General features: G+C 40.5%; 1 protein-coding gene across 3 annotated transcripts; it reads right to left on the reverse strand.

Moving 5' to 3' along the window:
- Positions 1-5,162: 5,162 nt before the first annotated feature.
- On the reverse strand, positions 5,163-198,155 carry DKK2 (dickkopf Wnt signaling pathway inhibitor 2). Of its 3 annotated transcripts, none has more exons than XM_075127565.1 (5): positions 197,747-198,155; positions 63,548-63,756; positions 13,527-13,677; positions 12,307-12,456; positions 5,163-11,735 (listed from the first exon to the last, which is right to left on the reverse strand). In XM_075127565.1, the coding sequence occupies exons 1-5, from the start codon at positions 197,781-197,783 to the stop codon at positions 11,485-11,487; spliced, it is 798 nt and encodes a 265-aa protein (XP_074983666.1). In that variant the 5' UTR covers positions 197,784-198,155; the 3' UTR covers positions 5,163-11,484. The 3 variants fall into 3 exon arrangements, with proteins under 3 accessions (XP_074983666.1, XP_074983665.1, XP_048703762.1); XM_075127564.1 differs by lacking the exon at positions 197,747-198,155 and adding an exon at positions 69,257-69,429; XM_048847805.2 differs by lacking the exon at positions 197,747-198,155 and having other exon boundaries at positions 63,548-65,396.
- Positions 198,156-288,358: the final 90,203 nt, after the last annotated feature.

Here is a 288,358-nt window from a genome sequence, read left to right on the forward strand (position 1 = left end):
GGGGCCTGTCATAAATATAAAGGGAAGGGTAAACCCCTTTGAAATCCCTCCTGGCCAGGGGAAAGCTCCTCTCACCTGTAAAGGGTTAAGAAGCTAAAGGTAACCTCGCTGGCACCTGACCAAAATGACCAATGAGGAGACAAGATACTTTCAAAAGCTGGGAGGAGGGAGAGAAACAAAGGGTCTGTCTATATTCTGTCTTTGCCGGGGATAGACCAGGAATGGAGTCTTAGAACTTTTAGTAAGTAATCTAGCTAGGTACGTGTTAGATTATGATTTCTTTAAATGGCTGAGAAAAGAACTGTGCTGAATAGAATAACTATTTCTGTCTGTGTATCTTTTTTGTAACTTAAGGTTTTGCCTAGAGGGGTTCTCTATGTTTTTGAATCTAATTACCCTGTAAGGTATCTATCATCCTGATTTTACAGGGGGGATTTCTTTATTTCTATTTACTTCTATTTTTATTAAAAGTCTTCTTGTAAGAAAACTGAATGCTTTTTCATTGTTCTCAGATCCAAGGGTTTGGGTCTATGGTCACCTATGCAAATTGGTGAGGCTTTTTATCCAACATTTCCCAGGAAAGGGGGGGTGCAAGTGTTGGGAGGATTGTTCATTGTTCTTAAGATCCAAGGGTCTGGGTCTGTAGTCACCTAGGCAAATTGGTGAGGCTTTTTACCAAACCTTGTCCAGGAAGTGGGGTGCAAGGTTTTGGGAAGTATTTTGTGGGGAAAGACGCGTCCAAACAGCTCTTCCCCAGTAACCAGTATTAGTTTGGTGGTGGTAGCGGCCAATCCAAGGACAAAGGGTGGAATATTTTGTACCTTGGGGAAGTTTTGACCTAAGCTGGTAAAGATAAGCTTAGGAGGTTTTTCATGCAGGTCCCCACATCTGTACCCTAGAGTTCAGAGTGGGGGAGGAACCTTGACAGGGCCCAATCCTGTAGGTATGCTCTGAGTATGTCTCAGACCTGAGACCTATTAGTCCCTGCAGCAGAAGGGCTGGATGCAAGTCACCAGTAGATGGGGGTGCAGGGGTAGCACAGCAAACCCACAAGAGATATCTGGGGGCACAGGGAAATGTAGCATGAGAGAGACAGGTATTGAACAGCAGCAGGAGAAAGAGTTTCAGCTATTAGGGCACAGACCACTTAAGTGGCTGACCTGGTTTAGGTGCCCAATTCCAGAAGAGGGTTTGTGGCTGAGGTGCCTCTCTCAGGCCTGTCAGCCTGGCACACTAGGTCAGCCACTTAGTGACGAAGCCTCTCTCTTCTCTCTGCCTCTCTCCTGGCTGGCTTCGCTGGTTCCCTGCTCAGCTTGTTGGCTTTGAGGATCCCTTTCTTAGGCTCCTAACTATCCCCATGAATTAGGGATCCTGATTGCCTAGCTCTGGGATGAGGATTGCACTAACTGGCAGGCCATCTAGGTGAAAAATATTGCAGTGCTGAGCAGAACAGCACCTAGGTACCTTGAGGATCTGGCCACTGTCTTTGTGACGAGATTAATTGAATGATACCACTCCATACTTAGCAGCGCCTGCCTTGTGTATGTTATTACAAACTTATTTGCATTGCAGTGCTGTTATTCCTGCCTAATATTTTCCCCACTCTCCTGCTCATGCCATCTTCCAGGATACCCCTTATACTTCTTAGAACAGTCTCCTTTCTGTGCATCTACCTTTCCTTCAGCTCCCTCACAAACAATGTTCATTTTATGAAACATTTGAAAAATAACTACTGTAACACTGCAGTACAAACTTAAACTCCTAGTAGCACTAAGTGTAATATATACAGACACCATTTTTTTTCTATATTAGAATCCATTCATTGCAGCAGAGTTTTGCTCCAGAACCTTTTTATTTTTTAAAAGTGGCTTCTAGTGCTTGTGAGGGTAGCCTTGAAAATATTAAGCAAAGCATACACCAGTGTTGTCTCCCTAAGTCTGCCTGCAGTCTGAAACAATAGTTTTGAATACAGCTGGAGGAAACTTCCAGAATTTCAAATTTTCAATCAATGTTTTGTCCAAAAACTCTACTTTGACCCCCCCAAAAAAATCCAGAAGTGGACCCAAAGAATTTTTAATTTAAAATGTATTTTTCAACCAAGAGAGCTGGTTAAAATTTAAATAAAAATCAAAGCTCATGAAATGATGTTTTTAAAAATAAAATAGAAAACACATTTTTTTAAAAAAAAAGTCACTGCAAAATAGTCACTGATTTTTGAGCAGCTTTAGCTCAGAGAGCTGTGAACTACAGCATTCAACACACTGTCTCTACTGTGAATTTAAATAACAATGCTAACTTGAGTATTTCACTGCTGATCAGTTTAGCATTTAATGTATTTATCCCAAACATGTGAGACGACCAGAATGTTCCCTGCAGTGCTTTCAAAACCTCCAGCTCCCCTTCTAGCAACTTCTAGAACATGGAGTCACAAGGAGCCATACTCACAACCAGAAACCCTCCCCTTATAGCCACAGCTGGGGAGAAGGTCATTCAGTGCGATGCCCCTTCCTGCAGGTGCTCACTCTGTCTCTTTCCCTCACAAGGCTCAAACCCTGTCTTCTAGACAGGTCACTGCAGTTTTCCCCTTCTAGGGATGGGGGTTTGTGTACCAAAGTCTTTCTGTACCAGCCATTCCACACAGGCTTCCAATTCACTGCATCTCCATAGTGTTACTTCTCCACTAGCTGTTAGGGGATCCCAGGCCCTCTCTTCTCCAAGTTCCAGCCCAGGGACCCCCATAACCAGCAGCTAAAGTCTGCACTATCCTCCCTTTGCAGCTGTTTCCCTAGACTGCTTCCTGTTCCTACGATCCCCAGCCACAGAGAGAGTGACTGCAGATCTCCTTCCACCAGGCCCTGCCTGCTCTCAGCTATCTGTTTTTCACAAGCTCTGCCTGTTCCTACCCAGCTGAGCTTAATCCTTTAATTAGTTGCTCGCTGGCTCCTCCTCCAGGTGCAGCTTAAGTGGTTAATTGGCCCACTTAGCCACCTTTAACCGCTTCAGGGATGGGTGTGTGGTATCCCGTACAGCGGTTACGTGTTCTAGTTGAAAAAAAATCTGTGGTGCAATGAAAACTGGGGGGCATTGTAATATAACTGGAATGTGATATCAAAATAAATAACAATTGATAGGTACTACTTGTATTATTCCTTTTGCTATTTAATTCAATAAACCCAAAGCCATCATAACATTTTCAGTTTGCTGCACTGAGGTGTAACAAAAACCAGGGGATATTGCTAAATTTACTGACCTTCCAAGCCATATACAATAATCTTCAGAAGTTCAATAGCTGGGCGTGCCAGCTGAGTCTCGGGACTTCTGCCGTGTGGCAAGGTACTGGGGCTCAGGGATTCTGTCCTGAGGGGAGCGGGGTCTCTGGGTCCCAAGCCCCAGTAGGCGCACCCTGCGTCCTGGCAGGTACCTCCCCTGGGTAGGTAGGTCTGGTAGGTGGAGAATGGGGGGAAGGGGCTCCATGAGCTGCACTTTTAACTGTAAAAAAAAAGCCACATGCGGCTCAGGAGCCACTGTTTGGCCACCCCTGTTCTATAATTTAGATCCTTCCAGCTTGCCACAGAGCACATCGGAACATACGAATTGCCATGCGGGGTCAGACACAAGTTCCATCTAGTCCACTATCCTCTCTCTCTGTGGCCAGCACCAAATGCTTCAGAAGACCGTGCAAGAAACCCTACAGTAGGCAGTTGTGGGATAATTTGCCTTCTATGAATCTTAACACCTTATAGCTAGATTGGCTGAAGTCTTGAAGCATGAGTTTTAATAACCCTTCAAAAACCATTTTAAGCCTACATTAAAATCTATTACTAATTTATTTAAATTTTTGTATGTACTGAAAAATCTCTTCATTAAGAGCCTCCTTCTGTTTGCTTGTTCAAAGAAATTATTTCCCTGATGATGGTAACAAAACCATTCCTGGCACAGAAATTATGATATCACAAGCACAGGTTTATGGTGTCATGAGACGAATTGCCTCTTTGCAAATATTTATCTTCAAGAAATAGTCCACCCCCACAAACACACAAAAGGCATATTGCATTAGTTATGGATGATGAATGGTATACTACAGTACAGCATATATACAGATGGTGCTGGAATGTTTGTGTAGTCTAGGTGTCACTGAAGAACTTGGTTAGGTTGTGCTAGAGTTGTGTCTGTTTACACTAAGGGTGTATTTTTTTCCTTGACTGGATAAATTATGCACTGCCTGTGAAAACAATACCAGTTCACATTGCCAAATGGTTACATGTCAATTCTAACTTTTACTACCAGCATTATATATTTTTAACTTTCAGGTTTTGGAGGCATACTATGCTGCATGTATAATCAAAATTGTATAACAATGCATATCCTGTAGAGGCTTTGTGATGGGCGAACCTCAAAAGGTTTGACAGTAGGAGTTTGATTTGGATAAATTTTCAGAATTCTGTATACTTCTCTAAAGTATCTGAACCTTCTGAGTGCAAATTTTGAACTGGAAATCTGATGAAAACAGGCTCGCTAGTGGGAATTTTTGTACTAAGATTCTACTTCCTGTCAGTACTATGAGAACAGCCTTGCTCATGCTATTTTGGTGCTCCCATTTCCAACCCTGGCCAGAACAAGAAAGTCCAGAAGTGCACTGAAATTAAAAACAACCTGACAAATCCCTAGATCAAGACTGTCAGTATGATGCATGCTGTGGTCACTCAGAACTTCATAGCAGCAGGGGGACAGAAATCAGATTTTCCTGCTCCAGAGCTACAGTCTTTTACCTAAGGAAAACCTCTGTTAGAGCACATATGCTCATTTCATTCTCCACTGAATTACACACACACAAATTAGTGTAATTTCATTGTCTTTAGTGAAGTCATAGGATTTATTGTCCTTTACATCACTTTTTGTATGAACACCCATCCCCACCCAGTTTAAAGGCATGGCCATTATATTCAGTAGCAATGGTAATCAGCACTGACTGTCAAAGAATAATAACTTTTAAATGGCTTAAACCACTAGTTTATTGGACCACGCAAAGCAACTCTTCCTCCCTGACAATTGGCTAGCTGCATGCCATATTTGAAAGGTTAAAATTCAGCCACTTTTCATCTTCCCCCCAACAAACGGACTGAACACATTTTTAAAGCACATACATTGAATTTTTTATTCCATCTTAAATATAACTATATTACTACAATAGCTAGAACTTCTCAAATAATGAGGAAAATAGGTTTAAACATATTTGCAACTAGATGGCTTGATCTGAATTTGCTGCCACTCATGGGGTTGTTATTTCCAAATATTTGACCTGTCATTGGCATTCATGAATGTATTTGTGTTGTGTATATAGTGTGTTATTCATGACTGTTTACATTTGTTATTCTCCTGTGAAAATGTCAGTCACTCAGTTAGGGAGCAGAACCAGTACCAGGCTATTCACAATTTGTGATTTCTGGTTAGTTGTCGTGAACAGTTACCAATCTGTTTGCAAACCATCCACAGTGTAAAAATCACTAGCCCAAACTAGTCAGCAAATATGGATGAAAAACATATGCAATCTCAGAAAGGCTTTGTGAATTGATCACCAGAAAAAAAGGGGGGCCTAAATTCATAACATTTTTGGTTTGTTAATCACCATTTGAGCTGCTTTGACAATAACAATGTGGAATTTGTGTACCTGGGAGCCCAGGACTAACATTTGTAATCTGCCTATCATTTTGAAAAGTATTTTTACAGTTAATTGTGGGGTAGGGGATTTTTTGCTAGCATCTAAGTTTCTAAATTGTCTTTTTCTTTAAAAATGATCTTGGTACATTTCAAAAGGTTAATTTCTACTTAAAGATTCATTCCTCTGCTTTAGGAAATGCATCATGCACCAAACTTCTAAACAGTCATAGAGCAAGCTGGTACTGTTCACAACAAGAAGTTTATTTGTACCAGACATTTGCAAATAAGTCATTGACACTTGTGCAACAACAATAGCGGCTCCAAAAATAACACAGAACTGCCAGCATAAACAAGTTTCCAATGAGATCCACCGTACGTTCATCTCCAACAGGGTCAGTCACAGCAGTGGTGCTGAGAGTAATAGCGAAGGGAACAGATGGAGTTCTGTAGCGCAGCAGCAGCCACCTCCTGCTTTCTTCTCTTCCTTCCTTTGCAGCTGCCTTTCAGCAGAAGGAGGTGGACTGGGAATCCCAGGTCACCAACAGGCTGTTGTCTATGGTAACGGCCCAAACGGAGTGTTTTTCTTAAAAGTTTTGACACATCCAAGACCTGTAGAAACACTGAGGTTTGAATAGGCCAGAAAGCCATGCCTGGTGCTGCTGGGGGAAATGTCGACTTTACATTTTTAAAACGATTTTTTCCTAGTTTGTGCCTCCCACCCAGGAAATCGCTGTTTCCCTCTCTGGGCTTTACTTCCATCCCACTCCATTCGTATTGTATTGAAAGCCCTTAAGGGTAATCTGCAGGGATCTCACACAGCAGATTCTCTTCTGCCCATTCCCGGAGGGTGGAGGTGAGACTGGGGCTTTGCAACCAGAGCAGCTCCCTTTCTCCCCTGTCCTTAGGCCTTTGCGTAGGGAGTATCAGCAGAGGAATCCATACCCCAAGCACCTGATAACCTCTGTCCTGTCCCTCCTCCCTTCAATCACTCCCTATGCCTCTCTCTCATCTCCTACTATGCTGCACTGAGCAGGTAAGCAGCCGACTGGCAGAGCAGTGAGAGGGCACAAGGAGAATGAGAGGAAATATTCTGCTACTCAGCAACTGTGACAATGGCCAACAGAAAAGAGCAAAAACTGTTGAGGAAAATTTTTTCCCTTCTCCCAACCTCATCTGCTGACTAGAGCTGGTGGAAAAAAAAGAATCAACGAAAAAATTTGATGGAAAATGTTTTTTTTTTTTTTGCTGAAACAGAACTTTCCTTGGTAAATGTCTGTTTTCTGTACTTTTTTCCACACAGGTTTTTTAGGTTTTCAAGAAAAAAATCTTGAAAACCTGAAAAACAAAATTTTTCAGTTTTTGCAGGTGAGGTGAAGAGCAGGGAAGGCAGGATAGAAAGAGGATGGTAAGGGACATAAGAAACCAGGGTGAAATGTTGACCCATGTTTTAGGAGTCAGATGCCACATTTGGAGGGTCTGTGCTCCATATTGCAATATCAGAAGTTATGGGGATAAGTGCATAGAAATATTTTAATTGCTGTCATTTAAAATGTTTAAAATCCATAAATACCATAGGATGCAATACAATGCACTCAGGACAAAGGTGGGTGATGCAACAATTCATATACTATGTATGTAATATGATGTGATGTATGTTTCTATGCTGTTATGCCATTATGTGGTAAAAATGTATTCATTTTAGAGAAGTTAATGAGTATTTCTGAAAGGAGATTGCATCTCTGCAGCTATTTGGGGGCAATAACTAGAACACCCCAGTTGCTTAGCAACAGTTTCTTCAACTCTTGTTTCATGATGTTAGGCTTTTGAAATGTCATGGTGGAGCCAAATTCAGCCTTCAGTTTATTCCGGTAGCAACTCAATAAAGTCAGTTCTTTTTTCTTCTTCTTCTTTTTCTAAATGTTCACAACCCAATTTTGATTTCAGAACATTTATTTCTGATTCAAAATATTGACTGAACAGTTTCTATACAAACAAATTTTAGCCTATGAGCTCTTCGCATGCTGTTCACTTCAGCTATATGCTATTTATTATTTGTGGTATGTGATGGTTTTCTGTGGCCAGTGTTTCTGCTCCCTGATTGGATGATTGATGGCTTGTATTGAGCAAGCCAACTCCCACTTAAGTAATGGGGAGCAGCAGATGTTCACAGTCTTGAAAAGCAGGCCATGAATCTTTTTTCAATAAGAGTTTAACAAAGGGCATATACCAGACAATTAATAGCAAATAATAGATTGCAAATCCTTTTGGTTTTGTACGTACACCACTGTTCACAAGAGAACATTCCATTCTCCAAGAATTCATGTGAATGAAAACCCATTCATACAAATGGTTGCAAATAACAAATAAAAGGGATACAGACATAGTGGAACTGATCAGCTGTTCAAAACTGGAACAAACGTTCACAGACATGGCATTTGCAGTATTTGACCAGCTCTGCCTGAGAGCGGACTTTGACCCTTTATTAGCAATTTGTCAGTAGAAGTCTTTGATTTTGTCATATCTGTTGTTTCATTATGGTAGCATTTGACTGGTCTAAGATGTTGCCTATCTTTGTGACTACATTTCAGTTAACCAGCACTTACATGCTGTGATTAATATAAATATGCCATATTGTTTGAGTACAATCTCTGGCTATTTTCTATCTGTGTTCTCTTACCATTGGGTATCTGAACAGCTGTTCTATTTGATTTCCTAGACTCTGGATATTATATGCATGCAGATGGGGGTATTTTTATTTTAAAAGTAGTTATTCTTGAAAACCAATGGGGAAAATTCTCCTCTCAGTTGCATATACACAGTTCTCATTTAAGTCAGTGTTGCATAAATGACACTACAGATATCTGAGAGGAAATTGACTACAGGTTCCACCATATCATAGTGAACAGATACCATTAACTTGAAAAGTATCTCTGCTTCCTGAATGAGCAGCTAAAATAAATGTTTTTTTTGTTCTTTAGGCACATGTATTAAAGTAAATGGCAAAACTCCTATTGACTTCAACATCCAGCCTGTACAGTATACAGTGTTGCCAACTCTTGTGATTTTTGTGGAAAATTTCATAATATTTGGTAGGCTTTTTTTCTTGTGTTTTTTTAAAAACCCCTACAGTCAAGAGACTGCCTGAAAACCTCAGCTTTTAAAAAAAGTTTCTAGCCCTCTCAGTGCTGTAAAAAATATGAAAATATGAAACAAAAGCACCCTAAAAATCCAGAAGCCAGATGGCAACTCAAAAGAATCCCAATTTTTAAAAAATATCTAATGATTTTTAAGCCAATCTACTTATTTTGCGGCCTGACTCATGATGTCTTGGCAATACTAAGTATATCTTTCAATCCACCCCATTCAATAAAGACCTACACTTAAACAGCAGGCAAGGAATGTGGGTAAATATTTTTGGGAAAAAGGACATTTAATATATTTCATCTTATTATACATTATTTTTCTAAATTACAAAGTCATCAGGCAGCACATATATTCTGCTACAAAGCTTTTTGTAAGAAATATCTCTATAAGAAAATACATCTCATTAAACATTTCCTGTAAATAAATTACTCCAAATACTAAGTTTTGTGGCGAGAAGGGGAGGTTATGCAGAAGTCAGGACATAAGATGCAAATCACTGGGGAGGCCAATTCCGCAACCTCCTACTCACATTGAGTAGACACACTGAAGTGAGTGAGACTGCTCTTATATGTATGTGCTGTTATGGTGTACGGGTTTCAGAATTGACCTCTATATTTCAGTTGTTCTGCTGAAATGATTCACCTTACAGACCTTATTTCTGTTCTCAGTTGCACTGAAGAAACTCCATTGAAGTCACTGGAGTTGCAGTAATATAGCACTTGTGACAGTGAGATTGGAATCAGATCATCACTTTTTAAGGAATATGAGAGCCTATTTCTACAGACCATTCCCTTTATAACAATAAAAACTGGCTTGCATATGAAAAATATTATCCTATAAATCATTCTCTTTAATCCGATATATACGTTGGAATTTAGATTCTTATCAGAGATACAGGAAGTGTAGTTCAGATCTGATTTCCAGTAAGAAAGTTTGAGTCAGAACATGTATCTGAACCATTATTTGTACAAAAGGCACAGGTGCAGAAATGCAAGGGTGGGGAAAGGTGCCAAAAAGGGCGGGGGGGAGGGGTCAAAAGTTGGTCTTCACAATTAAAGTCAAGTACTCTGCTGTACCCAAGCTGTTTGGAACTGATTAACCAAAGGGGAGAGCCATTGTCTTATAAAATGTGGAAACAGATATTTCAGTAAGTTAATTATATAATCAGATGTTTTTTAAAGAAATTCCGGTCTCTTTACTAACATTTACACAGATAACATTCTTTAAAATAAGTGAGCAAAGTAAGAGGAGGTGCAAAGGCATTAAGAGAGAAGTCAGATGGTGGACATCCTTCGTTTTAGCCAGTTCACGAACAGGGTAGTTATGTTAACAGATTTCTTTAGCCATTGTAGTCAATGTGAATCCACTGTTCACAACAATATCCAAACTGTTAGCATGCATTCAACCAGAACCTGTTCTCTTTTCAGTCTGAGCTGTTGTGTCAGATCTCATGATGATTTGCAGCATGTCATAGATGATAGCATCACATGTCACTGTCTGTTCTTTAGGAGAGGCGATGAGATGCTTGCAAAAGTCAACTTTTTAATTTTTTTGCTGATTGTGTAAGGTGAATCCAATCCATTTTAGCCTCTCCAAACCATAGAAGAACCAGATTTACACTAACAGCCTATTGTTACTGTTATAGTATAAAACTTTTAATTTATTAGCATGCAATCTAATTGTAGCAGATGCATGCAGCATCTCTTATAGTTAAGGTTGCAAAACAATTTCTGTTATCACCTTCCATATTCAGATGTTCATAACTTTTCCAAATATCATCTTTATGGAACTATCTATAATGCAGGCATGTTCTGAGAAGAAAACTATATTTAGTAGCTCAATGAGCAACTGAATGGGTATCATTCTGGATGCATCATGCACATATTTTGCTTTTTCTGCTCAGCCCATGTATGCTAGCAGTATACTGAGACGAATACAAGCTATTAATTATAGTAACTGAAGACGAACCGATTAAGGCATTTCAGTTTAAATATTTATAGAATTATATATATATATTTCAAACAAAAAACCCTGTTTAAATGCCTCTGATCAGAAGAGCTGCCACTGGTGTTTTGAAATCACTATGTGGTGAGATTTTGCCACTCCCACTGGGGCCTGCAAAATCCAGCGCTCTTGCCCTGCAGGAGTGCTTTCCTTTTTCAAGTGACAGCCCTGATTAACAAGGTGTGTGGACATTCACAGTAACTTTTATTCCCATTTCTAACAGCTGCGATTTATCACTAATATTTTAGTAGCCAATAATGTGTTGACAGAAAAAGTCTTCCTGTAAAGCACTGCTTTGTGTTGGAATATGCTGTATACAATTTATTTAACAGTCTATTACCATGGTGGAAACCTATCCCACGCCTAACACTGAACTCTTGAAAAGTCATGGGACCATGCAGCTTGATAAATGTCAATAATTTCCATTGTGCTTTTTTATAATAGCATTTTCCACAAACTGTCAAAATTATTTACACAAAGAAGTTGCATAATGGAAAAACTACCGCCGCCATCGCATTCACCTCCCGTTCAAAACAAATGCAGTTTGGGGTGATTTCTATTCCTACCACAGTCGTTACTTTAACCATTCTGTGTTTATTTACAGTCCTCATTTCCGACCATGCTGCAATGCAAATACACAAATTCACAGTCTGTTCGTAACATTTTTCCAATCCTCATTCAGATTTTTTGACATACATGAAGTCTTGATTTAGAAGAATAAGTGGCATCTTTCCATACTTTGCAAGACAGCCCTTTAGCACAGTCACATCGCTGGAAAATCTCCAAGCCGTGAGAGCCTTTCTTGCGCTGTTTTGTACACACCTCCCCCTGATGCAACACAGGTTTGCAAATTTTGGTCCAGAAATGGCGAGCACAGCAGTACCCCTCAATGCAGTCTGATGATCGTAAGCAGGGGTCTCCTTCATGCCCTAAGAAAAGCAACCAAAATATTTCAGTGCCTGAGACAGAGTGAAAGTATAGATTCAGAATGGTCTGGCTCGACGCTGACTAAGAAACAGAGGATATGATACTCATCGGCTGGTATTTGAAGTGCATAAACACCAATGCGTGGTGGGAGTTAGATGCAAGGAGGATATCAATACAATCTACTGTAAGGCCTAATAAGGAGAAGTTCAACTAATGAAGTCTCATGGTCACAAAGGCATGTGTTACATATTGCATGACCATTACAAGATAAGTAAGGTGTGGCCTGCACAGATTGCACAACTGGAAAATACACTTTCACACCACATCTGACACATGGCTTACAGTAAAGGAACAAATGCTATTCCAAGCACAGAGGCTATGAGTGACATATACAAGCAAATTAGTATAACTGATTTGTGGTCTGTGAATTCCTGAGATATACAGATGATGACAATTCCAGACCTCCCAACATTTCATAGCAGATTACTGTAAGTCAGCCTGGTCTGCGTTGCTGTATCTTGTCTTTCTACAGCGAGGTGAATGAACTGGACTATATTGCAAAAGCAATCCTACCTTTTATGTGTGACAGCTTGGACTGTGGTCTCCCTAGATTCTGCCATCCCAAGTCCTTGCTAGAATAAAGACCGTTTTTTTTGTTGCGTGGTCCTTCCAGCGCAGGGATGTGTGGAGTAAGGATGCTTTCAGTTACTGGTATGCAAATACCTATGGGAATGAGATGTTAGAAATGGGAAGGCCTATTTGAAGGTTGTGGTAGAGGCTGAGAGGCAGTGTTGTCCAGTCAATAGGGAACTGAACTGAAATTCAGGAGGCCTGGGTTCTATTCACGGCTCTGCTAGTGACCTTGAGCAAATCACTGCATCTCTCTGTGCCTGTGTATTTCCCCTCCCACCATATGTCTGTCTTGTTTATTTGGATTCAAGGCACTTTGGAGAGGGACTCCAAATCCTCTTATAACAGGAGCTTCAATCTCAGGTGGGGCATCAGCAATATAAACAATAACAAGAATAAGTTATAACTTCCAAGGCGTCATTTTAGTGGAGTAAGACCAGGATGAATTTGGTTCTTTACATTTATTGAAAAAGAATGGTTGTCCAATTTGCTATTGAATCAGTGAATTAATCCATATTTTAAGTAATCTGTCAGCCACCCATAGTTTAATCATGAAATACAGGTTTTGTTAAAAAAAACCTAAACACCTAAAAGAATGGGGTGGGGTCAGAGAGGTGGTTCACAGTACCTTAAATGAACAGAAATGTACTATGATGTTGCAGAAAATTCAATGAAAAGGGGGATTTAAAAAAACAGTAAACATTCCCCTGGTGTGTTTGACATTGTATTAGTGTGAAACACAACTGCACTGCATTAACACAAGAGTCACGAATCTGACCAGTCACTGCATGACTACACTCTAAATGGTTAGTTATGCATCGAACTTCCTATTGCCACATGCAAATACAGGTTGAGCATGCAATCAAAATGACTGCACCCACAAATAAGGCATACAGTTGCCTACACAGTTTTGAAAATCATGTTTCTTACTAGCAGAGCAAAATCACAGAATCTCTTCTAATCATAAGGAAGAAAGAATATGACATACTTATACAATCCCTGTGCTATAAGTTTTTTGAGATGTTTCCTCTGAAGAAGGAATTGTGGTAACCCAAACAGAAATACTACTACACATGTCCTCTGCTTACATATATTCTCAATATATGCCATTAAACCAGTCACTGTCATATATAAAAGGAAAACAAGAAGAGTTGCTTAAGTACCATTGTTACAGCGGTTCCCAGGGCAGCACATGCCATCTCTGTGGCAACGCTTCTTTTTCCTTCTGCAGATCATGCAGGCAGAAGTAGCTTGATGAGGACTATGGCAGTATCTCCCAACTTCACATTCTTTATCATTAGTGCAAGGGTATGCCTGGTCAAGAAAAAAGAAGGATTTAAAATAAAGTAGTAATGCACAATAATTCTTAATTCATATAGTTCACATCATATTAGCAAAACCAAAACAAGAAAAACAAAATGTGAGAGGTATGTTCAGAGGGAAGGGGGGAAGGGGGAAGAATTTATCAGATCCAAGAAGGGGCCACAAGGGGGTGAAATTAAGGTGTGCTTCTCTATGGCAATTTACAGTTGCCAGAGAGGTCATTCAGGGACTATGGCCAGCTTTCATAAGTTCGAGCAGCCCATAGGCTGCTCTAGCTGATGTTGGAGCTGTGGCAACTTAAGAATCAGGAAGCCATAACCAGATCCTTAATAGCCTTATTCCTTCTTATATCAAGCATATCTTGGTGCAAGAGAGAATCTGGCCTGTATTTTTTAACGCATTCCAAGTAATTAATACATAAAACCTCAGTAATCCAAAGTAAGGAATGAGCAGTTTTATCTTTGGTGGAGATCTACCTGGAAGTGAGTAAAACTCCCAAAGTGTCCTCTGCACTGGATCTTGTCTAAAAATGGGCTAAATACTTAGGTGGCATCTTTACTTTGAAAGGTTCCAAATTCATGTCAAGAACATGGATGAAGAGACCTTTCCCATTAGCCCATGATATTTACACTGAATACTCCCACATTGGTACAAATTCTTCTTTTGCATGCACACTGTTCCCACTGACACCTATCAGTGGGATCCTTTGAAAGCAAACAGTATCAACATCCTCCTAGCCTTACTGCCACTAAGGAAGGAACACATGGAACACTCCTGTATTCATCAAAACCACAATTCTCTTCCACTAAGACCTCCCTTTTTCATGTGCGAATAGCAGAAGATGGCTCTAAGGAGAGAGAAAAAGAGGCTTTGTCCTTCCAGATCAGACATAATGCTTCCATGAGATCCACATAAGAACCCCAGATCATTCCCGAAATCCTACTACTGGCTCCCAAGCAGCTGTAATTGTGCATCACTGCTGTATCTGACTAGTGCATATTAAATTATCCTTTCACTTACACAAGCAAATATATATTGTTATGTTATCTCACATTAATTAATTCAAGACTTTCCACACACGTGCTTTAAAATTATATTCAGTGTTTTATTTAGTTTTCTATTTAACTTTTTGGATTTGGGATGCTAACATGTCTCTCAGAACTAGTGCTGAGAGAAAAATTAGTTTCCCAACAACTGTCAAAAAATGTTGAGGAATTTTTTACATAATTGCCCCCCCAAAATTGTTACTGAAAACAGTCAAAATGATTAATGGAATTATTTGTTTACCACAGAGGGCCTTGTTGGGCTTGTGTAGCTGTTTTCATTGCTATTTTTAGCCATACTAGCTAGATTACGGCTAGCTCAGTTATGCCTACCTGAGCTGCAAATCACACCTTTGATTTCAGTGTAGACATTCCCAAAACCTGTTTCCCAACCAAAGAATTTGCTCCCTGCACAATATGCAGTATTTAAAAAAGCCATTTTCTCACATATGAACATGCAGTAATACAAATAAACACTTGGCTATTTTTGAAAATTTAAATTTACCAGTCTTCACTCAGTGGCATTTACTCCTTCTCCTTTGTAGTTGCCTCAGAAGCTGACACTGCTGCCTCATGGATAGTGGAGGGAGAGAAGGTGGTTTGGCTGACTGGAATTTGGTAATTTAAATGAGGAGGATGAATTTAATCAGGAGCGTCCTCATCCTACACCTTACCGTATGGGGTATCTACTTCTGATTTACCTAAACCAACCTGCCTTGGCTTTCAAGTGCATAGGAATCTCAAGGAGCACAATCCCTCTCGGAGATCCCAGCATGCAGGAGAAGTACGCAGCCTATACTGCAATAAGCATATCTAGCTCTACAAGCTGGTGCAATGAGGGGGATGGAGCCATGGCCCCCTTCTTATCTCCACACACTTGTTTTTAAGGATATATGAGGAGAGCAATCTCTGGGCTTACTGGATATAATCCAATGCCTATTAAGTCATGGAAAACTCCAACTTGACCTCAGTGGATTCTGGATCATGCTTATTGAGCACTGGAACTGCAACTGTCCATTGCCTTTCCATGGGAATTGCAGAGGAAAGTAGAGGATTCCTTTGTGTCCACTTTCCTACTCAAGGACTAGGGAAAATCTCTCCTTTGGTGTTTACCCTCTTCAGTATTTGTAAACAATTATGCTCCCTTTAGTCATTGCTTAATCATGCTATAATTCCCCCATAAATCAGCCCCTCCGCCAGGCAATGTCATGATTTGGTTTGGCAAAACTTAATAAAGTCTAAGTACTTATCTGAAGTTATCCCAGCCCCTTTGATCTAGGAATTTGGCTAGAAAGCCCTTGTCACAAATATAAAGGGAAGGGTAAACACCTTTAAATCCCTCCTGGCCACAGGAAAAACCCTTTCACCTGTAAAGTGTTAAGAAGCCAGGATAACCTCGCTGGCACCTGACCAAAATGACCAATGAGGAGACAAGATACTTTCAAAGCTGGAGGGGGAGAGAAACAAAGGCTCTCTCTGCCTGTGTGATGCTTTCGCTGGGAACAGAAAAGGAATGGAGTCTTAGAACTTAGTAAGTAATCTAGCTAGATATGCATTAGATTCTGTTTTGTTTAAATGGCTGATAAAATAAGCGGTGCTGAATGCAATGTATATTCCTGTTTTTGTGTCTTTTTGTAACTTAAGATTTTGCCTAGAGGGATGCTCTATGTTTTGAATCTGATTACCCTGTAAGGTATTTACCATCCTGATTTTACAGAGGTGATTCTTTTACTTTTCTTCAATTAAAATTCTTCTTTTAAGAACCTGATTGCTTCTTCATTGTTCTTAAGATCCAAGGGTTTGGGTCTTTGTTCGCCTATGCAAGTTGGTGAGGATTTTTATCAAGCCTTCCCCAGGAAAGGGGGTGTAGGGTTTGGGAGGATTTTGGGGGGAAAGACGTTTCCAAATGGGCTTTTTCCCTGTTCTATATTTGTTAGATGCTTGATGGTGGCAGCAATAAAGTCCAAGGGCAAAAGGTAAAATAGTTTGTACCTTGGGGAAGTTTTAACCTAAGCTGGTAAAAATAAGCTTAGGGGGTTTTTCATGCAGGTCCCCACATCTGTACCCTAGAGTTCAGAGTGGGGAAGGAATCTTGACAGCCCTAAAGAACTAACTGGTTTTCTTGTGAGATTTCCAATTGGGTACTTCCTGATTTCAGTTAAGCAGGAAATGCCACTATGGAGTGCAAAGATAATCCAAAGAGTAACTTTTTAATTAAAAAGTTAACCAAAACTTTTTGCGTCTAATTTTTTTTTTAAATATAACAGTGAGGGAAATGAACAGAGCATCAGCCTCAGCTTTCAGTTTCCTGGGTTCATAGAATCATAGAATATTAGGGTTGGAAGGGACCTCAGGAGGTCATCTAGTCCAACCCCCTGCTCAAAGCAGGACCAATCCCCAACTAAATCTTCCCAGCCAGGGCTTTATCAAGCCTGACCTTAAAAACCTCAAAAGAAGGAGATTCCACCACCTCCCTAGGTAACACATTCCAGCACTTCACCACCCTCCTAGTGAAAAAGTTTTTCCTAATATCCGACGTAAAACTCCCCTACTGCAACTTGAGACCATTACTCCTTGTTCTGTCCTCTGCTACCACTGAGAACAGTCTAGATCCATCCTCTTTGGAACCCCCTTTCAGGTAGTTGAAAGCAGCTATCAATCCCCCCTCATTCTTCTAAACAATCCTATTTCCCTCAGTCTCTTCTCATAAGTCATGTGTTCCAGTCTCCTAATCATTTCTGTTGCCCTCTGCTGGATGCTTTCCAATTTTTCCACATCCAGGTTCTGTTGGTTTGCTTCACTTCACAGCCTTATCCTTTTTTATGGGTAGAGTTTTGTCTTCATTGTAACAATCTGCCTGTAGATACTGGTTTTGAGAGAGCCAGCTGTTCACCAGTGATGTGTCAAACGAGTGGAAATAATTTAAAGCCTGAGATGGAATTTTTCACTGTGTTACGAAATGTACCATTATCAACAGTGGCTGAGCCAGTTTATAAATAAAGCTTTAAACCATCAAATCATGGCAAATGTATTTTTTCACACAGTAAAAATTAGCACAGCTGCTCTACTATCCCGTGCTGAGTTCATTTGTTGTGGAAAATGTAAAGGCTGAAACTTATTCCAGTTGTGATCTTGACGGAGCTTGAGTATGGTTCACTACACTGACTGCTGGGATTAGGTAACCAAGTAACAGTTCAGGGGTAGATTGCCTGTACCTGTCCTTGCATGGGCATGCAGGGGGCAGACAGCCAGGATCCTTCCACACCACACAAGGACATGGGACGAGCACAGCTCCTGCATTTGGGGAACTGGAAGGACTGCTTCCCCCACGCATCCTTGGGGGTGTAAATTAATCCAAAAGGGTCAGGGAAGAGGCAGGGCCATAATTCACCCTTCAAGTCTTCCTTCTCCAATGAGGCCAGCAGAGAGAGGCCCGCTGCACAAAGAGCTCTTGAGACTCCTCAGCCATGGGGCAACATGTCGCTCTCAATGGCTCTAACTGTTTATCCACTAAGCACAGCTCTGATTATAAAGGAACCTCAATGAAACTGAAAGATAATATTTAGCACTCACTGCAGCTTCATTTAGATACACTCATTTCATGTCTTCAGCCCAAAATTAGATTTGGTCATTTCAATAAAACTATAGAATAATGCAGATCGGATCTATGACATGGAGTTGGAAGCTCAAATTGCATTATTAAATCTAATAAGAGATCCTTTGTTTTTACACGGTTTGCTGCTCCACCCCTGCCCCTAGTTTCAGTCTGCTGTGAGCCAATTCATAATAGATATTGCTAATTTTGGTGGCAAGAAAACACATTTCAAAGACTTGTTAAATTACTGCTGGGGTAGAGGACTCTGCAACAAGATAGTTTGAATTTTGCTTTCCAAGGGGTGTCTCTGGAAAGTACATCTCTCAGTTTGTGTCATGGCATTCAGGTGGATCAGTCCTCAAAGGCTATCCTGTTTCAGCCAAGTCATGGAGAGGTATGGATGTAAACTCTAAAAAGAGACCCCCCTGAAACAGTGATTTTGTGCACTCCTAATGCCAAGGGCTGTGAATGAGTCATGGGAATATTCAGGGGAAATCACAAAGCAGCCATGGAATAAAACCTCAAAAGTGGATTATTTTTAGTTTTGAAAACATCAGCAGTATTGGCTGAAAGCATCAGGACATAGTTTGCGGCAAAACTAATCCTTATTTTTCCATTTTTTGTACAAGCTGTGACAGGGCAATGTCCCTCTTCTATCTTCTGCTCTGTGTACACAGACTCAGAGACCTTCAATTGTTAAACATGCCACCACCTTACTGATTCATACACCATAGGCATTTACAGTTTCAATTTTTCCTCACTTCTCTGCCAAGGGAGAGGGAAAAGATCTCTCTCTACCCCAGAGATCCTTCCTAGCTCTGGTTCTACTAGCTTGCCTCTCTTCTTTGTGCTTCCTTACTGAGCCTTCTTATACCTCCTTCGTTAATGGGGCAATTTGCTCACTAGTGCTCTCCCAGTCCATTCTAATCCACTAATTAGGCCTGGTCAGGTCCAGCCTGAGGGGAATTAATTGGTGTTCAAGCGACTTAGTTGTTAGTTCTCAACTCTCTGTCACTGCTCTTCCCTTCTTGCCTGCTGGCGCTGTCTTTTTCTTTCCTCAGGTCTTTCTCCCTTGCCTGAGGTGTTACTCTGCCGGCGTCTCTACTCACTCCCAGGATGGTCATCTGGGGTCCCTTTGTGGAATCCACCCATTCTTCACGAACAGAAATTTTATTTGATGGGCAGAGGTCACCCGCACAATTCTGCTTCTGCCCATAGGTCCTCGGATCATTGGGCAAACTATGGGATCAGCCTCTCTATTCTCTATTCTCAACCTCTTTACTTTGGGGCATAGAGCCTACCTTCCTCCACCTGGTTGCTCAGGATCCCTGTTTCTCCCAACCCTCCAATTTATGTCTTGTCTCTTTCCTTCTGGTGTGTGTGTGGCAGGGGGGAGGACCTGATGACTTCTCGACCCTGGCTGCCAGGCTTGAGGTATTTGTTTCTTCTGCCTCTATTTCCACATTTTTCTTATCCTTCCCCTGTTTCTCAGGAGACTCCACTTTCTTTCCCTTCCTGATGGCTTCTTATCCTAGGTACAGTGTTTACCAATCCATATCCTTCCAGTTTCAGTATTCCCCCCCCCCATAGCTTTTATTTCCTCCAGCTTGGGTTACATTTTCCACTGCTTGGGCCCCCTGGTACCAGACCGCATCTCAAATTGCAACGGGCTCCAATCTGTGCCCAATGTCACAAGTTGATGCAATCTCTCTACTATCCTGGTTTGACCCCCTATAGAGGGTGAGCCATCTTTCCTGGGGAGGTCCACCTCTATGCATTCTTCTGTCAGTTTAACAGCCATGTCCAGTGTGGCAGGCTGAGGTCATCTGACCCTTACTTGCGTGTTCTTGGGGAGGCTCTGTAGAAACTGTTCAAGGATCAGAGTGTCCACAATCTCCCTCAGCCAATGGGTGGTCCAGTCCCGCAGTCTCTGGGCAAAAGCCCAGGGTTGGACTCCCACATCCATCTATTCTTCAGTGGGTTGGCCTACCCCATCCAAGATGGCCACCTTTACCAACTCACTCTCTCACTTGCACATTTGTTAAAGCCACATAGGCCACCGGTGCCTTCCCAGTCAAATAGGGGACTAGACATTGGGCCCAGGTCTCCTTGTCCCAGCCCGCACCCACAGCTACCCTCTCAAAAGCTGCCTATGAATGCATGTGGATCATCCACAGGGCCTGTCTTATGTGTTCCCTGTGGCTGGTGACTGGTTCCCTGTCACAGGACTCACCATACTTAGGAGCAGCTGCTCCTTCGTGTGCAATTGCTCCTTTATAAAGCCTTGCAGGCTCTTACATTGCTCTGCCAGTTGGGTGAGCAAAGGCTGTCTTTTCAGATGGTGCGCCTATATGGTTAATTTGCCTACCCTGTGACCTGAACCTCTTCAGGACTGGTATGGGGTGAACACCCCATCACACAACCAATAAGAAATACCTTTAGAGGACATATATTTTTCTGAACAGTTTTGCCCTGAACTGCCCCCTCTCTGCCCAACTCCTTCCTTACCGCTAAATGAATGTGAGTTCCTGTGTGTGAAGGAAGCTCAAACAAGAGGCAAATAAGCAGCCACTCTGCCCCTGTCAAGTTCAAGCTGCTGTCTTTCTAGGAATGAATGGAGCATTGCAGGTAGGACTAGCATGTGGCTACATGCTGCTCATAGAGTTAATCCAGCATATCATATGTGGAATTCTATTATATCACTATTTGCTGCTTCCTCTGAGGGCAGTAAGCAGATCCTCCACTTGAAGTTCCTTAAGAAAACTGTATGAAGCTAGCCGAAGTGGCCAGAGTGGGTTGAGAGTATTCTCATTGCTGTGGAATAACTATTGCTAACAGCAGTGCTTAATTTGTGCCAGGGCTGAGCCTTGGCACCTCTAGGCTTGGTAGTTCATTGCCCTGGCACCTCTAGGCTTGTATCAGTTATGAAAGTAAAAAAATTGCTTGAGCCCCAGCACTTCTTTCATTTCAAATTAGGCACTGGCTAACAGGCTGGGCCACATGAGAAACGGGATACAGGTGGGAAATGGCCATTATGTACCGCTTTCCTTAGTGTTCCCTATTGTCTGAGGCCACAAAATCTGTGGATGAGAGAGGAGCTTGTCACAACTCTTCATTGACAATGCAGCTTCTTCACTGTACTACCAGTTCTCAACGTCACATAAGCACAGTTGCTGGTGAACAATGCTAGAGTTGACGCTTCCGCTAAAGCTGAGCGGTGTGTGCAAGCAGACAAGGAATCAGCTCCTCCACTGTGGAAATCATGATTTGCTCTCAGATGTTTGCAAGAAGAAAATGAGGCTTATTCCACTGAGAAAATTATTGGCTGCGAATCATTTGTTCAGCTCTCATTTTCTTCCTTAATTTGAAAGTGAGAGAAAGAGAGAAGCCATGGGTTCAGTGAGAGGCTGGGTGTAGCCAGGAATTTCTCGAGCGCTAATCTTGGCTGCGGAATTGACCATTACTGCTCTCACTGAAGCAGAACACTCACTGACTTCAGTGGAAGCCAGATTGGGCCTTTGGTGAGTAGTCACAAGCTCAGCCACGTAGCCTCTCTTCCCCAGTTTGTAAAATGGTGTAACAACACTTACCCACCTCTCTGCAGTGTTGTCAGGATTAAGAGATGGGCCAGCAGAAGCAAGCCCCCTTCAGCCAAGGGGGCTGAGTGTGCTACGCCACGAAGTGGGGCACTTGCTCTCATTCTTTTCCTGCACCAATAACCCCCTTAACTTTTCAGCTTGCCCTCTCTGCAGCTGTTTATAATGCTGTGAAAATGGCAGTACAGCCAACACATACAGGGCCAGATTGTGTGTGTTGATGTGTCCCTGAGTGAGGGCAGATGCTGCCTCCAACCCATAACCCCACAAGCCTTGTGCCTCACAGACAACCATCTAAGTCACAGTTCCTCCCTGTTCCCCCACCCCATTGCTGGGCCAGAATATTGCAACCTCCCCTCCCCCAGCCCTCCACGCTAGCTCAGCTGTGTTGGACAGTGTGCTGAGGGGTGGAGCCAAAACTCTCCTTATTTCTCATCCTTCCCCACCTACTCTCTGCCCATCCATTCTGGGTGAAGGGACTGTAAGCGAGACCGCAACTCCATGTAGCCCATGTGGGAGAATAAGTGGGTTCTTATCCCCTCCCCATACCCTTACTCTCCTTCATGGGCACGTAGTAACTAGTTGCCAACTTGATCTGCTATCTAGGATTTCTTTTAAGATAACAAGAATAAAAAATAAAAAAACCCAACAACTGTGCACAACTTGCTGGCAGCTGTGAACATGATGCTCCTGTCTGCACTGTCTGATTCCATTCACAGCATTTTCTCACTCAGTTCTGGAGAAAGGTACCATATCAGCAAGCAAGCCAGTTTTGGGGGAAGTGAGCTAGCAGGATATAATTCGTCCCCATCTGCCTGTGTTTTCGGGGAGACGGTCTTCCTGTCAGACAATACGGTCATAAAACAATGCAGCATCTGTTTCCACCACACTAGTCCACTTGTATCTCCTTTTCCCTTCAGTTTTCTGCTTTCCCGGCTCCTTGCTATGGCATTAGTGTAGAAGGCACGCCCCAAAAGTCATTCAAGCAAACTGCCTGTGTAACCAAGCTTTTTTGATACCAAGCAAGTTGGATTGCCCCTATATATTCTCAAATCTTCCTCATGGACTGGTGCAAATTTTGACTCTGTTCCATCTCTAATATTGCAGGAAAGAATCCTAAAAGTCTAACCATCCCTGGTGTTTTTTTCCCCCTCTCCAACTACTGTTCTGTCATACTGATTTCAAGTGACACACCACAGCAACTCCATACCAGAGTATTCAGTAGTAGTAGAAGCAGCAACTGGCTCTTTCCTGGATTCAATCCTAATAAGAAATAAATAGCGAGTTACAAGGTTGGAGGGGCGAGTTGACGGTAACTGAATCCAAAACTGGCACATACCAGTAACTCACTGATTACGTGGACTGCAGGTTACCTCTCTCTCTCTCTCTCTCTCTCTCTCTGTTATCTGTGTGAATGTTTCTGTTAAAGTACAGCAATACTGCACTGTAAAATTAGCAGTTTTATTGTCCTTGAAGACATTTTCATTACAGATAATTATATATGAGTAAATGTACTTGAGTTTGAGGTTTTTCAAACTTCTCAAATTATTCTCTGGGTTCACAAAATTAGTTCCACGTCCTCAACCCATATTTCACCTGTAATGTAAACAATTAGGGTTAGATTTGGACCTTAGCAAGGGACTGTGAATAAATTGCAGTGACTCAAGAATAGCCTCAGCAGGCATTGTGTTTCAGAGACAGCCCTCTGAGGCACAATTTCCCCCCTGGCTTTCTCCTTGCCCCAGGGAATAGTAATTTACTTCTGTCTTATTCTGATAATGGCACCTCGTGTATTGGCTGATATGATGGGGGGTTGGAGCCAAGTGTCCACTAATTCCTCATCCCTCCTCACTCACCTGCTTCAGGGGAGAGCTATGCACTTTCTTAACTCTGTGCCCCAGACTCCAATGTTAAGGTAGCTCTCACACAGGTGTGATTGTTCATACCTCCTCACAGTCCCCCATGTGGATGTGCAGTCCAGTCACATTCTAATCTTCATTTTTCATGGTTAATTAAACACAAAAACACCTATGCTTTTTTTGGCTAAAGGGAAGCCTGTGCTACCCAGGGTATCCGAGGTAGCATCTTTATAGTTATTCTTTCCCCCTTTTCTGCTCCTTTTTTCACTGCCTTTTCTAAGCAGAACATCTGCACAATAGCATTTGGCTTTGAGTTGAACTTTCAAGAGCACAAATTTGCCCATCGCTCAAGATAATCTTAACAAACTAACAAATTGCATGCTATGCATGGACAGAGCTGTATGCAGGTGTTGCACTAGGGCTTCAGCTCTGGAGACCAGGGTTAAAATCTTGATTAGGTCACAAGTGAAAATGAGTTTGGTGATCTCAGCTTAATCCCTAGTGGACATTTGTCCATATCACAAGACACCAGAGTATCTGATAAACTACAGTCATTTCCTGTTCTATGTACAGGGAAAAATCACATTCCTGCTGTGCTGTGAATGGAAATCACTGTAGTTGTTTAATTATCATTAGCATTAAATGGGACTTATATGAATGCATCTACTTCTGTGGGTGAATAGCTTCCTGATAATGAGGTTCATGATTATAAATTAGAAAAAAAATTGCTCCAAATTGGGGAAAGGAGTTACATGAAACCTCTAGAACTTTTCAAAAAAAGTTTTGGGTTTCATGAAACTTATTGAGTTACATAAAACCTTCTTCCCCTTAATTTAAAGCATTTTTTAGCCCAGGGAAACTTAATTTTTAAAACCATGTATTTCTTACTAAATGAAAACCTGTGTTAAGCAGAAAATAAATATTCATGTTTGAGAGTAATTCTCAGCTTGTTTCTAGGACTACCAGGGGAATAAAATTTTAAAAATATGCAGCAGTCCAGACCTCATGCTTTGCCAGAGCCAAATAAAACTCGGACTGTAAAAGTTTTGAGCTCTCTTCTGAATCTAGCGTATGTAAGTATTCAGTGGATTCTGAATTTGACAAACCAGGTTTTCCCAGTTCTTACTATAATGCTATGGGCAACACTGCATGTGAGTTGTGGTAGGAGCAGTGTGTAGCCAATGCCGTTTAGGTGGGCTATTGGGAGACACTGTGTCTCAGGAGGCCTCAGGAACAAGAAGGGGTGGTATCATTTACATTACCAAGAATTGGGTGCAGTGTGCATCCGCCATGCATAGGGACAGCGATTGTGACCAGTCCCTGCTTCATTTTGGAAGAATGGGCTCCTAGTGCTTTCTCCCTTTGCACACCCGCTCATTTTCTGGCCCTAGGTTAGGTGTCATGTTTCAACTGGCTTGTTAGGGTTTCGATTACACACCTATCCAGAGGTGTGAGCGAATATAAGGACCCTCCCTACATTACTCTCTGGACCTTTGGGCTGGATGGATAAGGATAAGCAGACCACATACACATTTACTCTTTCCCTGGAGTAAGTGGACGAGGAGCGGATAGGAGGGGCAGGGAATGGATGGAACCTTGTTTTCACCCCTACACTACCGAGAGGCCAGTGCATCTGAGCCGGCATGCAGGGCGGAAGGTAACAATTTTATGCTGGTACTATAGGCCAGTCCTAAAATACTATCGCTAGGGAGCAGGGAAGGAACTGTGGTTCCCAGTGGAATGCAGCTACTGCCCGGCACTTTGTATCCCGTGTATCCTTGTGACAAATTCTAGCCATTAGACTATAAATAAATAACTAGTCTCTTTTAGCTATTCTGCATATTTAACAATAATCTCCTGAGTTTATATATATGATACCTCCGGGGAAAAAAGGATGCTTTCTTAAAAGCTTCAGTGCTGCGTTGGTCTATCAGTAGCTAAATACATCCAGTGGGCTCCAGATCGAATCCAACCAAAGAGCACACACAACAAAAGCACTCTGTGGCATTCCTGGCTCCATCTCGCCTGGTGGACCCCAGCACTATATGGCAATGCCTCCCTTTCAAACTTTGGGTGTAAATTTTGTGGGTCCATGGCACCCTCCAAGCTCAGGGCCTGGATCTGTGAATCCCTGGATCCAGGCTTAATTTGTGTGCATCGATTTTGAATGCGGGTCCCTTATTGCACTTTAAAATTAATATGTTTGATGAGACAGGTTAAAAATGTTCCAAGATTGGGGAGCAGTCAGAGTGACCCAACCTTTACTGGCTTTAGCTCCCCCTGAGTGGCTCATATTGGTTGATGAACTACCAGCAGCAGCATTATAATGGAGGGCACCAAAGTAACATGAGATAATTTTTGAAAGCAGCCATACAGAACTAAATCAGTTGTGACTAAAAGCTTCTACCTCTTGATTTTAAGTCATCTTTGGAAGGCCTCACCAAAGACTTCTTGAAAGATGAAGATGAATCCAACCCTTTCAACAGTCTGTTTGTCCTTTTATCTCTCCTTTCTTCTCACCCATTTCTGCTGGTTTTACTTTTCAATTTGGTCTCTAATTGGCTATTTATAATCTGTTCCAGAATAAGATCTTTCTGGCTTTTTGATCAGCACATTAACTGGTATGGCTGAACAGTGGGTTCCCAAAAATAATGTTCATACATGATCTATTAACGCTGGAAGTATGCATTTTTTTATTTAAGAATACTATCCAGATGGAAATAGGTAGCAGAGTCTATGGCACACAGAGCACCAGGAATTAAACTTCAGGTAGGTACTCACACATTATAGTAAGGAGTTTATTAATGTAGACAGGAAACTGGGAAGAAGTTAATGTTTCAACACATTTCATATTGCTTCTCCATCCCATCCCCTATCACTCAATATTCTGATCCCTCTCTAGAATTAAGGATGAAAGTTTTTGGAAAATCATAGAATCATATGACTGGAAGGGACCTCAAGAGGTCATCTAGTTCAGAGTCCTGCCATGAGTGCAGGGGAAAATATTATCTAAATCTTTACTCACAATGTAGAGAAGGTCAAAAATCAGGGGGGAAATGTTGAAAAAAATCCCCCCTCTCTTTTTTCAAAGTCAAAATTGGAAATTTCTATGAAAAAATTTAAATTTGGAACATTTTTGACCAGCGGTTACTCCTGTGTCAGTGTCTATTTGAGGTGAATATACAACAGAGTGAAATCACTGCCATTTTATCTTTTAGATGGATTTCTGGAAGCTTGGTGTCATGGTACTGAACTATCTCATCTGTAATCTGTGACAGCATCTTCAGTCTGGGGGCATCCCCCTTGCAAATGATTAATGAGAGAGTGGTACTGGTGCCAGCCCTAAATAGATCCGGTCATTTCTTGCAATATTTAATTTACCCTGTCCAAACAGAATATCTCATAGTGGTAGAAATGGGCCCAAGTCACAAAGGTTGGATCCAGATCTGAACTTTCCTGAAGTAAGAGGGTATTTTGATCTGGGGTTTTGGTTTGATCCCATCTCTACATAATAGTCATCAGCAGTCATGACCAGGAGAAATTATAAATGCACCAAGAACATGGAAACAAGAGGCGGTTATAGCCTTTCCCTGTGGGTTCAAACTGCTGCTCAAGAAATGCACCTACTTTGTACTAAGAAGTCCACAAAAACATAGAGAAAGCAATTAATTAATAGGGTGAAATCCTGGCTCCACTGAAGTCATTGGTAAACCTCCCACTGATTTAAATGAAGCCAGGATTTTACCTATAGAGAATGCTGCACGTTTATAAAAAGATATGCAAGGCTCCACATATTCTGCAATTCCATGTCTGTGGACTTGACCATGGACGCCATCCCGTTCCTACAAATTGCTGCAGAATTATGCTACCGCATCTATAATTTCTTTTTTTAAAAATACGTTTCTAGCCCTCATGTTTACATGTTTCATACATGTTTCTTGAAAATTTGAACTCAGTGCCAAACTGAGACAGCCAGAAACAACAGCACTGACAGGCATGACCTCTGCTATTTATCTCAATTGGCTGTTAACTCTGAAACATAAAGATGTCAATATATGGAAGCATTGTTATTTACTTCCCTGCTGAACATTTTAGCAGGAACAGCTGACTAACATGCTTACATCACAATCCCAAAGTGCTTTCCCAGGTGTCAAAGGCCACAACTGTCATCACCCAAGGTTTCAAAATCCTTCACCTTCTCTGTTACATTCTACTTTACAGTGCAAAATCTATTATGTGAAATCTGTACTATTCTTCTGGCTAGAGAGTTGTCAGGGACTGAATCTCCGATATTAATCTCCAAAGCACAGATGTGTATCAAAAACTGAAAACACTGGACAACAGGAATCAGTCTTATTTTAATATTAAAATAAATAACATAGGGCACTTACACAGATTGTATTAATCATTTTCATGTTTATGATTATTAAAATACCAATTTTTATACTTCAAGCAAGATATCAAAGAATTAGCAGTTTGTTGCACAATCATTGCAGAATTCAGGATCTAGACATAGATGGGGACTTCAATATATGTTAAAACAGATCCCACTTCTGCAGTCCTTACAAGTGACTCAGTGTTGGTCATCACGAGTAAGGGTTGCAGAATGGAACTCAAAATTAAGTCACTGACTGCAACTCTGGGCTTTCATTTTTATTACTACAGTGTGAAGTATAATATAGGGGCCCAATGCAGCAATACTTAGGCATGGATAGTCCCACTGACTTCAAACAGGACTACCTGCATGAAGAAGGACTATATGTAGGTAAGAGTTGAAGGTAGAGGCCCTTGAAATGTCACATGATGGTATCACCTCGGTCTCTGGTTCATTCAGCACTAACATCAGTGAAGTCCATGTCACAGTACTACAACATTAAAGACAATAATCAATTTCTACCCGAAGCCAATTAAGACTAACGGGGCACTATACCAAAAACCCTGGACCCTTCACAGCAACAGAAAAACCACGATGATGGTGTTGTATGACTAACCTGGAACTGCCCGAACTATTCCAGCCTGTGGTAAACAATATAGCTCTTAATTTTTTCAACAATGTATAAACTTTTCATTTTTTTTCTTTTAAATTGTTCTTGTTTAGTTTTGTATAAACAAAAAAACAAAAATAATACAGCAAGGCAAAAATGTGAATAAAAATAGATGAACACTAACATATTTATATGGCATTTTGCAGACTTATTATAGACTCAGGCAAAGGTTGGACCTGATTCTGAGCTGCACCTCTCAGGATGAGCTCTGGCCATACCCTCTTCTCCCTCTGACAGGTCCCCTCCCACTTTCAGGCTTGTCCTAGCATCCCCCTACACTAGAGTCTAAAGGAAAAGGAATGGACAGTCCTACACTGCCAGACAGGGAGATCTCAATGCTCTCTGGCTTGTTTAATGCCATAGGAATGGTCAAAAGGGACCAGAATGCAAACCAGACCCAGAGTCTGTAACTCCAGAAAGAACCTTGTAAAATATATGTCAAGGGGAGAGAGAAACCATATGCATTTGGGAAGCCAAGCATGTGCTCTGTTCTAACCCAATGACACATTGTAAGGAGAGTGATCACTTTAGATAAGCTATTACCAACAGGAGAGTGGGGTGGGGGGAGAGAAAACCTTTTGTAGTGGTAAACACCCATTTTTTCATGGTTTGTATGTATAAGAACATCTTCTGTATTTTCCACAGTATGCATCCAATGAAGTGAGCTGTAGCTCACGAAAGCTTATGCTCAGATTAATTGGTTAGTCTCTAAGGTGCCACAAGTACTCCTTTTCTTTTTGCGAATACAGGCTAACACGGCTGTTACACTGTAACCCAATGACAGTTGGTGTGCAAATACATAGAAAGCTGCCCTTTTACACAACAGTGACATTACTGTACCTATACTATATGATGACTCACCCTTAACCTCAAGTTCTGCTAATACTTCTCTCTATCCTTTTCCCTGACATATTTTACAATATTCATTTGATCCATTTTTACAACCCGTCTGAAAACAATATTCTTGATCTCTTTAGTTAAAAAAATCTCTTCTTTGTTTCTGGATGTCTTGGATGCTAATCCACATAAGTTAATTACAGTGTTTAATCCCCTATGCTTGGCAAAATATCAGCCTGTGAGCAGTTTCTCTGTGGCCTCTTTTGGCGTAAATATCATTGAAGATTTGTTGTTGTTTTTACGTACTCCAGGTCACCCACATTTTATAGTGGGTGGCCTAGTCGTTATTCCCATTAGTATATTTTCTACCTCTGAAACTAAGCCAAATGCAGCAACCTGGTACTGACTTTTTTAGCCCATGTAAATCTTCTGTAATGAAACGTTTAACCCTCTCTAATACGAGTTAGATCCTACAAGAAGCAGGAACTCTGGTAATAGTGCACCCCCTCCTTGACAACTGCTATTCTGCAAGTATCAAATTCTCGAGCACACCATATACGTTAGCAAACATTTAATGCAATTTTTTCCAAACTTGGGTGCCTTACTGTTGGCACCTGCAGCAAATCCATATTTAAACTCCTATTAATAACCATAAATAGTAATGATGATGATTATTTGTAGTATAGCAGTGCCTAGTGCTAGGGGCTGCACACGCAGAAAGTAAGAGACCATCTCTGCCCCAAACAGTTTAAAACAGAATAGACAAGGAAGGAGAAAGCAAGTATTATTAAATTGCTTACATTGTGTTAGGTAAGCCTGTTCAAAAACAGCTGTCAACCATGGCTCCGGGAGCACTACCCATGGCAAGCAAAGCTTGGATACTTGTTGCAATCATGGTTGTAGCATACCATAGAGTGCGGGTGTCATTTCTTGCATTTCACAATCCTGCTGGCCAAACTGTGCTGTGGTCTATACACTATGTTCTAATAATGTGTTCGCTGTCCCCATACCATGCTGTAATTGTTAAAACTTGAATAGCTAGAAATCCTAATGTTGACAAGACTTTATATACGTAAATTAGATTGCTCTTAAAAATAAAATATTTTTTCCATACATGCAAAAAGGAAATATGTGTTTTACAATAAGCGTCCAATCCACCAAAGCACGTAAACATTTGAGTGCAATGGAACTATTTGCATGCTTAAAGTTAAACATGAACTTATGTACTGGATCATAGCATAAATCTGTTCATAATCTTTTATTACAGTAAAAGTAATCTTTTATTACAGTAATAATAATCTTTGTAATAGTAATCTTTTATTACAGTATTACATTGTACTCTATAGTCTACCTTTTGGAGAGATGGACTATTTCCCTGTAATTACATTGTAAGGAGGCAAAGAAAGGGGACAGATGAGGACTGAAATGACATTAGCCTTTCAGTGAGGAGCAGTGAAGAAATGATAGATGCCTTTCCTCAGCTATGAGAATGATATTTCTCCATCTCAACCAGTTCTCTTTCTTACATGTGCCCATGAAATAGCCTAGGTGAATACAAAAACCACAGGATAATTTGCATTCAAACAAATGGAGTATTACAAAATGGATACAGTAAAACCTTTGAGTGAATCTAGCATAGTAAATGTCACACGGCGGGTACAGTGTGTGCTCCTGCAATCCTAAACTACCATATATAGCAACACAGTCCTAGCATCATACCTCCAAACCTGTGTGTGGAGGGGGTCCTCTGCTCATGGCTTTCTCCCCCCCGCCCCCTGCCCATATCGGAGGGTCAATGGACGTTAGGTGCCAAACTTTCTTAGGCATTTTTGAAAATCCAGTGCACCCCCATGGCTTTATGGGCCAGTCTCCTACCAGCCCTCCCATGTATCTTACTTTTGTTACAGGGGAGGCTTTTCTGATACAACTGAACATGACTTGAGTTGATTCATGGGAACCCTGGGGACACATTAATATTTCACCCTCAGTCATGACAGCACAAATTCAGACTGTAACCTACTTTGTGCTAGCAAATTTATTTGAGCATAAGCCTTCGTGTAGCTCACGAAGACTTACGCTCAAATAAATTTGTTAGTCTCTAAGGTGCCACAAGTCCTCCTTTTCTTTTTGTGGATAAATGCCGAAACTCTGGGAAAATGGCTTATTTTAGATGTTATATCCAGCACTACTGTTATCCGTCCTGTTTGGAGAAAATTGATACAAATGAATGGAAATTTTGTGGCTGCCCAGCTGTCACAGGGTGGGTTCCCCCTCCCCGTGTGTTTCACTTTGCAAGCAGTCCTCACACACTCCCGTGTAGGTTCAATACAGTGTGCTTTATTTACAAGGTCTTCAACAAGTTTGTGTCCCCACAGCATAAAGCTTTCCCCAAGTTTTAACCTACTCGCTAGGCACAGGGTGAGAGGTGGGGAGAAATCTCACCCCTCTGAGCTCCTGGGCTTTTTTGCCCCTCCTTCTATACTCCCCCGCACCCTTCCACAGAGCAGTGAGTTGTCCTTAGGATAATCCTACTCTATCAGGCCAACAAAGCATTTTCCCCAGCCAGAATCAGAACAAAAATATGAATTTATTTTGAAAATAAAAAGGCTAAAGGCAAGATATTGCAATCCCTTACTCATGTGAGTTGCTCTAACTGATGTAAAGAATCCCACTGGCTTCAATGGGAGTCTCAATGGATTTACCCTGTAAAGATCTTTCACATGAGCAAAGGCCTATAGCGTAGATTATGCTGCGACGTAAGAATGCCAGGAAATTATTAACCTTATTTACTGGTTGGAACAGTTCAGTTCTAAGGAGTTATTTCAGAACAGTAGATGACTCATGGAAAACACTGAACAACATTCTCTTTAGAAGCAGTTCTGTGTACAGGAAAACTTGCTCCTAACAATTAATTTCTCTGAAATAACACATCCATTAATCTCTGCAAAAGGGCTGGGTCCTACTGCATACAGCAGGGGAAGCTACAGAGCTGTCATTCATAATCTGACACTATCAGAACAAGCCCATCTCTTCCATCCAAAATAAACCTTCCAGAGCTAAAAAAGCAGTCACTTCTGTAACTCAACTGGGTTTATAAACATTTAAGAACTGATATTTATAACTCTACAAATGTTTTTTAAAGTGTGATTGCATTCAGGAAAGTCACTGTCCGAACGGCACCTTCAGACTCACTGGAACTGCTCCACATGTATATTCAGCATAGATCTACCTTTATTTCAGACTGAAGTGTTCCTACTTTTCTCCTATAAAGTACTGCGGAGTAAACACAACTGAGAGTGAGATGGAGCAATTTTGGATCATGCATCATCCACTGAATCGTTAACTATATTCTGACCCCTGAATCTTTTTATTGTGGGGTATTTGTGGCCAACATTTTCAAAAAAGGGTGCTTAAGGTTAGCCTCCAAATCCATATTTAGGCACTATGACAGGAGTGGGCAAACTATGGCCTGCAGGGCGAATCTGGCCCACCAGCCATTTTAAGCCACCCTCGAGGGGGGTTTGGGGCTTGCCCTGCTCCAGCACTCCAGGCAGGGAGCAGGGTCATGGACCACTCCAGCTCCTATGTGTAGGGGCAGCCAGGGGGCTCTACTCTGCACACTGCCCCCACCCCAAGTGCCACCTCCGCAACTTCCATTGGCTGGAAACTGCGGCCAATGGGAGCTGCAGGCGTGGCGCCTACAGATGGGGCAGCGCGCAGAGCCACCTGGCTGTGGCTCTGCATAGGAGCTGGAGTAAGGACATGGCTGCTGCTTCCGGGAGCCAACTGAGGTAAGCTCCACCTGGAGCTTGCACCCCTGAGCCTCTCCCTGTGCCCCAACCCCCTGCCCCAGCCCTGATGCCCCTCCCGCCCTCCGAACCTCTCAGTCCCAGCCTGGAGCACCCTCCTACACCCCAAACTCCTCATTCCCAGCCCCCATCCCCAAGCCCACCTCCCCACCCTGCATCCTATTTCCCTGCCCCAGCCTGGAGCCCACTCTCGCTCCCTGAACTCCTCATTTCTGGCCCCTGGAGCCGATACCCCCAACCAGAGCCCTCACCCTCTCCCGCACCTCAACCCCAATTTTGTGGGTATTCATGGCCAGCCATACAATTTCTATTCCCAGATGTGGCCCTCGGGCCAAAAAGTTTGCCCACCCCTCCACTATGACCTATTCCAGTAAAGAATTTAGGCACATACTTAGCTTTAAGTATATGAATGAACCCACTGACTTCAATGGGACTATTCATGCACTTATGTGCTTTAATGGATCTGGACCCTAAATAGGAGATATTGGGAACTCAGCACTTTTGAAAATCCGGCCATAAATGTGAGCCAGAAAAAACCTGGATGTTAATAACAACACTCTAGTAGCAAGCTCCATACCTCAACAACTCACATACAAAACTACATGTTCGCCATGCTGGGGTTCTCTGTGGCCTTCATATGGTCACCTTAATGAGGCACATCACTAACATACCATCCCCAATGCTTTACAAACCAGACAGGGGCTGATAAACATAAATAACCTCAGTCTCATCAAAAAGCCATGGCCACTATTACAATTCAGCAGACTTTGTTTGTCGTTGAGTATTGGGAGTGATGGGGAAATGGTAATTTCATTTTAAAGAATTTATTAGGAAGACTATTATTTTCTTTTAATTTTCAATGCTCAGGATTTCAATACGTTTTACGAAGTATCAATACTTTTTATTTTATTAGGGTTTTTTTGGAACAGCTACTTTTTTGTACTTTTTTGACAAACAGTAACAACAGAAGCTTCAGTGCTTGTCCCAGAGACAACTAATAAACAGCATTGCTCACAGACTGAGAGTATGGCAAGTGTGTTGTGGTATCTTACAGTAGAACCAATAAGCATCAGGAGCAGATTAATTGTTTCAGACAAAGATCCTACTTCTATGCAACCAGACCTAGTGATAACATACTGAGGGGAGGAAAAACAGGAAACACAATTAAGCCCAGATTCTGATACCTCTTGTATCATGTTTAGTAAAGTCTTAATCCATCAGTAGTCCCATTGACCACAATGGGATTACTCGCTGAGTAAAGTGCTATTCAATGTGAGTGAGGCGCTCATAAGCGGGTCCTGAGTATATGACTCTAGACACCCCTACACACCACTGCAGTGATTTTTGTACAAAATATGCCTTGTGAGGTATCATCTGAAAACTAACACCACACTGGTCAATATTATCATTGTAAAATATGTGTAAAAACACTGTATGTGAAATTATGGACATTCACTAATATTATGTTTTAAAGTCTGTGAGCTTGTCTATACTACTTACTTTGGTATAATATGACAGGTTTCAGAGTAGCAGCCGTGTTAGTCTGTATTTGCAAAAAGAAAAGGAGTACAGTGGAAAATGCATCCGATGAAGTGAGCTGTAGCTCGCGAAAGCTTATGCTCAAATAAATTTGTTAGTCTCTAAGGTGCCACAAGTACTCCTTTTCTTTTTGGTATAATATACATCACTCGGGGTGCAAATAATCCACACCCTTGAGTGACGTAAATTACACTGACCCAAGCACCAGTATGGACAGCACTATGTCGGCAGGAGAGCTTCTCCCACTGACATAGCCATCACCTCTCACAGAGGTGGAGTAAATAAGTTGATGGGAGAGCTCTCTTCCATCGACTTAGAATGTCTTCACCAGACACATCACAGCAGTGCAGATGTAGCCTTCTAGTGTAGACTAGCCCTGTGACTAAAAGGTGTATAAACTGGGCATGTCAGGGGGAGTTGATAAAAGGTACCCTTCAGAAGAATGTATTCGAAGGTTCACTGAACCATAAAGATAGGCGAAGTGAACCCCTAAGTTACCCTTTACCTTAAGAAGACAAAGGAACCAAGCAATTTGATTTCTGTGAGCCAGGCTGGCCAGTAAAAAGCTGGAAAGAAGACTGTTGGTGATAGAAAAACCATCTTGAACAAAGACTACCTTGCTAGATTAAGTTCTAGACTTTTAGATGTATGTTTTCACTTTTTATTTGCTTGTTAACCATCGCTACCTTTAGTTCTTTTACTTGGTATCACTTAATCCTCACTCTTTTGTTAATACACTTGTTTTGCTTTCATGATAACTTATCAGTGCTGGATAAGTTAAGTAAAGTGTGGGCATCTAGTAAGCTAATATGTTACAATGTTATACTGTTTGTATATAGGCAGTGAACCTAATACTTTTTCTGGGAGGGTCCAATGATCGGGTCTGGAAGGGGACTGGAAGGGTACGAAGGTCAGACTGCAAAGACTATCCAAGTTAGGATGAGGCAAAGCTTCATAGCCACCAGACACCCAGAGTTGCAGATGTTGACCGAAACCCTTACTGGCCTGCGCGAACCTCAAAACATCACAGAGTAATATAGTGATTTATTTTTCTGGGCATGCTCTTTGTGCCCATATCTGAAAATTGATCTCCTACAGATTGTGTGTGTATGTGCGGGGACGCTGAAAACAATACAGACTCTTACCATTGATATTAAAAATTTCTGACACCTTGTTACTTACCATTGTTTTATACTAAAGTTTCATATAATCATGCTACGCTGTACTGGCATATTAGAAATAACAAATAATCCTGAAGAACAATACATATATCATAAGGGTATATTTGTTTCTAACTAGTATTATGATTCTATTAATATTTCTCTTTTAGCCTAAGAGCCCCAGGATGGAAGAGGGCTGCATTGTCTAGGCATTGTACAAACATGTATTTCAGTATTTTCCATTAAGTGCCTGAAGAGGTCACATCCATCTCTGATATAGAAGTCCATTGATTGCAGTGGATTTACACAGAGATGAACTGGGTCCAACCAAGGTCTTTCCAGGATATGTCAATGCATCAGACTGAAAATTCATTTATTCCAGCAGGGGATCTGTATGTACTGCACATCTGTATACACTGCACATAAGACTTGGTTTGATCTAACATGTTTAGTTAGGAAACTTTTCATTTTATTTGCTTCTCTCTTTTGAAAACAGCTTACTATATATATATATTTCTTTTATGGTTCACCAAATTACATATGACCAAATGTACCTATTTAGTGAAAATGGGTTCCATTAGTATGTAATCTTATCCAAGCATTGTTTTCTTCTGAAGAAAAATAATGGAGAACAGGTGGGGATGCTTAGCATCAGGCTCCTGTTTCTAGAATTACAATCTGCTGGGAGCCACCAGCAATCTCTGAAAGCTGTCAAAAGTGCTCAAGAAAAAGTATGATCCAGAGCACACTCAATACATTAAAAAGCCTTTTTGAAAATTTAAGTAGGTGCGACAGGAGAAAACTAGCAAATGGTGTAGGGATTTTAAAGTGTCCCTGTAAAAGGTCATGATTTCCTTCTGCGCCCCACAATAACTCAAGCTGTCCTCCATTTCCACAGAAGAAATTAGCCATTTTTTTCTTCAGATCTCTACCATATGCACTATAATCTATACTGTTTTACTCTCCAAATATAGTAGCATTCACACCACTGGAAAATAGGATCTTTGATTTCTCCTGGAAGAATATTTCCCCACAGTTGTTTATCAAATTATTCTAGTGTCACAAAAGACGCTGTACAGATGACTACCTCCTTAAATTATTTTTAAAAACTGCATGTGATATTCTGCATAGATTTGGTCATTTGGTTACAACAGGGATTGGCAACCTTTAGCATGCGGCCAATCTGGGAAATCCGCTGGCGGGCTGGAATAGTTTGTTTACCTGCAGCGTCCGCAGCTTCGGCCGATTGCAGCTCCCACTGGCCGCAGTTCGCTGTTCCAGGTCAATGGGAGCTGCGGGAAGTGGCAAGGGCTGAGGAATGTGCTGGCCACTGCTTCCCGCAGCCCCCATCGGCCTGGAATGGCAAACCACGGCCAGTGGGAGCTGCGATCGGCCGAACCTGTGGATGCTCCAGATAAACAAATCGTCCCGGCCCACCAGTAGATTTCCCTGATGCGTCGCATGCCAAAGGTTGCCGATCCCTGGGTTACAACAACGTACTATGAATGACCATGAAAAAAAAAGATAAGTGCAGGCCTAGACACTTTTCTGTAACTGTTAGACTGTTGCCATCCTTGTCTTATTCAATAGGAAGATGATAGGGAAGAGGTATTGTAATTGAGGGCCACATTTTCAAACATGGGGCATTTGCACTCACAAATTTAGCAACAGGTTAGGCTGAGATGTGCAGTTGCGTTTTTATAAGCACATCCATTATATCCTGATTTCAAAATTTGGCTCCAAAGTTTGTTTGTGGGAAAATATACTTAAGGCAAATTTCAACAGACCTCCACCTCCAATTTTATTAAACTCGTCACTGAAGCTTGGTGGGTACCATTGATTACAATTGTGTGTCTATTTATCTACTTGTACAGCCTTATACAGAAAGGGTCTGATTCAAAGCCCATTGAAGTCAGTGGGCATCTTTCCATGTACAGCCTAAACTTATACTATCTGAGGACCTATGTTGCTCTAGGATAATTGATATTTTATTGAGTTTTTAAATTTAAAACAGCTTAGATGGGTTGAGGTTGTGACAGAGTAGTTCATTTTTTAATTTAAGCTGGGGAGCAAGAAGGGAAGTTAAAGTTATATATTTAGGGCCAGATTCTCTGCTGGTGGAAACTGGCAAAGTATCACTGACTTCAATAGAACTATGCCAGCTTACACCAGCCGAGTATCTTGCCCTAAGAGTGAAGTAGTATTTGTTTATAGTTATACAAGTACAAAGCTCTATGTATTATATTATGAATTATTATTACTTCTGTTTTGGAGCCTAATGCAAAACCCATTGAAGTCAACGGAAAGACTCCCACTGACTTCAATGGGCTTTGACTCAGACTCTCTCTGTGCCTTGGTAGTTATTTCTGTCTAATATGTGCTAGTCTTGCTCCTCTGAAGTAGATAGCCTGCTGAGCTACAGGTACCGTAACAGGCATATTCTGTCTCAGCATTGCCCCAAGATCTTCTTTTCCTGCTTCTGTTGTTCTTCAAAGGAGACTAAATGGCAGCATGACCTCTGACCCCTGAGGATACTGGTGTAAGTGGCACTTCATATGGAAACCTTTTGCTGCTGTCAAAGAAAATCCTGGGATGCCTCATAGCCTTGAAGATGCTACTTGGGGCCCAGCAGAAACTCCACTTTGTACAAACAGTTCAGCACAAATCAAATGGAAGAGCCAGCAAAAGAGAAAAATATTTGCTTAAGGGAGGTGTTTTGCTTCATTCTTGGATTTGAAAGAGGGATGATAAGAACAGGAGTTTTCAATTTAAAGGAAAACCTATTGCCTCATGAGTTGAAAAAGTAATTGCTAAAAAATTTTCAACCTGAGGAGCAACTGTTTTCTGCTACACAGACTTCAGTACTATTCAGTCTGCCTATCTGAAACTGTGGATTGCTGAGACTAGTGATTGTATAGATGTGTCAGATGCATACTCAATAGATCTGCTCCCTGTGTCTGGAATCATATGGATTCTGGACTTTTCTGACTAAAATAAATGTTTTACTACTTTTTACTCCTGTTAGCTCAGCAGAGCCAATACAGCTGGATACAGATAGAGTGAACTGGATTCTCTTCCGACTTGTGCATCATCAACAGAATTGTTGACCGAATTCCAACTGTAGAATCTTTATTACTGGTGATGATGTGTGAGCCAAAATGAATGCAGCTTGACTTTCTGTTCCCAGGGTGAATGTGAAGCTCCAGCAGTTAGATTTAGCATCTCTTTATTTGTAAACTGAGCACATTTTATATGGAGTGACTGAAAGACAATAAACATGAAAACCCAGGATGCCATTTTTACAAAGTCCTATTCAGAATATAGTTGTATTATAATGCTAAAGTTCTAAATTCCCTTCCAAAGATATTTTGAAATACAATATTAAAAGTACAACATATTGGTAAAGTGAAATATGTCTCAACAGGGAGCTCAGACAAATTTCTTAATCACCTTGTAAGCCAATTAAAATCAAACGATGTAGATCTACTTACATACTAGGATTACAGTTTTGTAAGCTAGATAAAATGTAAATTCTTTGGCTGAAATTATGGTGCATGTGTCATTATTAATACAAAAGAATTTAGACTGAAAAAAAGGTGAGTTACTGTAGTGGGAAAATTCTCCCCTCACGCCTACTCTTAAGTTATTTTCTCCCTCTTCATAAACATTGAATACTTTTCTAATCAGGAATTTATTTGTCTCCTCTTCTATCTATCATTCTGCAGTTTAAATGAACATTTGCTAACTCTATTTCAATATGTAATTCACCTCAATCTGAAGCATCAAGGCTTGGGTTCAGTTCTTAGGAATTTCACTAATTCCAAATGTATATTTGTTTGCTCATATTCAACCATTTTTCACTTACGTGGTATAAACTGAGAATTACGCTTTTGAAATCAGTAGACTCACACTGGAATGAAACTGGCATAAATCAGAAGGAATCAGATCCTTGGATTTTCAATAATGTAACTTTGTTTTTGGCGATTTAGATATATGGATACATAGCTTTAAAATAGATACGTGTGCTTGAATGTTCTTCCTGCACCTGGTTTACCATTGGTTTTTAATTGTTTATTATCCACTACATTTGGTTTTACAGTTATAAAAGAACACTCTACATTTCCTTCCTTTCCTCTAGACTGGATACTATGTCAGGAATAGTAATTAGTATAAAGAAGCTTGGATTCCTTTTAGAAGCAAATGCTTTTCAACATGAAAATTCAATTTACAAGAAATAAAATAGTGAATTCAGTGAAGCAAAAGTGATGTTAGAATAAAAGATACACAGGGAACAGAATGTCTGATTTCATGAAAATCTCATTGCGTGCTTAATTTTATGCACTTGGTCCATAATGACTTTTCCATCTTTCTTCAAAGCAAAGAAATCTTCAATTTCAAAACCATGTGTTGCCAAATAAATCTGTCCTGAATTATATCATTCTGAACTAGCTGGAAGACGCTATATTTTATATAATACCACAATTTTGATATACAAACAGATTGCTTAATTTTTTCAGGACTGGGTTGCTGCATGTTCAGAACACTCAGTATCACTTTGTGACAATGCTGCTTGCAGACCTAGAGTGCTGCCCCTGCGTTTGACACAGTTGCTCACCCTTCCCAGTATGCAAAATCTGGATCCAATTTTCAAATGAAAGATCCCTTTGCTGAACATTTATTTTACTGTGGAATGACTTTACCAATCTTTGGTGTATAGATTCTTTTCAACCTTGGAGGTTATTTATTTAGGTTTTTATTCTTTTCAAAAAGTTGATGGAAAATCTTGGTCTGCTAGAGGAGTAATCACATGCTTCTGATTTAAAGGTTAAGTGACTTATACTGCCAAAAAAGCAACTGGTCAGCAAATATGTGTGTCTTTATGGATGTTAAGGCAAGAATGAGGGTAAAATTTTCTAAAATGACTTGTAAGCCTAACTTCCATTCTGAAAAGGCAGTTAGGCACTTAGGAACCCAAGTCTAATTGAAAGTCAGTGTGATTTAGACTCCTACGTGCCTACCTCACTTTTGAAAACGGGACTTGGGTGCTTTTGAAAACGTTAGCTGGAGTTCCTTGCTCAGGTGTGGTACTCTAGTGAAGGGCTATGTAGAGGTTGTAACTAGATTTACTTCTCAGAAAGCAATACAAGTCCCACATAGTTTCTCAACTCTCTCCAGTTCATTCCAATGCATCCTATGACAGAGGAATCCTGAATTTGATTCCAAGTCCTGGGGTGACAGAGGTTTGAAATCTGTGGAGTCAAAATATCCACTCAGGCCCTAGTGGAAAAGAAGAGCCTTGTGTCACGGAACAGCAGTCTGTCCTGGTGCTGTATTGTCAATGGGATGCAAAGGATATCTTGCTTAGTGAGGCAGTGGTAACACACTGGGGAGAGTGTTAATGTGAGGAAACGGGGTTAAAGTGGAAAAATCCTCAAGGGTTATACAACATGCACATCTCTGTAGACAAGGAAAAAATTAACAAACTCCTTGTTTGCCTATTAAATCACGTCATGCTTTTTTTTAAAGGAACAATAGCAGTAGCATTGAATTAAACTATCCCCTAATACTTAAAATATAAGTTAATTGAAATCAGCATCAACAGCTGCCTTATAATGGCACTTTTTTAAAAAAAATGGTGTTTTTGTATAAGGGACAGAACTGCCCTCCATACAATAAAATTATAACAGTGTGGTAGCATAGCACTATAATAATATAAAAGTTGAGACTAGCTTACTGTTTAAATCCACATACTTATTCAGATTGTCTTGAAAATTGCTGTACTTTCTGGGGCCCATGGTAGGGTTAGGGTCCAAATTTGATGTCTGAGCAGAGGGTTCCTGAGACATAGCCCCCATCTAAAAATATCATGTGATATGAAAATTTTATGGTTCTTATAATGTGTTTTGCACACACTTAGGGCTCAAACTATGGCTCTGATCCTCCTCAAATTGATACTCACCCGCTTCGGATTGATCACAGCTATTGCATGGACATTTCAAAAATTATTCAGGATACATGTTGGATTCTCTATTGTGGCTTGAGCCAAACTGACAAGATGGAGAATGTTAATTGTGCATGTACAGCAGGACTAGGGAATTGATTAGAAAGTAAATACAAAGTGATACTCTTTCTACAATATTTTTAATCCATAATATACCACATAGTTAACAGAGAAGAATGATATTCTTCCTACAGAATTCTATAGGGTGATTTACAAGGCTATAGGTAGCAGATGAGGGCAAAAGTTTTCCATCAAAACATTTTGTTGATGAAAATGGTTTTGAATCACAATAAATTTGTATGGAAAATTTTCATTTTGGTTGAATTTTTCTGATCTGAAAACTGAAATTTGCAGTAAAATTTTTCAGTTACAACTTTTTGTTTTTGGTTAAACTACGGGGGTTTTCGTATTTGAAAACTAAATCTTTGTTTAAAAATGGTGGTGGTGGTGGTGTTCGGGGGGGGAGAGGTTTGACAAAAATGGGTTCAAAAATTGAAATTATATTTGGTTTTGTTTTCCCATAGAAAAATCCAAAAATATAAGTCGATCATTTAGGAAAAATCGCACTGTTAAAAAAAATGCATACAAATAATTTTCAAACAGCTCATTTTCTGTATATTTTTTCACTTGAATCCTCTCTGATTCTACTCTAGTCTTTTCCTATATCTCTCCAGTTTGATCTTCTCTTTTACTATCCTCCTAATATTTATTTCATATCCAAAAAAGAAAAAAAAAATCCCATAATTGTCATGCAGAAAAAAATTGCAGCCATAATACACTAGCTGTCTGGAGATGTAAAATCACTATTATATAGTAGCATATCTCCTTATGTCTAGAACTGAGAGGAAAGATGGTCTTGTGGTTAAACCACTGGACTACAACTCAAGAAATGTGGTTTATCTGCTGGGTCTGTAACCAATTTCCTGTGTAACCTCAGGTAAGTCACTTAGTATTTCTGTGCCTCAGTTCCCCATGGGTAAAATGATGACAATATTTCCTTTCTCTCACTCTTTGTCTGTCTAGTTTATTTGGGCCTTATCCAGAGCCCACTGAAATCAATGAAAGGAGTCTCAAATTCTTCAATGGGCTTTGGAATGTAAACTCTTCATGGCACAATAGGGCCCCAACCTAAGTGGAGGCCTCTAGGCACTACCGTGAGAACAAGAAGATTGCTTACAATATTATATATAATACACATGGAAATAGCAAGGTATAGTATAATATGTATAGTGTTACAGTACATGCAATCTTACTGGGTGATAATTGTTTGCGTTGCTGAAGAACATCAGGTAAGGATAACATAACCAATTACTGGAATTAATATGGTAAAATCTATCTTAACAGCTCACCTAAGAGACCAGCAAACATTAAATGCCTAGTCAAGTGGTCTTTAGTTAAAGTGCTACTTTTAAAGTGATCACTTAAAACAGGCCCTTGGTGCAAGTTTCACTGTATTAGATATAACTAAAGGAGACCCTTTTTAGAAATTTATTTGTTTTTCAAATGTGGCTATTTCCTTTGCTCACCAGTTGGAATTGTGTTTACTTTTTTCATGTGCACCCCACGCAAACTGCCATATTGAGGTATTCAAGCCAATCTCTGATCCACACAAAATCCTGAAAATTCAAACCAACTCCATCATTTTAATTTGCTAACTAGTGCAAAGAGGGAAAAGGGTTTGACATAGGATAATGGATTTAATGGGCCTGTCACTGGTGCTATTTTTCTTGAATGCCTTACCTCCTGACTGCGATTCCGTGGCCTTGGTCAGTGAAAATAGCCAGCAGACTAATTTTGTAATTTATTTGGCAACAATTGTGACTTTTTAAAAAAATACTGGGCCGTATTCATCCCTTGTGTAACACCACTGAAGACACTGGAGTTACACGGGGATAGGTTTAGGCCACTGTTCTTATTTGGAACTGTACATTTATAGATCTATAGATTTAAAAATCCATTGAGAGCACAAGCAAGAAATCCCTTCAAAAATGAGAAATGACCCACACAGCTAATTGGACTGGATGAAGGCTAAATGGAGCCTGAATCCATAAGAATTCTGGTTCCCACCCCAGACAGACGTCTCTTCTAAGCTACCCCCATATCTCTGAGATGGATTTTTGTCTTCCTCCCACTTCTGAGTCCTTGATCTGTCTCCCAGGCAGCCCGGCCTGCAGTCGGCCAGCAACAATCAGCTGTGGGCTGAGCTACTGCGGGCTACTGACTCTCACTCACAGTTCCATCTGCACCATTTTGGGCTGGGCTGCACAGTCAGATAAGATCCAGCTTTGATACGCCCCTGCAGCTAACAGTGTCCCACCTTACTGTGGAGATAATGTGATGTCCTTAGTATTTTACAGTTAGAACTCTCACGCCTCCAAGCCATTCTGTAGCTCAGTTTAGTATAACTCATCACAAGAAAAGAACTTAGTAAATGTTGCTTCTGAGGCTCTCATGGTGAGTGCTGATGTATGGCTGAGATTTTGAACACAGGTGCCTGAAGTTAGGCTTTGTTTACACTAGTACTTTTGTCGGTAAAACTTTTGACGGTCGGGGGGCTGAAAAAAACCACCCCCTGACAGACATAAAAGTTTCACCAACAAAAACATCAGTGTGGACAGTGGTATGTTGGCGGAAGATGCTCTCCCACCAACACAGCTACCGCCACTTGTTGGCGGTGGTGGTTTAATTATGCCGGCAGTAGGAGAGGTCTCTTGCATCACCGTAGAGCGGCTACATGGGAGACCTTACAGCAGCGCCACTGCAAGATCTCTACTGTAGTGTAGACATAGCCTTAGGCTCCTAAGTCCTTAGCTAGGCACCTAAAAAAACACTGAAGTCACTGGAAGCTGCAGGGAGCTCATTTTGAAAATCAGGCCACTTATTTAGTTGCCCCAATATGGACTTATGAACCTAAATTTAGGCACCCATTTTGTTAAATCTTAGTCTGTGTCCATATGGTATGGCATGCCAGTGAAAAGGAAGGCTCGGGGGGGCGGGGAGAGAAGAGGGAGTTAAGCTATGGTCATCAATACATTTAATGAAAAAGCAGCAGAAAACACACACATCATTTGTCAGTGTTTCAGCACATGGTAAAAGTAGGGCTGCTAGGAGCCATTCACTAGACAGTCCAGCTCTGGAGACAAGCTCCTTTAAATCTATGCCATAGAGAAGGCTGTATATATGTTTCTGTCACTTTTTATCAAGAATCATGGATTATTCTGAGAGCCTTCTAATAATCACCAGGTAAATCACCAAGTCACAGAGTGTTCGACGTGCTCTGGAGCAGAGCCCCAACAAATGGCTGGTTGGTCTGCTAAGCCAGCTGGCATGCTCTTCACTGTGCTGTGGGGGCGGGGAACCCAGAGCTTAATGTCTTCAAAGCAAGCCAGATGGGGTGACAGACATCATGGATTTTGATCAAACAACCTAGAAGTCATGGGTTTTGTCACATTTGTCAGAGCCTGTGACAAAAATACAGCCAGGCTCATTAGAGGATTACTTTCAAATCAGTTTTCCCATTACACTTGCACCCAGTTTAAACTGCTCCATCAGGCTCCCTTTGACTCATTGTCTTCATCATTTTTCACAGCTGGTTTATTTTGGAAGCAGTTGGAAGCAGTGTACGGAAGCAACAGCAGTCAACTTGGGAGAAGCACTGGTACAGTTTGGACTTCTCAATGAAGTATTTCTGCAATCTAAGGGCTGAGAAACTGCCATGGGGCTGAGAAACGGCTGCTGGGAGGTAGAAGACGGGGGGCAGAAGATTATTTTTTGTTTTGCTTTTAATATTTTAAACATATGTATTCATCCATGGCTCCAAACAGGGTGGGAGTTTACAGCTGGAAGGGTAAGGCAAAGGGGGGGAAATATTTTTATTATTAAATATATTTATTAAATAACGTGTAACAGGAAACTGCAGCTGGGAGAGGGTGCAAAGGGAACACAATATTTTTCAGATCACATGCAATCTCTTGCCTGCACACAGTGTTGGAAGGGGACTTACCTGAGTCAACATCAAAATGGGCAAAGACCTCATTTAAAATACAAAGTAACTTTTATTAGATTCCCTCAGTCCCTCATCTAGTAAATTTAATATAAGTCTGGAAGAAAGCCCCCTTGAGTTCTATTCCTGACTCTGATACTGAATTGCTATCTGGCCTCTGTTCTCAGTCTCTCTTTTCTTCCCTCTGAAAAATGGGATAATGACCCAAATTCATCCCTGGGTTAAGTGGGTGCAACACCCAGGGAATATCTGGGTCAAATTAAGCAGTGAATTAAACAATGGTGTAACCTTTATATTGGGGACAAACTGGTTGCAAAAGAGAAGTGGTAAAGAAACATAATTTGCACTAATATGGTAGTCAGTGAATGGGTGAATGAAATGTGTACTACTTTACAAACATTTCCTCAAAAATGTTTCATAGCTACTGGTTGGGTCATCAAAAACAGGGGAAAGTGCTAACCACCTCTGCTATTTACATATAAGTAAACTATGCTTATTCTGCTGTAAGGCCTGATTTTGCAGCTATTGTCCATGGAGAACTCTGAATGACTTCAAAGGGAGTTATGTACATATAAGGGCTGCAAGAGCCGCACAAAGAATGTGAAATCTTTTTTGGGGGCAAAAACAGGCTTAATAGCTGCATCTCAGAGCAGCAAATAATTTACTGTGCATGCTCAGAATGAAAGTTACAGGACCTGTTTATGATCTTTTTATTTTGTGAAAGTTTATTTATCCTCACCTGTAATCAGAAATTATTACGGGAATTTTTTGGGAGGAAGAGCTTCACTACTTACAGCGAACATCACAGGAAGTTGCAGAGAGAGATTTTTAAAAGACTACAGCTCTCATCGTTGAATGACTTGAAAACCTGAGTGCTTTTGAAAATCTTATCATTTCCTTAACTGCCTACAGAGGAGCAGAACTCTTCTGAAGACCCAGTCCCAGCTGTGTGTGCTGTACACTTCTGCAAATTTGGCCCTAAACCTATTACTCTGTTTCTCTCTCTTTCCACTGATTTTTTTTTTTTTTGAGCCACGCTCATTTTTCCCATCCCCTGCAGTAATCTTATCTCATTTAGGAGCTAAGCAGCCTCTTTGGATAACAAGCCCCTACTGAAGTCCATGAGAGTTTTGTCATTGATTTCAACGGAAGTGAGAGCAGGCCCCAAATGGACTTGATATCAAAATATTCATATAACAGGATACCAACATCCTAGGCTTCAGTTCAGCAAAGTACTTGAGAACATGCCTAACTCCAAGCAAATGAATATTCCCACTGAAGTAAGTGAGACTATGGTCATGCTTAAAGTTAGGCAAATGCTTAACTTTACACTTGCTAAATTAAGGCCCTCATTATTAGTTTTAGCATTTGCATTCTGGTTCCATTGACATTAGTATTTTGTAGAGTTGTGGCAAACAGTTTTCCAGAGATAAAAATGTTTTGGTTCACTGTGGTTATAATCTGCCATTTGCAGGGTCATCTTTCTTGCCAGACCTAATGATCCCTTTAGGGTTATGATTAAGGGTAAACCTTAAAACACTGTTACGTAGGGCACTTGAGACAGACAGGAAGGAAGAAGGAAATGTCTGGGTTATTTTGCTCTGCCAAATATTTGTGGTGAAACATATTGTGAAAGTAAACTGTAATCAGGGTGAACATATCCGAAATTCTTCAAATATCAGAAATTTACCTTAATTTCTTGACATTTACGTTTATGCCTGGAAGCATTATGCCTGCTTTTGCTTTTTTTTAAATGAGGCCAAATGTCAGGGGTGAAATCCTGGGCTCACTGAAGTCAATGGCAAAATTCCCATTGACTTCAATGTGGCCAGGGTTTCACCCTATATGTGGAGACTATGTACCTCTGGGTACCTGTTTGTATGTTGGATCCCATTTTTTATGTGTATATATAAATATATATATATACACATATGTATGTATATACACACACACAGTTTAGAAGTGTTAGGACAGTATTATCTTACACTGTCTCTGTTTATTTCAATGGGAATGTTATGAGTAACTGCTTCAGTTCAGACAACAGGCTGAATGACTTAGTGGATACCCCAGTGTCCAATGGTATCTAAACTATTTTGACCTCTCTCTAGCACATGTCTGTTTAAAATAATAAAGGATTTTCTTAATGACAATCCCTGTTACAGAGACAATCTGCAGCTCATTTGCTATTCCCTTTTCACTTTATTTTTAATGGGCCCTTAAAACATATTTCCCCTTAAAATTACAACATCCTTTTCAGCCCTTTTTGTTCATAGGACTTGTGTGCTCATAAACAGTTTGAGCATTCCCTTCACACCTGCAATGCACATGTCTGCCTCTGTTAAAGACTCTCCTATCAATCCCTCATTGATAACTAATGAGAACAGTGTTTATACAAAGGCACTTGTCCTTTTCACTGTAATATCATAAGAGCATTATTTTTAAAGCAAACATGTTGCAAGTAGAGATGGGCCTGAGCTGCAAAGTTTGGATACAGATTAAAAACTTCCCCACTGTTAATGGGAATCTCTAGTTTTGAATTATGGTGTGTAAACTCCTATTTAGCTGTCTTCAGTAAAGCAATTAATGTACATTTCAAAATAAGACTTTCTATTTACAAGGTGCCTTTCCCATGAGTCTCTACAAGCACATTACAAATATTAATTAAGCCTTACAACATCTCTGCCAAGTAAAAATGATTATATCCATTTTACAGAGGAGTAAACTGAGACAAAGCATGATTTCCTGATATACCTAAAGTTTCACAGCAAAAAAGAGCTGAGTGGGAAAAAGAACCCAGGAGCCTTACCTACTCATTCCTTCTTTAACCACCAGAAACTGTCTGCCCCTCAGCATTCCATAGTTTGTTTCTCCTATTTTTGAACTGTAATCCAGTGATAAAGAAAACTCTTATATTGTTCTATATTTATTATGTTGTCTTTTAATTTAGGATTATATATTTTATTTTAAAGTGTGAAACGGATTTAGGTATATAAAATGTAGGCTTCCTTCATACACAGTTCTGCCAATTAAATTCTGACCAGCAACAGCTGTGCAGCAATTTGGGGGGTTATTTCTGGCTTTGCTACTGACATGGGGAGGATGGTAACTAGACCAACAGTTTCAAACTTGGGTGCCTAATGTTAGACACTTATGTGGATTTAGGCAACTAAATAAGCCGTTTTGAGAGTTTTACATATCCACAGCTCCACCTGAAACAATAATAATGCTTTGTCCTATGTGGTACCTTTTATCCCTTTGAGCAACTCAAATGTTTATAGTTCACATGGTCCCTAGTTCTAGCAAGCGCTCTTCTCCCCCATCCCTTGTGCACTCCGTGCAAGGGCCAAGTCAATCACATGCCTTAGGGAAGCACAGGGGTTGTTCCTGCCTTGTGACTCATATATGTAAATTGCCCCAAAATTGGGGGCAGGTGGGGTGGGGGTGGTAGCAGGTAGGAGAAGCAGGCTCTGCCATGGCTCTATCCACACACCAGGTAACAGAACTGGCTAGGAGCACTGGGGAATCAGCCTGTATCAATCCAAGGTTTTCCACAGTATTTTCTTGAGGTCCCCTGGGGCAATGTGACAGACATGAATAGGGCAGAATCTAAATGCCAGTATCTAGTCCTCATAACAATTTACTTGTACAACATCCCTGGGAAGAAACTAAAGTACATATGGGGAAACTGAGGGTCAATAAGATTAAGGCTCTCTCCCATCTGCATAATGGGAACAATGGGGGTTACCCCTCTCACAGGCATTTGTGAGGCTTAATTAGCTTGTGAATGCAAAGTGTTCTGGGAAGCTCAAAAAGGAAGAAAATTTCCATGTAAGTATTCTAACAGAGCAACACAAAGACAAGGCATAAAACTTTTGTAGGGGATCCTGGAAAAAGTGTTCTGAAAATGCTTCCCATTTAATGTAATTTGGTATCCCAAAGGTAAAAGCGTTGCTTTTCAGAAGCATCTTGCTCTTATAATTTTCCCTGGCTGGGATGGTTCAGCAGTGGGGAGCTGAATGATAGACAGTCTTTTGTTTAGTTTCCTCACTCTGGGACGGTTTGTGCCACCCTTACTCATGCGGAGTTGTATCTTACCTCTCAGACAGCCCCCGCCCCTCCGAAATGGATGGAAATACTCAAGGAATAAGATGCTGCACCAGCATGAGTATGGGTATGGGAATCTGGCCCCGGAAAGGCACTCAGATGCCACAGTAATTGATGGCCATGATATAAGAACCTAAATCAAACAGAACCAAATAAAATTAGTGTCAGGAATATTTTCTCAGGTCCCTTCAATTCAAACACTGGTGTAAGGGCTTGGAAATACTTATTTTTGTGCAGAAAGCTTGATTTTCTGGTTACACAATTAATTTGGCATCGCGCAAATCATTGCTTAATAAATAAGTTATAATACAAATATTTGTTTGGTCACCTATCCTTTTAACAACGAGAACCAATGGAGACTAAAGTTCAGTTGCAATTTGTTGCAGCTGCTGTGGCAAGGACCCCCTTGGAAATGTAATTTCAAGAGGATTCTTCTTGTTAAAAAGCCATTTCCTTGTGAAGGGGGTTCTGGAAGATAGCAATAGGGAGAGGGGGGGAAAAAAAAGCAAGCACAGAAATTTACAAGCATTCCTGAAAAGCATTTTGAAAGCACTGTATTAATTTAAACAATTGCAGATACATTTTTACCAAGTTAAACAGTTTAACCCTTCCACTAAAACTTTATATTAAAAGTGGATTTTTAAAAATAAGTTTTGACAGAACTTTGGCCTCAGTGAACACATTATCCTTAACAAGATGCACATGATGTTGTGTATGCCACCCAGCTCTGCTTTGGAGTTTGTTGGGAGAGAGAATAGCAGCCCACCTTTTTTCCCGGGCCCCTTCCAGAGACATCAGAATGCACTGTTTCCATACAGATACAACTCCCATGTGTTGCCCAGTCTTGGCTCCCTCACAAGAGCTGGCTGAGTTATTTCATGGTGAATAATATTCTTTGAGTCATTCATAAACTGATCCTGATTGCTACTAATTTGTTTGTTATTCATAAGTATTCATTCAGTAGTCTGGATGAACAATTTCAGCTCCATTAGCTGATCACAAACTGTTTACTTCATTCTGCACCATGTGTTTGGTTACGTAAAACTCATAGTATCATTCCTGCGCCCTGACTGGGTGATAAACTGAAGAGAAAGAATGACAAAACTCCAATACGAGAGAGACCAGATGGGTGAGGTAATATATTTTATTGGACCAACTTCTGTTGGTGAGAGAGACAAGCTTTCAAGTTTACACAGACCTGAAGAACAGCTCTGTGTAAGTTTGAAAGCTTGTCTCAACCACCAACAGAAGTTGGTCCAATAAAAAAAAAATATTAGCTCTCACCATATCTCTAATATCCTGGGACCCACACAGCTTCACCAACACTGCATACCACTCCAATATGGCTTTTCAGACTGTCTGTGCAAAAATGTGGAAACGTCTAGGATTCCAGAGTAATTGCTACTTCTACTTAGTGGCCAACCACATATTCACAAATAACTAATATGACCTCATGTACAGTAGTACAATGAAGTTGGTCTGTTTACTTCTGAATGACCTTGTTTAATACTATTTATCTCTACCAATACTACCTTCTTTCTCCTGCAAGAGGCCTGCTTCCCATGTATGTCACCCTATAACCATGCCCCAGATACATAATTGGGGTGAATGTATTTTCTGACCCAAGACAGAGACCTCTTCCACTGGTGAAGTACACAGTTCCCATGTGGGTTACCTCCTTTGCAATGCACAATTTACTCTTCCCCTCTCTAAGTCACTTCAGTGTGCTCCCTTCCGTACATGAGACAAGCATCCTTCCTTGCAAGATCCCCCTATCCAAGGGACAACTCTCTCCTCACTCCATGAGCTATCATCTCCCCTCTGAGAGATGGATGGGGCACTGACTCTTCATGTGAAGGAAATGCATGTGAATGACCTCCCAAAACCTAACCCCTTTGCCCAATTGGAAAGAAGGCAGAATCCACTATCTAATCATTTACACTTCCACAAGAAGGAGAACCAGGAGGAGAGTAAACTCACAGTCCTGTCCTCAGAGCCACTCCCCCTAAAGAAGACTGGACTGACACCAGATTCTCTCCATCTGATCATAGAATCATAGAATATCAGGGTTGGAAGGGACCTCAGGAGGTCATCTAGTCCAACCCCCTGCTCAAAGCAGCACCAATCCCCAATTAAATCATCCCAGCCAGGGCTTTGTCAAGCCTGACCTTAAAAACTTCTAAGGAAGGAGATTCTACCACCTCCCTAGATAACGCATTCCAGTGTTTCACCACCCTCCTAGTGAAAAAGTTTTTCCTAATATCCAACCTAAACCTCCCCCACTGCAACTTGAGACCATTACTCCTTGTCCTGTCCTCTTCTACCACTGAGAATAGTCTAGAACCATCCTCTCTGGAACCACCTCTCAGGTAGTTGAAAGCAGCTATCAAATCCCCCCTCATTCTTCTCTTCTGCAGACTAAACAATCCCAGTTCCCTCAGCCTCTCCTCATAAGTCATGTGTTCTAGACCCCTAATCATTTTTGTTGCCCTTCGCTGGACTCTCTCCAATTTATCCACATCCTTCTTGTAGTGTGGGGCCCAAAACTGGACACAGTACTCCAGATGAGGCCTCACCAATGTCGAATAGAGGGGAGCGATCACGTCCCTCGATCTGCTCGCTATGCCCCTACTTATACATCCCAAAATGCCATTGGCCTTCTTGGCAACAAGGGCACACTGCTGACTCATATCCAGCTTCTCGTACACTATCACCCCTAGGTCCTTTTCCGCAGAACTGCTGCCTAGCCATTCAGTCCCTAGTCTGTAGAGGTGCATTGGGTTCTTCCGTCCTAAGTGCAGGACCCTGCACTTATCCTTATTGAACCTCATCAGAGTTTTTTTGGCCCAATCCTCCAATTTGTCTAGGTCCCTCTGTATCCTATCCCTGCCCTCCAGCGTATCTACCACTCCTCCCAGTTTAGTATCATCCGCAAATTTGCTGAGAGTGCAATCCACACCATCCTCCAGATCATTTATGAAGATATTGAACAAAACCGGCCCCAGGACCGACCCCTGGGGCACTCCACTTGACACCGGCTGCCAACTAGACATGGAGCCATTGATCACTACCCGTTGAGCCTGACAATCTAGCCAACTTTCTACCCACCTTATAGTGCATTCATCCAGCCCATACTTCTTTAGCTTGCTGACAAGAATACTGTGGGAGACCGTGTCAAAAGCTTTGCTAAAGTCAAGAAACAATACATCCACTGCTTTCCCTTCATCCACAGAGCCAGTAATCTCATCATAGAAGGTGATTAGATTAGTCAGGCATGACCTTCCCTTGGTGAATCCATGCTGACTGTTCCTGATCACTTTCCTCTCATGTAAGTGCTTCAGGATTGATTCTTTGAGGATCTGCTCCATGATTTTTCCAGGGACTGAGGTGAGGCTGACTGGCCTGTAGTTCCCAGGATCCTCCTTCTTCCCTTTTTAAAAGATGGGCACTACATTAGCCTTTTTCCAGTCATCCGGGGCTTCCCCCGTTCGCCACAAGTTTTCAAAGATAATGGCCAATGGCTCTGCAATCACAGCCGCCAATTCCTTTAGCACTACTCTCATGAAGAGAAGCAGTATGTAGAGAGGTGGGTGAGGAGGGAACAGCAGATTTACTAAGCCTGATTCTACCCATTATGAAGAGAGGAAACATGATGATCTTGGCTCAATATTTACTCCATGGAGTCTTCCCCCCACATGAAGAGAAGTGGGAGGGAAACTAGCTTTTCTAATAACATGCCTTTCACCACTCTGTCAAGAGAAAATGTGAGAGCCTCTTCATTTCCCTATCCCCATAATGAAGAGAAGCTGGATAGAAACTGGCATGTTCTCCCCAATCTTCAACCCAGAAGAGGAGAAGACAAGTGGCAGATGAGATTTGTGCAGTCCGTTCAACCCATGTAATTTTAGTTTCTTTGGGAATTTCATTAAACTGAACAGAATTGGGGAAACCGTCAAAGTCTAACATGATGTATTAAAAGAAGGGTGTCTGGAGACTACCCTGCTCAGAATTCTGTGTCAAAAAGAGCATCATCTAAGGAATCTTTTCCCATAAGGTTTTTTACTTCCAGGGTTGTGGTCCTAATGATATGCAGGAAACAGCATGGATGAATATGAGGTTTTAGGGATGTAAGCTGGCTACTGCAGTTCAGAGTATGTATATACATATATATACACACACACCCCCCACTGGTATTCTTTATCATTCCATTTAAAAATATCCCTACTTAAAAAAAAAAGTCAAAATGTCAGTTCGGCAGTCACAAGCTGCAGACGACTGGCTCATTCAATGCAAACTTTATAAAGTGCATGGAACTGAAGCCTATACTTTCATTCACTGGACTGATGTGTCTACTTGTAAAAACATACACAGCCTGGTTAACACTTACATTATGTGGAGAGAATGAAGCAGAATTCCTGTGGAGTTGAGTAACACCTCATACCCTGAGCATTTGCAGAACAGTCCACCTTTGTCATGTGCTAAAATGTATTAAAAGTTGTACTATTTGCACTACATATGTGCAAAGTGCAGTTTTCAAAGATTAATAACTGTCATATGAACACTATCATATCAAAGACTGAAGGCAAATCCCATGGGACTGAAGCAAGTGCTTAAGTGATTTCTTGACAAAGGGCTTAAACAATGTTATCTTCCTTTCCTCCAGTCTTTACTCATAGGAAGTCCAAAGCAGTTGTTAAATGAGGAAGCTTTTTATTTTCATTCATGATTTTAGATATGCTTATTTCAGAATCAATGACTTCTGTGTCTATTTGCCTAAAGGAACTAATAAATCATAGATGGGTATGGGGCTTGCCACAAGAACAATGATTATTGTGAGAACCATAACTATGAAATCACTGTTGATTTGTACTTCGGCCATTTGGTATAATTGTATATGTCCATTTATGTCTCCTTCCCCAAGGTAGAATGTAAGGACACATTGTGTATTTGTAACATGAATTTTTGTAGCTAGTTCTAGAGCTGTGTGGAATTTTCACTGTGAAGCTGAAAACCTGAAATGTCATTGTTTTCAAGTTTCATTTTGAAAACGGCTCTGTTTTCATGAAATTTTGAGGGAAAGTGGATCTTCATTTTCAGCAAAGAGAGAACATTTAGGGCTGTCAAGTGATTAAAAAAATTCTGATTAATTGCACGGTTAAACAATAGAATACCATTTATTTAAATATTTTGGATGCTTTCTACATTTTCAAATGTAGTAATTTCAATTACAACACAGAATATAAAATGTAAGGTGCTCACTTTATATTTATTACAAATATTTGCACTGTAAAAAACAAAGTTGAACTTACAAATGTAGAATTATGTACAAAAAACCTGTATTAAAATTAAAACTATGTAAAACTTTAGAACCTACAAGTCCACTCAGTCCTACTTCAGCCAAATCGCTCAGAAAAACAAGTTCGGTTACAATTTGCAGGAAATAATGCTGCCCACGTCTTGTTTACAATGTCACCTGAAAGTGAGAACAGGTGTTCACAAGTCACTGTTGTAGCTGGCATTGCAAGATATTTACGTGCCTGATCATTAAAGATTCATATGTCCCTTCATGCTTCAACCGCCACTCCAGAAGACATGGTGTCCATGCCGATGATGGGTTCTGCTCGAGAACGATCCAAAGCAGAGCAGCCTGACACATGTTCATTTCCATCATCTGAATCAGATGCCACCAGCAGAAGGTTGATTTTCTTTTCTGGTAGTTCAGGTTCTGTAGTTTCCATATCGGAGTGTTGCTCTTTTAAGACATCTGAAAGCATTCTCCACACCTCGTCCCTCTCAGATTTTGGAAGGCACTTCAGATTCTTAAGCCTTGGGTCAAGTGCTGTATCTATCCTTAGAAATCTCACATTGGTACCTTCTTTGCATTTTGTTAAATCTGCTATGAAAGTGTTCTTAAAAAGTGTGCTGGGTCATCATCCAAGACTGCTATAACATGAAGTATATGGCAGAATGTGGGTAAAAAAAACAGGAGACTACAATTTGCCCCCAAAAACTTCAGTCACAAATGTAATTAACACTATTTTTTTTTTTAACAAGCATCATCAGCGTGGAAGCATGTCCTCTGGAACAGTGGCCAAAGCATGAAGGGACATATGAATGTTTAGCATATGAATGTTTAGCATCTGACATGTAAATACCTTGCAATGCTGGCTACAAAAGTGCCGTGTGAGCCTGTTCTCACTTTCAGGTGACATTGTAAATAAGAAGCAGTCAGCAGTATCTCCTGTAAATGTAAACAAACTTGTTTGTTTTAGCAATTAGCTGAACAAGAAGTAGGACTGACTGGACTTATAGGCGCTAAAGTTTTACACTGTGTTGTTTTTGAGTGCAGTTATGTAACAACAAAAATCTATGTTTGTAAGTTATACTTTCACGATGACGAGATTGCACTACAGTACTTGTATGAGGGGAATTGAAAAATACTATTTCTTTTTATTACAAATATTTGCACTGTAAAAGTGATAAATATAAAGTAAGCACTGTACACTTTGTATTCTGTGTTGTAATAGTCATCAACATATTTGAAAATGTAGAATATCCAAAAATATTTAATACATTTCAATTGGTATTCCATTGTTTAACTGTGCAATTAATCACAATTAATTTTTTTAAATTGCAGTTCATTTTTTTGAGTTAATCGTGTAAGTAAATTGCAATCTACAGACCTAATAAAATTTCGTTCAAAGCAGGTGTCATTGAGGAAAATTAAGCCCATTTTTGATCAAGGATGGATCTGCAGTGAAGACATGAAACTTCATGTTTTCACTGTAAAAGTTAAAGGCAAATTTTGCAGACAAAACATCACCTGGAACAAAATTATGAAAGTTTTTCTCCTAAGGACTTTGGCTGCTGTGTGGGGCTTTCCATGTCACTGGAGTCACAGCTCAGTGAAGCTAGCTTCAATTGAAGGGTGCCAAAGGCACAATCTAGCCCTTAAAGAATTTTCAAAGGACCCCATGAGGCTTTAGGATTAACAGTTTAAATGTACACAGGACTTTACTTTCTTCGATAGTTCCTTTCATGCTTAAGGATCCTTAGACAATTTACAATCTCTACACATCTGACACTTCTGCCATGGACATGAAGCACAATATTAGGCATGTAAAGCATCAACCAAATGGTACACTTACTGTGGGATCAGGAAAGTTTGGTGAAGGTCACCAGGGCAAAGCCTACTTATAAAGAGTGCCCTGGGATCTGGCCAGAGATCTTTAATGTCCACACAGAGGAGGCCAGGCCTCTGCCTTTAAAAAAAAATCTTTTGGATAAAACCTTAATTCTTGATGTGGCAAAGCTTAAAATAATAAAGGGACACATGAAAAAACAAACTCAGGAACTGGTTTCAAGGGGCCCCTTTTGGGCAGAATTAAATACCTACTGTACTATATGTCCTGGGATGCGTAGTTGTAAGGCAGTCAGTAATAAGACCCAGAATGCTTAATCAACTAACAGAATATGATAGAGATGTAGCATATGGCCAACAGACACAAATGCTTAGTTTTATCTAAAATTAAAACTGTACATCATTTGCACATACAAAGCTTCAGCTTAACTGAGCTCAGGTAGGTGCTAAAAAACCATTTTCAGAGGGAAAAAATGTTATCAAATGCTTTCTCCACCATTTGTCTGTGTAGTCTACTGAGACTGTTAGATCTTCAGGATAGGGATAGCCTTTGAGATGTGTTTATACAGCTTCTAGCACAGTGGCACTCCAATTTCAGCTGAAGGCCTCTAGATGCTACTGTTATATGAACAGTCATAAATTGTAATATAAATAATTTAGAGAAGAACTCCCATAAAATAGTAAGATGTTAAGAAAAAACATTAAAGTGGACTCAAAGTGAGACACTGAAAGGAAATAATTCCCACCCAGTTCTCTAACAGGAAAAGAAAGAAAGTTTCCTCAGCCACTTAACAAGATTGCTAACAATCTAAGTGTCCAGATTCCAGACAGCTAAAGAGGAGGGCAAATAATTTTTTTGGTGGCCTTTATAGATGCTAGCAATTCTGGTTACTTACATAAAATTATTGTGGCTGGATATAGTTCTGGGTACTGTAGTTAAATTATTCTTGATCCTGTGGTTAAATAATTGGTGCTGTCTTGCTTGTTAGCAATTCAAGAGACTGTGGTTACATTTTTGGTGTGTTTGGTACCTTTTATTGCTGTGTTCTTAGCATACTGTGGTCAATTACTGAATCTCATGCTGTTTTACTTGCCTGCTACTAAAAAAAAATCTCATCTTAGCATTTTCTAGGATGTCACAGTGTTAATGCTGGTAATTATGTCCAGTTGGGAAACACTAGTATGTAAATGAGCTGGTGAATATCAGAGGTGTGCAAAGCTCTGCCATTTTGATTCAGCTCACATAATGCTTATATAGTCACACACAAAAAACCCACCATCTGAACTCAAAGGTTTGCTTGGTTTCAACCTCTTCTCCACTTTCCTCGCCTGTTTCTCCCTTAACTAGCCTTTTTTACCCTCTCAGTTTCTCACTTGCTCTTTCCTCTAACCTCTTAACCCCTTGTTCTTTTCTCTTCCCCAGCTCAGAGCTATTGCCCACTCCCTCAACAACTCCCACCACCACCACGAAAGGTTAGGTCCATTGAAGAACGGCGATCCAGTTCAGCTTCTCAGCATCTGCTCTTTTGGCCATCTGCAGTGGGGGGAGTGACTGGACTCGGTAGAAGTAGGAAGGAAGGAGAGACCTGTAGCTGGGGTTAGGGAAAAGTGGGGGGGGGCTACTAAGACCCATGCATTAATAAAGGAAAGTAGTTGGAGCTAGTAGGTGGATAGAGCACAGCAGAGAGGATAGAGTCAGAAGACGGGAAGGACCTTTACCTACAGTAGTGGGTAGTACTCAGCAAGGCTGAAGCACAGAGAGTGGAGAGTCTCCAGGAAACAGAAGGGTAAATGCAAATTGTGGTGAAGTGAGGTATGGAGGCAGCATACAAATAGTCTCACTGAATTCAAGGGAATCTTCATTACTTTCAACCAGGAGTAAGAATTTTGCCCATAGAAGTGATAATTTTAGAACAGTGGGGGACAAAGGAAAGCTTGCCCGGCCACTGTGTAAACTACGCATGATACGTGGCTAGAAAAATTCAATTAGCAGTACTGCTAATCTGGCATTTTTCATTAACCTTAAATGGTTTCTTTGTTTTTAAAGATTCTAAATCCATAATCATTCTCTCAAGAGGCCAAAATAGTAGCTGTTCCTAGAATTCACACATCTAAATCAAAATTAAAAAGAAAAGTGAGAGGAGGTGATGGCATGTCAAGGCCCTCTTATAATAGCACATTCTTACACTATTCCTGCTCAGGAAAAGAGTCCATTGATTTCACTGAGCCTCATGGAGCAGCAACTAACCTGGGGCCTGATTCTGCCACCTTTCCTTGTGGGATTACTTATGTGAGTCAGTAACATAGAATCAGGCCCTTACTGAGTAAATGGAGGCGCGTATGGCCCCATAGGTGTATATATTTTCCCTAGTGTGACTGCTAGTACATTTTACATTTTTGTAGAAGTGAATAAACAACCATAAAATGAGAAGGAGTGACAGGGATGAAGGGACAGCCAAAATCCAAATAATTTAGCAATTCTATGAATACTTGCTCTTGGCTATTGAAAAACTGCTAAATTATGTTATGGCTATTTTTAAAGAAATAATGCTTATTGTACAGGCATAATTGTGTTCAAGTAGTATTCAAAATTGTATTCCTCCTGATTGTCCCTGTATGCGTATGTCTACACTGGAGTAAAAGACCTGAGGCATACCCTGGACTGGCCTGGGTCAGCTGACGTGGGCTCTCAGGGCTTCGCCGTGCAGGATAAAAATTGCTGTCTCAGGCTGGAGCCCAGGCTCTGGGATCCTCCTCGTTCCTGGGGTCCAGAGCAAGAGATCTAGCCGAGCCCGAACATCTATACCGCAATTTTACAGCCCCGCAGCCGAAGCCCTGCGAGCCCAAGTCAGCGAACCCAGGCCAGCTGTAGGTATTTAGTTGCTGCGTAAATGTAATCCGAGACCAGATTCTGCTTGCCTTACTCATACAAATATTCCCATGGACTTCAATAGGAGCTTTGCCTGAGAAGGATGTGCAAGATCATCCCTTTCAAAATGAAAGCATTATGAAGTGTCAATTGCTAGAGAAAACATATCAATATTCCAGAGAAATCATGAATTAATATCCATTTCTTTAATTTACTAAATTAGAGTCAACCGTAATCTTGATGTCGCAGATCATCATAGGATGTAAATAAATGTAAGAAATGCACCAACAGCATACTGGTCTAACACAAAACCACATACCCACCCACAAACAACTAATTGTTGGCTATCGTTCTCTTGTTCAGCATGAACCAAATTCTTAGCTGGAAGAGTTCTGTTGACTTCAGTTTAGCTCTGAAGGTAAATTTTATTAGTTTTTTTTTTCCCCACTTTATGCCCTAATTATTAGGGAAGCCATTTTCTATTTCTACGTAAAATAGAAGTCTCAACATTTTATTTCTTTGGTATTAAAAGGTACTGCTATTTTTATCAGACTAACAATCCCGCTATGGAAAAAACATCAGCGAGAAAGATGTAGGAAGCGATGCTCTTTTAACATACATATCAAGTTCCCACTACAATGTCAGATTGTCTAAACAAATCAAGGAAGAGTACTAATTTAATAAAGCTCTATTTTATGAAAATTATTAAAATGTCTTAATTGGTTTGTGATATACGATACCACTGTTTAGAAATTCAGCAGCTTACCAACAAAAAATGATCATGACAAGATTTGTTTTTTGTTTTTTTTTTTTACACTGAAGTGTTGTGTTAATTATCTTAAAGAATGAGAGAAAAATAATGTCTAAGAATTATTGGTTGTAAATCTCAGCTATTTTCATGGCTATCCAACCCCACACCTAACAATGTAGCAACAAATGAAGATGAAGCTTCATTAATGAGAATATAATGAATACATTACCCTCTCAACAGGAGCCAATCCTGTATTCCCTGCTCAGGATAAACAGCCATTGATTCTAATGGGAGTTTTTCCCTGAGTAAAGAGTGCAGGAATGGGGCTCCTTGAGCTAAATCTTGTTTGCCTTTCTCAGCCATGTAATCCATTAAATATTGACACTATTCACACTAGTAAACTGAGCAGGATTTTGGCTGAAGTGATATTTGTAGTGCAAATTATATGAAAACAGGATCTGTAAACTAGGTGGCATCTTCTTTCCCATGAAGGACATTTATAATTATATATAGATGTCTCAGTGTGCTTTGCAGTAGAGCATCATTAATTCATGCTAGTGAGTGAGAGCCATTATAAATTAATGAATCGTTCAAATTAGCAAATAAGGGCCCACTCCTACAAATCTTACTCCTGAGTAGTTCCACTGACTTCACTGGGATTAAGTGAATTGTATCAACATCATGTCTTTAGCGCTAAAGACATCTTATCCTGAAGAAGGATGGCCATGTTAATACCAAATAGCCAGATTCTGTCTTCCATACTCTTGTTGTATAGTACATTACTGTGGGAGCAGCAGCACAGAAATTAAGGGACTGCTCAGAGAGCAAGATATTATGGGGTGCGAGCATGGGTGGCAAAATTTGACTTTGTGATTAAACACAGTGAAGAAAGCAAGGCGAATGAATAAAAATGTACATTGCTCCTTTATTTTGTCAATGGTGAGTTATAAGCCATACTCCATTGTTTCCTAGTAAATGTAAAAGTAGTAAAAGAATGCAATAATCTTAGTAATATGAGACTTTGCTACAGCACCTGCTATTAAACTTTTGCTCAGAGGTAAGGAATTCTGTGTGAATTATAAAACAATTGTGGGGTCTGAGAAGAGAAGCTACAGAGATTCAAAAATCATATAATTAGCTTAAAATAAAACCCTAATCACATATTGCTAGTTTTGCATGCACTCAGAACAAAATAGCTACATCCAGTTATTAGGAAGCTGCAGTGAAATAATTCAATGAATCACTTGAATTTGCAGCTTCTTCCTTGCTTTAAAGAAAGATGTGAACAGGACAGGGACCCTTCAGCACTGGAAAGGAAACATACTGAGTGCCTGAATGTTGGCAGCTCCCTTGCCGCAACACTGTCTGTTGCTTATGAAAAGCAGCTGTATCTGGAGGTGCTACTAGTGTCTGATTGTATGAAAACCAATATTTTCCAAAGCAGAATAATGCATGTTCTAGCTATGTCATTTATACAATCACTATAATGTGCCATTCAAGTGGAGACCTAAGAGATGATAGAGGGCTGATGACTTAAAACGCTACTTTATCATTTGCCTTCCAGGAAACATGAATGCAGAAATGTTTCAGTCAGATGTGTGTGTGTGTATATATATATATATATATATATATATATATATAATCTCCAAAGCAGGGGGAGGAAGGAGTTGTTCACAGCCAAATCAGGTTCCCTTCCTACTTTAACTGTAACTCCTTTTTATTTCAGCTCAACTTTGCCCTCCCCATCCTGAGGGCTGTCATTCTGACCCCAGCCTAGCATGGCCATGACCAAAGAAAACATCTGCAAACATTGTTGGGTGTCCCAGAGTGAAATATGCAAATCTTTTCCTACTTCACTCAGCACAAAACTATGCACAAGAATTTTGCTAAAATATTAGACTAGCAAGCCTTCTGACCCTCATTAGTACACTTTCACACAAGAGGATTTCTCCTGCTCAGTCTCCTACTTGTGATTTTTATGAAGGGTTTCATTTTATCACTAGCAACATCGTTTTCACTTTGAGCTCTAATTTGACTTCTGTTCAAACTTGACTAACTAAAATAAATAGCAAGCAGCTACATCCTTTATTCATTAAAACATTTTATCATCATTATTAATATTATTATTATTAATAATAATGGTTTTATTTCCAGCCATCTTTATGAGCAAATCCAGCAGAGAAATGCACAAGGCAATCGTTTAAGATTACCGACTCCCTCAGTCAATTTTTGATACTTTATTTTTCTTAAGGTTTAAAACCATATCAATCCCCCTTACATCTACTCCTCTAAAAACAGTGTTGTCTTTGAGAGTCTTGGAGAAGTGAATTCATTTCATTTTGGAAGGAAAGCTCTGTCAAGAAGAGAGGGACTACAAATCTGACTTTTTAAAATATAATAAAGTTGAATTTTAGACCTATGTGAAGTAGGGAGGGAGAGAGATCACATAAAAAAATCATCATTTACACATTAGGGAGAGAAAAAGATGTGTATATGAACTGTGTCCTACCTCTCCTTGCCGATGATGGTGCTTTGGAGGTTTTCCCATCTGCACTTGGATTTTGCCCTTCTTACTGCTCCCAAGTGCCAGTCCCTGGTGGATGCCTGCAGATCTGTTGGTTGCCTGCGTTGGAGCCTCCCCCATCAGGGTGGACTTGATCGAGTTCACCTTGGAGCTGGAGCTGTCTAGCTGGGAGCTCTCCACCATCAGGATCACAGCTAGTAAGAGGAGACAGCAGGAGCACTTATTCCATATCAGCAGCATCATCTCCCCCTCCCCACCAAAAAAGGGATTTAAAAAACAGCAGAGGGATAAAAAGAAAAAAAAATTCTCCCAAAGTTTGTTAACAAAACAACTCAATAGATTTCAATGCCACACGCTCAGGAAACTGCTGTCCTGGGAGAGACAGGAAAAAGAATCCCCTAAAAAAAGTACAGTCTAAAAGAAATGAGCAACATTCAGATCAAGTGAAGTGACGGCTTTTTTCTCCAGATTCTTGAGAAGTTCAGGAAATTTTTTAGTGACTGGGAGCAATAAACTGAGGCAATTGCACCCAGGAAAGCTTCCCACCAGTGGAGTCACCCTGCAGGTTTGCTCAAACTTCAGACGAAGAGTCAGTTACTTATTTCCCCCCACTCCTCCTCTCTTGCTACACAAGTCAGCAGGGAGAAAACTCAAACCAGATCCAATCCAAGCAGCACTGTCAAGGGCTGGGATTAGTTTTGTTTCTCTCTCTCCCTCCTTTTTATTCCCCTCCCTTCTTCTTTCTTTCTTTTGCCTCAGTCTCTGTAGCCAGTGTTTGTGAAAAGGACACGTTCTCCTCCTACAGACGAGCTGGTGCTGGGGTGAGGGGCTCCAGGCATCCGGCAGACAAGGCGAGTCCTGGGGACTGAAGACCTGGAGTAAGGATCACACAGGCAGAAACAGACAGACATCTAGACAAACTCACTGACAAACTCCTTAGCACAGATCTCTACACACTCACTGTTCTCTGACAGTCTCTCACTTTGCTCTCGTCTCCCACTGGCCCCTTTACTTTTTATAGCTTTCCACAATGGATTTCTCTTTTCTCCGCCCCCAGTTCGGAGTGACAAAGAGTGAAACTGATTCTCATTCCCCCCTTGCACCCACCTTACCAACAGCAGATCTTTCTTCCCATTTTGGCTGGGAGATGGAAGTATCCACTGTCTTTAGGAACACAGGGGCTGTGTCTGTCTGTATCCCCCTGAGTGACCAGCACACCTCCTGAACACATGTACATACACACAGTGTTTCAGGGATCAGCATACTCGAGGACACATCTCTTTTCACTGGACTATCTGTAAGGCTCAGATGTTGGCACCAAGGTATGGTGTTCAGAATAAATCAGGAATTTCAATGAAGTCCATGATGAGTTTGTGCTGCAGTGGTGGCTCCCTCCTGCAGGTTTGGGCCTAGCTCCATAGGCACTTGAGACAGAGATGAGGGGGCAAGGGGCCATGCGCCCCACTTATAAAAACCTGGACAAGAAAAAAAATTATATATATATATATATACTGCAGCGTGGTCCAGCCAGCCAGTCCGCACCCAGGTCCTACTGTATGTAACATGCTGGCCATGTCCTGCTCTGCACTGTGCAGCAGAACTCAACTGCCAGCAGCTGGAACTGCAGAAGTAGCTCCTCTTGGCACCAGGGACCAGCCAGGTCTGGGATACAGGATGGACCAGTTACTTGAGGTCTTGTTCTTGCTGATAAGGAGCTGTAGGGAAGATGGGCTAGGGCTCCAGCAGGGTCAGGCTGGTGGGAGAGGCTCCCTCAAGAGCTCTAGGAGGGTCATTGGGTGACCATTCTGTGACTTCCTCCACCCACCTCTGCTGTGAAATTTACATAAAATAAATAAATAAATAAATAGTAGCTTTAATTATCTAGGATGAGAGTAAAAGTTGGATCCTGCCAGAAAATAGTGCATTCTGCTAGATCCTGCCAATGTTTATACCCAGGCCCCCAAAATTCCACTGTCTAAATAAAAAATGTCCAATCATTAGTAGTGTGCAGAAAAATTCCACAATGAGACATCTTGGCACTGTAGCTCCACAAAAACACAGATCCAGGACATGAATCCTTCTATATCCCACCAATTTTTGTGCCCAAGCCTCTAAATTCCATTATCCAAATAAAGAACACATCCAACTACTATCAGTATACCAAAAAAAGTCCTGAATACAGCACATCTTGGTACTGCAGTGCCACAAACTTCTGGATCTGGGATGTGGATTCCAGTAATTTTGGCATGCCGCTTCTCCAAATCCCACCACCTAAGAACCCATCCAACTGCTACCAGTGTGCTAAAAAAAAGGTGCATGGCACATCTCAGCACTGCAAACTGGAGACAGGCAATGGAACTGGGGACTTGGGTGCAAAAATCAGCAAGATCTGGCAGGATCTGTCTAGATCTGGCTTTTACCTATTAACTGCAAGGGACTCACTGCAAAAGGCTCACCCTGGATCAGTGTCTGTACTGCTGCAGACTAGTTACAAACCCTTGATTCCTTAGTGAGTGTGTGTATGTATGTATAGTGAGTGACAGGAGGGGAGAGAACAGTTTCTTATAAGTTGCTTATTTACACACGTAAGTGTAAGCAACAACATTTTGGGAGGTGAGGAGTTCAGTAACTGGGTCTTCACGGGTTCTTTTCCTTCCACAGGGCTACTCATCTGAAATAGAATCAATCACTTCCACTTATTATAGCCCTTTACATGGGTAATGGGGAGGAATAAATTAAACTTCATTTCCCTTTTCCCTGTTAAATAAGCAGTTGTGTGAGAGGAAATCACTAAGGCATGCACGGAGGAGGGAGGGCAGAGAGACGAAAGCCCCTTGAACCAGCATCCTTTATTCTTCTGATTCTGTGAGCTCTCTTGCCTGGCTGCGAAGCTAGATTCTGTGAGCTCTCTTGCCTGGCTAGATCCTTTTTAAGGAGATAAGGAGCTGTGTCTCCAGCAATGACCTCATATGAAACATTGCCTTTTACAGTCTTTTAAAAGAACACAGAGGACTGTTTCTGTCAACGTGTCCCAATTTTAGGCTTTGTGGTAATCTAGAAGGAGCTCCTGGTAACGGGGAAGTGAACCTATAAAAAGTTCAACTCAAGCCTTTGATATTTTTTTTTAAAACCCAATTTTACATGGAGGAATTCTTTAAAAATCTCTTTTTTCTTATCCAAGGAGGTTATCAGCTTCAGTACTCATTTTTAGTATGGATGGATTTAAAATTAGTTTCATTTCTCAGAAGTGGCAGATCAACTATAGAGCTTGGATCTTAAATCCATAGGGTCCTAAAATAAATTGTGTTGAGTAGTTTAGAGTCTGATTTCAGGGTCAGATAAGTCCTTGTTTTAAAGATGAAATTGACTTTATTATGGTCAGTACAAAGGTTTATAAGTTTCACATTTTTCCTATGCTAGCCTTTGAGCAGAGAGGGAATGAATGTGAAATGAAACTTCATTGACAATCTGACAGTTTTTCTTGCTAACAGCATTTGTCTTTTGCCCCTTTGTGGAGCCAGGATCAGGTTAGGAAATGAAGGATGGTTTTTGCATTTGCATCTGTGTATAATCATGGAAGGCATTTCTACAGGAAAGTGCTTTGAAATTTCCTTAGGAAGGAGAAAATAATCTCCCCCACCCACCCGCTTTTGTTCACACACCTTTCCCCCATGTGATCTGGTTCATCGGAAACCTGTGAGAGAAAGCAAGGGCAATCATCTATCAGGACAAAAGCAAAAGGCTACCTCTCATCAGGGGACTCATTCAGTTCACATATGGATGAGCCTTTCACTTATACCACCACCAGTCTGACTGGGAACTCGGTGGCAATTTAATGTGTTGAAAAGATCCTTCTCCGTAATAATTTCAAATCACTTGAGCTTCACAGAAAACTAGTGAAGTGAGATCTGAACAGACTGCATGCAGAAAGATCCCTACAACACTGCCAGGTAGAAACACCCAATCAGCTCTGATACCTCTAGAGGCACACACACAGGCACACCAGCCACCAAATTCAAACATAAATCGTACTGAGATGGACAGACACGCAGCTCACTGGTTTATCGCTGCAGTGAGAGACGTCCTGCATTTCTTTCCTGTAGTCAGAAGAGTTCTCAAAGGAGTGTGCCAGGAGCTGAGGTATTACAGAGAACTACTACCATGGAAATCACGTCTCTTTCCAGTCTTCACAGTGGATTTCACAAAGCAGCCTTCCCTTAGCCTCAGTGTGCAGCGCTCACTGGCTTGTGATAAAAGAGCAGAAGGATAAAGTGGCAAGGTTTTGCAGGCTCTGCTTCCCATCTCAGTTATCACTCCCCCATGGTATACAAGATCAGTTTAGTACTCTGCTTAGGTAAACAAACCTTCTCCCCCCTTACTTAAATTGATGGCACAACTTCGACCAGATTTTTGGCTTATTGATCAGAAAGCTGTGGGTGATTATACTAGACAGCTATGTGGGATGGAAAATGTGATCCTTCATTGACAGTTTAATTATTTCATAAGTACCTTTAGGGACAGACAGTGTCTCCTCTATGCTTTGTATAACTAGGAACACACTGCAAGCACTCAATAAGAGTCAGAACCTTCTCCCATTGAAGTACATGTGAGTTTGCCTACTAACTTCAGAGGGAAGAGAATGAGGCCCTACAAGAATTTATTGGGACTGTGGATCTGGTTCTGTTGTCCTCAATTAGGAAACATTCCCACTGACTTCAACCTGATTTTTTGGCTGAGCTAGGGCAGCAGGATCAAACCCCATATTAGCACTCACTAATATTTATGTTTTCCATTTATTTGAAGTAAAGATCAACAGAAATAGACAAATCAATGATGAGCAAGTCTGTTTGGGATATTGCTTCTTATGGGATTATAAAACAGTGGCTGAGAGAGAGAAATACAGAGAGAGTCCATGAAAATAAAAGCTACAATCTAATGACCTGTTCCAAGCAACAACAGCTCTCACTGAAATCAGTGGCCATTGAGGGTGCTGAACATCTCAGGAGGCGGCACTGAGCACCTAGCTGGATTGCACTCTAAATCTGATGATTTGTCCTTAAATTAAAAAAAAAAAAAGCATATATCATGTACATAGCCTGAACACAAACCACGGGACAAAATTCCCAGTAGCTTCTATGTCCCTGGGTATAGGTTCAAAGGAGAGAGAAAAATGTGGGGGTCCAAAGGTGATACAATAGATAGTAGAACGGTAATAGGATGTATTTGGTGGAGTTCAGTGGAGGGATGAATCAGAAATAAATGTGACCTAGAATAAGCATTGCTCAGAGGATGGGGAAAACCAACTGAGAATCCAGCAGTCCAAAAGGCTAGAACCTATTTTATGATATGTTTCTTACATGAGATTCTTTGGAGTGAGGATTGCCTTGCAGGATTTGGAGAAAAGGTCTGCATTGTCTCCTTGACATTTGATTTTCTCCTTGAGGACTGAAGATGCAAGTTCTGGGTTTCACTATAAGTGCAGGAGGGCTAAGGATTTCTCCACTTGCTCAGGGTGCATCTTTTGCTCCTACCCCACCCTTTCCAGAGCTCCTGTCCCCCTCTCTGCTCCTAGGTCCTTTCTCCCTCCCCTCTCCAAGCACACCAACTCCTGTTTCACTCACCATCTGCACTTATTTACCATCTCCAGCCTCCTCTGCTTATATCCATCCCACATACAGTCTCCTGCCCCCTCACCTACTGTCTCCCTCATCCTCTGGCTCCTGCATTGATCTCGCCACTTCATTCCTTCCTCCACTGCATTCAGGACAGCTGGTGCTGCAGCAGTGCAGCAGGGGGTGGGGAGGCTGCAATCTTCCTGCAGAGTTCCAGAATCTTGCTACAGCAGAAACAACTGCAGGGAAAGCTCTGTTCAGCCCCTGCATGCAGAGGCTAGAGCATGCTCACTTGCTCTCTGGGGATGGTACATATACAGTCTAGTCAGAAGATGGGGCACGCTCAATATGAATGGAATCTTCAGATAATTTACAAGCCAAACTAAGATCTCTACTGAGCATGTGCAAACAGATTTTTCAAAAGCTTATACCTTGACCAAATTTGAGGAAATTTTCACAGGGACAGCAAAAGGAACCCTTCTGACATGCCACTTCCCACATACCCCTGTCAAGTCCCTGCTCAAAGCATGGAGGTGCTAAAGCTTCTCAATTAAACAGTTGTACTTTTTGTTTTAAAAACATGCAGAAAACAATGTATTTTCTAAACAGTTGAACTGATTTATCTTACACTCCTCCACACAAAAAACTAAATCAGCATGCAGCAAACAGGTCACGGAAAATTTCTGCCCAAATGGGACAAGTCTGGCAAACTTATAAGCAACTGAAATAGGGTTTCACAATGGAAAGTGTTGGGAGAACATTAAGTATAGACTGCTAGTGCCACCTATAATACTAAGAATATTGCTCTACACAGAAACAGCTGAAAACTCAAATAGTGAATCCCAGCAAGATGCAAGTTAGGCTGAGAGGTAACAATAGGGCTGGTCAAAATTTTTCCAAAACTATTTTTGACAGTAAATTGGATTTTCAAATAATTTTTTTCACCATTTCTATTTTCCACAGAAAATTTGGAGTTCCCTAATGGATCAGGCTATGGAGTCATTCTCACTTTTTCTCTTGCCCCGTGAATGTTCTTGTTTCACCAAGAAAGCAAACACTTTGTTTTGGGCTGATCCGAAACACACGTTTTGCTTTTCGATTCAGTCAGCAAACCTTAAAACAAAAAAGAAGCAAACAAAAATAAAACAGTAGTGAGGGGAAAGTAAGCTTCCATTTTCCCCTTCGGGAAGAGGACAGCTTCAGAAGTTGAAATGTGATTAACTAAAGCTCTCTTATTGCTAAAGAAGTATGAAGGTATCTCCTTGATGGATTTATCCCTCAAGTTTGTCTCTGGACATTAACGTTTGCAACTTTCACTGAGCCTCTCTCATTCTCTGGGTACTAGGAAACCATTTTAGTTGTATGAAGGTTTTTAAACATACTGTTGCACATAAAAAAAATAAATACTTTAGACTTGTTCTAGAAATATATCAGGGTGTTTTCTTTAATTACAGCTGGTCGTGTATTTTTCATTCAACACATTTTTCCCCTACCAACAAATGGGCTTTTTTTAAAACCTAGAAACTTGAAAAAAAGAGTCCAGTTTTATGATTTTTTCCCCAAAACTTCAAAGAAATGAATTTTCAACTATATGTATTTTAAAATGTTAGTTTTTCATAATTTTGAATTCCCCCCTCCTTCTCCCTCTTTGTATCACAGAATGCATTAATTATGGCCAATTTGTTTGTCCACTTTTTCCATGTCTTTCCTTTTCATTTTTCCTTTTGTCACTCTGAAACTAAGAGATGAGGATGTTCTGAAAAAGTTAGACTGGCAGAAGGAAAATTGGAAAGAAGGAAGGAAAATTTTAAAAAAAAAATCCTGGAAATCATTTTACTCAATGACAAAAAGGAAAAGTTTTTAAACACTCATTTTGCTTAGTTACAGGTATTAATATTTGGTCCATATTTTGACAGCTGATTTAGTCTTTTCTGATATATATTAGTTCAAAAGTGGAAAATAGCTCTTTCAAGGATGTTGCAAACTTTTTGAGTGATAGGATCTCAAAGAGCATTTAACTGGCTAAGGTAACAACCTATATGTGAAAAATATTACAGGCCAGATTCTAATCTCACACATTTTACACTAGTTACACCATAACTCAACTGACTTCAATTGAGCTATTCCTGATTTATACCAGCTTGAGTTCAGTTTCCGGTCCTAGGTTTTTATTTCCCTTAAACAAACAAAATTACCTGTTCTAATCTGCTTTTAATTCTGTGTAAAGCATTGTGGGATACAGATTATATGAAAGACATTATATAAAATAAAGGTGTATTGTTTGTGCTTTTTTTTTAGATTCTCCAGCTGCACTGAATTTCCACCACTCCATGCAACAGCTCTCGCAGCCCAGATATAGCCAGTGCCTCCCTTAGCACTCCCACTAGGGCCAACTCAGCAGTTTAATTTCTTACTGAAAAAGACAATCATGGTCATTAAGCCGTTCCCAGTTTTGTTTGGACTCACTGAAGAGTGTTAAGTAAGAGGTAATACTTGGATACTAAAAAGGAAGGAAAATAAACTGACTTCCAAATGCCCCTGCTGCCTTAGTACCTTTGCTGCCTAGGAACATTTTATACTTGAACATAGCTGCGCACTTTCACTTTCTATATTAACGCCAATAGAAATACTCATGGCAGACTAGCATGAAGGGTCTGATCCAAAGTCCACTGAAGTCAATGGAAAAACTCCCACCATCTTCAGTAAGCTTTGAATTGGGCCCTCAGTGCTTATAGAACTGGGGCTCAGATCCAGAGACAGGACACAGGCACCTAAATCACAGATACCACTGCAATTCACAAAACCCCCGCTTGGCTGTCACCTAACGTTACTCTGCAGCTAAAGTGTTGCTCTAAAAGTGCCTATGTTTCTGCCTGTACATAATAGGTGTCTGGAGACCTATTACAGGACTGCCCTTCAGAGTAGGGTTGCCAATTTTGGTTGGACATATTCCTGGAGAGTTAGTCACATGACAGTCTTGGAATTAAAGATTAACTCCCGGAGACTCCAGACCAACCCTACATCAGGAATCCTCAAACTAGGTGAAGGTAGGTGGGGTAACACCTATCTTGCCTCTAGGGCCTAATCCAATAGGTGTGCTTAGCATATGCCTATTAGGTCAGGGCCTATTCAAAAGGCAGTAAAAGGAGGAGGAGGTGGCAGCGGCTCATGCCTTTTAACTTTTAGCCCTGTAGTCAGAGCATGCACATGGGTTGTGGGAGATCCTAGTTCCATTCCCCTCTCTGCCACAAGAGTGCCCTAGCTACAGAATGTAGCTCCTGGAAAAGGAACAGGAGATGTCATGTTCTCTGATAGTTCTGCCTAATTTCTAGCACCTCATTCCACATCGGAATGGAGGCAAAGGATGCAGTAATTTATAAAATGGGTTAAAAATCCATGTTGACTTATTCAGACAGGGGTGTTCTGAGTTTTATTCTTGTTGGTCATTACATGAGTTCACCTCCTTGATTAAAAACAGTACAGAACAGTGTAGCAGTATTAACTAACTGCATGGTAGCCTGACGGGTTTGGCCAATCACAATTCAGGATTTACATAGCTCATTTGTTAATAGTTGTTAACCTTTCAGGGTTGGGAATCACAATTTCCCTGGGGCAAAAATTGTTGGCCAGGAATATGCCAGAAACAGGGTGTGTTAATGTCCACCCTGTGGCTATCACTGATCTTTTCCAGGACAAGCATTACTCATACATGGAAACTATTTAAGATTTGGCATTTTGATCAGCCAAAGGTGAACTTGGTCAGTAGAAGTTTATAATTTACATGAAAGGAAGGTCAGGACAATTAAGCCAGTCATGGAGTATTATCATTCCTGGTCACGAACCATGAATCTATGACTAATCACAAGGAAATGCTTCTAACTATACCCCATCCCACACACAAAAGAAATGATCAGTATCGACAAATATTGCTTTAAGAAACTAAAACTGGGTTCCCAATTAATTTAAATAAAATTATCCCAAAATATTCTTAAATATACTTTCACCCATTCATTGAATTAAAAGTGGAATCCAAGTTGAATTGATTACCCTTTACACTACTCTGTTTATCTCAGATCCTATCAGAGAGCATGAGGAACCAAAAAGAAAGATTTTGGTACAGAACAAGCTAGTTCCATTCCATTGTTGGGGATGCAAAACTGAAAGGTCTTATTTACTCTAACAGTAATCATTAGGTATCAGAGGAAAGCAGCAGATAAAAGGGTGTGTTAATGTCCACCCTGTGGCTATCACTGATCTTTTCCAGGACAAGCATTACTCATACATGGAAACTATTTAAGATTTGGCATTTTGATCAGCCAAAGGTGAACTTGGTCAGTAGAAGTTTATAATTTACATGAAAGGAAGATTCAGTCACTTTTATTTAGTGACATAACCAGTCACAGAGAAAAAGAAAGGTTTCTATTCCCTAAAAGTTTATTGTACTGTGTGGCAAAGAAAACTATGCTATGGTAATTAAATGTAAAGATCAGGCAATATTGTTACAAGTCAAATAATTACAACTCCGCTGAAGTCCATGGAGTTACATCAGGGATGAATTTGATGCAGAACGTGTATTTCTCACTATTAAAGGACCAGTTTTTTTGCTTTATGCTGCACCAGTGATGGAAAGTAACCATACAGAGGTCAGGCTAGTCATCACAGTAGTACTTTCTGGCCTGAAAATAATAATAATAAAAAAAAAATCTATAAATCTGGCTAAATTGACCAGTCAGCAATGTTTACAGCTGTTTGGCATTGCTGACCTGGTGGCAGCTGAAGCATGTTGATGGATCCCAGCCTAAATACTTAAACTTGGGATAAAAACTTGGGATAAACTTGAGATGAAATCCTGGCTCTGAGTAAATGGCAAAACTCCCATTGACTTCAGTGGGGTCAGAAATTCATCCTTGATCTCTTGGAATCACCATAGAGTGGATTCTCTCATCTATCTCTATTGGAGAGAGAAGAAAGAGGCAACAGACTAGGACCAGGAACAGCAGAAGGGAAGAAGCAGTGGTTCTGTGTCATGTTCTGCTCCTCCCCTGACCTTACAGAAGCCCCTCTGCAGGACTATGGCTGAACTGATGTTCTTCTGAGCTCAGAGAATGCCTGAGCAACACTTTAACAGCAAAATATGGTATTTATGTGCCACATGCAATTTTCAAAGATCATAACAGTCAAACCAAAACTTAATTTTGCTGTAACACTCAAAGCCACTTCTCAACAATGACTGTTTCCTTACCAAAAGGTAACAGTCTATCCCCAGCTGCAAAGTTGCTCAAAAAGGTTTGAATAATTATTTATAGTTGGGAAAGTCTAAATACCCCAACTTTCCTTATACTCAAGCAGCTAAACCATTTTTGCTCAAAATTCCCAAAGAAAAATAACCTTAAAATAAAATAAACTTAATAAACTTAATAAACTTAATAAACCTTAAATAAAACTCAAACCTCAAGGATGAAAACTTCAGAAAGTTATGAGGGGTGGAAAACAGGGGTTAGAAGGAAACTAGCTATAATACAAACTAAGAAAACTGTTATTTTCACACTTTCTGATATATGTGGAATCAGATCTGAACATTTTTACACCAAGTAAACTCATAAGGTCATTATGTTTTCTACCTAAAACTAGATGGGGCAAAAGATTTTTCTTTATATAAATTTGGGAGTCAAATGCAAAATGTGAAAATAGGGGGGGAAAAATTAACAGTGAAAAAAATAGTCCCCCAATATTTTCACAGAACTACAGAATGCAGTAAGATGTCAAGTCAGTTTCAAGAACAAATCCAGAAGCCAGAACTCAGGGGTGGGGAGTATAGGCAGGATTAACAGTTCAGAGTAAATAGAAAAGTAGGACTGCCCAGGGCACATCAGAAAAATTAACTTAAAAGTTGTGCTGCCATCTCAAAAAGGTTCTGAAAAACGTGTAAATGCTTATTTACACCTAACCAGACTGTCCTGAGTTCTGCAAAACAAGGCTATGAAAATAGGTTCTCCTATGATGTTTCCACTATTTCTGCGATACAACCGCATTTGCTCCAACCCCTCAGACAGAGACAAACACCTACAAGATCTCTGTCAAGCTTTCTTACAACTACAATACCCACCTGCAGAAGTAAAGAAACAGATTGATAGAGCCAGAAGAGTTCCCAGAAGTTACCTACTACAGGACAGGCCTAACAAAGAAAATAACAGAACGCCACTAGCGGTCACCTTCAGCCCCCAACTAAAACCTCTCCAACCCATCATCAAGGATCTACAACCTATCCTAAAGGATGACCCAACACTCTCACAAGTCTTGGGAGACAGGCCAGTCCTTGCCTACAGACAGCCCCGCAACCTGAAGCAAATACTCACCAACAACCACATACCACACAACAGAACCACTAACCCAGGAACTTATCCTTGCAACAAAGCCCGTTGCCAATTGTGCCCACATATCTATTCAGGGGACACCATCACAGGGCCTAATAACATCAGCCACACTATCAGAGGCTCGTTCACCTGCACATCCACCAACGTGATATATGCCATCATGTGCCAGCAGTGCCCCTCTGCCATGTACATTGGTCAAACTGGACAGTCTCTACGTAAAAGAATAAATGGACACAAATCAGATGTCAAGAATTATAACATTCATAAACCAGTCGGAGAACACTTCAATCTCTCTGGTCACGCAATCACAGACATGAAGGTCGCTATCTTAAAACAAAAAAACTTCAAATCCAGACTCCAGCGAGAAACTGCTGAATTGGAATTCATTTGCAAATTGGATACTATTAATTTAGGCTTAAATAGAGACTGGGAGTGGCTAAGTCATTATGCAAGGTAGCCTGTTTCCTCTTGTTTTTTCCTACCCCCCCCCCCCAGATGTTCTGGTTTAACTTGGATTTAAACTTGGAGAGTGGTCAGTTTGGATGAGCTATTACCAGCAGGAGAGTGAGTTTGTGTGTGTATGGGGGTGGGGGTGATGTGAGAAAACCTGGATTTGTGCAGGAAATAGCCCGACTTGATTATGTAAAGAGTTGTCACTTTGGATGGGCTAGCACCAGCAGGAGAGTGAATTTGTGTGGGGGGGTGGAGGGTGAGAAAACCTGGATTTGTGCTGGAAATGGCCCACCTGATGATCACTTTAGATAAGCTATTACCAGCAGGACAGTGGGGTGGGAGGAGGTATTGTTTCATATTCTCTGTGTGTATATAAAGTCTGCTGCAGTTTCCACGGTATGCATCTGATGAAGTGAGCTGTAGCTCACGAAAGCTCATGCTCAAATAAATTGGTTAGTCTCTAAGGTGCCACAAGTACTCCTTTTCTTTCCACTATTTCTTGTACTTGGAAGGCCAACAATACTGTAAGGACAGCCATTCTTATAGGGATAAACTTGCTGTTGTGCAGAAAGCCAGCACAAGGTTTATCTATGCACCATTTAAGTCCTATTTTTGGTTCTTAGGACTTAAAGAGGGACTTCGGGGGAGGTAGAGAGATAATGTCATCCTTAGGATTTTTGGCTCTTCCCCATCCTCTCCAAGCTGAAACTAGGAAATATAAAATGAATGAAAAATACTAGGTTAAAAGCCCAGCATTCAAAACTCTGACAAGGCTTTGAAATAAATTGCAGCAATTTTTGGACGTAGTACATTATATCTAAAGAGTGTGTAATCTGGAAACATCTCAGGTATAGAGATCTAGCAGTGTCTCTTTTTTGCCACGCAGTTCTCTAGTCTTTCTGCATGATCATGCTCAATTCTGTTTCCTATTTTTCTTTAAAGATAGGACTAAATTGATATTGTAGTGAGCGTAACTATCTAAAATGTGTTAACATGTTTTCACATTAAATATATTTTAATGAAATCAAAAGCAAAGTGTGAAAATTCCTTGGTGAGTAGATACTACAGTCATGAGCTCATTAAATAGATAAAATAGGTTTAATCCATCCATCCCATGCAGATATTTAATCTCTATACTAGATTTGCTAAAACTACTTGTTATTTATAATTTGTTAGACTGCCTTGTGAGACCCATATAGGTGTAGATCGGGTCACTGTGGAGGAACTTGTTTGATGTGAATGAGGAAAAAAACATAATTGTTCATAATGAAACCAAGAAAAATAGAAGTATGAACAATGGCTCAGTTTGGGTTTGGTTCAAGATTGTGGAGAAGGTTCAAGCTGGTTCTCATTCAACCCAAAAACTTCTTTCATCCTTGCTTGAAAGTCAGCTAGATGGGCAGTTAAAAGAGGGCACCAGACAGTAATGTCAAACTATATATATATTTTTAACGGATTTATCTGCAGTGTCCAGATGAAGCAAGTAAAAGGGGGTCCAAAAATTCCAACTTTGGTCTTACTTTAGATTGTTTGTTTTTATCTTCTAGGCAGAGGGTCCAAATACAGGATACCAACACAATGAGCTATTTCTGCTCCATTCCCCACTATTTCCACAGCTACTTTCTTCTGTCTGTATCACCCTGTGGCTGTGGATGGGAGGGCAGTAAGGAGAAGAGCTTGTCTTTCAAACAGGGTCAACTAATGCCTGGCTAGTCTAAGAGGTGGGGAAGGTGCAATTGCTATATCTCATCTGATTTGTTTATCCAGTCCCTTCTCTCCTCTCCGCCGCCCTCCCCACTCTTCCCCTGCCCAGTTTCCTTCTCTCCTAGGGTCACTTGATGGAAGAGCTCTTCCAAATTCATCCCTGGAGAACTCCACTGAAATCAGTGGAATTACAACAGGGTGCATTTGGTCCCTTGCCTTTTTCACTAATATCACCATGGGCAGCTCCATGCTTCTGCCTAACAAGTACCAGAATACTGAAACATTACAGCTGCCAAGAAATGCAGAACAAACAGATTTACATGTTTTTCCCTTTATTTCCATCATTTGACCCATGCTTTTTAGTCCTAGGAGAAAGTGCAAGTATATTTACACGTTTAATCTAGAAGAAATGTTAACTTTTGTTTAGATGGCTATGGAGACTTTGATCTTTGACTTTGATTTTCTAATTTTTTTAAAGCAAAATAATGTATTAATGAAAACATTGAAATTAGTTTTAAAGACTATTTCCAGTTTATGTTTTTGATTCTTTCAGCTCCTGTTAGATCTTCTTTGGCTTCCCTGAAGTTTTGGAACTTTAGTTCAAAGTCCAAAAAATTAACTTGTATCCCACAGGGTAGGCACTCAAATCACTCAGACTATCCAATTCATTTCAACCCTGGTTGACTTTGAATCATCACAGAAGTATCTGGCACTAGCAAGGCGTTAGAGCTTTGTTACCTACCTACACAATTATAAAGCCCCAAGAATGGAGAAAGGAAATCTGGGGAGCAAAAAATTAAGGATTTTGATGAACAAATATGCATCAAGAAATAAGATAAACAGCACAGGAAAAAAAGAAAAAATATTGTAATAAGAATTGGGGAGGGGTATTTAATTATCTATTAGGCTTTACAATTAAAAAAACCCAGACAAAACTCTGAACATTTTCACAAGCCAGATCTGATCCCTTTTAGATGCCAAGTATTACCCTTGGTGGTTGTGGTGGTTTTTTTCCAAAATGTTGATAGCTCACTATTCGAACTGAGCCTTGGCCGCCAATATATGAAGAGCATTTAGCACTTTCATTTAACACAGACATACACACACACCTGAACCATAGAATCCACCCAATGTTTTATTGACTATATGCAGGGGTGAAAGTGGGCCGGTACAGTGTACCGGTAAGAAACCAGTACTGGCCCATATGCAGCCGATAACCTCGCTGCCCCTTTTGCCCCCGCCCCCCCACAAGTCGGCGGCCCTGCTGGTAGGGTTCCTACCAGCAGGGCCGCCGACTTGGGGGGGGAGGAGGGGACATAAAAGGGGCAGCTGCCCCCAGGGCCGGCGATTTAAAAGGGCCTGGGGCTCCAGGCCACTGCTACTGTGGCAGCAGCCCCAGGCCCTTTTAAAATTGAAGCCGGAGCCACGGGCAGTGCGGACCAGACAGCACGAATAGGCTGGCTGGGGGATGCAGATCCCCAGCCCCGCCACGACCACTCGAGACCCCACCCCTTCCAGGGGCCTGCTCTGGGCCCCCGTACCAGTAAGAATTTTATATTACTTTCACCCCAACTATATGTAAATAAGTTGTTGGTGATATACCATTAGAATGGTCTTTCATGTTTCTTCTGCCATTAACTCAAAGAATTTCTTGCAGATTGAGGATAAAGGGTCACCGATACTGAAATATTGCAAAGAAAGAAGAAAGACTGAGTGTGATCCATTTCCTATTGTAGATAAATGATGTTTGATAATTTTGCAATTCCTTGTAAATTACATCAAAAGTCTTCGTAATGGGGTTGCACTTACATCTTGTGGGCTAAGACTGTGGCCTGCAGACTCTCTACCTGTTTGTGGAGGGTCTTTGCTGACTCGGCCCTCTGGCCGAGTCACACACAGTCTGTATGTGAAATACAAACAAAGCAAACCCCTTCCAGGGTACAAGTCCAACTGGGCCTATGTCAGTAATGTCTCTTGATCTACAGCCCTATCTTTGAGCTCACTCCTCAATCAGTCCAGAAGGGCCTATCACAGTACCCTTATTTGAACTGTCTCAGCCCCTTCTGGGCCTTCTCAAAACTGTCCCTGCTCTTCAAGTAGTCCTAGTCTGGGGCATATTCCCCAGTGCTCCCTCCCTGGAGACCATTTCCCTCTGAGCCTTTCTGGTCACAGCTCTTCAGATGGGCCACTAAAAGAGTTCAGTCCCCTTTCTGGGATGCATCCAAGGTCCAATCACTTTCCTAGTGGCAGAGAGGGGACAACCAGGCCCATCCTTTACTCTTGGTCCCAGCCCAGGGACCCTATGGATATAGCTGTCTGCCATATCCCTTTAAATATACTGTGTTGCTGCTACAATTCCCTGGGCCACTTCCCCGTGGCTCTAACACATTCTTCACCCTTACCTCAGGGCCTTGTCCAGTTGAGTCCTAGCAGCCAGCCCACAGCACCATCCACTCTCCTCCAGCTCTAGCAGGGAACTGATTTCAGTCTGGCCCTACAGTTCTTCTTATACTAGCCTGCTGGGCCCTGATTGGTTGCTTCCCACACAGCCACTTTAGGCAGCTTGGAGGACCTCTCTACTGCCCTTTTCTGAAGCAGGGTGTGGCAGGGCCACAAGGCCTCTAGCAGGGGGCCTCAGAGCCCAGTCTAGCCTGTCAGAGTCCTATACACATGTATCATCCTTAAGTATCACAAATGTGTATCATTCCATTTTAACTGTATTGCTTTACCTGAAAAAGACTTAGTTTTTCTACATTGGCCCTAAAGGAAATAAAAAGGATGTTTACTGCTCTAATATTTGCTTACCAGTATTTCTTTTTACAGAGCCTATTCATCAAATCGTATATGCCCTTTCCCCTAGATTCATAGACTCCTAGATATTAAGGTCAGAAGTGACCATTATGAACATCTAGTCTGACTTCCTGCACAATGCAGGCCACAGAATCTCACCCATCCACTCTCACCTATGTCTGAGCTATTGAAGTCCTCAAATCATGGTTTAAAGACTTCAAGGTGCAGAGAATCCTGCAGCAAGTGACCCGTGCCCCATGCTGCAGAGGAAGGCAAAAAACCCCCAGGACCTCTTCCAATCTGCCCTGGAGGAAAATTCCTTCCCGACCCCAAATATGGCGATCAGCTGAACCCTGAGCATGTGGGCAAGATTCACCAGCCAGATACCTAGGAAGGAATTCCCTGTAGTAACTCAGATCCCGCCCCATCTAACATCCTATCACAGGCCATTGGGCCTATTTACCATGAATAGTTAAAGATCAATTAATTGCCAAAATCATGTTATCCCATCATACCATCTCCTCCATAAACTTATTGAGTTTAATCTTGAAGCCAGATGGTCTTTTGCCCCCACTGCTTCCCTTGGAAGGCTGTTCCAGAACCCTTTCCTTCTCACCATCCCCTTACAGATGACCATACCCAAGTTTACAAATGACTGTCAACTGTTGAGAGGAAAGGAAAGGAGAGTGTTCATGGTGGTGGACTGCTGAAGATTTGAATTTACTTCCCTGCATGGAGTTTTTTGTGAAGCTATTTGTGGCTGTAGTGAAGACTAAGAGAGGTTTATTTTCTTCTGCTATTGCATCTAACCAGTAAACTCTTGAGAGTGGTGGACCATCTACCATAAGGTTCCAGACCATCTCAGTTCCAGAGCTGAGTGTAAAAATGAAAAAAGAAAAAAAAAAGAGGAGATTGGTGAGATTTAGAAAAAATTTCACTGGACCAATGGAGGCAACACTACCACAGAAAAGAACAAATGCACCTTCCTCCTTTTGCCCAATTTCAGTCATCAAAAGATTCTATATGCACAGGGAGATTTCTATGCAGGTATCGAAGAGGTAGAGCTCAGCTTCTTGTAGTTAAAGCCATTCGATATTGTCTGCATTCATTATTAAGGGAGATAAAAAGTGTCTCACTGAGGGAAGGCCAAGAGTCAAGACCCTCAGGGGGAAAAAAAAAGTAATGACTGTCTTTTTTCATAAATTCCAAGACCAAGGGACATATGTGATCATCTGGGCTGACTTCCTATATAACAGGCTGTAGAAAATGCTTGACTTTAACAAATTCATTACATTGCTACTCAGTTTTTAACCTTACCATTTTGGGGATGATCACTGAGAAATTGGTGGCTAGTTAATTACAACATCTGATATCCTCAAATTTTTATGTTCCAGTCACTCAGATTTCAATCAGGCTATGACATGGAAGATGCATTATCTTGGTGGTTGTTGACATAGTCAGGACAATGCATAGAGATCAGTCATCTAGGCTGATATTGCTACATCTACGTGCAACCTTCAGTGCCCTGGAACATCTGCTGTTACTTACTTGACAGTAGTGGGTTGGAACGACTTGCCTTAAAGTGTTTTCTCCTGTTCCTTTTAGAGACATCACAGAAAGTAGTATTATGCAACTACTATTCCTTCTTAACGCCTCTCAGTTATGAAGTACTATACTATGGTAACCCATATCTTTGACATCTCAAGGCTTAACTTCTGCAATCTGATCCATTCATAGCTAACTCTGAAAGCCATCCAAAAGCTTCATCTGGTACAGAATGCGACAGCCCATTTAGACAGAGCAGAACAGAAGTATATTACTGTATTCTGTACTGGGAATAACTGGGAATATGATGTGATGAAGTGATGAAGTGAGCTGTAGCTCACGAAAGCTCATGCTCAAATAAATTGGTTAGTCTCTAAGGTGCCACAAGTACTCCTTTTCTTTTTGCGAATACAGACTAACACGGCTGTTACTCTGAAACCTGGGAATATATAGGAATAACCACTCAACCCCAATTACAATTACCTCTGGATAGCACCCTCTCTGACCCACCCAATTTTATGTATTGTACTACTGTTCTTTTTAATATATAGGAAGAAGATGAATGTTTCTGGAAGGCAAGAATGATAACTTGGAATGTTGTACAGCAGTTTGAGTTCAACTGTATGGAGTTAATAGAAATTAACTTGTCCTTTCAGGATGTTCTTGAGATTATCAAAACTTCACTCTCAACAGCAGATCTCTGGGAAGAATGTAAACTTGGAGAAAACACAGTACATTCGTCATTGTCAGAGCTCCAAAGGATCTTTAATATAACTCCTGTCAGTTTGAGAGACCTTGAACTTCCCAAGACAAATTAAACATCCAAGTAATGCAGAACTTTAAAGCAAGAATACATATAACCTGTTTTGGACTAGATCTTCTGAGGTCTCTTCCAACCCTAATCTTCTATGATTCTATGATTCTGCTATATTACCACTTAAAACAATATATTGTGCTGTTCGTTCAATTTCAGATTTGCTAAACACTGGGTTTGCTTTCAAAGAATAATCCTGTACAGTGTATGCAGATACTGGCTCTAAAGCAGAGAAACACAGTTAAGAATGTTTGGGTTTTGGCTTCAAAATTAACCATGCTTTAGTAATCTAGTACACTAAACTGTTTCTTATTACTAGATCATGCAAGTCCTCTCCCATCCCCTCACAAGTCTGACACTTTTCCAACATATCAATAACAAATGTTCTGTGAAATGTGACTTTCTAATGAAGCCCACCCTGACTTTTATTGTGGTCTTAAGCCACCAAACTTGAATATCAGATGTATTTTTAAATAAAGAAAACAATCTAAAAAAAAATCTTGTTAGTTCAATACCCCAAGTTTGTTTTTTTCTCTGTAGAAGGAAGTCTGTCTGCTTAATCCTGATTGAACAGATTTCACTTTGTTGGGTTTATCAAGTGACTTCGGGAGAAGGTTGGTGTCATGTCCCTCAATGTAATTGTTTGCCATAGAATATGGTTTTGAAGGGTTTCAGCTTTAAAAACAGCTGTTTTCCTTTTCAATACAAGCAAGACTTGTCAAGTAATTTTTTCAAAGGATTTAATTTAGTGAATGAATTTTACAAACACTTCTGAGATGTGGCCTAACAAAAATCTTTGTCTTCTGTATCAGATTATTTAATATTCATATTGCCATGGTGTCCACAAGTGTCAATCAGGACTGGGCCCCGCTTGTGGTAGGCACATATAGAAACACAGTCTCTTTCCCAAGGAGCTTGCAAAGCTTAAAAAGACAAATGACACAAGAAAGATGGGGGAAGGGATATATATATATCATATATAGTCATTTTTCTTAGATATTCATTTTCAGTTTTTTAAATGATAATAAATAGACAAAGTATCATCTATCCCCATCTGCCTCTAAGGCTCACCCTCATTAATTATCTGATTTTTATAGGCATTGTGGCAGAAGTGAGTCTTGAGGAGAGATTTAAAGGAGAAGAAGGTAATGGCCCTACAGGTATCAGGTCAGGGAAGGAAATTCATGTATATGAGGCCGCACAGAAGAAAGCACAGAGAAGGTTGTGTGAGAAGCCATTAAATGGATGGATAAGGCTTGCACCATTGGTGGAACAGAGGAGGTTGGGTCTGGGAAACACAGAAGACACATGAGCAGAAAAGTACAGGGGGGGCAAAGCAAAGGCTTTGAAGGTCCAGACAAGGAGCTTGAACTTGATGTGGTGTAACTTGGGAGGGGAGGGGAAAGTGGAAAGATTCAATGTGGGCAGTGATGTGATCAGAGAGGCAAGCAGGGATGATGCCCTTAGCAGCTGTGTTTCAACTGGAGTAGAAGGGGAATGTGCTTGTGAAGGATGCCAGAGAGGAAGAGGTTATGTTAATCAAAATGGGAAGCAATGAGTGTCTGGACAAGAGTTTTGACTCCCCATAGAGAAAGTAAAAAGGATAGCTCATAGAAATGTTACAGAGAAAGAGAATTGGAAAGATTTACACACAGCCTGGATGTGTGGAACAAAAGAGAGGAAGGAATCAAAAGTAAATCCTAGTTAACATGCCTGAGAGAAGATGGTGTTTTCATAAGTGGCAGAGAATGGGGGAGTAAAAAGTGTGTTAGAGGAAAGAATAGGATTTTAGTTTTGTAAGGTTTGATGATGGAGTAACCCATTGAGTTCAACAGATAATCTACAGTCAATCACTTATTCTGAGTCTTGAGATGAGACCAAAGACAAATTTTGGACTTGCAGCCCCATCTGCAAGTGCCATGAGTAAAGACAATTGTAGATGAATGTGCACTGGGTTTAGCTTTACACCTCACATATCTTCTTGATTACAAGAATGTACAAGTTCTCAAAATCTTTCACTCCAAGATGGCAGAGCTGCTGCCATTGGATCTTGTCACAGGCTAGGAACTCCCAGGTGTTGAGTTTATGATGTTTTCTTGGTCTGCCCCTAAAGCAATTCCAGCCCTCAATTCTCCATAAAAAGAGACGACCTTTGGTATGCTACTCTCAGACATACAGACCACATGACTGCACCATCTCAGCTGCACTCTCACTGTAAAGGTGTCAGTACCTGTGATGGTGCATCACTCAAGGACCACTGTGTTTGGAACAAAATCTTGCCATTTAATTCCCTTTATCCACCATAGACATCACAGGTGGAATTGGTCCAAGCACTCTATGTGGCATTGGTCAGTAGTCCACATATCACCATCTTAGAGGAGTGTGGTTATAACAATGGCATGGTAAACATCAATTTTTGTTTTCTGTCTGTTTCTGGAATGAACACTGTGTCAATGCTGAAGTTCTCCAAAGCCATTGCTGGCTGCACCAATGCGTTTCATAATGTTGTCAACAATCATTGCATCTAAGGTTTGAGTCTCTAGTAAGGCATCCAGGAAGAGATGCCAGAGAGTTTAGCTGAGATGGAGGATGGTATGGAGAGAATGGATAGTGGATGGAGGTCAAGAATGGAGAGGTAGATTTGTGGGTCATGGGAGTAGAAATGTTAGATGAGATTGTAAAGGAAGAAATGGAAGAAGGCAAGTAAGGACTCAAGGAGAGAGTCAATAACTAAATAGGAGAGAGGAGAAAAAGAAATGATTGATAGAGATGCAGAGGTAGCATTCAAAGGAGTAGGAAGAGAGACAGGAGAGGATGGAGTCACAAAAGCCAAGAAAAGACAATATTTTAAGGAGTGTGTGATTGAGATCATCAGAAGAAACCGAGAAGTCAAGGAGGAGTAGAATGGAGTAGACCCTTGTATTTGGCCATTTATCATAAAGGTCTACTATGATAACACTCTTTTAAAAACCTATGAACCTTTATTATATTAATCTTTAAACAGGTAAAAAGATTTGTGTGTTTAAACAGATATTCCTTTGGTACTCAAAACTCCCATTGAGATGTTAGTGGAAGTTTAAAGTGGGCAAGGATTGCAAGATCAGGCTTTGTATCTCCAAGATGAGCAACTGTAATCTAAAGGTAGGTAGCTAGAAAAGGTACAATCTATACATTTGCCTTTGTAAATTTAACACAGTTAGTTCTCATCTAGCAATGCAATATACGAACACAGTAATTTCAGACTGGATCAGACGCAAGGTCCATCTAGTCTAGTATCCTGCCTCCCACAGTGGCCAGCACCAGATGCTTCAGAGAAAGATGCAAGAAACCCCTTTTTAGGCAGATTTGGGGTGTTCTGTCCCATGAATCTGTCATCCTAAATCCTAATGGAGTTTGTCTTAAGCCTTAAAACATAAGGCTTTATCTCCTTTCCAATACTCTTTTTGTTAGCTTTAATAATTATTATGGACGAGTTGAGCAGGCACTTGCATTATAAGCTCTTTTATAAAAACTATGCCTAAGATGTTATCCAGTACTCAAAAAGAATTATCCTTTGAAATATCAGAATTTGAAAAAATTGTACTCCTACTTATTTAGGTATTTGTCAAACTTTTTTTTTTTGGGTGGTTCTTGGATAATATAAAAATGCCATGACTAACTGGCTACTCATCCATCATGGACAACTTTACATACAGTCATTTCACTCCATGCCTCTTTACAAACTAAGAAGAGATGTGACATCATCCAAGGCATCGAGTCCCTCTGCATGGGTTCTACACTGCCTAGTCCAAAAGTACACTAGCAACACAGAATTTCCATTGTAGCTGGAGCTGCCATGGGCTTGCAAGGTCATCCAAGTGTTTTCCAGCACAGTATTTTAGATGAAACTGGTGGAACTAGAATGTAATTGAGACTAACCTCAACATATATTATGACGGTGATTTAAAAATATAAAATACCAAAGCTTGGGTAAATCCTATTAACATCAATGAGAGTTTGGATTAATCACCTCTTCATTTGACCCAGAACTTTCAATTCAAGGAAATCTGGAATCTTTGATTCTATTCCATTCTCTTTTTTATGCTGTACCAATCATGGTAGTATTGGAGTGTTCTTGTTGGAGGTTATATTAGGATGTTAGATATTTATAAATGACTGATACATTCAGGCATAGTATGAGAAAATGCAACAGAAAACTGGAAAAAGAAATCCATGCTGATATTTAAATTTTTTAATCCCAAAAGCTTTTGGCAAATGAAAGCAGAGAAAATACTTTAAATGCGGAGAATTTCTTGCTTGTTTCCAGAGCAGGTGAAGACAGTAGCATTAGACAAGCATACCTGTATATTTTAAAGCACTATAGAAGTGGAATAGTTATTATATTAAAAATAAACACGTTCTCTAGGCTCTGTTGCCTATGGAAAATGGAAATCTAAAATAACTAAATCTAAAATAACTGTTCAAGAACTAATTTCATTTAACATGTGTATAAGATTAAGTGGTTACAAATAGAAATGCTTGATATTTCATAATAGCTGGGCTGCTTGTTTTGGCAGCTTTCATAGGGACGGGGATCAGTATGGCATCTGTTTTGCTTTGAAAGATCTCAAAAACATTAAGAAAAACTGATGTGCAATGAAGACCTGGAGAAAATGAATTCCGAATTAATTACAAAGAATACCTCTCTGCCTCACCAATGAGTTTGGGCTGAAGCTCCCTTCCACTGTATGGTATGCCAAGTGAGTGAGTTAGGATCATAAACAGTGTAATTCTAACATTTCTTGATTACAGTGCAGCTACGTCAGCCTTCTCTGCTGCATTCACTTTAGCTAGACCTTCCACAGCTTTAGTTACAAGACAGTCAAATGCCCTTTAGTGACTAATTAGCAACTGCACCTTGTCATATGAAGAATTTTAAACACATTTCTAAAAATTGAAGAGGTGCATATTTACAAAGACACATTTTCTTTCTTTACTCTCACAGACAGTTTTCTTTCATGCATGTTAAGCAGAAGTCCTATGCATCACTTAAATCCCAGGAAAGCTTTATTTTGCAGGTTTAAGTTAAATGATCATATGTTCTGGCCTATACATTCAGTGGAATGAGTGTTCAGTGTGATGAACAGTATCTGGAGTGAAGAGAAACACTGGGACTATGAAAGTTACTCTGTTACTCAGAGTAAACATCAATGGCACTTGTTCAGTATTTTGTGATAAACTCATACAAAACACTACATTTCTGTATATAAAGAATCAATAAATGCATTATTAGTCTATTGAAACCAACAAAGATACAGAAAGTCTAAATCTTATCCTGGTTTCTCTTGATTGGCTCAGAAAACTGTACAATACATCAGACTCAAATTAGCTTCTGACAGCCAAGCTAAAAATTAAAATATGACTCTGTCTCATATGAAAAAACATAAAATGCCTTCTTGAAATGTTAATTGAAATGTTTGTGACAAATGAGAAAAAATTGCATCCAAGATATGGAGTCCAAGTGATTGTCATAGAATGTATATTATTTTATACTACCAGCTTTAAAGCAATATACCACATAACTACAGGCCTTTCCATACTTTCTAGCCAACAAGCCTCCAAGAATATACCTGAATTAAGCTCTTACCTTAACATACATAATCACAGAACAGCCTGATTATGCACCTGTGATTTCCTAGAACTATTCCTAGCCCTACCTATGATCCTGTGTTTGTTTCCATCATTTTGTTTTTGAAATAAGTTCTAGTTCTTTTCCATTGTTATTATCAGTCAATGTGTTTTTCTCTCAGTTTTAGGCATACTGAATTAGAAATAGAAAGTTTACTACATACACAAAGTTCTCACTGCACCTATGTCTAGTCCGTGCCTAGTCCTCAGAGGTAGCCTCACTATTACTTAGTGTAATCTAGTACAAGGCAGAAGCATCCTTCCTACCTGTACTGAGACCCATGCTGCATGTGCATGTGCAGCTTCAAAAAGACATAAATGATTGTCTTAAATGGCAAGAGGACTGCTTGGAAATATCTCTGCACTGTATTTTCTTAATAGCTGTAACCGAACTATATAACGTGTCAAAATTCTGAAAAGAGACCAGAAACTCCTGATGCTTTGTGCAATATATACAGCTTGCTCTGATGTTTCTGGTTCTTTATTTGTATTAAATTATCTGGATTTTTTTAAAGGAATTTGTCCTTTGTCTCTCATTACTGACCTGTCAACATTGTTTGAGCTAAAAGAGCAGCCAACACCTTCTGGAGAATTTGAAAAATTAAAAAAGCATTTGACTTTTTTCTTCTAGATTTCTTCTAGATTCTTCTGTAGATTCTTCTTCTACAGAGAAGAATTTATAAAGTTTTCCATAGTTCTTTAAACTAGAGATGGGCTTGAGTTATCCAAAATAGCAGGGATGATCTAGTTCAGCCTACTATAAAATGATCCCAACCACAAAGTTCATCTCGTGATTTGAATGCCCTCATTGTTCATGGGTTGGACAGGCTGGGATCTCCTGAGCTGGTCTGAGACCATCTGTACCCTAAGCAGTCCCAAATCTCTTTAATATCATAAATATACAAATGCTAGAGGGTTATGATATCTTATAGATCCTGACTCACAAGAGGGAGAACTAAGTTTAAATGGAAGAATGTTCATATAAATGACATGAACTTATGCGTCTGCAGTTGATCAGATTTAGAAAATGTTGTTCACATGTTTCCTGATTTGGAGCCAATGGTTAATATAAGCATTCAGAAATGTAAGATCCTCCACCCATACATAGGCTGTTCCTCAGCTATAAACAAAGCTGGGCAATGTCAAAGAGCTGAAATGGTCAATGTCAATACCTAGTATTAGGTTAGAAACTAGATTGTTTTTCAACAAAATATACATGAACTTTCTAACCCTTAGATAAAAGTACAAACACTAGTAAACCAACAGCTCAAAACAGTAGAGTAGAGGTGCACCAGAACTATAAATCAAGTGCCCACCTATATTATTGCAACGTACAATAACAGAGGGTGTCTGTAATGTGTCTCACTTAAATTTCAAGATCTACATGAGCCTGATATAAGACAGAAAAGTCAAATCAGAAAGATGCACACAAGGTGAGGGTGGGTGGGGGGCCTGCAGATCAATTTAAAGTGCTACACTCACTCACTGTAAGGTGTAAGTACTGTCACGAGCTCAGCCACCAATAACACTGGAAAACGGTATCCTAGTGATTCCTAGTGAGACAGGTACTACCTATTCCAGGAGCAGATTCTTGGAGTCATTGAGAGATGAGGGTGACAGTCGCTGCCAGGGCATTCAATGTGTTACAGCTTTGAGCTTGTGGTTAAGAAAAATGAAGTGTCAATGCACAGAATGCTATTACTTGATTTATGGCGCTGATTCAGCAAAGCACATGCTGAATCAAAACCCATGTGCTTTCCAGGATCAGGGCCCGAAAGCAGGTCTGAGAGTATTGTGACGTTTTGATGCTCAGCGCCTCCCAAAAGGCACACCTTGCAGGATGAAACTCTAGGTGATCAGCAACCACCACTCCCATTGACTTCAATTAGTGTGGTGAGTGCTCAGTACTTCTGAAATTCAGGCTCTAAAACCCTTATCCAGTAAAGCATTTAAGCACAGGCTCAAATTAAAGCACACGAGTAATCCCATTGACCACAGATAAGCACATACAGTGTTTTTCTAGATCAGGCCCCAAGTACAATCAATCTGGGCATGTATATCAACAGTGCATATATTTCAGTAACTGAGTATAGGAAAATAAAACCCATTTTGATCAGCAAAGCAGCCCATACAGTAAGAAACACTTTTTAAAAATTCATTCTGTAGTGTTTGTTAGCCTAGTATGAGAATAAGGAAATCTAAGTTTGTGGAGCCAGCATTACAAACAGTTTTCCAACCTGCTTTAGTAAGGATTTAACAATCAACATGTATAATATTTAAATGTTTTTTTTCTCACTATTAAAACATTAAAAGCAGATTCACTTGATTACTAGTGTCCCTTACTGCAATGACATCACTTTTTAGCAAGAGGGCTACTTACAACACTGGCTCAGAAAAGTCAAAAGCAATTAAAATAAACCCTTAAAATACCAAGAACCGTGTAACAGCTTTATAATGGTCATAATCTTTCTACCTAATTAAAGTTTAGACTCAGGTTGAGCAAAATTCATACTCTTGCCCTTTAATCTATTCCATAACATGCTATCCCCTTTTGCTAACCAGAATTAAGGCAATGGAAATGTTTATGGTGGTCTAAAAAGGTCAACCGTGGTGTAAACACTAGCATCCAAGAAGTTAAAAGCGTCCTTGGCCGTGGAATAAAGTCACCAGCAGATCTATTAATGTAAGAGGTCACATAAATGCTGCATAATATATCAAACCACAGTACAATGAACAGCTTTTGAAAACTGAATTTCTCAGTCTCCTAAGGCCCAAGCACGACACAAAGAAAAACAAGAAAGTCAGAAATGATGTAAGAGTAGCTTGCTTGGGAACAGTATAAAAATTCTGTATCACTTTGAGGTCCTCAGTAGAACCAGGAAAAAATTTGTGTGTAAATACTTTTTGCACTGAAAATGGAAGATTTGGCTTAACTGAAACAGGTCGTGAATTTGGGTCAATTTTGACAAATTGTTTCAGTTGGGAAAAAAAATCAGAAATGCTCAAATCTTTTGAAAAATGAAAAGTTGAAACATATTTCACTTGGGAATTCCTCTTGATTTTATTAAAATAAATAAATAACTTTTTAAAATTTCAAAATCAAAATGAAATGTTTCGTTTTGGATTGAACTAAATGTTACATTTGATCTAAAATGAATTTTTTTTTTACTTTTACTTTTCACCAAAAAGTTCAAAAATGTTGCTTTGCACCAAACCAAACTGAAAAATTGGTTATTTGTAGTTATTGTTATTTATTTATGGTCATGAATCAGAATTTCCAATGTGCAAATATTCACCATTAAAAAAAATCAACATTTGCCAACGTTTAGTGAGAACCATTTTTTCCTGCTATAGTTAGGCAATATCTGTGCCAATTGTGTCCAAGTCCTGATCCCGACGTTCAAAACCATCAGTGGATTTGGCCTGACCTATATCAAAAGCCACTTCCTGCTCTGAGACTGACAGCAACTACCCAGGTTTCAGGCATGGAAGGTGGGGACAGTGACTGAGATGCAGCCAGAAGAGAGGTGTTAGATCCTGGGAGGTGCTGGGAAAGTGTCCTTCCCATCGGTGAAAAGTAAAAAAAGAGGTGATCCCCCTCACACCCTATGTGTATGTTCTATACATTTCTGGTTGAGTTTCTTGAAATACATCAAAAAGAAAAGGAGTACTTGTGGCACCTTAGAGACTAACCAATTTATTTGAGCATGAGCTTTCGTGAGCTACAGCTCACTTCATCAGATGAAGTGAGCTGTAGCTCACGAAAGCTCATGCTCAAATAAATTGGTTAGTCTCTAAGGTGCCACAAGTACTCCTTTTCTTTTTGCGAATACAGACTAACACGGCTGTTCCTCTGAAACTTGAAATACATCCTCCCCCTACCCCCAAAAAAGAGTCAATTCCCCCTGAAAGTTCAAATATCAAAAAACTAACCAAAAAGTAATGGGATTTAAAAAAATTTTTTTTTTGTCTATCTCATGATTTTTGATGTTGCAGATGTTCCGGTTGACAATACTAGAAGCTCGGACTCTTGCCCCAGAACTTACCTCCAGCTTGCCACAGAGCACATGGGGCCATGGATATGGAACTCATTTCTTCAGGAGGAAAGGATAAAATATAAAACCCACCTGTTGCAAGCTTTGCTCCGGGGCCAGCATGCCTCGTGGTCAGGCCACAGCCAAATACTGTCTCTGGGCTTGGACACCGCTCTTCTGGGCAGTTCGGAGCCCTGGCAGCCAGTCCATCGTTCATTGCCCCCGTGGAGTCCTTTAGAATCTCTCAGTAGGTTGGGGGAAAAGGGGAAGGATATGGAGATCCAGGCCCTCCCTGCCCTCTGACTTTCAGCCCACAGCTCAAGAAGCGAGAGGCAACGGGGTAGCTCAGTCCCTTGTGGCTGCCATTCCAGATCAGCCTCTCCTGAGCCACTTCCTATCTTCCCTGTTTCCCTTCAGTTTGGGGAGTGGCCTGAGCCTTCTGCTTACACAGTCTCAGTAGTTCAGGGCTTCAGCTGGGGTGAAGAATGCTTACCTACCCACCCTCCGTGTCCATTTTCCCAAACTCCCTTAGTCAGGTGCAAGGGGGGATACCAGCCAAGCCTTACTTACAGTCCCAATACTTCCTCTGTAGACTGTGCTGCCTGCCTTCTTGCAGCCACTATCTCCTCCATGCTCCTCCCACAAGACTGCCAGAGTTCCTTTTAAGCAGGCCCTCCATAGAGAGCATGCCTGGCAGCTGCTGAGGGGCAGGGCCTTCTTGGCCCCACACTGTTCCACCACCCCATTTATCTTAGTATGGGGTCTGTCAACCCCATCAGACATATACCTAGAGGAGTCCCTTCTCCCTAACAAGACCTACCTAGCAGTGATGCTGCTTGTTTAAGTGACCTGCGCAACAGGATGGAGGAGGTACCTGTTTTGAGGTATTATTCTTCATGTATGATGGACTCATTGCATCCCCTGATAACCGCCTGCCTGAAGTGTCAGTTCTTAACAGCTGCTACTCCGTCTGTACTGCAGCAGAGGTGTCCACGTGGTGAAACTCCTGTGTGTCCTGCTACTGCTAATATCATTTTCACTCTCATTGCTCCATATTCTCATTGCTCCATACTTCATTACCACCCTCCATAAATCCCTCTATTGGTTATGCATAAAACTGCTCATCCATACATCAATACATAAGCTCATTTACGTCTAAATTCCTACTCATTTCCCATTATTCCTTTCCCACTTCCTAAGCATTTCCCAATCTTCTTACCTTAGTCATTTTTTTTTGTCTCCGCTCTTCAAGTGCCCTCTATTATAATGCCTGGAACAGTCTCACTGTTCTGATCTGCCAAGCGCCCTCTCCTCCTTCAAGTCCCTGCTTTTAAAAAACCTTTTCAGAAAGTCCCTCCTCCCTTCTTCTCTGTACTGGTTAACCCAAGACCTGTTGTTCCCAAATTGACATTCCATGAGTTTGCCTTGTCTTATTTAGATTGGGCTCTTCTCTCATGGAACAAGGGAGAAATGTGACCTGAACTGTGACTGTCAGAGTGACCATTAAATCCCTGCCCAGCTCTTGAGGACTAGCACACAATTTATCTGCCTTCCTCATAAGCTCCTTGGAGCAGAGAATATGTTTTAACTATACTCTGTAAATTGCAGTCTAATTCTTGGAAACATGTCAACATTTAATAGTATTAACAAAACCCTATGTTTGAGCAGCATAGACAGAAGCTCAAGAGGATGATTGACATCAAAGCCTTGATTTTCTGGATATCCCAAACCTTTACGTGGCAAATTTCTCTGATCACTAAAGTAGCTGGCACTGGACAGCAGGGATGGATCCCTAAATAAATTGCTCTGTTCTGTTCATTCCCTCTGAAGCATCTTACACTGGCCACTGTTGGAAGACAGCATACTTGGCTAGAGGGACTATATATATATGTATATATATATAAATATATATGGTTTTACACACTTTGAAAACTTCCTTTGGAACATATTTCTTTTATAAAGCATAGGTATTTCTGTAAAGTTAGTTCTCAAAAGCTAAACATTTGTTGAGCTGTTTTCAATTATAATATTAATAGTCCAACAGTTTAAAGCCAAGACTTCTAATTTACAACAGGATTTGTTAATTTACAACACTGAACTTGTAATGTTTAAGTAAACACTGCACTTCTGGATGACAGATAGATAGCTAAACAATGAAATAAAACTTCAGAAACATCCCTACTCCTAGAGTTTTCAAAGAGCTTCCAGTGCTGTAAAAACAAACAAACAGCATTCAGCTGGCCAGCAGTCACTTACAGTTATGTCTCCTGTACCACTAATGTGGGTGAAGCCAACAGCTTAAAATTCCTCATTCAAAAGTTTCTTTTATAATTTCAAACTTAAAAGGAAAATGCTGCCTTTGTCTCTCCCCCCTCACCAACCCCTCTCCCATGGCAGGAGAAGGGAAAAGAATTCTAAGGATAGCTAATCTGTTATCATACAGTAGCTAGCTCAAACCTCATTTCTTTCTCCAAATCAAACCTTCCTAAGGGCCAGTTTGGTCAAGAAGAACTTGTCTATGTGCCAGCTTCCTATCATGTGACTTCTCAACATGCTGAGTTTCTTGCCACAACAACCCAGCCCCAAGCCTCCTTCCCCAGAGAACAAAAAGTTCTTCTCAGCTACGCTGTGGGTTGCTTCTCCGTCAGACAATCCCTCTAACATGCCATCTATCATTCAGCCGAAACCCCAATTTTCTGTCAAACAGTTTGTCAAGGTTCCTCCCCCACTCTGAACTCTAGGGTACAGATGTGGGGACCTGCATGAAAAACCTCCTAAGCTTATCTTTACCAGCTTAGGTCAAAACTTCCCCAAGGTACAAAATATTCCACCCGTTGTCCTTGGACTGGCCGCTACCACCACCAAACTAATACTGGTTACTGGGGAAGAGCTGTTTGGACGCGTCCTTCCCCCCAAAATACTTCCCAAAACCTTGCACCCCACTTCCTGGACAAGGTTTGGTAAAAAGCCTCACCAATTTGCCTAGGTGACTACAGACCCAGACCCTTGGATCTTAAGAACAATGAACAATCCTCCCAACACTTGCACCCCCCCCTTTCCTGGGAAATGTTGGATAAAAAGCCTCACCAATTTGCATAGGTGACCACAGACCCGAACCCTTGGATCTGAGAACAATGAAAAAGCATTCAGTTTTTTACAAGAAGACTTTTAATAAAAAATAGAAGTAAATAGAAATAAAGAAATCCCCCCTGTAAAATCAGGATGGTAGATATCTTACAGGGTAATTAGATTCAAAAACATAGAGAACACCTCTAGGCAAAACCTTAAGTTACAAAAAAGATACACAGACAGAAATAGTTATTCTATTCAGCACAATTCTTTTCTCAGCCATTCAAAGAAATCATAATCTAACACATACCTAGCTAGATTACTTACTAAAAGTTCTAAGATTCCATTCCTGGTCTATCCCCGGCAAAGACCCAGCATCCAGACAGACACAGACCCTTTGTTTCTCTCCCTCCTCCCAGCTTTTGAAAGTATCTTGTCTCCTCATTGGTCATTTTGGTCAGGTGCCAGCGAGGTTACCTTTAGCTTCTTAACCCTTTACAGGTGAGAGGAGCTTTCCCCTGGCCAGAAGGGATTTCAAAGGGGTTTACCCTTCCCTTTATATTTATGACACAGTTTTAGATGGAAAAATTTTGACCAGGCCTACCTAAAGCTTGTAGCTTCTATACTTGAGGATCCATTTCACAATCTGGCTGCCTTCTCCTGGGTTCTTGGGAACTACAATTTTCAAATTTCAAACTTTGTATGTAGTAGTGTAGTCGGGGGAGACATCTCAGCCTGGAAGCCCCAGAACAGGCCAGAATGTAGAAAATGTATTTCAAAGCAGTTCTTCCAAGGTAGGTGGGATGGAGGGACTCACAGGTCTGAGGAGTTGAGGTGTGTTCCAAAAAGCAGAGAGGGGCGGGTGCATTAAGGAGCTTGAGTTATGCTGAAAGGTAATAACATGAGAGTAATAGCATCAAAGTCATGTTGCGGAAAGATGAGATACTGAATTGGCTTCACAAGGTTTGTGACCGTCCAAAATTTTGGATAAATTATATTATAACAGTATATAAAGTTTCTAGTACCCATTATTCTCAGAGGGGAATGAAAATTATGAAATTAGGCAGCATTCAAGTTTGGAATAAAGGGACCACTGGTTCACAAATACTGTCATAAGGCCACATCCTGAAAATTCCTTTTTAATGAAAAAATCCCATTGATGTCAATGGGATTTTACCCTTGATGTCAATGGGATTTTACCTGAGGAAAGGTTTTAGTAAAGGCTTCAGCTGATGTATTATTACTGGAAAAAGTGCACTGCCGCTCAGGAAAGTCTGGGGACAGACTCCAGCAAACCAAATACTGCATATGGGCTCATGAATCTGTTGTTTTTCTCATGTTTTAAAATGAAGTGTAAAAACCATTCCTCTTCAGAGTTATACTGCAACAAATCCCCAGATTTAGGCCCACGTTCAGCAAGGCATTTAAGCATATGCTTATCTTTAAGCACGCAAGCAGTCCCACTGACATCAGTAAGCACATGGGTAACCCCATTATTTAAAATTAAGCATGCATTTAAGTGCCTGGCTGAAATAGGGCCACAATGATATTGCTAATGGGAACTCCATTAAAATTCATTTTAAGAGGTTTCCACAGTATTTAAGATGGGTTCTAGTGGAAGCCCTCTGACAAAGACAAATGTGCCTGCATCTAGTCATGAGTGATGCCATCTACACTGTTACATGTTTACATATATTGAAAAGCCATCTCCCCTGCTGTGTTATTTATCTACATTAAAAAGTAAATATTTACTGACAGTGAGCATGACATAACTACTAAGGCATCCTAGTTATTTCTTATTGTATGTACAGATACGTCTTCATCTCAGAGACAGACTCCACCGAAGCAGAAGGATCTAGAATTATACTAAAACTGGAAAAAGAAAAGGAGTGCTTGTGGCACCTTAGAGACTAACAAATTTATTTGAGCACAAGCTTTCATGAGCTACAGCTTTTTGCGGATACAGACTAACATGGCCGCTACTCTGAAACCTGTCATTATCTAAAACTGAAATGGCTTGTTTAAGTAGGAAAGAAGGGAAAAGGGAGCTTTCACTTCACTCAAAACTAATGCATGCTTTCAACATACAAAATAAGGTACAGCACAGAGCCACATATGAAACAAAAGACAAAGAATAGGAAGAGTATTAATTTACTACAGTGTCTGTACACTAAAGAAAGAAGCAAAGGACAAGCACCAAGAGCTAGAATTAATGGAGACTATAAACATAGTCACAGAGATTGATTCTTATAAATAGAAATGTCAGTACTTGGTAAGTGTTAATAAAGCTAGATAGAAAGAGAGAGCATGCATATGTGTTTGTATATGTGTGTATTTGTGCATACGCATGTGAGTTTACCCTGGGAGTAGAGAAGGATACACAAAGAAGGAATGGGAGCACAAGAGGGTCCTGGGAAGGAAAGGGCAAGAATTAAGGTAATTGCTAAATTGTCCAGTTGTGTGACAGTCATAATAAACAAAATAATAATAATCAAACTTTTATAGGACCTTTCATCCCATAGCACTCACCCAACTGAAATTCAAGGATTGCCACAGTCAGCAAAATAAGAGATACACATTTTAAAATAACCTGATTTTCAAAGGCACTGGTACCTCAGCTCCCACTGAGGTCAGTGGTCAATACCTCTGCAACTCAGGCAGTCATAAAATCTCTGTTTCTCCTATTTTGCCAGTCATAAAGGGTCATGATTACAAAGCACAACTTGAATTTTCCTTTGGCAAAAATGGAAACCTTTGGGTTTTGCAGTGGCATATAATTGATATGATTAGCTGGACCATAATATTTAAGAAGCTCAAAATTACCAGTAAGAAAATGTGATCATACAATGAGGTTTTAAGCAAGATTAGATGAAAGCTATGCTCATAGTTAAAATGAACATACCTAATACTAACCCCAAACTGATGTGATATTTGCTCTATTTTTATTATTTATTATGAGCATCATATCTTCAAATCCTGGTTGTCTTTTACTCATAACTGTCCCAAGGTCATTTGAAAGATGTGAGCATTGGCTTATGGTTAGGAACAGATGATTTAATATCATGCCGTGATGCCACTGGCAGAACTGTGAGGAGTCCCAGCATGAAAGTGTGGCATGAAGTAAATTCCATTTCTACTTCCCACAGGGAGCAGAGATTCCATCACTCCAGCTTCTCTCCCCATTTGCCCTCTCCTCCAATGAGCACAGGAAATCCTGTCAGAATTCACATTCCACATTCCTCTGTGGTATCAAAGAGATATTAATACATTCCTAGCATGGCATTTGGGGAAAATATGCCTGAGAAGTACAATCATCTCTTTCAGCTCTCTCAAAATGGAAAATTCCTGCTTGAAGACAAGGGTAACACACTTGCTTGGGGGGTATAAGGACAACATTTCTGAAGCATGGAACATGAACTTAGCTTGGTTTCTTTAGATTTACATCTGGATCTTGCAATGATCTTCATGCTGGTGGACGGCTGCACTCGTGTGGTGTTCTGTGGACTTCAATGGGCATCTGAACAGGCACAGGGTATGCCTAGGCAGAGCCAGCGTACTTAAAGCTAAACTCATACTTAAGTGCTTTGGTCAGTTGGGACCAGAGTTCTCTGTACTTTGCAGGACCGAGCTTTTTGGTACAAAACATTAATTTAGGATAAATGATTTCAGTCTTCTCATTTTCCAGTATCATAAAATGCCTTTCATGTGACTTAATGGATAATTATGTAATCAAGTACTGTCTATAGGCCTCTATCCAGCATTGAGAACTAAGTGGGCACAGGGATATGTCAGCACAGTTCTCAATGCAAGATCAAATCCTAAATCTTCAATATCACTAAACAGTGCTGCACTCTATCTAACAGAGTTCCCTGACTCATTATACCTCTGTCAAAATGGAGCCAGCAAAAGAACATACCCAGTACACATTATGTTGCATAACAAAATTCATTCATTCAGCTACTCACATAATAAATATTATTTGCCTTTAATGTATAAACTTTCATAGCACCAATTACAGGCCTCAAATCACATCCAGATATATGGATAAAATCTGGCCTAAGGTAAAGTGTTTGTCTGTAGAATTAATGGTAATATAGCCCTGATCCCTTTCTGCTGAAGCCAATTGGAGTTTTGCCATTGCATATAGTGTGTGAATATAGCATCTGGGCATAAATGAACAAACATGCTGCTATATACAGTCATTCTAATTCTCTGCAACACCTGTTAAGTGGTGATAGCTGAAGAATGGGATTAAGAATACCTTTGCTTGACATTCATTGAGAAAATATTTGACAGGCCAAATACTCCCCATTCTCCATCACTGTGGTTTGTTGTTCAGAAACTATTGGACCCACTGATTGTCCATTCAAAGGCTGATTTCAGAGCACATGATGTGACTGAGATGCCAGTCAAGCATCCCCTATATATTTCTGCAACAAAACTTATCCATACTGCAATAGCCTTATTTTTAATAGTATTTTTACTGAATTCTTACAAGACACAATATAGACAATAGCTCATAAAGTTCAACATATAAACACTATGATTTAATATAAATGATGCAGCTATAATTATATATCAGCCAAACTTCATATTAAGTTCCATTAATAAATGGTTTATAAATTAATTAATAAATTATCAACAGCTGTTTTAAGCATGTTATTGACATGAGTAGTATGTATTACAGATGGTTAGAAGTAGATCAGTTAAAGGTGCTATAGATCAGTGGTTCTCAACCGGGCTATGTGTACACTGTGGGTACACAGAGGTCTTCCATGGGGTATGTCAACTCATCTAGATATTTGCCTGGTTTTACAACAGGCTACATGAAAAGCACTAGTGAAATCAGTACAAACTAAAATTTCAAACAATGACACGTTTTGTCAATGCTCTACCAATGTTTGTCAACCTGGGGGTGGGTTCATGATTTATTTTATAATTATATGATAAAAATGAGAAAGTAAGCAATTTTTCAGTAATAGTGTGCTGTGACACTTGTATTTTTACAGCTGATTTTGTAAGCAAGTCTTTTTTAAGTGAGGAGAAACTTAGGGTATGCAAGACAAATCAGCCTCCTGAAAGGGGTACAGTAGTCTGGAAAGGTTGAGAACCACTGCTATAGATGATTATAAACTATGGTTATAAACAACCTATTGACTTGCTAGAATCTATAACAATTGATTAACCATTTATAAATCCTTTATAAACTGTTTATGCATGGAACCTTAAGATAAAGTGTGACCAATATAGTTATATATATTTAGAAATAAAATGCCACATCTAGTTACATTTCATATGTTTCAGCTCAATATCCAGGAGGCAATGGTGAAGCCAGAAAAAGGCATATAGGGCTCATGGAGGAAATGTCTATATATGTGAAATAACACGTCTATAAGCAAAGCTGCCACTAATTCCATAGGTGTCTCATGATATACACGAGAAAAGCCTTCTTAGGGCTTGTTTACACATCAGGTTACTGTTAGTGCATGACAAGCCAGAGTATAATTGTACAGTGCTCTAGCTTGCCATATGCTAACTCAACATGTGGACACTGCTACAGTGCATTAAAAATTCTGTAGTGCACTTTGATGTACTCCGGTTTCAAATAGCACACCCGCTTGCTCCACTAAATCGCTGTGGAGACAAGCCCTTAGGTTTGGGGAGGGAGGGAGCATGCATGCTGTTGCAAACCTTCTGATGAAGAAGTACTTAGGGCTAAAACAGAGATTTCCTATGTTAAGGAAATAGAAGCATATTTATTTCAGTTTATAAATGTGTGTCCAGTTAGGAGTTCTGAGTGTATTCACTGTAAATATAAATTATAAATAGCTACGTCCAATCAGTAACCAATGGAACCCTCTGAAATCTACCACATCTCCACATTCAAAATGTAACTATGTTTTCCCTTCCAGGAAAAGCTTTGGATAACAAATTGGCCTTGCAGTGACCCAAAGGACAACATGGGCTTTGACAAAATGATGAATGATGCAATTTCCACAACTAAAGGCCTCCTCACTGAGTAGGTCCTGCTTCCAGCCCCCTCCTGATTAGCTCAGCACTGGAGATGATCTCAAGCTTCCTCATTATCATACAAAGAGTGTATTGCTATTCATATTAACGTAGGGAGACCTTGTATTTAGCACCTAAATTACTTTTATTTAAATATTATATAACATAACAGCAACCAGAGCCTCGTGTTGACTGTAGGGCTCCCTGTAGTTTAGAGCCCACCTTCCAAAATGGAGGTTGGTCTTTGGTCTTTTCAACCACACCTTCATCCTGACATCACAATAGCAGCCACTTCACTCAAGGAATGAGGTGGCTTCTGAGGTAACCAAGTCTCAACATATTCAAGGCTGGTCCACACGCAAATTCGCACTGAAATATCTAAATCAGATTTCATCCACATCTTTTGTTATCTTACTGAAAGTGTCTGTGTGGACAGTTATTTCCAAATAAAACTGTCTAATTTCAATAAGCAAAATCAAAAAGGACTTGTACCAAAAGCAGCTTTTTACTTTCTCCCAGAGGGGCTGGCATAGGAAAAAGCACTCAGATGCTTGTGGGGAAAATGGGTGATCAAGGTGGATGTCATTGGCAGAGTTAATCCAGGGGACCACTTCACAATAAAATTAATTTTGATGTGTAGAGAAAAGCTAAATAAAATCTTAAATTCTCATAAATTAATGGGAGGGAGAGCAATGTGAATTTGTCTATATTGGAATCATTCTCCAGACTCAGTCAGCCTATACACACAGCTGAAAAAATCACTGGTAGGTTGATTTAAGCAGTTTTATAGCATTTTTTTCTATTCACTTCAAACAGATAGTATATGCTACAGTTAATTAGATTTGGCCCAAATAAATAGAGACAGGCCCAAATTTAAATCCTACATCAAGTGTTCTACATCTGAACCTGCAACAGATCGAAAGTTTGCCTATGGGCTTTTTATGAGGCAGAATCAAAATTCCAGATCCAAACATTTAAGACTAGACTGAAATTCAGAGTATTAGTAATTTGTACATTGACACTGTGGCTAAACAGTACAATTAATAGTAAGCTAGGGGATCAAACTAATGTAATTGGTATAGGTGGTACTTGTTAGTAACAGAAATATTAAATTGTCTTAAACGTTAACCATCACTCCATCATACAAGCAATGTGTCTTTCATTAGGAAATAACTTCATGCACGACATCCTATCACTCTCCTTTTATGCTTAAGGTTCTATAAGACTTAATTCAGAAATTTAGCTATTTTGGTATTCTTAATTTTGGAAAAAATATCTTTAAATTTAGGTTTAATTCAAAGGGATAACATGTCTGACAGTTGGAAAAACTGAATACCGATTACAATATGCCAAGCTGTCTGATCAAATTAGCTCTCTCCAGAGCAAAAATCCCACTTTCTAAATTGGTCTGTTTTATTTAAACAACATGCTGTCTCTAACAGAGCTAAAGATGGAACAGTACTTGAATGTTTAAAAAATGCTTTAGAAAAACCCACCTCAACACTCTGGATGCCTTAAGTCTTGCTTAGTCTGCATAAACTGTGAGCTGAAGGGCAAATGAGTTTACAGTAGCATTTTTATGTGGTCCTGAAAAATATATTCAGCCATACAGAAGGCTAAGAAACATGTAAGTACAGCAAGAGGTGGGTGACTAAATGCACTTGTAATGATGTTTTGGAAACTGAAACTCAATGAAGATACTTAAAATAACAAGCCTGCACTGAAATTCCTATCAGAACAAAGCTGATATACGTCAGTCAAACTGATGATCGCTAAAGGATCAATAATTCAATATGGGCTAGAGTCAAAAATAGAATACATGTAAGTAATTATTATTATTTGTATTATTTTAACACCTAGAGACTCCAGTCAAGGTCAGGACCTCATTGCATTAGGCCCTGAACAAACTATACAATAAAGACATAAATCGTGCCCTGAAGAACTTGCAGTTTAGACATGAGAGAGCGAGAAAGAGGCACACAGTGACTTGCCCAACCTCACACAGCAGGAAGGAAATAGCACCCAGCCTTGTAATCTGTTATTGTCCTATTGGCAGCTAACATCTGGTACCTCAGAAAATACTTGGTAACTAAATTAATTGCCTAAAAATGATTGGCTGGGATTTGACAAAGCAAAATAAATGGTCTTATCAGCATTCAGTACCACTTCCAAATGACAACGAAAGAGAAGAGAAACAAAGATGAGTGAAGAATTAAGAGAGACTAATAACATCAAATGTTGTTGACTGAACTATGTACTCTCTCTTTATTTGATCCCCTTTCCATAACTAATCTGAGCTGGCACAAGATGTTACATGATATTTCATGCTGTGGTAATTAGAAGCTATTGTTTTCAGTAGAAATAATAAAGAATGAAACTAGTAACATGTGTCAGCAGTTTCAGATCCTAACATGGCCAATTAAGAATGTGCATCTTTAGCAGTGCCATGCCTGTCTATCTTGCCTCTTCTACAGTGCCCTTCACAATGGTATTGAAGCATCAACGGTGGGTTCCTTTAAAGAGTCTACCTTCTATAGAGCTCTGATTTTACTGGTTCTAACAGTATGCTCCATTATAGGTGTGACATTGAGCCAGCAGGCTAAGTGACCCAAAATCAACCTTTAAAGACATATTAGAGAAGTATTGAAATGGTAAACAGGACCATTTCTAGTAGAGTTATTGAAGCCATATTAAGTACACTACATTCTTTGAAATCTAAACCTGTATTGTCAGAGAACAACAAGTAGATACTAATTGTATTTGTCTGTGTTTACCTATATCTGTTAGATTGCATTGATAAACTTCTGTTCCTGTTACTATATTCTATTGATTCAGAGATCAAAAGGGAATATTAACATCTTGATGAAACTTGGGATGTAATAATATCATTGTCTATTTTTCTCTTTGAAGTTTGTAGTAAACTCTCTATGAACCACTTGAATGGTTAATTACCATATGCTAATGAATGCAGCTAGTTACTGGTGTGTGCCTAGGAAACAGAGATTTACTTCAAAGCAACAATGTAGGTTACCTAGTCTTCATCCAAGGAATGCCTGCTGTGATGTCTGTTGTTGAGAGGCTAGCATAGCTTGCTTAAGAACTATAAAGGGCCTGATCCTTTTTTATCTCAGATCTGCTTAAATTTTGTCAGGGGAAGTTCAAGCCGCAAGACTGAGGTCTGCAGGTCCATGTGGAGTATCCCTGCTATTTCTCATGGAAGAATTTGAATAAACTCTTCACATGGACTATAACCTGTGAAGCTGATTCTGAAAGGACTTTTATAAAATCAGTTCACCATCTCTGTTAGGAACTGATCCAAGAACTTTATTCATACCTGTATGTATAATGATCTTTTAACCATAGTAACTCTTTCCTTTTTAAAATAAAACTTAAATTAGTTAATAAGAATTGGCTGTAAGTCTGTATTCAGGTAAGATCCAAAATATTCATTGATCTGGTGGGTAATGTGTCTGATCTCTTGAGACTGGTCAAATTTTATATATGATAAATAAGATTTTAAGTAATCCTCACTATATTAGACTGGCTGTCTGGATGGTAGCCAAAGGCTGGATTGCTTAATGGGAACTGTATTTTAACTTCTCGGTAACCAGTAAGGTATTCCAGAAGCTGTTTTGTTACTGGCTTGGTGAATCTAATTATAGAATAAACCACCATTTTTGGGGATCATCTGCCCTATTTTGGCAGTTTGCCCTGATTAGGCATTCTCAGAGTGGTGTCTCCCAGCAACCATGGTCACAATGGACCAAAGTATGTAATTTAACCCCTGGACCAGGAAGGAGCAACGAAGAATCATATCTCCCCTAAAAGGCCAGTGTGTATGGGAACTCTGTAGGCCATACCATCCTTTAAGATGTGATTTATGATAGTCCCTCAATAAGGTTCCCATGCATATATCAGTGGTAATAATTTTGTTATCCATTAAATAAATTCTGGCATTAGACAGGTGTATTTAATATATCTTACCTCTTTAGTTAAGAATGAGTTAATAAGAGTTGTATGAACAAATGGTTTATTATTTAAGTATTGCTAAAAATTTGTATTAGGAAGAGAGCCAAATTTTTGACACTCAAAAAGCCTCAGAGAGGTTTTCAACAAAAGTTAAGGGTAGGATGGATTCTTATTTTATCCAAATAGTTTATCTATTCTTACTTACTACCCTACTTGGATTGGACCCTAAATGAATCACACATATGTTGGTTAGAACAGGCTAAGGCAAACCGTGCAACATGACAGTCTTTCACTCAGACATAACAAATCTATAGAGGTGATGAGACAACAAAAACATTTAGTTCAATTTCAAATATTTTTATTACAAGTGTGAACTGCAACTAAATTAAATGCATATTAAAATGGAATGTATCATTTAATTTACTGAGTGCTCAAAAGTACAAAGAGAATAAACTGTTTCTGAGCATTTGATTCTCATGATAATCATTACTTTATTCCCAGTTTTAATTACTCACAATAGTGTTAAGAAATGCATCTGAATTTTCAGTTTTCTCCTTTTACTCATTAGCTTTCATCAAATGGCTTACACAACTGAAACCAAATGTTGGCATGATTCACATGTTAACTAATTCAAGGGAGATCTAAGGACATCCTCCTTATAAGATTTTGCAACTAACTAAAATTGATTCAATATGGTATTTAAAAATGGAAGAGGGAAAAGATTTATTTTTATATTTTAAGTATCTTGGGGATTTTGAAATTAAAGCAAATAGAAATATCCCACTTTGATTTCAAAAAAGATTGTGGGCCAAATTTTCAAAGCAGCTTTAGCCAGCCTTCTAAATTTGTCAGTATATGTTCTGCATTCTTTTTGAAAAGTTTTCCCCACAAACTCAATGCGTTAAATATTTTTCTAGTGTGTTATGGTCAGGAAAATGTCTGTGTAAAATTGGCACTTTAATATTTAGCACATCTGCTTTTCGTATGTCTTCTACTCATATTTTCTTATGTTGCTGACAAGAAGTCAGTTCAGAGACACAGCCCTACCAAATTCATGGTCCACTATGATCAATTTCATGTCCATAGGATTTGAAAATTAGTAAATTTCACATTTTCAGATGTTTAATTCTGAAATTTCTCATTGTTGTAACCATGGGGGTCCCATATAAAAGGGGATTGAGGGTGGGTGGGGTGTTGCAAACCTTTGTAGGGGAGTCATGGAATTGCCACCCTGACTTCTGTGCTGCCTTCAGAGCGGGACTCCGAAAGCAGCAACCGCAGAGCTTCCTGCAGCCGCAGGAGGTTCCTGGAGATGGAAGTGGGTCTGATCTCCTTTCTCCGTCCCTCCAGAGTAGCAGTGTAGGAGACAGACAAGTCCTATCCCTCCCCTGCCCAGCTGGAGCTAGGAGCCTCCTTTGCTTGGGCGCTACTAGGAACAAAGGGACATCGGATTTCACAGGGAAGGGCTTATTTCAACATCTGTGAAATTGGTAGGGCCCTACCTGTTAGGAGCTAAATATTTTTACTAACTTTAGCCCTGAAGTGTAAATACAGGTATGAAAAAGATAACTGAATTCTATTCTGCCTTGTATATCACCCCAGCAAAATTGCCAGCTAAATTCTGAATAAAGCAGTTCAAATTTTCAGAAAGGCCCAAGGTGCACATGCAAAAATACTTGTGCAATTTTACACCTAAAATCAGCATGCTCAGTTACATTTTTGGGACATGTACACACTGTCCCAGTAAGGAACAGCCAAATAATAGAATCATAGAATATCAGGGTTGGAAGGGACCTCAGGAGGTCATCAAGTCCAACCCTCTGCTCAAAGCAGGACAAATCCCCAACTAAATCATCCCAGCCAGGGCTTTGTCAAGCCTAACCTTAAAAATATCTAAGGAAGGAGATTCCACCACCTCCCTAGGTAACGCATTCCAGTGTTTCACCACCCTCCTAGTGAAAAAGTGTTTCCTAATATCCAACCTAAACCTCCCCCCACTGCAACTTGAGACCATTACTCCTTGTTCTGTCATCAGCTACCACTGAGAACAGTATAGATCCATCCTCTTTGGAATCCCCTTTCAGGTAGTTGAAAGCAGCTATCAAATCCTCCCTCATTCTTCTCTTCCGCAGACTAAACAATCCCAGTTCCCTCAGCCTCTCCTCATAAGTCATACGTTCCAGTCCCCTAATCATTTTGTTGCCCTCTGCTGGACTCTTTCCAATTTTTCCACATCCTTCTTGTAGTGTGGGGCCCAAAACTGGACACAGTACTCCAGATGAGGCCTCACCATTGTCGAATAGAGGGGAATGATCACGTCCCTCGATCTGCTGGCAATGCCCCTACATATACATCCCAAAATGCCATTGGCCTTCTTGGGAACAAGGGGACACTGTTGACTCATATCCAGCTTCTCGACAACTGTAACCCCTAGGTCCTTTTCTGCAGAACTGCTGCCAAGCCATTCGGTCCCCAGTCTGTAGCAGTGCATGGGATTCTTCCATCCTAAGTGCAGGACACTGGAATTGTCCTTGTTGAACCTCATCAGATTTCTTTTGGCCCAATCCTCCAATTTGTCTAGGGCCCTCTCTATCCTATCCCTCCAGCATATCTACCTCTCCTCCCAGTTTAGTGTCATCTGCAAACTTGCTGAGGGTGCAATCCACACCATCCTCCAGATCATTTATGAAGATATTGAACAAAACCAGCCCCAGGACCGACCCTTGGGGCACTCCACTTGTTACCGGCTGCCAACTAGACATGGAGCCATTGATCACTACCCGTTGAGCCCGACAATCTAGCTAACTTTCTATCCACCTTATAGTCCATTCATCCAGCCCATACTCTAACTTGCTGGCAAGAATACTGTGGGAGACAGTGTCAAAAGCTTTGCTAAAGTCAAGGAACACATCCACTGCTTTTCCCTCATCCACAGAGCCAGTTATCTCGTCATAGAAGGCAATTAGATTAGTCAGACATAACTTGCCCTTGGTGAATCCATGCTGACTGTTCCTGATCACATTCCTCTCCTCTAAGAGGCTCAGAATTGATTCCTTGAGGACCTGCTCCATGATTTTTCCAGGGACTGAGGTGAGGTTGACTGGCCTGTAGTTCCCAGGATCCTCCTTCTTCCCTTTTTTAAAGATGGGCATTACATTAGCCTTTTTCCAGTCGTCCGGGACTTCCCTGGATTGCCATGAGTTTTCAAAGATAATGGCCAATGGCTCTGCAATCACATCCGCCAACTCCTTTTTAGCACTCTCGGATGCAGTGCATCCGGCCCTATGGACTTGTGCTCGTCCAGCTTTTCTAAATAGTCCCGAACCACTTCTTCCTCCATAGAGGACTGGTCACCTCCTCCCCATGCTGTGCTGCCCAGTGTAGTAGTCTGGGAGCTGACCTTGTTCATGAAGACAGAGGCAAAAAAAGCATTGAGTACATTAGCTTTTTCCACATCCTCTGTCACTAGGTTGCCTCCCTCATTCAGTAAGGGGCCCACACTTTTCTTGACCTTCTTCTTGTTGCTAACATACCTGAAGAAGCCCTTCTTGTTACTCTTAACATCTCTTGCTAGCTGCAACTCCAAGTGTGATTTGGCCTTCCTGATTTCACTCCTGCATGCCTGAGCAGTATTTTTATACTCTTCCCTGGTCATTTGTCCAATCTTCCACTTCTTGTAAGCTTCTTTTTTGTTTTAAGATCAGCAAGGATTTCACTGTTGAGCCAAGCTGGTCGCCTGCCATATTTACTATTCTTTCTACACATCAGGATGGTTTGTCCCTGTAACCTCAATAAGGATTCTTTAAAACACAGCCAGCTCTCCTGGACTCCTTTCCCCCTCATGTTATTCTGCCAGGGGATCCTGCCCATCAGTTCCCTGATGGAGTCAAAGTCTGCTTTTCTGAAGTCCAGGGTCCGTATTTGCTGCTCTCCTTTCTTCCCCGTGTCAGGATCCTGAACTCGACCATCTCATGGTCGCTGCCTCCCAGGTTCCCATCCACTTCAGCTCCCCCTACTAATTCTTCCTGGTTTGTGAGCAGCAGGTCAAGAAGAGCTCTGCCCCTAGTTGATTCCTCCAGCACTTGCACCAGGAAATTGTCCCATACACTTTCCAAAAAGTTCCTGGATTGTCTTAAAGGGGGAATTGAAATGATAATTTTATTGAAAAATGCACACATATAACTTATTGTTCACATAAACCAAAGGGGGCTTCTCCCTATGAAAAATTACAAACTATGTCATCAAGTGCAAAATGGGCATTAATAAACTCTTAATGGTTTATATCATGAAACTAATGGTAAAAAATAAACATGAGCTATAGTACAGACTGTAGTTAAGGTTACCGTATCCAGCATTCCATGATCAGACATATAAATAAAACATTTTATGTTTTACTTTCCTTTTTGGAAACAATACAGAAATTCCCAGAGTAAGAACTTTAAGATAGTTAAGAAGTTTTTGCATAGATTTCTGGTAAAACAACATTTTAATTAAAACCAAAATACATAAAAATCAAGAAATTAAAGATTGTATTTTAAAATCACCAACTAAATGTTAGGGAGTCTGTAAATACTTCATTAGGGTAGTATGTTCCCAGTCTAGCCTATACACAGTAATTCTTTGAGTCCTCTTCAGGGATTCGTCAGTCTCAAACTAGATGACTGCCACTGGACTTGTTTTTCCTAAATGATTCATTCCACCCCAATTTAAGATTTTTCTTCAATCAAAGAGAGCATTCATGGAATTGAGCCTCTTAATTTCCCAGCAGAATATTGTCATTCTGTAATCTTTCTAAAATTATTGCAGATTTTGTCTCCAGACATTTATAGAATGAATTAAACAAGAATAAGTTATAGGCCAGTACATTTGCTAGAGCTTCAATACTCAACCTGTTGACTGTAGAGCTGGCCATGTAGCTCGCTGAGGTCTCACGTGCCATTTTCATGAATCTGTGGATCCAAAAAGAGCTACTCTTGATTTGCCTGGCTGTGAAAGAAGTGCTGAGTAAAAAAAGAGTAGAACATCCAGAAACCCTTCTTATCTTTCCCAGCAGCTAATTAAGGAGATGGGAAAAGCAGAAGGAAGATAGAAAAGAAACACCTCCCCTAATTCCCTCCCAGAAGCTAGGAGGAGTAGGAAAGATGGGGAGAGAGGGTGGGAGATATTGTCCTGTACCTAGAGCTACAAAACAGTCATGGCACAACTTCCTAACATTATCTACCTAAACATCTTTTGATATTTCAAAGGCTTTGTCCCTTTGGTATCTGCATTCTGATGCTTAAGGCTCAATCAGCATGAGACAATATTGAGTTGTTGCTGATGCAACATCACACTACCAACCACCATTATGTCATGATGACATCATTATAATGTGACTCTTTGATTTGATGACATGGATCTGCAGCTTTTCATGCGAGGAATAATGGGATAGGGAGATTTATGTTCACCTTGCATGCATCACAGATGATGCTACTCTGACACAAAGCACTACCATAAGGTCTGATCTTAATCATCATGAAAGTATCAAATTCTTACCACCGACTAAATGAATTAAACTTTAACATTTCAGCTGATTTCTTTAAGAGTTCATTTTTTTACTGCCAGACTGTAGACTTTAATACACTTCTATTTGTGTACAGTAAACACTGACATCCAGTGGTAGGTTAGGTGAATCACCACTGTACATTTTTGTAGCTGTCCCAAGGAATATACCAGGTTGATACTGATTTAAAGATGAACCTCAGCTGGTCAGATGAGCAAATCTATAATTGTGACCATTGGTTGGAACATTAATAGCCTTGATGATAATCTATTTATATTTCTACCATGCAGAGTCAGTTCAACTAGTGCCTAGTGAAAATCTGATATAAATAGTCTAAGTGACCTCCACGGAAAAAACTCTAAAGATAGTAAGGATTGCCTGGATGTCTGCATGTTGAAATCTCCATTCTGGAATCTGGATGATGATAGTTCGATTTGTCCCACGTTAACCTTGCATACCAAAACAAAGTTACGTGACTGAGTTCATTTCAGCAATATTGTTTACACAGATATAGGTAGTAAACAAATGCTTACAGATTAGCATGCACATTTTTAATGGATTCCTATCCCAGTCCTTAAAGCAACCACTTTTTCTTTTAGATCTGTTGCTGTCCTAGGGCACAGTTTTCAAGCTGCTGTATGCCCTCAATCTCTCCTGATGTCAATGAAAGTTGATGGGATTTAACCACATCTAGGGCAGGAACCTTAATTTATTCTTTTACAAAAAGAGGATGTATGTGTGTGACTTTAGACATTCTGATATATTTATTTTTCTCCCATAACATTTTCCATTGACATTTTCCAAGGTCTCCCCTGAAGCATCACAAATCTTATGTTAAAAAAAAAAAATCTGTTCACTTGAGCATTTCTAGCCTGGCTTTCCAGACTTAAAATGCGTGGAAAGTTTGGATAAGGTTGATTAAGAAACCAGACTTTTGGGTTCTTAGCCAAATCAAATTTTTGAACATTCTGAGGCTTGATAGGGTGCTACCATTTTAGAAAGTTTGCTGATTCAGATTAGGCAGAATGGCTCCAATTCAGAAAAGCACTTAAGTATATGTAAGTGTTGAAAAACTGGAAAGAATAGAGAATAGAGCTACAAGAAATGTTCAAGATCTGGAAGTCCAGCCTTACCATTGGAGATTTAAAATGCTTAGTCTATTTACTAAGAAGATTAGAGATGTTTTAATCCTGGTTTATAAATACCTACATGGGGAAATGAGTTCTGATAGAATAGGTCTGTTTAATCTAGCAGATGACAGCATAACGAAATTCAATGACTGGAAGCTGAAGATAGACAAATTCAGACTAGATATAAGATGCCAAATTTTTAACAGTGAGGGTTAACCAGTACAACAACTATTCTAAGGATGTGATGGATTCTCCATAATTTGAAGTCTTTAAATCAAGATTGGATATCTTCTTTAAAGATACGGTCTGGCTCAACAAGAGCTGAGTTAAATGCACTAATTACTGGGTAAAATTGTGTGGCCTGAATTATGGATAAAATTAGACAAGATCACCACAGTAGTTTCCTTCCGGCCGTGAAATCTAGCAATATAGATCTCCATTCACTAATCTCAGTGACTTAAATGGGGCAACTCAGGTGGGCCCAATAATATGGCATAGGAGGCCAAATAATTTTTGCCCTAATGCATCATCAGTGATGGTTACACAAACAAGATCATGAACAAGCTACGGTTTCAAAAGTTGTACTGTTCTGCTTGCAGTCTCTTTTCTTCTTTCCAAGAATGGAAAGTAGTTCTTGTCTTGCCACTTAAATCCTCCATCAAGGGGTTAAGGTAGTGTGCAGGACCTTTCACGAGCTGTCTGCACTGCCATGAACTTCACCCACAGGGAGTAACTACAGTGTCAAGGCTACATTCCAAGTATAGTATTTGTATTTTAGCCCAGTTCTTATTGCTAAGTTCTTCATCATCCTGAGTTTTTTTCTGAATATAGTACAATATATGGAATTAGCTGTGCTTTCAGCATAGGACAAAATGACCTTATGATAACATGTAAAATAGGGAGCCTATTAATTGCTTGCTACACATCACCACATCTGGGAAAAATCTGTTCTTTCCAATACCACAAAAGACATTACACAACATGCTTATTTTCCATCTTGAGAATCAGACAACCCACAGTATGTTAAAAAAATAGGTGAAATACCACTGTTTTATGCATAGTTTTTCCTCTTAAATTTTTGTAACATTATAGATGGTGATAGTACAGTGTGAAAAAATCCCAGGTGTCAGCACTCTAAGATTTAACTGGGTTGTTTCAGCTAAAATCAGGGATAAATTTAGTTTCCTTTAAAAAATGAAAATTTCTGATATTTATTAGAAATCTAATTGTAGTACTTTGGGGCTCTTTCATAGACTAACTTTTTAATCTCGGTGAAATTAAAATTGCTTGAATTTGCATTTGAATTTATTCAAATTCCAGCTTTGCACAGACAAGGTTGCCCAAGTGGTTCCTCCTCGTTTAGTTCAAAATTAACTCCTTCCATTGCCATTCTTACCATGTCTCAAGGTTTGCCTCACAATGTGATTTTATGTGTTGCCTTTAGCTAGATACAAGGTTTGATTGTGCCTTGATTGTGCACAGCCCTGAGCAATTGCTGGTGTATACGCTGCATTGACTCTGGAGTAGCCTTGGGAGGCATTGTGACTTAGAGACTCCCATCTAAGGCACAAATCTTCCCCTCCTCCTGTCTTGCTCTGACAGGTATGGGAAGTGGGACACTCACCTAACATCAACGAAGGAGAAGTGGGCCTCTAGTCCTTCCCTGAAAGAAAGCAACAAGATAGAAGTGACGGGGAATGGGTTTTGAGGGCCTATTGGATGGAAAGAGCTTCCCTGATCCCCATGATATCCATAGACTGGTTCTGCCCTCAACGTAAGTTAGAGCAAGTCCAGGGCTATTCTAAAGTATGACAGTTAATAAAGGCCCTCAAAGGACCATTATGTAAATTTGGGAGTGCTGGAGTACAGTAGCGATCCAGTCATATAGTGGTTTTAAAAAAACTAAACTCCATATTCCCCAAATCAGAAGTGGTTAAACTCAGTTTATCCTCAACGATACAATTCCCCAGTCATGCAGAGCTGGATATCCTAGCCTTGTATCAGTCAGGGAATGCCAGCAGGGGAACCAGCAGCAGCCCACTGAGGGCAGCTTTATGCCCCTTTGTGCTATGGGAGCGAACCACCTCACTATTTCACTCCTCTTCGAGTTCTAGTTTTATCAGCTATTCTCAAGGATATTCTTTACATAGCTCATTTAGGTTATCATGAATGAGGAGCATAATTCTTTATGCATTTAAGTTCAAAATTTCAAAAGTGGCCAATTTCCTAGGTGATACAAGAATGTGTGTTTTAAAATTTTCAATTTCTGGGGACTGGGACTGTTTAGCAACAGGAACTCAAAGAAAAAGTGATGAAAATGGGGCCAAACTTAACACTGGGAATATGTTCAAATGTTTCCTCTGAAAAAAGTTAGAAAATTCTTTACTAAAGAGTTACAGCGCAAATTCAGTTTACCTATGAAAGTTTACAAATGTGGGAGCTAATTTTTGTCATCAATACACGAAACAGGAATTTTAATCCTGCTTTAAGGTTGCTTTTGTATTATATTAATTATAATATATATATATATATGTATATATATATTTTTTTTCATTATAGAGTCACTTGTGACACCTCAGCAAGGTTACCCACACTAGGTACATATTGACAGACTGGAATGATGGAGTTATGACTGAGTTGTATTTTGCACTTAAAACACAAATTCATCTTCTTTGTATCAATTATGTGTAAATATATATAAGCATTTGTATTCTGTGTCTCATTCATGTGTACATGGATGATTCAGCTTAATTTTTTCCCCATAGGGCTCAGTCTAAAGCCCATTACATCAGGCCCAAACATAAGCACCAGGAAACAGTCTGAGTTCTGGAATTACGTTGCTTCAAGTGGTTTCCAAGGTGAACAAAACTCATGTATTTTTAGAGATCACAGAGCCTTCCGAACCTTTTGGGGAAGCCTTTGAACTTCCATTAAATGGTGATCTGGTTAATGTTTGGGTATGAAGGAAGGAGAGGAAGTTGGTTAAACTAAGACAATGTTAATACAACCTCATTCTAACACCTTAGCATTTCAATCATGTAACCTTGAGAACCACTATAGATAATTATTGAATTTGACATTCAAAGAGGTATCTGACAGGTAGAAATAAGGCAAACAAAGATAAGCTATTCTTTCTCTAGGCACCAGGAATGATGCAGCCTTAGAGCAAAACAAATTTGTGTGTGAAACTACATACTGTAAATATTCAACTTTTCATGGGAAGACTTCAAATCCTGTCTGACATGTCTTTGGAGTGAAAAAACTCCTGGCTAAATATTTTTTGGTTTTGTCTTGGTCTAGGAAAAGAGAGATATTGTTTTTTTATTAAAAATACCATGAAATGAGCCACCTACAGCAGAGTAACCTGCCATATCCATTTAGTAACAATAGAACAGCTGTCAATTTTCAGTCTTATCAGAAGCCACCAGTCCAAAAGTATTACTGGCACCTACTGAATTTTAGCCAGGGACATAACAGAAAACATCTGTTCTGTTACTTAACAGCAAATCAATAGATTAAATCAAAGTTCTCTTTCTTTCTTCTTCTGTCCATTAGAAGCATAGCTTGTCCCCCTCATTTTTCTTCTATTTCTATTAATAACGTCGTTGTCCTAGTAAGTCAAATCCTGGTATAATATAGAGCTTTCTATGACTGTGTCTGGGCTTACTTGGGGAGACATGTCTCTATATCCTAATATAAAGCAAGCAGAGAACTATTTTTGAGACACATACTTAACAAGAGTTTGATCAAGCTATATTTAATATCTGGACTGAAGGCAAACAGCCCATTTAAAAAATAAAATTCAAAATTGAACAATTTTGACAGCAAAGCTTACTACAAAGACTAATAAGATGAAAAAGATTCAGTGCTTTTCTTTCAAACCCGAAAGTTACGTTATAAAGACAAATGTTATTAATGAAAATGTCCACCTCCCTTTTAATGCACTTCACCGGTCTCTATTATATCAAGAATATGACTGCAGGATATTTAGCAGGGGTACCAAAATCGCAGCATATACTGAGATCACTTACGAATATATAAACTAAGTTACATTTCCACATATTACATCACCTTCTCTGTGACATAAATTTGCATTGTGCCAATACATGCACATTTGTACAATGGAATACCATATACAAGTCTGGATGAAAAGTGGTCTTAAATTCCCTCCTTCTGTCTTGTTCAGATAGCAGACATCCGGTGACAGTTTTGAACGGAGGTGGAGAAGATTTACGTAGAACTGGTCGAACATATAGAGAGGACTGAGAAAATTGTATTAAACTCTTGTCATTTTTTCATTAAAACATGGATAAAATTTTTCACTGAAATTTTGAAATTCACAAAATTTCTACCAACTCTAGATTTAAGTTGGTGTGAATGTATACAGATGAAGATTAACATTTTTGCCAATCAGGAGACAGCCCCAGATATTAAATTAAATGATTAAATTCAGATATTAAATTAATGTAAACTGCTACATTTATCCAGTTTGTGATTTTTGTTGTTAAATATACCCTAACCCCCGAAATGGACGAGATTTCACATTGCTTATGTAATCTGATGTGAAATCAAAATTTGGTGAAGAACCAATGAGCACTTCTATGTGTGTAACAAGTAGATGGAAATATATACAGGAGGAGAGGGACACCCTTGGCTGGAGTTGAAATTATTTTTAAGAGTAATACCTGTTGTAAGAATATATGTATAATACTATGATAAATGCATGAAAAGAAAACGTGTAAGAGAATCTGGGAAGAATATTACCATATGCTGAGGTGTATGATAAGGATTTTTAACCATCAAGAGAAAGATAAATCATTACTTGATCTAGACCCCAAGAATTATATTAGTGTAGGTAATTATACACTGTTATTGCACTACGGAATGGTACAGACTGTTGTATAAAACACAAGGATGTCAGAATAGTAGTACATTGTGCACCCACATAAAATGTTTTGGGCCAAATCCTTCCCCCTGCTGCATTTATCTAACCCCACTGACTTGACAAACCATGGGGGCAACTGAGAGCACAATTTGGTGCTATGACTTTGAAATGCTCAGTCTATAGATTATATGATCACATCATTTGAGAGGTTCCATCGTACCATTAAAGCCATGCTACTTTCACTAAAACCTAGCAGCAAACTAAGGTTAACAAGATACATCCTCTCATGGCTGAGTGGAGAGTCTTCATTGGGGAAAAGAAAGGCAAGACTGGAACCACCATCTGGGACTGAGTCAGAAAGAGAAGGAAATAAAGAGACAATAACCTGAAAGGAGAGGAGGAGGAGGAGAGAGAGAGAGAGAGAGACATCACCCAGAAAACAGAGAACTGGGTCTCAAGAGAAAATGAGCTGAGGTTCTTGAAGAGAAAGGGCATGATAGCTGAAGAACATTCACTAAATAAACCAAATTTGGGATGGCCATACAAGAGGGGTATAAATTTGAGAAAAATTGTTATGTTAAGAGACTTAGAAATAAAACAAGTCTAAAAATGGGTTTTATCTTATTCTGTGCCATTTCTCTTTTTGTTACCTATTAAAACAAGGATGCCTCACTTGTTACTGAACAAAAACAATAAGAAATGGGAAGACAAAATGCATACAGAAAATTCAGTCTCAGCCCTACCTAAACACGAACATCAAATGTGTAAAAGTCATTGATAGTTCACCATCTCATTGTGGGAAAAAAATATTGATGACCATCTGTGTTCAGTGTTTGATGGCACACATTATCATTTCCACAGCATTCCCATTAAACGGCATAACAGCTCATATATTGTAGTGCTTTTGTAGATGATAGGATAATCCATCTCTTTCTTTTAATCTCATTTAGATTTTTAGGTTCAGATTAACCTTTTTTTAATCCTTGAGGTAAGAGGGTGGTGAGGGAGGGATTTTCACAGCCATACTAAAGAAAATATATTCAGATCTCTAACAACTCCTACATTTTAAACAGGTTTCAGAGTAGCAGCCGTGTTAGTCTGTATTCGCAAAAAGAAAAGGAGTACTTGTGGCACCTTAGAGACGAACACATTTATTTGAGCATAAGCTTTCGTGAGCTACAGCTCACTTCATCGGATGCATTCAGTCAAGTGAGCTGTAGCTCACAAAAGCTTATGCTCAAATAAATTTGTTAGTCTCTAACGTGCCACAAGTACTCCTTTTCTTTTTACATTTTTAACGTGCATTACTATCCACTTACAATACAGCAGGAGTGCAGGAAAGAACAAAGGAAATTATGCTAACCTCCTCTTCCCCCCCCCTCACAATGTACTAAAAATATTAACTATCTAGAATCCCTGTGTATGAACAGGGTTCTTTGAGATATATATTTTCATTGCATTAAATTAACTAATATACTATAAAAAGGTAGGTGATATATGAGTACTCATAACCATAGAAAAGAATAACTGATATTAAATATCTGAAAATTTTGTAGCATATGAAGATTGTGAAATGTCTAGGAACACAACAGAGGTCCCCAATTCTGGTCTTAAGAATATGTCTAACTTTAAGCATGTGAGTACCCCCACTGAAGTCAAGGAGAATAGTCATATGCTTAAAGTTAGGCGTATTCTTTTAAGTACCTTGTTCAATCTGGACCAAGTTCTGTATTCAAATGATTGTGCTTGAGGTTACTTTCTTTTTGAAAACAAAGCTGAATTAGACATTATGAAATGAATAGCTCTACGATTCCAGGATGTAGCAAAAAGCAGCATCTGAATGTATATGCACAGAACTGATCTAAAACCTATGTTTCTAAATAACTGCTCTCAAAATGTAAACCCTTTTCATAGAAATCTCTCTATGAAATTCCAGAGAGATTTCTATGAAAAGTAGCAATACACTACACTGGGCTGAAGAGAATGCTTTCCAAAGTCTGCAATGGGTAATTTACTTTAAACCACCATGTGAAGTGTGGATAATAAAAACAGGAAACTTGGGACTTAAGTGGAACTATTCTCTCTAAAATAGCAATCGTTTTGGAAACTATTAAAAAAGTAAAGCCACTTGACCATGTTATTTATTCCATGCAAGTGTCTTCAGAAAAATGCACATGTATATACATCTATGCCATGAGTTTATAAGGTTCCTTTGTGTTCAACAAAATGTGGGTGTTGCAACCTGTGTTTCTTGACATATTACAGCTTTTCTTTCCATTTTCGTTAGCCATGTCTGTTGCAGTTGTCATTATCTCCTTACTATTATTTTCTTTTACCAGTGGTTCTCAATCAGGCATACGCAGACCCCTAGGGGTACATCAACTCATCTAGATATTTGTCTAATTTTACAACAGGCTACATAAAAAGCACTAGTGAATTCAATACAAACTAAAATTTTATACAATGACTTCTTTATACCGCTCTGTATACTATACACTGAAATGTAAGTATAATATTTACATTCCACATGATTTTATAATTATATGGTAAAAAGGAGAAAGTAAGCAATTTTTCAGTAACAGAGTGCTGGGACACTTTTGTATTTTTAGGTCTGATTTTGTAAGCACATAGTTTTTAAATGTGGTGTAACTTGGGGCTAAGCAAGACAAATCAGACTCCTGAAAGGTGTACATTAGTCTGAAAAGGTTGATAGCCAGTGATGTAGAGATGTCTGTAGAAACAAACAAGTTTATTTTTGAAATGGTTTTAGGAAATAAACTAAACTTAGTAACTAACATTTTCAGTGATAAGCAGTAAGCAATTTCAGTGCCAGTGAGGGAAGGAGAGAAAAAGATACCAAAGTCATCGGTAATGTGTTCATGTCTGAACCTGGACTATTTTGCCATTTGGTCACTTGATTTGGGAACTATTCATATTATATTTAAGATCTTCATCACAACATTATAGCTACTATACATTTCATTTTCTTGAGACAAGCAAATGTAAGTCACTTAACAGGAAGCAATAAAATATGATGTTCAGCCATGCAGTATGGCATATTTGTTGGACTACATCATTCATCTGAAGACATACAGCTTCTTTTAAACCATTTCACTGCTACTGAAAACACCAGATTACTATGGTCACACTTTGAAGGACTGTCACTTATGCCTGCAATTTTGTCCATATTTGTGCCCACAAAAAGCAAAAATTGCACATGTCAACTACTATTCTGACAAGCTAATTGACTAAGACAGCTACCTGATCTGCTGGTGCGTTATTTAAAATGCTGTTTGCATGCAAAATATATGACCCAAAACTTCCCCTGCATTGAGACCTCTTTGCAAGGTGCTGCTAGTGCAAGGTAGCTAGAAAGCTTGGGTAACTGGCCACATGAGCACAAAGGGATCTTCTAAGGATTTTGTGCCAGCAAAGCACCTTACATGCTAATGCCTCTCCCTGCTGCCTTTGTCACTGGGGAAAGGAAATATGGCCAGGACTTTCCCTCTCCCCAGAAATCTTCAGCACCTAACATGGCCCTTTTGGCAACAAGATGGAATCTAGTGGCACATGAGAACATGACTGGGATAGGAGACCTGCAATCCAACATTACTTTTTAGGATATCTCAGAAAGAGAGGAATGCAACTGCCTGAAAGTATTCTCACTTACTCCCATCTAGATCACTATAAGTCAACACCATCTTGTGACCTACAGTAACAAAGTCAGCAGATAGAGCTAACAGTTACAGTACGGACATCTGATTATCCATTGGCAGGAAGCGTCTCTCAAGCTCCACAAGAAGTGCAGTCTGTGTGAGTTACGCAAACCTGAACCCAGATTGACATGGGTCAGGGAATTCCAAGGTATGCAAATATTGAGTTAGCTGTCTTGACTCATCCTTTTCTATCATTGTAACCAAAAATATAATACAGTATTAGAGATAGGGCAAAAACTGGACAAGTTATTAACTGCAAAGTAAAGACCAAACAAGTACTTCCTCAAACCTAACCGGGACACTACTCTCCTTCAAACAGGCATTGGCAACCCCCACCAGAAAAGGATCCAGAACTTTTCCTTACCTCTTTACACAGCATAACTCCTCAAGAAATAATTGTGCTACCATCAATCAGCTTCAACACAAAAATTTAGCTACCAGCTATCCAGCCATCTTTCTGCTTGCTTCAGCTGCCATAGGTCATCCATGAGTCAGGATGAACTGTGAAAGCTACGTCAGGGGAAAAAGCTGTCCACTGTGTCAATTGCTGAGGACAAAGTAGTCCTACTAAACCTTTATGGATTACTCACATACTTAACAGGACTACTCACATACAAGATAAACACAAGACAGACACTTTATTAGATCTATCTTTGGGGCAGGAGTCACATGGCTTCTATGTATCATGCTGCACAAATACCCGGCTGGGGCAATGGTGCCAAACCTCATACCATAGTGCTATCCAATTAGATCTTGGTTATATCTGCAGAATTAAGGGTCTTGCCTTTAAATAAAATCATGGTTAAATAAAATTAACTAGTAACCTTACATTTACCAACATGGACCAAAGACCAGATATCTTGTCCACTAACATCTCGCCCTCCTGAGAGAAATCAGGTGACTTCATACTTGAGTCTTTGAGACCTCAGTTGTATAGTCTCCTTTGTCACATTGAGTAGATAGTTACTTTTCCTGGATTTAATCTTTGCTTTGTGCCTCCCAGGTTCTGTATTTGGTTAGAACCTTAGTTTTGCATATTCCACTCTGGTCAGTAGTCTGCTAATACGATAGTTTTGCAGTGGGATCTATAGCAGTCTACTCGTTGATGTTTTTGATTAGTTCTTCCAAGTGATTCATATATTGCTATTTTAGGTAGTGGTTCGGCTTCTTCGCCATCTTTTTAGTTTGACTGTTTGCTCCACTGATTAGGTGTGTGAGTTGTGCCTAGGAACCAATGATATGTAACAGTGGGTTGTGTTTTCATTTGGATTTAGTTTTTGATACTATAGTGCTTTGTAGTGGAGCGAGTATTTGCTGCTTTGGCTGAGGCGGCACAATAAATTAAATATTGTTTTCTATATGTTAATTAGCAGCAGAAATTGGCCAAACTCTGCTTTTCAGTCATTATTGCAGGAGTGTACAGATGAAACCAATGTATTCAAAATGCAAGATCTCAGTCTTCATTTATGCCTCATAAAATTTCTTCCTGCCTTCTCACCTCATCTTTATTACCCCAGAGATCACAGTCCTCATAACCAATTGTAATCCATGTTTCCATATACCAATGCACGGCAGTTTTGTTCCACCATCTAAGCCCTACTGAGATAGCTATTAAAGAGCCACAGATGCTGCAGTTGGCCTCTCAAATAAGGACCTTGAGGCAAACTACAAAACTGTATCTAGCAGTATACTTCCTCCCTCATAATACCAAGCAAGAAGACCCCCTCCCACTTGACAATCCCTCACTAACCTTCAGGTATTTCACATCCTAATTACTTTTTTCTGTGAGGAAGTATTGCCTGTGCTCTTCAGAATCACTAAGTCCTGTAGCTGAGGACACTTGCCTAAGAAGTCACTGTGCATTGAAAAAATAAGTTATTTTTAGGCCAATGCTAAGCACCTTACATGCATGCCTAAGATCATCAAATAAGTATGTGACTCCTAACCCTTTCCCAACTCCACCCACTGGAATGTCCACTTTGGCTGCTGAGCAACCCTATACTCTCCTGTGTAGCAGTAAGCAACAGCAAGTCTTGCTCAGCATGGTGCACCTAGATGCATACCACACCGAGCGCCCTTCTGAGCCAATGTTGGTGCTGAACAACTGTGCTCCTTTCACCTCTGTGCTGCCGCACACCCTATTCTGTATCTTGCAGGATTGACCCCTTTCACTGTTTGATTCTATTCACATTTTGTTTCTCTGCATAGCCCTCTTTCTATATGGAAGCAGGTGTCAACTTCTTTGACACATGAATGTTTACAGCAATGATCTCCTGGGTGGGCTTTTTGCTGCTGACATGAGAAAATCCCAAAGACTAGCTCCATATAGGTCAGTGCTTGCGTGGACAGTGAGACAGCGGAAATGAGTAATACAGCCATTGAACAAGAAGATTGTTTTTCTCCCTAAGCAGCTGCTCTACATGTGTTCAACAGATCCTTTTTATCTCTTGTCCAGCAATATTTAAGTGAACCCAAGTTCCCCAGGGAACGGCGGGGTACAAGATAAGTTGGCATAAAGATTTGTACTTGAAGGGGGAAAAAAGATAGCCTGTCACACTGAAGTTCTTTAAAATTTGCTTTTACATGGAAAGCCATCATAGGACAGTGAGATGTTTGTAACCCTAACTTATATTTACTGTTTTTGATAGTATATTTCTGTGAAATATATTCAGAGAAATATACTCAGTCTATTTGTACTTGTAATAGTTGTGGCTAACGAAGCCACCCATCCTTTTTGTAGCAAGCAGAACTGTGCAAAAATCACAAGGGTTCAGGCACACCTAGTTTTTCTTTAGTTCTGACTCCACAGGGATAAATGCTTCACTTATGTATTTAATCCTGACCAGTCCAAAATACTGAATTTCAGTTGGTCTGATGCCACAACCATAGGAAAGTGTGAATTTAGCTTGACTTTATGTAAAACCGTAAAGTTTGCCCAGGAACTTTAGTGAACTTTAAGAAAGTTAGTTTGAGATTTGAGTTTGTAATTAAAAACAATTAAAAACAAATTCAGGGTGACTCTAGCCTGGTTTCAGACTTCATTATGAATAATTCATTCAACTCTTGTAACTAATCGTACATAGAGGAAGTAATTCTACCCTCCCCGCCCCCCACCGCATTTTGGTATATTGTTATTTAAACTAGCTCCTTTGTCAGTTCTTTAGCTACAATGAACTTGTGCTTAAAAAGACATATCCCATAACTAAAGTACTTCAGGTGAAATCCTCAAAATATCCAAGAAAACAGACAGAAGGTGCATTGCTTTTTAAAAATTATGACTTAAATTTTCAAAAGTATTCTATTAATTTTGGATACACACCTATAGATCTCAAGTTGTGCACCCCAAAACCAAGGCACCTAAATTAGTGGATGTAAACAATTGAGTCCATGTAATGCTATAGTAGGGCACTTACTACCTCTCCTGTGTGCTTCTTTGAAAGCAATTCCATGAAAAAGGAACAACAATTTCATATCCCATAAGAGCAGTTGCTAAAATATCCTTATATTTTCAAGCAATTTTTTTATTCAGATATAAAATAAGTGATCAGCCAGTGTCAGGAAAATCTCTGAGGAGGGCAGATATCTTAAAAGACATCAAGTATGGTAAGATGTTTAGGGATACCATACTTCTCAAAAAACACCAAGATACTCCCACTTAAATTTTGTTAGGTTCACCACTGTTCTGGTAGATCAAAATTAATGTGTATGTCAAACAACTAATGGCATGACTGCCAATGATTCCCATGGGCTTCAGTCCAGGATCTAAGAGACCTGCAAAACTGAAAGTACACATGATAAAACATAATGATATACTTCAAACACCTAGCTGATAGGAACATAATGAATATCCCCATGAACAATGGATGGTTTAAACAATGATTTCAGAGCAGCCACATCTTTATCCAAAGAGAAAAGGAGTACTTGTGGCACCTTAGAGACTAACCAATTTATTTGAGCATGAGCTTTCGTGAGCTACAGCTCACTTCATCAGATGTATACCGTGGAAACTGCAGCAGACTTTATATACACACAGAGAATATGAAACAATACCTCCTCCCACCCCACTGTCCTGCTGGTAATAGCTTATCTAAAGTGATCAACAGGTGGGCCATTTCAAATGGCCCACCTGTTGATCACTTTAGATAAGCTATTACCAGCAGGACAGTGGGGTGGGAGGAGGTATTGTTTCATATTCTCTGTGTGTATATAAAGTCTGCTGCAGTTTCCACGGTATACATCTGATGAAGTGAGCTGTAGCTCACGAAAGCTCATGCTCAAATAAATTGGTTAGTCTCTAAGGTGCCACAAGTACTCCTTTTCTTTTTGCGAATACAGACTAACACGGCTGTTCCTCTGAAACCTGTCTTTATCCAAAGAGATTCAGTACAGTACATGCCCCTCCTACATACCTTGAACTGAAGGGACTACCTCTTGGAGACAAGATAGTTTTGTGAGTATGCTGATTTAATCCTTAGCCTCTTGCTGAGATTGCAATTAAAGAGCCCGATTCATCAACTCCCATTAACTTCAAAGAATTGGTTTCAATTAGTGTTTTTTCTAATGTGGACTTTTGTTCACTGGAAACAGGACTGAGATTAATTTCTTTTCACATAAGCCACCCAATAGCATTTAAACAGTCAACTTTTGGTTACTACTTCACCTGGACTAGATTTTAAAAGGTGAACTATACGCTCTATATTCTATTATGAATCCCCTGTGCTATTCAGTCCCACAGGCTATATTATTTTTGTATTTCTTGTTGAGCCTGATCTTTTGATACTGCGCACAATGAAAATTCTCTTTGGTTTTCTGGAACTCATTACCAGTTTAATCCATTCATACCACATTGAAAAGCATGCAACAATAGAGGGTGCCTTCCAACTGTCACCTTGGATTTGTCATGAAATATTGAATATTATGGAAAAAATTGTATGAGGTGAAATATAAACTTCCAAAGTGGTAAAATATACAAAACACTTCATCACGCTTAACTTGACCTCAGGTGTCTCTCAATGCCATTTCACTGTCACCGGTCACTGATTTAGCATTAGCTGCAGTAATCCTATCAAACAAATGTAAAGCTTTATTCAGGGTCAAAACCACCACAAATGAAAAAGCCCAAACAATTTTGATATCTTTACAGTGTGATAAAAATATGTTTTAGTAGAAGGAAATATATGCAGCCAATAGAGTCTTATATCTAGGCCTCAATGAATCTTATAAGGCACAAAGAAAAGGAGTACTTGTGGCACCTTAGAGACTAACCAATTTATTTGAGCATAAGCTTTCATGAGCTACGGCTCACTTCATCTGATGCATAAAAGTGGAAAATGCAGTGAGGATGTTTTTATACACACAGACCATGAAAAAATGGGTGTTTATCACTTCAAAAGGTTTTCTCCCCCTACCCCACTCTCTTGCTGGTAATAGCTTATCTAAAGTGATCAATCTCCTTACAATGCGTATGATAATCAAGGTGGGCCATTTCCAGCACAAATCGAGGGTTTAAACAAGAACGTCTGAGGAACGGGGAGGGGGGGGAAAGGGTGTAGGAAAAAACAAGGGGAAATAGGCTTTGAATAGAGACTGGGAGTGGCTAAGTCATCATGCAAGGTAACCTAAGTTAATTGTATCCAATTTGCAAATGAATTCCAATTCAGCAGTCTCTCGCTGGACTCTGGTTTTGAAGTTTTTCTGTTGTAATATCGCAACTTTCATGTCTGTAATAGCGTGACCAGAGAGATTGGAGTGTTCTCCGACTGGTTTATGAATGTTATAAACCTTGACATCTGATTTGTGTCCATTTATTTCTTTTACGTAGACACTGTCCAGTTTCACCAATGTACATGGCAGAGCCTCTGATAGTGTGACTGATGTTATTAGGCTCTCTGATGGTGTCCCCTGAATAGATGTGGGCACAGTTGGCAATGGGCTTTGTTGCAAGGATAGGTTCCTGGGTTAGTGGTTCTGTTGTGTGGTATGTAGTTGCTGGTGAGTATTTGCTTCAGGTTGGGGGGCTGTCTGTAGGAAAGGACTGGCCTGTCTCCCAAGATTTGTGAGAGTGATGGGTCGTCCTTCAGGATAGGTTGTAGATCCTTGATAATGCATTGGAGAGGTTTTAGTTGGGGGCTGAAGGTGACGGCTAGTAGTGTTCTGTTATTTTCTTTGTTAGGCCTGTCCTGTAGTAGGTGACTTCTGGGTACTCTTCTGGCTCTGCCAATCTGTTTCTTCACTCCAGCAGGTGGGTATTGTAGTTGTAAGAATGCTTGATAGAGATCTTGTAGGTGTTTGTCTGTCTGAGGGGTTGGAGCAAATGTGGTTGTATTGCAGAGCTTGGCTGTAGACAATGGACCGTGTGGTGTGGTCTGGGTGAAAGCTGGAGGCATGTAGGTAGGAATAGTGGTCAGTAGGTTTCCGGTATAGGGTGGTGTTAATGTGACCATCACTTATTAGCACCGTAGTGTCCAGGAAGTGGATCTCTTGTGGGGACTGGTCCAGGCTGAGGTTGATGGTGGGATGGAAATTGTTGAAATCATGGTGGAATTCCTCAAGGGTTTCTTTTCCATGGGTCCAGATGATGAAGATGTCATCAATATAGCACAAGTAGAGTAGGGGTATTAGGGGACGAGAGCTGAGGAAGCGTTGTTCTAAGTCAGCCATAAAAATGTTGGCATACTGTGGGGCCATGTGGGTACCCATAGCAGTGCCGCTGATTTGAAGGTATACATTGTCTCCAAATGTGAAATAGTTATGGGTGAGGACAAAGTCACAAAGTTCAGCCACCAGGTTTGCCATGACATTATCGGGGATAGTGTTCCTGATGGCTTGTAGTCCATCTTTGTGTGGAATGTTGCTATAGAGGGCTTCTACATCCATAGTGGCCAGGATGGTATTTTCAGGAAGATCACTGATGGATTGTAGTTTCCTTAGGAAGTCAGTGGTGTCTCAAAGGTAGCTGGGAGTGCTGGTAACGTAGGGCCTGAGGAGGAAGTCTACATAGCCAGACAATCCTGCTGTCACGGTGCCAATGCCTGAGATGGGGCGCCCAGGATTTCCAGGTTTATGGATCTTGGGTAGTAGATAGAATATCCGAGGTCGGGGTTCCAGGGGTGTGTCTGTGCGGATTTGATCTTGTGCTTTTTCAGGGAGTTTCTTGAGCAAATTCTGTAATTTCTTTTGGTAACCCTTGGTGGGATCAGAGGGTAATGGCTTGTAGAAAGTGGTGTTGGAGAGCTGCCGAGTAGCCTCTTGTTCATATTCTGACCTATTCATGACGACAACAGCACCTCCTTTGTCAGCCTTTTTGATTATGTCAGAGTTGTTTCTGAGGCTGTGGATGGCATTGTGTTCTGCACGGCTGAGGTTGTGGGGCAAGTGATGCTGCTTTTCCACAATTTCAGCCCATGCACGTCGACGGAAGCACTCTATGTAGAAGTCCAGTCTGCTGTCTTGGCCTTCAGGAGGAGTCCACCTAGAATCCTTCTTTTTGTAGTGTTGGTAGGAAGGTCTCTGTGGATTAGTATGTTGTTCAGAAGCGTGTTGGAAATATTCTTTGAGTCAGAGACGTCGAAAATAGGATTCTAGGTCACCACAGAACTGTATCATGTTCGTGGGGGTGGAGGGGCAGAAGGAGAGGCCCTGAGATAGGACAGATTCTTCATATGGGGTAAGAGTATAGTTGGATAGATTAACAATATTGCTGGGTGGGTTGAGGGAATCATTGCTGTGGCCCCTTGTGGCTTGTAGTAGTTTAGAAAGTTTAGTGTCCTTTTTCTTTTGTAGAGAAGCAAAGTGTGTGTTGTAAATGGCTTGTCTAGTTTTAGTAAAGTCCAGCCATGAGGAAGTTTGTGTGGAAGGCTGTTTTTTTATGAGAGTATCCAGTTTTGAGAGCTCATTCTTAATCTTTCCCTGTTTGCTGTAGAGGATATTGATCAGGTGGTTCTGCAGTTTCTTTGAGAGCGTGTGGCACAAGCTGTCAGCATAGTCTGTGTGGTATGTATATTGTAATGGATTTTTTACCTTCAGTCCTTTTGGTACGATGTCCATCTGTTTGCATTTGGAGAGGAAGATGATGTCTGTCTGTATCTGTCTAATATTTTTCATGCAGTTGATGGATTTCCACTCCATACGGCTAAATGCAATGCCTTGCATAATGACAGGTTTCAGAGTAGCAGCCGTGTTAGTCTGTATTCGCAAAAAGAAACGGAGTACTTGTGGCACCTTAGAGACTAACCAATTTATTTGAGCATAAGCTTTCGTGAGCTACAGCTCACTTTATCTGATGCATAAAAGTGGAAAATGCAGTGAGGATTTTTTATACACACAGACCATGAAAAAATGGGTGTTTGACTACTTTTGATAAGCTATTACCAGCAGGAGAGTGGGGTAGGGGGAGAAAACCTTTTGAAGTGATAAACACCCATTTTTTCATGGTCTGTGTGTATAAAAACATCCTCACTGCATTTTCCACTTTTATGCATCAGATAAAGTTAGCTGTAGCTCACGAAAGCTTATGCTCAAATAAATTGGTTAGTGAAGGGTTAATGTTTAGCTATTCCACCTGGAAGCAGGCGGGGCACACCCTGACTGTTTCCTAGAAGCAATGCACACATTGCTCTATCCAAGGACAAGGGCTAGATATGAACCATGAGAACTTGATTGTTTGGACAGCAACTGTGGGAGGTTTTCTTAGCCTGGGCTCAAGGCCTGAGAACCAGGATTGTAGTAGATAGGGGATGGTAACTAAGTATATGAATTAACGTCATACATTCCTTTGTGTAGCAGTGTGTAATGCTTAGGGGGAGAAATATAATAAAAGGAGAAGGTGGAAGGCGGGGGGGGCAGAACGCCCATCTCAGCTGACCAGCCTGCTTGCTTGCAAAAAGCTGTGTTCTGTCTCATCACTGAACCGCCACAGGTTAGTCTCTAAGGTGCCACAAGTACTCCGTTTCTTTTTGCGAATACAGACTAACACGGCTGCTACTCTGAAACTTATAAGGCACATTAGAGTGGACAGTTGCCAGGTAGTAGAGCTATTGAACTGCATCAACCCATTTCTGAGATATGAATTTGTTGCAAACTGTCAATCAGATCTGTACACTGGAATCTCAAACATTTTATGCCTTGTATGCAAAAGCCTAATATATTTCAGCTACAGTAATACCAATATTGCTGCGTGACTGAAGATTGAAACACCACCATTGGCTTCCGCTTTAAAGTACATCACAGGTTTTGCTGAAATTTACATTTAAGTGTACTAGTTTGAGTACTTTCTTCTGTGTTTTAATAAAATGAGTATGGATTGGCAGAAACCTGATATGGAATTTGACAGCTACTGAGCTACTAGAATCACTGGAACAAATTTTGTAAGTAAGGTCAACTGGACAAACTTTGAAATACAGTAGCTATTACCACCCCTTGGCCCCACTCAATTCCATAGTAGATTCAGCATCTATGCCTAATATAGTTATTATTGTTGTCAAAAGAGAAAAATGAAGAAAAATAGGTGATTCCTCAGACCTTATATGTCTTAATTTTCTAATTAAAGGATGCAGTATATTAAAAGCCCTCAGACATAGCCAAGGCCGGTCGCACGTGAGGGGGTTGGGCAGAAGGGCTATTTGGCCCGGGCCTCAAGCTCAAAGGGGGCCTCAAATTTAGACACTTGTTAATTTTTTGGCATTTGATATATTTCGCAACTTGTTTTTATGTGCATCCCTATTTGACCAAAATATGACACTCTCAGTTTAGAGCTGCAAATTTAAGCAAATAAGAGATGTGATTTGGTAAAAGAATTTTTTTGTTAACTGATATAGATTTTGTCATATTAAAGAGTTAAAAATGTTCGTAAATATTAATAAAAATATATCAGTTCTGATGGCACAAGATTAGACTTGTGAACGTGTCCTTTCAGATCAGCTGATTACATAAAGAAAAACTACTACTAGTGGCTGCTGCTGGATCAAGTGCATGTTGAAAGGTAGAGAATTACTACATTTTAGTGTCTTTATAGTTTTACATCTAGTTGACTAAGGAATCTTTTATGTGTGAGAATTCCTCATCATCATCTTCATATGGTAGCTAAAAGAGGTGACTGATTGGTTGGTTGAACCCTAGCTTGATAGTTTTGCCATCATCATAGGCTTTCGTAGTCTATAGGCCCAGATTCAAGGTGAAAACTTGTGAGGACCATCTTGTACAGAGAGTTTCATTAGGACACACGTCTGAAAATTTTGGACATTATCCCTTGGTTTGTATCCGTGTTTACTATATGTATATATGTCATCCCTTTGTCTTCAGCTCAGCCTGTTATATTATACATTGCGTGCTTGAGTTTTGATTCAGTGATCAAGATAATAACCTGACTGTTTCATTTTGTGTTCTTAATTAGTATTCCTTCATTTTAAGTCTTTTCAGCATTTGTGTACCATTCAGCATTTGTGTACATGTTTACAGTAGAAGATTTCACGTGTAGATAAGCTACTTATTTACAGCAGAATATTTCAAGCGTGGATAGGCTACATATTGACCAGATAGATCACTATGAAGAGGAGATTTGAAAGTGGTGCAAGCAAGAGACTGAGAAAACAACTGGGTGAAGCAGCAGCTAAGAGCTCAAAGCCAATAACGTCATTTCTCAAACCACCAGAAAGCACACCTTACCCAACAAACAGTGTTACAGATAATGAAAACTCCGCAACTGCAACAGGTGATATTTCAATGCCAATACCTGAACATGAGGACAGTAGTCAAGGAGACGTGTCAACAGTAACAGATGCAGCAGAAGATCCTGTGTATGATCAAGAAACTCAACAGCAACAGGAAGATGTAGATCTTACACAGCAAGAGCAATGCATGAGTACTAAAGGTTTGACTGTGACTGACATTGGAATTATTGACAAAAGCAATGCTGCCCAAATGCAATCTTTTCTTCAAATTAGATATTTTGAAATTCCAAGTAACATTCAACAAGATGCTGATAATCATGCTTTCCCTACTCGTCTGCTGACAAAAACTCTTCCAAATGGTGAGACCTGCACAAGAGACTGGTTATGCTGGAGTATGAAAAAATAATCTCTGTACTGTGCACCCTGCTTCACATTTTGAACAAAAGTGCTGCAAATGCACCAGTTCTCTCCGATCAATCAGGATGGAGCATCAGAGGTTGGAGGAAGTTGAAAGACCGAATACCATCACATGAAAGTTCAGTGTCACACAAAGAAAACTATGTTGCATGGAAATCAGCCAATAGGGCAGCATCAGCTGAAAGTTCAGTTGAGAATTTACTCTTGACTGAACCCTCTACAGAAACTCATAACTGGAAAAAAATTTGAACACATCCTGAATGTCATCCTTTTTCTTTCTGAGCAGGGATTGGCTTTCCTTGGTTCCAGTCAATGTATTGGTGATCATGCAAATGGAAACTTTTTAGGCACAGTTAAGCTCCTCAGCAAATGTGACCCACTTTTATCAGAGCATGTTAAACGAATCGCAAGAGAGTCAAAAGCACATGGAAGTCCATTATCTCTCCAAATGCATACAAAACAAGTTTGAGCTATGTGCGTCATTTGTACAAACAACAATTTTTGATGAGATCCGAAAACCCAAGTATTTTTCAATTATTGTTGATGCCACTCCAGTTTGTTCTCACAAGGAACAGACTACTATGGTTGTTTGATATGTTAAGACTGTAGACAGCTCAAAATTTTCAATTGAAGAAAGGTTTATTTTGTTTGATAATTTCATGAGAAAAACTGAAAAAGAAATTGCTGCTCGAGTACTAGCAATTCTAGAAGGTATTAAGTTAAATTTTCAAGTCTGCATTGGTCAAGCCTATGACAATGGATCTAATATGGCTGGGAAGTACAACAGTGTACAAGCAGTTTTGCTTGAGCATAATTCGAACTGTATTTTCTCCAGATATGGAAACCACACATTCAACCTTGTAGGTGTTGACTGTGCTGAATCATGCAAGGAGGCAATTACTTCAGAACTGTTCAACAATTGTACAAAGGTGGGAAATTCTGAAGCAGTATCTTCCTGTTTCACTGCATGGGATATCCAAAACTAGATGGTCTGCACGGATTGATGGAGTTCAACCAGTTGCACAGCATTTGAATTCATTGAGAAAGGCTTTAAATGAGCTTGAATCTCTCAATCTCACTGCACAGGCTCAAACTGAACTTCAGTCTATTCAGAAGCACATGTCCAAATTTGAATGCATTCTGATGTCACCTTTGTGGATGAAGCTACTTACAGTGATCCACCAAACTAATCTGGTAACTGAAGCATGCAATGCTACACTTGATGTTGAGAGGGATAACACTGAAAGTCTTATCAATGACATTCAACAGATTTGTGAACAATGGGATGCGATCCTGACTGAGCCCAAATTAGTAGCACAGAATATTGGCATTTTATCTGAGTTCTCCACCAATCGTAACTTATCTACTAAATTGGATGCCAAGCAGCATTATACAGTCAATGTCTTCCTTGTCATCATTGACTCTAATGATGGCCTTACACATCGATTTGACTCACTGCGACTAATTTGTACCCTTTTTGGGTTTCTTTGGCAGTTCAACAGACTGAGTAATGAAGATCTACTTCATTCAGCTAAACAATTTCAGCAACAGTACCACAAAGTCGTCTCAAAAGATCTGAGTGATGAGGTCATCTTCTTCAAATGAATATATTCCACAAACTTTAAATTGGATTGCAACCCAAAGGAATTGCTTCATGAAATACTCGAACTCAGACTCTCTGGGGTGTTTCCTAATATCACAATTGCATTGTGTATTTTTGTCAGTTTGCCTGCATCAGTGGCTACAGGTAAATGCACCTTCAACATGTTGAAGCAGGTAAAGAACTATCACCATTCAACTATGGGACAAGAGCATTTGAATGGGCTCACCATGCTTAATATCAACTGTGACATTGCACAAAAGCTAGATTTTTCCTCAATAATTAGTGCATTTGCACAGAAAGGCTAGAAAAGCATTTGTTAAATAAAAAATATTCAAATTATCACTCTTTTTTTTTTGGTGCCTTATTTTGTTTTCATGTGTCATCATTTTTTATATTTATTATGGCTTGGGGCCTCAAAAGCTGGAAATGGCCCGGGCCTCTCTGGACCTCTGAGAGGGCCTGGACATAGTTTATCAATAGCACACAGCCTAACTCTGCTCCCTTTAAAGTCAATGGGGAGTTTTCAAAATGTTTGAAAATAAGAACAGCAGCAGCAGCTTGGGGAAAAGGGCTCTGAGTACAATTTGAATGCAAAATCATTTATCCAGAGAAGGCATTAATCCAGCCCAGATGATAACCATCTTTTTCTATGCAGGAAAATTAGTATCAAGAGCCTGTAATTAATAAATGTATAGGTAGTGTAATCTAGCACTATTTAAGAGACAAGTTGTCAACACGCTCTTAATGAAAATGAGTCCATCTGCTGAACACCAAATAATATTTTTTCATAAAGTACAGATACAATAAGATGTAAGCATGAGACTGCAACTGTACAATTGAGGGAAAAAATAGCTAAATCCTTCTGTTTTGCACAAAAAAATTGGAAGGCAAACCAACTAAGCCCAACTGACTTTTGCTTTTGATGTTGCTGGATCAAGCATTCTTTTCCTGGTATATTCAGGATCAAAAGGAACATCCTGATAATGAGACTGAATGTTTGTGTGATCTTTTTTGGCTTCCTGTATTAACATTAATGAAATAAAGAAGGCAACATCTGAAGCCTAGGGTCTTCGTTCTTCCATTGCACATTGAAAGAAATTAAAGTTCTTTGCAACTAAATGAGAAACAAAAGAGAAGTTGCTTAAATTCCTCAAAAGAAACCAGATAAATTCACTTTGTGATAAAGCGAACTTACATATTAATAAGTTCAATATCCTCTGCTTACTTCCCCTACCTCTACGATATGTTGTTAGTTTATGCTAGTTATGTGCAAATGCATTAGGTTCCTGTTCAATCTGGGTGAAATTCATCTAAGGACAGAAAATCAATCTAAGGCATGCTGCATATTGCAGCACTTAATCATAGAATCATAGAATATCAGGGTTGGAAGGGACCCCAGAAGGTCATCTAGTCCAACCCCCTGCTCAAAGCAGGACCAATTCCCAGTTAAATCATCCCAGCCAGGGCTTTGTCAAGCCTGACCTTAAAAACCTCTAAGGAAGGAGATTCTACCACCTCCCTAGGTAACGCATTCCAGTGTTTCACCACCCTCTTAGTGAAAAAGTTTTTCCTAATATCCAATCTAAACCTCCCCCACTGCAACTTGAGACCATTACTCCTCGTTCTGTCATCTGCTACCATTGAGAACAGTCTAGAGCCATCCTCTTTGGAACCCCCTTTCAGGTAGTTGAAAGCAGCTATCAAATCCCCCCTCATTCTTCTCTTCTGCAGGCTAAACAATCCCAGCTCCCTCAGCCTCTCCTCATAACTCATGTGTTCCAGTCCCCTAATCATTTTTGTTGCCCTTCGCTGGACTCTCTCCAATTTATCCACATCCTTCTTGAAGTGTGGGGCCCAAAACTGGACACAGTACTCCAGATGAGGCCTCACCAATGTCGAATAGAGGGGAACAATCACGTCCCTCGATCTGCTCGCTATGCCCCTACTTATACATCCCAAAATGCCATTGGCCTTCTTGGCAACAAGGGCACACTGCTGACTCATATCCAGCTTCTCGTCCACTGTCACCCCTAGGTCCTTTTCCGCAGAACTGCTGCCTAGCCATTCGGTCCCTAGTCTGTAGCTGTGCATTGGGTTCTTCCGTCCTAAGTGCAGGACCCTGCACTTATCCTTATTGAACCTCATCAGATTTCTTTTGGCCCAATCCTCCAATTTGTCCAGGTCTTTCTGTATCCTATCCCTCCCCTCCAGCGTATCTACCACTCCTCCCAGTTTAGTATCATCCGCAAATTTGCTGAGAGTGCAATCCACACCATCCTCCAGATCATTTATGAAGATATTGAACAAAACCCCCAATACAGGGCTTAAGTGAAGTTGAAATGCTGCATAGATTCATTCTAGCCCTCGTCACAGCATAAATATCACCCTTTGTTTATATGTTTGGGGCTCTCTCAAGCAGTGATTGTTCTCAAAAATACATGAGAGGGGATTAGGAAAATAAAACCTGAAGCAAAACAGCTCAGGAAATCTGATTGACTCCCAATCCCCACAAAGGGGGTCTTTGAACTGCTGTGGGATCTAGCATGTGGTTGGACAGTTCCAGCACTGCAGAGACTAGCAGCCAGAGAGGCAGAGATCCAACCCGGCATTGACTACCAGATGAGACTTCCACAGGACTCATAACCAGGGAGCCAGGAGAGGATCCTGCCCCATCTGGAGACCCTCTCTTTTTTTTGAAGCTGGCCAATAATTGCAGAACTGCCACACCCATCTCCAGACTCATCCAAGCATTCTATCTGCCTGAAAAAGTGCCAAGGAGGGAACCAGGGGTTATGGTACAATTACGAATAGTGGAGGAGGGGAATTTGTTGATATTAATGTTATAATATTTATTAGTTGACCTTAACCTTTTCCTTCCCTAGAGCCTCTGTTTTCTGTCCCCAGTAAAGTCCCCCTTTGTTACAGTGTTATTTTAGGTGTGGCGTTTCATTTGTTACAGTCATAGTATAATAATCTTATTTCTTGTGTACTGGATCATACTCCTTGTTAAAAGCAGTATTAGTTATTTTCTCAAGCGACAGCATCCCTTGTATCCCAGGCAGAGAGAGTAGTCACTTTGGGTGGAGGCATCAGGTGTTGCAAAAACCTAGGACACAACCTATGTGAGGAGGGAGGAGAAACTCACTCCCAAAAGCAAGAACCAAGGAAGAGGTTTGAACCACACCTCTGGGGAGGGGCTACACAAGCAATTCTAAAATGGTCTCAATTATTTGTTTCACAAAATATTTTTTATTGTATAGGAATTAAATGGCTTTTACTGAGTTGTTTTGGGGGCTTTTTTGTTTTTCTATTTAAATATTTTAAACAAGATATATGCAATTATAATTCTTCAGGGAAGTGTCTAGAAATCAGATAATTCTGCTCATGCAAGAAAAAATATCTATAAATATTGCAAACGTGCTTTACATTGTAATTAAAAGGTTGCATCAATAAGGTACTCTTTCAAAGGCTCCAGTTCAGCTGGGTACTTAAATACTTGCGTGAGTTGGTCCTATTGACTTCAGTGGGACTGTTCATGTGCTTAAAGTTACACATATGCTTAAAGTATGGTACCTTGCTAAATAAGAGCCAAATAAATTGAAAAATTAGCCGTAGTTCAGAGGTGCTTCAAACCACTTATGGCCCACATAGGGGTTGTACCATAGAGTCAAAGTTTAAGGCTAGAAGGGACCACCAAATCATCTAGTCTGAACTCCTGTATATCACAGGCCACAATCACCACCCAGCTCCCCCACACTAAACCCAACTACCAAAATTAGACCAAAGTTATTACAGCCTACAGAAGACTAGACTATTTATGTGCCACAGGCAAAGAATAGGAGAGACTGAGGTGCACCAATGCTCAAGGCCCCTCCAATGTCAGGAAATTGATCTTGTGAGATATACCCAGATCAACCTGGCAAGCAACCTGGACCCCAAGCTGAAGAGGAAGGCAAAAACTTCCCAAGGTCACTGCCAATCTGACCTAAGGAAACAGTCTTTCCCGACCCCACTTTTGGCTATCAGTTAGACCTTGAGTGCGTGAGCAAGAATCAGCCAGCCAAGCACTTTGAGAGCAAATGCTTAGTGCCACCTCACAGCCCTAGGCCTCCATGTCCAATGTCCCATCTCCAGCTGTGGCCATCTCTGATGTTTCAGAAGAAGGACACCAAAATAAAAAAACTCTCCAGAATACATTGTGGAAGAAGACAAGAGTGGAATGGCACAAAAAGTGGGAGTGTGCTGATAAAGTCTGTGAATGACACAAAGTTGGGAGGTATTGCCAGTACAGAGGAGGATCAGAATACCATTCAAGATTTGGATGACTTTGAAAACTGGAGTAATAGAAATGGGATGAAATGCAATAGCGCAAAGTGCAAGGTCATGTAATTAGGAATTAACTACAAGAATTTCTGCTATAAGCTGGGAACTTATTAGTTGCAAGCACCAGAGAAGAGGAGACAGTCCTGTGTGTATTGATTAACCACAGGAGGACTATGAGCTGCCAATGTGATGTAGCTGTGAAAAAGGCAGTGCAATCGTAGGAGGCATCAGGCAAGGTATTTCCAGTAGAGATATGGAAGAGTTATACCATATATACAAGGCACTGGTGAGTTCTGAAATACTGTGTGCAATTCTGGTCTCCCACGTTTAAGAAAGATGAATTCAGACTGGAACAGGTGCAGAGAAGATCGACTAGGATGATCAGAGGACTGGAGAACCTACCTTACAAGAGGAGACTTAAGGAGCTTGGCGAAGCCTAACAAAATGAAGGATGAGGGGAGATATCACTGTTATCTATAAATACATCAGAGGGATAAACACTAGGGAGGGAGAAGAGTTATTTAAGTTAAATGCCAATGTTGGCACAAGGACACATGATGTAAACTGGTCATCAATAAGTTTAGGCTTGAAATTAGATAAAGGTTTCTAACCATCAGAGGAGTGAAGTTCTGGAACTGACTTCCAAGGGGAATGATGGGGCAAAAATCCTAGTTAAAACAAACTGAGGACTGAGGACTGAGCTAGATAAGTTTATGGAGGGGAAGGTATGATGAGGTTACCTACAATGGCATATGGACTCTCCACAACTGTTCCTTGCAAATATCTCCAACTGCCAGAGATGAGATATTAGAGGGGTAGGGCTCTGAGTTACTACAGAGAATTCTTCCCTAGGTATCTGACTGCTGGGTCTCACCTACATGTTTGGGGTCTAACTGATTGCCATAATTGGGGTTGAGAAGGAATTTTCCCCACAGTCAGATTGGCAGAGATGTAGAGGGTGGGGAGGAAGGGGTTGCCTTCCTCTGCAGCATGGGGCCTGGGTCACTTGCTGGTTTGAACTAGTGTAAATGGTGGATTCTTTGTAACGTGAAGTCTTTATTTAAAGATTTGATAACTTCAGTAGCTCAGCAGGAGGGTATGGGTCTGAGAGTGGGTGGGTGAGGTTCTGTGGCCTGCAATGTGCAGGGGTTCAGACTAAATCATCATAATGGTTCTTTCTAGTCTTAAAGTCTATTAGAGGCACCTGAATTCCCACTATGTGATGCAGAAAGAGTCTCTACATTAGCAATTGGAGAAAGTCATGATAGGGGTGAGCTGGGGGTGGGCCAGTAGAAGGGCCACAGGATCCACATTTTTAAATGTTTGGGACTCAACAGGCCCAGATGATCTTCAGCTGCTATTCTAGCCTACAGCATCCCCACTACTCCTCTGCATTCCACCTGCATAGACCCTGATTACTCAGGCATTTTGCAGATGGAGAGGATTTCACCCAGAATATGTATTCTTTAATCCCTGAATAAGAGTATCTCCTTTGTTCTTTTGGAAAATATTACAAAAGATCATCTACAGGACATAGCCCAGGCAAATAATAGAAATGTGAGATAAGGATGGTTGAATTTAGAAACAAACAATTATTTTTGCTGATCTTAAAAAGAAATCTAAAATAAGGGGAAATATTTCCACACAGATGATTCTGGATAAACTAATCTTACATCTCATGGAAATTAAATGGCCTTAACTGGCAAACAATATCAGTCTTTTAAAACGTATTTTCACATTTATTATTTGCCTCTCTTATCTGGAAAATATGTATCACAATAACTTTGTGCCTGATTCTGATCTCTATTTACACTGATTTGATAAATTCCATTGATACTGGTGTATTTATTTTTCTCAGTGAGATGATAAATTGTAAATAGTCAGTGGCCAAGAGAGAGGAGAGTGTATTCTTCCTGAAGTTCTAGTTTATTACACGCAGTCTTTTTTGTTAAACATCTTACTATTTTTATATCTAATTTCTTGAACTCTGTACCTGTAAGACTCAGAGGTTAAGGCCTGAAGGGACCGCTAAATCATCTAGTCTGACTTCCTGTATATCACAAACCACCGCCACCACCCAGAATGTAGTTAATCATATTTCTTTATCTCATATTCTTTATATTCAGTATTTCTTAAAGAGCAACAGCTGCAATGCAGCTCCCAGACTTGATCATACTAGCTCCAGAGGGAATCAGAGAGCTCAGTATGCCTGGGAGAAAAGATATTGCCTTTGCCAAGATACAAATAATACAGTACTACTGCAAACGCAGAAACCAGTGGTAGAACCGAAGAGGGCACAGACAGCAGCAGAAAAGATAAAGACCATGGAGAGGGAATTCAACCAACCCAGCAGCAGCCTTCTTAAGAAAGGTATTAAAGGCTCAGTCCAGGAGAAAACAATCCATTTGTGAGAGGTGAACTAGTTTGGATAAAATAAGAACCCCGCACAAGTTCTCCCTCATTTTTAGAGCTGATCTTGAGCTGAAACTTTTCTGAGATTCTCAAGTGTTTGAATAATAATTTTAAAAAACATCAGTTATTTGTTATCTCAGCCATACTGGAAATGCTGAAATACCACACAAAATTCATTTTGTGTTACAGATGTAATATACCAGTTAAGTTCAAAATAATATTAGAAAACAAGGCCAATTCAATCTTATTACAACAGTGTAAATAAGATCAGCATCTGTCCCCAACTGGTTAGGAGGAAAGGCAGTTCTGAATTTAAGAAACTTCTAAGGAAATAAGAAATGGGAAATGTCTCATGAAGCAGAAAATTTATGTGGAATTTGTAGTAGTTTGTGCGCACAGAAGTATATTCAAAACACAAATATTGAAATATTATAAATTAAAATCCTATTTATTGAGTTCAGCTTGTGTAATCAGTTTCCATTATCTTAAAGTTATCCACTTCCAGCAAAACAAGTTTTCCAGATGTTGCAGGGTTTTGTTTGATGCATACATGCGTCTTCTAGGTAAGATCACCTAAGACATTTCACTTGTGATCTGAGTCACATTATTCTCAGTTGTATTACCTCACAAAAAACCCCTCTTAATTTAGAATTAAAGCTTTCTCGGGTATATTTTCTCACAACAGCACAAACTAAACAAAAGTAAACAATATACATTTCCAAGAATTCCCCCATTATCATCACTTCTCTCAGCCACACCAGTTCACAAATATTTTCTCTACTACACTTTCATTTCAATAGTACTATAACCCTCAGTTCAGACAAAAACTACCTAGAGTAACACTTGCAGCAATTCCCCCTCCCCCCCCAAAAGTAGATAAATTGAGTCGATAATATAAGGGAAGACAGACTACAGCTGAAATGTGCCCTTTAAAAGGTCTACCTAAAATATGATCAATTAATTAATTTCACAATGGCATGGAAAGCTGCAAATAAATTATTTCATAATAATACTGAGCAACAAGTGAAAGAAGAATGTTTATAGTTCGATGGAACTTTTTGTGCTAGCAAGTTAAATTATGCTAGTAATCCCAAGAAACATACATAAGCCAAACATTTCTTAGACCTTGTGAGGCACAAGTTATTATATTGACACTGTAGCCTCAATAAGAAATTGTGACACAAAACAAATTGATGAAAAAATTCACACTAATTATAATTATGAACTACTACTTGTAGATTCCTTGAATTACAAACCCTCCACAGCAGCAGAAAAATTACAAACTATAATTTTGGGCCTTTGGGCTTCAATAGTCCTCATGTGTTATTCAACTCGCGATGAAATCACAGCCCCCTTGAAATCTATGGCAAAACTCCCAATGGAGTCAGGATGTCATCTCTAGTAACTATAATTTTGTGGTAAAACAGCACCATCATAAAACCATTCAGGGCTAATCCAAAGGTGGATGGCAAGTCTACACCAATCCATTAGAGTATCCGATCAATCCTGTAGTGTTAATAACTTTCTATCATGTGTCCAGTTGTTAAATGAATGGATGCCTTTGTTTAGTGGTGCCCTATCCAGAGATGCCAAAGTCTAAAGCAGTGAATCCGAGCCAGATGCAAGCTAAGCCAAGTGGTAAATGAAGATGATAAAGCATCCTTATAAGAAATATACTAATCTACTTTCAGTTCTGAACAGTGGCATTTCTGAACAATGGCATTTCAGTATGGATGGCACAGAATTGACAGTTACTGGAACATGTTATTGTATATTTTAATGTACAGCATAGAAACTCAGAACATAGGATTATTACAAACCTCAAGCAAGGGTCACCGAGAGCTCTACAAACCTAGATTGAATTTTAGACATTTCCTGGTCTTGTTTTCAGCGTAGACAACCCCAAGTATTTGAAAATCATGAGTCAAGCCCCCATGATTATGAGATCGTCTAAAATTACCACCAGATTTACAAAATGTTCAAAGAGATTTGCAAAATACATTTTGGGTTCTTTTTCTTTGTCTTCTGGTTTGACTCTGTAAGGTACACAGGTCATGTTTTCAATTTTTGCCACAAGCAAAGATTAAAACTTCTTTCTCTAAATAGGAACTAGAAACTCCTTTTGGGGGGGGAAGGAAAGACCAGAAGCTGAAGCTTTAAAAAATATAAACTCTCACCCCCTTCCCCCCCACACTAAATATGACCAGATTTATGTTAAAATCACAAGAATTGGCAAAACACTGCATTTTAAGGGAATTTTGGGTTTGTGATTTTGCATTGGGATCCGGAGCTTCCGAATGGTCCAAAACCAAAGAAAGCAGAGTATAAATTTCTGCTGAGTATAAATTAATTTGAAACCAAAACTCAAAGCAAAAACTGAGGGGGCAAACAAACAAAGATCACAGCACACATTCTGGATCTAAACCACTATTTTTCACATAGCTCTAGTTAACATCTCTCTGTCTGCTTTGACTCATAGTAGAATCTGTCTGGAAACACAGTTGTCTGTGTACAATATGCCAATCACTACCATGGTATCTAGGGCTAGTCTACTTAAAAACAAAAACAAACAAACACCAAGCTGTTGATATCCTTAACAACCACAAGTTAGGGCAATGGCTGTTTTTCATAAAAAAGGAAGCACCTCTGATAGCGGGATATATTTTAGCACAATGCTGGAGCACAGGTTGAGCGCTAATAAAGGGAAGAGTGCCACCTACTGATTCACCAAGAACATTTCCTGCAGTGCCTGTGTTTTCCTTGATGTTCTTCCCTCTGAGTACTGACCATGTTTGATGTTGTTTAGCTAACAAGATGTGATGGGATAATACAATGAAGTGGGGTGCCTGCAGGCCTGTGATATAACATGCCGAGTAAAGATCTATTTGAATGGATAGATTCTTTTCTAAATAAAGCCAAACCACAAGATCAGAACATTGATTGCACAGTACATTAACAAGTGACATGGGATATTTTCTGAATACTTCCCCCTAGTAACAACATGACACTCCATTGGATACCATCTGGTAACATTACAGTACAACAGTATTTCAGGATAATGAGGTCTATCTATCATTTGTATGACCACTATATATGAAAGAGATGCATGTTGCCTGTAAAATAATCTGGCTACATGTTATTTGCTCATTACTGGAGTTTTCATTCTGACTAGGACAAATGTATATCTGCAGAGCAGCTGCTATATCAATACAAAGTATCTTCTTTGAATGGATTAATCTGCAAAGACTAGTAAATGGGTGACGTAGAGAATAGTTAACCAAAGAAAAGAACAAAGCCGTAAGTACAAAAATAAATAATCAAACACTGAGCATGACTCCAACAACTGTCCAACATTAAAAAAAAATCAGAGCCATACCACTTAATAGAAGTGAGTACACAGTGTTATTTTATTGTGTCTCAATATAAATTAGACAATGAAGGGGTGTGGTTAAAGGACTGTGTTATATAGGGGGAAATGAAGAAAATTAGAACTGGACAAAACAGGTTGATTTTGTTTTTTTTAAATATTGTTGGTGGTTGTCACAGGTCATGCATGCCCCATCCCTTTTTGGGGTGGGCCATGGGTCAAGTTTGCATGACCCCTTTCGGTCTTGGAGTGATGTGGCCTAACAGCCAAAGTCAATCTACTTGCCCTCTCTGTTAGGGCAGAGTGATCCAACAATCAGAGTCCCTATCACCACCCTCTCTATCAGGGCTGTGCTGCCTAGCAGCTGGAGCCAGTAGGGCCACCCTTGCAATCAGGGCTGTGTGGCCAAGTGGCCAGTCAGCAGAGCTGGTGAGGCAGGCTGCTGCCCCAGGGCAGGCGGCAGCCAGCATAGGGGGACCCGGGCCCTCCCTCTCCACTAGGTCCCAACCCAGAGCCCTGTTGGTGGTAGGGTTGCCCGCCACCAGCATAGCAGGGATCCAGCCAAAACACAGCTAGTTTCCAGTTCTGCAACCAACTCCCCACCAAGACTCTCTGGGTTACTTCCTACCCACTTCTCTGTGGCTTGTGGTCTCATAGTTCCCCCGGTCCCTTCTCACTCTGTGGTGTCCAAAGCCTGTGGGTCGCTGACATCTGGCTGGCCTCCACATCATGAAGTGCTAGCAGTCCTTCAGCAGGAGCCTATAACACATCTCCTTTCTCTCCAGCAGTCAGCCCAGACTGAGCTGGGCTGCTCCCTCTTATACTGGTACTACACTTCAAACATGCCCAGTAGGGATGTGTGGGTGTGGCTTCCTCAACCCAGTTAATCCCTGCAGTTCCAGGGCATCACAGTGGTGTTGTGATTTTGGAAAACCAAACCATGAGTGGTTTTAGTCTAGGTCCCATCTGATCTGTAATGATTTATTCTCCTTATTCATCATAACCTAATTGAGTTCTGCTAAGACACACAGACCAAACTGTCAAGTTCTGCTAGCTGCTTCCATTCCCAGAGCTGCCCAGCCTGGGTATCCAATTCCCCAACTATGCATACACTCCTACCACCACAATGCTAGAGGATGAGGAAAGCAGGCAGGCGGAAGAAGGCCAGGGCAGGTGGATATTAGGAAGCATGTGGAATTGGGCATTAAAAAGGGAAGGAAGAATGTAGGAAGGAAGATAGGGGAAGAAGAGCCATGCAGAGAGGATAGGGGAAATAGCTAGGCTGAGCAGTGAGGAATTATGGTTGGAAGGTGTGCAGGGCAGGGGGGAAAAAAGGGTGGGGTATGAGCAGAAGATAGCCAGTGTGGTGTGGGGGGAGGAGAGTAGGGCAGGGGAGAAGCAGATACACTCATAAGCCTTATGCAGTGTTTTAACTCCTGCTAATATGAGGGGTCAAAAGGAGAGCCCTGCATCCTTGTGGGGATGATAGTCCCTGCCTCATGTTACAGCACTTTCGTAAGAGCTATTAGCTTATTCTGAGACTTTGTTATGAGTTATATAGCACCATGAAAGTTCCTGACACTTTTAAACAACATTTTAAAGGCCATATAACAGGTACCTAGACGGAGGAGCAGCACATTTTTAAAAATGGAAATGAATAAATCAAGGCAAAGGGGCCCCAGGTTGCAGGGCAGGTACAAGGAGTGGGTCACACCCTTAGGTGGCATTATAGTGAATACCTCCCAAAGGTCACCACCTCTAGTTAAGAGAGCTGCTGTTGGCTAGAAGCCCTGGGATTGACAAATATTGGGATTGGCCATCTGGTGATGGGAAGCTGCCCATATAAGGGACCAATGAGTAGAAGCAAGCCTCTTCCTGCTTTGCACTCCCATAGAAGGCGGTAGGGTATACAGAGAAGCCTAAAGTCCTGTGGAAGATTCAATAACTGCCCTATGCAGTAGTTTGCATGGATGGGAAGGATGGCTGGTTACAGTGCAGGACATCTGTTGGGCAACAGTGGGGGAGAAGGGGTAGAGTCAACTGCAGATCTTTAGGAGTTATTTTGTTTGAAATTGAAATTTAAGATTTAATGAAATTGCAGCCACTTGACCAGAAGATTCTATTTTTGACCTGACACCTTTGGCAATGGATACATAAATAACATGGTCAAGCTAATATTCCTATCTGAACCTTTCCTATTTTCCATGCCCTTAACACCACATTAACAAAACCTTTTGTATTTTAGATTTATATACACAATACCTGAAGTGCACTTTTCTTTATCCATTCATATAGAAAGTTTTCCTTTTGAAGTCCATGTAGCAATAGTACTCTTGAATGGCTTTTCCCAAGCTCTCTGGAAAGCCTGCCCTTTCCCATATAATACAGACTTTGCAATGGTCATTTATGTCAGCTCCAGGCTAGATTATTATAATTCATTTATAATTGGGTTTCACTTTAAATTGATCCAGAGGCTGCAGAAATTGAAAAATGAAGCTACCATTTGCTTATTGGCAATTAATAACACCTTCCCTTGGCATTTTGTGCTGGTTTTCAGTGAGCTGAACTCAATTAAAGTTTGGCCCAAGGGTTTTATCTGCAAAAATGTTCACACCTATGTGCCTAAGTTAGGCACCCAAATCCACAACTAGCCACCTAATTAATGGTCTGACTTCGAAAGGTGTTGAGTACTTGAAGCTCCCAGTAAGGCCATTTATTTAGGTCTGTAATTTTAAGCATGTCTGAAAATGTTAGTCTTAGTAATTTAGAACCAAAATATGAGTGACCTCCTCTCCCCTAGTGTTCTTCCAAAGTAAAGGAAATAAGCTGACTTATTCTTGCTCTCTGGCCAAGGTTCCATTTAAATAGAGTCTGGGATAGTTCAGTTCTGGAACCCTGTGTATGTTCAGCAAGGCCTTATACTATTTGGGTCAGTACGTCCCTCACCATTTTGGCTTTCCTTTTCTCACCACCTTTTCCTTTTATAGGTTACTTTCTTTTGCCTCTTTTTGTTTCAAGAGTAGCTGATTCCTCTGGGAATTAAGTCTGGCTGTGGTTTAACTGTTGTTTAAATCTTGTGCAGGATCTGAATGCCTGACCTAGTGAAAACAGAAGCAGCATTGGAGTGGAAAAAATTAGAGGCGGAGCAAAAAAGCGGAAAGTTCCCCTCTCCTGCAAAGTGTCAACCTGCCAGTTCAGCAGCAGTTTGGGCACTCCATCCTCTTCAGTATTCCCAGTTGACTTGTCTGCTTTTAAAGAAAGTCACTGAAGAAAATGGAACAGGCTGTAGTCATTGAACATAGCAAGGTATTACTTACAATCACAGAACTATGGAAAGATGGAGTGGCACAGTCAGGGAAAAAAGAATAAATTTCATTAGCATACAGTGGGATCAATGAGTTATTTCAGTCAGCACAGTTGAGAAAAGATGGCCTGGTTGCCAAATTTTGTCTGGCTTCACCACATTTGATTCTGTGCTTTTCTGTGGTCAGTATATTCCGTATTGTACTATATTAGCTCCCCAGAGTGGGGAAACACAAATTAGGGCTAGATGGTGGCCCATCTTGTGTGCCTGTGCAGAGGAGTAAGAGGGCATACTCCTCTCTAGGGCAGAGTGTGGGTGATGGGTGCACCAGGGAACTGGGCCGAGTGTAAGGATTCTCAGAACAGAGGAAAACTGGTAGGCAGTTTGTGTTTCAGAAAGTCACCGTCCGTTTTCTTGGCTGCTCCTGGACAGTGAAAGAATGTATTGCCCCTTATACAAGGCTCATGGACTGAACCCTGAGTTTTTATAAAGGCCTTTGCTGTCGCCTACCTTTTTAGCTGTTGGGAATCCCCTTTTTATCTCACCCAGAACAGCCTTTGGATTAGAGGGATTGTGGTTTGAGCCTTAGCTGAGGCACTGTTGAGGACACACGCACACAGAGTCCAACCACCAGATGGAAACTCAACTAATCAGTTCACCCTGCTCTAACACCTTGCCACCAATGGGCAAACAATAGGGATAACCTGGTTTGTAGGAGAAGAGCTGATAATAAATCTGCTTCTCAATAAAGTCATCTTTTGTACATGTATGTGAAGTGTCCAGAAATATTCTTCTGCTACTCACTGCCTGGAAAGCAGCTATTTATAAAGAAAGAGGAAAACTGGGCTCAGTTTTTACATTCAGTGAAAGATTCCCTAAATCTGATGAAAGGGCTGAATGCTGAGCCCAAGGCCAGATGGAATGTTGTTTTCTCAGAACTCAGATCAATGTGGAAAATGGTCTTTTGCCAAACAAATAAATAAAAGGAAGACAGCCTAATTATACCAACCGCTCTAAAAATTTTTTCCAGAAATACATATTGGCCTTATCTGGAGTGGAAAGAAAAATCAGAAAAAGTGTCAGAGGTGTTTGAGTTTAGTTTGGCACAAGTAGTGAAATTATAGGAATGGTTGCTAACTATGGCAAATGCAGTTGCCTTTAAAAGACACAGTTTAAGGGTCCTATGTAAAGCCATAAAGTCCCTGAGAGACTTGTAAAGAGCTGGCAAGGCTTCATTTGAATCTGAGAACAGAATTTATTTTTTTTAGAGCCAGTTGGATTCTATTATAACAGAGGCCAAGGCAACAAGCACCAAAACAACAGCAAGAAGGCAGTTATCAACCACTCTAAAGCCTCATCATGTTCAGGGCTAGGCTACTAAAATTCTCATTAACTGACACTGATCTGAAGGTTTCATGTGGCCCACCAGCTATGACCAGTAGCAAAAATCCCCAACTGCTGGAGATGGGACACTAGATGGGGAGGGTTCTGAGTTACTACAGAGAATTCTTTCCCAGATATCTGCCTGGCAGCTCTTGCCCACATGCTCAGAGTCTAACTGATTGCCATATTTGGGACCGGGAAGGAATTTCCCCCATGGTCAGATTGGCAGAGACCCTGGGGCTTTTTTGCCTTTCACTGCAGCATGGGACACAGGTCACTTGCAGGTTTAAACTAGTGTAAATGGTGAATTCTCTGTAACATAAGTCTTTAAACCATGATTTGAGGATTTTAGTAACTCATCCAGAGGTTAGGAGTCTATTTTGGGAGTGAGTGGGTGAGGTTCTGTGGCCTGCAATGTGCAGGAGGTCAAACTAAGTGATCACAATGGTCCCGTCTGACCTTAAAGTCTATGAATGTAGAAATAGTAATTTTAGGTCTCAAAATTACTACAGAGAAATGATAGGCCAGAGTGATTCAGAAAAACCCGTATAAACTACATAAAGTCTAATTAAAGTTTGCAAGGCTTATTATAACCTGGGTGAATATTCTTAGTATGTGAGCTTGTGGAAGGGAGAAGAGTATCATGGTAGGTCATAAGTAGCCGTGGGTGAGTTTGGAATGGTAAGAGGTGAAGATCTGTGGGCTTGTTGCCTAATATGTTCCCCCTTCAGGCTGATAATAAGAATGAGTATGTAGAAGGAAGGAAGGAAGGAAGGAAGGAATGGTGAATCCGCAAACAGAGAATTTTTCATTCTCCTTTTAGTTCTTTTCAGTGGGACATTCTTTATTTAAAAACCAAACAGGAACTAAAATAACATTCTAATTAGGAGATATTTTAGTCTTTTGTGATGCTGTGATGAAGCGGGACTGTTCTTAATGTTTCCTCTGAATAGTGTGGGGGTGCCTCAGTTTCCCCTATGCAGTTCTTAAGTATCTAGGTGGTGGGATAAGGGTGTATGATCGTTGCAGAGGGAGAGCAGGTGTGTGCAGGGGTCTGGACACAGAGAATGGCCAACACCCTGTTTCCTGGCAACTGATGGCCTGGCCCTTCCCCCCTGCAAGGTGAGAGCAAAGGGTTGGAGAACAAAGGAATCAGGTGACCTCCTGGCCTGGGAAAGGGACAAAGCCCAGAGGAGGAGGGGCTGGAGAGAGTTCCAGTTTGGGGCTGGCTGGGGACATGAAGTGAAGTGCAGACGTGGTTGTCTGGCTCTCTGCCCCCCCAAAATGGACCCAGCTGAGGGGTCCTGTTCTCTGCACCTACAAGCTTGGTTTTAGACCATGTTCCTGTCATCTAATAAACCTTCTGTTTTACTGGCTGGCTGAGAGTCACATCTGACTGCGAAGTTGGGGTGCAGGACCCTCTGGCTTCCCCAGGAGCCCCGCCTGAGCGGACTCGCTGTGGGAAGCGCACGGAGGGGCAGAGGATGCTGAATGCTCCGAGGTCAGACCTAGGAAGGTGGAAGCTGTGTGAGCTGTTTGCCCTGCAGACAGTCTGCTCACAGAAAGGAAACTTCCCCAGAGTCCTGACTGGCTTCATAGGGAGCAGTTCCAGAGCATCGCCCAGGGACTCCATGACAGATGCCGAACCGCTATTTAAAACAAACACACAGACAAACAAAGAGAGTTGTAGTCAAAGCAACTGTCAACAGGTGGTATGTTATATTCGTAGCTGGATTTTGACCAGTTGAATTATTAGCTGGTTTTCTTTTGATAGAAAGTTTTATTGTAGTCACAGACAACAAAGTCCTGGGATCTTCTGAGCTGAGTTAAAGCTAAAGTTTTTATAGACATACTGAAGATGTGATTTCTCTGAAATGCCCTTATAAATAAAATCTTTGTCGGGACACATCATTAAGGTCCTAGAAGTTTTTCAATTTACTAGAAAGCCTTACATGCTTTAGAATTTCACTAGGAAAGACTAAATTGGTTTAGACTGGGACAACCCCATGCCTCACCCCTATCTGAAACCAAACCTTTGTCAAGTTCAGAAAATTCCAGTTAGCTTTCCCCCCCCCTCATTTTTCCACAGCCTCACAATATTTCTGACCTGATAGGAAGACAGAGAATCAGTTATGAGATTTCCATCCCAGTTTTGCAGATCTACCCCCTGCACATATTTACGATAAGCATCTGACCTTCTGGGTGCTTGCAAGTGAAACTGACTTTTCTTTTAGGTTCATCCATCACTAGTTTTTAAACATTCCAAATCTGCTGTGAAACATTCCATTTCACCTTTCTATGAAACTTGCCGTGGAAATTTGCTCTCTGGCAGAGCAATAAGCGTCAGAGCTCTGGAGTTTAAGATCTTCCACTGAAAATGCCCTCTCTTCACCATAGCAAAGACACTTTAACTCAAGCATGTTAACTTATCTCTGTAAAATTATCATACTACTGAGTGGGGTTGTTTCTGAGTAACCAGGACCTACACCATTTAGAGCTATAAATCTTAAAACCAACAACTCAGATTGGCTTGTTCCAAAAAGCAAATCTCTGGGCACAAGGGAGCACAAAGGAATAATGTACTCCTTGTGACAAGTGCCACTATGCAAAATGAATGCTCAGATGTTTTTGAAAAAAGACACAGTGAATCTTCATCTATGATAATGTATGACCAAGAAAAAAAATCGTATGAAACTTTGTTCTAAGGACCATGTTCTATGAAGTCAATGGGAGTCTTTCCATTGGCTTCAATGGGCTTTGTGACAGGGGATTACTGACTCTTATTTTAAGAAAATCTTCAATATAAACTTGTTGATTTCATCATTCTATTCTACAGGAACACAAAGTTGCATATAGTGGCCAAGTGTAGAATTTGAATGATTATTAATATATAATTTGAATGAATACTAATAAATAAGGATGAGGAAAATAAGTTTGATTTTTATTTTGAGAGTATGATTGTGATTAACTGGTATTTCAACTCCTCCACTAGTCTACTGTAAATGGGCTACCTAATTTTCTTCCAGTAGCAAGTGTATGATTTTCCTCTTACAATTTTATTTGCTCATAAATAGAGCACAGAGCATAAGTAGTCTACCTATATTTTATGCTAAATCTGAATCCCCAAGTCACTTACCCTATTTTCAGCCTATTGATTGGAGACTTAACCCTTTCTTGTTTTTCTTCATAATCGTTAACAAATAACTGTTCTTAAAATGATGGTAATGATAACCAATTTCTCAAGCTCTGCCGAAATGATATAGGTCTGCAAATTCCTATTTTCTGGGTCCCCTTTTTCTCCTTCTTTCCTGCTGCTTCCCTCCTCCCCCCCCCCCCCCCGCCTCATCTTTCCAAAACATCAGCATCAGCTTTCTTCACTGCTTTGTTTCACTGTTGGTTCTCTGCCAAGATTCATCATTTCCTGCTTACACAGCGATCGAAACCAGACCTTCTAATCAGATTCTGTATTGTAAATCCTTCTCCTTTGCACTTCTACCTAACGCTCAGAAGCACTAAAAGTTGGAAAACTAGTGGTTTATTTTTATTTTTCTTCTCACATTTGCCCTCTTCCTTTTACATATTCACACATGGTTTAAAAAAGTGATATATGCATGATGATACAGGGCTTGATTCTCATCTCACACCATTTTTTACACCAACTGACTTCTTTTACTTTAGTGGAATAACTCCTAATTTACAACAGTATGGTTGAGATTAGGGTTAAACCCATGCATTATAGAGGTAACCTATCAATTAGAAGGCCAAAACCAAAAGACCAAAACGTTGTTTTGCTTTATCAGAAAGGGAGGAAAATTCTTTAAAAAGCGAGAAGCAAAAAGTAAAAAACCTGAGAATTAATTTTACACAACATTTTTGTGCCTTAATAAATGGTCTAAACGTTTCTCGTAATTTTTCCCATACTTATGTACTACACACTCAGTTATAATGAAGTGGTGTTGTGGGTCCCCCCCCACCATAATTACTATCCCTTTCTAGTTAAGAAAAGCCTCCAAAGTTTCAAAGTTATTTCAGTATTACTGAAGTATAAACAAAGAGAGTGAAATGAAATGTAAGATTTCTAGTCCAGAACCCAGTTTGGGGTCATATTTGGTCTCTAAGCCTTTCAGAAAGAGAAATTCTGTCAAAAAATTGCTGGACTAGAGTAATTTGTGCATTTGTCTGTTTCTGGACTAGAAAAATGTATCACCTCTCTACCTTCAGTCTGCAACAATTCAAAAGAAAATAAAACAAAACCCCTTGGGCTGAATAAGAACAACCCAAATTCACATTTCAGCTAGTGAAACAATCACTCTCTCTCACTGGAAATAGTCCTGTCTTAACTTACCAAGGCTTAGAAAGTTTTCATAAAGTATCAGTATAGCATTTTTATGACTAATGCAACACAAATCCTAGTTAGAGAATCTCTGGCAAAACAACAATGAAAGAGATGTTCCTTACCACTCAAATACTGATGCATCTCTCATCAATACAATAGTAACAATAGTCTTAAAATCTACCTAATAGTAAGATGCTAGTCCACTAATTTGTAATCTTTTTAATTCAATGCAATGACTAAAATAGCATAAAACAGAATATACTGTGAAGTAATTCGCATCCTTCATCTTTTACAGTTTAATATGAGCAACTTCCTGAAGTTTACTAATGTCCAAAAAATTAACAGCAACTTTAATCAAACTCTAATGTTTTAGCTACATTGGTGACTGAAAGGCTTAGGAAATTGGCTACAGCTCACAGAGCTTTTCATCTCCAATTCAAACACAGCCTAGATTGTTAGTCACAGAAATCCATTCCCATTTGAAGATTTTTGTGACATGGTTTGATGGTCTCAGAGTCCTCATAAACAAATGTCCACATAACATTATCACTATTACATCTAGAAACATAGGGGTTGCTGTATAGGACTGGATCAATTATTCCTTTGGTCTAGTATCCTATCTCTGACAGTGGCCAGCACCTGATCCTTCAGAAGGAAGTGTAAAAAAAAATCTTACAAATGGACAATTACAGAATAACCTGTCCATTACAGAAAGTTTCTTTTTAACCCTAGGCCATCAAATGTTGGCTTATGTCATAAACGATGAGGACATTTTTATGCTATCTAATGTAACTGTGGATGTTCTTTTTACCTATGTCAATGTTCAGTTCTTTTTTAAAAATCCTGCTTAGCTGTTGGCCTCAATATCCTGTGGTAGTGAATTTCATAGATTAATTTTTTTTAAAGACTGGAATGCAATATCAGAAGAAAAGTAAAAAAAAACTGAATGGACCTGGAGACTTTCATCTCTCTAGCTCAGAGCTGAGGAACACTGGTGAGGTATGGGGGTGAATTTATTTAAACAGAGTACAACTGAGGGCTAGATCAAGGATCACTGAGGGCTCTATAGAGGATTTCCAGGGCTACCTTTCACCAGCATGAAATTCACTTGAAATTTTAAAAATAAGAAATCTTGAGTAACCTTGAATACATTGTAAATTTGCAAAGTTACTTTTTCAGCTCTCCAAGAAGGAACACAAGCACAATAGCTGCACATTTTCAAAACTGATTAGATTGAATACTTTCATTGTGCACATATGAATAAGCAGTAATGTTGCAGCTTAGCATCTCATTCCTACACTCTACCCCTGTTGAATGCTATTTGAACTATGACCTTCTCGCTCACAATAGTTGGGGGGGAACTACGAAAATACTAACCTTAGGTTCATTCCTAGCCCTTTTCCCACAGTTTATCAGAAGTCAGCATTTTAAACAAATCACATTTTTATGGCTTATTGTGGAAACTTTCTGCTTGTAGCATCTGACCTTATAGTACAATAAGACACAATAGGCAGAGAGTAACTAGAAGGTTGTGAGAAACATGCGGCCAAAAGCAGAACTTCAGTCACGGGAAAGTCGATGCAATAATCCCTGCATAATACACTGCCTAGAGTATTTAATTACTATTGTGAAATAACATAAAAGAAAAATAGAGCCCAAGAAAAAAAAAAGGTCATGCGCCTGCAGTTACTGAGGATTATTGAAACAGATATGACATCACTAGCAGCCAACTGGCAGCACCAACTTTGTGTGATACACTAACGCTATTGATACAAAATGAGGTAGTACATTGGCAAGTATAAAAATCAATGCCATTGGTAGCAATTGGTACAGCTCTGCTTCACTGTGCATCGTTCCTTGCTTTTAGCCACACAAAAATCAAAATTGCTTTCGCTCCTCTGCTGAAGAGTTGCTTAAGACAGGAATGAAACTATTCCAATTCCAAAATATGGCTTTCCCCTCATCTTGAAGATAATGAATGTTCCTCCCCTTCCGTACTGCTATGTTTGTAAGGAGTTAGCATACAGCTCTTTTATCCACACACGTGATTCTGATTAGGCCACTATCAAGTAGTAAGACTGGGCAAGAATGGTATTTCATTTTTAAGTTTAATACTCTGCTGTCAGCATCAGTTGTGGCAGGCAGAAGGAATGCCCTTTTCAGCAGCAATTTCAGATTTTTTTCCACAGTTTCTTGCCATAAATTATCACACAGGTTTCTACAAGTCTGTGGGCTTCCACTGATAAAATGCTTGAGAAATATTTAACTATTCTATAAGCAGAAAACTGAATTTGAATATTCACAGGATCATGTCAAATTATGTTGCATTTCAATTGGCTCAAAAACAGTTGAGGGTGGGTGCTGGGGGGAGGAAATAAGTGAGAACTGTCACTGACTTTCCAGGACTGATCCTAAAGCAAACGTCATCAGGTTACACACTTGTATAGATTGGGATTTTCAAAAACGTTTGTCATTGGCCTAACTCTACTACCATTGCAGTCACTCGCCATTGACAACATTGAGCATTACTGAAGATCCCACTCCAGTGTTAATCTAATTGCTGTATAATAAACACAACAAATATGGTTTATTCTTTTACAGTATGTGCTATACCATATAATGTGAAGTGTAACGGGGAAGGATTCACGTGTTAAATCAATCAAATTTCAGTCTCTCTTCAGCATTCTGTTTGACCATTTAGGGAAAGGATAAAAGATTCCATGTAGAGATGTCCCTGAACTCAAAGTCCTCAACTGAACACCACTTAACTTGGGGAAAGTTTGGATACTGGCCCCAATATTTCAATTCCGGTCCAATTCTAATTCTATACAACTCCTTCAAATCACAGTGATGCTAGGGGTTGCTAATCCCCTTGAGTTTGAGGAGTACTCGTGCCACCAAAAATCCATCACAGTACAGGTCTTCTGAAGATGTTAGGAAGGACTTTTCACCCAATACCACAGAAAAATGAGGGGTGAAATCCTGACCTCACTGAAGTCATTGGGAGTTTTGCCATTAACTTCAAGGGGGGCAGGACTTTTGCCAAGGTGAAAAGAATTAGCCTGGATGGTAGCATCCACAAAGATCGGACAGCATCAGAAAAAGGATGAGCCCAAGTTGGCCTTGAGTAAGTCAATTAACATCTCTGCCCTAATAGCCACATCTATAAAATAGAAATAGCAATGCCTAATCATCCTTGAAAAACCCTATGACATCTATGGATAGAAAGTGCTGTTTAAGTGTTTTTAGCCGTATTACTGTTATTATAGCAAAGAGAGGGATGCTATAGGCCCCTGGAAGCAAAAGGTACTAATCATATTTTCTATATGTACCATCCCCTCTGTTTTATTAGGAACTTTCCATGATCTTTTTAATAGTTCATCAAGTCCAGCTGCTTATTTCTCATTTGAGGTAAGAATCCTCTCCCTCTCCATATATATATATATGACATCCTGGATCTCTTTTAGAGCTCCTTGTGATGTCACTAACAGAACATTATAACTCCTAGGGAGAAACAAACAACAGCAACTGATGAACTCTTAGGTAACAAAATCCTGTTTCCGTTTGAATATTCCTTTACAAATACCCAAGGTAAGAGAAATACCATATGCATATACATATGCAGTATATCTACAAATAGAATGCTTTTCAGTTTTCCCATAAGGTAATAAAGTCTTTAAGGTGCTTTGAATTTTTTTAATAGACTACCACACATTCATTGAGAGTACCATGCCCAAGATTAGTAATATTTAGGAGAGACCAAAAAAGGTTTAAAAGGGGCACTAAGATATCAGAAGTACAGAAGAACTTACAGATAAGGCCAGTTCTGATCTTCATTAAAATAGCATCAGAACTTAGCCAATGATGAAAAATTGCATGTCATAAATATAAAGGGAAGGGTAAACCCCTTTGAAATCCCTCCTGGCCAGGGGAAAGCTCCCCTCACCTGTAAAGGGTTAAGAAGCTAAAGGTAACCTCGCTGGCACCTGACCAAAATGACCAATGAGGAGACAAGATACTTTCAAAAGCTGGGAGGAGGGAGAGAAACAAAGGGTCTGTGTGTCTGTCTATAGTCTGTCTTTGTCGGGGATAGACCAGGAATGGAGTCTTAGAACTTTTAGTAAGTAATCTAGCTAGGTACGTGTTAGATTATGATTTCTTTAAATGGCTGAGAAAAGAACTGTGCTGAATAGAATAACTATTTCTGTCTGTGTATCTTTTTTGTAACTTAAGGTTTTGCCTAGAGGGGTTCTCTATGTTTTGAATCTAATTACCCTGTAAGGTATCTATCATCCTGATTTTACAGGGGGGATTTCTTTATTTCTATTTACTTCTATTTTTATTAAAAGTCTTCTTGTAAGAAAACTGAATGCTTTTTCATTGTTCTCAGATCCAAGGGTTTGGGTCTGTGGTCACCTATGCAAATTGGTGAGGCTTTTTATCCAACATTTCCCAGGAAAGGGGGGGTGCAAGTGTTGGGAGGATTGTTCATGTTCTTAAGATCCAAGGGTCTGGGTCTGTAGTCACCTAGGCAAATTGGTGAGGCTTTTTACCAAACCTTGTCCAGGAAGTGGGGTGCAAGGTTTTGGGAAGTATTTTGGGGGGAAAGACGCGTCCAAACACCTCTTCCCCAGTAACCAGTATTAGTTTGGTGGTGGTAGCGGCCAATCCAAGGACAAAGGGTGGAATATTTTGTACCTTGGGGAAGTTTTGACCTAAGCTGGTAAAGATAAGCTTAGAAGGGTTTTCATGCAGGTCCCCACATCTGTACCCTAGAGTTCAGAGTGGGGGAGGAACCTTGACATTGCAAGAGCTAGAAAGGCTTGGACAAGGCAAACAATTTAGAAAAGCACCTTGAGTGAGGTATTCTATATTATGAAGAATGCAGCTGGACAAACACTGCAAAGAATATTCAAAAACATTTTAATAAAAACTGCAAATTTGTATTGATTATATTAGTGACTCTTTTTATTCATTTCTCCAAACGTTCATGCCACTAATTTTTTGTTTACATGCATGTTCATGGAAGCAACTGTGTGTTTGTGGGAAGGCACATCCTGGAAATATTTGCATTGCCAGATGAAAATCTCCTTGAGTTACTCCTAGTGTTTATGGAAGTTTCAGCCATTCAGCCCAGAGAACACCATCAATACCATGTGACTTCGGTGTCCAACAACATACCATGAACAATGAATAGAGAAAGACAAATTGAATAGTTTGAAAACAATTCATAGTCCAAAACACACTTACATAATGTGTTCATGAAACAATTTTAAGCAATGAACAAATTCATAAAAATCAAAGTCTGCATTTGGATAATTTGCAAACAGAAAAGAGGGCAACATTTGAATACATTAGTTTTTAGTAAGGGATTTCCTAGCTCTTAATGAAGAATTTGAAGGGCTTAATGTAAACTGATTGATCCTTTCTTTCCATCATCTCCTATTTTCACAGAATCATAGACATATAGGCCTGAAAAGGACCTAGATAAAACATCTAGACCAGCCCCCTGTACTGAGGCAGAACTGAGTGTACTTAGACCATCCCTGACAGCTGTTTGTCTAACCTGTTTTTAAAACTCCCCAGTGATGGGGATTCCAAAACTTCCCCTGGAAGCCTATTCCACAGCTTAGCTAACCTTCTAGTTAGAAAGTAGTTTCTAATATCAAAACAAATTCTCCCTTGCTGAAGACTAATCCCATTATTTCTTCTCCTACCTTCAGTGGACATGGAGAACAATTGACCACTGTCCTCATTACAATAACCCTTAAAATATTTGAAAACTATTATCAGGTATCCCCTCAGCCTTCTTTTCCCAAGATTAAATATATCCAATTTTTTAACCTTTCATCATAGGACAGGTTAGCTAAACCTTTTGTCTTTTTGGTTTCTCTCCTGTGGACTCTCTCCAATATGTCTACTCTTTCTTCAAGTGTGGCACCCAAAACCGGACAAAATCCTCTCATTTAGGCCTCATCAGTGCCACGTAGAGCAGGACAGTTACCTCCCATTGTCTTACATAGGACACTCCAGTTAATACAGCCTAGAATGATATCCTTTTTCACAACTGCATCACATTATTGGCTCATATTCAATTTGTGATTCATTAAAACCCTCAGCTACTTTTATGTAGTATTACTGCCAAGCCAGTTATTCTTTATGTTATATTTGTGCATTTGATTTTTCCTTCCTAAGTGTAGTACTTTGCTCTTCTTTTATTGAAATTTATATTGTTGAATTCAGATAATTTCTCCCATTTGACAAGAATTCTAATTCTGTCCTCCAAAGTGCTTGCATTCTCTCCCAGTTTGCTGTCAATCACAGATTTTAGAGACGTACTCTCCACACCACTATCCAACTGATTAATTAAAATATTGAATAGTTCCAGACCCAGGACAGACCCCTGCAGGATCCCACTAGATTTATAATCCCAGTTTGACAGTGAATATTGATAACTATTCTTTCAACATGTTTTGCACCCACTTTATAGTAATCTCATCTAAACCACATTCCCTGAGTTTGCTTACAAGAATGTCAGGTGGGATTGTGTTGAAAGTCTTACTAAAATCAAGATATATCACATCTATCACTTTCTCCCTATCCACTAGGCCAGTGGCCTTGTCAAAGAAAAAAATTAGGTTGTTTTGGCATTATTTGTTTTTGACAAATCCATGTTAGCTACTATTTATCACCCTATTATCCTCTAGGTCCTAACAAATTTACTTTAATAATTTGTTTCAGTATCTTTCCATGTATCAAAGATAGGCTGACTTGTGTAGGATTCCCAGGCTCTTCTTTGCTTTCCTTTTTAAAGATAGGTACTATGTTTGCACTTGTCCAGTCCTCTGAGATCTCACCCGTCCTCTTTGAGTTCTCAAACGATAATCACTGATGATTCCAAGATTCCTTCAGCTAGTTCTTTAAGTACCTGAGGGTGTAATTCATCAGGCCCTTCTGACTTGAACAAACTTATCTAAAAAAACCCTTTCCCTCCTCTGGCTTGTATTCTTCCCGCTTTTTGTTAATATGAATTGTGTTAAGCATCTTAACCTTTTTATTGAAGACTGAAGCAAAATAGGCATTAAACATGTCAGCCTTCTTGTCATTATCCATTATTAATTCTCCTTCCCCACTAAACAGTAGACCTACACTTTCCTTCATCTTGCTCTTATGTATTTATAGAACCTCTTCTTATTGCCTTTTATGTCCCTTGCTAGGTGTCAGTTCTGTATTGAAAAACTGCCAGTTTCTCCTGAACTCCCTTTTCCCCAGATCTTCTTCCTATGGGAATTTTCCTACCTTATCTGAGTTTATTAAAGTCTGCTTTTTTGAAGTGCACTGTTCTTATTCTGCTGGTCTCACTCCTTCCTTTCCTTAGACTCACAAAATCTATCATTTCATGAACACTTTCACCCAAATTGCCCTCAACATTCAGATTTGCAACCAATATCTCCCTGTTTGTCAGAATCAAGTCTAAAATGACTGCCGTCCTGGTTACTTACTCCATCTTCTGAAAGAAAAAGTTGTCCCCAATACATTCCCAGAACTTATTGGAGATATTAGTATTAGTATTTTACAAAACATTTGATGGGAATCAATGTAGGGGCCAGATTTCCATGAGGATGCTGAAAATCAGACTGAGTGAGAACAAAAAAATAAATTTATGCCTACAGGACATTTTCAGGTCAAAATACTTAGCAGAACCTAAGCAGACAGACCAATTTCTGCATGCACCCACCTGTGCTTGTTCCATGCAGGATACCTAATTAGATCTATGCACCTCATTCAGTTTCAGAGCAGCATGGCTATAGAGTACAGCTAAATTAGGCATATGCCTCCAGCCAGGGCATTGGAATGTGGACAGTGACACAGGCTGGCACACCCACAGGAAAAAATGGTGGGGGCTGAGTACCCACAGACAGCCTGGTCCCCCCAGCGCCTCCTGCCTGCCAGTGGTACCACCGATCAGTGCTTTCCCCTCCCTCCCAGTGCCTCCCACCTGCTGCTGGGGGCGGAACAGGGTGTGACGAGGTGGGGGGATGGAGTGGGGGCGGAGCGGGGGGGGGGCAGAGCCAGGGGATTGAGACACGCACACGCACGGCATATTAGAAAGTCGGTGCCACTGGACAATGATGAACTCTGCTGCACATGATGTTAGGTCAGCCTCTCAAAAATGCATGTGGAAGAAACAAGTATTAGTTATGTAACATATTATTGGAGTATGTTAAAAAACATACTTCCAACATTTACAATACTATTTTAATACTGTCATCTCTAAATAATCTAAATCATATTGAATAGAACATAAGATTCCTATAGCAAGCGACATTATTTGATACAGTTTATCAATAACTTCTTTATACTTATAGAAACAGACATAATAATGAAAAAGGGTGGGATTTCCAAGCGCATAAGAGAGTTAGATACCCAAATCCCTTTGAATTTCAAAGGGAATTTGGTGCCTGACTCCCTTAAAGCTCCTTTTAAAACCCCAGCCATAATTAATATAGAAACAAAATATTTTCATTTAACACAGCCCTGCTCCCACTGTAGTCAGTGACAAAATCCTATTGATTTCAATGGAAGCAAGAGCTTGGGCCCAACACCATAACATATATATGTATGTAATAAAACCGAGTAATAGGGAATATATATATTCTATATTATCAATTAATAGTTTACATAGGTTCTGAATATTATCACTGCCATTGAGAAACCTCATGTCTACACATGTATATTCCCATTACCTCCCAAATAGTTTGGATATTATACAAAGGTGTTTTATAATTTAGTATTAAACGCAACTATTGAAACAATAATTTCCATGTGTTTTCAAAAACCCATTACAAATATATGAATACATTATTGTTTTTCCATATGGGAGAGAAATGCAACCTCAGAGGCTGGATACACATGTTATTTCTAGAAACAGAGGGATAGTAACTTGAAACAAAGGAGGAAATGTTCAGCCCTCTTGTATAAAGGCTAATGAAAGCTCAGAGAGTAAAGTGTGAAACACATGAGTTGCTTTGTAGGCAACACAGGGTTGACAGAGGAATAAGTGTTCCAGGAATATAATTTTTGCAGGCAAACCATCATCTCTGTGAGGAATATAAAGGGGGCTTGGAGAGTCAAACAGTGTAATCCCAGCAATAAGCAAGATCACTAGGGTCATAGAATTCGACCTATGAAATATAGATAAGGAACAGTTGACAATACCAAGAGTTGACTTCACCTAGCTATTGTGTACTAAATAAGCCCAAACCCAGGTGAGCCCCTAGCTCTATGCAGAGCTGGTTGGCGGGAGGGATGGGGGATGACACAAAAATAAAAAAAAAGTCTAAATAATTCTGATTTTTTTTAATCCATCTTATTTTGTTTTTTTTAATTTCGGCAGAACTTTTGTTTTATTTCTATAGTATTCTATTAGTATTTTTCAAAACTGATTTCTTTTTCAGTTTTCCAAAATATCTTACCCTGTGTTTTAGCTGAACAGTCTGAAGACGCAATGCAAAAAACAAAACCTGCAAATGACAAATGAGTGCCAAACTAATGAACAAATTAAAAGTGAAATTTTTAATCCACACAGGCCAGCCAGTATCTGGGCCATCAGAGCTACCTGAACCTTTTGGACCACAATCCACCCCGATCATATCCAGTGGTGCATTAATGATTTTGCCGCCCCTAAGCCCAGAAATAATTGCCGCCTTTCCCCCCCCCCCCCAGCTCACCTCCACTCTGGCACCGCCTCCGCCTCCTCCCTTGAGCATGCTGCCAGGTCCTGCTTCTCCCCGCTCCCTGCCAGTGGTTGTGCGCAAAACAGCTTCACGAAGGAGGGGGAAGGGGGGGTACGCGGCGCGCTCAGGAGCGGAGGCGGGGCTGGGGCGGGGATTTGGGGAAGAGGACCAATAGGGACAGGGATGGGGTGGGGAATGAGGGCGGGGAAGGGGTGGAGTTGGGGGGACCGGAGGTGGAGGGCGTGAACCGGCACTGGGGGAAGCAGCCTCTGCTGCTATTATAAATTTGTTGCCCCTGAAAATTTGCCGCCCTAGGCCTAGGCCTCGTTGGCCTAGGCGTTAATACGCCGCTGATCACATGGCTACACAAATTAACAGGCACCCATGGTTCTCCCAGACCACCCAGATCTGATCAGAAATGACAACAGCACACAGAGAAGGATGACAACAATGGAACACAAAGAAGGAAGAAGACAGCAACCAGTGACAGAACACACAGAAATGAATATGGAGATGACCAAAAATGATGACAAAGATTAACAAAAACAAAAAACCAACAGGCTAAATTCTTTTTTTTGGGGGGTGGGGGTGGGGGGGCACACATTGTTAAAAAGCAAAAAAATAAAAATAAAAAACAAATAAACAGGAAATAAAAAAAACCACTTTTTGTTACACTGGGTCTAACTTTACACATTTCATGTCCACAAATTCCAAGCATTCTGTATCATGCTTTAAACTTCTGGTGTACTTTTTTCACTAGTAGAACTGGTGATCAGTTAGGAATTATGAAATTTGAACCCAGATTTTGGGCACATGCTTTTTCACATTAATTAAAAGCAATCTACTCCTTGGCCCTTTTTGTTGTCTGCTTCTGCACCCTACTTGTAGTAGGCTAAACTGGGTGTAAAAAAATCAGGCAATTAAATCTGTATTTAGGCACTTAATTAACTGGGAGTTACAGGTATTTTCAAGAAAAATAACTTTTTATAGATTGCATTTGGGTTTGCTATATAAATAGGTTTGTGAGATTATACGTTATCATCCATAACTGTGTCACTGTTACATCATTGTATCAATTACACTATGTCAATGCAATTTTGCACTTAAACGGTGTTGACAGAAATTTATACTGTAGCCCTGAGGCTGCAAAAATGTGCAAACTCCCAGTTGGTGATTTTATTTTATCCACATTGCTTTTGATAAATCTGCTGCTTGGTTCTTTTTGTTATCTGCCTTTACCCCCTACTTGCATTTAATTTTGTCTCATATAACAGTGTCCCATAATACCCAAAATTGGAAGTATATGATGAATCCAAGGGGGAAAGCAGTTTGCACAGAAAAGATCTTACATTGTTATGGAAATGTTGAACTGTAAATTTTTAAGGCTCGTAGCCATAACCTAGAATAACATAAAGCCGTCTCTTTAAAAACAACTTTGAAGCACTAGAAATGAATAAAAGGAAAGCTGCAATATATTTCAGAATTTTGTTTATATTTTTCATTTTTGTCACTACCCCAATCAAGATGAAGAAAAGCTATCATGCACATATGCATTCAACCAACCCAGTTCAATAACCTCTTACACATTTCAATGGGGTTTGGGATTAATATTTTCCTTTGTTTCTATTTCTGTAATTTTAGGACCTGATGTAACTCCCATTGAAAGCAATGAAAGATTCCCATCAACTTCAGTTGGGGAGAGGGGGGTTTGTATCAGGCTCTGTCAGAGACTACACCATGTTTTAATATAGATTAAAAGGAGAGAAGTTGCTTTTGAATTTTGAAAGCTGTATTTCACAGTGCCCTTACTGCAGCAGAAAATTAACAGGTTAAAATTAGAGGTCACCTCAATATGATATTTATATTGAGCTTTAATATATTTAATGGGCATGGGATCATAGGAATTGCCAAACTGGGTCAGACCCAAGGTCCATCTAATCGACTATCAAATGCTCCAGATGAAGGTAAGAAGCCTGTAGAAGGCAGATGTTAAATACTCTTCCCTTACATATGTCTCATCCTGGTCTCTAATACTGGCTTAAGTCTTGAAGCATGAGGTTTAATAACTGTTCCATAATTTTTGTTATTGTTCATAATGATAATTCTGGATATTCTTGAAATCCATATAAATATCTAATCTTTTTTTTTAATCTTGCTAAATTATTGGCCTCAGTGACTTCTGTAGCAACTAGTTCCACATTCTAATTACACATTGTGGGGGAAAATGTTTTCTTTTATCCGTTTTAAATTGGCCGCCTTTTAATTTCAATGAATATCCCTTTGTCCTTGTGTTATGAGGGGAGGGAAGGGAACAGAAGACCCTGCTATACTTTCTCTAGACCATTGATTATTGTAGATACTTGACTCATTTTCCCTCTTACTCATCTCCTATCTAAGGCGAACAATCCCATTCTTTTCCCTCTTTCATGGTATAACAGATTTTCCAAAGGGTGACCATATGGCACACAGTTTTCTATATGACACTACACTATTGATTTATACAATGGCATTATAATATTTTCCATATCATCCTCCATCCCAATCCTTATGTATCCTCACATCTTCTTGTTGTTTTTTTACCACAACTTGACACTGACCAGAGGGCTTCATTGCACTATCTACAATGACATCTAGATCCCTAAACTTATGTATGACAAATATTTCTATTCAATGGAGTTACACCAGCAGAGGTCTCTTCAGATGTTAGGAATTAATGAAATATTTTATACAATTAATTAATGAAGTCATTTACTCCTGGGTTTTCAACATATTCATATTACTTCTGTTCTGTTTCTCTTCGCTTTCAACAATTCTTTACTGCTGCTATTTGCTGATCCTTAACCCAGAAGTTTTAGTTCCAAAAAGATGTCAGCTCACTTCTGTTTAAGATAATTCCTTTTTTGTGGGGGAAGGGTTGTGAGTGGGAGGGACAAAATGGTTATTTAATCCTCTATCAGAGGGGTAGCCATGTTAGTCTGGATCTATAAAAGCAGCAAAGAGTCCTGTGGCACCTTATAGACTAACAGACGTATTGGAACATGAGTTTTCGTGGGTGAATACCCACTTTGTCGGATGCATGTAGTGGAAATTTCCAGAGGCAAGTATAAATATGCAAGCAAGAATCAGGCGAGAGATAACGAGGTTAGTTCAATTAGGGAGGATGGGGCCTTCTTCTAGCAGCTGAGGTGTGAACACCAAGGGAGGAGAAACTGCTTTTGTAGCTCGCTAGCCATTCACAGTCTTTGTTTAATCCTGAGCTGATGGTGTCGAATTTGCAAATTAACTGAAGCTCAGCAGTTTCTCTCTGAAGTCTGGTCCTGAAGTTTTTTTGCTGCAGGATGGCTACCTTTAAATCTGCTAGTCTGTGTCCAGGGAGGTTGAAGTGTTCTCCTACAAGTTTTTGTAGATTGCCATTCCTACTATCTGATTTGTGTCCATTTATCCTTTTATGTAGAGACTGTCCAGTTTGTCCGATGTACATAGCAGAGGGGCATTGCTGGCACATGATGGCGTATATTACATTGGTGGATGTGCAGGTGAATGAACCGGTGATGATGTGGCTGATCTGGTTAGGTCCTGTGATGGTGTCACTGGTGTAGATATGTGGGCTGAGTTGGCATCGAGGTTTGTTGCACGGATTGGTTCCTGAGTTAGTGTTACTATGGTGTGGTGTGTAGTTGCTGGTGAGAATATGCTTCAGGTTGGCAGGTTGTCTGTGGGCGAGGACTGGCCTGCCTCCCAAGGCCTGTGAAAGTGAGGGATCGTTGTCCAGGATGGGTTGTAGATCCTGATGATGCATTGGAGAGGTTTTAGCTGAGGACTGTATGTGATGGCCAGTGGAGTTCTGTTGGTTTCTTTCTTGGGCTTGTCTTGCAGCAGGAGGCTTCTGGCTACATGTCTGGCTCTCTTGATCTGTTTCCTTATTTCCTCGTTTTGGTATCGTAGTTTTGAGAATGCTTGGTGAAGATCTTGTAGGTGTTGGTCTCTGTCTGAGGGGTTGAGTAAATGCGGTCGTACCTCAGCGCTTGGCTGTAGACAATGGATCGTGTGGTGTGTCCAGGATGGAAGCTGGAGGTATGAAGGTAGGCACAGCAGTCGGTGGGTTTTCAGTATAGGTTGGTGTTAACATGACTGTCACTTATTTGCACCATGGTATCTAGGAATGGGCATCCTGTATAGATTGGTCCAGGCTGAGGTTGATGGTGGGGTGGAAGCTATTGAAATCGTGGTGGAATTCTTCCAGGGTTTCCTTCCCATGGGTCCAGATGATGAAGATGTCATCAATGTAGCGTAGGTAGAGAAGGGGCGTGAGTGGATTAGAGCTGAGGAAGCATTGTTCCAGGTCAGCCATAAAAATGTTGGCATATTGTGGGGCTATGCGGGTGCCCATAGCGGTGCCACTGGTCTGGAGGTATATATTGTCACCAAATTTGAAATAATTATGCGTGAGGATAAAGTCACAGGGGTCAGCAACCAGTTGTGCTGTGGCATCTTCAGGGATACTGTTCCTGACAGCTTGTATTCCATCTGTGTGTGGGATGTTTGTGCAGAGAGCCTCTACATCCATGGTGGCTAGGATGGTGTTTCTGGAAGATCACCAATACATTGTAGTTTTTTCAGGAAATCAGTGGTGTCACGGAGATAGCTGGGAGTGCTGGTGGTGTAGGGTCTGAGTAGAGAGTCCACATATCCGGACAGTCCTTCAGTGAGAGTGCCAATGCCCGAGATGATGGGGCGTCCGGGATTTCCGGCTTTGTTGATCTTGGGTAGTAAATAGAATAACCCTGGTCAGGGCTCTAAGGGTATGTTGATTTGTTCCTGTTTTAGTGTAGGCAGTGTCCTGAGTAGATTGTGCAGTTTCGTAGTATATTCCTCAGTGGGATCTGAGGAAAGTGGCCTGTAGAATTTGGTATTGGAGAGTTGTCTGGCAGCCCCCTTTTGGTTGTCAGACCTATTCATGATGACAACAGCACCTCCTTTATCAGCCTCTTTGATTATAATGTCAGGGTTGTTTCTGAGGCTGTGGATGGCATTGCGTTCTGCACGACTTAGGTTATAAGGCAAGCAATGTTGTTTTTCCACAATTTCTGCCTGTGCACATCAGCGGAAGCATCCTATGTATAGGTCCAAATGGTCATTTCGACCCTCAGGAGGAGTCCATGTGGAGTTCTTCTTCTTGTGCTGTTGGTGGGAGGGTATCTGTGTATCAGTGTGCTGTTCAGTGTTATCTTGAAAGTATTCTTTGAGTCGGAGACGGCAAAAGTAGGCTTCCAAATCACCGCAGAACTGTATCATGTTTGTGGGGATGGCGGGGGCAGAAAGAGAGTCCCCGAGATAGGACAGACCCTTCTGCTGGGCTGAGTTTGTAGCTGGATAGATTGACAATATTGCTGGGTGAGTTAGGGGTATCACTGTTGTGGCCCCATGTGGCAAGTAGGATTTTAGACAGCTTACATTCCTTTTTCCTTTGTAGAGAGGTGAAGTGTGTAATGTAGATCTCCTGTCTTATTTTAGTAAAGTCTGTTTGTATGGAAGGTTGGTTATTTATGAGACCCATGGGAAGGAAACCCTGGAAGAATTCCACCACGATTTCAATAGCTTCCACCCCACCATCAACCTCAGCTGGACCAATCTACATGGGAGGTCCACTTCCTAGATACCATGGTGCAAATAAGTGACGGTCACGTTAACACCGCCCTATACCGAAAACCCACCAACCGCTATGCCTACCTTCATGCCTTCAGCTTCCATCCTGGACACACCACATGATCCATTGTCTACAGCCGAGCGCTGAGGTTTGCTCAGCCCCTCAGACAGAGACCAACACCTACAAGATCTTCACCAAGCATTCTCAAAACTACGATACCAAAACGAGGAAATAAGGAAACAGATCAAGAGAGCCAGACATGTAGCCAGAAGCCTCCTGCTGCAAGACAAGCCCAAGAAAGAAACCAACAGAACTCCACTGGCCATCACATACAGTCCTCAGCTAAAACCTCTCCAATGCATCATCAGGATCTACAACCCATCCTGGACAACGATCCCTCACTTTCACAGGCCTTGGGAGGCAGGCCAGTCCTCGCCCACAGACAACCTGCCAACCTGAAGCATATTCTCACCAGCAACTACACACTGCACCATAGTAACACTAACTCAGGAACCAATCCGTGCAACAAACCTCGATGCCAACTCAGCCCACATATCTACACCAGTGACACCATCACAGGACCTAACCAGATCAGCCACATCATCACCGGTTCATTCACCTGCACATCCACCAATGTAATATACGCCATCATGTGCCAGCAATGCCCCTCTGCTATGTACATCGGACAAACTGGACAGTCTCTACATAAAAGGATAAATGGACACAAATCAGATAGTAGGAATGGCAATCTACAAAAACTTGTAGGAGAACACTTCAACCTCCCTGGACACAGACTAGCAGATTTAAAGGTAGCTATCCTGCAGCAAAAAAACTTCAGGACCAGACTTCAGAGAGAAACTGCTGAGCTTCAGTTAATTTGCAAATTCGACACCATCAGCTCAGGATTAAACAAAGACTGTGAATGGCTAGCGAGCTACAAAAGCAGTTTCTCCTCCCTTGGTGTTCACACCTCAGCTGCTAGAAGAAGGCCCCATCCTCCCTAATTGAACTAACCTCGTTATCTCTCGCCTGATTCTTGCTTGCATATTTATACTTGCCTCTGGAAATTTCCACTACATGCATCCGACAAAGTGGGTATTCACCCACGAAAGCTTATGCTTCAATGCGTCTGTTAGTCTATAACGTGCTACAGGACTCTTAATCCTCTATGTTCCTGTTACATATTTAATCCACAGTGAATTTCTGCTTTTAATCAAGAAGTTGTTCCAGCAGACAGGAATAGCTGAATCATAGAAGTGATAGAACTATGCCCCCCTTTCCTCTTGAAACTTACCCTGCACTAAGGGACTAGAAAAGAGGGGCAGAGATCAGTGGCATACACCGGCTGGCTGTATGTCACTCAGGGATTTTTCCCTATACCAGCAAAATTCCCTAGGAGTTGGTGCACTTGGGTTTACAGTCCCTTTGCACCCGCAGAGCTAAAACCAGACAAATTGGGCCCATACATTATGTAAAATATACCATACCGAGAATGAATGTACAAAGCTATGAAAATACTTCTGCATAGGAAGGAAATTGGCAAACAGAATAAGTTGTCAGTATAAACAGACAAGAGAGGCTACATCCTCAGCTGGCGTAAATTAGCAAAGTTCCATTGAAGGGAGGTTCTGGACTAGTGTCTGCAAGAGGTATGCTGAAGTTGTATTCGTAGCATTTAGCCATCTTAAAAATAAAAATTAACTTAGGAAATATTTGTAGTTAAGGCATCAAATCAGAAGCAAAAGAGTCAAGAAAGATATCATTAGAACAGTGATTATGTAATGTTTATAAACTTTTAAACAACTAAAAACTTCACTGCTGCAGAGAATCAGATATTTGATACTTATACATTCATGATCGGGAGAACTGCTAACTCATTGAAAAAATTATGGGAAAGATGAGCAAGAAAAGAGTATGTAATCAAGTGGCATAGTTGACAGAACTATAAAGCTCGGGTGAAAACCTTGAACAGTTGTACTTCAAAACAATTCATGGTTTGCTTTGGACACCGAAGAGAGCAATCAGACAGGATGGGATTAAACAATAGTAGGAATTTTTGAAAATACAGTAAGTGGATAGATTCGTAGAGATGGGCTCTGCCCAAGTTGAAAATAAGGAGTGTTATTTCCTCTAGTTATAGTTAATCATATGAAATACAAACAAGATATTTTACGCAATAAATAAGTAAAATGACAAGACAGTCTGGGTTGGAAAACTCAATGGGCTGAGGCAGATATATTTGGTTTTGTAAAATCTAATCCAGTGGGTTTAAGTTTTACAAAACCTAATGAGATTCGGATCTGGATTCCATTTTATCTGAACCCTCAAAGTCCGGGGAGGCATTCAAATGAAAGGCTAGTTTTGTCCCAAAGCTATGAATAGGCAAGACGCGGTGGGTTTTGGCTCTACAAAAAACACACAATACAGCATTAGGTTGTTTCGATCTGGGCTCCTCATTATCCAAATCACCAGAATTATGGGAGTTTTCAAGATGATAAACTCCAGCTTGCACCCTTTTCTAGGTGGAACATATACGGATGCAAAATGGCTTGCGGTAAACTTTTGCTGCTACTTATTATGCCAAATTCTGTTACAAGAAGGAAGAGAGGGTTTCTTTGTTTTTCTCCATCTGTAGTCTCTCAGAGATTTTAAGAGGTACAGCAGCTCCATTTGAAACCAGTGAAAGCTGTTGGGTGCTCAGCACTTTTGAAAACCAGAGCATTTATTTTAATGCTTAACTATGAACCTTGAATTCTAACTTTAGGCACCTACTTTTGCGGACTAGAGATCGGCCCAAGCTGCAAAGGCTGTAGCCAGACTTGAATTCCCTCAGAGTTCAGGGATGTTTGTATATGAGGTTTAGATTCAGTCCTGTCTCTAATAGAATGTTTGTTACAGAATGTTCAGAATTATCTTGAAATAGGATTGCCTGCCAGTTTTTTATGATCTGGCCGTGGCTCTGACACCATGCTACAAATTCCAGAACAACCTAAAAATGTATTGGCTTTGCACAAATATCATCAGCCCATAAAAATCAAACGTGTGAATCTCATGAGTGTCCAATGAAAAAACCAAATAAATGCCATTTCTTGTGATTGTTAGTCTCCGAGATTAACCTTTTTTCCCATTCTTTACATTATCTAACAGGGTGAAGAAGCAGTATGAAGCATCTACTGAAGCAAAGAAGAAGGACATGCCTGATCTGTATCAGACATGTTGATATAATACTATCCAACTGATCACTGATTGGCACAAAAAAATAATGTCACTTAACCAGCATAGTTAAGTTAGCCCTGGTCTACACTAGGACTTTAGGTCGAATTTAGCAGCATTAAATCAATGTAAACCTGCACCCGTCCACACGATGAAGCCCTTTATTTCGACTTAAAGGGCTCTTAAAATCGATTTCCTTACTCCACCCCTGACAAGTGGATTAGCACTTAAATAGGCCTTGCCGGCTCGAATTTGGGGTACTGTGGACACAATTCGACGGTATTGGCCTCCGGGAGCTATCCCAGAGTGCTCCATTGTGACCGCTCTGGACAGCACTCTCAACTCAGATGCACTGACCAGGTAGACAGGAAAAGAACCGCGAACTTTTGAATCTCATTTCCTGTTTGGCCAGCGTGGCAAGCTGCAGGTGACCATGCAGAGCTCATCAGCAGAGGTGACCATGATGGAGTCCCAGAATCGCAAAAGAGCTCCAGCATGGACCGAACGGGAGGTACCGGATCTGATCGCTGTTTGGGGAGAGGAATCCGTGCTATCAGAACTCCATTCCAGTTTTTGAAATGCCAAAACCTTTGTCAAAATCTCCCAGGGCATGAAGGACAGAGGCCATAACAGGGACCCGAAGCAGTGCCGCATGAAACTGAAGGAGCTGAGGCAAGCCTACCAGAAAACCAAAGAGGCGAACGGCCGCTCCGGGTCAGAGCCTCAAACATGCCGCTTCTATGATGAGCTGCATGCCATTTTAGGGGGTTCAGCCACCACTACCCCAGCCATGTTGTTTGACTCCTTCAATGGAGATGGAGGCAATACGGAAGCAGGTTTTGGGGACGAAGAAGATGATGATGATGATGAGGTTGTAGATAGCTCACAACAAGCAAGCGGAGAAACCGGTTTTCCCGACAGCCAGGAACTGTTTCTCACCCTGGACCTGGAGCCAGTACCCCCCAAACCCATCCAAGGCTGCCTCCTGGACCCAGCAGGCAGAGAAGGGACCTCTGGTGAGTGTACCTTTTAAAATACTATACATGGTTTAAAAGCAAGCATGTGAAAGGATTACTTTGCCCTGGCATTCGCGGCTCTCCTGGATGTATTCCCAAAGCCTTTGCAAAAGGTTTCTGGGGAGGGCAGCCTTATTGCGTCCTTCATGGTAGGACACTTTACCACTCCAGGCCAGTAACACGTACTCAGGAATCATTGTACAACAAAGCATTGCAGTGTATGTTTGCTGGCGTTCAAACAACATCCGTTCTTTATCTCTCTGTGTTATCCTCAGGAGAGTGAGATATCATTCATGGTCACCTGGTTGAAATAGAGTGCTTTTCTTCAGGGGACACTCAGAGGAGCCCATTCCTGCTGGGCTGTTTGCCTGTGGCTAAACAGAAATGTTTCCCCGCTGTTAGCCACAGGGAGGGGGGAAGGTTGAGGGGGTAGCCATGCGGTGGGGGGAGGCAAAATGCAACCTTGTAACGAAAGCACATGTGCTATGTATGTAATGTTAACAGCAAGGTTTACCCTGAAAGAGTGTAGCCACTGTTTTATAAAATGTGTCTTTTTAAATACCGCTGTCCCTTTTTTTTTCTCCACCAGCTGCATGTGTTTCAATGATCACAGGATCTTCTCCTTCCCAGAGGCTAGTGAATATTAGAAAGAAAAAAAAATGCACTCGCGATGAAATGCTCTCCGAGCTCATGCTGTCCTCCCACACTGACAGAGCACAGACAAATGCGTGGAGGCAAATAATGTCAGAGTGCAGGAAAGCACAAAATGACCGGGAGGAGAGGTGGCGGGCTAAAGAGAGTAAGTGGCGGGCTGAAGACAGGGCTGAAGCTCAAATGTGGCGGCAGCGTGATGAGAGGAGGCAGGATTCAATGCTGAGGCTGCTGGAGGACCAAACCAGTTTGCTCCAGTGTATGGTTGAGCTGCAGCAAAGGCAGCTGGAGCACAGACTGCCACTACAGCCCCTGTGTAACCAACCGCCCTCCTCCCCAAGTTCCATAGCCTCCACACCCAGACACCCAAGAACGTGGTGGGGGGGCCACCGGCCAACCAGCCACTCCGCCACAGAGGATTGCCCAAAAAAAATTCAATAAATTTTAAAGTTGTAAACTTTTAAAGTGCTGTGTGGCATTTTCATTCCCTCCTCCACCACCCCTCCTGGGCTACCTTGGTAGTCATCCCCCTATTTGTGTGATGAATGAATAAAGAATGCATGAATGTGAAGCAACAATGACTTTATTGCCTCTGCAAGCGGTGATTGAAGGGAGGAGGGGAGGGTGGTTAGCTTACAGGGAAGTAGAGTGAACCAAGGGGCGGGGGGTTTCATCAAGGAGAAACAAACAGAACTTTCACACCGTAGCCTGGCCAGTCATGAAACTGGTTTTCAAAGCTTCTCTGATGTGTACCGCGCCCTCCTGTGCTCTTCTAACCGCCCTGGTGTCTGGCTGCGCGTAACCAGCAGCCAGGCGATTTGCCTCAACCTCCCACCCCGCCATAAACGTCTCCCCCTTACTCTCACAGATATTGTGGAGCACACAGCAAGCAGTAATAACAGTGGGAATATTGGTTTCGCTGAGGTCTAAGCAAGTCAATAAACTGCGCCAGCGCGCCTTTAAACATCCAAATGCACATTCTACCACCATTTTGCACTTGCTCAGTCTGTAGTTGAACAGCTCCTGACTACTGTCCAGGCTGCCTGTGTACGGCTTCATGAGCCATGGCATTAAGGGGTAGGCTGGGTCCCCAAGGATACATATAGGCATTTCAACATCCCCAACAGTTATTTTCTGGTCTGGGAATAAAGTCCCTTCCTGCAGCTTTTGAAACAGACCAGAGTTCCTGAAGATGCGAGCATCATGTACCTTTCCCGGCCATCCCACGTTGATGTTGGTGAAACGTCCCTTGTGATCCACCAGAGCTTGCAGCACTATTGAAAAGTACCCCTTGCGGTTTATGTACTCGGCGGCTTGGTGCTCCGGTGCCAAGATAGGGATATGTGTTCCGTCTATGGCCCCACCACAGTTAGGGAATCCCATTGCAGCAAAGCCATCCACTATGACCTGCACATTTCCCAGGGTCACTACCCTTGATATCAGCAGATCTTTGATTGCGTGGGCTACTTGCATCACAGCAGCCCCCACAGTAGATTTGCCCACTCCAAATTGATTCCCAACCGACCGGTAGCTGTCTGGCGTTGCAAGCTTCCACAGGGCTATCGCCACTCGCTTCTCAACTGTGAGGGCTGCTCTCATCTTGGTATTCATGCACCTCAGGGCAGGGGAAAGCAAGTCACAAAGTTCCATGAAAGTGCCCTTACGCATGCGAAAGTTTCGCAGCCACTGGGAATCGTCCCAGACCTGCAACACTATGCGGTCCCACCAGTCTGTGCTTGTTTCCCGAGCCCAGAATCGGCGTTCCACAGCATGAACCTGCCCCATTAGCACCATGATGCATGCATTGGCAGGGCCCATGCTTTCAGAGAAATCTGTGTCCATGTCCTGATCACTCACGTGACCGCGCTGACATCGCCTCCTCGCCCGGTATCGCTTTGCCAGGTTCTGGTGCTGCATATACTGCTGGATAATGCGTGTGGTGTTTAATGTGCTCCTAATTGCCAAAGTGAGCTGAGCGGCCTCCATGCTTGCCTTGGTATGGCGTCCGCACAGAAAAAAGGCGCAGAATGATTGTCTGCCGTTGCTCTGACGGAGGGAGGGGCGACTAACGACACGGCTTACAGGGTTGGCTTCAGGGAGCTAAAATCAACAAAGGGGGTGTCTTTACATCAAGGAGTATTTCAGGCAGGACTCCACGGAGGGTTCCAATAAGAAATGGTGCACCTAAGTTATTGTTCTTATTGGAACAAGGAGGTTAGCCTGGCCTCTGATTGATACATGGCTAGATTTACCTCGCTGCACCTTCTCTGTGAGTGACTGCAGTGTGACCTAGAGGAATGAGTCCCCTAGACGGGGGAGGGGAGGAAGCAAATGAATACAAAACAAATCTGGTCTATTTCTTGTTTTGATCCACTCCATCTATATTTTACATCTTTGGCTGGCAGCAGATGGTGCAGAAGGACTGCATGCCATCCACATCTCATGGCTGCTCGGCAGAAGATGGTACAGTACGACTGCTAGCCATCCTCATCTCTTGCCTACCCGGCAGAAGATGGTACAGTACGACAGCTAGCAATCCATATCGCCTGCCTGCTCACCATAAGACGGTTCAATAGGACTGACTGCACGACTAAAGAGAATGACCTGGTCAAGTCACTCCAAATTTAGTCCCTGCGCTCATGTCTGCCCAGGCGCTCCCAGCCGACATGGCCAGGAGCACCTCGGACACGACGAGAACAGCTACTAGTCGTACTGCACCGTCTGCTGCCACAAGGCAAGGGGTTGCTGCTACTGTGTAGCAATGCCGTACCGCGTCTGCCAGCACCCAGGAGACATAGGGTGACGGTTACCTGAGCGGGCTCCATGCTTGCCGTGGTATGGCGTCTGCACAGGTAACTCAGGAAAAAAGCTATTTCCTCAAAATCAGTACACATAATGTCTCTTGGGAGTTGCATGAATCTGTCCAAAGAAAGAATTTGATCTTTTAGTTTGCAAACCATTGAAGTACTATGCATGTGGGTAAGTCATCCTGTATGACTTACTCAAAAAATCTTCCACTGACTTCAGTGTGGCGTTTACATGTGTAAAGAGTGTGGGAAACTGGCCTATGGTGTACATGGCACCTATCAAGAGTTAATTTGGAAAAGCCAGAAGTCCTCAGGGTATCATTAACCAATGAAACTTTGTTCTGAGGAGTTAATTGATCTTGCTAGGGAACTTGACTGGATAAAATGTCTCTGGAATTGCTCACAAATGGAGCTAGCCTCAGCTTGCTGATACAGCTTCAACTGAATTAACCTCTCTTTTAAAAGTCAGTTATTAGTCTAATTTGTCTCAGGATTCTTTGTTCCAAATAAAACACTCCATATAATATCTAGTGAAACTAATAACTACCTAGTGAAAATATTCAGATTATTCTCTCCTTATGGCACACCCATGTAGCATGGCTAGTGTAGACACTCTGTGTCATGCTTACAATGGAGGTGACCCACCAGTTTGCTTACTGATGGTTCAATTCTCTTGAATAGACAAAGTTTGAAGCCAAGATTTGCAAAGGTGAATAGTGATTTGGAGGGCCAGACCTTGAGATATGTTAGGGGAACCTGATTTTCAGAGGGCAAGTGCTGAGCACTCTCTCAAAATCAAACCCATAGAAGGTGTCTCAGTTTGGCCATCCAAAAAGTGAGGCACCCAAAGTTGAAAATCTTGGCCTAATTAGTCTTCTTGTGCCATGTGATATTACAGAAAAATCCTGCAGGGTTCTACGCTGCAAGATGCTGAGCACCATGTGCTACGTCCTGAGGGAGGAAAGGATGGTAGCACCTGTGGGGAGGTACAAGATCAGGCCCTAATTATGGGCATGTGATGCACATTTCCATTAACTAGGACATTACACTTAGACGGCTTCTTTACTGTATTTACATTCTCATGTCTACCATTTCAAAAAGGATTTTCTCCCTGTTGCCTTTTTAACTGGTTGAGTGCTCTATATTCACTACTTAATGCAGCCCTGGCTGTTTCCTTGCTTTACATATTGAGAAAATAATGCTGACTTCCCCACTAGAAAATACAAGAGATTATATATCCTATCCAATGATTTTCAGATAAAATGGATATGATTTGATGGAATAGCAAACACTTTGTCCTCCAAGCTTAAGCGCCTATCCAAAATCATATTTTTGGTTAGATTGTTGGAAATAATCAATTTGCAAATGAAAATCTTATTAAAAGGAAACAAAAAAATAATAAAATTGTGTCATAACTATCAAAATGGTAACTTCACCACCAATCACTCAGTCTCCAGGTGTTCTTTTCCTTTCCTACTGAGACAAAAATGTCACATTGTCAGACACCTGACTTAACTTGGTTGCACAGAATATTCAATGGCTAAATACATCTTTCTGTCCATCTGTTTTTGATTTATTGTGCTATTTCTCTCCAGAGTACTCTAAAATAGCTAAGGAAATGTATTGCTGCCCGTGACCCAACTCTGGTATGCTTTGTAAACAATTGCCTGGGTAGGCAATACATGACAAGTCCATGTTCTCAAATTGGCATTTCCAGCTCTGCCAATCCCTTCCTGCCCTCCTGCACCCTTAATATTTTAGTTCTGGTCCTCTCTTGTATGGAGTAGATAGTGTGCCAAATTTTACATCAATTTGGTGACAAGAAAAAGTTGAGACCATCAAATTCTCTTTGACATATGATGGGTGAAAGGAGAATATAGCTATATCTCGATATGACAAAGTTTAGCATCTAAATACTTTTGCAATGGGTGCATTGTAAATACTGCAGTACTACAGACAGTGTCTATTTCTTTCTCTCCCTCTGTCTAATTGGCTGCACCACTTAGGTCCCCATTTCTGACATTATTTTTCCTTAATAGAACACAGTAAGGGCCTGATTCAACACTTCCATACCACTCCATTTCAGTGTAATTATGCTGGGTAATATTGGAAGAACACAATGGTAGATCAAAGCCTAAATATTTAAATAGTAAACTTATATACATAGTTTAGCAAATAGTACATATGTAGCTTATGTACACATATAAGAGACACTACAGTATATAAAAAATATACATATGAATGGATTTGAATCTGAGGTTTTACCCTTTTAGCAGGCTGCTTTCTCCCTTCCCTGTTGTTAGCCCTAAAAATGAAGCCCCACCTTAGATGATTAGAGATATTGTTGACACACACAAACTCTTTGTATAAATCTAAATGAATGAAGTGAAATAGCCAAAGATTTGGAGTTTCAGATACGCTCTATAGATCACTTGACAAAAATGCAGTGGAACAAAGTCCAGACCTAAATTTTGTACATATCAATCAAAAACAACCCCCTCCCCAACCTTGTCTGGTCTCAGATGAAATATGGACTGTGAATGCTAGAACAACTGGTTAGATGAAACTCTACAGAAAGTAATCAAGGTTATTAGCACAGGGTGGCTGGGACAGCATATTGCAGCCCCACCTCAGTTTGAGGGGGAGCTCTCAGCTGTAGGTGGGATTCCTAAGGTGTTACATAAAAATATCTTAAAAAGGAAATATGAAGATCATTTACAGATTAAATGAGGGGGGAAGTACTTGCCTTCTTAGACTATTATTCTCACTTCTCTGAGACAGCCTTACTAGACGATACTACAGCAAACCAGGTAATTATGCATATCAAATCTAATTTTGCTAGATATGGTATACTTGACACACAAAAATATCTGACAATGGGCTACAGTGTAGTCGGCATGAGTTTAGGCAGTTTGCACTGAAATATGGGTCTAGACATATAACCACTCGTCTCCATTGTCCAACATGTTGGTGGAAAACAGAGTCAAAATAATGAAGCTCCTACTCAAAAAGACTGTCAAGTCAGACTTTGATCTATATTTAGCACTGTTAAATTACAAAATGGCACTGATGAAGCATGGGTTTTCGCCTGCTGACATTTTGTTCAACAGAAAACTGAACACAAAATTGCCTGTTAGAAACTGAGGTCAGAATCGCTGGGGACTTTCACACGTATAAAGAGACAGACACAGCAAAACAAACATTCAGTATGATTTGGAGTACTGGGAGCTGCCACCTCGTCAAGAAAATGGTACTGTGTGTTTCTAGGATGGGAAACAGCAGTGGTGTCCCAAAAGATTGTCACCACAGACAGACACACTACCGACGAATAGGTGACACCAAAACAAAGAAAGGGGGAAGATAAGGAGCACTGAGTCCGCTGTTTTGCCCAAGAGGGTCTTGAGCAGGCAATAACCACAACAGCTTGAAATAACAGGTCCCCAAATCATGAAACAACCAGAACATGGGGATTTGCTGCCTCCTGATGGCAGCAGTGTTGATGTTCTAGGGGAGCCCTGCTGGTCCAAATGAGAGCAGGTCACCTCAAAGACTAATTGAAAATTGTTCGCAAGTTTAGTTATTGGGTTGTTTATAAGTATTTGTAATTGTCAGGAATGAAGGACTGCAGCTGAGCCTGGGACTAGCTAGCTCAGGGGGGGCAAACTTTTTGGCCTGAGGGCCACATCTGGGTATGGAAATTGTATGGCGGGCCATGAATGTTCACAAAATTGGGGATTGGGGTGTAGGAGGAGGTGAGGGCTCTGGCTGGGTGTGTGGACTCTGGGGTGGGGCCAGAAATGAGGAGTTCAGGGTGCAGGAGGGGGCTCCGGGCTGAGGCAGGAGGTTGAGTTCGGGGGAGAAGTGGCGAGGGCTCCGGCTGGGGGTGGGGCTGGGGTGTAGAAGAGTGCTCCAGGCTGGGACCGAGGGATTCGGAGGGCGATTAGGGCTGGGGCAGGGGGTTGGGACGCAGGAGGGCATCAGGGGTGCAGGCTCCAGGCGGCGCTTACCTCAACCAGCTCCCAGAAGCATGTCCTCCCTCCGGCTCCTATGTGGAAGCATGGCCAGGTGGCTCTGCATGCTGCCCTGTCCGCAGATGCCACCCCTGCAGCTCCCATTAGTCATGGTTCCCGCTTGGGATGGGGGAAGCATGTGGTGCCCCCTGGCTGCCCCTATGTGTAGGAGCTGGAGGGGGAGACATGCCGCTGCTTCTGGGAGCCCGCACCCCAGGAGGAGTTCGAGGGCTGGATTAAAACATCTGGAGGGATGGATGCGGCCCCTGGGCTGTAGTTTGCCCACCCCTGAGCTAACTCAAGTAGACTAATGAACACACGTGAGCTACAGCAGAACCATCTGATTGGCTGTAGGGAACTGGCAGATGTGCTCTTAAGCAGCTGCCAGGTCATGGCTGCTCAATGTTTAGCCCACAACTGTGATTGCTCCTATGCCTACCTTGTCCACAGCGTTGCTCCAGCCCAGCTCAGTTTCTGACTCTAGCTTGGACCCTGGGCTCTGACTCCTGGTTCCTTACCTTGGCTGTGACCACTAGCTATGACCTCCCACACCCCAGTTGTTGACAATAATTGCATGTTATATTAATGTTGGTTTTGTATTAGTTTTTAAGTTTTGACCTGGAAAGGAAGATATGGTATTGTGGACTGTGCCTTCAGGGGATGAGCTTTCCAGGCAGAGTGTGGGTGGGGCATTGTGAAGCTCTTGTTGTTATACACAGACAGTAAGAATATGGACACTGAATGAAACAGATCTCTTGCAAGATCCTAAGCTCTGAGTGATCACTGAACACCACAAAACCAAATGTCCGTATGGAATGTTACATCTTAAAGGTTAATTTCAATAACTAGAAAATAGCAGAAAGTGAAAACAACATTATACAGGTAGAACAATTCCAGTTAGCTCACGAAAATATCAACTATGAATTCCCTTATGCAAACCAGGACAACACAGTTCATATTGTTCAAATTATCATGTTATTATGGTTGTTCAAATTAGTGTTTTATGGGTTTTTCTTTGATAACCTGTGTCTTGTTCTTGAATTTTCCAGTTTCCAAAGTCCTCCAGTCCATGAATCGTGCATTTCTTCTCAGCCTCCAAACCTGGAGATTTGGGGGAAAACTTTGCACTGAGTTAGACAGATGTAAATCCAGACTAATTCCATTGATGTTGATTAAATTCCCTGAGTTTACACTAATGTAACTGAAAACAGAATTTGGACATATGGTTTTTAGTAACAAACATAATAGACGCTGAGTGGAATGCTATGTACTATGCGTGCCTAACATAAAATGCTTTCAAAGGTGTGGGAGAGCCTTTCAATGGAAAAACTCAGGCATAAAGGGGGAAATCTCACCCTGTCTCGGTGGAACTATTGAGATTCGACATCCTAGAGCCAAGAGCAGGATATGGGTGCTCCCAGCACAGAGTGGATCTGAGCTCCTTGATGGTTCATTGTGCATGACCACTGAAAAGATTTTGGAGAGGGACTAATCAGGAGGCCAGCGGACACATCACTGTAGGGATCTACTGACTGTGTGTCTCAGCCTAGCCGGAAAGCACAACCTGTGACACTCTGCTACTACGATGGGTACCCTGGAAATACCCATTTCATTAAAGAGATCTTTACTGAGCATATAGAAAGCCCAGGGTTTATGCTGAGAGGTCGGTGTTTGTCTGGTAGCACTATGCTCCGGCTTGCACTCCTAAGCCCCATATGTCACAACCACACCACTGGGTCCCTTTGGGCACCTGACCCTCTTTCTCCAGTTCCACTCATCGCACTGCAACACGTGGCGTAAGACAGACCGAAACTAGTGATTCTGATGCCATTTGACAGCCTTCCTCCCTCGCAAGTCTCCCTTGCACCAAGACTAGCACGTGAGGGAGGGTTTTGCCCCAAAGGAACAGCTCTAGCACAGAATACTTGGGCATCTGGAACCCATTCACAGGAGTATTCCCAGACCCATGATGCCACTAAGGAACCCGCTACACTTTCAACAGTTTTCCAGGAGTAATGACAAACAACCCGACCTTTATGAGATAAACAACACCCAGTTTATATACATTGCTGAACAATTACTCTTGCAATAACCAGATAGAACAAAGGAGAATTGTAAGTAATAATATTTGAGTCCCATGAGAGAAAGAGAAGGAAAAGATCAGACAAATGTGTCTGACTTTTTCAATACTCCATGATGCGTCCACATTTGCTTGTTCACTCTTTACCATGTAGCAACTGCCTACTTGTTTGTGATGTATACTGGGACAGGTTTTTTAAATTAATATAACATGGAAAGAGAAAAATATAGATTTTCAGTGTTGTTGTATACATTTTGGTCCCAGAATATTACAGAAACAAGGTGGGTGAGATGATATCTTTTATTGAAAGAGACTCAAAAGCTTCTCTCTCTCTCACTAACAGAACTTGGTCCAATAAAAGATTTATTACCTCACCCACCCACTTTCTCTCTCTACTAGGTTATTATATATGTTCTAAATGAATAAGGTGTCATTCCTTGTTAAGTCTTGAAAGGGCATGCTTATAAGAAATTTCTTGCTGGAGAAAGTGACGCAGATCAAACTAACAACTGCATGAGCAATGAAATAATGTTGAAGTTACCTTATTGCTATGTCTTTATTTTGCTAAATAGATTTCGATGGGTTGTTATTATTTTTAACTGGCTCTAGTGTTGATAAAATATGGACTCTAAATAACAAAGTTGTTCTGTGGTCTGTCACGGAATACCAGAAGTTCTAAAATAAAATTAAGGTGTATTCTGCATGTAATCTGCCTGATCTGGATGCATGAAGCTACAAAAACATAACAAAATGTGATCATTGTGGTGCCTGCATAGATTAAGAAATGATTTGTAATTAATAGGAGATTGCTCTAAATCTGAGCTGGGGTTGCATTTTGTCATCAACTCAGCCTCCATTGTGATACCTGCCAATTCACTACAATAATACGCATTAGTGGAAGCAGCACATCGAAAGGTTGCATTTGGACAATTATGACTAGGTGAATATTCTAGTCCCTTATTTGGTCCAGTTTATTCAACCCTGCAGGCAGCAGAACAAGTAAATTGTTAACCAAGGGCCAATTGAACCAAAAATGTACAGCACACCTGGTTTCCCTCTGCTGCAGAAGCTAAATAATTTAACTGGGCTCATAAAAACACAAGTGGACTCTGTTCAACCCATGAGATGATGTAATATTATTAGAATTTGGATATTTTAAAACTAATAAGTTCTTAAATCAAATAATAAAAGAAAAGACTGTGGTATTCTTTTATTATAAAGATTTTCCCTGCATGCTATTCTTATTTTGGATCTGACATTTTAATTTGCACACATGCAATTGAAAATATAAAAATTCATATACAAAAGTTACCTTGTGTGCATATGCAAATGGTCAATTAGGCAAACAATTTTCGTACACAACTACCCAGTCCGAAAAAATATTTGTCCAATAAAGTCTAAAAAAGTAACTTCAAGCAATTTGCAACCGAGTCATGGATATTTCACAAACAACTGGCTATTTATGACAAATAGATTATTAGTTATGAGTTATTTGTTCAGGTCTAGTTTGTAGTGACATAGAACACAAGAATATGTTAGGCATCTTTCCAAAGCTGACACAGGCTTTCATAGGGCCTGCAACACTAAACCCTGCAAATTGTCTCCGTTTGGGCAAATGAAGTGCTTTTTAATGCACAAAGTACTGAAGATGCAAAGTTTTATATATAACCATTCACCAGAAATGCCATTCCAGTTATTAGCAAGTGAGCCAATGTTTGCAAGTTATGCCAGCTATAAAGTTAACTTTGGAACCATTAGAAAAGAAAAAGAACAAAGTAAAAAAGGGCAATGAAACCATAATCTGCTGTAAATTCAGATACCTCCCATCATGTGTTTAAACTCCCTTTCTGGTACAGTTTCAGTTCCAGCAGAAAGAGAAGGATCAGAAACAGTAGAACCTGTTTTACACCACCCTGAAAGCTGGAACTGGATGAAAGACATATCCAAACATTGTAAAGACCAGCAGCTTTTGGGTCTACAACAGTGGCAGTTTCATCTCCTTTTTCTCCTTTCCCATGGACTCCGCTCCTCTTTTTCTTTTATCCTGCTCTTTAGAAAAGCCCCCAGAGCAGGTATTAGGATATCTGCAAGGAGGTGACAGGGTCCAGTGGAGATGCCAGAGAACTGACTGCCAGGAGAGGTCTAGCCCTAGTTCCACTGTTATCAAGCTGTGTAACACTGGGATTTAATCTCTCATTTTCCTCCCATTTGTACAAAGGGGATAAAATTCTTGTGTGCCTTTATAAAGCACTTTTAGATCTATGGATGAAAAGCACAACGTGCATGCGAAGTATTATTGATTTAGAATTTATTTTCCAAAACTATAACAGACAATTTCACACAGACAATCAGGGTGGGATTTTCTAAAGCACTCCACACTGACTCTCTCTGCTCCCATTGAAGTCAATGTGAGAGATACCATTGAGTTCAATGGGAGCAAAATAAAGCCAGCACTAAGTGATTTTGAAAATACCCACCCTAAAAATATGATGGAATACGTGCAATTCTACCATTTACACACGCCCTCTCTGAAAGGCTTTTTGGGAATCTTAGCAGAGAGAGATCCATATTGATGATAATTATGTGATTTAGAAGAGATGAAGAATAGTCCAACAGTTTGGGCAATAGCCTAGAACTTGGGGGAAACTAGTTCCTGCTCCACTATGGACTTCCTCTGTGACCTGGGGCAAGTCGTTTAGTCACTCTGTGCCTCAGTTTCTCATCTGTAACATGAGGATAATAGTACTTCCCTACCTCATGGAGAATAAATTCATTAAAGATTGTGAGGCATTCAGATAATATAGTAATGGGGGGCATGTAAGTATTTAAGATAGATACTTTGCATTTTATAATATAGAGCCACATTTTAGAGAAATCATTTCTTACCCCACGCAGGTTGTTTAAAAAGGACAGATCCAATGACAGATGTTAGAAAGGAGATAGCTACGGTTGTACTCTTATTCATATTTGATATAATCACCTAAATTCCAATTTGTCTGGATAGGAGTATCTGAGTAGTGTTTATTTACTAACAGTGAACATTTATTGCTCAGCCTAACATTGTCATTGTTAGATGGGGAGAGCAACCTTGCCAAAAAGACACACTTCAAGTCCTCCTTTTAGCAGCCCACATAGCAACTGCTACACAGTGGCTATAAGTGGAGTAAAGTTTGTGAAATTCTAATAGAGAAAATGAGTTCTTTATGAATAGATCAGCAGTTCTCAAACTGTGGGTCACGACCTCAAAGTGGGTCGGGACCCCATTTTAATGGGGTTGCCAGTGCTGGTTTAGACTTTCTGGGGCTCAGGGCCGAAGCCAGAGGGATTCAGCCCTGGCTGGGAGGGCTCAGGTTACAGGCCCCTGCCTGGGGCTGGCGAGTCGCAGTGCAATGAAGTTTGAGAAAAGACATATCTAAATCTGTGGCTCACCTACACTTAAAAGGATTGATAGAGAATATTTTTGCCCTTGTCAAAAATTCTAAGTACACTGAGCTTAGACTTTTTTAAAAAAGCAATTCACTATTGCAGGTTGTTGAAGACAAAAAGGGAACAGAGTATCCAGAAACGGCCAGATTTATAAATAGCATGCACCATGCAGAACTGCCCCACCTCTGACTCACCATGGGGTTTGGGGGTTTTTTTGGTGCACTTGTAATTTTTGTTGTTGTTTTTACTGATGAAGCAGTGGTTGAAGAAAGGGTTCATGCCTGGAGCTGTCCCTAAGCTTTACCTAAGAAGTTAACATCTCATTGAGGTGACTGGGTCTTGATTTCAGAAGTTCAGACCTCATTGAGGTGAATGTAAAGAGAAAAAGGGAATTAATATTTGCTGCTGTTTTTGGGGAGGGGGAAAGAGGAGTAGATTTATGTCATCCAAGGTTCAGGGGACAGTGGGGAATGGACCAGGCAACTCCATGAACCATCAGGACTTAGCAATCAGCTCCTCCTGACCCACAAATATTGTCCTTCTGCCACTGGCTGTCTTTGCTCTCCTGTTCTGACAGCCAGCCTCATATTTTCTCTCCTCACTACCTCCATGGAAGTCTTAAGTTCTGCAAGAGTAGAGCCATGCTTCTTTGCCATTTAAGAGTGGTGCAGATGTGGAAGACAGTTGCCACACACAGTTGTTAATTCTTCCTCCAAGCCTGTATCCTGTGGCAGCCACTGGCTGCCCCCTTACCTCAGCAGGCCAGTCTCCTTTCATAGGTGTTCTGCATAGCTCCATAAGCATCCCCTCCACTGAGACCATATGGTAAAGCTCAGCAGAGGCCCAGACCTCACCTCTGAGAGAGGTCCAGCCTGGCCAGTGATTAATATTGACCTTGCTGCCACCATTCTTAATCTAGGAGCATCTCGCTCGCCAATTAGGAGTAAGGCAGTAGCTTGACAAAAAAAAAAGCTACACTGTGCAGGCACATCACCTGTTATACACTAGGCCCTAGCTAAAATGTAAGTGTTTAATTTTAATACTAAGCTAGTGGGTCTATTTTCCAAAAGTTCTGTGAATTTCTAAAGGAGAAATGAGGCAGTTTTGCCAACTCCTGCAATTTTATCCCAAGTCTCTCAAAATTTGGTGGTTTTCTTCAAGTTCTAGCTTCTGAAATCAGGGTATTTTTAAAAAAAAAGTTCTTATCCCTCATGTTAGAACACTTGAGCCCTAAATGCTCCATAAACAGAAGGCAAAAACATTCAAGTTGACTATTCTTTAAAATCATGGGATTTTTAAGCCAGCCTCATAACTTCTTGTCAACCTCAAGCTTTCACATTTTAAGATTAAAGTGCCAGACTGTCCCTAGCCCAATTGTTGTCCCTGTGCTGAAGGACATCCCTCAAGGTCAATAGGGCATGGGGAAAGAGAAGAGAAAGCAGGACATGTTCCCGTCTTGCTCCAAACCAGCTCAAAGAGCAATCCAGATGTATCACTGGAAGCAGGCTACACCTATTATCAATGAAGGATCTTGCAGACCAGATAGCAGCCCCTTGGGACAGTGAAACTCCACAACTGCCGCAATGCTCCAAAATGGCATGAGTTATCCCCTAGAGCCTAACAGCAACTCACAGCTTACGTCATGGCCATTTTTTTCAGAATATGAACAGCTCAGAGTATAAATTGATTGCTTTATTATAAAGATGGCTAAAACTGTCATTGCACCATGACACACTGGTAGCACCTTTTATTCATAGAATGCTTTTCAATTGATCCACACCAGGAATTTACATCAGTATAACTATGTCTCCCAGGGCTGTGAAAATCCCACACCCCTGAGAGACATAGGTATACCAATCTAACCCCTTGTGTAGACAATGCTAGGCCAATGGAAGAATTCTTCTGTCAGCCTAGCTACTGCCTCTCAGGGAGGCGGACTGCCTATGTCAATGGGAGAAACCCTCTTGTTTGTTGTCATAGGTAGTGTCTACACTGCACAGCTGTGCCACTGAAGCAATTAAGTGTAGACATACTGTGAGGCTTTCAAAGTGCTGTACAAACATAAGCTATGCCCCATCCCACCCAAGATGAGATAGGTGACAAAATAGGAGAATATCGATAACTTTATATACATATTGGTGTCATCTAGTCATACCAAATGATTGAAGTACTTATACAGAAAACTATAGCCCAACATTTTGTACCAGCCACTTTTGGTATCACAATTTCTATCCATTATGTAAAGTTTTGTACTACTCAAGTCGTAGATGAGTTACAGTTCCTTCTTAGATTTCACTGCTCTCTAGGCTTGACTTCAATAGGGGTCCAAAATTCACTTTCCAAAAAAACCAAAAAGTAGCTTGAATAAAGATAGTCAGTTTGTGGTAGAGATTAGAGTGTGTTTTATTCTATTCTTCTTCTTGTACATGAAATCAGAGGACAGACTCCCAGTCTTGGAGCAATCCAGAGTTGTGGTTTGGCATTTTGACTGCTTAGGGAATATAGTATAACATGGTTGCCCCATGAGAAGAACCATAGATTGTGGATACAAGTATTGTTTTTATTATTATATCCATTTCTTTTATGCTTATTGCCATGACAGCTATTTATATTTCATTTATTTTCCTGAGCCAAGAGATTAGGAAGATCTTACAAAGTATGTATAATAGAGTCTTTTAACTGCAAGTAACTATTTTAATTGAAATATAGCGCTTTTTAAAATTGAAATAGGAGCCTATAAGATGCCATTTAGGCACGTATATAAAGTAGGCGGATTAGGTGCATATTGGGAACAAAGCTCTGTTGAAAATCTGACTCAGAGCCTAAGCCAGAGACCCTGAAGTCAATGTAAAGACTCCCATAGACTGCTATGAGTTTAGGATTAGGACCATGTTTCCTAATAATTTTATACCAGATTTTAAACAAGTTCTTTAGGTGAAAGTCTTTTGATAATGAATGTTGACTCAACTATTACATCTAGGTAAGCATAATTAGTGCACTCCCATACATTAAATTTAAGTTTAAACAGTTGCCAAAATTGTGGGATGTTCATATACTAGAATGTATCCACTGGGAGAATAATGGCAATGAGTGAAAAATGGGGAGGCCAGGTTTCTTTCCATGATAAACTAGGGGGGAACTTGTCCAACAGCACATTCTTCAGACCATTTAGTCCCTTGACAAAGAAAAAGATTGATGGTAGTTAAGAACGTCAGGAAAGTTGAGTCTTTTTGGTTGTTCTGAAAAGAGGCCTCATTTTAGTCAGTGCAAGCAAAGAGTGAAACTTTTATGCAAAAACTTAGAGCATTAGCCCCCCTGGAAAAAAATAAAGAGTGCAGCACTTACCTGAGTTTAAAGGGAAAAAATATCCAGTGGCAACCAGACACACAGAAGGAGATGCTCAAAAACAGTAGGTGTATGGCACTGCTGGTGCCTTTGCAGTCTGAGGCCCAGACCCTGCAACCTGCTCGGTGTGGACAGACACAAGGGACCATCTAAATGGAGTCCCTTGCAAGGCTGGAATCTAATCCTTGATATTTTATTTTTCATCAAATCTGACTCACACACACAGTTTTATATACAAAAATCCTGGGGAAATGCTTAAAAGATGGGGACACTGACCATTGTGATAGGACCAAATTATGCTATTTTGTGGTGGGTTCTTCATTTGCTGTGTCAAGTCTGAGAAGGGCTGCCAACTAGTCCAAATTGGTGCACTCATGTAATGAAACTGATCAAATTACGAGGCATGCATTATAAGTATGCACTGCATAGATTATAAGCAATTTGGGTCAGGGACTGTCTTTTTGGTCTGAGTTTGGACAGTGTCTAGCTCATTGTGCCTCTGGTCCATGAGTGGGACACCTAAGCACAATGATAATACAAATAAAATAATAGCATTTTATTGAATTGATATTTTATACTCCTATTCTAAACTCCAAAGCTACATGGATTTCAGGTCATCTTGCCTGTCCCATCAATAATGCAGTATATATATATGCAGTATATATACACACACACACACACACACACACACACACACACACACACACACAAGTTCTTGTACTAGTTTAGTTTTAAATCACTCAAGGGGACTTCCATAAAATCCCTTGGGAGATTCTATGATCTAAGAGACCTCACTGTTAGATATTTTCCTGATGTTCAAGCTAGATTTTCCTTTGTTTAATTTTATCCCAATACTCCATGCTGCATCTCCTTTGTTCCAAGTCTAAGCAATCCCCCTTCCTCCTTGGAATTTGCACTCCACAGAAAAAAGGTCCTCAAATCCCCCCTTCTCCCCGCCCTCAGAAATTGTTTGGACAAGCTTAACATATTTAGTTGTTTTCATCTTTCCTCCTAAATCTGTTCCTCCAGCCCCTTAAACACACTTAGCTCCTAATGGGCTGCATTTGAAAGAAAGAGACTGAAAAAGTGCAAGGAAGCAGAGATTGTTTAAGAAGATAATGTCAGACCTGTTCCAGTTAACTTTTTAACTAGACATTATTGAAAAACTCTGTACAAGAGGAATATTTTTGATGGACAAGAGAGTATTAGTTATGAAGATTGAAAAATAACTTGATTACAGGGCTACTTTTCCCTTCTAATTGGAAACCTTTAACACATCATGTAATTTCCAGTTGGCTGACATCTAGGTGTCTTGAGAGCTGCAATCAGGAGCTATGTAATTGGTGGCTTCAACAGCGGACAGAGAGGACAGCTTCATTCAGTGGGGAAGAAAAGTGCTGGTATCTTGAAGGTGGGTCAGATGAGAGGAGAAACCAGCAACTGGGAGGCAGAGTGGGTGACTTGCTGAAAGGTGAACAGAGGGATTAGCTCTTGAAGAGGAGTTCATTTGGATCCCATTTTCCCAAGGTTGGCGGGGGGGGGCAGGGGGGATATTCAGGGGTTTGAGGTTCCAGTTTGTGACTATCCCAGACATAGGCCTCAGCAAGGAAGATAAGATCCTAATCCGACTCCAAATATTTTATTCAAGTGAAGAAACAAAAAAATGGAAATATATATACCTCAAAAATAGAGGAACTGTTCTTGTTGTTAGTTTTACATTATATAAAAGTTAGAAGAAATGCTCAGGAGCACCAGATGTGTTCCATTTTAGGCCCAATTCAGGATTCCAGTAAATGTTTTGCCATAAATTTCAGTGAGAGTAGGTTGGGTCCTCCATGCACCACAAACCTTCTAAATATAAAGGGACACTGTACTTTTAGAAGCAGACTGTGTCTGTGTGAACAGGGACTATGGAAGAGGAGATGAGGACACAAGAAGCTTCCCAACAGTGAATGTCCTCTGAAAGCAGGAATCGCTCTCTGTTTACACCCCAAGACACCCCAAAAGGGACAGTAAGGGCAGGGAAAAAGCAGTGGCAGGCACACAGTGATGAGTATGCTGAACCCCTGATTGTCAGATCACTCTAGAACAGTGGTTCCCAAACTTGTGGCGCGGGCCGAAGGACGTACTGGCTGCCGCTTCCAGCAGTTCCCATTGGCCTGGAGCAGCGAACCGTGGCCACTGGGAGCTGCGATCGGCCGAACCTGCGGACACGGCAGGTAAGCAAATTGGCCCGGCCTGCCAGAGGCTTTCCCTGCACAAGTGACGGCACAAGTTTGGGAACCACTGCTCTAGAAGGATATCTATTGCAAGGGGCCAGAATTCTCCTTGGACATCCCGTGTGGTAAGCTGACCCTCCACTACCCCTAAGGTTGGCTACTGTTTGTAAGGCATGGCTGAGCTCTTAATTAGAAGGATGAATGTGTTTGATTTGAGACATGGGGTATATGGAGCAATCATTCTTTCTCCACACAATCTGCAATCACCATAAAAAAATAATCAGTGTATAGGATTCTTAACATTTTATTTTGTTTTATGTTTTCAACTGAGATACGAGTGGACTGTATCTAACAGTATAGTAAGTTCTCTGTATGTCTCATACAGTAAGTTCCTCTGGATGGTTTCCATCTAAAATTCCAAGCTCTTCGAGTGCCAACCGCAAAGACTCAGCAATATGCAGACAAATCATAATTCTTCCCCAAGTGAAAGGCAGAATTTGACCTACATCTCCACCATCACTCATGTGACAATGATTCACTGTATTGCTCTACGATGTTATATTGTACAATACCACTACAGTACATATTTTTGCCATATGCCAAGCAAGAGTATAATTCTCTGTTAGACCAGGTGAAGCCTTTAATACCAAAACTTTGGTCCTATTTACACCACTCTCAGCAGATGATCTAGAATAAATATGAAGGTACATTCACTATTCTTTTTTCTGATGTGCAACCATGAGTTGTGGAACAATAGTGTATTTTTTGAAGACACTGGGTGCCAACATTGCAACATAGCAAAAACAAAAACCTTGGTATGGGGCATAATGTCTTTGAGCGGAGAGATACACCCTGGGTAGGCCAAGTCATAAAATAACCAGCTCCAAAGACCCTGGATTTGATCCACATTAAATCAGGTAATGAGGCTATCAGTGCTCAAGATGTAACATTCTCCTTCACAAGATCATCTCAGGGTTTAAACTAGCACAGATCTCCCTATCTCTTGAGCTAAAGGAGAAACTCCATTAGCTGGAGTTACAACAGTATTAGAGGGCTGTTATCTTCTATACAGTCTACATACTGCAGGGGGTGGGGGAGGGGGAGAAACATTTACAAGCATGTTACATGCTCTCCTCTTTAGGGAAGTTCATCTTTAGTATCAAAAGTCCACAGGCGTTCAAGTCCCTCTTTGAGCATCAGTTATGTAATGGCCCCCACCATTCAATACACTATCTAGGCATTTGTGCTGTGGAAGTCATGGGCGATGAAATCTTGACCCAATTGAAGTGAATGGAAGTTTTACCATTGATTTCCATGGGGGTCAGGATTTCACCCTAGACAGTTCCAAAGACAAGCCCATAAAAGGTTCAGAGTAAAAGTTCTGACTAAACACAAGTAAAACATTCTATGTGCATTGTACAATGCTTCCAAGCGTGTCTGACATTTTTCTGATATGTCTGACATGTGTCCTTGTATAATTACTAAAGAGAGCGCCCATATAGAAAGCCTAACTTGAATTCCTTATAAATACATTTGCATCCATTAATGATTACTACCATCTTACTTGCAATTCATCTACACATATGTTGTGAAGAGAGTGCATGTGTATGTTTGTGAATTCAATGTATTCCTCAAACTAAGTAGCTGGAATTATAAACTATATATACACAGGATAATAGAAAAAAGTATTCTAGTAACACATTCTTAACTTGTGATTCTACAAAGCTGTGGAAACACTTTCCTGCAACGTCCTTTCAGTCACTGCAATTACTAAGCAACCTAGATCTTGCCAAGTGTAATAATGCCAAGACTGGGATCAACAGCAGAGATGTTCAGGATCTCAAATTAGGAATATAGTTTAGAACAGGAAATAATCCAGTAGAGGAGTAAAACAGAACCTGGTGAAGGTTAGTGAGCATTCAAATGTAGGAGAGACATTTACCAAGAACTAAAGAAACATTTGAGAAGGAATCTTATCATTTTAAATGAGCCAAATGACCATGGAAGAGTCATAGGGCTGCTCTTGCTTATGACACCTAGCTATAGTCCCTAAGGAGCCATAAGCAAGCTTAGAAACCGCATTCCGCCAACCTCACCTGCTCTCCACCTTCAGTGTGCCTCCTACGCCAGGAACAGGGGGGCTGTTCCTGCAGAGGGCGGCTACACTGCCTTTATACCTCTTGGGAGGTCTCTTCCCTCCCCTTCCCCTCCACCCCCAACCAGAATTCTCAGCTGTCTAGCTGTAAGCAGATTTAAGTTTCTTTGTGCTGCCTGAGCAGTGTAGAGGAGTAAGAAACTAGACTTATATATCAAGGTGGACACTAGAAATAAATCCAGACCAGAATCCCAGATGTGAACACCCCTGAATTTAGAGGAAGTTTGGGTCCAAACATTAATCTGAACTTCTCAGCTCAGGCCTAGCTCTAATACAAACACTGACTACGTATGCATACATTTTGCTTAGTCTGCAATCTGAATGGCTACAAGTTAAACTAAAGGCCCAGTCCTGGAAACCCATCATAGATTATTTGAATGTGACTATGGGCAGGAATAGAGGTTTGCAGAATCTGACCCTGAGTTTAAGAAAATCTTCACACATCTACAGAATGTTTGCATCAGTTTTGTACAAGTCGGGGGAGGGGAGAGAATATGGAGCTGTAGCTAAAGAGGGGTATTAACTAACAACTATGGGTAGGGTTGCCAACTTTTTAATTGCACACCCTTGTCCCACACCTTCTCTGAGGCCCTGCCCCCTGCTCACTCCATCCTCCCTTCCTCCATTGCTTGCTCTCTCCCACCCTCACTCACTTTCAGTGGGCTGGGGCAGGGGGTTGGAGTGTGGGAGAGATTGAGGGCTCCAGCTAGGGGTGCAGGCTCTGGGGCGGCCAGAAATGAGGGGTTCAGGGTGTGGGAGGGGGCTCCGGGCTGGGGAGAGGGCTCAAGCTGTGGTTGCAGACTCTGGGGTGGGGCCACGGATGAGGGCCTCAGAGTGTGGGAGGGGGCTCTGGGCTGGGCCAAGGAGTTGAGGCATGGGGGAGTGGGCTCAGGCTGCAAGCTCTAGGCAGCGCTTACCTCAAGCGGCTTCCGGGAAGCAGTGACGTATCCCTCCACCTCCAAGGCAGAGGTGCAGCAAGGTTGCTCCACGCACTCCCCCCTGCAGGAGCTCCCCCCGCAGCTCCCATTGGCTTTGGTTCCCAGCCAATGGGAGCTCTGTAGCCGGTGCGCAGGGTAGTGGCAGTGCGTGGAGCCACCTGGCTGCGCCTCCGCCTAGGTGGTGGAGGGATATGTCGCCACTTCCTGGCAGCTGCACGGCGCCAAGTAGGGAGCCTGCCAGTCCTGCACCAACTGGACTTTTAATAGCCCAGTCGGTGGTGTTGACCATACCCGCCAGGGTCCCTTTTCGACCGGGTATTCCGGTCAAAAACCAGACACCTGGCAACCCAAACTATGGGCCTTATTCTGATCTCACACAGACCTGATTCTTTTCTATACAAAGGCCTCTTTACACAGCTCTGGTAGTAAAAGTAGCTTAAAATGGGCATAATATAAGTTTATACCCACTTTAAGACCCCTTTACGCTGTCAGAGTGATATGTAAATATGCTTAGTATAGGTGAAAAATCAGGCCCACACCAGTTTCACACTGATAACTCCACTGAAGGTCAGTGGAGTTACTCTTGATTTAGACATGTGAGTGAGATAGTCAGACCATGTGGAAAGTTGTCTGGCAAAACAAACTTGTCATCCACATTCTTGATCTGCCTTGGTGGAGCCAATGTAAAGCTACCTGCTTTAAGATCGGAAGCTACATGATGGAGTGCCAATGTTAGCCAAAATAACACATATAGTTTTGAACTTTGATCTGCCTGCTATATCTGCCAAGAGCTAAAACTTTAGGAGAAACCAACAAAGGAAAAAATAATCACTCTTGAATTTATCATCAAGAGAATAATGGAAAGAAAGTGCAAGCTGAAGCCTCTGAGTCATGTGCACACACAGCAAACGGCAGCAAAGGCAATTTTTAGAAAGATGGCCCTTTCTTGCAGTCAAACTGAAGCTGGAACTGGCTAGTGTACTGTCATAGTTAAATGTTAAAGACTTTAATATAATCACTTCTATATTAATGAGATCCAGCTCAATTCAATAAAACATTTTTTTAAATGTGACTTTGATCAAAGCACTTGGGAAAAAAAAACACTGTGGTTTCTTAAGCTATTTAATTTAACCAAATGTGGACAGATCCTGCTGATAAAGGAATGATTTCACTGAAATAAATTTCTATAATCAAAAATAAACTAGGCTATTGAGATCCAGACCAATCTGAATGAAAGAGAACTTTAAAAAGTCTGTATTTATTGCAATGCAGTTAAGTATTAACATGTCCTCTTTAAACTCCCTCCAGTCAATCAGTTAAAAAATACATGGTTTTAAGAAGGAAATAAAAATATATAGTCTGGGCTAAAATTTGCTCTCCTTTACACTCAAACACTAGTGAAATGAGAGGATTTACATGGATATAACAGGGTAGAAAATGATCATTTGGAAGTTAATAAAATCTACCATAACTTCAAGGGTGGATCATCTACTTCTGGAACTATTCATTGTATTATACAGTCTGGAGCAATTCTAAGGACATCCCGATAATTCTGTTTCCTAGTGGGAAGAGATGGATGTGAAGTCGAGTTGGTTTATAGATATTGTGGGGGAGATAATACAAGGAGATGAAAAATAAAAAATACAAACCCTGTTCAGGTATAAAAGCTTACAGTCTTGTGCTCATGTTCCAGAGAAAAGAACTCCTGCTGCAATATAGTCATCGGAAAACTAAGCCTTCATTTCAAAATTTGCTTTTATGGTGACTATGAAAGCCTTCCAATATGTTCTGAGTACAAACCAATAAGGTGATGTCTGCTTGAGCTGGCAAACTGTCTGAAGCAATAAATCTAAGAGAGGTGTGATAGACCACATTCCATAGTTAATTATTTCACTGCTGATCATTTCAGAGATGTTAATTTGCTTTATCCCTCAGTTCTAAGTCACTTCCACACCTACGCAGGTACCAAAAGCCCCAGCTGTTCCCTGCTCAGCATCCAAACCCTCCAGTTGCAAACACTCCCCCCAGTGCAATGCAGTTATGCGTTCTCTATACAGAATTGTCCATAACAAAAATCATGCATAACTTTTACTAAAAAGTATTTTCTTCACATATAACTGGCACATGAGAAAATTAATCTAAATTGAAAGTCTGAACGGACAACAACAAACCATTTTTGACCTAGAGGAAGACAAATGTGAGACAAAAGTTTAAGTTCAAATGAGGGTAATGTAAAAACATTTTCCTTTGGTTCCTGAGTAAATGTGGCAATTTTTGAGCCAAACCAATTTTCCATGCCATAGTTACAGAGAATAGCTGACATAAATCTTTACAATGGGAATGAGTTACAACCTAATTATAGAGAAGCTCCTTCCTCTCCATAATCCCCACAAATTTAGTTGATTTACAGTTAAGGTTACTGTAAATACAATCCTTATTCAAAATACATAACAAGAACATCAAAAACAATTTTTAAGTATTAAAAGTGTGGAAAAAGTCTTAACCTTACAGTTCCTACATTTGTTTACCAATAAAATAGACATGAAAAGTCACCTTAAAAGCCTTAACTCTGACTGAGTGACTAAAACATATCAACGCAATTTAAAATCTTATAAAGACATTTACCAAGCATTTCACATCCATCCTTTAACATATACGTCACTAAGATACTTTAATATGTAAAGTATGTTACCAAACCTTATTGTTTGTTTATTTATTCTCCCTATACAACTACATTTTATATTAATTGCTGAACAACTATATTACACAAATTAGCATTTGGGACAACCTCATCCTTCAGATCAGATCAAGAGAGTTTGTGTGTGAATTCCACTTGTTTAAAATAAAACAAAACATATTCCTTTACAAATATCAGTTGTGGCAAAGGATTAGAAGTAAAGGTGTTACAGGAAGGTGTCATGAATTTTCTTATATTTATATTATTGGAAAGAATGTATGTGCTGTAATAGTAATAAAATATATCTGTAAATTACTGTCTCTGGTCAGTTCCATACTTTTTCAACTTTTAGGAGTAACTTTCTTTACTGTAGTAGCCTTAACTGTAAGTTGTTAAAAAATATGTGAAATATTCTTTTGACAAAGGTAATAGCAGGAGCCATGAAAAAGAAAACTGATAGTGGCTGGAAAATTGTACATGGCAGGCACATACTTTCTTCCATACCAAAGTTCCCAATGAAATGTTTATAAATCAGGCATATACAATTTTCATTGTCTTAATGAATCCCAGTCAGGATCCCTTCTATCATGTCTTCTCCCATCATCCTCCAGGAAACCTTTGACCCTTGTTCTCTATGCTCCTCGAGGTGTTGTGGCACAAGCTGACCTGTTTCTACACAGTACATTGTGACTACTTGTTGGCTTCTTCAGGCTATCAAAAAGGCGCACCATTACGCCACTCTGGGAGGTGCGGAGGAGAGGAGCTCAGCTTCCTAAGATCTTAGATGCCTGCACTGACTGTCAGGTGATTCTGGCTTTCCAGATGTTGGAGCTCCACTGAATCCCTCCTGTATGCCACCTCTCCCTGCCAGAACCTTCATGGCCATCATTAAAACCATAGCCTACTACTCCTGTTTCTGCCTCACAAGATCAGAATGAATCTCTCTGAGGTGTCTGTCACTAACTATTCTAGTTATGGGTTCCATTTCTCAGTTCAGGTTGTCTTGGCAATCGTACAGAAATAGAGAGGGGGGAAATCAAACAATAGAAGTAAAAAAAAATAAATACGCCAAAATGAATACTACCAAAGGCATTGCTCCCCTGTCAAAAACAATTGGTACAGAACATTGAAACATTACCTGCAGTATGACAGAAAAACTTGTTCTCTTCTTTCATAGCATAAAGTAGTCTGTTTCAGCCTGTTAGTTCACTATTCAGTCTCACATCCAGTGCCCATTTGTAACCAATAAAACTTCTTTATCCTGGAGCCCTTCTTGGCTTTGTAGTTTCACATGTCAAGTCTCAATTAACATTTGGGATGACTTCATCTTCCAGATCAGACCAAGATACTTATTTTCTTTGTGTGAAATCCACTCAACAACAAAACAAAAGCACATTCCTTTTCAAATACCGTTTCTGCCAAACCAATGGTTCTTCCTGTCACCAAACAAGCACTAATATTTAAGCAATATTCTCTTTAAGCACCCACTTTCAATAATGCTTTTTCAGATAAAAATTGCTCATCAAAGTATGGCTAATTCTCTTCTCCTCTATGTCTCATATACAGAGTCATCAGTCAGCCTTCATGATTCTCCAAATAACTTCTCTGAGGCAAACTTTTGTAACCACACACATTAATCATGGGTTCCCTGCCAGCTCAGTTTCCCGGGATAATAGTACAAGGTTATTTAATTGTAAATTTAGATAAGAGAAATCACATAGGATTAAAACTGGAGTGATGTCCAGTTAAAATTCACATGGCAATGTTGTATAGCTCTTTCTCAGAAACACTTTGCCTAAGACAAACAAAGAGGTATTTTACTGAGTTAATAGGAGATTCTACTGTTGTTCCAAGAGGGATAATAAGCAGCATTCCTACCCCCTTGTCATATCCCGAACAGATTTTTTTAATCATGCACTTTCAGGGTGCTTTATGCATTCTGAATTTAATGACCTCACAATCTGTAATCTCCTTTCCTGTTTTGAAATACTTTTTATTATCATAAATAGTTTCTTTTTTGGATTTTTGAATGGTTGATGTATGTATTCTGGATAGTATTTTGTTCTGCACAGTGTAGAACATTCCTTTCACAGTGTGTGCAAATGTTATATCTAATCTAGCAAACCTTAAACTTACCTACCTAAATATTTGTAGTCTTTTTGTAGGGTGACTACATTATACAGTACATATAAGATATACTCAGTATAATATAGTTTCACTTCTGTGGTTTCTAAATGATGTTTGGAAGCCCCACAAACTGTGAAGCCTTATGTCTCATATGGTAATTTACCTCTGTAATTCTCACTTTTATGTACTCTGCATACATATTTATGAATATCTATATATGTGCACATATATAGCTGATATGCAGCACTGTAAGTACAGATGGGACACTATGCATTCATGTGCAAAGAAATATTTTCACATAATAAGCATAGCTCAAGGGACACCATCAATTTGAAAATTAGTAATTTTTTCATGAGTTAAAATTAGTTTCAGATACTACATCCATCCCAAGTCTTCAAGACAATTTACCTTGTTGTTGTACAATCAGTTTCCTATTTTTAAGAATGTTTTTCTTACCTGCTGATGTATGAAAGACCTAAACCAACAAGAAGGAAAACTGACTGACTACCCATATACAGATCAATAGACAAAACAGTGAATCTGACTGCATACAAAGAAGCTAGATTTCCCATGGAACTATGCAGCCACAGAGGAGTTTAAGAGGTAGCTTCCATACTGTTTCATACCTCAGGGCTGTGGCAAAGCCAAGATCTAGCCCTTAGATTGCAACGGTAAAATTGTAGATAAAAAAATTCAGACAGAAGTGTGGTTTTTAAGTTAACAGTAGCCCTTTAAACATGAGATATCAAAACAAGTTTCACAGATAAATGATTTTAAAAGTTTTTAAAATGTAGCATATGATACTCATACAATAGATATTTTTAAGAATTAATATTATTTGTCAGAGAGACTGGACTAGTGCAGACCTTTGAAGAAATAGGTAGTTAGGGGAGTTTGGCACGCTATCCAAATGTTTAATGTATTTAAATGCATGTTAAAAGTTAGGAATGTTAATGGCAAGGAAAAAAGCAAAGTTCATATACTTATAGCAATCTGTAACTAATAAATAGCAGACTCATTAGACTTATGTTTATAAGTAGAAAATAATACTGTAGAATTTTGCTTTGAAGTTCATTGTTCTTACAAGAGATATAGTGAAAACATAAGATGTAACTTAGTATTTTTATAAATTTTATATGGCTTTTATCTACTATGTCTTTTCATTGTGCTTTAACTATTCCATTTATGCTAAAAATCCTATTGTATTCTATTGCCCACAAGGGGAAAGAATGACAAAAATCTGTGCCAGAAAAGACATTTTCTACAAGTTGATCATTAAAGTACATTTCTCTCCATCAAAAAAAAGGATAATTTGAAATAAAAACTTATGGGAGAAAAAAGTTTAAGATAAAATTGTTGTCACCATTTATGTTTGTGTTACGTTTAAATTGGACTGAAAATTGTAGTTAATCATCATTTTCCATTAAACTTGCATAAAATGGCTTTGAACTGAAGGCCCATTCATGTTGTCTGTTAATCATTTTACAATCTCCTTTCCCTCCTCTGCACACGCAAAATCCATCTGCTGGCTGGGCTAACTAGCAAATATAATTTTCAATGGGAACTGCTGGGTGCTCAGCACTTTAGAAAATCAGGCCATTTATTTAGGTCTTGATCCTGCAATGACTTATGTATATGTTTAACTTTAGACATGATTTGTCCCATTGAAACCCTATTGAAAACCTAGGCTGATACAGCTTTCATATGTTGATGGTATGTAATTATCTCAGAACACTCACACAAAATAATTATTTGATATAGGTTAATTTGAAAGGAAGGAAGGAAGAGAGAGCGAGAGATGGATATCAGAAGATTTTAAATACAAATGTATTATCAATTGCTACTCTGTTCTCCTCTTGTATCCCCTTTCCTTATGTTTATGTTCTTGTTATCTCATTTCAGGCATTTGTGGTTTTGAATGTTGATGAGAATTCGTACGTCCAGTATGTTTAACTGTATTGTTAATTGCCTGGGCTTAGTTTTTCCTGTTTTATAACAAAATAGAAAAGGAAACAACTGTATTTTTCCATTAATCTGATATGTTTTGTAATATGTTACAGTAAAAATGCTTTGAAAAGATTGATTTCATATGAATCAAGCCCTTTTGTGCTGATATTTCAGTGGATGGTTCATTGCAGTCACGGTGTATCCTGAATGTATCCACAAGCTTCAGCTGCAGGAAAATAGATTTTAAAAAGGAGTAGAATTTGGAATAAGTAAGGCTGACTTTTTGCATCTGGTTAAGTCCCATGATGAAAACCTCTAACCCTGTAAATCACAAGGGACTTGACTTTTCTGGACCTTGGAAACAGAAAGTCTGTTCCTCTGAGTTTTCCAGACCTTACCCATTATCTTAACAGGGCCCTAGCAAAAACTTTTTGAGGGAGATGTTTTTCTGTTTTTTATTACAGGTCCACTAAAATAGCTTGACATAAACGCAATTTTATAGTATGAAAAAAGCAAAGAATCTCCTGTAATAGAAAATCAACAAAACGTGGAGATTCAATTTTCTATTGTTTCATTCTATAGCGATTATATACTAATGAGTTATCTTTAACAGCAAAAACTATGCAGTCAATAAGGTGCAAGTGAAGAAAGAGAGAGAGAGAACAGGCATTCCCAGATCATGACAAATTCCCTCTTAGTTTCCTTAATAAAGAATAGTATTGAGTTATATAAATGAAGATAAATGATTCGCCTCTCATTTATGCCAATTTTACAGAAGCACAGCCCCACTGAGATCAGTGGCATTACTCCCCAGTTCACATCAATTAAAATAAAAAGGGACTCCGCCCCAGTAAGTAGTAAATTTCTCCTGTTCAACTTTGAAAGCAAAACACTAATCTGAACACTCTGAGTCTTTGCAGCTGTTTGATCCAGGTCTTAATTACATGGCTTGACCTCCTCTCTTTTCCTACTGTTGCTTTTTAGTTGTATACTTTGACTTCCAAAACACTTTGTTGCACTGAGTACCTTTGCTAGTACTCTTAAAAGCTGAGGGTGGCACAAGTGTTGAAAAAGAAGCAGAATAATTGTTGAAACTGACTACTGAGACCCATTTCTTGAGTAGAAAGAGTTATCATAGAATCATAGAATATCAGGGTTGGAAGGGACCTCAGGAGGTCATCTAGTCCAACCCCCTGCTCAAAGCAGGACCGATCCCCAATTAAATCATCCCAGCCAGGGCTTTGTCAAGCCTGACCTTAAAAACTTCTAAGGAAGGAGATTCTACCACCTCCCTAGGTAACGCATTCCAGTGTTTCACCACCCTCCTAGTGAAAAAGTTTTTCCTCATATCCAACTTAAATCTCCCCCACTGCAACTTGAGACCATTACTCCTTGTTCTGTCATCTGCTACCACTGAGAACAGTCTAGAGCCATCCTCTTTGGAACCCCCTTTCAGGCAGTTGAAAGCAGCTATCAAATCCCCCCTCATTCTTCTCTTCCATAGACTAAACATCCCCAGTTCCCTCAGCCTCTCTTCATAAGTCATGTGTTCCAGTCCCCTAATCATTTTTGTTGCCCTCCGCTGGGCTCTTTCCAATTTTTCCACATCCTTCTTGTAGGGTGGGGCCCAAAACTGGACACAGTACTCCAGATGAGGCCTCACCAGTGTTGAATAGAGGAGAACGATCACATCCCTCGATCTGCTGGCAATGCCCCTACTTATACATCCCAAAATGCCATCGGCCTTCTTGGCAACAAGGGGACACTGTTGACTCATATCCAGCTTCTTGTCCACCGTAACCCCTACGTCCTTTTCTGCAGAACTGCTGCTGAGCCATTCGGTCCCTAGTCTGTAGCGGTGCATGGGATTCTTCCGTCCTAAATGCAGCACTCTGCACCTATCCTTGTTGAACCTCATCAGATTTCTTTTGGCCCAGTTCTCCAATTTGTCTAGGTCCCTCTGTATCCTATCCCTACCCTCCAGCGTATTTACCTCTCCTCCCAGTTTAGTGTCATCTACAAACTTGCTGAGGGTGCAATCCACACCATCCTCCAGATCATTTATGAAGATATTGAACAAAACCGGCCCCAGGACCAACCCTTGGGGCACTCCACTTGATACCAGCTGCCAACTAGACACGGAGCCATTGATCACTACCCGTTGAGCCCGACAATCTGGCCAGCTTTCTATCCACCTTATAGTCCATTCATCCAGCCCATACTTCTTTAACTTGCTGGCAAGAATACTGTGGGAGACCGTGTCAAAAGCTTTGCTAAAGTCAAGGAACAACACGTCCACTGCTTTCCCTTCATCCATAGAGCCAGTTATCTATTCTTGACCTAGAAGAGTGAGTCGTGTGTGTCTTACAATATCCTGGTGGCTTGTACAGAGGAATCTCATCAGCTGATATATTTCTAGAATAGGAAGAAACCTGTGTATCCACAACCAGAAAGCAAATGGATTAGCTACTGCTGGCTCTGCAGAAGATAAGAGAAAGCACCCACCACTAACTCAACAGGGAGGATAGTTATAATATTTACATACATTTTTCACCAAAGCACTTTACAAAATTAAGTATAATTTTACAGATATCAGGAGATGAGGTTTTATGGTTACGACACTAGCTAAACAGCCAGGAGATCTAAGTTCAACTCCCAGCTCTGCTACAGACTTCCATTGTGATCAAGGGCAAATCACTTAATCTTTCTGTGCCTCAGTTCCCCCTCTGTGAAATGGGGAGAATACTTCCCTTGTGTCGCTTGTGTATTTAGATTGCAAGTCCTTCAGGGCAAGGATTGTTATTATGTGTTTGTATTATGCCTAGCAATAATATAGATGGGGGAAATGAGGTTTAGGAAGATTAAGTGTCTTGCTCAAGAAGGCCATTGGCAGAAGTAGGACTAGAATCCAGACCTCATGGCTATTAGGCCTGTGCCCTAGTCATTGAACCTTGCTACATCCCAAAGGGACTTTGGGATATCCAAGATCAAGTAGGTAGGAACACAGAGGTTGAAGAATGACTTCCAAGGAGGCACAGAAAACTTCAATGTTTCATGGTATGGGCTTTTTAAGGTCTAGACCTACTAGGCCTAAAAGAAACAGGACTCTCAGATACTTCTGATAATGGAAAAGGTCCTTCTTGATGATATAACAATAATAATCAGGCTTAACCAGGATCATTCAGTCTCTCTAAACTCAAAAGAATACTAGCAGGAAGGAGGCAGATACCAGCATGTCACACTAGGAAGCCCTCTAACCTCATTTTAATGGGATTACTCTTTATTTTTTGCGTTCATAGCTTTCTCAAAACTACATATGAGTTTGCTCCATTAAATGATGGGAAGGACTGAATCTCAGTTTAGGTGGGTTATAGGAAACAAACGTGCAGTGTTAAGTCACGGATACTGGCATTAGACCAAGCCTGCTTGTTAATTTGGAGTTAGTGGCTCCTTAGAACTCAGATCTCCCAGAAAACCTTCTTTCCCATTCCACCCCTGCCCAGCCCATCCTTGGGGCAACTCTTTTACTTTTGTTTTCGGGGATTGGTAGCCTTAATCCCTCATCTCAGGGTGACAAAGTTTGGGGGGCCAGTAAACAATGAGAAGGACAGGTTACTATTGCAGCATGATCCGAAGAATCTGATTAAATGGTGACAGTCCAAAAAAATGTGTTTTAATACAGCCAAATGCAAGGTAATATATTTGGGTTCCCTCTACCGGATGGGTGACTCTGCCTTGAAAACAGTGATTCATAGAGGGACTAAGGGCTCAGAGATAATCCCTTCAACAACAAAAAAGAAGACATATATAACAAATGGAAGAAAGGAGAAGCTAATAGTAGTGAACATAAATCAGAGGTAAGAATTGTAGAAAATTGATAAGAGAAACAAAAAGACCCAAGGAGAAATCTATGGCCAGCAGAGTTAAGGGCAATAAGGAGAATTTTTAGCTATATTAGGAACAAAAAGATTCCTAACAAAGGTATTGTTCCATTACTATATGGAAATGGTAGTACTGTCAATAATAATTTGGAAAAAGCAGACACATATAATTAAATATTATTGTTCTGCATTTTGGTAAAAGCCAGATAAGGTAGCTGTATTATATGATGAGCACTTTCCATTCCTCTGGTAACTTAGGAGCATGTGAAATAGCAGCTACTAAAGTTAGACATTTTAAAATCAGCACATCCAGATAACTTTTAAAAGAGCTGACCAAGGAGGTCACTGGACCATTAATGTTGATTTTCAATAACTCTTGCAACACTGGCTATGTTCCAGAAGACTGGAAGGAAAGTTAATGTTGTGCCAAAATATAAAAAGGGTAACTGATACAGACTCATCTGGATCTCTTGGTGACCTGGGGGCAAGCAAACACAGTGACCTAGTCTGACCTTCTGTATACCACAGATGATCTGATGGTACCAACTGACCATAAACTCTATGAAATCTATGCAATTTAATAAGAAAATGACCTCTCCTCAAGATGGACTGTGGGTGCTAGGTCCTCCCAATTTCCTTCTTCAAGGAAGCTGGCATATTGGGCTGCTGCCCACTCAACACATACTGTTTATGGACTCTTGCTAACCACAGTAGGAAGCACCAGCCGCAAATAAACAACTTGAGGTGCTACCAGACCAGAGTAGGTAGCAGGTAGAAAAGGACAAGGCCACTACTCACTCAAAGAATACAAATAAAGTTGGGGATATAAAGTGAAGCAGCTTGGAATATGGGCTATGTACATGCCAACTGTGCTGAGTATTTGTGGCCCTAGCTGATTTGGTAGGTTTAGGGCTCCAGATGAACCTTTTGCACAGCCAGGATGAAGCAAATCTTAATAGGAAACTGCATGGATAAAAGACCAACTCAGACGCTTAATCTCTGTGGTCCTAGTTTCCCAAACTCTTTTCCAATGGAACAAACAACTATAGTACTACTTTCTCAAATTAGAGCAAGAATCAGTCATGATACCATGAAACAGTGTAATGAAATTGCCTTGGAATTTAAATTGATGTGCAGGGTGAGTTTAAAAATGTTGCCTGGAGAATTCATTATCTAGAACATAGTGTCAGTTATTTAAAGGATTGTGGAGAGACCAAGCATCTAAACAAGAACCAAAGCTTGACAAAACAATTGGAAATTATTAAGAACAAGACTGGTGACCAGCAAAGTATATTCAGGCCCAATCATTTGAATTTTACTAGAATCCTTAAGGATTCTGATGGCTTGACAGCATAGACATTGTTCAGTCTCTTTATGGACTTGATTGGTGAGCAGGTGAACAGATCTAAGGCTGGTCCCAATAACATAAGATCCATCAAAAGCTATCACACTTCTGATGGGCTTGCAAATGTTTGATCCTTGATTAGGAAGTCATTTGCTTGAATAATGTTCATGATATCCTGTGATACACTGAACAATGATACACTGAACAAGCACACCACTCCTTTGCTACAGAAAACCTCCAACCCCTCTAAAAAAGGATCAGCATCCTAGATTCTCATATGTACTTGGGAAATGCAAAAAAAAAAAAAAAAGGCATAGAGAATGTCTTGAATGTTTATCATGATACATGTCTAGTACATCTCCTAAAAATACTTCCCTCTTCAGATTTACAGTTGCTAACAACACAGAGCAGTTTTGATTAAAAGAAGCAGCAGCAGCTGCAAGGGAAAAGTGTCCATTTCTGATTGCCTCATCTGGCCTGGAGGAGGGTAACAGCATAACTTTATTATACCAGATGCAGTGGAGGACTTTATTTCATTTAATCTGGAGAGCAAAGGAATTTGTCACACAGAGAAGATGAAAATAATCTTTGCTTTTCTCACCACCATCCATGCATGATGGTTATTGGCTGCATCCATGGAAGAAGTTGGAGTTTATGATGAGTTATTTACTAACTTTCTCCTGCATGATTGTCCTCAGGCGGTTGGTATTTTGCTTAGCCCAAGAGACTTCTGTTGAGAAGTTATTTTTGTTTGGTATTTGCTGGAATGCATTCATTTAGAGAATCCATGCTTCTGGGACTTGCGGTAGACTTGAAATATCAGTTGTGCATCAAAATATACTATTTATTACTTGGTAAGAAGGTTATATTTAATTTGAGATTTATTAACTTTTATTTTAAGAATCTGTGTGCTTTCGTGTGTCTGAGCTATGAATACATATTGTAGATATTTTGATAACAGAGAGGGGGCCGCAAATGGGATTTTTGGCAGCTATTGCCTTTCAGGGATGGTGTGGGGCTTGAGGGACATTTTCCAGTCCTACTTTCATTAAATTCACTGGCAGCCCTCACTGGGGTTATTTTATTTGTTTGGTTTGGATTTTTTGATCATTCGCTCCTGAAGCATTTACTTTTTTGTAACATATGTTAATTCAATATTATAGCTCATATTGACACCTCTCTGTGGAGTATGAGCTGCCTGCAGAGCCCTATTAAAAGACAATGGCCCTTACTTACCATTGCCTTTTGCTTCACATCTACACCTATGGTATGTACGTGTAAAATGCTGCCATTTAGACATGCTAATGTTTTATACCCACTTGGCACAGGTGTAAGTGACTAGATCCGTTGCAAGGGAGCTGAAAGGCCATCATCTGCATATTTGTTTTTCCATTCTGAAAAAGGAGGTCTTGATAGAGCAGCACTTTCTGGAGCATGGAAAGGCAGAAGACAATTACTCCTCTCCCCCTACAAGGAGGGCTGGTAGGCTGTAGCTTCTTTTTCATGGGTAGGAAATGGGAAAAGGATTCACTGGTGTGTGGTTTGACCCTTAATACAGACATGAGACAACCAGCTCTCCTGTATTGGATTGCATCCATTTAAAATCCTGCTCTAATATTATAGGGCCAGATCTTCAGTGTTAGGCATGGAGGATTAATTCTGTGCCCCTAGCATACATGCCTGATGTCCAAGGGTAAATCAGGTTTTTGTGTATGCACACAGCCAGCTGGGCACCCCTCTCAAAATCTGGTGTTTATGAAAATAAGTATAGTCCCTAATAGGGTTAGGGGACACAAATACAGTTATTAGGCTGTGGAGGAATGTAGTTTAAGCAGCCAGGCAGTCAGCACAGGCTGGGACAATTGCTAGGTCTGAGGCCTGCTTCTCACTGCTCTCAATTTTCAGAATATATTCCCCATACGTTATGCCTCCCCACTTCTGGTTCCCAACATTACAACCATCAGGCAAGAAGCCAGAGTTTGGGAAGTTGGCCAGGAGGCTATAACCAGGGAATATACTCACCCTTTGTGACCTAAGGCTAATGGGTACAGACAAAAATACCTGGGTGTATCTCAAGAAAATGTAGTCTAAGAAGAATTCCTTTTAAGCATCTCCATTTGTAACTGGATTTACAGGGAACAGCCCACCCACTTTTACCATTAATTATGTCAGTGGTCAATACCAAAGTCCATTGGTAATGATATTTAATAATAGAGAGCTACATCTTCATCTAAAGTGTGTTTGCAATATCTAACCATAGGACTTTTCCAGTCTCAGTAGGCTCCATGGCCACAGGGGTAAAATATTATCCTTAAGGTCATAAGAAACTGAATAGTATAGAATCCACAGCAGAAGTTTCTTCCGGAATGTGGCAGCTGGTCTAGGACCCATTAAGAGTTTGTTATTTCACCATTTTAAGTCATTTGCTCTATTTGAAAATTAGTGTAATTAATTTTTAGCAACTGTATTTGAGGTTTATTAAATGTAGATATGTATATGCCACAAGGAGATCTTGTTTCCCCTTCCAATATTTAATTGAAAGTAATAACAGAAAAGACTTAAGGAGAGTAAAATAAACTTTCTCTCTCTAGCTGTCATTGAATATTTTAAATAACTTTAAAATGTCTTTAGAAGCACATACTAAATTATGGTGGAAGGAATTGCTAGGTACTGAGAGACAGTAAATACAAGCTCACAGAATAGGAAGTTCATGGAAGTGTACTCCTGTCAAGCTTCTGAAACCTGAACCATGACACATTATTCAGTGTATGTGCAATCATTACTGAAATCACCAGGTCCCATTAGTTAGGATATAGCCCTATTAGATTAAATTAACAAGCAAGAACTTCACTATTAACTGAAATTATACTGTGCTTAACTGGAACTGGCTTGAAATGCCTTTCCTCCAACAATGTTTAAAAGAAGGTAATTGAATTATAGTGTCGGCTTATGGATAAAGGAGAAACTGGCCATTTCCACTCCCATGTAGAATAAGTACTTAATGCCATTGAACTTAATTTCATTCATTGTGATGGGTTGTTATTATAGATTTGTACATACACAATTGAGTAGTTAGGTCCCAAACCAGGAAAACATCCCTATTCAAGATAGCACATAAGCCTTTAAGGATAATATTTAAGTGTTTTTCTGAATCAACACATTTTAGGGAAATAAAGGGAGGGTATTGACTATTGTTCTACTCTATTTCATTTATAACTTCCAAGAAATAAAAAAATTAGGAACGAGTTCTATTTCTGATGAGTTGTGAGCATCCTTGCTTTGAGCCACATGTGTTAGAACTACTATATTGTTACCACCAAGGTAACAGTTTCAAGGATGCACTTTATACACAAATTTGATTTTAAAATCAATACTAGAGTTTTCATTTCAGGTTCTCAGGCGCCACCTTCTGGAAAAAAGAGGCAATATATATTTATTGAAGTAAAATTTCTTGCCTTTCCAAAGTAGAAGGGTTCAGGATTTTGGAACACGCTTCTTTTGTGTACCTGAAGACAGTACAAAATAAATATACAAATAAAACAACTACCGTTACTGTTCCAGTATTGTTCGTCTATGAAAAATGACAGTGTCATGGCATAGATTCACATTTAACATGTTTCAATGGTTCTAGAGCACATTTATTCAACTGTAAAATTAAAATTTCATATATGTGTGTGTGTGTGTGTGTGTGTGTGTGTTTTCCTAGCCCACCACTGCTGCAAATCCAACCTGGGATCCAACAGTCAAGCTATGTTCTCTCTTTTGAACCATCACAAGAAATGAAGATTTCACAACTTAGCAGACCATTCTTTTGATGATGCACGAGTAGGAAAAGGTATAGATATCTGCCATACATTACTGCCCTACTAAACAGCACTCTAAATATAGACTCAAGGAACCTCCTGGATTTGAATCTCTGACAATTATGCCCCTTGGTATATAGTTTTATGAGGGAACACAACAGCCCTGTGAAGATGAAAGGGCTCTTCTATTCTTCCGAGGCATGAGAGCTATTCTAGACATAGGGCCCAAGGGACCTGATGAATTGCTCCCAGCCTCCCACACAGAAGAAGTCCTGTAGCACTAGCAGTGGCATAGGTCATTCATTAGACATGCAGAAACTAAATGCCTCCAGAAGAGGTACAGTTACGAGCGGCTGCAATTTGATATAGGCCCAGCTTAGGAGACGCACTGTACTGTAGCTTTCCCATTGCCAGGCAACTCCCATCTGCAAGTGGGCAATTAAGGACAGTGGAGCTCATGTTAGAGACTAGGACTAGGGAGCATGTTGTCCTTGTAGAGGATGTCAACAACCTCCCAGAATCTGGAGAGGGGGATTATTCTGCGGAAGTGTCATTCACTTTTGATGTAGATAAAGAGGAGGATGCCAACCAGAAGGAGTATCACCAAGTAGAGTATCACGCTTGGATTATCACCAACCAAGGTGATAGCAGTAGGTAGTGGCAAAGAAGAACAATAGGGTAAACTCCTTGCCTAGTAGTAGCCATGTACTATAGGAGAAGCCCAAAATATTGTAACATCTCATTTCACACCTCTCTAACTAGAGAGGTATTACTGTCATCCAAAAAGAGGGGAAATGAAGCTAACTGGCAGGGGTTTGGAGTGTGGGAGGGAGCTCAGGGCTGGGACAGGGCGTTGGTGTGCAGGATGGGGTGAGGGGTGCAGGCTCCGACCAGATGGCACTTACCTCGTGCAGCTCCCAGAAGCAGCTGGCATGTCCAGCTCCTAGGTGAAGAGGCGGGGGCTCTTCATGCTGCCTGCCGGCACAGCCCTCACAGCTCCTGGCCAATGGAAGCTACGGAGCCAGAGCTCAGGGCTTTGGCAGCACGCAGAACCTCCGTGACCACCCCGTGCCTTGGAGCCGGACATGCCAGCTGCTTCTGGGAGCAGCACAGAGCCAGGGCAGGCAGGGAGCCTACCTTAGCCCTGCTGTGCGGCTGACCAGACTTTTAGTGGCCCGGTCAACAGTGCTGACCGTAGTCACCCGGGTCCCTTTTCGACCAGGCATTCCAGTTGAAAACCGGACACCTGGCAACCCTAGTTCTCAACCAGGGAAATATGTACCCCTGGGGGTATGCGGAGGTCTTCCAGGGGTTACATAAACTCTTCTAGATATTTGCCTAGTTTTACAACAGGCTAGATAAAAAAACACTAGTGAAGTCAGTACAAACTAAAATTTCATACTGACAATGACTTGTTTATACTGCTCTATATGCTATATCCTGAATGTAAGTACAATATTTGTATTCCAATTGATTTATTTTATAATTATATGGTAAAAATGAGAAGGTACGCAATTTTTCAGTAATAGTGTGCTGTGACACTTTTATATTTTTATGTCAGATTTTGTAAGCAAGTAGTTTTTAAGCGAGGTGAAACTTGGGGTATGCAAGACAAATCAGACTCCTGAAAGGTGTACAGTCGTTTGGAAAGGTTGAGACACACTGATCTAGTCTGACCTCCTGTATCACAGGCAACCAGCACCACCCAGCCCCCACATACTAAACTCAAGAGCAAAAAGTAGACCAAAGTATTACAACCACATGAAACTAGATTTATGTGCTACAGACAGAATAGTAAGCCAGGTTAAAATGCAGCAGTCCTCCAGCCCTGCACTCCAGGGTCAGCATTTTCAGAGTTGCCACTGGAGAGTCAACAAGTCCTCTTCTCCAATTCCTATGCCCCTATTCCAGGGCCTCCACACCTCTGACAAGTCTTTGTTTCTTGGACCTCTTCTTCCATAGCCCTCAACTCAGGTGGTCTGCAAGAGAGCTCCTGCAATGTTCCCCTCCATAGACCTCTTTGCCTATGAGTCTAACCCCTACAGAATCATCCTTTTGTTCCTGGGCTCGACCTTCATTGACTGAACTGATTCTTCCCTTTTACCTAGGGGCCTCTGTATGAGACTTCTACCCAGCTGGGACTCTGATCAGTTCTCCCCAGCAGCTCCCATCCACAGCACTCAACAGTTCTCTCTCTGTGTTAGGTCTCTTCACCAGCGGCATTCAACTACTGCTCTCTTGGGTCTCATGTAGCTCTCTGAAGAGAATGCTCACCTGCTGCTCCTTCCTGTTTCCCTTACTCAGCTGCTGCCTGCTCTTTACAGAGGCCAGCTGCCCTCTATTAGACTCCATCAGGAGACAGAATTGTACACAGTATTTCAAATAAGGTCTTACCCATGTCTTAGAGAATTATTATTGTACATCTTTTCTTGTAATAGACCCTGCAGCAGGATGCCCTCCTGTGGCCAACCACAGTGATACAAGTAAGTCCTGCCTCAGTTTCCCCTACAATTCCTACTGTCAATTGAGTTCCCATCGTGTCCCCCATGGGACAGATGGTCACCTCCTCCACGCAGGAAAGGTCTGTTGTCCCTCTCAGAGTCTAAATCAAGCCCTGCTTCCAACAATTATTTATTAGTATAAGTGCAACCATCAGCAGACCCCTGAAAGTAAGACCATTCTCAAAGCACTTTCCGTATTAATTTCTGGCTACATCAGTGCCCTATAAATGTATCCAACCATATTATTAGGAAGTCATTTGTATTGTGGCTGCATAAATCTTCTGAGCAGAAATTAAAAAGCAATTAAATAGCTACAACAATTTTAATATGTTGCACAAAGCTTTTCAAGACAGTCTCATTAATTGTTTGCATCATGAGAGGGCTTTATGGAGTCTCTGGCATTTCTCCCTTCCCTCTTTACAGGGTAAACAAAAAAACAAACAAAAAACCCCTCTGCTTGAAGTACGGTTTTTTTGCAGGTGTTTTTTTTGTTTGTTTGTTTGTTTGGTACAGGTTTACTGAGTCAGTGTTGTGAATTAAGAATATTAGGACACTATTTCATATTGTAATAAGAAACTGGGGCTTTCAGAAAGAGCCAACTAAGAATTTTTGGTTAAACCATTTTGGTGGTTCATTAAACCTATGAGGAAAAAGGCTATACTGTTTATATTAATATTGTGTTAATATTCGTATTGATTTATGGCAGTGTTTTGCTCACATAGGCCTCAATCCTGCAAGGTGGTGAGCACTATGCTCTCAATCCAGCAAGGCACTTAAGCATGTGTGTAACTTTAAGCATCTGAGTAATCCAGCTGAAGTCAATTTAAAATTAAGCATGCACGAAAGCATCTTTTTAGGTTGGGGCCTAAGTGCTCAGCACCTTCCACGATGAGCCCATACACTGCCTCATTTCTGAAACCTGTAACAAGTATACATTGTATCTGAATGCTCTGTGCTGAGAAGCAACAACAGGGATGATTAAAATAATAGCTATTATATAAAGGAATCAAGGGTGGCCACTAATGGCAATTCCTGGATTGCAGATCTGTAAGCCTTAGCTCAGTCCTGAGAAAAAACTATTAAGAAAATCATTCAAGAGAGTTATAAAACACACACATAATGCAGATGACAAGTTAGTTTCTGAATGGATAGTATATTTTTCTAAAGGACAATGAGTTCCTCAGATGTACAATTAAAGTAGGAAAGAATAATGGACCCATGAAGGAACTAGACAAGTTCTTGGACAGAGATGGCGGGAGATAAATCCTCCACCCAGAGCCCAGCCCCAGTAGCCAGGCTGCGCTCTGGTCGAATGTACAATGAATGGGGGAGAAGGAAGACAGTGCCTCAAGCCAGAGAGCTGTTGCAGAGCATGACTATTCCCTCCCTGCTCTGCCCTACTGCTGCACAGAATTCTCTCATGGATTCCCACTAAAACCTCCCTCATCACACCCCATGCAGTGGAACCACATGGAAACCTCAACCATGGAGGCAGATGCAGAATTTGCCCTATGAAGTAAAATTCAGCCCTGTGCATAGGGCCAGCACAGGATCTATGGACCACTTAAGACCTCAAAATAGGGCTTTAACTGAGATTTAAGGAGTACATACACCTTGTTCCAGTCCTCTGCACAGGGCTGAATTTCATCCTTAGTGAACAGACAAATGAGTAAACCAGACAAAGCCCAGCAAGGTTTTCCTTGTGTCCTGTGCATGCACACAATTGTGGAAGCTGCATTCACAGCTGTTTGTTCTTCCCTTAGGCTACAAGGAAAATACCTATTTGGCTGACTAACTTACTTCTGTGTCCATTGAGATACATTAAAAGAAAAGGAGTACTTGTGGCACCTTAGAGACTAACCAATTTATTTGAGCATGAGCTTTCGTGAGCTACAGCTCACTTCATCAGATGTTTACCGTGGAAACTGCAGCAGACTTTATATACACACAGAAATCATGAAACAATACCTCCTCCCACCCCACTGTAATTCTCAGTGGGTGAACAGTAGTGGCTCTGGCTAACAATAGCGGTGCTGAGGAGAAGCTGACTTACCTGCTGATGAGCTCATCCAACAAGCTACTCAGGGCTCCAACAGATGTTAGAACTTTAGCCACATTTCTTCTCCCATAACAGAAGCAAATTCACACAGTTGAAGCCTGAGAAAACAATGTGGCACCAATACAGTAAGAGTGCACAGGACATGGAGAAAGACATCCACAGACCTGCTACTGTACTACTTACCCTCACTCATACTAGCATTGTACACTAAGTGACTTTACTACAGTGATCTATTGCACAGCTGCATATTGAAGCAACAAGGAAGAGGAAAAAAATATGTTTGCTGAATAACATGCTGTCTGCTTATTTTTGGTTGATTTAACTAGGGAACTGAATCAGTTAACACATTGTATTACAGATGTTATTTAAACTTTATGAAAATATTTTAAATCTTTAGAATTTGAGTTTTTGTGCCAATGAGCTGATTTTAAGATTCCCAGTACTTGAGTTACAGAGTATCTTTAAAAGCCTTATACAGCATTGCAGAGAGGAAAGAAGCCTAAAATCATTGATCCTCAGTCCTAGATCTGGGAGAACACAGCTAAAAAGTTGCCACTAATAAATTTGTTAACAAAATTTGTTTCAATTGGGCTCATGTTCCTGTTACATTCACTTTCCACAAATATTCTAGCAAATGAGTTTGATTAAATGGATGGTCACTGAAACAATGAATTGTAAGCAAATAATGCAAAAAATCTGTGGAGACTGAATTTTGAATGTATAATGCCATAGGTTCTAAAAACTGATTCTAAGAGTTATACTCTTCAAGGCCTGACCCAAAGCCAACTGAAGTCAATGGGAGTCTTTCTATTGACTTCAATGGGCTTAGGAACGTATCATGTGACTTACAGCATTAATTATTTTTATTATTACTATTTATTTGTATTGTGATAGTACCTAGGTGCCCCAGTCATGGATCAGGACTCTATTGTGTTAGGCATAGTGTATTTTGAATACCCATGACAAATTACTTCTGAGCAAACTACAAGCCCAGAAATTTTGCAGAATTTGGTGAATTCTGAATAATGAATAAACTCTAGAAAATTTCAAACAGAAAGACACAAAAGTCACAGAATAAATATTATTATGAATTATTCCGCCATTTATACTCAATAGGTACTTCAGGGCCAACTTGCTTTGGATGATGTTGCTTTATTTGGTTAATAAGTGTCCCTTCACATATTAAACAACCAGTAAAATAAAATAAAAGTCTCTTTAGTACAATAAAAACATTTTTACACCTAATAAGAAGCTAAAATTGGTAATTTTAGTGCTTCAAATACCAAGGTGTTTTTAGTAATCATGTTTCCATAGCATATCTTTTAATAGAAGCAGTTCCATCTTCAAATTATTTTTTAAATAAAATGAAATAGATATCTAATGTGCAACAGCTGCAAAAAGAACAATTCATGTATTTCCCTAATACTGTAAGAGGTCAGTACCTTCAGGGCTTTAGTCATGATACAGAACATACTATATATCAGCTAAGCGTGATACAGAAGTTAAGCCATAAATCCAATGCAAAGGGATGCTTTAGTATTGAAGGCATTCCTAGCTGTATTGTCAAAGGTTCCAAAGCAAACCTCACCATTGTCATCTCAAAATTTTACAATTTCAAGCGCTCCTTTTAAAAATAAGGTAGGACGTTGCAGATCAACTAAACAGACACTGTCATTTTTAAACCAAAACATATTTAGGGGAAAAATTAAATGGAAACTAATTTACTACATATGTTTTATACATACAATACATAAGGGGGTTTCTACAACAACATATGGAAAGTATCTGAACTAGTAAGACAATGACCTTCATAAATCACTCTAGGCTCCAGCTCCAAATTATGTCTTGTTCCCCCACTCATGGGATATCCACTGTATCTCATACAAATTCATTGTGTGCGCTCAGTAATCCATTTCTACCTTTATGAGGAATGATGTCATAAAAACACTCCGAGGGTAAGTAAAGTGAAAATTAAACAGTTTTTACATGACTTCTAGCAGAAGGACCCCGTCCCCTGCTGCTCTATCACTTCCCTTTAGTTTATGGGGATTTCACAAACGCCCTCTTTGAAAGTTTTTTCTTCTTCTAGATTTTATTTAGGCAATGGATGGCTGTACATTGTGGTAACCAAGTGTCACGCTGTACAAAAATCTTGATTAACTAGATTAATCTAATTTCTATTAGAAATGCAGCGAGTACCAGCAAGTTTAAAGGTGTACACTTCAGAGACATAACACACACACACACACACACACACAAAGGATTAAGGCCCATCTAAAGCTAGAATGTGACCCTGTCTAAAGATACTGAAGACTTATGGGGCTGTGACCAAAGTGGATTGCAACTCATTTTAGGGAACTGCTGTGTGCGCAGAACTTACCCGCACAATTGCAATCTATACAGTTAGCCTTTTGTTTCTCAGCATTTTGTTTCTCAGATTCCCAAAAGCAGGGAGACTTTTCTCTTAAAAAACAATAAATATAATGTAACAGTGGGCATTCTGATCCCGTGTCCCCCTTCTCTAACACAGTCCTTCCCACACCTTCCTACACCCTCAAATAATGACGTTAAGTCAATATGACTTTGCCTAATGTCTTAAAGCTAATTACACTTTGAAGGTGAAAGCTCATCTTGGTGCTTTTAAAGATTCCATTATGTAAATTCTCCACATAGATGCTCTCCACTTTATTGAAATCCCCTTGAATCTGAAATGTTACCCGTACCTTAAAAAAACTGAAGCAACAGAACCTTTTGTTTTAGGACTTATCTAATTTCCACTTATGGAAAAGACCTATATAATTAAAGAGATATGATAATCTTTCTACATTTTTTTAAAATAAAAAAATAGAGAAAGAGAATATCATTCCCTATTAAATTTTGTAGGGTTTTAAAGTAATTTCTGTAGAACACCATTCAATATTTGCAGTGCTGTATTGGTTTAGTCCCTATTAAATTCCATATGATTTTCTATACATGATTTTGACTGTTTTAATACAGTCACTAATGTTGCCTTTTACTGAAAGCACAAAGTCTTACTAAACAGCCCATCAGAAATTAGTCTCAATTCAGCAAATACTAGAATCTAGTGGCCAAACTGGAGATGCAAGCTCTGTATTTTAATTAAGATATAACAGATAGTAGCATTCATGGTACTAGTTTTTGCCACACCTGTTGGTATTTGCAAGCCTGTCCAGTTTCTCTACAGTTTAAAACTGCTTGTTTCCAGTCAATAAATGTAAACTCAAGCTAGTTTGTTTTTCCCTAGTGCTCTCTCCCTCTCTCTAAAGAACTGTATGGAACTGACCATTCCTGTACCTAGCACTAAAACTAATGCTGTCAATTAATCGCAGTTAACTCACATGATTAATTCAAAAAAAATTAATTAATTGCACTGTTAAACAATAGAATACCAATGGAAATTTATTAAATATATTTGGATGTTTTTCTACATTTTCAGATATATTGATTTCTGTTACAACACAGAATACGAAGTGTACAGTGCTCACTTTTTATTATTTTTTATTACAAATATTTGCACTGCAAAAAAAAATAATAAATAAATAAATAGTATTTTCCAATAAACCTTATACAAGTACTGTACTGCAAACTCTTTATTGTGAAAGTGTAACTTACAAATGTAGATTTTTTTGTTACATAGCTGCACTCAAAAACAAAACAATGTAAAACTTCAGAGCCTACAAGTCCACTCAGTCCTACTTCTTGTTCAGCCAATCGCTAAGACAAACAAGTTTGTTTACATTTATGGGAGATACTGCTGCCTGCTTCTTCTTTACAGTGTTACCTGAAATTGAGAACAGGTGTTCGCATGGCTCTTTTGTAGCCGGTGTTGCAAGGTATTTATGTGCCAGATATACTAAACATTTGATTGCCCCTTCATGCTTTGGCCACCATTCCAGAGGACATGCTTCCATGCTGATGATGCTCGTTAAAAAAAAATGCATTAATTAAATTTGTGACTGAACTCCTTGGGGGAGAATCATAGTCTCCTGTTCTGTTTTACCCACATTCTGCCATAAATTTCATGTTATAGCGGTCTCGGATGATGACCCAACACATGTTCATTTTAAGAACACTTTCACAGCAGATTTGACAAAACACAAAGAAGGTACCAATCTGAGATTTCTAAACCCGAACCACCACCACCAAAGAAAAAAAAAATCAGCCTTCTGCTGGTGGCATCTGATTCAGATGATGAAAATGAACATGCATTGATCCATTCTGCTTTGGATTGTTATCGAGCAGAACCCATCATCAGCATGGATGCATGTTCTCTGGAATGGTGATTGAAGAATGAAGGAACATATGAATCTTTAACGCATCTGGCACATAAATATCTTGCAACGCTGGCAACAACAGTGCCAATGAAAACAGTGCCTGTTCTCACTTTCAGGTGACATTGTAAACAAGAAGCCAGCAGCATTATCTCCTGCAAATGTAAACAAACTTGTTTGACTGAGCAATTGGCTGAAGTAGGACTGAATGGACTAGTAGGCTGTAAAGTTTTACATGGTTTTATTTTTGAATGCAGTTATTTTTTGTACATAATTCCAGGGGTGAAAGTGACTTAAAGGACTTACCCGTACGCAGGGCCGGGGTGCTGAGCAAGGGGGGATGGCCTTGGGTGGAAGGGACAGGGCCTCAAGCAGAAGGGGCAGGGCCTTTAAATCCCCAGGCCCTTTAAATCACTGCTGGAGCCCCATGGCAGCAGTAGCTGCAGCAGCAGCATGGAGCCCTGGGGCTCTGGCAGCAATTTAAAGGGCCCGGGGCTCCTGGCCACCGCTGCTACCCCAGGGCTCTAGCAGTGGGGCTCTGCTGGCAATTTAATGGGCTAGGGGCTCCATCTGCTGCTGGAAGCCCAGGACCCTTTTAAATTGCTGGCCTGGGGAAGCTGTCCCATCCTGGTACGGTCAGCTGTGTACCAGCTCTTGTCGGTACCCGGACTGGCTTACTTTCACCTCTGCATAATTCTACATTTGTAAGTTCAACTTTCATGCTAAAGAGATTATACGACAGTACTTGCATTAGGTGAATTTAAAAATATTATTTCTTTTGTTTTTTATAGTGCAAATATTTGTAATAAAAATAATATCAAGTGAGCACTGTACATTTTGTTTTCTGTGTTGTAATTGAAATCAATATATTCGAAAATGTAGAAAACATCCAAAAATATTTAAATAAATGGTATTCTATTATTGTTTAACAGCATGATTAATTGCACAATTAATCCCAATTAATTTTTTAATTGCTTGACAGCCCTAACTAAAACCATGACGGATATGCCTTTAAGAGAATAGAGGTAGTAAAGTAATGCAGAAAAAGGAATGGAGAACTATAGAAAATTTAACAAGACAAACTACTAAATTATTTTTTCTATCCCAATTGCACCCACAAAGACATTGTCCAAACATATATGAAGACACTGCATGCATCTCAAAGACCTTCAAAGAAAGTCTGTTTTAACCTTATTGGAGGACTTACCTATCAGTTATTGAAAGGCACAATCCAAAGTCAATGGGAGTCTTTTTGTTGACTTCAATGGGCTTTGGATCAAGCCTAAACTGCATCTACTCAGAAAAGTAATGATGTAGAAGTGGCACCTATGTATTCAACAGATCTGTTCCATATGTGTGTTCACTACCTACTGTAGAGGCAAATATAAATTTTCACTACTCTGCTCCTGTTAGCTCTGCAGATCCAACACAGCTAAGAGAGTGAACTGAATTATCTTTTGTTTCATGGATCATCAATGGAATTGATAGACAGTTGCCAATTACAATGTTCAATTTTGTACTCATGTACAACACTCTTGAAAGCAATGGTGCTGCAGATATAGTCAAGGGCTGAATTTTAAGGCAATGGTGATGAACATATGTAATTGAGGACAGTATCTGGCCTGCAGGAACTATATTAGTGATAGAGGTGAAAGAACATAATTTCATCAGACGGATGATTTTGCAGGGCTCACAGTTCAAAAACTCTTCTTTTTACTAGTAAATTAAGCAAATTTGCTCTGGAATCCCCACAATACTTTTTTTAAAATCACCCTTTCAGAGCAGAATTACACTTGAAGCAGTGGAACTCATTTAACCATCAATACAGCTTGATTTATGCACTCTCCCTAGACATAGAATAGATGTACTCTTGTGTAGGTTGCTTGCAATGACTATTCAAAATAATAATTTAACTTTACAGTTTGCTAACACTGGCTGCTTAAACATTCAAATATTGCAAGGTTCAAAGTCTTCTTTAGACCTAGGCTCCAATGTCACTAAATGGATCATATAAGTGATTAGAATATGACCCCATGAGCTGCAGGTAAAGATGGTGGCAGGTAATGTGAAAACTCCCAACAAAAGTCCTCCCAAAACTCACTATCATGTCACAAAATGGCCTTTGGAGGATTTTTGTTTGATAGATAGGGCAATTTAAGTCACTAAGTAATTCAAGCTTTTGTGAGATGTTATTTTCTCATCTTTCAGTGGTCCAGTTTTGATTTCTGGTCTTAATTTAGGGTAGTTAAAAAAAATTAATAACTTATCCTAAATAATTATGGAGAATCAACCCCTTAGGGTTAGGGATAATTATTGTTTCTGCTTTAGGACCAAACTTTCTCATAAACTAACATATGTAACAACCAAATAACATTCCAGCCATGTTTGAAAAACTGCATACAAATGCTAAACAAAATGCACCTACAAAGCAATCTAAAAGAGTCTGTGTAATACTTAGGTTTAACTCAATGTAATATTATGGAATTACATGTAATTTATGGAGCATATGTAATGTACAATTTAAAAACCAAAGGAATTACCAACAAAAAAATTATGTAGGCAATGCTGAAGAGCACATCAAACAAACACTAGTAAAATGAACTGTTAGGGAACATGCATTAAATCAAACAGAGCCGTAACGGAGTGCTCTACTCACTGCTAAGATGGCAGTGGGGGATTAGCTTTGTGAGGTCAGTGCTCCTTCACACAGTTTCTCCATCCTTTCCCTCCCGGTCTGCAGCTTCTCTTGCTCCATGAGCTGCCTCTTTATGACTCAGCCTTCCAGCCAGATCACTATACTCATTTCCCCCTTCCAGGATATCAAAGTCTTTCTTCAGCGATCTTAGGCAGTCTTCTAAGTCACTGTCCCATGATGCCATGTCCTCAGTGGCTGGCAAGGGAACACAGGCCCATCCTGTACTCCAGGTTCTGGCTCAGGGACCCCCTAGCCAGCAGTCAGTCTGTTCCCTTCTAGACCTTACTGCAGTGGTCCCCAAACTTTTGAGGGTCATGCCCCTCCTTGCCCCTCTCCATGCCCCCCACCTGAGCCAGGGTTGGAAGCAGGGCCACGGCTCAGGGGGAGTGGAGGACACCAACAGGGTAAGAGGCCCGAGATTGGGACCACAGCTTGGGATGGGTCTGGGGCCGGTCGCAGGACCGGGAGCACGGCCAGGAGCCAAGGCTGGGAGCAGAGCAGCAATAGGGCTGTGGTGGGGGCCAGCAGCCAGGCCCACAGCCAGGTGCAGCTCCGCTCCCGGCCCTGTCCCCAGCCTTGGCCCCTGACTGGGAATGGAGCTGCAGCCAGCAGCTGAGGCTGGGAGCAGAGACGTGGTCAGGAGCAGAGCTGCACCAAGGCTAGGGAAGGAGCAGGCATTGGGCTCGGGATATGGCTGAGGGTGGGACTGGAGCAGAGTAGAGCTGGAGGCAGAGAGGAGCTAGGTGGTGTTCCCTCCCCACCCACCATGAGGGCTGACCCAGACTCCCAAATGTTCCTCTGTGCCCCTTAAGGAGGCACACCCCACAATTTGGGGACCTCTGCCTTACTACCTTTCCCTGAGCCCTTTCTTACCATCTGGCACTCCCCTCTGGGTTTGCCAGCCTCCTAACTCCCTCCTGGCAACTTTCATAGCCACCCCCTCTGCTGCCAATTTCCTGCCTTTACAAATCCAGACCAGCTTGTTCCTACTCAGTGGGATCCCTCAGTCAGCAGATTACCTAGCCACCTGATTTCCGTCAGCTGTGGCCTATCAGGTTAATTAGCCCCCTTCTCACTCTACTTTATTTCCTGCCATGTAAGTGTGGGGTGAACACCCCTCACAAGTGCTCCCTTTTGCTGACCACACTCATGATAAATAGAACCTAGTCCTAATGACGTTATTCACCATGAGCTAGGATTGCAGAATCAGGTTTTAGGCAATATCCATGAGTTTTTATGAGCTAATGAGAATAAATTTTAAGTGGCAGGTTTTCGGTTGTTACAGCAAATACACACAAATATTACGATGACACAAAGATTGGGTATTTCTACATGCAAATAACCAGTTAACCTTACGATGATCCTTTGTGCATACAAATACTTGACTATGTAGGCACATTTATGGTCTTTCCATTCACATCTTTGAAATACAGGTCTCAGGTCACTCTCTGTAAATAATGGTCAAATTCAGTCATATAGCGTAGAGAACAGGAACAGCCCCCATTGGTTTCAGTAAAATTGTACCAGTTTATGCCTTATTTGAGAGACAAAACCTAACCCAGCAGAACTGACCTTTCCTATATATATTATCACTCAGTTAAATTAATTGATTGGTAGTTGGACTATATTAGTTGGGTTTACATTTCCAAAGGGAATACTGACTTTTAAAATACATTTAAGGAAATGGAACTAAAACCCTCAGAATCCTATCTGAGATTCATCATGGATTATATCAAGCAGTTCTGGCTTTCTGGGGTCTGTTTCCGTTCAGTGAGATGAGTCATGTGAACATTCCAAGGATATCATAATTTTTGCAATGTCTCATTTGTATCCTTTGTGTTCTGCACATATGCCAGAATGACTATATCGGGACTTTCTCCCACCAACTTCTATATTGCAGCCACCAGTTTTAATGAACTAGATCGTTCCTTCTGATGAATTACAGAACAGAAAATTATTAAATTTCACATCCCTGAAACACACACTATTATGAAGTCATGATAATGATTCCATAATCAGAGCGGTGAAATGGTGCCCGATATATGGTGATTCTGAATCCCTGTAATGGAGAAAAGAGGTTCCCTTCCACAGAAAATGCCTCATGTCTAGACCATGCCCAGAGGACAATGTTTAGTGTGAAGTAATCAGACAAGCCACTTTTGAAGTTGAATGAGACTTTGAAAAATGTGGTGGTATTTTACTGTTTGAAAATTTCTCATTGGTCACTTAACTCAAAAAGTGTCTTGAGGTAAAAGCAAACTTGCTACATGCACTAACTCAGTGAGCACCAACCAAGTTGGGATGTGAGCATTTGTGGTTTTTACAGGTGATTGTCACAGGTGTTATAACTTCCCTGACAGGTCTGGTGAATGCTATGGACTTTGCCCCACCTAATCAAAACTTTCATTTTTTAAAATAAAACTTAATTTAGTCTCCAAAGCCATATTTAGGCACCTAAATAGAAGTAGTCTGATTTGTAGAGTTGATCACCAACCCCAGCTCCACCTGAAGTCACTGAGAGCATTTGGATGCTCAGTGCCTTTGGAAAAATCAGGCAACTTCTATTTGGGTACCTACATATGGGTTTAGTGCCTAATTTTGGGGCCCTGGATTTGTTAACTGTCTATTTTCTAGCCCTTTCTGTGATAAACATAATCCATTCCTCAGTTTGTAAGTCTGTCACGGTGATTTTTTCTAGAACCACAAATTATTTACGATATATGGAATTTCTTTACTCTTTGAAGTATAAATCATCATCATCATCATCACTCCCATAACCGCATTGGTCACTGGGGTACCATCATCGATGAGCAATCAACCAATTGTCTCCACTCCTGATGATTGTGTTTCAGTGCTTGAGTCTCGGTGAAGTCCATTCTTGTCCGCTCTTTTATGTTGTCAATCCATCTCTCCTTCTGTCTACCTCTTCTTCTCTTCCCCTGTACTGTCCCATGGAGGATGATCTTGGATAGGCCAGATGATCTTTTTACATGGCCGTACCACTTCAGCTTGCACTTCTTCACGGTCGTCAGGAGTCTTCATATGACCCAGTGCATTGGGTGATAATGTTGCGGACCTCTTCATTAGTGATGTGATCCAAGTAGGAGATGCCCAGGATTTTACAGAAGCATATCATCTCTACTACCTGTATTTTCCATTCAAGTTCTGCCATAATGGTCCATGTCTCACACACATACAGAAAAATGGAGATGACCAATGTGTGCAGCAGTTTCAGTTTGGATTCTAGGGATATGTTCTTATTCCTCCAAATTGGCTTTAGCTTTACCACTGCTGCTGTTGTTTGCGCAGTTCTTGCCTGAATTTCTGCCTTGGATCCTTTATCAGTGATGATTGTCCCTGAATACTTGAACTGTTTCACTATCTCCAGCTCTTGCCTAAGTAGCGAGTCTGAAATGCAAGTAGGCTGGAGAGATGAAATGCACCTCCCAACCTGAGGTCCAGGCATAGGGCTGCAGCATTGTCTAAGTCCTCCACAAATGCCCCCATCCTCAACAAGCTCAAATGGTGGCTACAGCACTCTCCAGGCTATTTGAATAGTGTGTGTGGAGAGAGAGTTACTCAATCCATGTAAACACAGTCCTGTGGCCTCTTCCTATGATTAGCATCAGCCATTAGCACCATCAACCTCCACACTGATCAGTGAATGTTTTCCCAGAGCACAGGCATGTGGGTGGGGTGCTATTGCCCACAGAGTCCTGCTTCCATGCCACCTCAATACAAAGTGACATGCAGGGCTCGGACAGACCCTCTGTACCATGGATCAATTTCACCCCAGGACTTTTCAGTAAAGAAAAATACTTGGTTTTCTCAATCTCCAAATGTAAGAGTATAGAAATGAACAATTACAGGAAGGGAATTTAAATACTGTCGCAGTCCAATCAATCTCTCCAATAAACGTCAAAGTAAGATATCACATTGCGTATTCCAAAAATAATATCAACTCCACTCTGTATCCCTGCCCAGCCTCAAGCCATTGACCAGAAACACTCACAAGCCACCGCTCACCAACAGCATCTGGCAATTTTTAAAGTTGTAAAACAAAACAAAACAAAAAACGTGGGGGAGCAGAGGTTGGGGTTGATCAATTTATTTGACACTTAAAAAATAAATCCCAAATGGCCAGAGATAAGCCACAGAATTACTGAAGCCAAAAGAATATTTCTGTCCAAACTTAGGAGCAAAGGACGAAAGTCAGATATATAATGGATTCCTGGTTGGAATCTCAATTAGAGAGAGGTTGTCATATCTCCATAATACAGTGCCTTTGGGAGTGCAGAATCAAAAGGGGCCTCTTCAGTGATTGTTTCTGAGGCTCTGGGGTTCTGAGCCACATGTAGTCTTTTTTTTTTTTTAAGCCATTTTAAGCCCTGGGCTCTGCCAGAAAGTCATAAGCCTCATTAGTTAGGCATGAAATGTGAGCCTTGCAGCAGTTACAAACACCACAGGTTGTGCCAGCAAAGCTTATAATTTCTGTGAGGCCTCCAGTATTGTTCTGCTCATGATGGTTATCAATTTGTCTGAGAACTATGTATGGTTCTTCACAGAAATTCTAAATTCTGACAGGATAGCTTGCAGAGCTTGTAAGTCTCATGAGAATTACCGATAAAATACAGATCTCATTACTGCTAGAAGCACAAGCCATTCAGTCATTTTTGTCACTTGAATAAAGCTCAGGTAATTTTCAAATAAAGTGTTTAGTTAAGGCTGAGAATATATTGTCCCTTAAAACACAGTAAATGACAGTTTAAAAAAACAAAACTAAACTAAACTTAAATTCCTGAAATACAGGAAACTTGCACTTACGGTTCCAAACCAACTTTAACTCTGCCCCTGTGTCCCAGGCCCGATTAGTCCATGTTTCTTTGCTATATGGGCAACAGACCACCATTATTCCCATTAGTATCCACTGTACACGCTGACAGGCAACCCTCCCACTCACTACATTCAGATTATGTGCAGGTTATATTGTTGCACCTGTGAGGATTGAGGATATGGGGACAGAGTTAAGGTTAGCGTTGGAACTTTAACTATGAGTTTCCTAAAATGCTAGCCTCAAGTGGGGATTTAGAGGGCTCAGGAGTATAGGAGAGGAAAGGGGGAGAGTAAAACTTTTCTCAAACTCCTTGTATCTGTTGATCTAACAAGAGACTTCAGGGGCCCATAACAAAATATACAAAACTGAGTAAAACTGAAACCAAAATAGACAAATTATCATCGTAGCTTTTTCATCTCTCTCACTGTTGAATACTGCCCTTTGGTAACACTTGCTTGGGTACTATCCAGCTCAAAATAAAATCTCTCATTAACCAGAGATCCTCTGAAAGACCCTTCTCTTCTGAGATCCCCTGCCCAATTTTGAAGATCCAATAGGTCCAGCTCAGCATCAGCACTTTTTTTATGCTATCCAAACTCGACCAAAACTGAATGATTTTGAGATTCGCCAGTGGACGTTATCTATATCATACAGTTTATAGTTATGGATATAAATGCAATAATGCAAAATACAATACAGAGAATTCAGGTGTGCTCACTTTTTACTATGTGTTTGGACAGCTTTGACAAATTGCCTGAACTTTGAATTACATCAAAATGCCGGTGGCGGAAAGAAGTTTCACCTTTCTTTCTTTCATGGTCAGAAGCTCCCCTTATGGGTGTTTTGTCTATCAAGACTGCAAGGATGAAAACATCACCTTCTCACTCATCATACTCCCAACAGCTGAACAATGACTCATGTCACACTGTAACCAGCAGTTTTATAGAAACAAGGTGACCCCTTGGCCTAGGAGTAACACACCATTTACCTCAGGTTTCTCAGCTATAAAAATTAAATGCCAGAGAACAACAGCAGTCTTTGTTCTCTATTACTTTCCTGCAGTGTGAACAGTATTCTGGCTAACATATGGGTCTAGATATTATACAGCTTAGGTGTGGAATGTTGCACATATAAACACGAGGTAAAAAGTAATGAGTAGACAGGAATTACTGGGCTTTCTCCTGCCTAGTAGCTAGAATAAGGCATAAGAGGGGAATGTGTAGCTAAGATCCTCATCAGCATGATGACATGCCATTCTTCACCAACTATCCACTACGTTTTTACCCTGTGCTCTTGAGAAGAATGCAGCAGGAAGGCAAAAGGGTTGGAGATGACTGCTCACTGTGAAAAACTATGATTAGCATTTAACCTTACTCATGCACAAAAATAGCATCTCTTCACAAATCTATTTGCTGCCATCTTGCTGCATGATAAACAAATGTTTTAAGGATCAATAACACAGCACACTGCTAAAAGCATACAGCTAGATCATGCCTTTAAGGCACAGAACACTCCCTCCATGAGTGCCCTCATCCACATAGGCAGTATGGTGTGCATACTTTCGGATAGTGTGGCGTACATCCTTTAGGTGGTGCAGCCTGCACTTATGGTACACCAATTTTGCAATGCAGGGTAGGACATTAGCTCTACTTCCTCCCCACAATTGGAGCAATCCTTGTGCTTGCTTGAGGGCAGAGACTGCAACTGTGACTGGCCTATACGTGGTTCACACAAGTGTGTATTGAGGAAAAATTCCTTGCAATCTTTCCCTCGTTGAACATCCATGTAAGGACCAGCCACAATCTGAAGACTCTCAGTTAAAAATATAGGTGCTTATAGCTATTTTTATTAATATTACTGGGGGCATGGATCAGCATTCACATTGCGCTCCCCATCAGTACCCGGCCCAGGCCGGGAAGCTAGTGGTCCAACCAGTGGACCAAATTCGGCGATGAATCCTAGTCACATGCCCTCTGAGGCATGTTGCGCATATGCTCAGATGAATGTTGTGTTATATATAGAAAACAATCACCTGACAATATGAACCTATATTTCTTAAAAATCATTTGAGACACAGACTTACATATCTTCCTCCAATTTTCCTCCTCAGGCTACTGTATAATTTAAGGTCTTACCAGTGTTGGATTTATCATTCTTTGCCGTTCAAACCATTTGATAAAATTGACCATTGTTCCAGAGACAGTCTTCACAATACAAAAAATACACAAATGAAAATTGGCCTTTAAAAAAGCCTTTATAAAAACCAACTAAAAGTGTTTTTTAATAATTTAAAGTGTTCATGGATCAGAAGTTGACATATTTTATGTGTTGGCTTATTGGATCAGACATGAAGGCTTTTGTTAAAGAAGTAGAAACAGATTGTGTGAAAGAATGTCGTAACTGCAGATGCAGAGATGAACATTTCACTCTCACCTAAGTATGTAGCACTAAGCAGTTTGACTCTGAGGTGTGACATGTACTGTAAAACTGGACCTGATGCAGCTGAGACTCTGGTTCAGAACCTGAGAAACTTAGGAAATGTTCATTGAACCATTAAAAAAATAGACAACTAGCAAACTAAACCACCAGTGAACGGAATGCAACAACTTTTGTTATCCCAGACTAGCTTTATGCAAATCCGATGAAAACTCCTGTTTGAGACCATTTTATGAATAAGTTTCATGTTAGCCTTGACCTAAATCTTCTGCAACATAAAATGTGCATTTTCCTTTATGTGATGTGTGTATTGTTGTGCAAAGATTCCTACTAAGTGCTTTTGAGATAGGCGATCTCCAGAAACTTTGCTCCGTAAAAGCAAAATTCAATGATTACCCAGCTTGGTGTAGGTTCCTCAAATGAAGAATAAAAAGTAAACTTACCCCGCTTTTCCCTCCCCAGACAAAAAATGAAGTGAAAGCATTACATTAGCATCTCCTTGTAATGCCTGGTGCATGGGTGGCCTTGCCTAATAGGGCAGGAGGCTAAATTAACGGTTGGAACAGTGGTAGCCAGGCCTACAGGTCAAGTCAGGAGCCAAGTAATCAAGTCTAGGGAGTGAGCCAGAGCTAAGAGCCAGGATCCAATGGTTAGAACTGAGGTCAGAAGATGAATACTAAGTCCAAGAAGCAAGTTAGAGCTAGGAGCCAGGAGTCAGCACCAGAATATCAGCCAGAACAGGGGCAGGAGCCAAGAGCAGGGACCCAGAACTCAAATCAGGGACAAGGAGCAGAAGCAGGGATCCAGAGCAAGGACTAGAAGCAAGAAGGGAGCTGAGAACAGGCCTGGAAGCAGGACCAGAAACACTACTGAGGCATGGAACACTATTGAGCAGTCAAGGACCCACGCCTGCTGCAGAGTTTAAGACTGTGCCCACTGGATTCTTCAGCCAATCAGGAGGCCAGCTTCATTACCTGAGTCAGCTGAGGGCAATGAGCAAGGTCTGGGTTCAGCTGTGGGTCCCTGACACTCCCTGAACATGGTGGTGGGTAAGAAACCCTAGGAGATCTCTCTAAACTTTCATTCTCAAAACTGGTGCATCAATAGCACTGTTGTGGCTGTCATAAATTATGTTGCCTTGAACAGGCTTTAATAAAAATATATCTCCTCCCGAGTTTATTGTGGTTAGTGTGAAGAAAAGCATCATTGTGCTACAAGATTAAGTATGTTTTAATGAAGAAAATCAAAGCTCAATAAAGTAGTGAAGACGCATTCCTTTCACATATTTGCCAGACAAACTTTTGTTACAAGGATGAAACATTGACATTCCAGTCTGGAACTGTTTTTTCCAGCAGCTCAAGAACACTGGAAAAATACTTATTTTTCATGTGTGCGTTCCCTGACTTATTTTGCTGTAGCACTGAGGATGAATCACTCCTATATATTAACTTTCATTGACTATAGGATCCAGAGCATGTTAAGTCATAAGTGTGATTTCATGGTACCAACAAACTACAAAAATGAAAACAGGAGATTAAGAAAAATGAAGAATTCAGATGAATCCTTGGCCCTAATCCTGCTTGCTTTACTCACCTTCAGTTGTGGGAGTAAGGTGGCCAGGATTTGGTTTCTAAAGTATTGTGAACTCTTCCACATATTCTCTGCTGAACCACCTTCTATGCTCACCAAAATAAAAAAACATCAGGTTGCAGGTCCTGTGTCTGCTAGCTGAAATAGCCAGTAATCCAGTTTTAGAGTGCAGATCAAATTCACCCACCACTGTTTCACGGAAAGTGAATCCACCTCCTCTGGCACTAACTAATAATATTGTGCATCTGCAGTACAACAGGCTTCATGATAAAGCCAGTGCTATTATTATCACTCTTGTCTTTCCCATCTTTGGCAGTTTCACATTCTTGGATATTATCCACAGTTGGGCTGGATTTAGGTGGGTATCACCTGTTGCAAGCCCTTTGGTTCTTAATGGTAGTCTTGTCCTCGCCTTCATATTTCTGCACAACTCTGACCTGCCTACAGCTCTCATTTCCATCTACTTCCCACTTCAGCCTCCTACTACTTACGCTCCACCCTGGCCTCCTTTATGATCCCTTCACAGTTTTCCCCCATGCTCATCTTGCACCTAATTTTGTGCTTATTCTTGCATTTCCATTTCTCCTTTTGTGTAACACATGAAGACACTCTCTTCATTCAAATCACTCCATAAAACAAGTGTCTGCAAAGCCTATCAATAAAAGTCCTAGAGCTGCATGGGAAAAGGTTTCCCCATCCTGTGAAAAATCTTGAGATTTTAAAAATTATCTGGTTCCTCATTGGGGCAAAACCAAGACCTTCTGAAATTCACAAGAAGCAAACCAGACTAAGCTGTACTTTGGAATAACCAATAGTTAAGACGCTCACCTGGGATATAGGAGACTCAAGTTCAAGTCCTTCTGCTACCTGATTCAGAATTTGGCCCACAGCATCTAGAGGTATGTCCAACTTGCCCCTGGAAACAAAACAAGAATGATCTTTTGGCATTTGAGTCTTTTTTGGATATTAGCTACTCTAAGTACTTAATTTAATATATTTTAAAAAGTGATTAAAAAAAAAGCTAACAGTCAAGAAAGCGACAAATTACTTGACTGTTGTATTGAGAATAATTAAACCACTGTGTGCAGAGCAGTAACAGCAATGTCAGTACTTGTTACTGAACTACCTCATTCTTAGTACAAAACAAGCCATAGTCGTTTAATAGAAATGCCTCAAGCAGACAGCTTCCAAACACACAAATGCCAGAAGAGAAGGGCCTCTTTCACTATCTGGGATCTAGTTCCTTTGCTAGGAGAATGACTGGCTCCTGCCTGTATGCCTGGCAATATCTGTGCTGATTTCCTTTTGGGCCAAGGAGACAAAAGTCATAGGCACCAACCTGGTAAGGTTTCAACTCTGTTGCTCTGAGATTTTCACCTTCAGGTGTTATGCTATACAAAGCATATAGGGAAGAAGGCAGCATGCTGCATTTATTGAGAATACAACAGTTAGCATATGCTTTTCAATCTCTCTCTCTCACACACACACCATGCACACAGTCCTGCCAGCTGATGTTTATAGTTACCAGTCCAGAGTCTGGATCAATCTAGTGGCCAGCCAGATTGGTCGCAGAGGGGAGCAGGGCTCTGTCGGTTGCTATCTGATGCTCCTGGAGTGTGGCAAGATGAACCCAAAGTCCCATGGCCAAGCACCCTGTTCTTATAGTCTTTTTTCTCTGTTGAAGTCTATGGATTTTGCTGTGTCAGTTTGTGACCAGTTACTTCTTAATTGGTGTATCTTTTGATGTAAACATTCCAATACACCTCCAAGAGGATAATCCTGTCCTGGCTCCGATTTAATCAACTGTCCTGTCTTCACCTCAGGGTCCTCAATTTGCCCTTCCTTCATTATGGATGCGCGTTGATGATTTTCTGGTGTCATTAAGTCTCTTTACTCCTTTTTCCTTGACCATCTGGCTATAACAATGGCCTTCACACCTTATCTTTTCCTGGTGCATACATTCCTCATTCACACAAACAGTGTTTTTACAGAGACCTTTGAGAATACAAACAGTGTCAGTTTATTTTGAATCTCCTTAACATAGACACAATACAAGATCCTGTCTTTTACTTACTAAACCTTAAAACAAAGAAATGTATATTTAACTAGAGTGCCTAATTTGTAATACATATAGGAAACCATAGTAGACATTAAGAAAAGGAGTACTTGTGGCACCTTAGAGACTAACAAATTTATTTGAGCATAAGCTTTCGTGAGCTACAGCTCACTTCATCGGATGCATTCAGTGGAATCATCCAGTGAAGTGAGCTGTAGCTCACGAAAGCTTATGCTCAAATAAATGTGTTAGTCTCTAAGGTGCCACAAGTCCTCCTTTTCTTTTTGTGAATACAGACTAACACAGCTGCTACTCTGAAACCTGTCATAGTAGACATTATAACTTATCCTAAAACAAAAGCGTGATCATAATCAGTCATAAGGATTGTTCTGGTCTGTCCCTGCCTTAACATCAGTACAGACACTGGCAGTCTGTCAGATGCATTCCTACCAATGTCCCAGAGGGTCATTCCTTTCTGCTATTCAAAAGGGGTGGCTGGTAAAATGAAGTCAAGACATACATTAGTACCTCTATTCTTATAGTACAATTATAAAATCCTGCTCCTACACAGGGCCTTCCAAGCCAAATGCACATTGAATTCATAGGAGCTAGAAGAGTATTTGTGTTTCCATCAGTATCATGTCCACCAAGTACATGAAGCTCATGGAAGCATCTTTGAGAATATCCCACAGCACAGCCAATTGCATACAATGCTACCATCTTGCTTGTCTGTCAGGAGCAAGCAAATTGACTATATTGCATGTGCTTGTTGGAGAAACTGGGCTGATTCCTCTTATTTCCTGTAATGATAATGCTCACAGGGAGAGAGACTACAAACAAGAAAAAATAAGAACAGCTAACTGGACAATGCCAAGTGAGAACGGAGGCGGTTCTATGAAGTGGGCAGCCTAGGGTCTTAAAGCCCTGATGCAGAAATTATGCAAATAGTGCTAGCTGCTAAAGAAGCACTGAAGCCTTTTTATACATATGTACGTTAAAATGAACAGCAAAGGATCACTGGGAGAGGAGAATGGGCTGTAGATCTGGTGACAGATTACTTGAATTCAACTAAGTGACACAGCAATAGTTGAGATAGCTAACACAGTGACCCAGGGTGGCTCAGCCACAAACCCTGGCTAGAAGTGTGCCAGACGCACTAGAGATTTCCTAGGTTCCACTGGAACCAACAGCCTTGGTGAGTTCTACCTTGGCCTCATGTAAGTGCAAGGTCCAAAAGGTGGATATGTGACTCTTTGGAAAACCCAGTAGGTCTTCATCGGTTTCCCATATGCAACCTCTATTTTTCTTAGGTTTAATTTCCATCACATTATTTCTAGTTATAACCCCCTGGTCCCACTCTAAATAATTCCTCCCTGTCCTTGGTGTTTACCCTCTTCACATGCTTGTAAAAAGTTATTACACATTACATAGTCACTTCTTAGCCATGCTACACAGATATAGATCTTTCAGCCTTTCCTCTGAAATCAAGAGTAGAAACACCCTTCACCAGACCATTTTTGTTTCTCTTCTCTGAGCTCTCTCTCTATATTTATGTAATTCTTGCCTTGAGGTGCTTCCAATTGAACATAATAGTCCAGATGCAGTCTTGTCAAAATCATATACAGAGAGACATGGGCTTGATCTTATAGTCCCTATGGCCCGAACTTCTCTCCATACGCAATCCAAAATTAGTCTTTTTTAGCTGCCATATCACATTACAAACTGATGTCTAATTTGCTGCCCTCTAACACCCCTATGTACTGTTTTTCAGGTTTCTCCCTCCCTATGAATATTTATGTTTCAGTTTATTTTTCCCAATGTTTACAAACCTACATTTTTGCAAGGTGAATCTGTTATTTCTGGCCTATACTTTTCACCTCTGTAGGTCCCTATCTTTCCCTGTACCTACTGGTATTCCCATCTCTTCCTAATTTAGTCTCATTTGCAAATTCTATTAATGTGATTAATTATTTACTCCTATCATCTAGGTCATTAATAATGCTATTGAAGCCACAACAAACTTAACAATATTGATACCAGCGGCATCCCTTTCAATTTCTCCCCCAACTCAGTATACTGCCATTTAACATTCCTTATCCTTTCTTTATAGTCAATGAGCCACTTTGTAGAGCACATGAAAGTGTTCCAATCGAAGCCAATATTGAATTAATTTAGTGAGAGAGATTTTCTGAGACCCCGTATGAAATGTTGTACTAAAATCCAGATATATTACATCTGCAGAATTACATTCCCTTCATCCAATAAGCTTGTAAATCTGCTCCACCCCCACCCCCCAAGCAATCAAGTTTGTCTGGCATGATTTGTATTTCATAAACCCATGCCAGTTTCAGCTCTTGGTTCAGTGATCTTCTAGATGTTCACAAATCTGCCAAATTCAATCCTGGGTAAATGAATGCAACTTCCACTGATTTCAATGGGACTTAAATCAGGGGTCACTTTTGTTTCTTTTCTCTAAATATTTGTTCCATTATTTTACTACAGAATTAAGTTGCAGACTTGCCAAACAATAAATGTCAAGATCACATTTATATTTCCCAGTAGTGACCACACAGGCAAGTCACTCCCTTATTCGGAGATGTCCAGATCAGAAGTATGTATGACATCATGTTTTCATGGCAGATATAACAGATAACTTGAGATGATTCTACATGATTAAAACAGAAAATAGTTTCACAAGAGACTTGGAACTCCTGATTTTGCTTGCTAGATCAAGCTGGGTGAGCAGCAAGCCCTAGCACTGACCTCTTCTAGGATCTCAGCTAGTACAGATTTTGGCTGCCTGAATAAAAGAGTTGTAGTTATTTAGCATCCACTCTGCTTTTTATTTTCAATAGAGGTTTTTTGACTGGAAGACATTTAAGGAGTTTTTCAAGTCCATGTAGTGTAGTTCATTTTCAGACTCTTCCCCATCTTTCACACACAGTTATACTTTTTATTACTGTATTAACCTCTTCTTCGTGGATTTTATATTGCATCTGGTGTGCTGCCCCCATCCTATTAACATTCCATCGCAAGCAATTTCTCACCAATCAGAACCCCTTCAAGCCACTCTCAACTTACTGACAGAGTATTGCAGTGCAGAGGAAAAAGAAAATGGGGAGAATGGGGATAAAACGGAGGGGGAGTATGGAAAAATGAGGAATGGATTTCAGGGTTGTGTGGGGCAGAGGGAAAAGAGGGAGAGATCTGTAATGAGGAAGAAGAGAGATAGTAAAGAGGGAGAGATTGTTGTGGATGAAATTGCACCCTCTCCCTTTCTGTTTTTTCCCCAATTAAAATGCTGTACATATCATTAAAATCCACTCACCATTTGTCCCCTTTCATAGACATTCTCTCTCCTTTCTTCTCCTTCATTTTATCATAGGAAGGATGGTAAATTTGAAAGAACAAAGGAGAACAGAAAAGAGCACCCAAACCCACATCCAGGGGGTGGTGAAAGAGCTGGGGGATGAACTCCTTTGTACCATCAGGACATTTCACACCACACCTTCCCTCAAGCCAATGAGAGAGGAGCTGGTATATATTTCCTGTGATGCTCCTTTGTCTATACACACCAAGGGAAAAAGAGGAAGCCCCCATATAATCATCAAATGTTTTAATACCAGCACTTCTTGCTGCACCAGTAATCCATCCTTTCCTACCTACCTAATTTCTGGTAAGGTATTAGTAATATACTCCCTCCTTGGTATATGAGCACAAGCAATGTAAGATTTCGTCAGAAAGCTTTCGCACAGGAGTCAGAAATGCTTGACTATGTGCCAGAGGGATGAAAAAAAGTTGATCCTGAGGCAGTCTGACGCTTCTGATCCATTGCCTTAATAATAAATAATAATAATAATAAGATAGCAAATGATGTTGTAGACAGAACTGGGTGCTGTTACTCCAGTGAGGTGACTCCTAAATTCCACTTGCTGGAAGATTAACCACTGCTCATATCAGGGATTACAGCTGCCTGATTGCTATGAAGAAAGTAGCAAAGGATCATCTTGGCCATGCCAGGAGCCACACAGAGACTTCCCAATCTATCTAAGATGAATATTTTTGATAATGTGATCTTTAGTGTGTGAGAAAACATGCCACTTCTTGTAGTATATCCATTGGATGGGGTGAAGGGTACATAGCTAATCACCATGTGGATCTGTGTTCTGTGATAGGCCATGTTAGCACTGTTTTGGAACTTGTGCTATATCGCACCTTCTGTTACATATGTCTTTATATCTTCTGGATGTACATTGTATTTGAGGTAAAGGTCTTTCTGCTAATCTATTTTGGTACCATTTTGCAAGAGGCCTCTGATAAGTTTATAATAGTCTGATTACCTGTAAGTATTATTTGCCTATTATCTTATGTTCCCCTTTTGCTATTAATGTTAAGTTAAGACCTTCTGAACCCATGAATCAATGTTGTGGAGACTTAAATATATCACAACTAGTACATATAGACTGCATTTACACTGTGATAAAATATCGTCCCTCTTCTATTCCTTGGATTGTGCCTTTGTTAGGGCTTGGGATGTTGGTGTTTTGAAGGTAGCAAGGAAACATCCAAATCTGATTGGTTTAAATTAGACTTGATCTCCTATAAAGGATATAGTCTTAGAGTATGATGTGTGTGTGATTGCAGCTCATGTAGTCAGCTAGCTAGCGCCATTAAAAATAGCAGTGAAGACACGGTAGCATAGGTTTCAGTGAAGCCCAAGCTGCCAAATTTTCACTGCTATTTTTACAATGCTAGCTATATTAAAACTAGCATAGTTACGTTAACATGAGCTGCAAATCACACTTTCAAATGCAGCATAGACAATTTTAATTTTTACCCTACCTACCCACCTTACTTACATCTTGGTTAAAATTCCAACAACCATTAATATTCCTTATGTACTATATTTCTACAACTTCCTTCTTCTGGCAGACCTAAATCCTTTCCAGTGTGCTCTGCCTTTTCTCTCACACAATCATTTATAAAAATTAAATAACATGGCCCTAAAGTGACAGAACAGACACCAGTCATAAACACCGAATTATCCAAACATATCTTTTGCATTAATGACTAATTTTGTCTCATTCATACCGTAAATCTTCCCACCGTCAGCAAAAGATTATTCATACAAACTTATAGCTTTAACTGGGACCATAAAGATGTAGTATTTCATGTAAACACCTCCCAGACATGCTTTGGTGTTACAGTAAATAATATATTGAGAACTGAATGAAGTAATAAAATAGTGGAACAAGAGAAAAAATACAGGCGAGGAAGGAAAAAAACAAAATATCTTCAGTTGAGATTTAAAAATAGAGGACTATGAAGATGGAGGGAAATTATAGATGATAATTTTGTAACTGAAAAGGTATTGTACCCAACATGAGATAACTATATTTTGGACATCATTATGATGGATAAAGATGAATTGATTACTGGACTGGAAGATGGGTTGTTTCCTAGAAACCAGTGATCATGACCTGATGCATTAAAGATGGACAAACAGATGACAGACTGGAATAATATTGTGCCAATATTCAAAAAGGGCAAGCAGGATGACTCCTGTAACTACAGGCCAGCTAGCTAAACATCAATTCAGGAAAAATAATGGAAAGGATAAAAATATAATTAATGCCAGCCAAAAAGATTTTATAGAAAATACATCTTGTCAAACAAACCTGCTTCCTTTCTTTGATGAGGTAACAAGATTGGTTGATACAGATATCTATATGGATGTAATAAACTTGTGTAAGGCATTTGGAACGTAGTATTACACCCCATTCTGATTAAAAATTAGCACTATATAATATTAATAAAGCACAGGTTACATAGATTAGGAACTGGTTAACCTACAGATCTCAAAAAGTAGTCATCGTTGGAAAATTGAATGGGGGTGTTTCTAATGGGGTTCTGCAAAGGTCAGTACAAGGTCTGACACTATTCAATATTTTCATCAATGATTTGGAAGTAAATAAAAAAATCGCTACTGATAAAATTTAAAGACAACAGAAAGATTGGCAGAATGGTAAATAATGTTAAGGACACTACATTTCTATAAAGTAATCTGGATCACATGGTAAACTGGGCCCATTCAAACAAATGAGTTTTAATACAGCCAAATGCAACAGGAACAAAGACTGCAGGCCATATTTACAGCATGGAGAACTGTATCCTGGAAAGCAGGGCTCTGAAAAGGATTTTAGGGTCATAATGAATAAGCAACTGAACATGAGCTCCCAGTGCAATGCTCTGGCGAAAAGGGCTAACATGATCCTTGGATGGATAAATCAGAAATAGAGAGTAGAAGCAGAATGGTGATTTTTACTTTTGGATATGGCATTGGTGAGAGCAATACTGGAGTACTGCATAAGTTCTGTTGTCCACGCTTTAAAAAGGATGTTGAAAAATTGAAGAGGGTACAGAAAAGATCCACAAAAGTAATTTGAGGGCTGGAGAAGATGCATTTCAATTAAAGACATAAGGATCTCCACCAGTTCAGCTTATTAGAAAGATGGTTGAGAAGTGACTCGGTTACATTGTTCAGAAAAGTTCACAGGGAGAAAATACAGGGTACTGCAGGGCTCTTGGATGTGATTAAACTTTGGAACAAGCTATCAAGGAAAATGGTGGATTCTCCATCTTTTGGTGCCTTCATATCAGGACTGAATGCCTTTTGGGAAGATATGCTCAAGTCATTGGGCTCCACACAAGTCATTGGGCTCCACACAAGGGTAACTAGGTGAAATGTAATGGCCTGTGATATACAAGAGGTTAGACTAGATCAGTGGTTCTCAAACTTTTGTACTAGTGACCCCTTTCACACAGCAAGCCTCTGAGTGGGACCCCCCCCCCCCGTATAAATTAAAAACACTTCTTATATATTTAACACCATTATAAATGCTGAAGGCAAAGCGGGATTTGGAGTAGAGGCTGGTAGCTCACGACCCCCCGTGTAATAACCTTGTGACCCCCTGAGGGGTCTCGACCCACAGTTTGAGAATCCCTAGACTAGATGATCTAATGGTTCCTTTTGGCCTTTAACTCTGTGAATCTCTGAAGAGAAGCAAAGATACATGAAGGCTGTTCCAAATGGTGGGAGCTACAGAAAAGAAGGTGGTTGTACCAACAGTGGTGAGATAATGTGGAGAAACAAAGAAGAGGTCTAGCCCTAGACTAGCAGAGGGGAATAGGGATGGGAGGAGAGGCCTAGGGGTTCAAAAATATTGAAGGCTGACATAAGCCACTGGAGGATTTTTTTAAAATATGACCATTTCTTTTTATTGGATACTGAAATGAATGTGGATCTGGTAGAGTTTAGGCTTAGGAAAGATGTGGTCACATTTAGCATGTAATCAAACTGAATTCTTCCAACTCCAGTTTTCTGCATGGGGAAGAAAAATGAGTTTGACAAATAAAGAAAAAAAGTCAGCTCTGTCTAAATACTAAGCTCTCAAATAGCCACCATTAACTCAATGTCCACCTCACTTTCATGTTTTTCCTATAGGAGTCCACCATAACACATCTGTTTGATAAATAAAGTAGCATCTTGCACGAATTTAACAGATTGATCTTTTTACGGCAAACAAAATTGTCACCAGTGACTGCCTGTAATCTAGCACATTTAGGTCCCAGTGCAGCAAAGCACTTCAGCATGTACATTACTTTAAACATGTGCTTAAGTCATGAGCGTTTCAACTAGGCTTCAGTAGACCTTTCCTGACAGGTTTCAGGTATTGTTATCACCTTAGCTCTTGACTCTCGATACAGCTCCTCTATCAGCTCCACTTCTTGAAGTCCCCCTCCCATTCATCTCAATACTCCAAACATCAGCTCCCATGGAATCAAGTCATATGCTTTCTCAGGATCAATAAATGCTACATAGAAGTTATGCTTTCCATTTATCATTCTTTCAGAGTTCTGTTTCGCCTCAAATATTGTGTCGATAGTACTCATTCCCTTCCTAAAGCCATGTTGCCCCCTCCTCTATTTTCCTCCACCTTGTACGTCAACTTTGCTTCCAAAACTCTCTCAAGACTCTGAGAGGCCGACTTAACAGGTGTGACAGGGTCAGGCCAGATGGCTACAGGAGAGTGATAGAAGGCAGATATATTAGCCCCAGGTTAAGTAGGTCCCTTTTCCCTGGGTAAGGTAACAGGGAAGGTTCCAGAACAATCAGGAACTTTCTGGAAACAATTAAGGCAGACAGGCTGATTAGAATACCTGCAGCCAATCAAGAAGCTGCTAGAATCAATTAAGGCAGGCTAATAAGGGCACCTGGGTTTAAAAAGGAGCTTACTTCAGTTTGTGGTGCGTGTGAGGAGCTGGGAGCAAGAGGCACTAGGAGCTGAGAGTGAAAAGGCGTACTGCTGGAGAACTGAGGAGTACAAGCATTATCAGACATCAGGAGGAAGGTCCTATGGTGAGAATAAAGAAGGTGTTGGGAGGAGGCCATGGGGAAGTAGCTCAGGGAGTTGTAGCTGTCGCACAGCTGTTCCAGGAGGCAGTCTAGACAGCTGCATTCCACAGGGCCCTGGGCTGGAACCCGGAGTAGAGGGCGGGCCCGGGTTCCCCCCAAATCCTCCCAATTCCTGGTCAGACACAGGAGGAGTTGACCTGGACTGTGGGTTCACGAAAACGGCCAAACTGAGGGCTGCCGTGAATCTCCAAGGCGAGCAAATCTGCCAATAAGCGCAAGACCCACCAAGGTAGAGGAGGAACTTTGTCACACAGGGTAATACCTTGATAGGTATGTGGATCATTTGCACCACCCTTACCTCTCCAAAGAGGCACAATTAATTCCATGCTTCAGTCATTTGGTACCCTTTCCTGATCCCCACAAACACATAGTAATCTATTAAGACACTTTACTCCAGTATCTCCAAGTGCTTTGATCATATCAACACATCTCATCTTGACCAGCTGCTTTATCATTCTTCATCTTATTCAGTGCTGCTTCTACCTCCTCTGCAGAAATCAGTACTTTTTGAGGCTTCGCTATAATTGTTAGTGATGCTTGCACTCACAACTCTCTCCTCATTTAACAGCCTTTTCCATACCTCTACCATTTCTTTAGGAAAAAAGAAAAGGAGTACTTGTGGCACCTTAGAGACTAGCAAATTTATTTGAGCATAAGCTTTCGTGAGCTACAGCTCACTTCCTCACGAAAGCTTATGCTCAGATAAATTGGTTAGTCTCTAAGGTGCCACAAGTACTCATTTTCTTTTTGCGAATACAGACTAACATGGCTGCTACTCTGAAACACTTCTTTAGGGTTAGTCCTTCACACACAAAGATTTCCTACCATCATCATTCTGCAGCTTTCTGTATAATTCCTCTTCAGCTTCCATTCTTGTCTTAGCAACTTCCTTTATAGCCTTTCCCCCCATTTTTGTATGCATTTTTGATTGTCTCATTGTCATGACCTGCTTCCTCAAACTCTCTATAATAAAGTGTCCATGCTACACATGCCCTGAGAGGGTTAATGTGGGCCAGAAGGGGCCAATTACCCTTATATTCCACATCTGGAGGAAAGCCAAGGCTTGATAAGCATTAACTGCACAGGAAGCCCAGCTGGGGGAGGAGTATAAAGCTAGGAAGGGGTGCAGGCAAGGGGCCTGCTGTCACTCTCTTGAAAGAAAGAGAATTGGTTAGGGACAATGAGAAGGTCCAGTGAGAGAGTAAGCCCTGGGACCCTTTCTGGGCTAGCGAATGCTGCAAGAGGCCAAGAAAGGTGAAGTAGCCATGGAGAGCAGAGGAAGCTCCAGTGATAAACCCAGAGATAGGCAAGGAGATAGAGAGGTTGGGTAGGAAGGCGCCCAGGTAAACAGCAACAGGGTCTGAGACTGAGCAGGCCTAGGTTGCTAGTCACAGAATCCCTGCGCTGGCACCTGGAATATTGGGCCGTCCTGGGTTCCCCTACCAACCACTAGCAAAGTGGTATGGGACCTGGAGTCAGAACAGAAGACTGCCTGAGATGGCATATGGACAGCTTGTCTGGTGGGACTTTGTTACCCTGCAAATGGGGGGCAGGGTGGACTATAGAGTGACCTGGCAGAAGGCTGAGTCACAGAGAGGGAGAGCCACCACAGTATAAACAACTGATGGAAGGGGGCACTAGATGGGGCAAAGGCTAATTATTAGACTCAGCCACAAGGGGGCACATCTGTGGTGAATGGACCCCACACTCTCTCTAAATAATTCTTTCTTTCTAACCTTTCTTGTGTATCAGATTTCCACCACCAGCTCGTTCTCTAAAAGCACCCCATCGTACCACTTGTTCTGCCACATGTTGCCTCCAATGCCTTAATGAAACATTCTTTAAATTTCCTCCATTCTTTCTCCACTGACTTCATTGTTGTTGGCAAAGCATGAAAGCCCTCCTTTGCTTTTTGGCAGAACTCTTCCATTCTTTCCCCCTTACATAACCACCACTGCAATTTCTTTCTTTATTTCATCTTTCCTGTTTTCTCAGGTTGAAGTTGGATTTTTGCTATTAATACCTCATGTTGTTCTGCCACATATTCACTCAACATAAACTTTACATCTTTCACCATTTTCATATGTTTTCTTCTTATCAAAATACAGTCTACCTGGGCTTTACTTTTTCCACTGTAGGATGTCACCATATGGGATTCTCTTTTTTTTTTCCTTCAAAACCATGTATTCACCACTGAAAACCCATTGAACAACCGCACTCAACCCGCCTCTCTCCTTCTGCATTTATTTTACCAAAGCCAAATTTACTCACCACTCCTTCTACAGGGCTCCCTTCACTGATATGCCAGTTTAAATCACCACTGACCACTAACAAGGTATTACTCTCAACCATAACCATCAACTCTGAAAACTCATTTCTAAAGCTCTCCTTCTCTGCCATAAGTCTACCCTGTTGCAGAGCATATGCTGCCATCACACATATGACCCCACTCTCTTTCATCAGCCATGCTTCTATTTATCAGTCTCTTCTTCTTTCTACACTCCTGACACCCTCAGGAATCTCTTGGCTAATGATGCAGCTACCCAATTCATATTCTTTCTTGCTCCAGACCAAAACATTTTAAATCCATCTTTCAAGATTTTTCCTTTTGCCTCTATACTACCTAGTTTCCTCCAGACATAGTATATGGATTTTCCTTCTAGCCATTGCCTCAACCACCTCTCTTGATCTACCTGTAAATGAACCTACATTCCGGGTTGCAATGCCCAGGTCTTTGCCAATTTTGTTGCTGTTGTCTGGAAGACAGCACGTTAGTTACCCCGAATGTGGTAGCATGTTTTAAATTACTCAGACATGAAGACTGTATGGTACATGAAGAACCTATGAGCCAAGTAGCCCGCTGGTGCTGTCCACTTTGTAACCCTGCAGCAGTTTTCATTTGCAATTTATCTAGATCAATTACTATCCAAAGCTTCTGAGTCTGATCCACTCAAATTTGAGCCATTTCCTGCTCTCAGAGTAGAGGCTGGCCTGCCTAAAATGCTCCTCTGCCCAGTTAGTTGTTGGCACTTTTTAAGGCTGATTGCTTATACCAGTGAATGCTCAGTCCCCAGAGCCGTACTTGCCATTCAATTAATGTTACCATGCTATACCACATGGAGGTTATGGTTAGGATTTTCCCTATGTGGGAGCTGAAGCCATAGTGGCATTACTGAAACTCTTCCAGTATTTTAGGGGAGACTGTAACTGTCCACAGCATTTTGAGAACAAAATGGCCACTCTGTCAAAACAGGTATAAACTAAAAAGGTAAAGGTGGGTACACAGAAAACAGAGTGAGAACAGGTACATAGTTTTAGGTCCTTGACCTGAGGTAATAGAGTTAGATTACGTCAGAACATCCTCAGCACAATTAATACGTTTTGTTTCCTGTCGCTTTCTCCACCTCTGTCTTCTTCAGTGCAGGCTAACCACAAGTTAAGCAATCACAGGTTAGTCAACATGTGGTAGCCTTATGCACTAGAGTGCAACTATAGTGTCTGTCATCCCAAGTGCCTGTACAAGCACTGTATCTGGTCATGAGAGACAGTACAGATATCTGGGTGTCTAGAGGACAGGCCCAACAAGGAAAATAACAGAACACCACTGGCCATCACATACAGCCCCCAGCTAAAACCTCTCCAGCACATCATCAATGATCTACAGCCTATCCTGGAAAATGAACCCTCACTCTCACAGACCTTGGGAGACAGGCCAGTCCTGGCTTACAGACAGCCTCCCAACCTGAAGCAAATACTCACCAGTAACTACACACCACACCACAAAAACACTAACCCAGGAACCAATCCCTATAACAAATCCCGTTGCCTACTCTGTCCCCATACCTACTCTAGTGACACCATCAGAGGACCCAACCACATCAGCCACACCATCAGGGGCTCATTCACCTGCACATCTACTAATGTGATATATGCCATCATGTGCCAGCAATGCCCCTCTGCCATGTACATTGGCCAAACCGTACGGTCTCTACATAAAAGAATAAATGGACACAAATCAGACATCAGGAATGGTAACATACAAAAGCCAGTAGGAGAACACTTCAATCTCCCTGGACATTCAGTAACAGATTTAAAAGTAGCCATCCTTCAGCAAAAACAGCTTCAAAAGCAGACTTCTAAGAGAAACTGCAGAGCTACAATTCATTTGCAAACTTAACACCATTAATTTGGGCTTGAATAGGGACTGGAAGTGGCTTCCTCATTACAAAAGCAATTTTCCCTCTCTTGGTATTGACACCTCGTCATCAGTTATTGGGAGTGGACCACATCCACCCTGACTGAATTGTCCTTGTCAACACTGGTTCTCCACTTGTAAGGTAACTCCCTTCTCTTCATGTGCCAATATATTTATGCCCGTATCTGTAATTTTCACTCCATGCATCTGAAGAAGTGGGGGTTTTTACCCACGAAAGCTTATGCCCAAATAAATCTGTTAGTCTTTAAGGTGTCACCGGACTCCTCACTGTTTTTGTGGATACAGACTAACATGGCTACCCCTCTGATATCTGGGTATGTATCCTATTGCTCACAGAATCACAATCCGATGTGCCACTCTCAGGGTGTTGTAGAACAACTTGTCTGATCACTCTGGGGATAGTGGGAGGAAATGGCCTGGGCCTAGGGCTGCCACCTCCGAGATGCAGAGAAACTGGCCATTGGCCACAACCACCAACAAAAACTGGACACTGCTATTACCCTCTACCCACCACCAGAAGAGGTTCTTGTGCCAGCTATAGTTAATTATCACTAAAATGTTTTAGAGAACTATTTTACACACACACACACAACTCAATATGTATTTTTACGTTATTTTATCATTTTTCTTACCTTACCCTAACATGGTGCCACAGCCTCACGACAGGGGTGTGTTCTGTAGAGTGCTTTAATGTGTCCCAAGTGTGAGGTAGGGGGAGGAAACTGGCACATTAAATCTTTTAAATGGCAAAAGCAATACAAAAACTGGCTAGGCCAGTTAAAAACCCCTTTCTAAGCCAAGGATATTCATTTTCTGGCAGGACCAAAGCTGGTGTGGCAGTGTCCTAGTGCTGAGGGTGTGGATCCTACTCATCCTAACAACTAGGGCCAACAGCTGCTGGCTTTTATGAAGGCAATGTTTCTTTGGTTTGTCTTTTCAGAAGCTGCTGCCAAGAGATGGTCACAGGCTTTTCATAGATGCCCAGAGAGGAAGCAGTTACAAGCAGAAGCCCACCAACAGCGCAGGGCCATGTGAACATGGAGGTATGGATCAAGCAAATGCTATATTTCATACGATAAAAGTATCAACTTTTATCTTTAAAAAAATGCCATTTCCTTTGCTGAGCCTCTTGCCAAGCAACCCACTGGCTGGTCTGAAGCTTTGTAAAGGACTTTTTCCAGTAAAATAAATGCTGAGTTAATTTTACCTTCGAACTCTCCAAGATATTTCTTTTGGGGTGGACAGGCTGGATTGGGGGTGTGGGAGAGGAAGACTTTCCAGGCTGCTGCAGATACCAGAGTGGAAGAAAGAGTTATTCCAGGTCTTGGGGAGAAGACCGTCCAGCTATGCAATAAAAATCTTAAGTGAGCTGTAGCTCACGAAAGCTCATGCTCAAATAAATTGGTTAGTCTCTAAGGTGCCACAAGTACTCCTTTTCTTTCTGCATCTTGTGACAGATAAATGATGAAAATGGCAAATGGCTTGCCAGTTGTAATGGGGGCAGAGGGAGGCCTTTCCATACCAAGAAATCAGAGACCACCTGGAGCGTTTACTGAAAGGAAAATTCTATTTTGTTACAATACAAAAATGGATCAAAATAAGATCAGCAATAAACCACTTGTGGGATGGTGCCTTAACAGGCTGAACTGTTTTGCTGGTAGTGCCTTCAAGGACTATGTTATGGCAAGCCACATTTTACTTTTAACCTCTAAGTCTTTAACATCCGCAGAATGCTTTTCCAATATTAAAATGCTACTGTAAGCTGCTGGTTTTCAGTGTTTTCTTCTCCACTTGTCTGCCATTTTGCACGGCATGATCAAGAGAGAGGGAGGAGGCTTTTGGGAACAAGGAGGAAAATCATAATGGTGCTTCATCCACCCACAACTAAATTGTTAGCTGGGATTATAAGATAAATATTTCTTAATGTCCTTTTTAATAATAACAAAGATGACTGCACCCATCTTGCCCCACTAAGATGCTGTGTCCTCCCCTAGTTCTGCAAGCCAGGTGACTGAATACTGATCCATGGGCTTCTTACCAGGCTTTCTTCTTGCTACCATATTGATGACCAGAGACAACTAAAGCAGGAGAAACTGCAAGCAGCAAGGGACCAAGGACACTAAGCAGTGGGGTATGAAGGTAGGCCTCTTCCAGTCAGGAATCAGAGCACAGACAGATGGCAAGATACTAGACAGGATTGGGTGCCCAGGGAGCTTGAGAGACAAAACTGACATCTGTGACTGGCTGTCCATTTTCACTGCAGTTACATTGGTGAGCAATGAGCAATAAGCTAACTCAGGGTCTGCGATATACCTGAGGGCATGGCAGCTGCTTCACCACATGGCTTGACTCTGGCATAGCTGAGGCATGTTGCTGTGTGAATGTGGAGCATGTTAAGGAGAAACTTCATGGTTGAACCTAAGCTAAATCTCCAATGAAGATAAACCCAGAGTATTTTAGTGCCCTGCATTACCACAGGTGAGAAACAGGTGTCAAGAGCTACCAGAGAGAACACTTGGGAACAACATTTTTATATTTCCAGAAGCAGGCAAAGTTTAGGTGAGTTATGTTGCACTAGCATCCGGTCATCACAAGGCATTGAGTGCAGCCTCAGAAGAGACCATCTGTCCTTTGAACCGTAATATAACTTTTCATACACAGCTGTTGAAATGTGGATTGTGGTGGGATAACTTTTAAGATGAAAGAAAGATAGTCCTACAGAAGGTCCAGCGTGGAAACCCCCTCAATCTCACTAGCATCCTGAGTTAGTGAGTCACTGCTTCCTGGAGGTGAGATCCTCTTGATATACAACCCTGGTTGAGAGGGTAAGAAAGAGCCAAACTCATGCATATTCTGATGCCTTGGGCATTCTGACACTTAGAACATTTTAGAAGACCCCTCCCCTAAACCCTAGCATCTGGTTTTGCTCTCAAAGTTGGTCAGGAATTCCAGAAACTGAAATAAGAAAGTAATTCAAAATGCTTGGTTTTCATCTGACTTACTGAGCTTTACAACATATGTCAAAAGCATGTGGGGAGACCTCACCTCCCACCCACCAAGCAAAGGACTATTTCAGACAGTTAAAGAAGTAAAAAAAAGTCACATTATTCTCCAAAGGCAAACAAGAAATAATAAATGCATACACCATCATTACAGTATATGATCTCATTTGCACTGCTTTATAGATTACATGTCCAGGGAGTGTACTATAAGGACATATGGGGCAGGTTGATAATTTGGCATTTTATCAGCAAAAGGCAAACATGGGTGCACCCGCGCATACCAACCCAACTACCCACAATAATAATAAGCATTTCTACCAGTGATTAAAATGTAATATTTTCTTCAGGCTCACAAGAGGCCAGAGCCTGCTACAGGACTTGCTTTTTACTTATACTTCTCAAAAAAGGCCTGACTTCAAATAACAACATAAAAGAATAAAGAAAATAGAAACATAAGTGCTAAGCAAACCTATTAAGAAACATTTAATTGTTTGGGTTTCAGCAAAGAGATTTCTCTCTTCTAGGCTCATTGTAGCCTGGAGGGAGCATGTTAATTGTTCAAATGAAAAAAGCTTGGAAGTAATTGGCAGCTAGCAGATGGCATGTATTGGCTGTAATAGTTTCTTGTCCTGTGGCATGACCTGTAGGGGTACATGCCCTTTGGTAAGCGTATTAATTAAACAATAGTTCAAAAGGTTCTTGCCTTTTTCCTGCACTTCGCTGATATTCCTCCCAGACCACCCCTGTTTTTGTTTTGTTTTTAACTTCCTAGATAGCATAAGAGAAAGATATGAAAAGCAGATATCTTATTGGGGGTCCTACAGAGAATGCACATTACAGTGCTTAGAACAAATATTTATTTGAGAATTTTCCACAGAAATTATCAGACTATTTTATCAATAAAGAAAAACTAAGAGAATGTGGTATTTGTTTTTCCTCTCTGGATTCAAAAAGGGGAACCAATAGTTACTCGCACTCTTGCTCTTGGGTTCTGTTTTATTTGTCAGTTCAACTCCTGGTGTATAAAGCAGGTGGTTAATCATTACAATCTCCACCTGAAATATCAAGAATACTGCGCTCTATTTAAATAATACAATGTATTTAGTTATTAATATAGGCTGGTGTTATAAGGTAGAATTTAATCTACCGGGTCCACATCAAATTATTTAAGTAGAGATAGACCCACACAATAAAGTTCAGATCTGGATCTCGATCAAAACTTTTCCAAAGTTCAGACCTCAGGTTTTAGTTTGGGTCCATCTGTTATTTTACAGAAAGTGACTTCAACTGAGTAACAATGCTATACCTTTTTCATCCAGATGACTTTTTTTTTTTTTTTAAGAATCCATAGAAAATGGAACTACAAAGTCTCCTAGTGTGTGAAATATATCTCGGTAGCATGAAAGCAGGAAAAATGGTGAGCAGGCAGAGAAAAATGGCACCGTAGAAATTTACTAATAAAAATATTTAATTAATCTATACCTGCCCTCCTCATATGGTTTACATTCAGCCCTTAAAGTGTAGCTCTGAGCGGAAATATTTCTCTGTAAAAATGTTTTTGTGTTATTGCACTTGGTGTCTTATCACTCTTATCTGTAATTACTGACATAAGCAAGGTTTCATTAGTGTAGTTCTGCAAAGCCAATGTGCCATTAGCAGCAAAGAAGAGCAAACTCCATTCCATCCTCTGTCCTGATTGACAACTAAGTCTGATTCCAGAATTTTTATTCTTGCTCATACTGAATAAAAGAGACATAGCTTGATGTATTGTCAACTGATCTGTGGGACGGATCCTACTCCCACAAATGACTATAGTAATTTATCTGTTGACTTCAGTGGGACTCTGATTGGGTTCTGACTTTGTAATGTTGGCAGTTATTCTAATTTTAGGACCAATTCTTAGATCTGTTGAAGAAACTGAGGACCAAATTTTCAAACTTGGGCATGACTGTAAGTGTTGCAGTCAATGGATACCGACTTCTGTCCTGTGAGGTTCTTGGGTACATTAGGAGAAAAAAGGGAATTCTAAGCATACGAGTGGTCTTGAAATTTCCTGAAATACGTAACTTCTGTTGTAAATCAGAAATGGAGAAGACATTTGGACAAATAGGTAGCAACAGAAATATGTAAGCATAGCTATAGTAAAAAGCAGGTAACAGAATAACTGGGAAAACTTGAATGCACAGAAATCAGGGTAGCCAGATGAGATGCATCCAAGGTTGCTAAAGAAATAAGCTACTTTATTAAACCATTAACATTTTTTCTAAAAAGTCATGGAGAACGGGAGAAGTACCAGAGGCTACAGAAATGCTAATGTGGAGCTGATATATTTTAAAAAGAATGATCCTGGCAATTACTTTCAAGACAGACTGTCTCCAGTTCTTTCTGTAATTTAAGAGCAAAAAACCCTAAGCATCTAGGGTGAAATTAATCCCAGTACAGAGGACAGACCAAGGTCCTGTGCACCACTTCAGCCTTATTTTAACTTTTAACCTGGGGCTAACACGGGACTTAAGAGGTGTATGTATAAGGCTTAATGACAGTCCTCCGAACAGGAATGAATTTCATCTTTAGACAATGACAAAACCATGACAACTAACCAGCACTGGTTTATAAAGAACAAATCTTATTGGTTTCAGAGTAACAGCCGTGTTAGTCTGTCTTTGCAAAAAGAAAAGGAGTACTTGTGGCACCTTAGAGACTAACCAATTTATTTGAGCATGAGTTTTCGTGAGCTACAGCTCACTTCATCGGATGCATACCGTGGAAACTGCAGTAGACATTTAAGTAGAAATCTTATTGGATAACTTGATTATTTTTGACACAAGTTATGAAATTAGCAGAGGAAAGAAATGCATTAGAAATAATATATCTGGAATTTTGTATCTGAATTTTAGTGAAACATTTTATAATTGGCTTGGATTTTAACATTATTACATGGATTGAAAACTTACTGAAGGAACCTAAACAAAAGGTAATAATAAACAGCAATGCATCATGTTGGGAGAGGAATTCAGAGTGGTGTTGAAAAGACAGGTTTTAGGTCTGACCTTATTTAATATTTTCATTAATTAGCTAAACAGTTAAGAGCATGTTAATGACATCTGTAGATTATACCAACCTGGGATATGTTCTGAACTCCAGTAAGGATCTGGAGAGGTTGTGAATATGAGTATAAATGACAAAATGAGATTCTTCCTGGGAAGATTGAAGTCAATACAATATATCCAGGGAAAATTAATTGAAAAGAGAGATATTCAATTAGAGTAAGAAACTTGAAAAGTTGTAATGTCAAAAGAGATATGTTAATGTTATTTATTTGTATTGTATTACCTAAAAGCCCCAATCAGAATTTCACTGTGTTAGGCACTACGCAAACAGAAGTAATCAGGTCCCTTCCTTGAAAAGCTTACAATCTAAGAAAAGGTACCTTAACAAAGCAGGTAAGTGTGATTTAAGGCTACATATGCAGGAGCATCACATCACAGACCAGACAGCTAATACTTCTTCTCTATTGTTTATTAGCTGGCTAGATCACAACTGCTAACAATGCCTTCAGTTCTGTGGCCATCACAGATTACATTATTCGAAAAATATTTTAAAATTGGAGGTAAAGTCAGAGAAAAGAAACAAAAAATGCTAGGAGACGCTGAGGCTGATTTATTCATGAAAAAAAGTAAAAGAGCTAAATATTAGAGGTAGCACCTGAATCAAAAATTGGACCAGCCACTCCTAAAGTTTGTAATCTTTGGAATCTGACCCCAACCCAAATATTGTAACATAGCTGTAAAAATGAAAACTACAAGTGATGTGTTATTAACATAAGCATAATGATCTGCCTCATATGGAAGTCCATATGATATATATTTACCCTAAATCAATAATATTATATATTTTTCATATTAAGCTACATATACAATACTATACTATAAGTACTTTACCATATACATCTAGTCAACTGATAAATCTGTTAACTGGTATTTCCTATTTAATGGTAGCCCTTAAAAGGAAAATGTATAAATATTAAAATCAAGACAACTAAAATAATAATGAACCTTCCCCCCAATCATTCAGGGATCAGAGTTATAGTTGCAAAATAATTTGTATTTTTATCCTCAGGTAACAATACTTATGAATATATTTCTTTATGTTAGAAGTGTAAGTTTTATTAAGAAATATCTTAACTATTATTTTCCTTGCTTTAAAAGCTTGGGTTATGTTAATGATGTGATTGGAAAGTACACCTACCTTCGAGAAACCACCAACTTCCTGCGGAAACTACAATGCCTTGGTGATCTTCCTGAAAACATCATCCTGGCCACCATGGATATAGAAGCTCTTTACACCACTATTTCACATGAGAATGGACTACAAACTGACAGGAACAGTATCCCTGATGAGCCACGGCACACCTGGTGCCTGAGCTTTAAGACTTTGTCCTCACCCACAACCATTTCAGATTTGGGGACAACTTATACCTTAAATCAGCGGCACTGCTATGGGTACCCACATGGCCCCACAGTATGCCAACATTTTTATGGCTGACTTAGAACAATGCTTCCTCAACTCTCGTCCCCTAGCACAACTCCTCTACCTGTGCTACACTGATGACATCTTCATCACATGGACTCACAGGGAGGAGGCCCTTGAAGAATTCCACCTGGATTTCAACAACTTCCACCCCACCCTCAACCTCAGCCTGGACCAGTCCACATAAGAGATCCACTTCCTGAACACTACAGTGCAAATAAGTGATAGTCACATAAACACCATCGTATATGAGAAACCTACTGACCGCTATACTTACCTACATGCATCCAGCTTCCATCCAGGACACATCACACAATCCACTGTTTACAGCCAAGCCCTAAGATACAACTGCATTTGCTCCAATCCCTCAGACAGAGACAAACACCTACAAGATCTTTAGCAAGCATTCTTAAAACCACAAAACCAACCTGAGGAAGTGAGAAACAGATTGATAGAGTGGTACCTAGAAGTTACCTATGACAGGACAGGCCCAACAAGGAAAATAACAGAACACCACTGGCCATCAAGTAAAGCCCCCAGCTAAAACCTCCCCAGCACATCATCAACGATCTACAGCCTATCCTGGAAAATGATCTCACAGACTCTCTCACAGACCTTGGGAGGCAGGCCAGTCCTCGCTTACAGACAACCCCAACCTGAAACAAATATTCACCAGCAACTGCACACCACACCACAAAAACACTAACCCAGGAACCAATCCCTGTAACAAACCCCATTGCCTACTCTGCCCCCATATCTACTCTAGTGACACCATCAGAGGACCCAACCACATCAGCCACACCATCAGGGGCTCATTCACCTGCACATCTACTAATGTGATATATGCCATCACGTGCCAGCAATGCCCCTCTGCCATGTGCATTGGCCAAACCGGACAAACTCTACATAAAAGAATAAATGGACACAAATCAGACATCAGGAATGGTAACATACAAAAGCCAGTAGGAGAACACTTCAATCTCCCTGGACATTCAGTAACAGATTTAAAAGTAGCCATGCTTCAACAAAAAAGCTTCAAAAATAGACTTCAAAGAGAAACTGCAGAGCTACAATTCATTTGCAAACTTAACACCATTAATTTGGGCTTGAATAGGGACTGGAAGTGGCTTCCTCACTACAAAAGCAATTTTCCTTCTCTTGGTATTGACACCTCATCATCAATTATTGAGAGTGGACCACATCCACCCTGACCTTGTCAGCACTGGTTCTCCACTTGTAAGGTAACTCCCTTCTCTTCATGTGCCAGTATATTTATGCCTGTATCTGTAATTTTCACCTCATGCAGCTAAAGAAGGGGTTTTTTTTATCCATGAAAGCTTATGCCCAAATAAATCTGTTAGTTTTTAAGGTGCCACCGGACTTCTCGTTTTTGTTAATACACTGTCACTTAGTAACCTTAACGTGCTTTCTAAATAAAGATTTTTAGTTTTACAATTTTGCTGTAGCCTAGACTCACTAAGTGGTTTCAGTAGGATGCTTTCAATGAGTTTTATTGCTGCAGTATATTCTCTTCTTTTTAATCTGGGCCCCATTTGCTCAATCAAACAGTATGGCTACCTGCTAACTAGCAGAACCTGCATCATCACCATTGACTTCCAAAATGACTATGGCAAATACACACTGGAGGGTAATTAAACTGACAAGATTCCATTGAGCGGAAAACTTGCTTATCTTGTACTTGTCAGAATATACATGCACAGCTTTCTTCTTTGTCAGGAGCCCCTAAAGCTCTGCAAAATTGGAACCTCCTGTTTTATCTGATAGTTTGGCAAATTGTTCTCATGCTACAGTTGAGCAGGATTTTTCTGTCTGAAGATATTTAAAAAAAAATATGTTAATCTCTTAGAAAAGTACAGTTCTGTTACATTATTAGCTAGTTAAGGGCCTTAATTCAATGCCCATTGCACTCAGTGAAGAGATTGCCATTGACTTCAGCGAGTTTTGGATCAGGACCTAAATGAATACTGAAAACATTATATGGATTTCTATTTATATCTAATGTTTCAAAACAAAAGTTGCAGTCACTGTTTCAATAATCTCCATAACTGTGAATGTTCCTGTTGTCTCTCAGTAGGAGCTGCCATTTTACTGCATGAAATTAACTCTGTTAATTGGGCCTGACTCTACTCCCATTGAAATCAGTGACAAAGGCTAGAGATTCAGTATTTTAAAATAAATCCTGTTATTTACTAGAAATACTTGTGTAGAAAACAAAGAAAGAATTGAAGTCCTTAATCAGGTGAAATTCTCATGGATTCCAATGGCAGCTTTACTTGAGAAAGGATGCCAAGCTTTGGCCTGTTGTTGTTAGCCACTGACACATCAAGATCATGCTGTGGGAGCAGAGCACTGTGCTCTACAAAATCGTCCTCCCCTATGATACCAGACAAAATCATTTCCAGTGCTAGATAGGGACAAACCTTTCCAAAAACAGGACTTTCCAGTTTACAACTGAATAAATGGCCCGCCTAATTATTGTTCATATTGAATTAATGTTAATTTAACAAGTGATGAGCATCATCTCCTTTATCTCAAACAGAAGACAGAATTATGCAGCATTCTAGAGAAGCAAGATCATTAAGACTGCACATAAACACCATGGTGGCTTTTTGATTGCTTTAGTAACTTTTTATTTAATTTAGTAGTAACAATCTTATGTCAGTGATGAGTTTAAAGCAATGAATTGGGAGTCAAGAGACCTAGGTTCTATTCCTCACTCTGCCATTGACCTGCTCTGTGACTTTGGGCAAGACACTTCACTTCTCTCTGCCTTTTTCCTCTACTGTCCTTTGTCTATCTCATCGACTCAAATTGTAAACTGTTTGGGTTAGGGACCATCTTTTATGTGTTTGTACAGTGCCTGGTACAATGAGGCCTTTGTCTGGATCTCTGTGTGTCATACAAATGCTATTGATTTTTGTTTACATTTTTTGCAACTAGATGTGAAGCATTACAAACACTGAAATATACAGAACTGAGTTTGACCACAATTCCCATGAATGACAATATTCTAATAAATGCACACAGTGAAATGTAATGCAAGTATTGTAATGCTCAGCAATTACAACAACAAGGTATGAAAGTAGGTGGGGACAGTGTACAATGAGAAATATGAAAGATCAAGTTTACTGAAATCCAGTGAAATAGCAGGATGCTACAGTCTTGGCTCTAGTGGGTACTGGGTTGCTAAGTAAGTAGTGGACAATGATACTGATCATTCAACGCCCACTGGAGTTGGTGGGAATCTTTCCATAAACTCAATATGCATGCATTGTTCAAACCCAATAAGCTGTATGCTTGCTGAATTCTGACCTATAAGAATTAATTATCCACTCAAGAATCAGAAACAACATGGTTATTTCTACCTTAATCAACTTAGCCAAACATGTCTTTCAATTTCACTACAACAGACAGTTATTATTTGTAATACAGCAGCTCATAAATGTTCGAAGAGATTGGGACCCCATTATAGTAGGCACTGTTTGTATACGTAGTAGCCCCAAAGAGGTTACAGTCTAAATACACAAGACAAAGGGGAGGAGAAAGGAAGGTTTATTAAGCTCATTTAAAGATCGGAAACAGAGGCACAGAGCAATTAAGTGTCTTGTCCAAAGTCACACAGGAAGGCTGTGACAGAGCTGAGAACTAAACACAGATTTCTGGAGTCCCAGACCCATTCCTAACTGCAAGACCATCCTTCCTCCTTGCCCTGAATTTAATTATGTTCAAAGTAAGAACAATAATAAAATAATCCAGATAGGACAATGAGGCAGTTCCATGAAACCCCACTTCATTCTTAGATGAGTCTATCTGACTCCAGTTGCAATGGCCTCCAGATGCAGAGGCTCTTTTTATTTTTGTGTTTTTAACTATGCAACCAGAATGTTCCTAGTCCCAGTCACCACACCACCTAAATCCTCTATATGCCTCAAATATTACATGACTCATGGGATCAGTGACCAACACCAATCAGATAACTAATCCATTGACTAAACTTGAATAAAGAATAAATGTTTGAGACTCACAATCTGTTCCTGGCCATTACATGGGCAGAAAGAGAGGCTGTGTTTGTCCAGTGCAGGTATTTGCTATAAATTATCCACTCAGGTCTAGCGTCCTTCAATAGGACAATGGTATGAAGAAAGTGATTTACATTGACCAACAATATCAGATATCACTGAAATATCATTTAACTATTACTTTGACACTAACATTCTGCACACCACAGCCTACTACCTTTTCGTGCAGGTTGACTGCCATCGCGTTGTCGTCACTGTCAGGTAGATTCTACCCCATTAAGCCATGTGGAAATCACTGTGCTGTTGTGGTACTGCTTAGGGCTTGTCTACACTTAAAGTGCCACAGTCCCACAGCTGCACCACCGTGGCACTTCAGTGTCGGCACTACCCCTATGCTGGTTCTTCTGTTGGCATTGGTAATCCACCTCCCTGAGAGATGGTAGCTAGGTTAACGGAAGAATATGTCCATCGACCTAGTGCTGTCGACACCAGGGATTACGTCGGCATAGCTAAATCTCTCTGGGGTGTGGGTTTTTCACACCCCTGAGAAAGACATAACCATGACAATATAAGCTCTCAGTGTAGACGAGCCCTTACTCTGAGTAAGGGTAGCAGAATCTTTCCCTAAATGAGCAGCTAATCTCTAGAAGTCTTTCCATTGACTTCAGTGGTTTCTGAATGAGGCCCTAAACTTCCGCTGCAAGAAATGAAAGGAGCTATGTTTCGCCCCCACCTTTCTGGAGTTCATCATGGAGTAGAGCGGGTGTTTCTATTTACCAGACTCTGCCTGAAGTGCTTATTAACTTCATTTCATGACCTCTTCATTTGGAATTATTTATTGTCTCTGACTCAAACAGCTTGTTGACATCAATCTGTTCCTTACCTCTCAGGAAATTATTTATTTCTTTAACTTCCCCTTCTCTCCCAGCCTTCTTTCCTTTAAGCTATATTGGAAAGTTTATCAGCATAACTCATATGTTTAAAACCTCTTCCCTTCTGTCCCCAGAAAATCATTTTGGTTGCCACCTGCTGCACATTTTCAGTATCTGTAATTTCCTCTCAGTAAAATGGTGACTAGAATTGCTTGCAACAATATTCCAAATGTGTCCTCATTGGTGCCTTATTTAATGCCACAATAACTGATAACTGATGTGCTATATTCTCAGTATCTACACATGGAGAGAACCTTGCTTTGCCTTGTTTTTCTGTTCCCAAATCCTGTGCAGATGGTTTCAGAGCATCCACAATCTGCCCGGAGTCTCTCTCCCTAATCAGTTGTCTATATGATGCCCTCTCGAAATTAGTGTTCCCATGACATTTCTTGGTTCTTTCCTACATTGATCTGCATGAGCTGCTTATTTATGGCCTGATCTAAAGGCCACCTCAACGTGCATTAAATCTGGCCCTGAGCTTCCAATATTCCAATCTTTGTGAAACTGTTTGTTTTGTTTCATAGAATTTACCAGCCCACCACGTTCATATCATCAGCAACATTAGCTCATTTTACTGTTAACTGATTGCTAGTTTGTTTTCAAGTGAATACCTTGGTTATCCCAATATTTACATTATTTTCAAATATTCCCTGCATTAAGGAAATATTTATCTTGCCAAAGTTGACAAGTTTTTAAGAGAAACAACAGCACATATATCAATAACAAGTAAGCCCAATAACAGCCTTAAGGCACCCCGTTGGTTTTATATCACTAATTACTATGATTCCCTTTCTTTGAACATCCTCTTCTTCTGGTCAAGTTATGATCTGTTTCAATGGCTCTCCTCTGCCACGTTCCAATTTTTGATCTAAGGTGAAATCCGGGCCTCAGTGGAGACAATGGGAGTTTTGCCATTGATATCAGTGGATCCAGAATTTCACCCCTAATCTAGAAGAAAACTGCCTTCTGGTCATGCAAACCTTGTGTTTTCACAAGTGCCGTCTTGAGTGTCAATTTGCTACACAAATGCAGAAGACCCCTACAAATCCCCCAAACATACCAACTCCACACCAAGGAGTTGTAGAAATATTCAGAGAAAGAAAGATAATTCTTAGCTGCTAGTTTAAATTCTCAAAGTCTTATAAGGAGAAAGTTCAAATTACAGCAGATAGACACAGAAAAATCAAAAGCTTCCTAGACTAGAACCAGGCCCTCAATTCCATAGTGACAACCTACACCATCACAATATAAACCCTGTAATATGCAGAAGATGTAGAAATGTGTCAAATAATTGCTTGTTAAAAAAACCCTTTTTCCCTCTAAAACTCAAGAGTCAAGCTGATTGATATAGTTGACCAGAATTCTCACGGTGAGTAGGTAAAAGTTAATGCCAAGGTACTGCTAGATGGGAAGCCAAAGAAAGTGATCTAGAGATTGGCTCCCAGAACTGCTGAATCTACCTGGAACTCTTGAGATGTCCTTGTATGTGGCCTTGCAATTTTCTGAGGCCCTAGTTCAGCAGGTACTCTATCATGTGCCTAACTTTAAGTATGTGAACATTCCACGGTGATTCATATGCTTAAAGTTAGTCACATAATGAAATACTTCATGAACTGGGGCTGTAAAGATTTTCCTTGTCAGTAGAAAGGTATCCACCAGGACGATCCCCCAGGAACAGGAGAGAGACCATTCCCTCTGCGGGCTGTTGGATCCCAGAATATGGAAAAGAAAAAGACTACATCCCTGTTTGAGTGGGGGGCCAGCAGGTCCACTCAGGGAAACCGCTCTCTATAACAGTATAGCAGAGATGATGAGTGGTCCATTTCCATTTCCCAAAATGAATCTGTTTCCAGCTCTGTTGGTCACCTGTGGAGTTCAGATTCTTGACAATATGAATGTTTTAGAGAGAGAAAATTCCTGTCTGACAACAGGAATTCATCTGAATTCTCACTGCCTTCCCTCAACGCCGGAGTGAAGTGGTGGGTGCTGTGTAAAAAAGCCTTTGTTTTTAGCCTATTGACTGGGACATCCCTACCTATTTAGGCCACCATTGCAGACTAAAATCCCTCCCAACCAAACCAGATGTGCATTTGTCATGACAATCATCAAAATCAGTAGTTCTACAGAGAATCACTATTGAGTAGTTTTGTTCTGCAACCAGAAGGTGAGGGAAGACTTCAGATCCCAAAGTAGGTAAAAGCAAACTAGACAGAGATAGGAATGAGGAGATCAGAGGCTGAGGAGCCAGAACTGGAGGGGATACATATGAAATTGGACTCATAGAGCCTGGACCAGATGGGTAATTGTGATAAGATCAACACATGTAGAGCAATGATGTGAACCCTTAGTTTAACAATTCTTTAACAATTCTTAACAACCCATTTCTCAAATAATATCTAAAATACCATTAGGATAAACTTATAGAAATGAAATGGCTCTGAGCTATTTCTGTGACCTAGTAATGAAATAATTGTTCATGCTGAGCATCTATCCACGTTTTTAGGCTCTGTTTCTATATTCTCTGATTAATTAAGATTCATTATTTATCCATTTCCCGAACAATCATCTCTGAAGTGGTCCTGGGTTTAATCCTACTATTTGGAATGATTGAAAGATTGAATGGACAGTAAGAAGTTGTTTGCTTTCTTTTGATCTTTACCCACCTACCTGAGGTGTGATATATTCCTTGAGGCAAGGATTAAATTATTTTATTTATTGCACAGGAGAAAATAGATATGTAAGGTAAGATGATGAGCAGTACTGTACATTTAATGTACATGACCAACATGTGAATTTATTATTTTTATGCTAAGATTATTACAATGAATTTCAAAGGAATTAATAAAGGTTCATAATTTTAGTCTTAATTCTGTAATGACCCAACCTGCATAGTACTCAAAAAAGAGCAGGTTTCACATGTCGGTTATTCTACCTAACCCAAAATGAGTTCTGAGTGTGTGAAATAAACATTATTTTAAGAGGTCAGATAAATTCAGATAAATTCACATTTTAAAAATCAGATTCATATAGTTCATAGTATTATTTTGTTTTTCTATCTGAATGTTTTTCAAGTTCCCATTTTAAAAATTAGATTAATATAGTTCATGGTATTTTAAATCATTTTTCTATTTGAATGTTTTCTGGTATTTGCCCAGTCTCAGTGTCTGACAATGATGTTGAAATAATGCAGGAAAGAGTACTTTCATGCTATTTCCAGCTCCCATCCGGATTCCAGCATGATCCATGATGCTGTTTGTGACACCAGGAGGAGAGGGTAGCTGGCAGTGAAAAAGACATGCACATGACAACAGTTGTTCAAAATGAGCCCAACAGGCTGGCAAACTGAGACACTTAAAGCAATAAAAATAATAAGGGGAAAAGAAAATGCTTCATATGACCCAGGGAGGCTGTGAGAGGATGCGTTTTTTCTGTTTTTATTTATTTTTTATTCTGTAATGTGGAGCAGTGCAAATAGGCCAGAGGGAGAGTCAAGAATCTGGGCCTTTGTTTGCATTTCAGGCACACTCACTCATAAAGTGACATTACCAAAGCACACCAATTGAGTGTCTTCATTAGTCTGATCCTGTGCTGTACTAGGTGCCTTCAACTCCACTGACTTCAGTGGAAATTGAAAGTATTCAGCAACTTGCAGTACCAGGCCCTATTAGCCAGAGTATGTGAAGTGCATCCCCAAGGGCTGGATTTTCATTCTGAGTAGTTTGTTTAGCACCTTTATCATGTAACCATCCATTGATGATTTCTGGCTGTACCATAAGAAAGAGCACAGAACTGACCTAGAATGGAGGTGTCTGGAAGAAAGGGCTATACAACACAGGAGGGTCAGATTATCATAAGAGAGACCATTAGAAGAGGGAAATATTAAAACAACATACACAAGCTGGTTCATGTCATCAGACTCTGATATAAGAAAAGTTAAGCATCTGGTAATCAACTTTTCCCTCGAGAAAGCAGGAAAGATGGGAGAAGTTGCCAGTGACCTATTCTTTTCCCTTTCTGGATAATGCAAGATTATAAAGGAAGTTGAATAATGGACCACTCACTCCTGCTTCCAGAGACACCATAACTGTGAGAAACTCAGCAGCACAAACAACCACCACCAAGATTCCTCTTACTTTCAGGGCCAAGTCACCCTCAAATTCAGTCTTCTTTCCCTCTGGTATAGAGCCTCCAGAAAGGAGACATTCATATCAACTGTGGCTTCACTTACAGATTGACGTAACATTATGATGCCTCTTTTTTTCCCTTTACATGATATTTACAGTTCATTGACTATATGGCCCTTTCAGAGCCTGCAACAGAACAATCTTCAGAAAGAGAACATCCATATTAAGGAGGCCAAGATGAGTTTGGGGTCTATGTCCTCTAAGGAGCTGGACCTGGGTCTAACTCTCCTCCTAAATCCCCTTCTCCTGTATACTATAATATTGCGAGGGGATAATTTTTCCTCCTTGAAGGATGAGGGAGATTAAGAGAATGATGAAAGGGCTGTCAGGCATACTATCTTTTACCTCAACTTCTCCTTAAGTTCTCCTTCTGTCTGCTTCTTCCAAGGCCTTTCAGGAGAAGGTAACTCATAAAGGAAGGGCACTTAATATTCTCTTTCTATAGCCAGGAAGAGATATATTGAGTGTGGTAAAAAGAGGAAGAGTTGCTTTGACTGTTAAGTCATTTAACTGGCAAAAAGCCTTTGGTTACATCCCGCTATAGTTAGAACAACTACCAAAAACAAACACTTTCATCCAGTCCCAAAGCAAGGGACTTTTTTCTTCTACTATCCAATTCTAACATCTGACTAGGCACTCATCTTTCATCAAGGTAACCAGTCTTTTTTCTGTTCCTGAACAAGTTCGATTTACTAATAACTTTGGGTGGAAACCAAACTATTCAATTATTGTTTAAAAATGTCAGCTACCTAATATTTATTATAACCCAGGCATTCATTAACTTACATGATACCAAGACTCAAGAGACATTTATGGAGAAATGCTTTTGGAAATAAGGGCTTTTGGGGAAAGGATTAAGCTATCTACTTCATATAAAAAAGAAAATAACTATTATTCATTAAAAGATTTAAGATTGTTTGTCAATATACTCTTAAGAATAAAGCTTTAATTACATGCAATTTCTTCACTGGACAGTACAGCATGTTTTATTTGTTTATTTCCTGCTGCAATTGTGTTACAAATGTGTTTGTTGCCTTTAATGTTGTGAATTAGTTCATGACTTACAGTTTAAAAAACAAAACAACTGACCCATCTGTCATTCATGTGAATTGCTGACTTACCCTCACTGACATCTAACATTTATGATTATTAATCAACGAACCCCTCAGGCCTTGTTCTCAGGAGAAATACTGCACTCCAAGAAGAGGACTATATAGAATTTAGGAAGTCCTACAGCTGTGGGGATGGGACACCAAGGAAAGGCACCAAAATTATAGTGTTGTGGTCCATTCTTCTCTGATAAGGGCTGTATGTCTCTCCTTTATTGACATACTCCCTTGTTTTGAAATTGGCTTCTAGTATTGTGGCACAGAAGCTGTCAGCTGCTCAGTGTCAGGTTTTATTTTTGGTATTATTATTGTAATACCATAGTGTCCTATTCAGGGATTATAACCCCACTGTTCTAGGTGCTCTATGAGACAGTCCCTGCCCTAAAGAGTTTGCATTCTAGGTTAATGACAAAATACAATAGATGGATGAGACACACAGGTAGGAGGTGCTTCTCGTGCATTGAGAACTACAGATGAAAAGGGCTATATAAGAGCTAGGTATCATTATTCTATTGCTGCTCCTGTATTCCTTACACTGATTTGTGGCCTATTGGTAAGAGGCTAAATTGAACAGAGCAGTGAAGTATATATATTTTCAGTATCAAGATGGCACATTTCTAGAGCTCCTGGTTCACTTCAAACCCAGTGCCAATAAAACAAAAAGGAGCAGGATGGTCTTCATACTAAAATGGACTCATCCCCCAAAATAAAAACCAATTGGGTACAATTAGGCCCTGACTCAAAGCTTTATTGACGTTAATGGGACTCTTTCCACTGATTTCAGTGTGTTTTGGATCAGACCAAAGTCAGGTCTAGCATTCTAAAGCTGAGGACTGAAGACTGAAATGGCCAATTGTAAGGCTGAGGTGTGCTGGCAGCGCTCTGTCAGTGGCAAAGCAGAAAGTACAGCAGGCCAGGATTGAAGTGCATTCACAGAGCTGTTTGTGAGAAGTTTGTTGAGTATGTGTCTGAACTACACCTGTCTTTGGTCTGTCCATCAGTTCTACATTTTTCTGAGGAGCAAAATTTACCTTTAAAATTGTAAACAAAACTACAGATCTTTATTATGTGATTTACTATTCATTTTGAAATAGAAGTCCAGCAATGTTGTCAACACATGGGAGACAGAAGTTATGGAAAGTATTTAATTTATTGAACAGAGGAGAGAGCATGTTTCTGCTACTATTAATGCAATTTGTTCTCAGAGTGGCACTATTTACCAAGTTATCAAGTTTTAATGTTTCCCTAGTGTGGCCAGGGGAACAAGCATTTTCTTAAGGAAGAATTTATAAATATTGATTCTAGTGGAGCAATTTGTTTCCCTGCCAAATTTTGGCTAACATTTGAAAGTTAAACTATATATATACTTACTGTTTATGACAGCATGAGATTATTTTCAGTTTGAAAATAAGTTGTTTTATCAGAATCTATGGAACAAGCAGATAAGATTTAGAATTTACTAAAACGTTTTACCTCGAGTTTAAATAAATAGGCATTTGTACTGAGAGTTTTGAAGGTCTATAAATTTTGGATGAAACTGGAAATCTTTATCTGGTGATACCACAATTTGATATCTGATGGTCCATGTAAAGTAGTGCAAATAACCGTGACGATTTTGATCAGTTTTGTAGGGTTTTTAGGATATCTTTTATATAATTCATTGTATATACATCTGACTGGTTAGATCTGGATGCAACACAATGGAACACAAGCAAAGCAATGTTGGTTCAATTAAGAAGCCACAACTTTATTAATTAACCATTAACTCAATCTTAAAAACACTCTAAACCAGTGGTCCCCAAACTGTGGGGACCTAGGAATGTCCAGGGGGGCATGGCGGGCAGGGACAGAGCACCACCCAGCCCCGTTCCGCTCCCAGTTTCACTCCCGCCCTGGCCCCAGCCCGAGCTGCAGCTCCCCACCTGGCCCAAGCTGCCAGCCACAGGCCCCTGGCCAAGCTTAGGGTTGTCAGGTGCCCAGTTTTCGACCGGAAAGTCCAATCGGAAAGGGAACCTTGCAGTTTCCAGTCAGCACTTCTGACCAGACACTAAAAGTCCAGTTACCTGCAGTAACTGTGGGGAAGGAAGAACAGCAGCTGCTGCTGGAGCCTGGAAGAGCTCTATTGAAAGAGGTACCAGCAGTTCCCTGTCCTGCCCCAAGCATGGCTCCCCCTCCCCTGCTCTTTCTCAGTCACCCCACACCCCTGGAGTGCGGCTTTCCCTCCTCTGCCCCAGGAACCCCCAAATGCAAGAGCATGGGTTCTCCTCCCCTGTCCTTCCCCCCTCACCCCTCAAAAGTATGGCTCCCCCTTCTCCCATCCTGCCCCACTCACCCCTCCACCCCCGGAGAGTAGCTCCCCCTCCCACATCTTTCCCCACACATCCCTCCTCTCCTAGAGTGCAGCTCCCTGTCCCCATCCTGCCCCATTCATCACCCCCTAGCACCATCCCCAGCTCCCAGGGGAACACAGACCAGGTAAGGGGGGGGGCACAGTTGAAAAAGTTTGGGAATCACTGCCATGAACACTACCCAGCAGGAGAGGTCAGCATGTATTTCATGCTGGTCACAGACATAAATGAAGCCATAAGGAAGGTTTCAGAGTAGCAGCCGTGTTAGTCTGTATTCGCAAAAAGAAAAGGAGTACTTGTGGCACCTTAGAGGAGGTTCTCATCCATACCCTCTCTCTCAATCTCCTAGCTAAGGGACTTGGTACAAATGGCCAGAGTCCCTTCTCCCTTCCTCAGATGAGGTCAAGTATTAGTATGAGGGAGCCTCAAGCTGAGTGACACATTGAGTCTGGAATCCCCACTAAACCAAGATAATACTCAAAACCTAGTGCCTGACTAGCCCAAAATCAGAGCTAAGGGTCCACAAATCATTTGTGAGTCATTTGCAGTCTTCACTGGAAACCTGCCAAAAGTTGCAACAAACATTGCATCCCAACCAGACTTCCTGAATGCCAAAAGGAAGGTGAAGAAACCCACCAGGCTGTTTGCCAGTTCTGCCATAGGGGAAAAGAGGGAAGGTGATTGGCTGAGCCCCAGTATTGCAGGTCTGTTGCACTTATCTAAGGCAGGGAATTGTGAGGCAGAAGAATGAATGTCAGCTGGACTGTCCATCAACAGAGATTCACTAAATAGCCACTTCCTAAAGATGGTCTGTGTGCAAAAATTTTGAGGTGTTTTTAAAGTCCTTTTTTAAAACTTTGTTAATATTCTACTAGCTATCAAAGTGTCATAGTGGCTCAGTTTGTACAGCTGCATAGTGGAGTGAAAGAAGCATCTGGTGCCCCTTTACTTTGGCTCCCCATAACATGGTTAGCAGCATGGGAGGGGAAGTAAAATCCACAGAGCTATGAAGGGGCAGAACTAAGGGTCCATCCCTTCACCCCTCCATCCCCCAAAGCACCAGCCTATATATCTGTGCCAGGGGAAGTATGCTATACCAGACATAGATCTGAATACTTCCTCCCTAGAATAGCAAGGAGACTGGGAGAATCAATGTGACTCTGAGTCACAAACTCTCTCCCAGGCTTCTCCGGGGCAGCCTTACACAGGGCAATCATAAAATGACAACATAGTCCTTAGTGTTTTCTATAGCACCCATCACCATTATTATAAATGAGATAATTTTTCTTATATTATATTAAGATTTCCAAATGTCATTTTGAGGCATAAATTAAAAAGCATGGATGCATTTAATAGTAGACTGAATAAGGAAGATAAATGGGAGGGTTATGTTCTTGTATGCATGTCATAAGTCCTACAATAGCTTGTGTGTGTGTAAGTCTCCCCCATATTCTAGCACTCGATACTTCTAAAATAACATAACGTGTTAAATGCTAAATAATACGCTATTTTTTTCATCTTCATACAGTGTATTCTGACAAATGTAGTCATACAGGCCAATCATGCAGTGTAGTGCAGTCAGTGTGATCCAGGTGGAAGAGACTATAGTAAGTGATAATGTGATAGACATGAATTTGATTTGAGTGGTAATGTAACATAGCACATATTTGATTTTCCTCAGATTCCATGTCCCTTCCTGATTTGCTTATTTGGAACATATTTTGTAATAATTAGCTCGGTATCCTACTGAAGTTTCAGACATAGGAAGCATCAAGAACAAAATGATTAGAAAGTAGATTGTCCCCTGAAGGTCAGTTACAAATATAGTCACAGTTTCCAGTATTTATGGGTTTCAGAGAAGCAGCCGTGTCAGACTGTATCCACAAAAAGAAAAGGAGGACTTGTGGTACCTTAGAGACTAACAAATTTATATGAGCATAAGCTTTCGTGAGCTACAGCTCACTTCACTGGATGATTCCACTGAATGCATCCGATGAAGTGAGCTGTAGCTCACGAAAGCTTATGCTCAAATCAATTTGTTAGTCTCTAAGGTGCCACAAGTCCTCCTTTTCTTTTTGCAGTATTTATGGTATCTTTCTGTCTGCTGAATGAGCTTACATGCATGCCCCTTGCCTCCCTTTTCTGATCTCAGTCTTGTACTTTCCCTAAAATTTTTATTTGTAACCTAGTAATCATGCAAAGACATTTCAGGAAACTCCTCCACACCTGAGTACCACACATCTACTGTATTAATTTAGATAGAATATAGAGGCCAAAGGTTTAATATAACTTAGTCACTGTCTAGCATTAAACAGTATTAAACAAGGTTCAGGGTTTGGTATACAGAGACCTCTGCCTGCTTAGCACCATGGCAAACACACATTAAAAATCCTTTTATCCTTTTATTAAAGATAAAGAAAAGAAGGAAAAACAGTTAAACATTTGAAATGTAAAGTATTAAATAAGACTTTCAGAGTAACAAGATTTTTCTGTTTCCTTTCCCTTTAGCTCGAGAGGTTTTTGAAAGAAAAATCCCTTGTGTGGCAGTCTCTTTGATGGTATCAAAGATGTAATACCTGTCCTTTTGTGGGGAAAGAGAAGAAGTTAGTTGAGATGGACTGGAGATGTCACTGCTGCTGTTATTGCTGAAGTTCAGTCTTAGAAGGAAAAGCCCCCTTGTTTGACAGTCTCTGAGGCCTGGTCTATACTACATGGTTAGGTCGATAAAACGGAGCTTGCGTTGACTTAGTTGTGCATGTGTCTCCACTCAAATTGCTCTCCCACCACTTTAAGCACCCCGTTACACTGACATAGTAACACCACCTCCCCAAGCAGCACTGAGCCATGATCGCCGTATTGACGTCTACACAGTGCGAGTGCAGACACTGCATCAGTTATGCTGATTTTAACTGTCCTCCAGCAGCTGTCCCACATTGACTGCTCTGGTCACCATTGTGAACTCCACTGCCCCAGGGTCACAGAGACTGGAAGCCCTCCTGCCCTTTAAAGTCTTGTAAGTTTTTGTAATTCCTTTTCCTGATTGCCCAGCTTGGCAAGCACACTTAGCAGCTCTCCATTGTTGAGAGCAACTGTTCAGCTAGCTATGCTGGCTACACACGCCAGACAAGCTCCTGCCGGGAGTAGACAGGTGATATTGGATCTCATGGACCCATGGGGAGAAGAGGCTTTGCAGGCACAGCTCCGATCCAGCTGAACAATCATAGACATGTGATACACTCTTCCCTTGGGACACTGTGCCACTGTGACTGCAGGAGAAGGGCTATGACAGGGACTGCATGAAAGCCAAGGAACTGCGGCAGGCATACCAGAAGGCCAGGGAGGCCAACAATCGATCTGGTGCCAAGCTGTACACCTGTTGTTTTTACAAAGAGCTGCTTGCCATACTCACCGGAGACCTCATCCCCACCCCCAACAGCACCATGGATACCGCCGAGGAGTCTGGGTCACAAGCACCTGCCGTGACCAGTAAGGAGGAAGAGGTGGACGAGATAGGCAACCAGGGGATCCAGCTGTGCAATGAGTCAGGACCTGTTTTTAATGCCACTGCAGTTCAGCCAGTCCCACCAGTCAAGCACGGGTGAGCTCGATGCAGGGCAAGGAACCTCCGATAAATGTGTAGACAAATTTTCAATTACAGGGATGACATCCCCAAAGCAGCAGGACACAATTTTTTGACTTTTCACTAATTTACTCATGCTAGACAAGGCAGTGGTACAAACCAAGAAAAGTAGAATTGCTATCTGCTTTTCATTCACTTCTAGAGTTAGGCAGGGGGGACCATGCAGAGCAGGTTGTTTATGTACACAGGGATGTCCCTTGAATCCTCCTGAGAGATCTCAATTAAACTTTCATGAAGGTGTCCTGCAATCCTCTGCCAAAGCTTTCTAGGGATGGCAGCCTTATTTCTTCCTGCACAGTAAGACACTTTCCCACACCACTCAGTGATAACCACCACTGGCATTACTGCAGTATACAGGCTAGCAGCATACCCCTCTGGGCTGCTTTAGGACACCAGCAGCATCTGTGCTCTCTCTGCCTTTGTCACTCTCAGGAATGAGATATCAGCTAAAATCACCACCGCCTCTGGAAAACAGTGCCAGTATTCAGTGACATTGCCCTATGCTACTAGAATCACGGAACCAAGCAATTCCCTCCTCATTCCCTCAACCCCCAGCGGACGAGGCCAGGGGTGGCCTTACCATGAGGCGAACTGAGGCGGTTGCCTCAGGTGCCAGACTACGGGGCCGGGGGGAACACCACTAGGACCCAGAGTATAGAAAACTGTGTCTGCTGCTGGTGCATATGTAGTCCCTCTGCTCTAGATGCACAAAGATGGTGGAGTGCTGTGCTGGAGGAAGGAGGGCACAAGAGACATAACATGCAGGCAGGAGGAAAGGTGAGAGGGAATAACATAAAGGAGCAGGAGCTGGAGGGAGGGAGAGGAGGAGGAGCCTCTTCTGTACCTCTCTAGCACCCCCAGGAGCCTGGACTGATTAACACCACCTTCTCTGGGAGCTTCCTGTGTCCTGCTGCTTCTCTGAACCCACTTGAGGAGAACAGGAAGTCGACTGAAGTAGTAGGAGCCAATTAGGCCCTTAAGACACTGATATTTTCCCTCACTCAGGCCCTGCTACCAGCCTGCTTATTTGTCCCCTTCAACTGAGTGTTGAGAGCCACTATAGCTGGCACAGAACAGGAGTCATGAGTGAAAGAAGAAAACACCCCTCTGGGGCAGCATTCAGAAAAAGAAAGAAAGCAAAGGAAGCTTTTCTATCTAAGCAGGAAGGAGCTCTCCTGAGATACATAGACACAAATGTTCATGGTGAACCTTCCGGCCCCAGTGAGGATGTGAGTGGTGAGGAGGTGCCTGATCTTCCAGTTAGTCAGAGTGCAGGTGACCTGGCAGCTACTGCAGCATCCATATCTCCATCTCAAATGGATGTAACCATGCACATTCCTGAAAAAAAGTGTAGATCAGAGAAGAGTGTGGTGGAGGTGCAAGAAACAGCTGCTGCTGAGTTTAGTTCCTTAAGTCTAGATGATCCAGGACAGTGGACCCACTTGAGCAGTAGCCTGAGGGACTTCCTTGTACTGCATGGGCCACAGCCAGTGAAAAACTTCATGTTCCCCAAAGACAATGAAAATAGAAGTTTCCATCCAACACATTACTGGTGTGAAATCCCCAATGGTGACAAAGTGGCGAGGCCACGGCTTATGTACTTAAAAACCCAGAATGCTGCATACTGTTTTTGTTGCAAACTCTTCCAGTCTAATGCTCCAGCCACATTGGGTTCTGCAGGAACAAAGGACTGGAAAAATGTGGCTAGAAATCTGGCATGCCATGAGAAGGCAGCAAATCACCAGAGAGCATTCCATAGGTGGAAAGAGCTTGAGATGAGACTAAGGTTAAAGGCCACATAGATGATCAGCATCAAGAGAGATTGCATCAGAGTCTCTTTACTGGCAAAATGTTCTGAAAGGCTCATTGCCATTGTGAGAATGCTTGCTACCCAAAACCTAGCATTGCGTGGCACTTCAGATCAGCTGTAGGTGCCAAAAAATGGAAAAGTCCTTAAAATTGTGGAGCTGATGGCTGAGTTTGATGCTGTACTCCAGGAGCATCTAAGAAGAGTCACCACCCAAGAAATGTACACACACCACTACTTTGGAAAAACAATTCAAAATGAGATTATACAGTTACTGGCAACAAAAGTCAAACAGAAGATTGTGGCAGATCTGAAGTCAGCAAGATGGTATTCTGGACCTCACACCTGACATCAGCCATACAGAACAAATGACTTTAATGGTGCATTTTGTAACAACAACAGAACCTAGTGAAAATGTCCCTGCAATGGTGACTGTCAGAGAGCATTTTCTAGAATTTATTGACATTGATGATACTACAGAAGCTGGCATGACAAATGTGCTTCTTAAAAATCTGGAAAATACGGGAATTGCGATAGCTGACATGAGAGGTCAGGGTTACGATAATGGTGCCAACATGAGAGGAAAGAACAGAGGAGTGCAGACACGGAACTGAGAGTTAAACCCTCGAGCTTTTTTTGTCCCATGCAGTTCCCATTCATTGAACTTGGTGGTCAGTGATGCAGCATCAGGTTCTAGTGAGGCTGCTGAATTTTTTAATGTAATTCAGAGCATCTATGTATTTTTCTCTGCATCAACTCATCGATGGCAAATTTTGAAGCAACATCTGGGAACATCCTTTCTGACTCTGAAACCACTGAGTGCCACAGGATGGGAAAGTCGAGTGGAGGTGATAAAGCCTATCAAATACCAAATTGGGAAGATAAATTATGCCATAGTTGCCATTATGGAGGATAATGCTATGACAGGAACTGTTCGTGGGAGAACAGTGGCAGAGGGAAATGGAATCACCAGAAACATACATAACTTCAAATTTCTGTGTGGCTTAGTGTGGTGGCATGACATATTGTTTGAAATAAATGTTGTAAGCAAGCGACTCCAAGGTGTTGACCTTGATATATCTCGAGCAATGAAACAACTGGCCAAAGCAAAGTCATAGCTACAGTCTTACTGGTCAGATGAGGGATTTCAAAACATTTTGAAGAGTGCACAGAAGTTGGCAGAGGAACTTCACACTGAAGCTATTTTCCCACCCATTCAAGCATACAAAAGTCACCAAAGAAAACATTTTGATTACGAGGCATGAGATAATCCCATAAGAGACCCCAAACAACAATTCAAAGTTGAATTCTTTAACCAGGTGCTAGATTGTGCAATACAGTCAACTGAATGTTTCATGCAGCTCAAGGAACACAGCAGTGTATTTGGGATGTTGTATGATATTCCAAAACTCCTCACTATACCTGAAGAAGACCTACACCAGCAATGCAGGGCACTAGAGACAGAGACACATGATTACATGCGCGATATTGATGCAAGTAACTTAGGTGATGAAATGAAAACCCAAGATACATTCAGCAGGATCAACTCCAAAGGCTGTTCTGGAATATAAGATGACCACCCTCTTTCCAAATGCTTTTATTGCTCTGTGCATACTTCTAACACTTCCTGTAACAGTTGCCAGTGGAGAACACAGCTTCTCCAAGCTGAAGTTCATAAAAACACATCTATGCTCCACAATGACACAGGAGAGGCTGGTGAGCCTTGCAACCATCTCAACAGAGCATGAGCTGGCCCAGACTGTGGACCTTCAGGAAGCAGTTCAAATCTTTGCAACCAAGAAGTCACGGGAAGCACCACTTTGATTATTCAAACAGATAAAAATGCCAGTGTTTACTATGCAGACAAGAAAAGTTACATTTGCTTTTCAGGCGTTTGAAAGTTAAGTGTTAACTTAACATTTTTGAACAAGGTATTTTAAGTTATTAGTTCGCCTTTACTGGGGTAGGTAGCAGAGCAGTACCATGACAGGAGTAGAACAGGAAGAAGGCAGAACTGAGACCTTTCAAAGTTTTGGCCCAAGGGAGGGGGCTTGGGGCGTCATTTGAGCTCCCCGCCTCAGGTGCCAAAATGTTTTGGGCCGGCCCTGGGCCAGGCTCACCAAGACTGGTGCCAGCACCAGCAATCACAAGCAGAAGTGAGAAGGTAGTGCTTAAAACTTTTGGGGAGGAAGGGGAGTGAGTTCAGCATCATACGTTTCACTTTCTGTTGGGAATGCACAGATACTGGTACCTCTGTGGGTTTTTTTAATCAGCAGCTGCTGCCACTGAAGTCTCCAAATGCCAGGAAAAAATGTAAGGTTTTGGCTGCTTTCTAAATATATTTTAAAAAGACTATTTCGGGTTAAAACTCTTGTAATAATAATAATAAAAAAAAAAGCCAAGATCAGGATAGGCAATTGCTATGCCAAGTTTCAGCGGGATATAATTATAAATGGCTTTAATGTGAGCATCTAAGAATATGAGTTTATGAATGCCTAGCAAAAATGTGATAAATATGCATATCAGGACTTCTGGAGTAAAAGTTTTTAAGTCTTTAGCTACATACCTATGGAGTTCTGTTTTCATAACAAATATTTCAACTTATTTTTTGTCTGTTGTATCTATAAATACCTTGTCCACATGAAGGACTAATTGTCTTGATGTAATTTGGATTTTTTACATTAAGTCCTTAGGTAAGATTGGGTTTTAGCAGGACGGTAACAGCTATGTTAAAAGCAAATGACCTTTTCACAAGTGCTGAGCACCCACAAATCCTACTGAAGTCAATGGGAACTGCAGGTGCTCAGCAGCTTTGAAAACCAAGTCTTAATGATGGTCTCATTTAAGAGGAGTACACATAATTGCCTTTGGAAGTCACTGAAGGCGGCAGGGGATCATAGCCCCGTAGGCCAGAGAGGAATATTAGAACCAGACAAATACACAGATTTAGCATTTACCAAATAGAAAGGACAAAATTGGTTAGGGAAAGATGTTATATTTCCCAGCTTTTAAGAGGTCTTTACCAACAGTGGAGAGTAAACAAAAAATTCAAACTGCTTTTTGAAACAAGTTTAAAACAGCTAAAATTTTTTAAAAATGTCATTAGAGTCCTTACCAGACCTGTCTGCCTGCGAGAATACTCTTGGTGCTCCCAAGTACTGAGTCATTGCTACTGCTTATGATTTGGTGATGTTCATGCCTTCCCTATCCCCAAAGAATTTGCCTGTAATTAAGTCCTTGTTATTGCTTGCCACAAAATATCACAGACATTCACTCTGTTCAGCTGTTAGCTAGATTGAGATTCGAATATCCACTCAGTAACAACCTTCATGATACATGAAACGTCCCTGGACACTGGCAGGAGTGGGAGTTTCAAAAGCAAGTAAACGTTGGCCTGACTCTGCTCCCGTTGACTTTAATGGCAGAAGAATCTGATTAGTGCTGAGTGCTTTTGAAATTCCTATTTTTTTTTGTACAAAAGCTCTTCTTTTAGCCTAAAGAGGAGTTCTCAGACATTTTCACAGTGCTGGCTGAATCTTTGTAGAGAGATTATCTTGTGGATCACCTCTCTCCCATTACAGACCTCCTTCCCTTTCATTGCAAATACATAAAATGGATTCACAGAGTTTCAGGCCAGAAGGGACCACTAGATCATCTAGTCTGACCTTCTCATAAGACTGGACATTGAATGTAATTGGTGAAATTAGGAACTTCTGCTTTTTTGATATCTATCAGTTAGCCAGTTCTTAATCTATTTAACATGCATTTTATGATAGCTATTTTACTTATTTTATCAGAACATCTCTGTGGTAACTACAGCATGGAAAAGCAATGTTTAAAAAAAGTATTTCTTTTTAGCTGTCTTAAGTGTGATGAAAGTTTTGCCCTTCTTAAATATACTCACACTTTCTGCTTTTGCTCTTCACTGAGAACTTTGAATCTTGGCTCCTAATAAGAATTCTGCCAAAATCACTGTTTAGCTGCAAATAAAATAAAACCCACAGTAAGATATTTAACCTACCTTTGTTAAGGTGCTTGAGATCTGTGAATGTAGGCTGGAATTTTTAGAGGAGCCTACAGGAGTTACAGTAAGTGCATAAATTCTGCCTAGCTTGTGTGTGAATTTGAAAATTCAAGATGAAAAAGCACAGTCTGAGCCTGATCCAGAACTCACTGAAGTCAATGGAAAACCTCCCATCAATTTCAATCAGGTCTGGATCATTATCAGAGCTAAGTATCATTATGTTATGATGGGACAATAATTTTGTTATAGACAATTTGCACCATTGCCCAATTAGAACATAGCCCAGTTTGTACCATAGCTATTGGTAGAAGGGATCAACCAGTTCACTGAATACCACAGCAATTTACACATTATTCGCACATAGATGTGAGCAGAGCCTTAGGAAGATGTGAAGAAAGTTTTCTGCTAGGAGTCACAATTCAGTTTGTCCAGTCTATTGGGCTTAGTAGGTTTTAGTGTTGAAACACTATAAAAAGAGGCTGGGTGCTATCTATCCAAGTCAGATGTAGTGATTTATTGCCACTCTTATCCCCTCCATTCCTCTCTAGGAACGATTGCACTCAGAGATCCCTTGCCTTGAAGAGGTCCCCATCCCCAGGCCGAAGGGACAGGGAGCATGAAGCCTGCTGATCAGCCCCTATGTCAGTCCAGCTCCTCCTCCCCAACTCTCAGTGCTTCTTCCCTGGCTTCTCAGAGGGGTTTCACTGAGCAGGGTGGGAAACCATGCCAATGAATGCTAACCCAGTTTGTATTGAGTTGTCCTGCTTTTAGTGACTGCTGCACCTGCCAGCGCATTTTGGGGGAAAATATGCCACGAGGCCAGCACCCTCTTTCCTTGCCCAAAAGTTTGTGTTCCGCTCTCTTTGTTGGGAGGAGGGAGTGGCGCTGAACCTTTGATTTATACAGGGGCATTGCAATAAATCAGATGCCTCCCTGAAAATTAGCAACTTTCACTTTTCAGTTCAGTCTTCTAATGCTGTTACCCCTGTTTGGTTATGCAATTAATCACTGCTCTCTGTAAGGGAAAGGGGCTCGCTCAAGTACTGTTGAACTTTACTAAACAGAAAGGTGTGAAAATGTAACCAAGGGCTATAAATACCTGCCTCATGTTATGAGTTCCAGTGCTTTCACTAACTTAAACTAAGTGATACAACAGCCACCTTTAGTGGCTCACTTTATGGATTACATTTGGATTACTGGTTGTGAAAATACTACCCAATATGAGAGGGAAACTTCCCTTGTAAAATTGACATAATGCTATACGTGACAAGAAAACAAATGACGGAAATGGCCCTTTTAAAAAACAGCAGTTCTCAGATTTCCACTCCCCATGGTGATCAGTGGTAAGAATAGAATTAATACTTGCTAATCAATCCAGCATTCTGTTGCCTTGAGCGGCACAGGTGCCCGAGATCTAGATGAAATGCAGAAATCATACGTGCTTTCAGAGGTTGTGGGTCCCCCCCTCTCCCCTGCGCCCCCAGTAATCTATAATACTCCTGGCTATAAATTGTTCCTTCCTAACAACCACATGCTATGATTTCACTGGCTATTTTTATTCATTAATACCAGCTGCTTAGCAGTGCCTGAAGGTAACAGAAAAATATGCATAGATGTTTTTACCATATGGTTTGTTAAAAGCTGATGAAGCCCTTTCATGTAAGCGTAGGTTTGTCCATTCATATTTGGTTAAATTTACTCCTGTACAGAGCATTAAGCACAAGACCTATTCACCGTTTGAGCCCTCGGTGGGTTATGATACTGTGAGCCAGACCCTCATCAGGCGTAAACTGGCATAGCTCCATTGATTTCAGTAGAGCTCCAATTTACATCAGCTGAGAATTTTGCCATTAAGGGGTACATTGGTCTTGTGCTGGCCCTCTGCATAAGAGCAAATTTCACCCACTGAGTTTGCAGTAGAAAACCTATCAAAGCTAGTGATGGATCATGCTGCAAAGTGACAAGTTCTTTTTGCCACCTTTAATTAATGATAGTCTTTGTACCACAGCAGTGAAGATGCCTACAGTGTTCCGATGCCATAATAAGCTTTGCTTTGAAATCACCCTACACATTATATGGAGACAAAGCGAAAATATGATGAGGTATTTGCTATGTTAAATATTTGAGTGAAGCTTGTTTTAACTTTGCAAAAATTCTTTACACTTAAGATTTTGCCTTGGTTACCACTTTAAAAATAAAAGGTTTAACCAAAGCTTTTTGCATTTTTAAAAAATTGATTATTTATTAAATGTTTTCAATCTTTTTTTCTTCTAACAAACCAAACAAATACTAGGTGCACACATATACAACAAAGTGCAGAAGTAGTATACATCAGAGAAGACCAAATATTTACACAATATTTGGATTTCCCATGTGTTCCCAGCACATGGGTTTTTATGGCACATATCAAAAACAAACAAATAAAATTAAGGAAACCAAGTCAACAGGGGAAGGTGTTGGGTGTGAATGGGCCACAAAGAAGAGAGGGGATGGGGAATGGAGCATGTGGATTTATCTTCTGCCTGTCATCAAGGCTTCCTACAGGGATCTTTAATTGGCCAGTTTTAGGCAACTGATCCAAATGGACTCAAATATTTCTGGGCTTTGCTGTCTACTGAATATGGTCCTTTTGTTCACAACCAGGTCAGCCAGCCCAGTTTTTTAATTATTTTGAATGTACAATGTTTCTATTGCATGACCTAAAATCCCTTCTATTGGCATAAGAGGCATTACAAAAAAAAAAAAAAAAAAAGAGAGAGAGAACCTTGTGAGTTATTCATTCACCTCACCCCCCCTTTTTTTCTCCCACTCCCTTCCATTTTAAAAACGCTTCTTATTAATATGTCCAGCTATCAAGATCTGCTAAATCTCGAACATTCATTCATATTGTATCTTAATAATAAAAATCATCATAAACAAAAAGTATGGGGTGGGGGGACAGGGGAGTAATGCCTTCAACTTTTCCAATGTCTCAACTTGAGAAAAACTAACTTTAAGGGTGGAATGCACATCAGTATTACTTGCAGCTAAGTTTTCACAGAAGTCTTTACTAATGTCAAGAGGTAAATTCTACTCTATGTGGCACCAACTTCAGTTCTGCCAAGGGACTTAAATTCTATAAATACAGAAGAGTTAATTATGAACATTTTTTAGTATATTCCGCATAAATATGAAGCTAATTCAAACCATGATTTTTCTGTATTACATATTACTGAAGGAAAGAAATTAAAAACCTTTTTGAATTTAAAACAGGCTTTGTGAAAGCTGGAATAGTAAAAAAAGCTTATTGCAATTAAAAATTTCTTTATCTTTGAGCTTACCAAGAAAACGTTACTAATCACAATTCTCCAGTATTAACTACTCTGTCTTTGCAGTTGGGTACACACAGAGTTTTTTCCAAGAAAAATCAATTAAAGTGAAGTATTGCAAAGCAGTATGTGCTGCCCTAGCTGGAGTGGACATTAGGCAGAATTCTAAGATGCTTTTCCTGGCAGTTTTATTAAGACAAATCAACTGGAAAAGAACAAGGATTCTGTAGGTTAGCGCAAGTCCATGAAAAACATTGTTTTTCAGTAACAATTCCTTATGTAATTACCAAATACAAGAATTAAAATATGCAGCATACTGTAGATATAGATCACATTTCCTTTAATGTTTTGTGTACCATCCTTGTGGTCCTTTACGTATAATTACAAGTGTGGAATGAGGAAAGGAAGAGAAGAATATGGAAAAGGAGGGAGAAAGAAGAACTTCTGTCTTCAAAGCTGCTGATTCTCAAACTACTGGTGCCATGAGAAAGTTAATTCTAGTTCAAGTTAAAAGATGAGGATTTATCTCTACAAGCACATGACAGCAACAATCTTTTTTTATGTTGACTTCAGGAATGTTACTAAAATCTGACGTACAACACAGGCCCCCATTAAATCTCAATCAAGGAGTCAACCCTGAAAAAGTGTCATTTCACCTTGTGGAAGCTTTCTATGTTTGTTCTCTTTCATTGATTTTCATACTGAAAGGAGTTCAATATACAAGCCAGAAGATTATTTTATTTTATTTTTATAATTGCTAGCACAGTAAACACAACCTGAGATCTGAAAAATCAGGTTCTGTTCTTTCTGTTTATAAAGATAGCACAATCAGAACATAGCTGGCTGTTCGATTAATAATGTAGAATGGAACATAGCTGGCTGTTCCAGAACTGTATTGATCTGCAGTGCCAACAGGAATAAACACTTGGTTTTGTTGCTAAAGAAAGCAGATGAGACTCAAAGGATGCACATCAGTTTGAGTAAGCAGATGCCATTAGACCAACTTAACATTGGCAGTAAAAGATAGATCCAAATCTGATATGATTTGACATCACTGGTGCTCTGACTTAAATGGTGTTGCACCCAGTTTACCGTGGCGTGAAATCAGTATCAAGCCTCAATTTTATTTGCCTACTCTTCTGATGCTGATAAATCTAATGTTTTACTATTTTAGTCATTGCACAGAATCATAGAACTGGAAGGGACCTTGAGAAGTCATCTAGTCCAGTCCCCTGCACTCATGGCAGGACTAAATATTGTCTAGACCATTCCTGACAGGTGTTTGTCAAACCTGCTCTTAAAAATCTCCAATGATGGAGATTCCACAACCTCCTAGGTAATTTATTCCAGTGCTTAACCACCCTGACAGTTAGGAAGTTAGGATGTCCAACCTAAACCTCCCTTGCTGCAATTTAAGCCCATTGCTTCTTGTCCTATCATCAGAGGTTAAGAAAAACAATTTATCTTCCTCCTCCTTGTAACAACCTTTGACATACTTGAAAACTGTTATGTCCCCTCTCAGTCTTCTCTTTTCCAGACTAAACAAACCCATTTTTTTCAATCTTCCCGCACAGGTCATGTTTTCATGCAAGCAGATATATGGAATTTTGAAAATTTAGCTATAAGTTATGATCGTTCATATGAGCTGAGCTCTTAAAGAGAGAACTATATAAATTATTTTTATTACAGTAACACCTAGACACCCTGATCAAGTTCAGAATCCTATTGTGCTATGTACAGTACAAAAAGAGGCAGTCATAGCTTCTTCCCCCTAGGACTTACAATCTAAGGAATGGTAACTTTTATTCTGATTATTACAGGTATATTTTGATTTCTTTTATTACTGCACCATACTATGGACTTCAAACAGAAAAAAAATCAATGTTAGCAGCTTGGTCTTCAAGAGAAGCTGGATGACAGAAAAGGATAATGTTTCAAATGCTTTATTTAGTGTGCAATCTACAACTGTCTGCATAAAATGAAAACCCTAATTGCCCTGTAATCCTACTCAGTTCCTGCATTCTGATTTGGGCAAAAGATCAGAGTGAATGGAAATAAGTGTGTCACATATGAGTAGAAGGTCTGCTTAGTGTGCAATTATTGGAAAGACATTACAGTCCTGCTTGTTCAGCACAAAACTGTGTGGAGAGACTTTTATTCTTCCATGTAATATCGTTTATTGAGCATTTTATAGTTTTACAAAAACTACACAGAAAATAAGGCAAAGAAAAATTCAGCAAGAAAAAGAATGAAGACATTGCTGAGACTTTCAGGCAATATTCCAGCCTCATAGTTAACTCATTCCAATTTAGAAGAAAACAAAGCTTGTTTGGGAAAAGGTCAAGGATTGACTCTACCATTAGGACATTTTCCTCACATTTACAAAGTAGTAGCCTTTCCAGGGCCGGGGGCTAGATTCAGATGACTTTGCCAACATAGACTGCAGCAGACAACTCAAGTAGCTGAAAGTCCAAGAGGGATGAGTTTGTGGCAGCTGACGAGATTTGGGGGGGCCTGTGAGGAACAAATAAAACTCCCAAAATGCAAAGTGCTGAGAGGGAAGGGGCATGGCTGGTAGCTAGAGAATGCATTCATACAGCTATCGACAGAGCAGCTTCTGCCTATCAACTACTGGGCCTCATTAAAACCGAACATATCCGATTAATCCCTGCGGAAGGTACGGAGGATCAGGCTGGTACATGGGAAATTGACACTGCCCAGAAATGGCAGCAGCATTAGAGAAATAGAGAGGGGTGCTTTACACCACCTTTGCATATACACCTGCAGATCCAACCCTAAATTTGCAGACCAGGTTTAACACACTAGTTGTAGCGTAACACACCTTACTGCAAAATGTCCTACAGTTTTAGCCTGGTATAAAAACAAAAGGTAATTCAAAACAAAACCTTGGCAAAGAAGTTCTCAGCCAAAACATAATTATTTTATTTTATTTACAGATTTAAGGGTGGGGGCGGGAGGAGAGAGGGAGACACACACACATACACAGTTTGGCTACTTTTAAGTCATACAAATGTTTAAAAAAGAAAAACCCATTGCAAGTTTACCAGTTTCAGATGCATCCCCCCCAAATAAAATTTGACAGTGCTTAAACTAGAACTGAAAGCTAGTTTTAGAACAAGAAGTGGCAACACTCATGATATAAAAAAACAACAAAACAGACCCGCTCCTTCAGTCCTAATGTATGCAAAGTCTCGGTGGCAGTTTTGTCAGCGTGAGGCCCAATATTAGTCAAATAATTTAATTTGTTTTCTCTTTTATTGCATCTGGTATCAAATAGCCTTTAAGAAATTTTTAAAATATTTTGTCCCCCTTACTGACTTGGTATGTTTTCCGTCTGGAGCGCATTCTCCTTCCCTCTTTGTTTCTAATGAAGCTTGAAATGAAGATGGCTTTTTGATTACTTCCTGGTTTGTGCATCAGTTTCATGGATGAGGTTAAAGCAGCTCTGGGAACATTTTGTCAATGAAGAGATGCTAGCAGGAGAATTAGCATATAACACATTGCTAATCCAGAGGATTTTCCCCACCACCATTATTATTATTTATACTTGAAGCCCCAAATCAAGGATCAGGGCTGCATTAGACTAGCACGGTACCAATAGGTAACATTGAAAATAGCCCCTGAACCAGAGAGCTCACAATCTAGGTATCAGACAGGACACAGTAGGGGGATGGTGGGGACGAGTTGGGAGGATGAGGCAACAATAAAATGAACAGAATTTAGTAGGAAAGCAAATGTCACAGCTAATCACCTGCCTAACCAAAACACCAGAAAGAATATGTTTAAAGTAGGTCCAGTTGAGAACTTCATCTGCTTCAGCGGCCCTGAGACTTAGAAAAGCTGGTGCTGCTTTTCCTCAGCAAATCCAAGCTTTGAGGCCCACAGGAGCCTTTCTGATTTTTGGGACCAATAAATGACAAAGCTACATGCCAAGGTAGGAAGAAATGAAAGGACTTCTGCATTCTAATTCCAGCTCTAGCACCAACTCCTTCCTTGTACTACATTATTTAATGTTTAGATTATAACAGTGCCCCAAAGTCCCATTCAGGATCATGGCCTTATGGAGACTGCGGGGAGCTACACAACTAGAGGTGGCCAAAGGCTCTGATTTGAAGAAATCACAATCTAAGATGAACAACACATGGAAGGCTGTGCAGAAGGAGATAGACAGATGTATACCATTTTTATATACTTACGCTGGTTTTACATAAATATTAACTAATTTTCTCCCCAACCTCTCAATCCACCTATACTATAGTGATGGGTTTCAGTGTACGAACCTGTGAAGAAAAGCCGTCATATGTCAGCTGTTTCTTGTAGATGTAGGAGAAGAAAAGGAGGTTTGCGTTAAACAGAAATGTGTAATTAGCTGATGGATACCGCTTACTTCATCCACCTTCTGTCCTTCTTTATCTTTAATATTTTCCCCTCTCTTTCTCTCTATTTTTATTTCTTCTACTGCACCAATTCCCTTCCCTAATTTTATAGAGAAAGAACTCATAAACTGTTATTTAATAATAATCTAGATGCCTCCACCAAGGTTAGAGCCCCAGTGTACTAAGTGTTGTACCTGCACATAGTAAGAGACAGTCCCTGACCCTAAAAGCTTAAGATCTAAATAGACAAGACTGCTAAAAGGTGAAAGAAAGGAAATATTATCCCTGATTTACAGATAGGGAACTGCAGCACCAAGAAACGAAGCAATTTGCCCAAAGTCAGTCTATGGCTGAGCTGCGAATTGAACATAGATCTCATAAATCCCAGTTTAGAGCCTTAACCATGAAATCATCCTTCCTTTCATGAACTCCTCTCTTCCCGTTACCTACATTATTTTAATTCCCCTCTCCTAGGGTATGCCTATGCTGCAAGTAGATACCCGCGGCTGGCCTGTGCCTGCTGACTCAGGCTAGCGGGGCTCAGTCTAAAGGGCTGTTTAATTGAAGTGTGGATGTTTGGGCTCAGGCTGCTGCCCAACCTCTGGGACCCTCCCACTGTGCAGGGCTCTAGAGCCCAGGCTTTAGCCTGAGCCCAAATATCTAAACCATAGTTAAACAGCCCCTTAGCTAAGCCTCACAAGCCTGTGTCAGATGGCATGGGCCAGCCATGGCTATTTAATTGCAGTGTAGCCTTACCCTTACACTACATTTCCCCTATTTTTATAAACTGGGGAAATGTAGAGTAAGAGAGGAAAGTAGTCCCCTCCCTGCTGAGGCATTTTAAACTGTGCGGACAGTCTCTGTTTCCACTTACAGTTGGGTTTGATAATTACGTGGCTTTTTACAAGTTGTGAATCCATGATGAGAGAGACATAATTTGGTTGAGTTTTTCGTAGTATACAGGATAAAACTCTAAACTGTGGTATTTTTCTTGCAGATATGTCCAAATTTAAGACGAACTTTCAGCCTGAAACAATAAAGGACTCTTTTATGAGAAAAGGAAGAGAGGATACAGGAGTGGAATGCCCCATGGGCACGTGTTTTATTAAAATTGCACATGGAGGTTGAATAAATATTAAAGATCCCACAGCAACCATAAAATGCACAGTGAATGTGTACAGTGTGGAGTCATCTTCAAAACAGGAATCCTTCACATTAAATGCATCTCCCCTGAGGAAATGAAAGCACAAAGAATTGTGGGATATGGTGGGCAACGGGACAAATTTTTGTTCATTTTGTGGGTCATGGACCAAAAAATTTTAAAAACCTAACGTAAATGGTATAGAAACTTCACTTAGCTATTTAAGCCAAGTTCATCACAATGAAGTTCCAAGCAATCTTGTCACAGTTCACAACTTGGTGGTTTTTCCCATTTCCTGTCATCAAACAAACCCTGCATGATGATAGCCTACTTTTAGTCACGTAAGAAGAGAACTAGCTCATTTGAGATGTTTTGCAGACACACTCAGTGAGTCAGAGTCACCGTTTGTCCGCAGCCAGCTAAGTTTTTCTTTAAGCTGCCATTTTAAAGACTGAAGATAGCTGGTTGACTTCTTGCAAAATGTACTTCATAAAACTGGTGTGAGAAGACTTCCTAAGCATCAATGTCAAATCTGTGTTCCAAAGATGTGACACTGGATGCAAGGTTTGAAGGTAGTTTGGGAAGAGGGAGAGAGATTACTATTGGTGGAGAGGCATGTGGAGGTTGCAGGATGAGAAAGGCAATGACTACCCGCATAAGTAGACCAGAGACATTCATGCATTTCTCTCTTTTGGTTGCTTTTAAATTCACAAGAGAAACACACAAAAGAGTATTTGAGTGAAATGAGCAGCTCTTGGTTTGATCAAAGAGCTGTTGCAAGTGACGTCCATAGGTCAGTTCAGTGACAACATTCAGCAAATTCTCTCACTGATAATGATTCAACAGTTAGATGAGAGAAACAATGGAAGCCAGTAGCATCAAGGCTCATGTCCAAGTACAGCACAAGAGAGACCTGATCTAGTCTCAGTTATATGACTATTTTATGGGCTTTATAAAACACAACTTTTGCTGGGAAAAATGTCTTCTCCGGAGAATACTCAAAGGAGTAAAAGGAAGATTTTTCTATCAGGTATATATCCAAGAGACCAAAGGACATTAATTCTCCCTTTTTTTCCTGTTCAGTTAGAGATTGTTTTAAATCTAGAAATATGTATTTGTTTTGCCCTTGAAAATAAAAATCCTCCACAGGTAATTAAAACAGTGAGCTACAAACTATTCTTTGTGAAGATATAGCAAAAAAAGTTCTGCATTACATGATGTGATCATTTCTTTAATTTATGATAGATTCTGTGTTTCACTGATTCAGTTTGAGGGTTTCACCCTCCCACCACACTTGCTTTTAAACAAGGCCAAAATCTTCTCTCCAGCGTATAGAACTGGTGTTTCACAAGAAGCAACTGCAACACAGAAAGTAAGAACACAGAAGGCACTGAGCTGAATACTTGTGTAAGAAGGAAATAATCAGACCACAACTGTTGACTAGTGGCTTCCATTTGAACAGTTTTCTGTATGCAAGCTAGCTATTCTCTGAATAAGATAGTTCGCCCTTCTAGAGAGAAAAATTATAAAACAAATGTAAAATGTGACCCAAGAGGGATGTTTAGTAATTGACAATGAAAAGTCTTAAATTGGTGCTATTGTTCACAAGAGCCTATTAATTTGGAGTTTAAGAATTAGCTATAAAAACCCTGCAGTTAGAAAAACTTGAAGCAGAACAGTAAACACGAGAGCTGAAAATAACTTTTAGCTAATTGCTACTCAACGTATCTTTAACTGTCCAGTAGATTGGCAATCTTCGGACTCAAGCATCTGTGCTTGTGGTTTAGAGAAATAACCAATAAAGCAATAGTAATAGAAGTTACTTATAAAGGCCTCTAAATAATTAACAATGATCATACAGAGCTTTTTTATTGTGCTTTTCCTGTTGGCATCGACGGCACGTTCCACCAAAGGTGCCTCACTTCTACCCTGCTGGTGCTCTCAGCCAGTAAGCCAGGGAAGTTCCAGCCACAGAAGAGCTGCACAGTTGACCCACAGGCTCCTTCAGCTTTGGTTGTGGGTCACAACTACAGTGTAATAACTTGCATTCTTGCCTGGAAAGTAGGATTGAGTTGTATCTGGTCTATGTTTCATGAGGCCAAAGTATTGCTCAATTTCACAGCCTTCAAACTTCCACCTGGATGCCTTTTGGAGAGTAACATTTGCCCAACCTGACATTCACCCAGAAATTGTGTCTTAAAAGTAACTACAGACTTTGGGTGCTTCAGTTTCTAGGTGCTCAAAACTGACATTTAATGGGACCTCATTTCATAGTTCAGCCATTTCTGAGAGTCAGGTCTCTTTAGGGTGTCTCACATTAGGCACCCAAAAGCTGAGTCACCCAAAATCACTAGTCAATGAGCCTATGTCTGCACTCTGAGCTCGGGGTGTGATTCCCAGCTCACATACACACACCTGAGCTAGCTCAGTGATAGCTAGTGTGAGGATAAATGTAGTGTAACCTCAGTGGCATGGACAACAGCAGCACAGCTCAGCCATGCCAAGTACACACCCACGGGGTTCAGGTAGGTTTGGATTCAATATGGCTCAACTGAGCTACCACTGCTCATGGTACCATGGCTACACTACTATTGATACTTGCACTAGCTGTCATTGAGCTAGTCCAGGTACGTGCACGGGAATCACACCCATCACTCATAACCTAGACATAGTCTGAAAGCGGAGAAGTTTTCACAAATCTTGGAGGGCAGATTCTGTTCACAGCTACACTAGTACAAATCTGAAGTAATTTCTTTAGTGCGTTAACTCCAGATTTACATCACTGAGTGTTTTGGATCAGTATCTGGCTGTGCTTTCAAGTCATTCCGTGGAGTAAATGTTAATCTATGGAATAAAATTCACATTCCTAAAGTCTATGCCTGTTTTACAGGTAACTACTGTAGCCTGGTGCTCAGCACACAGATTTCTGGCACTTAAACTATTAAAACCTACACCTCCTTCTCAAGGTGCCTGATCCACAGCCCATTTGAAGTCACTGGGAGTGTTTTCATTAGACTCAAACGGGCTTCAGTTCAGACTAAAAAAATATAAGGTAAGTTTAGTGGGCAAGTCCTGGAAGGCTTTATAGAGGAAGTTGTTAATGAAATATAAAATTAAATTGAATATAAAGTTATAGGGATCCTGGTCCATGACTACGGCTCCTAGGCACTGTGGTAATACAAATAAAATAATTATATATAGCAGAGTTCTCCTAATTTTTTGTAGTGGGAACCGCATTTTATACGTCACTTCATGTGTGATTACATTTCATCCTTGTTGCAACTGCAGCAGATACTTAGATGGAAGAGTACGTACTGGATTCAGCAGCTAGAAATGAGGCAGAAAGGCAACACCATGTGACCAGCCATCTCTCGGCAGGCAACAAAGAAGTGCTCTATGTGTCACCAGACCTCCAGCTTATTTATAATGCAACAATGGATTTATGCAACACATTATACTTTGACTTCACAGTTCTCATCTGACATTTTAAGACCCCAGGGCTTGCTCTCATTAAAGCCAATGAGGGTTTTGCTATTGGCATCAATTGGTCATAAAGCCAATGGGGGTTTTGCCATTGGCATCAATTGGTCATAAAACCTGTGTGCTATTCACTTTCTCCATACCATTCATGATTTTATGGACCTCGATCATATCCCCCCCACCTTAGTCGTCACTTTTCAAAATTGAACAGTCCCAGTCTGTTTAATCTGTCCTTGTATGGAAGCTCTTCCATACCCCTAATCATTTTCATTGCCCTCTTCTGTGCCTTTTCCAATTCTAATATATCTTTTTTGAGATGGGGCAACCAGAACTGCACCTAATACTCCAGGTGTGGGTGTACCATGGATTTATATAGTGCCATTATGATATTTTCTGTTTTAACATCTATTTCTTTCCTATTTCCTAACTTTGTTAGCTTTTTTGACTGCCACTGTAGATTGAGCAGATGTTTTCACAGAACCATCCACAATGACTCCAAGAATCTTTATTGAGTGGTAACAGCTAATTCAGACCCTGTCATTTTGTATGTATAGTTGGGATTATTTTTTCCAGCTTGCATTACTCTGCACTTATCAACACTGAATTTCATCTTCCATTTTGTTGCCCAGTCACCCAGTTTTGTGAGTTCTTTTTGTAACCCTTCAAAGGCAGATTTGGCCCTAACTATCTGGAGTAATTCCATATTGTCTGCAATCTTTGCCACCTCATTGTTTACCCCCTTTCCCAGATCATTTATGAATATATTGAACAGCACAGGTCCCAGTACAGATTCTTGAGAGACCCTGCTATTTACCTCTTTCCATTGTGAAAACTGACCATTTATTCCTATCCTTTGTTTGCTATTTTTAACCAGTTACTGATCCATGAGAGGACTCTCTCATCCCATAACTGCTTACTTTGCTTAAGAACCTTTGGTGTGGGACTTTTATCAATGGCTTTCTGAAAATCCAAGTATGTTACGTCAACTGAATCATTCTTGTTCGTATGCCTGTTGACCCCCTGAAAGAATTCTAATAGATTGGTGTGGCATGATTTCCCTTTACAAAAATTGTGTTGACCCTTTCCCAACTAAGTGTTTATTTACGTCTGATAATTCTGCTCTTTACTATAGTTTCAGTGAATTAATCCCAGCCAACCAGTAACCCTCAGGAAATGGCCCAGCAAGATGTTATAACTGCTGTTCTAATATGAAATGGGAAGAATGAAATAAGAGTATGGGCATTTTTAATGAGAAATGAAATTTCAAGTGGGATGTTTAGGATATGAAATTCCCTTGAGTGCAGAATAGCACAAGGCCTATGCACCACTTATGTCCCACTGGGATTTATGTTGAATAAGATGCCATTTTATATAAAGGTAGCCTTCGGACTACAACCACTCTGCATATAAATATTTTGAAAGAGGGAATCCTTTGACTGAATCTAAGTCTCATGGAATTTTATGGCACACCTCTGTACTCCGTTTTAACTTGGAACTATTTATTGTCTTTAAGAATCCCAGATGCACTTTAAAGCGCTGGTCTAGTTTTC

This window comes from Caretta caretta, chromosome 4 (genome assembly GCF_965140235.1).
Source record: "Caretta caretta isolate rCarCar2 chromosome 4, rCarCar1.hap1, whole genome shotgun sequence".
NCBI classification, from domain to species: domain Eukaryota; kingdom Metazoa; phylum Chordata; order Testudines; family Cheloniidae; genus Caretta; species Caretta caretta.

Bases quoted from the DNA above. Each gene is read 5' to 3' on its own strand.
- DKK2 (XM_075127564.1), bottom strand. From the start codon at position 69,305: ATGAAGTGGCGAGATCAATGCAGGAGCCAGAGGATGAGGGAGACAGTA. The intron at 13,678-63,547 runs GTAGGACACAGT...TTTCTTGACCAG, and splicing joins ACCATCATCGGCAAGGAGAG to GCATACCCTTGCACTAATGA. The intron at 11,736-12,306 runs GTAGGATTGCTT...TGCTTTTCTTAG, and splicing joins CAAGCTGTCACACATAAAAG to GGCATGAAGGAGACCCCTGC.